Below are 261,097 nucleotides of genomic sequence, written 5' to 3'. Positions count from 1 at the left end.
CATCCGGTTTGTATGTTAAGAACGGTCGGTGTTGTTAAAATCCAACAACCAGAGCTCCAGGGAGCACCTGCTGAGATAAACAAGTTGTACTGCCCTTTGGTGGTCCATACTCTCTTCATTGACTATACAGGAAGCCTAGGATGTTAAGTTTCTCAGGCAATTCAAAATTACATGGCATCAGTCCACCTCAGAGAGATTAAGGAACCTGACCAGTGTCATACAATAAGTCCTTGGCTAAAGTGAGAAAGTTGCCTGCACATTATTTTGCTCCAAATTATGGCCTGGGCTAAACTGCTGTCAGGAATCCTTCCTTCTTCAGGTTTCACCTATCCTTCGTGTCCAACCTGCAATTCTGTTCGGCACTCTGATGTAAGATTTCATAGACCATTGTCTGCCCCAGAAAGCTACTTGGATTTTGGCTTGCTTCATGGAGAAGCAGCATTGTAGGAAATTTTCTTGAAGAAGATTACATTATAGAATTGTCAACGCTTACTATGATGCAGCACAGTTTTTCTTGTTTAGAGAACAAATTAAACTCTTATTTGCCCTTTCCGTATATAAAATAAAACACACCTATCACAGCCTTCAAATCTTGAGTCTAGCAGATGGGTACTACTTCTGGTTAAATGCAATCCATATGCAGCAGTTTGCTGTCACATGAGGTATGCTATGCCTTGCATATTCCTCTTGACGATTAGAACATTTCCTGATTAGCTTGAACGAGCAGTCTTCTTCCTCTGATCGTCCTACTGACAGAGCCTCTATGAAGATAACCTTCCCATAAGAATCATAGAATCATAGAATTAGTGAGGTTGGAAGGGACCTTTAAGATCATCAAGTCCAACCATTAACCTACCCTGATAAAAATACCACCACTTCTAAACCATGTCCCTAAGCACCTCATCTACCCTGCATGTGCCGTGTGATGGCACTGAGGATGATCTGCTCCATGACCTTCCCAGGCACCGATGTCAGACTGACTGGCCTGTAGTTCCCTGGATCCTCCTTCCGGCCCTTCTTATGGATGGGTGTCACATTTGCCAACCTCCAGTCAGCTGGGACCTCCCGGGTTATCCAGGACTGTTAATAAATGATGCATAGTGGGCCAGTGAGCACTTCCGCCAGCTCCTTCAATACCCTTGGATGGATCCTATCCGGCCCCATTGATTTGTGCACCTCCAGGTGCTGAAGCAGGTCCCTCACCTGGATTACAGGGGCTTCATTCTGCTCCCCATCCCTGTATTCTAGCTCAGGGGTCGGGGAACTCAAGGAAGAGCTGTACTCTTGTCTACAACTCTACATCTCTGTTTTATCCTTTCTTGCAGGCAAGGAAGAACAAACTTACATTTTCTACTGTTCATACTCCATTTTGAAAGAAACAAAGCTTGAGGGAAGAAAACCACTGCCTCATTCAAGCACGTAGGCCTAGATACTCATAAGTATGCTAACATACATATAAATATAGAAATGATGTATCACTAGCCTAACTTATAGTATGTGAATTGGTTAGAGGTGACACGGCATATCCTTTTGCTAGCACAACACTTTATGACTTTTTTATGGTTGAAACATCAGCTTCTTAATAAAAGTTACGCACCACGGATACAGTTATTTATTTCCACATCCAGGAAAATTACAGCTTTGAAATCTGTCCTCGCTGTTGTACATTCTTTTTTAAATATCAGAGCACAACTCTGATACCCGTTTCCATTTATTTACAAAACTCCTAAGCTTGTCATCATGACCCTCCTCCTTTACTCCCCACCTGCCAAAACTGGCAAAAAAATAAATGGAATTAGAAAAGAGAGATTTCAAGGGGAAAAAAATAGAGGCATTAGAGTATGTTTCTTAGGATTAGGCAGGGATATGGCTGTTATCAGCGTCAGAACAAAGACAGGCCTCTATTACCAAACATATCACACCCTGCTCCAGCTGGACCGTGAGACACGGCTAAATCCCCTCTGACGTGCGGATGAAACACCTTTGTCTGAGGATACCAGGCTCATCCATGTGCTGTGAGCAGCAAAGTATCACCTAAATTCCAAGCTGCGCCAGAGGTTGGACAGTGTCCTGACTTCAGGCTGAATCAGATTTGTATCCTTACATCCCCAAATTTCTAACAAAAATTAAAAATAAAAAATCCAGGATTCATAATCTGGCAGTCTACAGAAATTATTCGTGTTTCTTTTTTAGTCCACCCTCTGCTAAACGTCTGTTGTTAAACAGCTATCACTTGGTCACATTTGGAAGAGAAGGAGCATCTTTTTTTCCCATATAAAGAGATTCCGCTCGAAAAATGAATGCAACTGTGGAGTGAAAAGCAGGTATTTTTTGTCTAATAAACAGGACAAACAGCTAGGAGTGAGGTATTATGAGGCTAAGCATTAACAGACTTCCCACTCCAATGAAGCTCCCGGTGAATCACTGCTGACCAGACAGCCAGGCAGGGAGGAAGGTCACCCTCTGTTGCACCTTGTATCGCTCATCTGCATTCCACCGAATTTGTATCTTCTGAGTCCCTGCATCTCCCTTAGGGTTTTAGATCTCTCATGTGGTATTTGTCCTTTTGGATCCTTAAGCTGCTAATTTTTACTGTCTCAGCACTTCCACTTTGGTCTGTTTTTCATGTTTATTAGCATGTGCATCACACCCTGACACCTTTCTCAGTAATAGTGAGCCAAAAATCACCACAGAGAGCTGAACCGGCTGAACCTTGGGCCAGGTTACACTCTGCCCATTTCAGTTGAAAATCTGCATGACCTTAGAGCAGTCCTGATATTTACTAGTCTGTTTTCCAAAATAATTTCTTTTAGTTCATCTCCTCTAGTACTTCAGTTAAGGCAGTGTTTGGCCAGGCTACAAGACGTTAGCTGAGCCTCAGCTATTTTGAAAGCCTCTTCTGCTGCCTGTCAGGTCTGTCTGTCCCACCCTCACAACACACATCATCTCTTATGTAAACACAGCAAAGTCCACACCGGAACACCTGCAGGTGCCAGAAATTAAGGAAATGCACAATCAGGGAAATTCAGATCAGAAAATGATTGGGTGGGAAACTAGATAAAATGTAAATTCTCCAGGAAGTTTTCAACAAATACAGAGTGACCAACCTGTGCCTCATCTGCACAGGGTCAAGTCCCATTCCTTAAGGACCCATTGCTACTTTCCTCCAGCACCAGCCGGGAAATGTCTGCCTTTTTTTCCATAGTTGCTGCCTGGGTGCTGCTTAGCACTGCTTCTCCTTTGGTAGGAGAGCAATCATTCTCATTAGACATCAGAGCGAGACAGCAGAGCGCTTTTGTTTGCAGCACAGCGTGCCGAGGGATGATTATGATTCTGAGAGCTGGGGAGAGCGCTCCTGAAGTGAAGGGATGCCCCCTTTGGAAATGAAGAAAATGACAGATGTTAGAACATCATTAAACATACACAAGAGCTCAGGTCGTTCTTGCAAAGCCCATTGCTGTACACCAAATTGGCTAATTCAAGGAGGAGTTGAAAGGATTGTTCGCATGCTGCACTATGGGTTGCTCAACCTTATCTCATATGAGAATGCTGGACTGAAAACGAAGGTGCCAACGATGATCTTCCAGGAACATCAGCCAATTAATCTCAGCAGCAGAGACTTTTAAATGTCATCCAAATCTCATCCATGGGGACATGCCAAAAATGTTTTGTGCTTCTTCACGAGGTAACTCCGCTTCATAGGCAGTACGTTCTTTCTCATGAGAGCAAAGGAGTTCTGTCTTTATGCCTTGTGAAACAAGCAATTATTAATCAAGTGTGAAATTTCATTGACAAGTCAGTGGAGAGAATGAGGTTCATGTGCAGAGTTCAAGCCATGAGAGAAAATTAAATTGTCTAGTTTGGTCTTCTGCACATCTAGTGAACCTAACGCAAGATGAACTACTAGTCTAGAAAAATGAAAGATTACATACACAAGAAATATGGATAGCTGCAATAGTGACTGTCTCTTTGGATACGAAGTAGAGTAGGAAAGTACAGTATTTAGGCAGACTTCCCATGTAGGCAAACTAAGAGTGAATGGGAAAAAAGATTGGGACACAAAAACTAAGGAGAAGAGGCTAGGACAGGATATGTAAGGAAAACAGGACCTAGCCTTAGCAGGGGCTTAGAAGAGACAGGAACAGAAGAGGGTGCAATTATCAGAGAATACATCCTGTGACACCAGACCTCAAGTATTTTTGTCCTACTGTTAAATACCTCTGTAACCCTTGACAAAGTATGTAGTCTTATCCCTTATACCGCAATCTTTGACTAGGTGGCCACAAGACTGCCATAGGCTGCTGGTTTTATTATTTCACTGCTGCACGCTCACCAAAATTGCTACCCCAGACATCTGCCACTTTTGCACATGAAGTTACAGCCTAACCTTGTTTTAAAACCACTTTCTCTTTGCCCACAAAATTGAACACAATAACACACTTGTTCTCTTTTACTTTATTGTGTATGATTACCTCCATGAAAGCAGAGGTTACTGTTAAAAAAGCACAACAACAAGAAGTCAAACAGAATCATTGTAACTATAGAAGAAGTCCTTGAGCAGAAAGTGCTGTCCCCAGATTATGAAAGTTTTTTTTGACTCATTTGTCACCATGATTTTTTAGGAGTTGTTTTTGGTATCTACTTTCATTGCAAGTATTGTGGCATCTTCTTACTCAGTGTTATTTGTATTGTTTTTTTGTCACGGTCTTACTTTCTCACTCAGCTTAAAACAAAAAAAAAAAACAAACAAAAAAACAAAACCCCAAAACCTGTTAGTCTAGTAAGTAAGCAAACTCTTTGCATCCAGGAAAACAGCATAAGAAGTATTAAAGATCAGCTCCAATCTCTCCCTCTTACAATAGCAATCATTGAGAATACAGAACTGCCTATGTAAAAGGAGTAATGACCTCGCTTTAAAGAGTTCAGTAACAGTTACTAGGGCACAAAGCAAAATGATTTGTAGTTGAAATGGTCCTTACATAGATCATTTTTATTATGTAAGAAACAGGAGAAGGAAGACTTGATTCTGTGTACGCAGAAGTACTGCCAGCCTAAACAGCCCATTCCCCCTTCCTCTAAGGGCAGTGACAGGTTCATTTTTAATCCCAATGACATTTCCCCTCTCACCACCATGCAGGAAAAGCTTTTTCCTTCCTCAAATAACATAAGCCTTATCCCATCTCCATCAAACATCTCCTTACCAGCTCACGTATCATTAACAAGCCCCTCATCACAAGAAACAAAGCCTCCACCAACAACCCACAAAACATCTCCCTCTACAAAAAGAGGCAAACCCAATCAATATATGTACCTAATAGAGACAAACGAGCAGGCCTGGCAGCAAGCAATCAGGGTGAGGATTAGGTGACAGATGGTGAAGGATTTGGCACAGCTGACTCCAATCCAATTTTCTGAAGGGTCTGCAAGAGCCCCACAGTCTGTCAGGGTAGTGATGAGTGAGCTCCAGATGCAGAAAGCTGGGGCAGTATCATCGCCTCTGTCAATACTCTTACCCCAGATGAAACACATCTGCTCAGCATCCAGTCTTTGCTCAGTTCTGGGGGTGGGGTGCAACAGGGCATTTGGTAAAACCTTTTTTCCACACAGGGAAAATAACTGAGTTAAGTAACCCCAGGAAGGAGAAACAAAGAACATAAAACCTGGTCTCTCAAGGAGCTAGAACGCTTTCTGAGGACAATCAGGAACCCCCCAGAAGGCTTTGTCCTTGACATGAAAGTGGTCTAAAATCACTTCTTCTTAGAGACCTGTCAATACCGATGCAGCACATGAAGTTTCTTTCTTTTTTTCACTATATATTTCAACGTAAATTGTAGAAAATATTTTATCACAGAGCTAAAAATGGTATGTTATTATCAAAAAGTAATAAAGACTTAAAATGCAGTACTGAGCTACATGAAGTACAAACATTAGCATTACAGGGTTGCCCCCCTACAATCTCAATCTAGTCAAACAGCTAAACCACTCAATTATCTAGCATGGAATTACCTAGTCCCTAATTCTCATTAGAAATAATTAGGTATGTTAACTTGATTTAAAGATATTTTTTTTCCATCAGAGAGAACAGAAATAGTTCAGGCTGATGTCTTTGATAATCTGATGTTGTCATTCACAACTGAGATTTAACTAATCTTAAAAGAGATAAGGTTCATTATTATAAGTGTGAAGCTGTAATTAACAGTAAGCTTCTGTTAAAGTCATCCTTCCCATAGCTTTTCATGTCATTCTTTTTGATGAATTCCAAACAGTGGAAAATTTAAATTTTTAAGATTTAGATTGCAAATCAGTAGAATTAAGCCTTTATAAGTAAACCTAGCACATAAAATGACACACCCAATTTTATATTTCGGGTTAGTTCAGCTTTTGAGGTATTTCTTCCCTCAGAGGCACACACCTTGCTTGCTCAAAATTGAATATTTTTAAAAAATAGGATTTTCTTCATCAAAAAAAAAAAAAGAATGCAAGTGTCATTTACAAAGGACAGAAGATGGAAAGTATAGTCAACATGGTGAAGGAGTGGAGTAGCGTACAGAAGAACTGTATGACCTTGAAAATGACGGTAATATTAAAAATGTCATGGTCATGTCCATAAGGAACAGAAACAAGGCTTTTTTGCCACAGACGATGGGCTTCCTGTCTATAAGTGACAATGAATGAGAAAGAGGTAGGTGTATCAGTCAATCATGAGATGACTATGAGCTATCAGTGTGATGCAGACATGAAAAAGACAATTGTAATTCTAAAATATATCAGGCAAAGTGTTTTGCATAGAGACAGGGAGTTATTAATGCCATTTTCCAAGGCACTGGTAAAACTTCATTTGTTATAGTATACATAATCCTGGCCACTGATGTTGAAGAAGATGAACTGAAATAAGTATAAGGCAGGAAAAAAGACACTAACGTGATTAGAGTAATCAGCAGCTAATTTCTGAGAGAAATCAGCAGAGTTTGTTTAACCTTTTAAAACCATAGCTGCGAGGGGTAAAATGTTATCTCTCTATAAATACATCAGTGAAGCAAAGACCAGGCAAGAAAGTTATTTAAGCTTAAGGATAATGATGGAAGAAAAAGATGAGCCTAAATTGATCATGAATAAGTGTAAATTGGAAATGCAAACAAGCTTTCTATTCTATTTCTATTTCTAGCAAGCTATTAAAAAAAAATCAAAACTGGCTTCAGTTGAAATTTTTGCTAACGGGAGACTAGAGCTCATAGCATCTCAGTGTGGAAAGGCCAGTTGTAGTTCTGTTGCTAATTTGTCTCTTTGAAAATCTCTATTAAAATGCTGCCATACCTTTCCTGGAAGGTACGAGGAGCTCTACAACAGTAGGAGTAAGGAGCAAGTAACTCGAAAATTCTGAGCCTGGAACTCACCATGACACTTGTAAATCTTTGTTTTCCTCTAACTGCCACTATCTCTTCGTCTGCCCAGGCAGCTGCCCCCAAGCAAGTCATCTCAATCTCTCTCTAGCTGGAAGTCCTGCATGAAGTCCTGCACACTGCTCTGGTTTCCAGCCCTAAGACGGCAATAGCACGCCAGCATGAGCCAGCCTGAACCAGTGACGCTGTCATCTTCGAGCAGGTAATCTCTCCCTTGTGCTGGCACTGGCAGTTTTCTGCTCCTGATGTTGATCTGCACAACCAGCAGAAAGCTATTCTTTTTTGTTGGTTTGGGTTGGTTGGTTTCTTTGTTTTTTTTTTTTTCTGGTTTAATTTTTCAGCTCCTACATCTCCCCAGTCTACCTCATACTGGGATCAGCTGAAACCCAGCGCTGGATGGGGGAAATGGTGTCTAGGCTAGAGTAGGAAGGGCAAAAACAAAGCAAGCACCTTCTTAGGTCAACTTAAACCTGTGTGTTGCTATACCCAAATGATGCTGCAGTGCTAAGTTTCTTTCTCTCCCTCCCACTTCTACGTACATGATAAATTGCTGAAAATTCTTCCTGCTGGTCCTTTAAAAGTAAAAGAGATCAAATATCTGCAGAAAAAGAAGTACAACCTCCAACATTACTGCAGGCCATGGCTTCACTCAGTACGAGGCTGAGTTCTTTGAAGCATTTGCAGCCTTTGCCTGGTTTTAGGCTCCAGAAGAGCAAGGAAGGGTAGGGATGATATTGGGAGCAATCTCTGTAGCTTGCTCCCTATCATCAACTGATAAACAGCCACATTTCTTTCCTGCCTTTCCTAGGAACACTGAGCAAACACTCCTGGTTTGGGATTTTTTTACATCTGCACAGGGTGGTGCCAGGACCCTTTATTTTAATTACTGGAGCATCGTTCCCAGAGGGCCAGAGCTCAAACACCAGACCCAAAATTTAAGTGACAGTGAAGCCATTTCAAGGCACTATGTGGGTATCGAGTAGTTTAAGCTGTCTGTACACACAAAGCCAAACAGGTGTCCTTGATGTTACCCACTCCTTTTTTCCAAACATTAACCCCTTTGGGGGCTTCCTAATGATGTCCTCACTTACATCGTTGGAAGCTGAGGTTCCCCCACCATCACAGCAGGCATTAAAAACTGGAAACCAAAGTGTGAGATGTTTGTCTTTTGGAAGCTGGCAATGCTCATTTGTTTATTTAGGAAGTCTAAAGCTCAGACTTTGGCTTATGAGTTTGGGATAAAAGGGCCAAATTAAAAAGTGATGAGGAAGTGGTTGTACTCTGGCACCATTTCTTCTTCACAGCGAGCGAGCACAGCAGGGCCCCTCCAGGCACATGCAGCAGAAAGCAGTCACTTCTCAGAAACCATAAGCCAACACTGCAAAGCGTAATTTGAAGATATAACTTTAACTCTTTAGGCTACACGTACCCCTCAGCCAACAGCCATCACGGTCCAGAAATTATTCTCTTTCCTGTCCAGAAATCAAATCTGAGTGTATTGGCTGTTTGATTATTTCACCAAATTCCTGAGATTCCTTGGCAAAGGACTATTCAGATCCTGCTTAGTTTAGGTGATAAGTAAAAGAGACATAGTGGCTGTGTTAGAGCCACTGTTACAGCATGATTATAAGGCTGTTTGGTGGTCCAGTTTTAATCTTACAAGCAGACTCATATGCCTATTGTATTTATTTCCAAAGGAAAACTGGGAATATCTTTTCTCCCTAAGTAATAAATACAGCCTTGGAAGGTAAACAGTTTGTTCATAAATTAGGTTGACGTTTTAACAAGTTGAAAAAAAGGAAAACAAATTGGAGACATTCACAAAATTATATTTTAAAATTGCCAGAAATATTTTGGCTACCTTCAAAACATTTTCTTTCCAAACTATCTTGTTTTCATAAAATATAGGATTCATTAAGTGGTATAGCCTTTCATTTTAGACAAGACATATCAGGCCAACCCCAATTTATGGGGGGCTTGCCCCTCTAGTTTTTGTTTCAGGCACCAACCACTGGAAGGTTATTATCCATCCAGCCTACCCTCTGGAAGATTGACCTTGCCTAGTCCAGGATTAATCTACCACTCCTTAAAGAGCAGATAGATGACCATGTCATTGCATTGTCCGTGTTGACAGGAGACAACCCAGAGGAATTGTTGTTGCATTTGAGAGAACTGTTTGACATTTATGTGAAGAAAGAACAACCACAAGGGCAAAGTCTGGTCAAGTGGTAGGAACCAGAGCTGCTACGAACTGTATTAGAAGAAAAAAAAAATTAAAGACCCTATAAATTGATTAGATTATACCTGTGGGGTTTTTCTTCTGTTTTCTTTATACCTGTAGACCTCAGGTATGTCCCCTAGTTAGGCAATTAACACCATTTGATGGATCCAGTTCAAACAATTCCAGTGTTGGCCGCCCACCAAGCAACTGCAAGTCTTGCAACTGATCTTTCATCCATTATGGTCAGGCAGTCTCTAGAGCTCAGCACTGCATAAGGTGAATTCTTCCAGAGCAAATAAGCAGAATTATTTAATAACAGTTTTTTCATATCTATCCCATTTGTAATCAGAAAAACATATGCCAGAATTAACAAATGTCATATTTTCTTTTCCTCACTCCTGACCTATGCTGCTTTGGCTTTTTAGAGTCAGCAGATGTTGTGGAGTACGAGAAGGAATGAGAGACTAGTATTCCAATCCTGCAGTTCAAACAGATGGGCGTGAGGCAAGGCAGCCAAGAGAGGAAGCCATGGGCACCTAGGAGAAGAAGACTAAGTTTTGGATACAAAAACTTTCAGTCCTAGATTTGTGGCATGTTATGATCGATGACTTAGAAAGCAAACCACTGAATGGCTCTGGTGGGTTTACAAATTAATTTTTGGACTAGTTGCACTACCTGCAATGCAGTATTTTAATGATATGTTCCTTTCACCAGACTGCCTACTAAAGGTCTCTGTGAAACAAGTCAGCAGTTTTCTGCAGGCTGGCTGAAATTCAAGTGTATGCGACCTAGTTGCATAAACCTAGTTACAGCTTGAAAAGTGTACAGAAGTGATGCTTAATGGTACAACTGCCACATAACCTGTCCAAGCAAAGCAGCAGCAAGAGACAGGTATCTTTCAAGTCACTTTTAATGGCACTGAAAAAAAAGAAAAAAAAGTTTTGATACATTATATAACATTAGGGCAAAATTTCTAACAACTAACTTTGCTTGACCAAGAACTTGAAGAGGACAGTTTGACATATTTACAGTCTTTCAAATTAATGATACTCTTCTCCAAGTTGATTTTCTTGGCCAAACATTTGACAGGTTCAGAAAAGCCCCCAAACTGTGGGTTGGCTTTTGTATTGCATGATTTCTCTAGTCTTCTATCAAACCGGCTCATCTTGGGTTTCATATTTTCTTTTCACAGCTCTCATCATCTCTTTTGCCTACTTCAGCATTCTCTATTATTTCCTCACTGTGAATAAGCTATTTAAAAAAATCAAGATTCAGCCTTTGCAATACAGGAGAAATTCATTTTTGCACATGAATACATTTGAGGAAATATTTTATTTGGGCTTTTCTATATGCGTTAGATCTGAAACCATTAATTTTTTGCTATTTGTACCTACTCTAATACTCATTAGGCAGCATCAGCTGGCAAGTTGGCAAAAGTCATGGCCAGCTAATTTTTCCCATTTTGTATATTATAATTAAGTTCTTACATATTTTAAACAGACTGTCTACTAATAATATTACATCCAAGCAGAACAACTCTAAGAATCTAGAAAAGTAGCTGAAAGAAAAAGATATGCTGTATATTGAAATCCTTTTCTAAGAGAATGGTTGTGAACAGTGAAACAGTTAAATTGTTTAAATACCTAAACCAATGATTATACATCAAATAAAGACAAAAGTTCCAGCATTATTCTGGCTAATCTATTAAAGAAAATCCATCTCCAATGAGGAATTCTCCACTCATCTATTTTCGCTCACAACATCACATTTTCTGAAACTAATAGAACTGAGGTTACCTATAAGTTGCCAGTTGGGACAGGGCTGTTTCTTTCTGCGGTGCAAGTTAGGTATGCATCTGATCTATTTTTTCCAAGTTGCTTAGATGGCACAATTGCTTAGGTGCATTACTATGAGCAAAACTTCCACTATTTACAGTGGTTGATCAACCATATCACTGACAAATCCATGATTTTATTTACTTGTTTTGGTGGTGTTTTTTTCCAATGGATTCGTTTGAGTAATTTTTATTCTCTTTCTACTCTGAAAACCAAAATATGGTCCATAATATTCACACTAAACTGCTTTTAACATAAATGCATGTTCTAAAGGGTGAAGGAGATGAGCATGAGCATGAGCTCCCTTTGTTCCTCAAGAGTTTCAGAAGTAGAATCACAGAAGCATTTGTTGATGTTGCTTGAGGTGGGTACGCTACAGACACTTCTGGAAACCTCCCAAGCAACCAGGCCTACTCAGTAGCAGTCTTCTGTACACAGAAAAACCTGTCAGTTATTTCATTTTAAATCTCGCCATTATTCATAAAGGTAAGCTCTATCTTTGAGTTTCCAGGTCAAACTGCAAAGTCAAATGTCATAAGGAATCCGTTATATCTCATTGCAGTTATCGGTCCTGTTTTCCAGAGACCAATGTTGATTGATGTTACTTATATTTCTTACCTTATAATTCTTTACTAATTAAGTCATGCATCAGCTACTTTATTATTTAACTTATATAGGCTATTAAGCTATTACTGAGACCTGAAATTACCCAAGACTCCTCTACATAATTTTTCAGTATTGATCTGACATCAGTATTCTGCCTATCTTCTGAAAATTCCTTACAGACCAAAGCTTATTAAAGATAATTCCTTGGCTGACTGTTTAAAAACTCTCGCATTCAAGTTATTTCAGATTGCTTTTTAAAATAATTGGTTTTAATAGTAGCTGTTTTCCATGCCAGCAGTAACTGAGGAGAATGAGTAAGTACCTTCAAATAAACTCTCTAGACAAGAAATACTTATCAATTACATCTTTGTGGTCTGTATTGTTACTAACCTGACTACTTTTCCCATTTCTGTCTAACCAATGTCAGAGCTAGTGTTTCTTATTCTTCTTGACATATGTGTTTCTAACAGTATTCTCATTTCCTTCCCTTACTAATTTTCTCTGTTCTCCAGTGCCCCTTAGCCCCCCCAGCTTTGAACTCCAAGGTCAACTGCATGTTGCCCCTATAGCTGGGGTAGGATGACAATATACCCGATTTTGCAGAACTATTTGGCCTGAGGATTACACAGCACATCTCTGGAAGGCAGAGCCTGCAGCTGCACCATGAGGCTCAAAAGTACTTATGAAGCCCTGGCATAATGGTAACTAAAAAATTTAAATATCAGAGCTGGATGTAGTCTTGAGAGAAGATGGTCCTAAAAAGAACCCTTATGCATTTGAGTTTAAAAACTCAGAATAAAGAGCACCAGAAGTTGGGGTCCCACAGCACAGAAGCACTGTTATGCAATATTTTTCTTCATATCCTTTGTGTCCCAACAGAAATGTAGAAAGAATATTGAACCAATATTAGGATGAAGATTCAACTTCAAGTTAATGAGTGGCTCTATTTGGTCTACTTTTTTTTTGGTTTACATACTTGCAGCCAGGTTATGTGATTCAGCTGGAGGATGCAAATGTTTTTAAATTATTTTTTCCAGAAAGAGAGCTGATTTCAGAGGAAAGATGGGGAAGTACAGAGAACAAGGTACCAGGTCAATAGTCATGTCGCTATCTCATCAAGGAAGTTCTGCAAAAAACACTTTCTCTATATAACCAGCAAATAGCATTGCTACTGTTTGATCTATGCAGGCTGCATTCATTCGAACAGTTGCTGCTACTAAATGAAAATGTTTAATCTCCACCATCTGCACTGGTAGTGAAATGGTTCTAAGTGGATACCTTTCTGGACATACCACATCTTTGTGGAAACCAGAGGCTTTCTTTCTCTGCCATTTATTTTCACTTTGAAATCATACAAAACCAACAATAAGGGGAGAGTTCAGATCAGAATCTACAATAATGCCCTTATTTGAAACATCATACAGTTTAAAGCTTGGAGGGATGAGAGGGGGGGTGAAGGGAGGGAAGGGGCCATAAATGATGGGAAAAACATATAAATCTCTTAAAAGCTACTGCATACCTTGTATTAGTAGACTGCACACCCTAAGGAAGATATGAATGTCCTTCTAGACATCCTTGCATTCCAAAAGCTCCTTAACTGATAGGAAGGACTCATTTTTTTTTGTCATATAAACAAGCTGAAAAAGCCACAAAGTTTTCAAATTCCTTTACAGTAAGAATCTGTTTCAGTTACAAAAGAAATATGAGCTGTGTGGTAAGGTCATCATGTACACACATCCCAGCAATGCCGCTAGAGATGGTAAAATAACTTCTGACACTGAAAATGGTGAAAAACACTATGAGGTCGAATCCTCTGAAGTACAGTTCTGTAGTACCAAGGAAACATGAAATAGTCCTGCTTTTCTTGCCCAGCAGGTATAACTAGCAATGGATAAAGAAAAACAAAGGGGAAGAGAGATGTCTAAAGATAAACATTTCAGACACGAATCATTCAGAAATATGTGTTCATGGTGTCCAAAGAAATTCCTGTATTTTGTAACCCTGTAGATTTGAACTATTTATGCCTGTACATTTATGTTTTTTAACTTATTGACTAGCCTCACAGTACTTTAATGACTTTTGCAGACTTCTTTATTATTTTTTTGGCCAAGGACAGACTAAGGGATGTGAGGTGATGAACATCACAACAGCAAAACACGTATCAAACCCGTCATGACTGTAGTTCCTACGCTCATGTTCCTACGCTCCAGCAACCATCTGCAAGGTTTCCCTGATGCAGCAGAACTAAAGTACAGTTTGATTTGGGCCAAATACAGCCTTTCAGCTACTTCTAAAGTTTTGAATCCCCACCAGTGTTTGGTGTTTTTTTTTTTTTTTTTTTTCACAAATAAGTCATTCTTTATAAGCTATGCTTTGTCGAACTTGCACAGCCACAGCTTCAGGGGTAAAGCATCTTTACTGACTAGCAAAGGTCATGGTGTTTCCAGACAAAGGACATGCCACAGCTTATTTAACTTTCTTTCTAGCTGAGGAAATGAGGATATGGATGTAAAAGATCATTCATATGGAGTGGGTCTGTGAGGTAGCCCGAGGGGAACTAGAAGCTTAAAGCCAAGAACAGAGGTGAAATTGAAACCACTATGCTAGAAAGATCTTGGCCTCAACTGGCAAAAGAGACTCAAGCGTGGCTGAATCAGCTGAACAAAAAAGGGAATTATTCATTTAAATAACATGATCATCATCCATTCTTGGGTTTGGAGGAGCTGATAGAAAAGATAAAGATCACAGTAACAAGAAAATGTGAAAACCCAGTACGATATATCCATATAAACACCATACATGTTGATTTGGGGTTACTGTTACAGTTTGGAGATCTGGGAAGTCCAAATACTACACTACAAAATCATCGTTTGCTGTAGTGTAGGTTAAATACAAGACAAAACAGCTTCAAGCTGTCCACTTTCCATGGGAATAAAACATAGGAGAGTCATCCTTGATCTTGTTTTGAGTAAAGGTGTTTGGACTACAGGCAGATGACAACTTTTCTGGCAAACCTTGGCCTGCAGTTTGCTAACTGAGCAGGGCACAGAAAACTGTCCTACCCCCAGTTCAAAACCAGAATGTACTAATAAAGTTTGATCCGTGCAGCTATAAATTAAATAAATATTCAAGTAATAAACATAATTTTTTAAAAAAAGCATTCTAATTTATTTCAATGGGAAGAGAAAGATGGTGGCACCAGTTCAACTCTTTTATTGACTGCCCCATTCCATATTCCCTTTAATTCCTTATCATTGAACTTGCACCACCTTGCACTGATGAAGTAATGTATGACACACACTTCCCGAATATTTTTTGAGAAGTCTTTTACATTGATATGAGTTCATATTATTACTCTGGAATAACTTGTCAGTTGCTACTGTAGTTCTTAAATAACACAATTCAAAGGGCATTTTTCTTAAATAATCCCTTTAAATATATCATAACTTTGTATTAGGTACTGAGTATTAAGAGGACAGAATATATAAAACTAAACAGACTAAATAGTCAGTAGATTAAATAGTACTATTATTACTGATATTTGAGTCACTAATAAACACTTGAGTTGCTAGTTTGACATATAATGTAACATTTAAGTCCTCAGAAATAGCTCAGCCTAAGCACAGTTTAAATACACTTAAACACACTTTGCTTCAGAGTTCTTAGTGGAATTTTTTTCTTCCCACCATGCATGATGGAAAGTTATCTTCATTAAATGAAATGGGTTTGCCCCTTTCAAACTTCTGTTACTTGTCTCTCATGCAGATGGCTTTTCTACAACTTACATAATTCAATGACTCAACTTAAAAATAATCTTTAAAAAGTAAATCTCCTTTTTCAATCTTATATTTGGCTTGTCAGAACAAAATCTGTAGATTTCCTGTGTGTTACTGAAAAGTTTAATGTATTTTTGAAAGTGAGCTACGCAACTTCCTAAACCTGTTCATTGTTAATTTTATTCAAAAGGTTTACAAGTCATTAAAGTTCCTTCATCCTCATCGCTGCAAACAGTGTCGGTAATGAAAGTCAGACTAGTAAACCTCCTTGGGTTCAGAATAATTGTCAGCTTAGTCACAAATATTATCTTAAAATTAGATCTGTACAGTGCTTTCTTCTAAATATGCAAGTAGTGGATGTGCATGTTCATACAGAAATGTGCACTTAACAGGCAAGTGAATGTGGATCAGTTCTGAATTTACTGAACTTCATTTTCCTCTGTCACCTGGACAGGCCAGAGTGGTTATAACCAATCATGACAGATAATTATCATTTAGATAGATCTAAAATAGACCATCTACATAATGATCTATTATGTAAATCTGTAAGTACTCCACCTTTCCTTGCTTCGCAATGGGGGAAAAACTACGCAAATAATTTTCTGCCATTACCTGTACCCTCTAGTGTGTGGGAGGCTACATTAATCTTTCTGTTAACAAGGACCAGATACTCTAACCCCGTGTCATTACTACCAATAACTCAAATTGCTAAGATGTGCTGGTGTTGAGCTCCTCTGCTGCCAGTGACCATGGCATATCTTAGAAAAAGCACATCTGCTTTTGCCTGCCAGAAGGCACGGAGGGCTATCAGAATAAGGAGCCGCAGAGGAACTGCTTGTGTAGGCTACAGCTTGGCTTTCTTACTGAGAGAAGAAACAATATTGAACAAAGCGTGTTAAATAGCTGTTGGTTTTTCTTTTCTTGCAACAGTTGGAAAATTAAATTCTTTTAAAAGCCCTTTTTATTCACTGCTGCGCTGCAAGCCAGCCCTGCTGCCTGAAGATTGTTGTTCGTTCCCCCTCCTTCCCCCCTGCAGGAGGATTAAACTATTTCTCAGTGCAGTGAGCCGATTCATTTTGTTCAGCCAGTGCAGCTCCTTTCTGGGCAGGGGAGTATTACAGATTTACAGTTTTCATTACCTAAGGCTGAAACTGTTAATGAGGTTTATGTTGGCTGCGGGATGTTGAGGGAAGGCACTTGCATAGCTGGGCTGCAAGGACCATTTGGAGAAGACACTGGACGTGACTCTAGACTCGTGCACACACTATAAATGATTATTTCATTTGCTCAATATGAGTACTTCTCTCCTGATTCACAAACCACGGTGAAACTTCTGGGTTTTTTCTTAGAGCTGCACATCCTGACCCAGGTTCGCCTGGTTGGTTTCCCTAGCAGCCAGTTCTAAATCCCAACATTATGGATATGGCCACAAACCCACGGTTGATCTCAACCCGTCAGGCCCTCTCATGTGCACTAACTGGACTAGTGTCCCTGTAAACTGTAGTGATGAATACTCTTTTTCCTTTTTTTTTTTTTTTAATTACCTGCGGAGAATGAAGGAATCCCTTCTGTACAGCAATCAAGTCCCTTCCCAGTCTGGCTGCTCTCTCCACCACTGGGAGATCTCTCAAGCCAAAAGACCTCGAGTTGAGCTCAGTGAGAAGCATTCAGTATTCTTCATGATGAAGTTGTGCCGCTGTGGGAAAATAGCTCACAGACCCGGACTGGGAAGTGTGAGAGAAGCCAGCATATGTGCTAACCCTGTCCCTCTGGACCTGCAGGGAGCTCGTTCTTGTAGCTTTGCGAGTTCCAGCTGCACCTCCCCATGGATCAGCTGCTGCAGAAACGGAGCTTCTCTAGGCTTCAGATGTCTTGGGGTTGCAGGGAAACTCCAACAGATTCTTTTGAGCAGAATATGAATGTGTTTCGTGGAGAGTGAGCAGGACGTGTTCCTTTGCACACAGGGACAGACATTCTTGCAGCCCTCATCCTTTAACAGCTGGAGAAGAAGGTCCTAGGCAGCTTTGGGGTCACAGGCTGCCCCTCCTGTGTGTTGATGGGTACATCCACAGCCATCAGTGACCCACACACATCAGTGGGTTACAGATGCTTTGTATTTATGGCAAAAAAGCACCTGAAAACATTTATTTTAAGTGCTTCCTCCTAGGTAGGAAAGAGTCACTTCTTCCGATGCATAGGAGCAGAACAGCTCTATTCAAAGACCGCATTACACAGTTGAACACAACCTCTGCACTGTTGATGTAAGCACTGAGAAAAGATGAACTGCTTTATGAAATAAGTATATTGGACAATTTATTGCCAAACCCATCCAACAATACATCGTATTTAATATGTTTAATTAAAACCTAAATGGAACAACAGTGCTGCCCTCTTTTCAGCTTTCGAGCATATGACAGGACTAAATATATGAAAATATTTCAGTGTTAGTTACTGTGCCTGCCTGAACAGAACAAGAGTGACAATAATTCCTCGCTTTATAGCCCACAGGAAAGAGCCATTTTCACAAAACAGATGATAATCCTGATTGCCAGGGAAGGAACCAGCTTCTCCTGCTTTGTAGTGTAATATACAACCCAAACTTTGTATTGCTGGCTCACTAGACACGAGGCTCTTTCGGAGCCAAAGATCGGCACATTCAGTATTTGCACTGAAGGCGCTCTAAAAGCATTCAGTAAGTTGATGAAAAGAGCCCAAAGAAACAGCAAGCTCCAGGCCTGAGGGCACTGCTAGGAACAGCAGAGGGGGCAAGGAGCACTTGGGAATCCAGGTTTTCTTTATTGTCTCCAACCTTAAACTCATGTATATCTGGAAAGTCTGTCTTTCACAGACTTCAAGCTGTGAAGGGTTTTGCAAGCTGTTATTATTTTAATCTGACAAGTCATCTGCTCAGAGAATTCAGAGCACAAAACACTGAAAACCTCTATCAACCGGTTTTGGGTTGTTCTTTTTTTTCATACACAACTGAGCCTAAAAAATATCTAATTTGTGTAAGTTAGCTGTGCAGCAAATGTGCTCTTGGGCAAGGCACTGGGCTGAAATGCTGTGAAGTGAATTTTGCTTCAAAGGATGTAATAGCCCAGCTGCGATCAAGAAGAAAACATGGTTAGATGTGAAAGCATAATAGATACGATATCGAAGTTCCTTGAATACAGCTCTTTAGAAAATACATTTTAAAAACATAGAAAAAAAACCACACAAAACTACTCTGAGGCATTTTGATATAACGCAGAAACAGATGTTTTACAGTGAGTAGAGCATTAAAAAACTCCTCAAAGGTAAATTTTCCATAGTCGAAGCATCACACTGTGCATACTTCTGTTGGCTTTCTCATGGAAAAAAATTACCCGGACTCGTTAAACTAAAAATCAAGTAGGATGTCACTAGAGTTACACAGGTTGCGAGAGTAAGACTGAGTATTGTTTGATACTACCCTGGTGTGACTAGCACTTCATTTGGCCTTTCGATAATGCGCTTTCTCTCCCTGAGAATGAAAATAAATTCAGTGAAATGTAATTTTTATTCAAAGAATAGGCTTGTGTTTGCTTTATAAAAGCTCATATCTGGGTTAATTTACAAACTCCCTCTGGGTTACACTTTGAAATGAACATTTAATGAAGACAAATGTATTCACCCACCCAGAAAAAATATTTTAATTGCTGTATCTCTGATATTACCATTTTTTCAGAAGTATTCTAAGTACGTCAAGAATGTTAGCAATGTAGCAGACACTTGTATTTCATGCAAAGGTCCAAGATTAAAAATGGCAGTGACTGATGGAAAAATTGTAAGTGCCTGATTAACTGGTCCCATCTGAAGTCAATGCAAACATGCCTCTTGGCTACAACAGATTTTGGCTGAGGCCTTAAACGGGAATGCAGTACCATGCACTTGCTCCCATAACCATACAGACCCAGCTGCCAACAGGGTGACACACCTGAGTTGTGAAACAATCAAAAGCGTGTCATCATCCGTTCAGAGTGTGTATGTATATTGGCATTTCTGTGTTTTTATGTGTGTACATAAGGAGCATAGGAAGCAAGTAGAACTGGCATATAGTATAAGCTCCTATTTTGTCTGGATGAGTTGCATTACTGAGGTAATTTAGATACTGCGTTTTGTGTCGTTATTATCGTAATGAAGGGATTCACTTCTGGGTAAAGGATGAAATGATAAAAGGGGCCATAAGTGTTGGAGCAAGAGAATAAGAACACAAAAGATTTTCAGTCTCTGCATTTTCATGATGCAGACATCTTACTGAAATTTAACAAATACAATCCAGAAGGTTTAAAGTTCCTCAGTTTTACAGAAGAAAAATAAAGAATACAGGTCTCCTTAGTATAGAAATTTTCTTAATTATAGCTCTGAAGTGGGCAATACAGCAATTCCAAGTACTTAATTGAGATTTGGAGGTACAGGTTAGATTGAAAATATTAAAGAGGTTCAGACTGAAAATACACACCTATAATTGGGTAAAGGATAACAAAACAGCAGATATATTAAAGCAGAGCAAAATTGACAACAGTAATCCTGAGAGCTGATCGTGGTAGAGAAAGAAAGAAAGAAGACAGTAGTAGTCATCCTTGAACACTTAGCAATGCAATACATCCTGGAAAATTACATCCTGGAGAAATTACAGCAGGAGATGAAAAGTGTTGGGGTTCTGCTAAATTGTTTTGTTTCAGAAGAGCATAAAGAGATGAGTGGAAGAAACTAAAAAATAGGAAATAAGAACAGGTACCAAGGGCAGAGACTGAAGACAGTGTAGAGGTCGGGAAGGTTAGGAGAGAAGCCTTACTTTGATCTAATGGAGGGGAAGGATTGCTAACAGATTCAGCCAATGGTATATATTTTTATCCCTAACTTTGATCCAAGTGATGTTAGGCATCACTTAACATGAAGCTTAACTATATAGCATTTCTGGTGGTGTTTTGGTCTTTCTTTCACAAATACATTTGTTTTTGTAATCCAGTGCTCTTTGCTCATTTGGTGTCTGAAGAGGGTTCCAAGTCATTGCTAAGGTAAATGTCAGAAAGGAATCCACCTTGCTAGTTTAAGTCTGAGTCTGAACCTGTCAGAATTTCATGCAGTCTTGATTTCTCTCTTGCATCTTCACTTTATTATAAAAAATCACAAAGAAGGGAGTTCTTCAACCTGTTTGTGATCAGAGGAAGCGTCTGTACTAAGTAGCATGTACTGCAATGATGATGAGAGGACACATCCTCCTGTAGAGAACCAATACCAGATGCGATTTTGTCTCGACATTGCTGCCATGACGCCATCTTCCGGGAGGACCATCTTCTTCACAGTTTTGGAAGTGGATGACGTCGTGTGCCTGCGCAGTGACCAAAGGTGCGAAAAGAGCAGGAAGAGGCTTGTAGGGGACCAGCACTTCTGGTTGGTCTGCGCATGAGCAACATCCCTATATAAGGCTTTTGGCAGGCTTCTTCAGTCTCTTTGTTCTCCTCGCCTCCCTGCTGCACGCCTCCCCAGACCCCAGACTATATGACTTCAGACGGAGTCAGCAGAAAACTGTTGGACTCAGGGTGGCAATAGCAAACTTTCTCCCTCTTTCTTTGTTTTCTTCCTTACCCCCCTTTTCTTTCCCCTTTGCCTTCCCTTCACCTCCCTTTTTACTGTTCTTTCTCGGTTTTGTTAAGAGAATTAAGTAAAAGGTTGTATGACATTTGACCGACTTCAGCATCTTAATCTCATCCTTGGGATTATAACGAAACTTTCCCGACACTGGATCGGGACACATCCTCCTATGAAAATCAGTCAGTTAATTCTTGCTGCTTAATTCCTCTGTCGATTCGCATCAAGCACATGGGAGGAACAGTAATAAGAGTAATAAGCCTTGTATGAAGACGACTGTCTTACATCTATGTTCTGCTTGAGATATTCCTTGTAAAGTATATATAATTGCAGATAAGTTCAGAGGAAACAGTCAAAGAAGTAAAGCCACAAGATGCCAGGCTGCAATTATCAGATTCACCACAACTCCAACAACCAGCATCTTCCTAATTTCGTCATCTTCAAATTCATGGAGGCAGAATAACACTACAGCATTTTGGTTAGATCTCTTCCCTGGGATCAGCAGGATCTTGCCCCTCCGCTAATGACACATTCACATCATTGATAATGAGACAACTTCTTCAGACCATACTGGGAAAATCCCACCAAAGCACACTTCTGATCTGCTTAGTCTCTGCAAGGGTTGTTTCAAATCCCTGTCCAAATCGGAGACAGTGCTAATAGGAAATCAAGTTTCCTTCCTCTCAGGGGATTACATTACCTCCTGTTGTATGTGGTGCAAACAAATCCATGCCCCACCTCACTGCATTTGGCCAGAGAGGGATGCTCCCTTTGCATTTTCTAGCATCCCAGTCAGCCCTTAATGCCTGAAAAAGTAGATGGTTGAAGAGCAATGTGAAGAGCAACGTGCTTTTTTTAATAAAATGCAAGATGGTGACAGAGAGTAAAAAGGACCACAGGAAGCTGTGGAGATCAAGGCAATACCTGGGTCCCAAGAGGAAAATTCACCTTTCACTGGCAGAATCTGTTATCCGGAACCTGCAGAGGGCAGGGTTTTCTTGGAGCTGTGGCATCAGTGTGTGACAGCAAGAAAGCAACACACTCAGAATAGCTCTAGCTGCTATCTGGGAATAGTTCTTGTTCCTGTCTAGGGTGTGGAAACCACAAGTCTTGCATGCTCCTGGCATGGGAAAACTCCTTGTGCTAGTAGAACAGAGATGGCAGCATCTCCCTAAAAAAAATTACAAAAAGTTTTCAGCCTATTTGTCTACTGAATTTTTTATTTTTTTTTTTTACTTCACATATTAACTCCACCACTCAATCACAAGCTAGAGGTCTAACTGACAGGAAACAAGCCTAAAATCCCATATGCCTTTTCTAATTTCCACCAATCACTGTGCAAATCAGGGCTATTTGTTCCAGCATCACTAGAAAAAAGAAACATAATTCTTCTCCACGCTAACTACACCTCTGCTAAAGCTCTTAAATCCAGTTCTCTGATGGAAAGGGTTTCATTAATTACAACATACAGTTTTGACATCGCCACTGGAACAATGCTCCTGGTTTCTGAGCTGCCAGCCAGTCATCAATTTGTGCGTGAACCATTGCCCTGTCTGCATCTGCTCCTTCAATAGTCTGTGCCTTTGTGCTCTTACTGAAATTTCTTACTACCGTACACGCACTGAGTCATAATGATTGTTTCCTCACTTAAATTGTTTCTTCTGTTTCTATCTGTCCCTGTTAAATGGAGGGAATACAAATGGCAGAACACGTTCACTCACTGGAATGGTGGAAAAACAGCAATATAGCCGCATCTCTTTGTCTGTTTCATGAAAGACAGTCATATAATCCCAAACAACCGTGACTTCAACCAGTCCGCAACTGCCATAAAGTGGGCTGCTTTTACTGAAGTAGAACAGAGTGTCATACTGGACCAGACCCTGAATGACTATAATTTAGTCCCAAACATCTCTATCTGCAGCCCAGTCCCTCATAGTTCCTTTTTCCCTGTTCCCCCATCATATTAACCATGTTACTGGAAAGACCACTATGTCAATAAACTAGGTAATATAACACTCTGAAGTATGAACAAAGAAACAGGTAACATATATGTCGTGGTTTGGGCCAGACTGGACACTGAAAATGGATGACAGATGCTCTCCCACACATCTCTCTCCAAGAAGAGGGGGGTGAGAGAGAAAGAGGCTTATGACTTTAGAATAAACTAAACTAATGAAATATAAATAAAATAATAAAAATAAAATAATGAAAATATATACAATATATACAAAAGCAATATAATAAATATATAAAAATAGATATAATAGATATCATTATATAGATATCGTTATATAGATATATATATAAAAATATATCTAATACATATCAACAAAATAGATATAAACAAAATAAATATATAAACAAAAAAGAAAATAATGAAAATATATACCATATATGAACCCTCAATAAAATAAATATATAAACAAAACAATATAATAAATACATCCTTGCCTTTTGGGGAGCAGAGTAGCCATATCAAATGACATGGAAGAAGAGTCTCTTGAAACCGATGGAAAGAACAAGGTTATCACAGTCTAATGAAAAAGTACAAATTTTAATTGGAATATTTTTGTAAACATGAGAGGCAGATTTTCACTGATGCAACTTTAAATTCATGGAGTAAACTGTCTTTTTCACCGTTCCAAGTGCAATAAAGTCATAAAATATCTTTTTCTTGGTGCTTGGTTTTCGAGGTTTTTTTTGTTGTTGTTGTTGTTGTTGTTTTTTTAAGGATTTCAATGCCATCTGTATTATTACAAAGTATCATTTAGAGTAGAAAATATGAAAATTTCTGGGGACATCATGTCTGGAAAAGACCTTCCCCTTGTGAATCCCTATATGTGAAAAAATCAGGCTACTTGACACCTCAGGTCCTGCTTTGCACCTTCAGAGCATTTTGTACTGTGCGATATGAAATTCTCCAGAGTTCCACTTTAAAGCTTCACAGCAACTGTGTGAGTTTCACTTCCAGAAGTCTAATAAGGATTTGGAGAACAGCAAAATGTTGGAGAGAGCATTCCCTCCCAGGATTTGGATTCGAGATCAAATGTCTGTTTTTCCTGTGTCAGTACATTAAGGTGTTTTTTTAATCAGTGAATCATGTAGGAAGCACCAAATCCTTTGGACCTGAACATACCATGGTAATGGTATTTTGTGTATGTAGAGCCAATTCAGCTTAGAAGAGGGGTCATGTACTACATTTTCTCTCTATACAAAGACAGGTAAATTTAATCATACCCTTGACTAGTGTGGATGGGATACCACAAGAAATATATATGAGATGATGAGAACCGAATGTATGAGTGGTGTTGTGACTAACAAAGACAGTATATCACAGATACCAAATTTCTCAAGAAATAAGTTAAAAAGCAATCACAAAACAGCTTCACTTGGATTCTTCAAGAATAAGAACACATAAATATATTCAACTGGGTGTTAATAACACTGAATTCGGGGGTGGGGGGAGGAGGGAAGAAATAAAAATGGTGCTTTGCGCAAGGTGTGAAGTATAATCTGAAAAACCACCCAGCAAGTTACGGGAGTCCCCTTCATCTTGTGACTGAGCCTGAGCAGCAAACTCAGGAGCAAGTAGGTACTCATTCCAGCAAACTCAGGAGCAAGTAGGTACTCATTCGCTATCCAATGTATATTGTTTTGTTACTCTTTGCAAGTTAATCTGTCAATAAATCCATGCATCCCATATGACTGGCACAATCTGGGGTCTTACTTATTATTGCTGCCTGAAATTGCCTGTGGGACAAACAGTTCCAGACTCACCTTCACTCCTCCCTGAGCCAACCTGACCTTATACTTTGCATTTGCTTTTCATAACTCAGAAACATGAATCAGGGCTCACCTGCAAGTCTCATCTGCGGAACAGCAGGAAACATTAGGGGCCTTCTCAGAAGACCCAGGGCCATCATGTCTGCTGGAGGTCAGCCACCCTGACACTGGCTTGTGGGTAGGTAGGATCTGCAGCTTCATCACACATTGCCCAAGAGGAGTGGACAGCACAGGTTACTTACATGGAATGTAAGTTCTGCCTTGGTGCCCCAACAGCATTTCCAGGCTGGTCCACAGACACATATTGGTGAACCTGATTTTAAACCCAGCTGCAAAGCTTCTCCTGCACAGCAACTACTCATCTGAGTAGAATAAAGTCAAAAAAGTACTCAAACACCCAGAGTGAGCAACTTGGGCACCCACATTTGAGAGGCTGATTCAGATATGTATGTACTCTGAGTACAGAAGTCTTTACACAAGGTCTCAAGACCTCAGGACTAAAGTTTTCATGCTTGTTTTAGCTGAACATTTCTTGGCCTGCCTAGAGCTTTGGTTTTATTTGCTTTAGTGATTTTTCTTCCAACCAGGTGGCTATGCACAATTCATTTTACTTTTGTTTATCTTTGTATGGTGAGACCATAGCTTTTATACAGGCAGTGGTAACAGGTAGTTGTTCTGTGTAGGATGAGCTATTTATGATTCTAACTTAATGTTGTAGTATGGAGAAGTGCAGGCCTGGTTTGCTAGCAGAGGCTATCTGTCTCCTGTGTAGGGACTATAGGATGACTTTTAGAGTATGGGCATGGGATGATAAAAGATGGGACACAGGCTGGCCCCAAGGCTATAAACGACTCAGCAATGGTCAGTTAGAGAAGTGCAGGTCTGGAGCTGGACAATACCCCAGCTAACAGAGAAAACAAAGAAATAGTATAAAAAGGCACCATATGCAAAAAGACACTATGTGTAGTAAGATCAGATGTGACATGGAGCTGTTGACAAATGAAGACCAAGGTGTAAAAGCATGCTAGCAAACATAAAAATTACCCCAGGTGAATCTTAGATCAAAAGAAAAGAAACCATTAGCATGACATCACTCTTCTTTCAGCAACAGTGTCATGGCACTGATACCTCACCATAGCCCCACACATGGACCAGGCTGAACCCATCGACCTTGGGACATGACAGGGTTGCAGAAGGGTGAGTATAACACCAGGGAAAGGGGTAGCTGATAGAAAGTGTGTGTAGCACAATTTTAACTGTATTGTCGCTGCCAGGGCCTTTTCTGTATGGCAGTATTCCTTTTCTTTTTCTTCCTTTTTTTTTTTTTTCCTGTAGTAATTAAATTTGGACTTAAGTATTCCCGGATGAGACTGCTAAGGCTTCAATTATAGTAGCAATAAAACATTGGCTTTATGTAGGGTGGGTTTCCTTTTTGCCCATAACGTGATTATGACTGTAGTGGTGGTGCACCTATACTCCTTCTCTAAGTCAGCACGCTGGCTGGTGGGAATTTCACCTTTGTTTCATACATGTCAACAAGCGCTTCCCTTTTCAGTATGGTTTTAGTAGCGATATCCCCACCCACCCCATTAGCGCAAACCCAATTTACATTCTGCCTATGCTTTCTGAAGCAGATTTTGCTTTTCCCTTTCCTGTTGGCCCCCTGCAGTGATACTGCCTGACAATAACTACCACAGCACATCTCCACCACCTCCTTTGCAGCTTGTCCCCCCACTGCATCTTAAAGGAAGAAGAAAAGTGGTCAAGATACAGAACAGTAATTCTGCCTCCCCAAAGCTCTATATGTCTAACAAACTAGTCCTCGTAAAGCCAAAAAAGGAAAAAGCAAGGCTACCGTTGCTAGTTTGATATGCCAGTAATCATATTTCACCCAATAACTCAGAAAATACAACAGCTTGCTTGAGAAAGAAAAAAAAGCAACTCAGCAAAAGGACCTGATAATTTTAAAATTAAAATAAACATTAATTTTAAAATTTTTTAGTCAACACTATATTAAACATACCCAGGGAACACATATCCATAAATATTTAAAAAGAAAAAAAAAAAAAAAAAAACAAAAAGGAAAGTATTTTAACTATTTTCACTAAACCAATACCTCTTTGAGTGCACACACACCCGTACACACTGAAGGATTTGTTCTTCCCGATAATTTGGCATTTTTAACGTACTTGTGTCAGACTGGATGCCATCTGTATGAAGTCTCACTTGACAGAAATATGAATTGGAGAATGAAATAGCAGTACCGTCCCTGAGAAAGGAGGGAAACCTTTCTAACACTGTAAGCAGGACCGGAAAAGAAACATCCTGCTGGGAACAAACCTGTCTGCTTCCTAATATGCTTTATTCTTGTTGAGTTGTATGCAGAGAGGTTCTGTGTCATTAGCTAACACAGGTTCAAAGAGATCTTTGAAGTGACAAACGTAAAATGACAGGGGATGGAAAAATAAACTGTGTACCCAGCAAGGCACAGCTCTCTCTAATGATGAGTGTAACTGGCACACACAACGGAGCAGAAATATTAGCTTTAAGGCTCATTGTACAAACAACGCTCAATGAGTAGTTATGAGTTAACGAATGATATGTGCTGGGATAGCTCAAAGGGTGCTAAATTCTCATGACAGGGCTCTTGATGCAGAGATCACAGTATCATAGTATCACAGTATGCTAGGGATTGGAAGGGACCTCAAAAGATCATCTAGTCCAATCCCCCTGTCGGAGCAGGAACACCTAGATGAGGTTGCACAGGAAGGCGTCCAGGCGAGTTTTGAATGTCTCCAGAGAAGGAGACTCCACAACCTCCCTGGGCAGCCTGTATGCTAAAGCCCATGACTTACTTCTAGTGTTAAATCATACAGACTGTTGTAGCTCTTTTGCCAACAATGGCGCTGTGACAATTTGCACCATTAGAGAGTTTGGCTCATTGATTTTATTGGAACATCTCATATATATATGCAACATGGGGCCTGAATTAGAAAATTTAGGTCCACAGTGGGTAGAGGACTGCAGCCATAGGGAATGGCAGGAATAAAGGTTGAGAGGGTAGAAGTAACTGACAGGATTAGACTAGAGAAGGTCAGGAAGAAGGAAAAATTATTTATGTACGCAGAGATGCTTAAACCTGATACGTAATTGAATGGGAGGCGTTTGTACCCTGAACTTGTGCAGTTGTTCAGGCAGTCACCTCCCTCCTCTCTGCTCCCAGGAGCTAAGCTCCAGCAGGATCCTCACATTAGGGTGTTTTCATAACAGCTGGTCTATCTGGGTCTCTTAAATCAGATCTGACCTTACACAGGATTTTCCTAAAACCTATGATACACAGCTGGGATATGTTAGTGACAGATCCCGATGCAGAGGTAAAAAGAAATCTCATAGCTTCAAGGAAAGCATCCAGGCCCTGAGGCTGTGGGCACTGGGGTAAGTATGTCCTGTCCTCAGCTGTGATTTGTGTGAGAACTGACAGTGGAGAATGTCTGTGAGTCTGCTTTGAACACCTCCTGCTGCAAGTCAAGCTCCCTGACACTCAGTGGCATCTGAATTAGTGGGTAATTTGAGTGCCGGCTGGCAGAAATGTCAGCATCCCTTCGACCAGGCAGAAAGATCTGAGCAAGTGCTTTGAGGATTTCAGTGGCGTGTGACCTGTGGCCCCAGTGGCTAGCATGGCAATGAGTCACCCTGGTCCCCTCTGTGGATTTAATCCTACATGCCCAAATGCTTCTGTGAATCTGAGCACTGAGCTTTGATCTGCATCCTCTTTTCCTCCAGTCATGAGTGCTTTGTGATTACTCTTTCATGTAGCCTACAAGGATTAATGTCAGTTATTGTTCTATCTTCTCTGCTTTGGGCACTTTAAATTCAGAAATCGAAGAACAAGAAGTTACCAAGGGCATGTAGTATAAGGGCACATAGTACACACCTGAGACCCAGGAGTCAACATCAGAGTCAAGTGGCTGAACAGTTAGCGCAAGCATTCAATCTCTCCTTGAAATCTCCTACTGAAGCATCTAAAACAAGCAAATTCTGTGCCTACTTTAAAAGAAGTTTCAAGGCAACTGGGATTTAAAGATGACCTGGTTTGACTCCAGATAACAACAACTGAAGGCAGAACAATAAACCATAGTGATTAACATTACACAAATTTATGAAAACTATTTGTTGTTTCAGTAAGGGAGTGAATACACCAAACAGTGAATCACAGCAGGAGTTCCCATTTACATTTTCTGACAATGGAAGAGCTAAAGATCATTCAATTATAACATGCAGCAATGCATTTACTCAAATCCAAAGAACCCATTGTCCCAAGATCTCACCAAGATCAAAAGTAGAAGCTGGTTTGGCATCTTCCAGAGGAATAGTTGTTTCATCAGAGAACGGCTGCTGGTTGAAAAAATAAAATAGAACTTCAGAAACCTATTTTAACATAATTGGTTTCTTGAGTCTAGGATGGAAATACTGGTGAATAATGAAGACAGAAACATCATTTTTTACCTGCTGTCCCACCAAACCAGCATGCTGGGCAATGCACCTTGTTGGCATGTAGAGCATGTTCAAAACATTGCTGCAGCTTAGAATTTGAATTTCTTTCCTCCCCTTCTTAAGCGAGTAGCGTACGAAACAAGCTGTGAGCTCATTCTGTCTGACCCAGCAGAAAGCCGACAGTTACAGAAAATAGCTACTAAAGGAGAGATCAGCACAGGTTTGGAAGGAGAAAGGATTCGAGCCACAGCTTTGCATTCGAATGCATACTTCAGCTACAAAGCAGAGGGAACTTTCCTCTTCACAAAATGCTCAGAAATTTTTTGAGCATAAATTTATTTTAAAATTACCTTTTTTTTCTTTCTCGGCCATCCACTTAATGCTCAGCAATGCTGTGAAAAAATTAGCCATCAAAACAGATATTGGAAACATTAACAAACGTGTTGCATATGTTTATACTCTGCTTTAAAAAATACTGAGTGTACTCCAAACACAGTGGCCAAAGAAAACAGCCTTTGGTAGCTTTCGTAATGTATCTTCTTCCATGCTGATTCCTATTTACCTGCTGTCACCTCCTGTCAAAAATAGAACCAGACATCATTACAAGTCTAATCCAGCATGACCATCTGTATACTTACAAAAAAAAGATACACAAGGACTAGTATAAACTGTCATCATGTACCCACACTTGCAAAATATTTGTAGTACTAACCAAAAAAAACAGTATAAGTTTAATTCACCTTTCATAGTGATGCTATATGAAGTGTATAGCCGTATTAGGCTCTTCACTTCCTCATCAGATAGTAAAAATCATAATCAGAAGCATCCACCTTGTAAGTACCAATGATGCCAGTCAGAATACAGCGTTGTTTGCAATTTGGGAAGTATTTACAGATTTATGACCTCTGAAATTGAATTTCCTTCATGTAGTTCATGTGACGTGTAAACGAACTGAACTAAGACAACTATAATTGAGCATTTTTAGTAGCACTGAAAAGCTTCTTGTGAGAAAGACCAGTTATTTAATTGCCCTCTGGTTAAAATAAGAATCACATGGTAAACCTCCTAGTAAATTGATTTAACTTTCACTAAGCCTGTTAAACAAAGGTTTGGACAGTGGCTGTGCTCTTTACCTGCAGGCACAAGAATATAAAACGTTCAAAAACTGCCCTCCTCCTGTGCACTTTAAACCATAGCAAAACTCCGTAGCAAGAACAGTGAATCTCACTGATTACTACTAAGTGGCCTATGAAACCCTGTGTGTCCAGTCACTCAACTAAACAAACCTTTTTGCTCTCAAAGAGGAAAAAAAACCTGTACATGAACACAGACAAATTCTGGAAGCAATGCTGTTTGTCATTTCTAATGGGGCTTCTGGATTCCCCATGCTTTCCCACTGGGATTGGAAATAGTGCTAAATACTGCAGGAATGCCAGATGGATTTCATTTTAGAAACAGGCAAATTGGACATGCAAAACAGAAAGGCAAACGCCTTATTTGAAATATCTTTAGTATTGTGGCATTCTCTGTCTATAATTACCAACCTTTTTTTTAATTGCTTGCTAGCGATGACCAGGCTCTGTCGCACTGACATAAAATGAGTAACATTTCATTGCAATATTGAGTGGTTCACAAGACTTCCTGGGCAATCTTTCTTTTCCAGAAATATGTTGACTTCCTGGGGAATGATGAAAAGATCTGAACGTACAGTAACATTGCTGCAGTTTTCTTTGATGTACTTAGGAGTGTCATGTGTTAAAAGAATAAACAACCCAATAATTGCTAGATAGAACTAAAGTAGGTCTAGAAGTTGCCTCGTGTCATGAAAATTGTGACAAGAGATGCACAAAAATTACTTTAGCTCAATCACCTTCACAGTCTGGCTCAGAAAAATGAAAACCTGAAATCGCTGCTCTAGATCTTGGGGACTGAATGTCTCTAATGCTTTGAGCTAAATGGACAAACGTGGGTGTGAAAATAATGCTTTAAATACTGTGTTTTCCAGGTGAGCAGCTCAATGTTTCTCCAGGCAATCGCTCATATGCTTTTATCTAAGGCAGTCGTTATTAGTGCTCTCAAACTGTATTTTCATTGCCTGAAATAAATGCACAAAACAAAAACAAGTGTCCTTAGTAATCCAGGGTCAGATTCTACTGTTTCATTTGAATTGATGGGAATCTCCCCAGAATAAGAAGTTGGGCAGTTCTTTACTTTCAGCATCAAATTGGCTTTCATAGTGGAATTAAAAATGTGTATCGGTAATCTCTGCTAAATTGCATTTTCCAGATATTAAGAAGAGAGAGGATTATTTTCTCATAATTATCAGAAGAAATCTACATATTTCTTTGACACAGGATCAATTTTCACTTCTGAAGTAGAATGAAGGTACAGGCAAAGTCCTCAGGTGGTATCCAAAAAGTGATAGTTCTTCCCTTGTCCCCCCAGCAATTCTCCTCAAACCTTTTGAAAGGAAGTCGGTTGGCACTGAGCTAAAGGTATCTTCCTCTCTTCCAGATTGTTTCTAAGCAGCTGAGGAAGAAAGCAAAAGCAGCAAAGAAACTGGAGGATTACTTCAGTCCAAACTGGGGTCTAGTTCAAGCCTTGGGTAATCCTCCAGAAGAGCCCAGCATCCAGGAGCACAAAGAACTCCCTATGGTGTCAGGGTGGGTGGGGGACCACCTGGGGATTTTTCTCATTTTCATTTTTCATAGCCATTGCCTAGAAAATATTTATTTTAAAATGTGGCCCAGTTGTTAAATGGCATGTTTTGCTTAAAGATACCAGCTCTTAAATATATTGTAAACATACCAGAAACATTTCAGCATCGTAAGTGTGCCTCCACTTTCCTTCAGATTTTTTCTTTATTTGGTTTATACCATAATAATTTTTGATATTCGCAAATTTTCTTTGTTCCCCCTCCTACCCAAATGCACGTCTCTCATTGTCTATGGCAACACTGTAGTTTTTAGCCACCAGAGAGCCTATAACGTGTCCTCGGTGTGAGAAAATTCCTTTTTCTTACTGGTGGACCAGGCAACTGAGAACAAAAAATGCTTGAAGACCGAGAAAAGGTAAAAGCAAAAGAGGGGCCTGACCTTAGCACAGAATTAACTAGACTACATCCTGCCATTGGGAGTGGGAACACCAGTTCTGGTGCATTTATCTAATCTGTGTTTTATGCTATTCACCTGCTAGCTAGAAAAGATTAATTCCAAACACATCCATTGAAACAGGTCCCTCAACAAATTTGCAAGCCAAAAGGCAGGACCAATCTGAGTAAGCAACTTTACAACACAGATGACCAAATCTGTTGCCTGCCCTGGCACTGGCTGTTTTCATGCTTTATATGGATATGAAGAAAAAGAAAGTTTCAGTGAGAGATAATATTAAGATGCCTTTGTATATGTATTTAAGTCTACTCAAGTCAAGTCTGAGTGTATCAGGTGGAAAAGCTGAAAAATACTTGAAAATACAGTGAACAGTGGAGTCTGGTAAGTGATGATATTTTCACATTGAAATTAAAGCTTGAAATAGGATTGGGAGATGTTGTGGAGGACTTGAAAGCATCTGGATTGTGTTTGGTCCTACCAGAAACAGGGACCCAGCAAAGAAACGTATCTCAAGTGGTGACAGGTCAATGACAAGCTCTGAATTCCAGGTCCAAGTCTGAATTTGACATTGATGTAATGGTGATACAGTCTGTGCTGCAGGGAGAGCTGGCAACGTGGTGAATGTCTGTGGATACGCAGACAAAGCTGCATTACTGGTATACATTGGCACTTAATGACTAGTTTCACAGTGGGGAAAGCTAAGGGCAGTACTTCACCCAGTCATGTTTTTAACTGCTGAGGATTCGGAAAAAAATCAAGTACAGCCCTAGTTGGAGCAGGTATGACCCATGCTGAAGTCACTTGGGTCGTACTTGATAAAGACCTATGGAAAAGACGTGCAACCACCACAATTTATGAAGCACCACAACTGGCTCACCGACTTTCAATAGCATCGGCGTGCCTGATTCCTTTAAATTCTCTTGAAATCCCCAGTACACAGTCTAACAAAGTGTTACAATACAATGCATTTCCAAATTATGTCAAATTGAAATTCAAACATGGCTGGCTGCACCAATACATACTAATAGAGCAAAACACTCATACCCCTAATCCTCCCTGACACTTCTGGTTTACATTATTCTCTCCAGTGTCTCATTATGCGTGTTCTCACTACTCTTATAAATTTTCATTGATGTCACTTCTTCCTTACTTAAAATGCAAACATCTGGATTAAATCAACTAAATTCACCCTGTCGGTTTTGCATATACTAAATAGTTTTTAAAACAGAGCTCCCGGCTTCTCTGCATTTCCAAACCCCCATCATGAAGAAAACCTGAACTCCCAGGTGGTAATTTCACTGTCTGGTCATGTTCCTTTGAATGATTTGTGCAGGAATGTAAATATAATCACTCTGATTTGGTATTCGTTAAAAAGTTGCAGATTCACAAATAAATATAGATATTTGGCTACATAGCCTACATATTTATTAACAACAAATTGAACTGAACTGAACATGAGCAAGCATTTCTTGCCAGGTCTGAGGCAGATGTGACTTGTGCTCCTGTGCTGAGCCCCTGGCACTAGAGACGTTGGTGGGTCTTCACTCAGCGTAGCATGGAAACTTAGTCCAGTTACAAGACCAGTTCCACCACAAATTTTATGGGTTTTTTTTACAGCAATGGCTTATCCTTCCTATATTGCTCCTTGGTGTGTTGACACCTCAATCACATTTCTAACTTGTGTTCAGAATCATGCTTTACTGACCTCCCCAGCAGGCCATCTACAAGGCACTATCAGAGCAAACAAGCTGTGTCGCAAATGATTAGATGGGAATTATCTCAGGAGCACTTGGAATAAAAGCTTAATAGAAACATAACACAGGAGAATTCTTTTCTAACCACAGATAGGACCAAAGCCATCCTTCAAACCAGCAAGGGAAAGCAGGCCTGACAAACATCTTTATCAGAAAAGGTGTTACCCTTCTCCAACGTCACCCTACAAAAGGAAGTCTGTGTGCCAAAGGGGTCATGTAAGCCAAAACCTGGTTAACAATAGATGCTACCCAGAAGTTTTTGATGGAAAACTTTTAGTATAGCCTCACAAGGTCCAAACATACCCCGGCTATTACATCCTCTCTTCACCACACTTCCTCAACTGCTTTCCACAACAGCTCGATATCTCGATATGTCTCAAAGCAACAACTCTTATTCAGGACCCCTCTACACCCCAGGGGTGTGAGACACAGAGGAGTGCGTCAGGGTGGAGCTACAGCAAATCTAGTGAGGCTGTACGAGGACAACCTGCAAGGGATGCAGCAAAAAAAGTGCTCCTTGTTCCAGAGTGGCCCTGTTTTATGCCACCTTTCCACGCTGTTGGGACACGTGACTGTTTGATGGTCCTTGGCTGTTGGTTCCTAGCTGCAGGAGGCCTTGAAATAGTATCCACTAAAATTGTAATTCAAGTAGAGAAGAGAAGCAGGGCTGTAATCAAAATGGCATTGTTTCTAAATCTAGTATATCACTATCCTTCTTGTCTAGAAACAAGTACTATCCATCACTGGTGGCTGGAAGACTTCCCCTAGTATACAGAAGTATTTATTGCCCCTGCAAGAATGGAAAGAATTTTTCCTCAAACTTTCTTTTTTGTCTTTAGACTAAGAAGGATCTCTGGGGTCTTTTTTCTTTTTGATCCAAAATGGCAGATAAGAGCCACCAAATTATCAAAAGCTTATTAACTAGCTATTTTCAGTGCCTAAAAACGTTCCTCCCATGTTCTTCACTTGCCACAATGAATTTCAAGGGCCTCTAAAATGCTGGTGTAGACTTTGTGAAACTTGTAACTGCACATACTATCTTTATATAATCATAGCTTCTAGCTGAAATAAGAATTCAAATAACTCAAAAGAAGTGCCCACCTGAATGGAGGGTTTCTGTTCAGGCCTGACTTGTAAGGTGAGGTGCAAGAGCAGCATTAAAAAGGTCATGCTGCCTCTTCTTCCTCTCTGCTCTCTTAGCTTTTCATGCAATGGCATCATGCAGAAACCTCTGCAAAGCTCTTTCTTCCCTCCCCAGGTCAGACCAGACCTGTGGCAACCTTTGGCTTTGAGAGCAAGAAACATCAGAAATACAAGCAAAACTGAACATTGGAAAGCACCACCACTTAGTTCAGACCCCAGGAGAGGTCTACAGATACCTCATTTAGACCTCTCTTAGGCCTGAGCACTGATGCTGGAATAAGCACAGGGAACGAAGACCCCATCGCCTCCCACTGGGGTTTTTCCTGGGGTCAGCAAATAAACAGGACACCACCAAGCACCCCGGCTTTTATCACAGATTTCTCATCCTAAAGAAAAATAAGCAAAGCTGCAGGATCCACAGTTCAGCAAACTGCTTGGCTAAAGGAAAAAGTAAGCACACCACCAGAGTAACAATCTCCATTTAAGGTTATGCTAGATGAAAGATTAGGAAAGATTTTGAGAACAGACACTGAGAAGAGGACAGGATGTCCTGCTCCTTCTCCAGCTCCTCTCTCCAGCTATATAACAGCAGACACTGGATAATGCTGCAGGGCATTTTTGCGCACAATTGTTTTACCAGTGACTTTCAGGAATCCCTGTGTTTCATGCCTCTGATCAAATTTTTCTTATATTATTTCTCTTCAGTCCCGGGCTTATATGATCTGCTGGAGAGCCCAGTTCCAGGGCTTATTCACCAGTAGTCACCTAAAGCCAGTGGAAGCTGCCTGAGCAACAGAGAAGGAGTTAAATCCTTTCATTAGCACACGAAGAAAAGCCAACACCTTGTCCAAGAAGCTGCACAGACTGTATCAGACGGGGTGGGATACTGGAGCTCTCAGATGAAGTTTATTAAAGGGCTGATTTATTCCAGATGCTGTTACCCACTATAGCCGAATAAAGCCACTGAGACAGGAGGGGTCAGTCTGATGTGAGTTGCAGACAGATGGTACCACATGCGAGTGGCAGACACAAAAGGAAAGAATCTTTTTCTGTGTTTGTTTCATCGGATTAAAGAAAATGACAAGTTTGGCCTGAAGAACAGGAAAAGCAACGTACAAAGCTGCAGTGCTGCATGCTGCATGGTAGTTGGAGAAACGCGTCCACCTTCCAAGTGTCAGTAACCCGTACCCTCTCTGTGCTAGTGTCAGAGCTTTTATTCCTCAAACGTTTGCATACACTGCAAAATCCCCTTTTCATGTTCACCAGAAGTTGTAAATTCAGTTCCGTGTTAGAATACCCTCTTAAATAAATAAAAATATGTTTCAAGCTGGACCTAGTAGTTAGTCTCCCCTCCTGTAAGAACATAAGCGGTTTTGAAAATAAAAGTTATTTTAAAGAGCTAGTAAATATTTTAATAACTTTAAGTATTTAATTTAATCTCACCTTAAAATTACTGTAAATTAATAACTTAATTTTCAAGGAGTTTTCAGCTGGCAAGTAGAAATCTTTTCAAAATGCTAATAAAAGGTGCTTCTAATACCTTCAAAACTTCTTAGAAGTTTGCCTATAAAAATTCACAGAATGAGTATCTTCCTACAGCCGCTTTTGGTTTCAGCTGATTATTGCCAGAAAAATGAGCGGAAATGTCCTGATTAAGTCTTGTTATAAAATGTCAGGGAAGGAGAGTCTGCAGGGCTGAGAAGCCATTAAATGTTCAAGTAAAACAATCAAATGGAGGAAACTGTGCTCTGAAAGTCAAAAGTCGTAAGGCCAGCAGAGAAAATTTGGAAAAGGAGCAAAGGTGACTAGAAGTTAGCAAAAAATGGAGACTTTTGGGAGACTTTATGGAGACTTTATCAGTGTGAAGCAGCGATTAGTCTCCTTTGTGAAAAGAGTAGATGGAGAAGAAAATAGAATATAAATAAAATTGCCAGAATGAAGATAGAGGAGATGTGAAGCTGACAAGAGGTGGAAAAGAGACATACAGACTGGAAAGGAAAAATTGAAAGTATCAGAGTAAGGTGCCTTGGTCTTATATCTCTGTAAGAATGATAAATTTAGCTGCTGTTACTGTCCTTAAGACAAAAGGAGACAGCTGCAGTCCAAATGTCTCCACAACACTTTTAAGGTTGTCGCCATCATATTGCCAAATGTTGATGTTTTCAGAAAATAATTTCATGTATTTAGACCATTAAATATACTTTGCAATTTTTTAGCTCATGCTGGAAAAAGCAGAAAATGTATTTGTTGATACAGTCAAATGGATGGGATTCTTTTGTGAACAAAGTAGTTTGCTTTCATTCAGATCTGAAAATGTGGAGGGTTATAGCAATAGCTACCATTTCATAGCCAATAGAAAACAAAATGCATGGATTTTAAAGCAGGCGTATTTCTCTATACGATAGGGGATACCAATCATTCACATTCAAGTAACATTTTACTCTTCAGGAAAGGAAAGCTGAATATGTTTAAGAATTGCACACTTCCAAGATGAGTTGAATCACATCCAATCTGCTAAATTTTTTGCCATCAGATATTAAGCAGGTGAGAGAAGTAAGAAATTAAAATAAGCTAAAATATTGATAAGCCTGGAGTTGCTGGGATGAAGATTCTTTGCTTTTTCTTTAATTTTATACGACGGTTTCTCACATACCACCAGTTCTGCTTTGAAAATATATTGAAGTTTTGCAAACACTTTTGAAAATGCATAATGAGTTCTGCAATTTGCATAAAGAAAATTGTGTATAGAAATGTCTCTTCCACTCTTTTTAATGCAACAGAAAGAGGTTCCTCCTCAGCTGCATTTCTTTTTTCCATTCTCTGTGAAGGATGAAGGATTCCCTTTGATCACTCCACATCAACCTTTTTGAACTCTCTGCTCACTTTACATTCAAATACTTTGGTTATATCTGTCCTCTCTCATAGCAACATTAGATTTTATTTCCTTAATGCTGACATCAGTTAAAAAACTTTGGAGATCTGTAACTGCTGCGGTTAATAGGAAGTGCATGTCTAATCCTTTCCCTCCAGTCTGTGTCATGCTGGATAGATAGCAGGAACTCCTTCAGTATTAAGTCTTCCTTAGTAACAATACCTGTGTGATTTATACCGTTACACCTTCTAGCAAGACAGCTGCCTTTAATCTGTTTGCACAGTATGTGGGGCAGTAAAAAAAGTTCTTTTTCTTTTCCACTTGAATGTCACGCTGGTGAAATACGTGGAAATGTTCTTCCTTTAATGAGTATTTTACAAAAAAAATGTGCTGCCTACCCTCAGCTGAGGCCACGAAACAGAAAGATGTGAACATGGGAGGTGACCCAGGGTGGGGAGTGACATTCACACCAAGAACCTCGTTAAGTTTCCTCCTCAGCTAATTTGCTGCAAATTGACTGTTTCTTCTTGTGAGCAGCCAGGGTGCTTTCCGGCTCAGAGCCGGAACGAGCCAGATAACGTTGAGGGCAATGCAGTTCAATTGACTAATCATTTTGTGCATGTGTGAGTCAGGGACACCAGCTTTTGAGTCCCAGCTCTGACACTCCACCTCCTTAAGGAGAAAGTCCAGCACTGCCAGAGCACTGGAGCCACGCTCCTACACAGCTCCGGTGTACTCCATGCAATGGGAGAGGGAAACCGACCATCCAGCCTTCCCTGGACATCACCTAACAGAGATCACAGATGTGCATGGAAGAAGGTCAGAGGCATGCTCCTCCACCTCTCTGGGAGGCAACCTGTGTTTATGGCATTAGAGAAGGTGATCACTATAAGCAGAAGGCTTCATTTCCCCAACTTCAGCAGTTACTCTGACACCCAGAGCTCACTGGTTCTGCGCTAAGATTTCCTGGCAAGAGGGGTTTGATCAGCAAAAGGTGGAAAACACTCTACAAAACTGTCTTTTCTTTTCTTGACAGCAAATTTTCAAAGCAGAATTATGCTCTTTTGGGACACAGTTCCTAAAGACACCTGGAACGGTGTCTGTAGAACACTAAACATATCATCTATGTGATTAAAGGTTCTTCATTGTTATGTACCCCACAAAGAAAGTCCAGGTACTTTCTATGACAACACCCAGGAGATCACACTTAACCTGGTACAAATCATTTTGACTTCTCATGAGCCAATGATGTTTGTCAAGATCTACTATTGTCAAGAAAGAGCAGAGGTTTTTCTATCTTTTTTTTTTTTTAACTTTGTGAAGTATTTTGTATGCTAATACAAAATATACCTGGAGCAAAACAGAAAACGTGGTTCTGCTGGACTAAAGACACTCTGACAGGAGAGATTTTTTCAATCCTTTCACTATAGCTGTGCTCCTGTCTTAGTGCTATTATGTGTCCATGCTTCTTTTTAAGTTGCTTTTTACTTTACAGGTAGACACGAGTAAGTTGTAAATTTCTAAAATGACAGTCAAGATCTTGCTCACAAGGATGGCAGTAAATTCCCACTTCATGTTCTGCACCGAACATAAGTCAGCAACCAATGACCATATCGATCTGCATTGTCTTTTGAGTAATACTACTGGAGAAGCAGGAATTACACACAAATATTTGCTTTTTCCAAAGGAACTGTGAGATATAGTCACTGAAATGTTTCTTTCTGTATTCAAAAAATAGAGTGGTCTAAGCCAAATGCTCAGTAGAATCATAGAATCATGGAGTAGTATAGGTCTTATCAACAGTAGCTAAACAGATCATATTTAGCCTGGTGAGACTCGTGATATTTTATTTGCGTGTAGAATAAAGACATTTCATCACGACAAACATTGGTCTTCTGTCTTTTCTCTGTCCACAAGTAAATGTATACACCTACTAGTTGTCCGAGAAAGGAGAATGGTAGGGCTAAGCCCTTGAGATAACCTCTTTATTCAGATCCCTAAATACAGATTTAAGTGCCTTAAAAGGTTCTTCTAAATTTGGAAGCAATGTCCCAGATGTCCGGGCTGATATGGCACTGTAAGTAATTAAATTCACCTTCAGCCCACTACCAAAAAGGAGCAGTATCAATCCCACTTTACACTTCCACTCTGGCTTTCCCTCAGGGGTGATGTACTTCAAGAAACTAACGGCTTTATTTACAACTGGGATGCTCTTTCGATCTCTCCACCTTCCCCGCTCAAAAATTTCCCCAATATCTGAAGCTGGCATACTACCTGCAGACAACCCTTTGATTTTTTTTTTTTTTTTTTGCCCCATTATCTCAATTAGCATTTTGCTTCTTTTAAGCCTTCGATCCAGGTGTAATTAGCATTTTGGCCTTTGCTCTTTTCAGTGGGCTGTACTTACCCCTCCTCCTTTTTTCATCCACATAATGCCCCAGGTAGTTTTCCCCTTTCTGTTTCACTTCATGCTCTTCCCCATTTTAATCTTTCTTTATTTCAGCTCACCGTTCTCTGCTTGTCAGCAAGGTTTCTATTTTTTTTTCACGCACACAGGCACACTAAAGGCAGACTGATTTGAAATGTCACATATAATCTTGTTTTTCACTTCAAGCTTTTTATGAATTCTTCCAAAATTTGGAGGGCTGTATTCTGCTCTCAGTTTGCTAACATAAGTCTAATTTTCCTCACAGCAGTAATTGCATATTTTCAATGGTATAAAAAACCAGAATTTTGCACTAAAATCATATTTGCAAGAGATTACTATAAAAAATTTGTGTCCCCTCCCAAAAAAAAAAAAAAACCCAACAAAAACCCAAATCAAAAAAGCTTAGATTAAGGCTTTTCCTTGTTTATTTATGTAGTGATAAGGAAGAACAGAATGAAGGAATTTCTATGTATATTTATTTATTGTAATGCCTAAGAAGCCTAGTGAAACTCATGGATCTTTTTTTGCTAAGAACACTAACAGCTACACATACAAAAGAAGCTAGGTTCTTATCACAACAGCATAAGCAAAACAAGGAAAGTTAAATAAAAACAACATGTAAAATGAGCCGCTCAAGAAGCCATAAGGATCAATGCTTGAGTGGAACGTAGTTTCCCAAAAGCCTATTCCCTGTCTTTGCCAACTCTGCTATCCCTCATAGAGTCTGATTTAAGCTTCAGTCCATATACACCAGAGGGAGTTTTTACTGTTCCAGCTTTTCTTCATGCCATGATTCAGTCACTTTGAAGCTGAAACTCTTGCTGAGTTACTGTGGCAGCCATCAGGCCATGCTGCAACATTTTAGTATCTGCAGGAGTAAGTTAGGAAGAAAAATTTCAAAACAGTCTTTAAAATGTGTACTGTGTTACATATTGATAATCAGAGAAAAAAAAAAAGGATTTTAAAAAAAAGGATGGGGTGTGGGAAAATATTAAAAATCCTTCTGTGCCATGGCTTTCCATAGTAGGAGTGATCTGAAAGAGTGCTCTGACTCAGTCTCATCAAACTAAGGAAGACAGGAGTAGATACATTTTCAGAGAAGGGTTCTGGATAACTCAAAGCTGGAGGAACATATTCCTGCTCTGATGGGACAGTCCCTTTTTTCACAAGGCCTGTTCATCCAGTGTGTGCAGGCCGGGGGTGTGCTTAGAAGCTAGAATTTTACACTCAAGCCACGTGAATTGCATTCGTTTGGACCAGAAATGCTCTTCTTGCAGCTGCTTGCCCAAGATGGTGTCCTTCTGTTTCCTACAGCGTTGCAATATGTATCTCCACACATATGGAGGCTCACAGAAGAAATCAGTCCAACAGCCTCTCAAAGTAAATATGATCCCACACAAAACTTGTTTAAACCCATCCTGATACAGCTGTAACTCAAAGGGGAAAGAGGTGGAATTCAGCTTAGAACCAGGACAGCTGCTTTCAGACTTGAAACAAAATTGTACCAGAGTCTATGGGATTTTAACTGTCTGGGAGACAGTGCTGGCTTCATTTTATCATCAATATTTGTTCAGCCAAACGCTCATATAGATTTATCCAATCCGTGCCACTTAAGTCAGTCTGCACTTGGGTTATGCGAAAATTTAAGAACAAACAGTACAAGAAAGCAAGCTTTTTTTTAAACTCTCAATAGTTGCTTTGCAATGCATTTGGTGTTCTTTCTGGAGTCCAAGCTCCTAACTCATGTCTACACATAATAATCTCAGCTTTCGTTTGGGGAACACAACACAAGTTTCCAAGTTCCTGTGGCTTAGGAAGATAAGTGGAAAACGTACAGCCTAAAGGCTTCCACACCAGAAAAACAAATAAAAAAATCTCAGAGGTGATCTGCTTTAAAATCACATGATTTATAAGCTGTTCTAGTACCATCTTTGGCCTCTGAATTAATTACTTTTGAAGCATGGGGCTGTAAATACTTCTCTTCCCACACAGACTTTTAGCAGGGGTCTGGCCCCAGTTCTCCTCCTTTTTCTGGTCATACAACCTTTGGCTACTTCCACCATAAAACTGGCCTTACAATATTTTTAGGAGTGATTCTTTAGCATCTGCTTATTTTAATATACTGCTGATGGAACGTGATCTAGCTGGTATTTATCACTGATGCAAAGTAACACTGCAAATAAAACACCTAAATGGGATGTTTTATTCTTATTCCTGATCTCTGAATATTTGTGACTTGAAAAACAGAAATCATAATAATTTTAATGCAAATGAAGTTACCTCATTCCCTCTCCATCACTGCACAATCAAATAAAGTAGCAAAGGAAATTACTGCAATTCCCTGAACTTGTTTTGCTATGCACAGAAACTTCTGAATACGTATCGTGTGAGGTAGTAATTAAATTCCTAACTTATTTACTTCTTCTATTGGGGCTGCATCATCTGAGAAACAGTCTTTTGGCAGGAAAACCACATATTCATCTATTATGAGATGCATAATGTCCTGAGCTATTCTAGCTGCTTATAGCTTAATTGGGAGATTAACTATAAACACACCTGGGATTAGACAATGGCCTTACACTACCTAGAAATAAAGAGGCTATAGAAACCCCTGTGAAAAAGTGTTGTTCATGAGGAACTTAAAACAGAGATTTCTTCCAGAGGGATCTGAAGTAAAAGCAATGGGAAAGCAGCAAAGGCTGGAAGAGAACTGCCTTTACTTTATACAGGTCCCAAATGGGGATTCAAGAGAGTGAATGGATTTCCTGAGAGGCTTTAAGGTGAATATTTCCAAGGCAGAGAGAGAATAAGATATCTGGCTGAGGGCAATTATCGTGACCAGCCACGTAGTCCGGGGAAGAATGGCAGCAGAGGATAAGAAGCAAAAGTCTCTGGGTCACAGCCACCCACCTGTGTACTGAGATCAGATTCTCCCAAAGGCCATATGATATTAAAAGTTATACAACAGTCAGGCCAGAAATGTGATGTCATCAAGTTTCACTGGATGAGTGATACATTGGTAGTGAGGGCTTATAATTTTTCTCAACTCTTTTGTTCTTCTGCCATTTTTTTTTGCATACGTGGACTGCTTTTAAACAGAGGTTCTGCCTGCAGATCATGCACAGACACTCAATACCTGTCCAGAATAAAAAATTCTGCCACAGTGATTCCACATGCGGAAACATTTATCTCTGTTTTCCACAACTACCTACACGTACTTTCTACTGCAAGTGCCAAATTCTTGGTTGATTCAAAATCTGGACGCAAGAAGAAAGTAGTGTTTGTCTTTAAATAAAGGCAGCTATAATAACTCTTTCATGATTTTACAGATTGTCCAGTCGCATCGCCTTTATTTGTTTTAATTCAAAAGGATAGAGGTGAATTTTAGTTTATTAGTGTCATATTCATTGTTTTCTTTTGTGCATATATTTTTTATCGAGGTATCTAGAAAAGAGAGGCTAAGAAAATCAGACGTAAAGACTCACTGATAGATAAACTGCTACTAACCAAAAAAATATGAAGTGATTAAATGCTGTATGATCACATGAATACTTAAAATGCAACATATTTCTTAGTAGTTTACTTAGTTACTTTGCTTCCATTACAGATGCCCTAGACAATTTCATCAAGAAACTGCCCTGTTCTTTCATTTTTTAGTTCTAATTGCCAAATATGTGTTAGCTGCTAAATTGCTAGACTGATATCTTATAATAATAAAGCATCCTCAGTCTGACGTCCAGTAATATCAGTGAAAATATCATCTGGGAATGGAAGTAAAGAACCTGAAAGAGGATACTGTGCCATGGATGCGATGTTTTCAGAACTCAGTCAAAAGAAGAGCTATGGTCTTTGATCCATTACAGATGTCCTCTTAGATGAGTATTTTCAAAAAAACATAAACTCCAGTGAGTTCAGTGGAGGATCGCCATGATGGGACTGAAGTACCTGCCCTATAAGAAGAGGCTGAGGGACCCGGGCTTGTTCAACCCCCCAGAAGACAGAGCCTCAGGGGACCTAGCAGCAGCCTGCCTAGTTTCACAGGGAGGCCATCGAGAAGATGGAGGCTCTTAGTGGTTCATGGCGGGGTAATGAGACACAATGGGTTGTCAGAGAGCTGCAAGGGCTGCATGCTCCCAAAGGGCATGTGAGCTGGGAACTCAGGCTAGCCCCAGTGTGGGCAACACCCTCACCAATGGGGCAAAGCCCCACAGGTTCTGGACATAGCAGGCAGAGTCAGGTGCTGCCACAGAGGGTCCACTGACAGCCACAGAGAGTGATGAACCAGACCCAGGGCCCCTCCATGGAGTCCAACCAGGAGCCAAAAGAGACAGGGCCAGACACAAAGTTACAACACATGTCCAACGTGGCAAGGACTGGGTACTAAGGTCTTAGCCTCAACAGGGCTTTCAGACCCATGGGCAGGAGTGTGGCCTGGGGATCCCAGGTGAGCACAGTCATGGGCATTAAGGCCTAAGAGTGGCCTCAGCACCCTGCCGCAGGCATACATTGAAACCACAGAGATTCAGACTGGATCCAAGGAGAACATTTTTCACTAGGAGGATAGTCAAACTGTGGGACAGGTTACCCAGATGGACACTTGCTGTGCTGTGGAGGTTTTCCGAACCCAACCAGATAAGTCCCTGAGCACTCCGGTCTGACCTCCCAGCTGACCCTATTTTGAAATGGAGATGCCTTCTGTTCTGACTTCTTAGGAGCTTCTGTATTTCTGTAAAATTCACAGAATCACAGAATCATAGAATAGTCAGGGTTGGAAGGGACCTCTGGAGATCATCTAGTCCAACCCCCCTGCCAGAGCAGGGTCACCTACAACAGGTTGCACAGGACAGCGTCCAGGCGGGTTTTGAATGTCTCCAGAGTGGGAGACTCCACAACCTCTCTGGGCATCCTGTTCCAGTGCTCCACTACCCTCAAAGTGAAGAAGTTCCTCCTCATGTTAAGATGGAACTTCCTATGTTCAAGCTTGTGCCCATTACCCCTCGTCCTATCAATGGGCATCACTGAAAAAAGACTCCTCCCATCCCTCTGGCATCCTCCCTTTAAGTATTTGAAAGCATTAATAAGATCCCCCCTCATTCTTCTTTTCTCTAGACTAAAGAGACCCAAGTGACACCATTTAATTTTATCTTATCACATTTCATACATGAGTGCATATATGTATGACAGTGGCTTTTAACTTACACCGCTAAAGGCACTGCAATTTAGACGTTGATTCACTTGCTCCAAGAGAGGTCTACTACGCATAATTTCTGCAGTCAAGAGATGGAGCAAAAAGGAGTACAGACCAAACTTGTATCTTAATATTCATTTCTCTTGCCTTGCGTAACCTGTACATGATACAAAGTGCTTTTATCTGTCTGTCTTCATGTTTTGAATGGATTTATCCTGTTACACCTAAACATCTTTGTGTGCCTTTTGTACCCTCCATAGAATATTGTTGTTTCTTTAACAATTTAGTACACTCTGAGATGCTTCAAAATAACATGTATTTCCCCATCAAGTCTGTGATTTTTCACTTGATGAGACAAGTGTTACAATGGCTATTTAATTATAATGGAAGGTAACTGATTGACTCCTTTGCATTTACCAGCAGTGAATCAAAATGTTTTTATTAATTTGCTGCTTTGTGCTCTGCCATCGCCACTGATGCATGTAAATAGCTCTGATAAGAATACAGAGGAACCTGCTACTTCAGTGGATGGGGGGAATGTCATCAGGGCAAGAGAAATGTGCTTGCATGCCCATGATTTTTGTTTTAACAAAAAGCACAGCACATGAGCATGTAGTTCTCACCTAAAAATATTTTATTGTTAGTGTTGCCGTTTAATATCAGATGTGTTCAAATATATCAGAACACCAGGGAAGTTTCCTCCCTGCAGTGCCCACCCCACTTCAATAGGCATTGGTTCACCTTTGGCTATTCTTTGCTGGTGACTCGATTTGCCCTAAAGCAAAACTTCCCTGGAGACCCAGTCCACTGCTACCTGCCCTGGTTTTCCAGGGCCTGGCTCCTCTTGTGGCCTCTTAGGCAGCTACAGCTGCCTACAGCTCAGGATAGCAGCTCTTTCCACCCACCCCATGGAAGTGTAAATAATGCATGAGGAGCACCACAACAGTGAGTTGGGTTTTCAGACAAACTCTGAAGGTCTTCTGGATCACCACTGGCCCTACTGCGAGTTAAGGAAACTTCAACTGCACATCTGGCATATACTATGTTCCCTATTACAACTAAAACAAGCTCTTTCTTTCACTCTATCTCAGGCACCAGAGTCTCAAATACAAAGGAAAGAATAGCTGTTCGACAGAGTGACAAAGGGTGGGTTTTTTCTTGCATTTGTACACTTGAGATGCAGAGGTAGTCTTTTCTGTGCAAGTTCACCCTTTCTAGAATTACGTTTATTCAAAAGGATTCATGTGACATCCTCCAATAGACCAAATCGAACTGCTTTAAATACTTTGACAAGAGCTGGCAAGAAAAGTATGTAATTTAAGCCTTTTTCTAGTCTGTAACTCTCCTTTTCTAGGTAAGAATGTTGGGCTCTTGTACTTGTAACCATAAGACTGTATCACATGAACACAACCTTCCCCTATGCCTTCTCTGCCTCATCCTCACCTTAACATCATACCTGATACCAATTTGCAAAATTATTTAAGACTTGTCCAGTACCCTGCTAGGTGTTGAGGGAAATACTGTGAATTTATTAACATAGCAGGTGGAAGAGGATTCCTGTATATATTTTCTGGCAATGTATGCAGCCAATACAGTACAACCAATAACTGCAGTGCAGACTGCATATACGGTAATGAACCACACTAGATTCATTGTCCAGGTTATCAGTCACTGAACCCAGCAGCATCTCTGATTTTATATGTGGGGAAATAAAGCTATATATTTTTAAATGCTAAATATATGTTTCTGTGTTGGATAATCAAGGTATCTGAAACCTGAATGATACAGAACTGTGACTAGTTTATCTGCATGTCTTGTTTTTCTTAATGCTGTTCTCTAAAACAGCATCTTATTTCTTAAAGCATTAAGAATAGATCACTCTAAATCTTTGCCTCGCTTGTAAGATTCAAAACAGAGCCTCAGCTTCTCCTCCTCTGGTGACTTCCTTTGTTCTTAGTTTCATATGCAAGACAGAAAGGCTCTCTGGAGAGGGGGAGCGACTTATAACTGCCACTTTCAATGGCATTTCGGTTAGATATTAAAAGATTTGTACTATGTTGCTTCTCAGTTTTTCTGAAGGTAAGCAAATCCTGTTTACTTTTCAGTTTTCTTCAGAGACCACGTTTTCTACCTTCACAATCTTTGGCACTGCTGTTGTTGACATCCTTCCTGCGTCGTGCTGCCCCAAAGTGAATACAGCACTCCCACCACAGCCCAATAAAGCAGAAGGACTTACTTGTTTTGCATGACATTTTATCAGGAAAAATGTTTGGGTTTTTTCCCTGCCACACTGTCATTATTGATTCATGCCTGATGTGTGGGCCAGTCTATACAACGGATCCTTTTCCTGAGGATGTTTTCGCTCGCTATATAAGGGAAAATTTCTGAACAAGTGCAGGGCTCCACCTTCATCAGATTGCATCCTGTTCCTTCCTATGTCAAGATCAGCCTAAATACTCACCCAGCCATTCAGAGACTCTACAGGGTGTGTAAGCATCACTTCCAAACCATATGGTTGGACTTGATGATCTTAAAGGTCTTTTCCAACCTAAATGATTCTGTGATTCTGTGATTCTGATTCAGTCCATTAATAAAAGTACTAAAGAGCATCACAGCCAGAACGGATCTCTGAAGGTTCCCCATGACACAGCTGTGCAACACTCAGTGTACAACTTGTATCTACTTCTTTGAAGTCTTCAGTCAGTTTTGCACCCCTTAAAGGTCTTTCCATTAAAAATCCCTATTTCACAAATGAAAAAGCCTGAGTTTCGGAAAAAAATGAGGTGGAGGAAGAATATTGAATAAAACTTGAACTTTAGAAAAATGAAAGGCAAGTAAAATTACTTCCCAGTCACTTACCCAGTAGGATCTCAGGTATACTAATAATAATCGATATCAGTTGTGAAGCCCTAAACCCTTCATTCAGTAAATAAGGGCTGTTTTCCTCAGTCTCAGAGAAGGCAAGTTTTTAAAAAACAGCTGGCTTATTAAAAATTAACTCAGGTGCGTTTATGAAAAAGAAACCACTTACCTCCTTTGTGATTCTATTCACAATAAGCACAACTATTACCATATTTTATCATTAAGCTATCATGAGATTTGGAAATAAAATCTGCTTAATGGGAAATGAGGCTTTCATACAGAAAAGGCTTATTTAAAGTTCATTATAACCATACAAGGCTATTTAAAATTTCCAAGTTCAGGCACTCTGAAATGACAAGGGTCATCTTTGGAGGAAGCGCTGTTGCTAGGAGACCCAAGCCACAAAGTATAACAACAGCTTGTAATTTACTCTTTTTGTCAAGGGGTGTTGAAGACAAATGTGCTCGCCAGAATGTGCAACGCTTTTACTGGGTCTGCATAATTTCACATGAAAAAGGGGGACCGCAACCTCATCTCATTGTCCTCTCACCGCTCCCCAAATCCCTCAATTCACAGTATAAGGGGAGTTGCACATTTCCTTTTCTTGGAGCAGAAGCATTTTTCAGTATCCCTTCCCCAGGTCATCCTACTCCATTAAAGCCTCCCAAACACCACTGTCCTTAATATGCAAGATAAATAGGTGCAGAGAACGGGAGTCAGCTATTTAAAAGGCTGAGATTTAAAAGGTAGCCCAGTGTTGGAGGGACAAGGGGAGTACAGGAGGGAGCATCTTGTAAGGTAAGACTAAAATGTTGCCTCGCTTGAGAACAGCCCAAACTGGAGAAGAGGACCCAGTCCCTCATATCTGGTGGAAAAGATGCTTGGGGATTTTTGCCTGGACAGATGTGGCAGTGGATCAGCCTCCAGATGAACAGAAGCATCAGATGAATGCAATAACCTATTTGCATTTGTTGACCTCAGGAACCTGATATCAGAAAACAACCACCTTTTTTTGAGCAGTGCCCACCACTGCACTGGTTTCACTCAAAGGCAAAGTCCTAGGACACTCTCAGCCTCACAATGAACAAATACCGCCCAAAATTATTTTTAAGTGAAATTAAAGTGCTGAAGGCAGTCTGCCCTTAACACTGAAGTGGCTACAGAGACTCATGGGCACCGTGACTGTGAGATTACTGAGAAGGTTCCAGTGCAAATGAACTAATGCGAAGAAGAAAATAATGTAACAAGGACATCCTCACAGAGACAGGTTATTCAAGAGTCTCTGTACCTCTAGTAGGACAAATTCCAGGAAAATTCTAACTGGGGGCGAAGGGGGAGGAGATTCTTTACAAAAAAAGGCCAGAAACTGTTGCAACTGCAACAGTATACCAACTGAGACACTTCCATCCTGAGATACTGACAACATGACACTCAATAGACTGTTCCCAGAAAGGCCGCCAGGATCCAAAGAACAGCACAATGCCCAGAAGGACACGTGCACAGTCGCTTGCACAGGTGACTACCATTATGAACTAATCTGCCTGGATGGGAGCTGGCCTTTTCTTTATTTACACAGCCTAGTTACCATGTTCTATCAAAATGACTTGCAGAATTTCACTACACGTGTATTTTTCTTGATTAGTAACAGATCTGAATATGCATTTCCTTAACCTCAAACCAAACTTTGATTATTCCAAGCCAGCTGCTTCTCAGGGAATATCACCAAATAAGATTCTATAAATGTTAATGACGTGACAGGGGAAGTTTTTTTCTTACGCATCCACCTGGGTTATTTACCTGAGACTGGAAAATGCATAACACTACAACATTTATCAGATCATAGTTCTCAGAGAGTTAACCAAGAGAGGCTTAAGCGCAGAAAAGTCCATACGAGTAATCAAATGATGCACAAACTGCAATGTCCATGCAAATGAGAGCAAAAAGGAAGCAACTGGAAATACTGCATTTTACACAAGCTTAAAAAACCATTGATTAAATATATCACTTGGCTACCCTAATAGCCTTACCGTAAACAACCATTTGGGTCCAAATAACCAGTGGCTGCAGCCAGCATTTGGAATAGCGTGAAACACACCAAAACAAGTGCTCGTTACTGGACCAAGAAAGGTAATTTGGGGGCCAAATTGGAGGCAGGAAGAAAGCATCTGATTCTGATTCTGCATGAACAGAAACGGAGGTATTATGAGCTTAGAGGGGAGTGTGTATGAAGGAGAAGATGCTGGGCTGAGCATTCTGGGCTCTGTAATGATATTAATTGAACACAAGGGTTGAAAATAAGTAGATTTCAAGTTTTATTCTTTTGTAAGAGCTTCTGCCTCTGTAGTTCATTTTGGATGAACTGTCAGACTCTTCACTGGCATAAAAAAAAAAAAAAATCAGTAGGCTGATAATCAGCTTTTATTAAAGATCTTCATTTTGGTTAAGAAAATAACTTCTGCAGTCTAGTGTCAGCCAGAGAGATTCTTTCAATGGTTTCTCCATTTCACTGCAAGTTTGGGATTGCATTTCTTTTCATTACTGCTAACTGTGAGAAACATGAATACATAAACCACAGTAGGATATTAAAAATATGACAGCATTTTCTTAACATCACCTATATAAATCTCTTCTGCTGAATCCAAGCAAGATGAAGTCAAAATCCTCAGCAAGAGCTGTGAAATGAAAATCAGTGCAACGAATATTGATTCATGCTTGTTATTCCTTTTGTCCTTCCTTTTATATTCTCTTCCCTCTTTCTTGCCTTTTTCCCAACTTCTTTAAGCCCTGCTTATACTTTGTATGTCTTGCCTCTACTCCTCGCTATGTTGAGGACTGGGAAGCCATATACCAAAATACTGGTTTTGCCCAAATGGCCACCCAGGTGCAAACCAGAATGCAACAGGCTGGAAAAAAAACCCTTATCAGGGTAATAGAGAGAGGAACAATTGGCGCACTGGACAACTACATGGTTCTCTAGCCTAAGCAGGCATGAAACATAAATAATCAGGGTGATTATTAGGTTAATGAATACATCTTATTTTTTGAGTATGCGATGAGTGGCATTCCTTATAAAATGGTCACTATTAGGCTTTAATAGTTATACAGGCTGAAGTGCTCAAATAGGGAAGTACATGGCTGAGAAAATGCTTTTGTTTTCTTTTTCTTTTTTTAAATAATGAATCATGTGGATGAATTAGTAACAAATGACCTCATTTTTGCAAGGATGTTTTGTGCTTTCACTCTGAATCCTGCCCCTATAGTCTACATATAGGTGATGGAACAGCTTAATAACTATGTCACATCAAAAAACAGATCTGCTGTGACAGCAACAGAGACCCATGTATCTCTGTGCAAGCTGTATGGTTTGTAGCTATAGTGGGAAAACTTTAAATTGTTAACGTTTAAAGCAAGTTCTCCAGCATGGAAAGTACAGGACAGTCAAGGAGCTTAATAAAATGTTTAGATTGGATGCAAGAGTTGGCTTAGCCTCGACAAATAAGTCATCTGAACATTCTGTAGAGACAAAGGAGCCAGAAGCGTCCAGTACAGAATGAGATATTTGCTGTTAGCAGCTCACCTTTGCAAGGGGAGCACTCAGCACCAGAGGTATAGCCAGCTGGTTAGATGGCACACTCCCGAAATAGAGTGGGGGGCAGAGATGAACAGCCATGGAGAGAAGGATGAAGAGAAGAAGAGAAGAGAAGAGAAGAGAAGAGAAGAGAAGAGAAGAGAAGAGAAGAGAAGAGAAGAGAAGAGAAGAGAAGAGAAGAGAAGAGAAGAGAAGAGAAGAGAGGAGAAGAGAAGAGAAGAGAGAATAGTCTGTCTCAGTTGGAAGGGACCTACAGCAATCATCTAGTCCAAGGGAGGTACCCCATAAAAGAAAATCTGCAGATACCACTTGGTAATCTGATATCCACTCTACATGCTGCTGTAGAAGCCAGTAAATGAAGACATAAACAGCATACAGCTACCAGATGGGTAATTTACTTGCTGCATGAAAATTATTACTTCTGTAGGACTGCAGTTCAGTTCCTAGAAGAAAACAGCAAATGTTACCGATTCATTGTTCAATCTAATTGGTTTGAAAGGTCTCTAATAGCTAATATTGAGCAAGTCCCCCATGAAAACTTAAAAAGAAGGCCTACAAGGAAGCTCTTTCCCAAAACAGGACGGCGAACTCTCTTATCCACTTTCCATCTTACGAAATGAAGCTAGAACAATACACTCAGAGCTGGACTATAACAGTCTGTAGCTCTGACTCCATCAAAATAAAGAGGATGATCTCACATTCTTTGCTTCAAAGCTATTCCTAGAATAGTCTTTATAATATAGTCATCCTTTGTTCTTTCATAGTGACACCTCCTAGTCTCCAGTGAGTTCACAACACAACACACTCATTCCCTGTAATAATCTTAAGACTTTGCACGGTGAGGAATTCCTGAATATGTGAGTGGACATTTGCTATGTCTCCTCCTGTGTTATACAGCCAGGAATTCCTCCTCAGGGCAGGTAAAATGTCATTGGCAATTCCTCAGGGATGGCAAATAAAGCGGGGTTTGACTTCCATCTCAATGTTAACCCAGCCCTTGTTCGCCGGCTCCAGAGAGATGTCCAGAGCAGGAAGAGAAGTTTTGCTGTTGCTCTTGTTGCTGCCCAGCCATTGCTGTGGTCTGCAGAGTCCAGCGTATCAGCAGCAGGAGAATAACCAGTTCTGGTTTCCAGGAGATGATGGTGTCTGAACCTCAAATTTGCAGTCCGTCTCAGAAGCCTACCTATTCAGGCATATGCCAAATTACGTTTAACAATGTTGCAGTTAGAAAAGCATTTAACACTAATTCCAATCACATGCTCTGCCAAGGTGAAAAAAACACTTGGGAGATCTATTGAAGCTTGATTCCCCATGCACATCTCAATCCCTCAGTCCCTCACTGTCTTTCACATCTTGGTTCATTTGCATCTGAAACATAATTACATTAAGAGCAAGATCACAGCGTATGAATTCATTCCATATTTACCATCCAGTCTCAGAAAGGTCATCAGTTCATACTGGGAGCAGCTTTAAAAGTGCTGGTGCTCCAACACCTCCATGTCAGGTTTCTTTTGACCTCGTAGTAACTCTGCAGGGACTTGGGGTTGATGTCAGAGTGAGATTCTTTGTCAAACATCTCAGCATAGCTGTAATTATGAAGCCATTTACTAAGTAAACCAGTTACAGCTTTTGACATGCGTTTTCTAATTTATAGATGCCTTGAAGATAATTGCTTAATTTCCTTAAAAGTAAGTCTGAAATGGGAATACACTGGACTGCTACAGCAGTCATATTTCACTTTAATAAAAAGAGATACGGGACATGTTTTAGAAGTAAACAAACTATGGACATTTAATGAGTATGGCCACTTAGGCTGATTGAAAAATGAATGAATACTGGTCACATTAGTGTGGGCAAAAGTGGCTTCCCTCTTGAAAAATAATTATGTTTTTCTGTCCAGCTGCAGCAAAGTAGGTGAGGAGCTTAGATTGTTTTGCTTGGTCAAAAGATGACAAGAATATGGAGGTAGATCTGTACTTTTAATTTAGGTTCATTTTTAAATAAAAAAAAAAAAACGCCATTTTGAAACAAAGCCAAAGTGAACTTTACATTCACTGAGATGCAATACTTGAATACCTGAATATTTTCCTCCACTTTTTGTGGCCTAAATTATTTACCAAGTTGAATCTGAACTTGAAAACCAGCTTAGTTCTCCCCCCTGCAGCTCAGGTTCTAATTAAATGTCTTTCACCCACAAAAGAATATCATTCTGCCTCTAGTGGGAGTATAAACCACCAATCATTTTCATCAGTTATACAACAGTATTGCATTTTGCTTTAAAGGATGTCAGTTGTTAGTCTCCAAGGATATGGCATCAAATGACCAGCCTGTCTGGAGAAATCAAAAAGCAATAATGGCCCATCCTTCTGAAGTGGTCAGGAGTAAAGTTATTATCTGTGTTTGCGCTTCTGTTACCATCATTTTTCCATCATACTTGTTTCCATCCCAGGCAGCTTAGAAAGGGAATGTTTTATCTCGAGGCTTCTCTTTTTCTACAGCCTGAGCAAATGCTAGGCAAGATTATGTCCTGCTTCAAGAGCTTACAAAACAGATGAGACACAGTGGCAGGAGAAATTGCGCTAACAGACTACGAGGCATGGCAGCTCAGCAGCTGAGAAAGGTGTCCTTGTGTCCCTGACTTGCAACCTGGTGTACCACACTACCGTGTCTTACTGTAGGCTGTCTCCTTTCCTGTTTGTTATCACTGAGACTAGAGGATTTTGAGTTGAAATCCAGGTGTCTTGGCGCTGTAATAGCTATAGAGAAAGAGACATTAACTAGGAAATTACCCAAGTAAAAACCACTGGGTTTTTGGGCAGTGAACACATTGCTACTCCGCCATCCCAATGCTATATTAATGACCATTTGCATCTCACAGCTGCTCAGAAGTTCCTCATTTTGAATGGGGTTAAAGGTTAATTAATTAGTTTAAATATAGAGCAAGCAGCAATGAGTTCAAAAGATCTTCTAAGGCCAACATACCTGAAACCACTGGGAAAGATTTTAAATTGCTCCAAGCAGAATGTGAACTTTGTGGGGCTGTTTGTATAATGATCATGATAGTTATCCTACATTTACAGTCTGACTTCCCAAACCAAGACCCATTTAAAATGCCAGGGAGGATCTGAAATGTTTTGGTTTAATATCAAGAGAAAATGAGCATGGAGAGGTCACCAGAGGTATACAATTGTAGTCGTGTGCTGTCCTCTAGAACGTGTCACTTGAAATTATCAGACAAGCCTTTTTCACTTCAAAACTGAATGCCCAGCTCACAGAGATATAAGCAAAGGAAGCATGCTAAAAAACAGGGTATTGAACAGAATCGGAGCATTGAGGCAAGCTGCCATTCTGCCCTCCCCACTGGGAGGTATTAATGCCATCTAACTACTCATCCATTCGGCTCTACACAGTAGTGGAGGCAAGGCTACACCTTCAAGCAGCATCCCAGAGGTTGCTGATTTTAGACAGTAGAGCTTTGATCTTGCAGTACAGGATGCATTGCAGCATAAATCCCGGTCCAGGAGGCACAACTGAAAGGAAAGCTGAAAAATACCCACAAGAAAAAAAATCTGACTTTTCCAGAACTGGATATCCCAGTCCAACCAGAGCCCCTGTAAAGGGAGAGACATCTTTTTGCACTGGGAGTCAGAGTTGTGGCCTTGGCTCAGAGCAGAAGGTTGAAGAGACCAGATAAGGGCAGAAGTGGGATTTGTATGTACCAGCCTTATTCTGAGTCTTCCAACCCACTGGACACAACCACCTGAAAAGCCCACAATAAATCTCTTGACCAATACATCCCATAAGCACGGAAGCTGGAATCTTCTGAAAGTAAGATGAAGATGATCAAACCTGCCAAATAGGTGTCAAAATAGGCAGACGCCTTGGGAAAAAAAAAAAAAAGTATTACTACAGTAATTAAAAGTTTCACAATACATATGCACACGTTAGCCAAATTAATCTTTTGTGAGTGGTTTTAATTCTGGAACATCCTACATTTCTGTGTTTCTGTGCTTTTCTTTGCCATCTTGAAATTTTTTTAATATCTTTATTTAAAGCAAAACAATATTTTCCTTTACAGATTTCCATCAGACAATTAGGGCTATTTTCTGAATGACCTCCAGATATATGGAAGCCTTCCATATTTCAGTATCACTGACTTAAGAAAAAAATTAAGTGATTACAAGTATCTTCAAAAACTGGCAGTGAAGGCACTGAAGTACTAATTTGTAGAGTTCTGGGATATCTGTGACCTTTCTAAATTGAATGGGGCAACACAAATGGAGCAAGACTAGAGAACACTGCGTATCTTGTGGGGTTAGAATTATTTTTTAAAAACTAGATTTTTAAATCAAGAATTAACATGGACAACAAAACCAAATTTATTTCATAGTAGCTATGATAGAAGAAACTGAAACCATTGAAAGTAAATACACAGCTAGACTGCAACTCTCTGCTGAGTGGGCACTGCCTATGAAAGGTGCATAGCTTCCAAGCCTTACAGTAACATAGGTGAAAGGACATCTTGAAACAAAATAGCTTCGGCTTCCATCTTTACACAGGGTCCTGAAGCTTGCCAGGATGCTCATGTGTTATTGAGTAGCAAAATTATTTCTGAAGGAGGAAACACAGCTGCTCTCAGAATATAGTCTACCTAAAGGTCCCAAAAAAAAATTAATTAAAATGTTACATCTCCATGGACACAAGAACGGAAGGAGATCACATAATTAAATTGTCTTTTAGTTTTTAAGATGTTGGTCAGGTATGATATCAGTAACATCCATTTTAAATGAAGAATTGAAATAAGTTTGCCTTTAGAACAGCATATCTGAGTCTGCTAGAAACAAAGTTATAGGAGAAGGTATGGATGACTTGTAGATGGCAACTTTGCCTTATGGTACATCAGATAATTAGCAACATCACTGCTGCCTACCATAATCTTTTTCTGCATATAAGTCACACCTGGTGATCAGGAATGATCCTCCACTGACAGAACGCTATCGCCCAACTCTGTGAAAACTATAGCTTAATATTTCTGGACAGCAATTCCAAAACCAAGACACCAGAACACTTGCTGAACTAATTTCTCATGGCTATACATGGCGGGTTATGTAATACTTGCATGTCAGGGGTAGCAAAGGGTTTTATTCCTGAAAGGCAATGCCAGATAGATGATTTCGTCACTTAGTCACGGTTCTCTATCAACAATCTAAGTAAGGTGAACACCAGTGTTATGGAAATAATATTCTGTTCCTCATCAGGACAAAGGTCTCCTTGCCTTAGAGGAAACTGGAATTGTAAAGTCTTTCACAATTCTCATTTGAAAATAATTTTATTTTCAGACCTAACTGACTTCCCAAATGCCAATCCATTTTTAATGTATAAATCACTGATTTCTTCATATGAAGCAACAGTTGTATCTCAAAATATCAATTGTTCTGGCAATGCAATCATAAAAATTGTACATTCAAATATGCAAACTAACAGATACAAAAAGTAAGATAAGATTTTGAAACTGACCTCTACGCTCCAAGGATCACCAAGTCCTGGTTTTAGGTAGTGCTTGGATCCTGTATTACCTCCTCAGTACTCCTGATGCTGTGGGTACCTACACAGTTTGGAAATACAGCCCTCACACATTCATCTCAAACAAGCAGCCAAACTGAGTGGAATCAGTAGCAACAGTTTAGTGTCCAGTGGATTTCAGACACAAGATCAGATCTCAGGAACTGATAACCATTCAGGTTCAGTCCGTATATTTCTAGCACATCCCCAGGTCATGGTTAAACAACAGGACAAACATTTATTTGGATGGACGACTGTACCAGAGCTGCACTTGCTCCATTCTCCAGTACAGTATGCCAACAGGGATTATGACTGTGGATGCTGCAACCCTAGAGTAACTGCATTTGAAATAAATAAATACGATCTTCATCCACCAATTCATCATTCAAAGACTCCAATGTAAAAGTAATCTCAGCTGTCCTCTCTTACATCTCCCAGCATTGTCTGTGAATGGACACATCAAAGCAATGACACAAAGCAGGTAATCGCGAATGTCATTGCCTTCTCAGAACACAGTGCAACTGCAGAGCTGCACTGCGCTCATTTTAGTCTTAATGTCTTGAGAGCAAAAAGTTTGTGCCTTGTGAAAGTCAGACTGATATTCTTACATATACAATACTATCAACCTGATTTACTTAAATGCACGTTACCGATCTATGTCTGAAAGCTGTAATACACCAATATTTACTGAATGATACCTGGAAGAGAAGTGTTCACACTTGCTTATTTGGCTCAAAAGCCCAAGGGTTTAGAGGATGATCCTAACTGCTTTCTAAATTAAACAGCAGCTGTGATTTGATTGAAATGGCCCAAGTAATTTAACCAATCACTAAAGCTGTTTATTAGAATTACAAAACAACAAAGATAATCTTTGTTTGGAGACAGGCCATCATATTTTGAAAGATTCAGCATGGCCAAGAGCTGTGTGTATTTTCCCTCTTCTAAGCTGTCAGGCATGTGTAGTATTCACGCTGTAGAACACCTATTCAGAAAACATCTGATCTGTTTGCATCAGAACTGCAGATCCCCTCTTCTGTTTCACAAAGGAGTTTTCCAGTTAAGTCACATGAAGAAGAAATGTTCATTTCTAAGAACAATAATCCTCTACCCATGGAAATGAGAACAGATTACTTTGTAAACCCTCACCACCTTGTGAAGCCACCCAAAAATACTTCAAATATGGCTTAACCCTCACTTATAACATGCTTATTTTGATTAGCACCCTTCTTTGCTTTGCAGTGTAATTCATTATTCTGTTCATATTTGAAATAACACATGCAATATTTTACAGCCTTTTATTTTCCCGACATGAAAGGACTGCTTTTTCTATCACAGCCAGGTGACTCCACTGGTAGCTAAGGAGACACTCCTGATTTTTGTCCACCAATCTAAGTAAAAGTCAGAATCATAGAATCATAGAATCATAGAATGGTTTAGTTTGGAAAGGACCTTGAAGATCATCGAGTTCCAACCCCCCTGCCCCCTGGTCCACCTCCCACTAGACCAGGTTGCCCAAAGCCACGTCCAGCCTGGCCTCGAACACCTCCAGAGATGGGACCTCAACAACCTCTCTGGGCAACCTGCTCCAGTGCCTTACCACCCCTAAAGTGAAAAACTTCCTCCTAATGTTCAATCTGAACCTTCCCACTTCTAGTTTAAAGCCATTCCCCCTCGTCCTATCACTACAAGCCCTAATAAAAAGTCCTTCCCCAGCTCTCCTGTAGGCCCCCTTTAGGTACTGGAAGGCCGCAATAAGATCTCCCCGGAGCCTTCTCTTCTCCAGGATGAACAGCCCCAACTCTTTCAGCCTCTCCTCATAGGAGAGGTGCTCCAGCCCTCGGATCACCCTCGTGGCTCTCCTCTGGACACGCTCCAGTAGGTCTGTGTCCTTCTTATGTTGGGGACTCCAGAGCTGGATGCAGTACTCCAGGTGGGGTCTCACGAGAGTGGAGTAGAGGGGCAGAATCACCTCCTTTGACCTGCTGGCCACACTTCTTTTGATGCAGCCCAGGATACGGTTGGCCTTCTGGGCTGCGATCGCACACTGCTGGCATATGTTGAGCTTCTTGTCAATCAGCACCCCCAGGTCCTTCTCCTCAGGCCTGCTCTCCAGCCATTCCCCACCGAGCCTGTATTTGTGCTTGGGATTGCCCCGACCCAGATGTAAGATCTTGCACTTGGCCTTGTTGAACTGCATGAGGTTGGCATGGGCCCACCTCTCCAGCCTGTCCAGGTCCCTCTCGATGGCATCCCTGCCCTCCAGCATGTCTACCTCACCAAACAGCTTGGTATCATCGGCAAACTTGCTGAGGGTAAACTCGACCCCGCTGTCCATGTTGCTGACAAAGATGTTGAACAGTACAGGCCCCAGTACCAACCCCTGAGGAATGCCACTCGTCACTGCTCAGACTCATAATTTCCTCGGTATTATTAGATTTATGATCTCCTTGGTTTTCTGAATATTTCTACTTGACTTGTACCCATTATTGCCTTACATCTATTATTGCTACAAAATCATCTTTGCAGGAAGATAAATAGAAAGGAAGTCAGCAATGCCATGTTTGGCCGTGCACATAAAGGTTCAATAAATTTCTCTAGGTTTTACTCAATATTTACATTAAGAATATAGTTTCTTGGATGCAGGTTCCTTCTAGAAAACAAAGTTTATTACAACATGAAATAATGATTTATTTTCTGCTGTAAGTCAGGGCACATAAAATATTTAAAAAGTTTTTCCACTCTAAGTGCTAAAGAATTTTGTTAATCTGCTGCAGTTTTGTAGTGATTTAATAAGGTTACAGGCTACTTTATAGACTTTATAATACAGTGCGCTGTCACCCTTCCACCAGCCGATACTATGCAGCCTTCTCTGAAGTCAAGTGGAGCAACGCCTTTTTCTACAAAACATTCAGGGCTCTCCATTACAAACACTACGGTTCTTTATCACTCTGATTTTCTTATTTCCTGCTCCATTTTAATGGCACAGTCAGGGAGAGACTGTCAATGCAGAGCATCTCTCTAATGCTAACTAGAAAGAATTTGTCATTTCAGTTAGATATCATGACTTGTTATTTCTGTGCTCAGGGAGTAACAATAATTTCTCCATATGGCCAAAGCAGCTCCTTAATAGAGATTTCCTAAGAGAGCTTTGTCTTTCTTACTGGGATTATACAGCCTATGAGTTTTGTTTTGTCTTTTGGTTTCATGCCAAGAACTTCAAAGTCAGAGTGAAATACCACAGAGGAAAAAATATTAAATGTACATACTCTCCACTGTAATATAGAGGTATTTACAACAAAAATCAATGCAATCAAGTAAAATGAAAGTGTGTATTATGAGATGATATAATAAAATATACCACAAATGCCTAATAGGTTAAGTATTAGGTTATTTTTACAATGTGCTCTCAGCCAGGACTCTGGTGTCCTTGTACTATATGCTGCACACATATAGAGTTGCTCTGAAACCCTGACTGCAAATGTTACATGAGGTGGTACCCAGCCACACAACAATCAGAGCTTCGCAGCTTGCGAGCCATCATTTATTTGGGTAGACCAGAAGGAAGACTTGCTAGAAACCTGGATTGTTCCAATCGGTCAGGAATCCCCTTGTAGCTCACACATCTATAGGATGGGGCATTTGATGGGGCAGTAAATTCCCAATCTCAGCGCTACCAAGATTTTGTACAGCTGCCCTTCATCCGATGCAAAGCTGGGTTTCTCCAGGTCCTCTAAAAGAGATGAAAGAGGTAGGGAAGAAATGGGAGGGCCCTTAAAAAAGGCACTTTGGGAAGGATTATGGGCCTGGCAAGCCCTGCTCCTGCTGAGAACAGCAATGTCAGCAAGAACAGCCCCGAGAACCCACTGACCTGCTGGGCTGAAACACGACACTTTAACTTCCGAGCCCTGCTTCTGTCAATAACACTGTCTGAGCAAGGTAGATATTAATTGAAATAATGCAGTTCTATTATGGATCTTTCTTTGTCTCTGACTTATTTGATTCCATCCTGAATTTTTTTCTGTGTTATTTAAAGGGCACCTGTCTACAGTTTAAGAATGAATAAGCCAACAATAAAACTGTAGAGCAATCTGAAATGATTGGAAAATGGATGAAACCTGTTATATTTAATACAAATAATTTTGTTTCTGAGCTGGCATACATATATCACCACCTTTTGTCTGGTTTTCATACAGCACTTAATGGATTCATATTTGCATGAAATCATCTTGCACCTAGTAGCCTTGGTGAGGTGTTGGGACTACTCTTTTCTAGGTCTTCAATGAAAAAGGGAAAGATGGTCACTACTCCAGTAACTCAGAGCCAAAGTGTTAGATAAAGAATAAAAACACACAAACACCCCTGGTACAGATGGATGGAAACAGAGTCAGCAGGAGGGATGGCAGCCTCTGTCTGCCAGTAGTCCAAGCATCAATGGGTTTCAGGAGTAGAGATGAGATGTGTTCGTGAAAGGTCCATGGGAATCATTTAATTAGGGGCGGTTTAAATTACTTTGCTCACGAGAAACTCAGGGCAAATGATGAATTCTAAACACGGTGTTAGAAACACAGCTAAGGAAACTACTGGGCTGGCAAATACACGGCAATCATTTGCAAATATCATGGCACGGGTAAGGAAAGTCTTTGTGAAAAAAGTCAAGGTTTCTGCAAATACAACTGTGAGTAGCTTAGTATTAAAACCTGCATAGGGGGACGGACAGATCAAAGCAAACTGTCACCACGGAACTGTTCACCACAGACAGTTTTCCAAGCTCCAGGAAGGATTGTAGGGTTTGGTTTGTTGGTGAGAAATTAGTTTGTAGGCTATGCTAATGTAAATGAATAGAAAACGTAAATTAATCTGGGGGACACTTCTCTGAAATGGCAGAAGGAAATGCAGTGGCTTCATTTCATCAACAAAAACCTTGCTTAACCTTTTTAATTAGCAGATAAGAGGCAATGAGCCACATGAAAAAAATTAAATTTGGGGATTATATGCTCTGATAGTTAACCGTCTTGCTAATTGAAAGAAAAACTATAGTTGACACAGAAAGAGTGAACTCGCCTACATCAGTGGCATGAAAGCAAGAATGTGAGGAAATTCGTATACGTACTCTCTGGCATTTTGCTTACTGCAAAATTCTTAGTGGCACAGAAGGTAATGACATTTTAAAAGATTTCAAATTCAACAGTGAAGCTGAAAGCAAAAGCTATGCAGCAGCTCCTAGAAACAGCTGAATGAGATGTTTTGTGGGTGATGTGTGAATTCTGTCCCTCTGGATCTGTTTAATAATCTGAAATAGAAATTACAGAACTGAATGAATCCTACAGAAATAAGTTCCTGAAGGGCTTAATCAAAGTCCATCAAGGTGGATATGAAAGACTGAAAGACTGCCATTTCCTTCAGTAGGCTTGCTATGAGGCACTAAATGAATTTGCTCAGGGTACCAGTTTCTCTGTTTATCTAGCTATTCTAAGACCAAAAAAATGGCATAAGTTAATATTCAAGGAAAGTGAACTTTGAGTCTATGATAATATAGGCTCCAGAGGTACTAAATTTATATACTAAAAATTGTACTTCTTTTAATTAGGAACTGGGGAGGGAAATTTTGAGGTATTGCTGATAAACTTAAACACGCATTAAGAAAATCAGAAACCAGTTATTAGCTGCCTCTGGGTAGAGCAAATTCAGCAAATCATTTTGTATTTTGGGAGGCAGCCCTGAAGGGAAAAGGAGTCCAGGAAGGCTGGACATTCTTCAAGAAGGAAATCTTGAAGGCGCAGGAGCCGGCTGTCCCCATATGCCTAAAGACGAATGGTCAGAGAAGACAACTGGCCTGGCTGAACAGAGAGCTTTGGCTGGAACTCAAGAAAGAAAGGTGAGTTTATGACCTTTGGGAAAAGGGGCAGGCAACTCAGGACTACAGGGATGTTGTGAGATTATATAGGGAGACAATTAGAAGGGCCAAAGCTCAACTAGAACTTAATCTGGCTCCTGCTGTAAAAGACAATAAAAAATGTTTTCATTAAGACATTAGCAAGAAAAGGAAGGCTAAGGAGAATCTCCATCCTTTATTGGAGGCCGGGAGTAACAGTGGTTAAGGATGAGGAAAAGGCTGAGGTACTTAGTGCCTTCTTTGCCTCATTCTTTAATAGTAAGAACAGTTGTTCTCAGGGTACCCAGCCCCCTGAGCTGGAAGACAGGGATGGGGAGCAGAATGAAGCCCTTGTAATTCAAGGGGAAATGGTTAGTGACCTGCTACACCACTTAGATGCACACAATTCTATAGGGCCAGATAGAATCCACTCAAGGGTACTGAGGGAGCTGGCAGAAGTGTGCTCCCCAAGCCACTTTCCATCATTTATCAGCAGTCCTGGCTAACCGGGGAGGTCCCAGTTGACTGGCGGTTAGCAAATCTGACTCCCATCTACAAAAAGGGCTGCAAGAATGATCTGGGGAATTACAGGCATGTCAGTCTGATCTCGGTGCCAGGTAAGGTTATGGAGCAGATCATCTTAAGTGCCATCATGTGGCATGTACAGGACAACCAGGTGCTCAGGCTGAGTCAGAATGGATTAATGAAAGGCAGGTCCTGCTTGACAAACCTGATCTCTTACTATGTACGACAAGTTGAATGAGAGAAAGGCAGTGCATGTTGTCTACCTAGATTTTAGCAAAGCCTCTGACACTGTTTTCTCCTGGAGAAATTGGCTGCTCATATCTTGGATGAGTGTTGATCTGCTTGAGGGTAGAATGGCTCTACAGAGGGATCTGGACAGGCTGGATCAATGGGTCAAGGCCAACTGTATGAGATTCAATAAGGCCAAGTGCTGGGTCCTGTACTTGGGTCACAACAACCCCCATGAAACACTACAGGCTTGGGGAAGAGTGGCTGGTGGAAAAGGACCTGTGGGTGTTGATCAACAGCCAGCCGAGTATGAGCCAGCAGTGTGCCCAGGTGGCCAAGGCGGCCAACAGCATCCTGGTTTGTATCAGAAATAGTGTGGCCAGCAGAACTAGGGAAGTGATTGTCCCTCTGTACTTGGCACTGGTGAGGCCCCACCTTGAATACTGTGTTAAGTTTTGGGCCCCTCAATACAAGAAAGACATTGAGGTGCTAGAGTGTGTCAAGAGAAGGGCAACGAAGTTGGGGAAGGGTCTAGAGCACAAGACTTATGAGGAGCGACTGAGGGAACTGGGGTTCTTCAGCCTGGAGAAAAGGAGGCTGAGGGGGGGCTTTATCACTCTCTACAACTACCTGAAAGTAGGTTGTAGCAAGGTGGGGGTTGGTCTCTTTTCCAAAGTAACGAGTGATAGGACAAGAGGAAATGGCCTCAAGTTGTGCCAGGGGAGGTTTAGATTGGATAACAGGAAAAATTTCTTCACCAAAAGGGTTGTCAAGCATTGGAATATTTGCCCAGAGAAGTGGTTGAGTCACCATCCCCGGAGGTATTTAAAAGACATGTATACATGGCACTTAGGGACATGGATTAATGGCAGTGCTAGGTTAACAGTTGGACTTGATGGCCTTAAAGTTTTTTTCCAACCTAAATGATTCTATGATTCTATGACACTATGATATTGAGGCCAATGATATATTCATATACAATGCATAAACAGAAAATGAGTTCCTGCATACTCTGACCTATTTTCCTTCTTTACATAATGATTTGACCCAGCTGGTTTACAGACTTAAGTCCCTAGTATTTTAGTTTGCCTGGTAGGACTCACATTAAGTTTCCATGATTAGAGCAAGTTTACATGTTGATGTTGACACATCTGGCCTAGCAGATCACACATATCCATTTTAAGACCTTGCCGCTGAAGTTATTACTGCAGCTGAAAAATAATTTACCACACAACATGATTATGAACCTGAAGAAAAACATATGTCCTGATATGCCCTCATGAAAAGGGGATATTGAAGAGAATATACATTTTATAAAATGAATACATTCTGGACTCTCATATTTAATTGCTTTTCTCTGACCAATACACATGATGGTGGAAGGTCATGTTGAGTGTCACATGTGTTTCCACTGGCTGCAGGGCTTCCCAAGCTCCTATGTTAACTTACACTCAACAGATGCATCCCTGCCTTCCAGAATAGTGACAGTGTTTGTCCCTGAGGGAAATAGGCTCCCAAATGCAAACAGCAGTTTTCTCAGCTGCTGATAGGAAAAAACATTTTAAGATTTCTACTCTAGTCTTACTGCCTGGTTGAGGGATGAAGGTTTGATCCATATTTGAGTCTGCAGTCTAGTTAATTTCTTTGGCAAAAGGCATATATGCATCATTACGTAAATCCAATGGCCCATAGATTATGGAACAGTTGTACATATAGAAATAACTTATCTTAAATACCTGTCAAATGCTTCAGCACCATTCCCTAGCCACTAAATTACTTTAGTGTGTCTTAGTACCTTACTTCGATCATCATAATTCACTTAATTGGAGATTATTTTTGCTATCTATTATGGAAATAATACATCATCCTCTACTGTCCTGGAAATAATTTTGCCATGAGTGCGTGGGGAAGAACACAAAACTGATGAAGAAGAGGAAGGTCCATGTTAGATAAGCATACAAATACTTTCCAATCAATGTTGGGAAAAAAAAAAAAAAACAAGGACAAGAGCATGCAGTTTAATTTAAAGAATTGTTCTAAGATGTTCTGTGTCAACTCTTGTCCTAGTTTATATTAACATAAATCAGAGGAAAATACACAAGCTGTAAATAATGTCATAATCTAGTCTAATAATGTCTCCTAACAAGTTTTTTACTATAGTGTGCAAAATATCCTATATTATCAGTACTAGAATCTTCCAACCCTCCTCTATTCTGACAGCCTTGTTGCTGTCCATCTTACATTTGCCATTTCTCTTGCTGGGAATATACTGGCCTTCTAAGTTTTACAGCTTTCTACACTTAATACCATTTTCTACATATGTTTATTAATTGTTTCAGAACTGACCTGTGAAAAACAAACACTATTTTATTTCAGTAATTGTCATTTCCAACAATAAGATAACAGCAGACTCATCCCTACTGTTTCAAGTAGCTGATTTCTGTATTTCAAGATTGCTTTTATTGGCTTGGCTGCTGCTTATGATCAGAAAGACAGTCAGTCCCCATCAAGCGCTCAGAGTTTTTTTCAAAAAGTATTTTCATCCAATAGCGTCTGAAGTCATGCTCCATAGGTTCAGATCACAATGTACAATACACCCCCTGCAAATGACAGATCATGACCATGTTGGACATAATAAGCCTATTCTTGAAACACCTTATTTGAAGTGGTTTTCTAGCTAGGCTTATTTAGGAAAGAAAATTATTGCTAATAAAATGCAAGTTTTACTTTCAGGATGTCTTGAACTATTGAGAACCTGTTTTTGAATGGTATAAAGTACTATAGCTGTACCTATTTATAGCTCTGGAGAATCAGGACTACAGCATTTCTGCTACTGCCTTTAGGAGAGATTTCTGCCCTCTTGTTTGCTGTACCTACCCCTTCTTCCCAGGAAATTATCCCAGATACAGGCGCATGCTTTGCTGTTCTTCGGTTTTGCAGCTTTCCTCCTCTCTGCAGAACTTTTTCCCTAAACTGTGATACTACTTTAGATGTGAGTTCTTTACCACCACATCCAAGCCCTCCAGCCATCATTTTTATCCTGGATGCAATCATTAAAAAGAAGAATAATCAATCATGCCCAGTAGCAAGTTTATAAACAAAACAGTGTATAATTTTACAAGCCAGAAAGCTCTGCTCAGCACCTTCCCAAATCTCTGCTGTGCAAAGGACTCCATACTTGACCACCATTGACCGCAACATCCTCTTATTAACAGCACAAAATAACATGCAGTAGGAAAAACAGACCCTGGTGCTCCAAGGGAAGGTAACCACCAAAGGAAGAGGTCATTGAGGGATGGGGCTTTTCTCCCATGTTTTGAATCCCCAGAGAACTGAACCAGGCCTAGATTAACCTGCACACCTACAATAACACCACAGCTAATGATCCAAGCCCAGGGAGACAGCAAATTCAATGCTTCATTGACTTAAGCGCTCACAGCAGCAGCATCCTATTCTCAGAAGAGGAATAAAGTCCTAGAAAACCCCTTCCCCTCCCTGTACTCCCTCTGGTCCTGTTTCATTAAATAAGCTGCTGCTTTGTGGAAACCTTTGTGCAACAGTGAAGGCACCTGAAAAGAAACTTGACACAGGGAGCTGTGGAGACCAAACTCTCTCTACAGCGCAATGTGTATTGGAAGAGGATTTTCCAGACCATGAGGAAGGATGCTGAGCATTGTGTACGCACCCTTCCTCCCTCAACCTACTGTACAGACACTGCTGACTGCACCCCATTGCACACCAGGGTGAAAGGGAAGATCGCTCTTGTTCACACCCACCTTGAAGTAATGAAGAGAAAACCATGGAATAGGAGGGCATTTAAACATTTGGAAGCAAAAGCTGCTAGGAAAATAAAACCACCACATTTAATGAAATTTGGTCATCATTGGAAGTCTCAGAAAATATGTGAGGAGTCAGTGACTGTGGACTACCTCTGAGACTGCCGGAAGCAATGAATGACAGTGCAAAACATGAAAGAAGAAACCTTATGTCAACTCAAACAGGAACAAAAAGATACCTCAGAGGATGTATGCAAATACATTTTAATCTTGCGATTTTTTTATCTAGGAGGAAAGCAGTGGGGAGTTTTATCTACAAAATTGGACAAGAAAAAATAATTATAATAAAAAAGGCAACCAGAAAAAATTTAGCTCCTGAAATGTTTTTTCTTTCACTTTAGTATGAAAGCTTTTTACTAGTGAAAAGATTCCACAGCATGCAGTGTGCCTATTTTAAGTGCTGGCAGTGTTAAGAGTTGTGACATTTGAAAAAAAAAAAAAAAAGAAAGAAGGAAAAATTTCACTGGTTTGTAAATGTATATTACATTTACCTATGCATTATTCATTAGCAATTGCTTGCCTGTCTTTGGACTGCAGTGGTCTCAAGTGGGATGCTAATCCCATGCCTGCAATTATTTGTAAGGACAATCAAAGGTCACCAAACCAAAGTAACAAATTAGATGTCCCAAGTTGTCCAGGCAGAAGTGGAGGCTTTAGTAAAGCTGGTATATCCTCTTCCCAGGAAGGTCTGGTAAATTAGGTCCCACCTCCACTCCAACCTTATCTGAATTTCCCAAGTAACCAGGAAGTTGCTAACTACCCAAACTCAACATACACTGTGCACTGGGAAAAGCACATCCTTCTGAAATACGCCAATCGTGCACCCACTTTCTACAGCAGAATAACACCTTTCTCATCACCTGCATAATTTCACCATGGCATCTAGGTTTGGTGCTTGCTCAAACCGTCATATAAATTGTACCGCCCTGGCCAGGCTGCCCTAAAAAGTCTACATGAATGCATTACGATTTACCACTTCCGTTCTCTCATCTTTCATGTCTTACTTTTTTTCTCCCACCTACAGTTTTCTTCCAGATGAAATGCAGTGAGTCCCCTACGGGGAGTGACCTCAAAGGACGGGGTTAGCCCGTGGTGCAGAACTGCATTATTAGTAGTTTCCTGGGTGGACAAGTCACTGAGGCAAAGAGTGGCTGCAGTTTCTGTTATAGCTTCACTAACCACCTTTGTAAAGTGCTTTGCACTCTAAAAGCACTGGATAGAATATAGGTGTCATTGCTATTATTTTCTGTTAGCTGCCTCAGGATGAGTACCAATGTGGCCCTAAATTCAGCAGCCATGACTTTATACCCTCAGGATGTCTTCAGTTGCTTGTCCCTACCTTAATACATGTTCGAGATCACACCTGGGGATTTCTATTCCCGTATAAAACAGCTTATATGAACGTAGGAATGAAGGTAGGAAGGAACAGTGGCACATGAGATATGCAGTACATCACCAGCACAGACACAGATCAGCATAACAACGAGCTTTGTGCCTCTTATGAAAAGAGAATTATATGTAGCTCATACAATTTTAACCCTACAGATATAACATTTCTTTTAAAGCCTACATGTCAGTTTGGATAAATTACTTTGGAGAATCGGGAACCTTGTGAGCCTCATCACTTATTTCCGGGGGTGGCAGGCTGTAAGACACTGCTATGCTACAACAGAGTAAAGAAAGTGCACCTCTTCACAGCTATGAAACAGAAAATATATTGCATTTAAATATGATTTTCCTAGAACATTAGCAAACTAATTAGATAACAGAACACTTGAATGTGCACTTCAATAGGATAAAAAAAAAACATTGGTGAATATCTGGTATAAAACATTAATTGCAAAAGAATTTAAAAAAGGAAAATTTAGGAATTGCCAGACCATTAGTCAATCTTTGCCAGCATCACTGCTCTAAAAGGAGCTCATTTCAGAGCCTTCAGAGTAAAGACTAAAATATATCTACAGCATGATATACCTAGATGCTATAACATGATGATATACCTATTTGGTATACATGAATGATGTAGTTGTACAGTGATGTACTTAGATACTTTGATATAACATGATATACTGAAGTATGGCCAGCAGGTAGATATCTTTGTGCAGCAAGCAGACAATCAGCCCTATGGAATTGTCTCCTCCCAAACATCTGTATAACCTCCTACTGTGGGATGTTCCATTACAGACTCCCAACAGGAGTTAAATTTTGCATAAGGAAAACAAGAATGAAGGAAGGAAGATGGATCATTCTAATTAGCAGCCAGCCAGCACAGTGCCAAGGCTATAGATTTCTATCAGGGTAGCGTATGTGAGCAAGAACCTGGCGGAAGCCGTGGCATGCTGAAAGCACAATAGGCCTATGTCTGATGGAGGGGCAGTGATGTTCTCTGCTGCTGGAAAAGGTGAGTGGAAGAATTATCAGAACTATTTGAGCCACTTGCATTGCTTTGGTAGCCATGGCTATAGGACGAGCCTCTGTTGTAGCTCTCCCACACTACACTTCTCCACATGAACTACATGATCCCAAGACATTTAATCATGTAGAACACTACCAGCCAGCAACGATTTTTGGCATTACCTCTCCTTGCCTCTTCATCTTTACCTGTGTAATGCCATGTCTCCTCCAGTGTCCTCTGATCACAGTTTTCTAATTAAAGCCACTTCACTATCTGAAATATGTATTTACTCAAAGAAACGTGTTCTGTTGCCTCTGCCTTAGCTACCCATACCCCAGAGCACGCTTACCAGTACTTCTACTTGGGAGCTGTGTGTACAGTTTTAAAATTAATATCAAAAACAAATAGCTGAGGCAGGAGAATGTGCTGGCAAGACTAAACATGAAGAGTTTAGAACAGACAGGATATTGCGACAGACTTTAAATTTTGCTATAATACATTTAAAATATAGTAAAAAGAAATCCACAATTAAATCCAAGAAGACAAGAGTGACTTATTCTGTGTAACTACCTGACTTAACTATCAAAGCTAGCAATTTTAAGGACAAAAGAAAAACTTTTACTTACATAAATTATTCTGGGATCTACTTTGTTCACTGGTTAAAATAAATAAATAAACAAATAAACCCCATACTTTATTTCTTGCCTGAAATCCTCTAGTTTCAGCCTGCAAACCTTAGATCGTGTTATACCTTTCTCTGCCAGACTGAAGAGCTACCTACAATCAAACTGCTTCTCACACTAGTTAAGGTTTTAGCTGACTTCTAGATAAACTGGGTAGACAGCTTCTTTCACAGTCAGCTGTTGTGAACTGATACATTAAGAAGGGATAAGGTGAAGTTGTAAAAGAAGATGAGTGAAAGGTGATTTCTGAAGATCATTAATGAGAGTTTCGCTAAGGAAACAGGGGCTGCTCCTTTCGTCATTATTCCTGTACTGGTGTAAAATACACAGTCCCAGTTCACTGATGTGGCCGTGGCTGCATAGCTCTTTCCTGCCCCGTGCCCGCTAAAGCTGGCTTGAACCTATTTCCCACCCGAGGCTGCTAGTCCCTTCCTTGTTCTCCTCATAAACTGCTGACACACCACTATAGCAAAGCCCTTGCTTGTGACAAATGTGTGACAAAATCCTATTGGACATGTCAAGCACATTAATCCAATGTACAGAAGTTGCTGCAGTATTGGAAAAAATGCCCAAGAAATAGCAGTCTGTGTCACCCCTGCCTATAAAACACATCACAGGAAAGGCGCATCAGCTTGGTTACTGCTGCCCTGCTACTCTGCTCTTGTGAGACCTCACCTGAAGTACTGTGTTGGGCTCCCCAACATGAGAAGGACATGGACCTGCTCGACCGAGTCCAGAGGAGGGCCACAAAGATGATCAGAGGGCTGGAGCACCTCTCCTATGAAGAAAGGCTGAGACAGTTGGGGTTGTTCAGCCTGGAGAAGAGAAGGCTCCGGGGAGACCTTACAGCAGCATTCCTGTATTTAAAGAAGGACTACAGGAAAGATGGGGAGGGCCTCTTGATCAGGGAGTGTAGCGATAGGACAAGGGGTAACTGTTTTAAACTGAAAGAAGGTAGATTTAGATTAGACATTAGAGAGAAATTCTTTACTCTGAGGATGGTGAGACACTGGAACAGGTTGCCCAGAGAAGCTGTGGCTGCCCCATCCCTGGAAGTGTTCAAGGCCAGGCTGGATGGGGCTTTGAGCAACCTGGTCTAGTGGGAGGTGTCCCTGCCCATGGCAAGGGGGTTGGAACTAGATGATCTTTAAGGTCTCTTCCAACTCTAACCATTCGAGGATTCTATGATTCTATGATTCTTAGCAGTTACAGAACCATGTATCACACTGCTTCTTCAAGCGTATATACAAAGCACACCTGTATTGACAACATACATCAGTGTGCCATATAAGACCCTGATTCATCTCTCATTAAAGCCAACAGAAAGAGTGGTTTAGGTTTGACAGGTCTCATAAAAATATTCATTTTGTGCACTTTGACCTGGAGTCACATTCATTTGAATGCATATTCACGTAAGCCAACATTATATTTCCTCACTTTGTCAAAAACTGAAATCTGGAATGAGAAACTCTGTGAGGAACTGAAAGCCATACCAAATGTAAAGGAAAGCAGATGGCTGTCTATACTGGGAAGCAGAATTCTTAAGCCTCATAACGAAAATATTGCTAAGCCATTTAAAGGTGGCTATTCTTTTTAGCAGTATTTCCATTCCCTTCAAAACTGTTCAGCTAGAAATATAAAAACCTTTTTTTTTTAACTGATGCTTCCATCTTATTTTAAAAGGACAACTAAATTTCCAGACACAAACAGAGAATAATTTATTCTGAAATATTTATTGGTATATACTTACTGTTTTACAAACAGTCAAGTTTCCTGATGCTTGTGTATACAGCGTGTCTCATACACCAGGCTCTGTCCCTTGACTGGATTGCTAGGCACTGCTATAGAACAAGCAATAAATAATATCAGCATCTTACTTCACATATCTCTGTACGTGTTTTAAATTTACATACTTAACGATATAAATCATGGCTTTATGGTTCTGTGCAGAGGATTAACTGGAAAATTAAAGTGCTACTCTGGGCACTCAACTCATGTATTTTCTTTTGGTGTGCAAGTCCCAAGAACTAATGCGATCTCATTAAGGTTCCATAAAGCTTTAGATTTTTACAAAACATCTAAGTGGCCGTTAAGTGAGCCAGCAGTTTCTTGTAGTTAGCACCATTTGTGACACTGAATACAGTATTTGGTCCCCAGCAGTATATGCACAGGATGGGAGAGGCAGAGTTTGTGCCATACGGTTATACACAAATTTTGTATCTTCCTTAGAGGGAAACGGTTACGGCTCTGCAGGGGATTGTAGCTGAAACTGCAGTGATCAATGTCAGAATCCGAACAAACATATGAGGCTGTCACACCTCAGGAACAGGGCTTTTAAAGCAAAATAAAGTTAAACTTCTCATTAAGTTTCCCCATATGTAACACCATATCTATCTCCTACAACAAAACCATTAACAAGGCAGCAATGTCAACTCTCTGAAAATCATTTCCAGAATCAACTGCTATTCTCTGCCCTAAACCTTCCACTTTTTACTAGTGTCTTGTGAGTCTCTTTGAATTGGTCTAATTCAAAACATGAATGAGACAATATCAGGACGACACAGTCACAGCAATTTTATATTCTGAAAGCTGTTATTTCTAGAATAATGTTTCTTGGCTCTTGGGAGAAAATGTAAAACCTCAAAGTTCAAATATGATAAATCAAAATATTACTCTAGTTAAGTCCTTCTCTGTGACAGTCATTATTCTTTATGGTTGTTCTGTGCATTTGGGATAATCTGATTAACATTGTGCTGTACCTTGAAGTTTGCATTATCTTCTCAGAAATTTTGACATCTTGGCAGGCTTCTCTGTTCCAGTGTTTGCTTCCAGGACAATTTATTGTGGCTGAAGCTCCTGGAATGAAGTGCCCATCTATTGATGTCAATGAGAAAGTTGCCATTGTCTTCAACAAGCCCAGAATTTAATATCCATCTCCTCTGAAGAAGAAGTATTGGCTGCACCTGGCAAAAATGCAGTGCACTGGTCTGACTTTAGTAAGAAAGGTAGTACTGGGTGACATCAAAAGTCTGTGTGGCCTAATATTTTGTCTCCACAAACCACTAGCACCAAAATTCAGTACAAGGATATTTTCCCCTGACTTCCCAGCTTCTAATTATCTCCACTTCAAGAGATTCCTGGGCTATATGTGCTTTTCTGTATACTTAGTTACCCGCAGTGATGCTCCCTTCCATGAAATTACCCAGTCTCCCTCTGAGCCCATGGGAAATTCCTTTGAATTCAGCAGCCATAACATCCTGGGCAGGAGTGTTCACAAGTCTGCAACCAACCATGTGATGAACTGCTTCCTCCTGTCTGATTAGAACATGGTTCTTATTATTTTCGTTCAGTACTCTTACTCCTTTTATATAAAGAGACAGAGAACAGCTCCCATGTATTTCTCCAAACCTGCTGTGATTTTGTGGCTCTCACCCCAATTGTCTCTTTTCCAGTCAGAAGATTCCCAATTTACGTAACTGTTCCTTGTCCAGGAGCCATTTCATGCCTTTGACCCTTATTTGCCTTCCCTGAACTTGATCATGCCAAACCCTGACCTTCCCACCAAGTGGTAACAACAATTTGGAGCCCATTAGGTGAAATTCACACAACTTTTTCCTATGTTCATCAATTTCTCTACATCGAATCCTATCTGACATTCTGTTGACTCGTCATTCAGAACTGGTCTTTCTGGCACTTTGGCTACCATGAATAACATACTACCTCTGCAGACTTGGTGACCATATTGTTCATGTCCTTTTCCAGGCGACAAGAATAAGAACCCGCAGTAGCAATATGGTGGGAATGCAAAAAGGACAGTTTGGTTTGGCTATAGGTTTTAATATACCATGAACGTGAAAAGGCAACTGGCAAGATTTCTCCTCATAATTCCATGCACTTAACTTTGTTTGCATACTGCCACCATATAGGCAAATATGCCATTGTGAAAACATCATTTTGTATAAAGAGGAGTGTTGTATATAAGGTGCAAAAAAGAAAACGTGAAAGGATTGGGCTGGTGCACAGAGAAGGCAAGAGTGAGAAAACCTAATGGTCTTCCAGCTTGTTAGAGATTGCGACAAAAATGAAGATGGCAAACCATTATTCACGTCCGCTGAGGATAGGACAGGGAGTAATGAACTTAAATTGCTGCAAAGGAGAAAATGCTTTATCATTCAGGATAATTAAAAACTGGAAAAGACTGCCTGGAAAACTGGACTTTACATCACTGGAGGTTCTTAAGAAAAGCTTAGACAAGTATCTCCTAGGAAACAGCATAGCCACATTTTTCATCTCAACTTGGGGCCGTGGATGGAGTGGGGTTAAACGTGCAGGCTTATCTGAACTCCTCATCTGCCCAGTGAGGAAATATGGGAGAAGCGTTCAAATTTTCTTGCTTAACAGAAGGATTTAGGCCATCTGTTAACATGATCCAGTTTCCAGAGGGGCTGAACTCCTTCAGCTTTCACTAGCTTGTAAACAACACATAAGTATTCACAGTATTTGACACCCTGAACTTGTTCTGTTTTGAGGGCTACCTAAACCTGATTCGACCTTCAGCTACACAGGAATTAATTTTTTCTTCTCTAATAATGTTCAAATAGGCAACTCATTTTCCCTGTGAGATGAGGACATAGAAACAGTCCGACCTTTGGCTAATGTGGCGTTTGGGGTTAGGGAAGAAAAAGTGTTTTCCAGGGTTTATCTCCTGAGAAAGAAGGGGTTGCACTGAGTCTTGTATCTCTTTCTTTGTTTTGTAGAGGTGGTTTTGTTACTTTTTCCATCCTGTTTGAAACCTAGAGCATTAAGTCCCTTAAGAAGAGATGGTAGCCTTCTTTTTTATTAATCAGTAGTTTCTGTGGTGTGGGGAAGCCGACAGCAAGGATGTATCTGCCTTTGTGGGTGTATTACATAAATAATGCCAAATGGAAAACTTGTTGATTGTGCTGAATGTTAACTAAACAAGGACTCAAAATCTCTGAACCTCCCAAGCACTTGTTAGCACAAAAGCAGGAAAATACAATTACTTCTCTTCTGAATAAACCAGATAAATTCATACATTCAACCTGGATATCTTTAAGTTCATATGATAATGATGAGTAAAAAAATACCTGTAAATTTTAGACATTGCCATAAACAAACTGCAGCGGAGTATCTCTGCGTTACGCATAGGGTACCACAAGCTGCAGTGAGTTCCTCTCAGAGATTAGGATTCAGAGCAAGGAAGCAAATAGCTGAATGTTTGTAATAGCTACATGTGAACACCTGCAGTTTCAGGGGTGAGGAGAGATCTTTTACATGAGGGGGCAAAAAAAAAAAAAAGGTGCAATCAGAATCAGAGCCAAATATCCAATCAGGGCAAACTGGAAGAATGCCACTGAAGTCAATCAAGCTCTGACAACTTGCAAAAGCCAAACTGTTGCTCTAGAATATTCTCTGAACACAAATCTTTTGTATTGTGCTGTCTCCCTTCATCATAGCAGAAATTGCTCACAGAGTCAGAAAACTTATTTGCTCTGAAACAGGCTCACTTGCACCAGCTTTGGGAAGAGTTTGGACAAGTGCATGCTCCACACCTCTGAGAATCCAGCAGGCTGTTTCTGAATCAGGCCTTTTTTTTGGTAAATTAAAACTTCTGACAATTACTAATGAGAGTCTGCAACATTCCTCTGCTTCAGCTAGCAAGCTGGATGGTCCTAGGGCTGTGATACAATTAAAGTATGTGAAATGAACCCAAACCTCCAGCTCATCTGTCAGTTACTGAAGCAGCATAAAAACGTTTTAAGCTCCTGAAAATGAACATGCCATGGATATAGATATGCAAATGAACGCCTACCTTTTGGGAAGCATAGGTTAATCCTTCAGTTGACTCCAAGCATTAAACCGAAATGCTACCTGGAATTTTTTTTCTCTTCACTAAAGCTGGAAGCTGTGAATCTGATAGAAGGCAGGGTCCCTGACAAGATTTCAATCTCTCTGATAAATGTAATTGTGTTGACATAACATGTTCAGATCTCTGCAAAGCATTTCACTTAATGCCATATAACAGTCTGGTTTTTAAAATTTGGCACTACCTAAAAATTAATGTTGTCTTTATTTAACTGATTGAAAACATTCAAATTATGGTTAATGGAGTCACCAGCACATAAGGATATTTGCCTGAGAGAGCCAAAGAAAAATAAAAAAAGAATCCTGGATGATGTTATTACTCATTGGTACAAATTGTTACAAATGGAAAATCAGTTATGAGTTTGAAAGTGGCAGAGTTTATTGGACACTAAGCCAAAGCAATTAACATTATAAACAATCACTTCATTACTGATGCAGAAATGGATTTGATTTAATGATAACAAAAAGGCGCTCCTACTCTGAAAGACCGGAAAGGACCTTTGTGAATTCAACTTCTAACTTTCTGCATAAGGCAGACGACTAACTAAATTCCCTGATTTTAATCATGACTGAAGCAGAGCACACTCTTTAGAAAATCTGCATTCTCAATTTACAATTGCCGGTGATGGACACTCCATGAAGAACTTCATAAATTGCTCTACTGACTAGTTCTCCTCATCTGTTTTAGTAAAAACAAACACGTACTCACTCAAAATACAGCAATGATCCTCATATCTAGCCTAAATGGAATTATGTTCAAACCTTCAGGCTTCTCGTCAGGCAGCGTTATTTGCCTGCTTGACAGAAGAGTCTCAGGTACAGTCAGTGGTGTTTGAGCAGAAGTGATAGAACATGTAGGAGGTAGCGCATACAGCCTCTCTGACTTTCGGAACAGGAGTCCCTTGCACTCTTGCTGCCTTCTGCAAGAGAAAACAAAATGGGAATGGATGAATCCTGTGCTGTGCAGCTATAGCACATTGCTTCTTGAGAGTCCAGTCACATTACAGAAAAAAAAATCCTTCACTTTTTCCTTTCCCCTTGTGCCAGGACCCAGCACACATTGCCAGGGAGTGCAGAGGTCTCACGTGAGAACTGTTTTTGGCACCTACGTAGACTTGCTCTTTTCTTTGCTAGCTATATAGGCAGAAGAACTAAAGGCCTAAGTATATGAAAGTCAAAATAGATGCCTGCTCTTAATAAAGGAACATATACCAAAACCAGTGTAAACTTTTTAACTGCTCTAAATTAAATTAATATTTTCTCTAAAAGCATTGTGTAATCCACTAAAATCCAAAATCTATACATTCATCTCAGAAAAGAAATGTACTGTTGTAAGCCACCCTTTCTAGATAAGGAAATAACAAATATCTGATAATTAAATGCATTAACAGTATAGCAATTCTCACTGGGAACTTATTGACTGAATCTCAAGACAGCAAAAATAGCATACCAAAGTGAGAGGCTCAAAAGCTTAGGAGAAAGAGTAAACAGAATTACATTAACAACTATTGACAAGGGTGAAGAATTTTATATTGCACAGTTATTTTCCAATTTGTTAATTCTGCCTGGCAGAATTGACAAAAATTACATTACCAGACAGCATTATCTCATGAAACGTCTGTCTGTGTTGCTTTGAACCTTACACATTTGACTTTTCCATCCTACCTAATGACAAAAAGGATATTTATTTAAAACTCCAAATACAATTTTAACCTCTGTCATACCAACTTAGAAATAAATTACATTTTTATAAACCATCATATTTACATTGTTGTTAATGGACATCCATAGACATTATTTTTAATTGATTAAAAGCAACTACAAAATAATGTACATATTTTAAGAATTAAAGTATATTTCTGCAAATTACATTTAACACTTCAATCATAAAAAGACCTTTCACTCGATGCAGAATAGCTATTGTGATCTAATGATGTGCTGTGATTGAGACTTTTCTCTTTTGAAACCTCTAAACATTCCCAGAGGTCAAATTCTTTGGCGTAAATCATGAGTACATTTGATTTTATGTTGATTTTCAGTAAAGCCTGTTATCTACAAGACAGTACAGTCTAAAGCCTTGTGAAGAGTTCAAATATACCAGAGACCTCATTTATTGGCTGCTTAAATAGTAATAAAATAAATTGTAATGATTGTTGCCTTTCTGAAATTGTGACGTACTTAGACTTGTATAGGTTGGTTTCCAAAGCTCTTATGAATTTAATAGGTCCCATTTCTGTGAGTTGTAAGCTTCTGCCTGACCTGATTTTCTGGCATATTGTTCTGAAATGGTAATAATTTGGCTGGGACAGAATAGAATAAATGGTAAAATGGATGACTTACCAGGAGGGCAATTGCTCATAACAGATTAATGGACACGCTTAATCTTTCTGTAAAGTTAATATCTCTTAATGCATACAAAGTGTCAGTAATCTTTTTTTGCCACCCATTTTTTCTGTGAAACCCGCTATGGAAGTGGGTTCAGTCTTGCTGCTGAAACTTCTGTTGTAAGAGCAGGGAATATTAAGAGATACGTACGAATCTTTCCTCAAGAGCCTAGTTTTAGACATAGAAAGGCAGAGCTGATACAAGAGAAGACAGCACCATGTGCCACAAAATGTTTGCAATTGCCCATTTGATCAGTAACTTACATAGTTATCTGACACTATCCTGAAACCTTTAAGATTTTTTTATATGTGTTGTTTCGTACATCTGCCAAATAGCCCTTTTAAAAAACATCTGACAGAGACATAGACCTGACAAGAAGTAAAATGATTGCAGGTTTTTTCCTGTCAAGAGGTTGAAAATTGTATTTTTGAAGCATCAGAGGAAAAGCAATACATTCGCATATCTCATTTTCAGCACAGTTGAATCCTCTTTAAAAAGTCAATATAGTGTTCTAAAAGCTGTCTTTATGGCATTTCTTCCTTCTTGAAGGATGCCTCCCTATAGAGTTTTATGACATCAGTGTCTTCTGGTCCTCCCTGCCAAATTCAGGCAGGTCACTTACCTAGACAGAAGGGAGTTTTTGGTTGGATTTGCTGTGTTTGATTAAGAAACCACCCTTCTCTCAAAACTGCTGCTGCTGCCCTTCAAATCTTCGAAAGGTATTCTCAAAATTCTGTGGCACACAGAGAACACCTACTTTTGTGTGCTGTCCACCCTGACGTAATGCTGCTTACTAAAAAATAGCCTGCTCTGATGTAAACTGAAGTGAACACACAGTCTGCAAGGAAACAGAAAAAAAAGATTTCTCAAAAATCAGAATTGTTTGATGGGTTTAAGTCAAAATCCTTATTCCAGGATTTCCTGTAACAATCTAAGTATTCATACTGGTGTTTTTTCTCTGGCAGCATTCACTTTGAAGTAAGGGCATTGAAATGTGCTGCTTCTGTTTAAAATATGATTGCTGTAAAGAGGCATTCACATAAACAGGTGGGAGAAGAAGTAGGAAAGCATTTAGATTTGTGGTATACTGGTATACAACAAGTAGTTGCAAAAGGATGTGATCAGCTTGAAGCTACTAAAGCAATCTTAAAATTGGAGTCTCCAAATCATATTATGTTTGTCCTCTTGAGCTTGGCGTCATTTAGGGTGATCTTGATGATACTAATCCTTTTGGAGATGTTTATTGAAAGAAGAGACAAGCAAACGTGTATTCATTTTGACTTCAAAATTGACCAGGTGGACCAGTAAGCACACCTGCTGTGAAGGCACGTGAAGCCAGCACTGTGTGATGGGCAGCAGAGTTAAGACTTGGGGTATCCGAGTGTCTCCTCAGCTTGGAGAGAACGAGACCAGACGCTGGGCACATGAACTCTGCCTTGGAATAGTCTTCAGGCAAACAGGCTATAGTCCCCCATGTGCCACGTATTCAACTGGTAACGTTTATGAAAAGCTTTGAGACTGTTAAACAACAGAGGAAATTTAAAGGCAGCTCAGGGGCTAACCTTCTTTTCTGCTTTCTTTGTGAGGATCCAGAACTGTTACATAAGTACCCATGAGTTATTACTCATCAGCCCTTATGAAAAGAATTAAGTATTAGGCCAGTTTGGAAGATGAGGAAAAGACAAAGGTTAGGCTTGGTTTATGTTTCACTAATGCTGGTGTATAATGAGTTTAACAGGGATACAAATCCCTTCATATAACCAGGATAGCTCTCCATCGATGTTACGCAAATACACAGTCAGACAAAATCAAGAGTACAGTGGAAACAACAAAACATTTAGGTCTGGATTTCTCTCTCTGAATTTCAGAAAGAAGGACCCTCAAACTAGCTGGGTGAAATTAGTTACAATTCATCTTGTAATACACACAAGCAAAAATTTGCTTTTCCTTTGTATCCGAGGCCGAAAAATCTGGATTGATCTACCTTTTAGTTGCTACATGAAACCAACTCACTATGGTCACTTTTCTTGCTTTTTATTTTTAATTCTACCTGAGCCTGCTTATGCTTTCTCTCCTGTTCTCTAGCCTTCTCTGGCTTAGATTCTTTTCTTTATTATACAGAAAGGAGCTTGGCATTTACAAAAGAGGAGACATTTCCAGCTGTACCCAATTTGGGTTAAGACCCTAAATCCAGAGCTGAAACAGTTCCAGCTGGCCAAGTAGCTAAAACTAAGTAATGTTTTCTGCCAACTCTTTCATCACAAAAAACCTAAAAATACATTATATTGGTGTAGGGCGAGACTGATATCAGTGTAATACAATTATCGGTATACCCCACTATCATTTCATCGAAAGAAGAATCACACAGGTTTCTTATGGACAGAATATACATATTTTGTGACCTGCTTCACTGGACAAACTGCACCATTTGCCATGAAAATTCATTAAAGCTACAGTTTCAAATTTTTCCAACTGGGGTTGACCAAGAAAAGTAAACCAGCAGATTTTTGATATCAGGCTTGCACAGCTGTGGGACAATATCATATCTGAAAACTGGAGAAGAAAGGAATTCAGAACTAGTGAAGCCCTGAGGACTTTGAAAACATTGTCGGTCATCTCAGCTGGAGCTCTTTCTTAGAAAAGTATTATTACCAAACTGAGTATAAACTGTTGCAAATCATTCTGTGAAATTACTTGCAAGACATGAACCATCAGATGAGGCTGTAAAATCTGCAATTGCAATTTAGGTTGAAGGGTTCTTTGATTGTAATTAAACTCTAATTCCAAGAGAGGAAAGGCGAATTGTCATGTTCTCCACATGGTATTTAATTTTCAGATGCTATTCCTTCACCTTTTTCCTCTGGAGGCAAGACTCTGGAGTACAAATTATCAAAAGAGAGCTATAATTTTGGATCTGACATAAAAAAATATGGGTGACTCATAGACACTATGCATCTGTTATCATAACCCTAAACACATGATTATCTGGTAGATTGAACTTACAGTTTCTAGAAGAGAAAGCTGCAGTTTCTCCTTTGAATAACAGTTTAGTTTCAGTAAATAATCGCAGGCACACTTTTTCAGCTTGTGACTACAATCAAGGTAAAGCATAAAGCACTTGATAAGTGGCAGGTGTCTTCTAAAGAGTAAAGATGTAAAAAAAAAAAAGTAAAAAAAAGTAAAGCTAAGACCCAAGAATTTCACAATAAGATATAAAATAGATCTAAATCTTTCCATAAAGCACTAAGTATGGTGCAAAGCCCATAATACTGTCTTAGAATTGAGATGTAGAAACTGAGGCAAAAATTCTACAATAAGTAAGGAATTGGAGAAAGCTTAAGTGTTGACAGGGATGGCAGGATTAGAGTTCTTAAAGAATCTGTCTTGGAACTGATGTTAGGTAATGTTTTCACAAATGGCATCAACCAAAAGAAAAGCCCGTCAATGAAGTTTCCTGGTGACACAAAATTTAGACACAATACATGAATACATCATATGTGAAGAAGAGCGTGAGACACATTTAGGAAATTATGATTTGACCCTTACTTGGCAGAGGGCATTTCAATGCTTTAGCGCCTTCCAGGGAAACAGTAACAGCAGACTGAACAATGCGTATCATATATCAACATGTTCACTGCTGTGTCTCTTTGTATTTTGTGTGTTCACCCGCTTTTCATGCTTCTTTTTCATAAGCATTGAAAGTTAGAGACGTGCCTGGGGATCTTCTTTTCTTCCTATAGACTTTCCATGGCGCTAGAAACAAAATATGGGAGGGAAGGTAGGATGCTGCCTAAAATTCCTGTTATCTAATCTAGTATTTACATTGTTGACTTACAGTATTTGTATTAGAACCTCACAGGTACTGAAAATTATACAATGCTGTGGAATTGATTTTTACATAGGTTTAATTTGCAAATGGCGCAAAGCTAAGAAAGATGTTTTTGTCAGGTATGTTCTGATATCTGAACAGGGAGGAACCAGTTAAAGACATAATTTAATGTACATCTTAATTTGGAAGTGAACAGGGTGGACAGGAAAGGTCAGTATCAGCTTCTACAGCCCAGAAAACAGCAAAAATAACCAGCCAAGTTAATATCTGAATACTTTCTAGACATCCAAACAACCTTCAGTTATAGTACAAGTGACTACCCAAATCAGAGACTGGAATTACCAGGTAGCATTTTAGTAAAGGGAATCTTCCTAACTCATCCTCAAATGCCACGGTTGCATTTAGAGGGAACAGGAAAATATATTCAAGAGTATATTTTGTGAGGTGCTTACCCAGCGATGGGATACAACTGGCAAATTGCACAGTGAAAAGTTCTTGTAGCTTACCAGCTAAGACATATTTTTACGAGTTTTTAGAATTCTGTGTGGAAGATACAGGAACAGCTCAGGAGGATTTACATTATTAAATATATTTGAAATTGTGTTTATAACCTGTAATTAAACATTTTGCTTTCTTGCAACAGGCATCAACTTTTCTTCCTTACACCTGTCAGGTCTTGAAAGAATGTCCGCGTAAAGCTAAGAAAGTTATGACACATATCTCTTTGGTGGAAGAAATCTAATTAAAGTAGTATCTTGGCGATGGTGATGGTCTGGAAAAGCATATTTAGTCACTTAAGAATCAGTGAGTGTTTCTTGCCCTGCTGCAAAGACTAGGGTAGAGAATAGTGTTTCCAGGGGTCTGAGGAAGAATCTATTTAGAAAGGCTGTTTCAGAGCATAACACAGGGACATGAACTGAGGGAAAACACAGATTCATAAAAGTGACACAGACAAAAATAAGATTAACACACTGTGGAACACTTAAAAACAGTGGTTAAGGTCCCATCCCTGCTACAGGTAGGTGAGACAAAGTGTGATTTGCATTCCAATGCTGTGAAATGAAGGTGGTGCAATGGTTATGGTATGAGGCTGAACTTGGGAACCTGTGGAGCGATTCATAAATTTGCAACAGACTCGCTATGTCTGCTTTGGGACTACATCTATAAAAAGGCTGAGAGGCCTTCTTCCAAAATTCAGCCCCTCAAAACTCCTGCTCAGCTTCCATCTAATCCCCAGGGTGCTTAAAGTGGCCGGGACTGCCTATGTCTTGATGAACACATCAAGTGTGTAAGTACCTATTCCCAGCTCTCAGCCCCATTTAACTCACAACGTAGCACAGGCCCCTTCCTGTCTCACTTGCGGCATGGCATTTATATTCTCAAATAAAACTAGTCAAATAGCAGAACTGAGCCAGAGAAGGATGCAATCTCTGTTAACTCGCTGGTCTGACTGTCAGAGTGTTCACCTAAACTGTACGTAATTTGTCGTCCTTCCCCACTCCTGTATGAAGGTACTTTTAACACACAGCTCACTCACAAGGTCTTTAGAAAATAAGGGCTTCTTCAGACCTTCTTAATAAATATACACTTTTCAGGGAATCAGTCAGAATTCTGTTGGCAAAAGGAGACCCTTACCCAGTACGTGTTCCCAGCATTTTCTATGAGATACTCCGCAATTGGAGCCTAGCAGTGACCTCTCTCAGGGAAACACCATAGCTACGAGGCTATAAAATCATCCTCGCACTTATTTCCCACGGGCCAGTAAGCATTTCATTATTTTAAATACAGTGGAAGTGCGACAGGAGGAATTGACAGCCACATCCCGTACTCGGGCCAGGACAGCTCTCGCAAAGCGAGGGCTTCTGCTCTCCTCACGAACGGCCTTTTCTCATGTACTACTGCTTAAAGCACGGTCCCTGGCACAGAGCAGCCACCTGCGGTAAAGCCACACAGTCCTCTGCGCAGGTGGCCAATGACTCCAGCTGACTCTGCTGGGACAGGACTGGCACACAGGTAAACGTTCCTATATTTGCTGCCCCTATGGCAATATAAACACCTGAGAGGTATTGTCAGAGTCCACCGTGCAGCTGCATTCGTTATGACAATCACACTTTCCACCAGAAATTTTTGGCTGGTGGAAGAAGTAAACTCCCTAATTCTGACTCGATACATTCTCTGAAGGATTCGTTCTCGTTATTTTTTTGCTGTCGTTCCAGTTGCTTCCATGTGCAGCACAAATCCAATGAATAGGCACCAGGCTGCCAAAAAACCTTCAGCACCTTCAGTTAATTGTGTACTATCTCTTGGGCACCTCAGTACCAGTCACTTTGGGATTAACATTTAGCCCACAACAAAGTAGCTGAACTTTAATTCCCTTGCTCATGTGAATAAAGCCCCTGAGTCCGTGATTAAATCAACCTGTTTTTCAAACACACAGGAGCTGCGAAGCACATGTTTTATAACACCAGCTAAGCAAACTATGGGAAGGTTTCGTTTTCGGTTAAAACCTCTGCAGTGGGGCTTTTTTTTTTTTTTTCAAGGGGGAGACTGAATTGCTAGCTATCCCATCTTTACTTGCCAGTGTCAAACAATATTTTCTTTGGTTTAGAAGTAACTGCAGCTTTAACAAATTTGGAAAATCTGATTAACATCCTGTGTGTGTTTCCTAGACTAGGGCTAATTAAACATTTCCTTTTGCTCTAACAAAATATATCTATTAAAAAAGATAGTTCTGATGTTTCAAACCTACTGATTTTTCTGCACTTTGGGTAGATTCACGATCAGGCATATTCTTGCAAAATAATACTGCTTCATTAGATGTGTCTTTGTACTTCCTAGGGGTCTGTATAAGCTATAATTTCTGATAAACCAGAAAGTCAAAAGTGGAAATTGAAATATATGGAGTTTTTTGTCTGTGGCTATAAATGTCTTCCACAGTGAATGTTTCCTGCTTAAGATGATCCAAAATTCCATTTACCACGAAAACCACATCTGTACTTCTTTAAATAAGTAATTCTTTTAATTAGACAATTAGGTGATGACACCTGCTCTTAGATGGATTTGCAAAATGAAGTGTTCAGAAACTGCTACATTCACAATACAAAATTAGAGGATATTTCCAGATGTTAAACTATACTTTTGGATTCTGGTCTCTGCATTAATATCTCAAAGCAATAATTTAGGTGTCAATAAAGCCAAACATGATCATAACTTCACTAATGTCTTTGGCTCTTCATTTTTAGTGCATGTTCTAAAACTGTTCTTTGCAAAATCCCTATGTCAGCTGAATAGTTACTTCGCTTCATGAAAAAAATACTCTGTGCTTCCCTACTGCTATATTTTACTACACTGTAAATTCCTTCTACAGACAAATCTTTCTAGGGGAAAAATAAAGTGCAACAAGAGAGTTCAATTAACTGGCTTTATTGCATGGACATCAGTCAGCACCTTGTAGTTTTTTTGTTTACAGGGAACACACAAAGTATCTTTCTGTGTACCTGCTTCTCCATGGTCCCGAACTAATTGGGCCAATGTCTTACAAATTGCCTAATTGGCTGAACATTCCTAGCCTTCTGATTTTAATCAGGGACACATGGTGCATATCAATAGCCTGCTTCATTACGCCTGAAGAAGATCCAGGCTACTGTCCATTTTCAATTAAATTGTATTTAAAAAGAACAGCAACTTGACCTTTTGAAATACTGCATAATAGGTTTAAAAACTTAAGCTGCCTTTTTTTTTTTTCCTTCCTGGAATAAATAACGAATAGAAATAAGCACCCCTTATTGCAGTGTATCACCAAGGAGCAGCCTTTGACACAGCATTGGATTCGTCAGCTACATCTTGTGATGATAGTAACACCTGAAAGAAAATCAATTGCAAAAGACTGGAGAGTTGTGTGTCTCTACAGCCTTGGAGCTTCCTGTTAGCATTTATTTTGCAGAAGGAACTAGAAGCCACAAAAAAAGAGTGTAACATGAGTGGGCTGCAATTCCAAAAGACTCACCCCTTAAACCAACAACTGTAGGAAAGAGAAAAATGAGGAAAAGCCTTGTTAAAGGTAAAGAGCAGGTCAGTGACACAACTGGCAACAGAATATGCATTTTTTAATATCTATGATGCCAATTCAAATGGTCAATTCCATGTATTTCTCCTTATTTCTGACTCCAATTGAAGCATCTGTTATTCTAAGTCTCATGACATCCCTGAAAGTCCACAAAACAGCCAAGATTTTACCATCAGCACAATTTTCCTCCACTTCAGATTACAGGGGTTTATTTGTCTACCTGTGGTGACAGCCGGTGTCAGCTAGTATAGTTCTGTGCATGAGCAAAAGGAGAACTGAATTAGGAGCGATACATTAGATAGACAAAGACACCACTGCTCAGGAACTTTTATCTACAACATGAGATTTAATAAGCATCCTGTTAAAGACTGAAGAGAAGATATGAGAAGTTTTTCACTGTAAAATATCAGCAGTTCTGGGAAGGCTGAGAGCAAAAGAAAAATCCTTCCCTTCCAGTAGGCGCTGGCCACGTTGTTGAAAACCTCTCTGGTCTCTTAAATCGACACACTGTGTTGAGCAGCTGACTGACTAAAGTACGCTCTTCTTTGTAACATAAAAATCTGTAATTCATGTGCCCCAATGTTTAGGAATAATATTTTTCTCCAGATTGAATGTCACTGTGGTTTGTGTAAGTGAAAAGTGACAAAGCGCTATCATGTTTCTAGAGCTCAGGAACAGTCCCACACACAGCGTGCTCTTTCATCACCAAACAAGATGAAAGCATAAAACAAAGACAGACATGACAACAAAACTCTGAAAAAAAGATAAAATTATTCACTAAGAACAATAGGCTTAACAAAGAGTACACAGCATCCTTCCAGACTGAGGTCAGAGGTGATTTTAGTTTACGTAATTGAACATTAGAGGCTTTAAACGTCCTTGATCTATATCAATGCAACTATTCTCTCACCTACAAGAGTAAACAATCACTGACCACTCTCCAGCTAGGAATTCATCTAGCAGAGGCAAGAAAACTACCCTTAATTCAGGTTTAATTTTTTTCTTTTTTCTTTATTGACAGATTCCTCAATTAAGGTCAATCCGTTCTTTTTGGAAGAGCATTTGCTTTAAATAGTCCCCTACATGTAGCCAAAGGGCTACTAAAGAAAGAGGGAACAAAATTAAACCTCTCAGGAAAGAAATATACAATGTGGACCCTATGGGATATTTACAGAGGGACCTCCAGGGCCCTGGGCAATCAAAAGCCTTAAATATTCTAACTTGGGTGCTTGGAAGTAACACTTTATTTTTGTTGCTGACAGAGGGACACTTGGATTCTTTCAGCTAAAGTTAACCTTTGTGAAATCTAATTCCTCAGTCCCACGTACCTTCAAAGCACAGACCTTCAAAACCCTGGTGTAGATAGTTAGGTGTGGTTTTTCCAAGCTTAGACCAAAAATATTTGCGGATAGTTCAGCTAGAGTGCTAAAGGCATCAGTGTCCAGGAGCAACAAGTTATTCTTTGATGTTCATCTCAGGTACTCCCTCCTAAGCAACTACCCAGACACATCCAGATCCCAAAGCAGCCATCTGATGCTAATTACATCCAGGCTAGACAAAAGATGCAATTTTTAAGTGACGGTAATTAGGCATTTCAAAGACTTATCAGATAATATAGTGAGTTTGCTGTCACTGGAAATCTTGAAACAAAATGTCATGTCTTTCCAAAAGCCATATTTTCCATCTCAAGAAGAAAAATTTATGCTGGGATTATGGAGTTCAGCTCTCTGGTTTGTCTTGTACAAGAGGTCAGATGAGCCAATTCTAATGGGCTCTTCTAGCCTGGAAATTGGTGAATAAACAGCAAATATTCCCATGATTACCCAGAAAAATAGGTTGACTATACTAAAGAGAAAGAATAAAAAGAATGAAAAAAAATGGGTTTGCCTGCTAACATTCAGAATTTGGACAGAAATAAGCATTTGAAGTGATAATCATTGTGAATTATTCAAAAAGCAGAAGAACACAATACATATCAATAAAGCAGAAAAGATCTACCAATGCTTGGCCATCTTCTTTGTCCCCATGCAAGGCATTTTTTTCAGTGTTTTTTATTGGTTTTGATGTTTTGTCCTAAAGGTCAAAGTAAGTTTATCTTCCCTTCTGCGTGAGGCTATTGGACACCTTAATAGATTTCATTATAAGGGCCATTTCTCTGATATTCAGTTGACATTTGACTGTTTGTGACTTCTGCTGAGCAGCTTCTTGTGACAGAAAATATGTGCAGATCTATCTTGGAATACACTACATGTGGGGTAGAGAGTAGAAAGAAGTCTCAGAAAGAAGTAACATCAGAATCATCTTTAACATGACCATTTTCACATGTTTTAAGTGTTAGAAAACTGACCCTCAAAGACTCAAAGCAGCATTAATCTAATTCTTCAATATTTAAGGATAAGATATCAAAGTCAAGTATGGGATTTTTAATGTAGTGGTTCAAGTAGAAGAAGTGACTATGGAGTAAACCAAGAAAGGGATTTTAAGTACATACAAAAGTGCACAACAGACTTGGGTGACTGGCTCCACCTGTTTGGTCTTCACTATGCATACAAATTAAGTGATGTGTAAAATGAAATAAAAGGAGTGTTACCTAAGTGTCTAATTGCAATTGTTTTGGATTATGAAACTGAAAATACACTTTAAAAAGTAAAGCATATAATAAATAAATTGCCATTTATGACATACCTGACATGAATGCTATTTCTTCCCTTAAATACATTCAGTGCAAGTATAGCTACTTCTAAAGAGAAGCTGAAGGGTCTCAGTTAGCCTTTGCAGGCCCATCAGAAGTACTGTACAAACTGCAGATTGAAAAACACCACTCAGCAGAACTGTCTTTCAGAAGGGGACCTCTTTGAGCCTGTATTCAGAAATAGAAGCTAAAGGGGCAGCAGCTCAGTAGCATTTGTTCTCTGAAACATTTTCATTTCCCGCTGACCTAAAAGGTTAGCTTGGAAGGTAGCAATCGATCCTTCATAAATATGCCTTTCTAACTTTTAATATGATTTCAACTTTTCTTCAAGACCATTCCTGGCATACTAATAACACAGATGAGAGAGCTGGACCTTGCAAAGCTTCAAGTTCTTTTCTATTAGTTTATGGAGTTCAGCCATCTCCAAACTCAGGAGACACCCAGACTACAAATTACTTTCATATCAGTGTTTAAGTACTTGAAGTATGTTAAGTGATGTATTAAGTATTTAAATGTACTCGCATTTCTAACTGTGCCAAACACCATTCTCACACTAAACTCTCAGTCTGCATAAAGAAAATATTCCCCTCCCTTTAAAGGTTAAATCCACGAGTCTCAAAGCAGATTAATCTTCATTGAGAACACAGTGAAGTTTTCTTTCGTAAGACCCAACAGTGGTACCTCGTATTTATCAAGAGGCACAGAAGGCATGCTCAACTCTCTCATCTGCTTTGGGGATTTAAAACCCACAACACTTGCTTCTCTGAAGTATCTTCTAACTCATAAGCCTAGAGGGCTTGACAGGAAAGACTCATCTGACCAGCTAAGAGCAAGGGCATGAATCAATAACCTACTAAGTTGAGTCCTGCTCCTATGCCTGGGTCCTAGTAAAGAAGAACATGCCCTCAGCCACTTGGGAAAACACAGGAACTTTCTTAAGGAAGAAAAGAAAAATAAGACCCAACCTTCCTAGCTAAACACTCCTACCAGTATTAGTGAGAGTCACACACTCTCAGACTCTTGCTATTTTCAGTTAAAACTCTCCTTATTTCAGTTTGAAACAGCTGCAGGTCGAGGGACAAAGAACCCTCCACCAGCACCATGCGGGGCTGCCATACTCCCTGTTGTATTGCTTGTGCCACCTCTTGGTTCCAGCCTCCAAATCAGAGCATGGAGGAAGGAGGGCATAAACCAGTAGCAATCTAAACCAAGGATGGAGAAGCAGCAGTTCCTTAAATCTCATCACAGCTCCCAGTTTCTGTGCTGCAATTTGCTCTTCTGAAAAGGAGGATGATATTCACAGCAGTGTTGGGAGGACTAGCTGGTCAACACCGGCAAACATAGCTAAAGGCGTAAATCCCCTTTCTGATCAATACGACTTTGATGACTGTTAAACATGATCAATCCCATTCCCCCCTCAGGTACCTGTTTGCAAACCAGATTTTCAGTGAATAAAGCATGTCAAATTTATTATAGAACAGTATTGCCCTCCTGTGGCCAAAGACTATTCTGAAGAAACAAATCTTATGAGGGTTCCCCTTATCTTTCTTTATTTGTTTGTTTCTCATGCACAACCTCAGACACACTGGGCAATCTTTCTGAAAGGAACTCAGAACTGCACAACTCCCCTCCAAAACTCTCCAAAACCTAGATCCAAAGCTGGGTTTGGCATGTTACAGCTAAACAGAAAGAGTAAGCAGTAGACATGATGCCAGTCCCTCTGGCTCCTTACATTTCTCCTGATGATGTTATTCACAGCAGAAATTACGATTAACTGCGTTCATCTTTAGTGATCATGTTTAATAGCAACAGCGTTTCTTTCTGTGCACCATCAATTAATTGGTCCTTTTCTACCTTAGATTTACTGGTTTTTTATTAATCCAAAAGTAGAATCATATCCTGCCTACTTTCAGAGTAAGAGACAATCCTCTATCCCTTCACTGGGAGCGGGCATGGGCCTTCCAGCCCTTACCCAAAGCCCATGTAAGTAAACAGATTCTCTCTGACTTAAATGTCTTTTGGATCAGGTCCTTACTGACTTAGTCAGACATAATGTAAGAGTTTGCAGACGCACACAGCAATAACAGAGACTGCAATGCAGGTCAGGGACTGACACGAGGCTCCCCGTGGCAAAACCACAGTCCTCCAGGCTACAGAACCGATGTGCAAAGCAGAAGAGATCATCCCACCCTTGAATTCATAAAGTACTCTCTGAAACCCCCATAACTTAGCCAAACAGTAGAGCTTAGCCAACACAGTTACAGCTTTTTTATGGGTAGAAAAACTTGCAGATAATAAAAACTTCTTAAATATTAGACGAGCCACACTCCCAAGAGAAAGCTGCTGCAATAAAGGATTTGTATATATAAATCTGTTGTGGTTTGGGCCAAACCGGCCAGTGCACAACCGACAGATGCTCCCCTCTACCTCTCTTCAAAGACAGAGGCAGAGGAGAGAGAGAAAGACTTATGAGTTTAGAAGGAACTAAACAACTTTAATGAAGTATTAATAATAAAATAAAAATAAAATAATGAAATGTATACAAAACTGTATCAAGCTCCCAGGATCACAATCAGTCACCAGCTTACAGGATGAATGTAGCTTAAAGGAATCTAAATTCTTCACCATTATGTCAAAGTGCTGTTGAAAATTCAGTTACAGTTCCTGTGAAGATTAATTGCACTTGACATATTCCATGGAACGTGCTTGACCTGATCTACTTTACCTGCCAATAGTCAGTTAATATGACTCAGCTTTTATGTCCAGCAGTCAAGGCTGGAGAAATAAGGATAAACGTCTCTATCTTTCTGTTATGATTGCCAGCTATGCAGTGCAAGAATGACTTGCCTTTTCCATCTCATAGATGGTCTTTTTCTGACAGTCTTGTCACTGACACCGTCAATGCTGCAAGAAATTTAAACAGAGGATTAAAAGTAATTACGGTGATGGAATCTTAAACGTTTTACCATGACTGTGTATGTCCAACCCTCATGGCTCTTCTGAGGCATGGAATGGAATTTAGTTCTGATCCATGAATTTTAATGATCACCTCAAGAGAAATCGTATCTGCTTAGCATGAGGTACCAGAAGGGTCTATATAATGGGATGGAAAATAAGGACTACATACCCAGCTGGGGACATATAGAGGGAAGGCAGGATAAAGAATAACTCTAATTCTCTTGGAAATATCTGAAAAGGATTTTTACCTATGCTTCCCTTCCAAGATTTTGTGCAAACAAAGCATACAGAACTGCATCCTGGAAGGAGAATGTTTGAAAAAGTTTTATCAACAAGGTTGCCGTGAACACTGCTCACTTTTTCATTAATTCTGTGTAATAAATGTTTATAGATACATGCCACTTAGGATGACACTAGAGAAATTAGGCTTGCTAGCATTTAGTATAATTGGGCAGGTCACCAGTATCTTTTGAATGGAGGTATAGAAACAACTGCATTTTTCCAGCTCAGGCTCCATTGCTGTGTTACAGCAAGGATGTTCACTGGCCCCATCTTTCAGCAACATGTCCTTTAGCACAGGTGAAGACAGACAGACATTCAGGTTTCTTCTGAAATGTCCTTTTTCTCACCTTCTTCCTAGCCCCGTGGCAGCGAACAGCCATGATTGGATCTTGCTACTTGCTCCCAAATACAGCAGATTTTGGATTGTTCACTTCAGTTTTCCATCTTTTCTGATCAGTATTTATTTTGGATGTTATCTAGGAAAAATAAATAGAAATGATTAAGTGGCTCACATTCAGATTTCCATTTATTTATATTTTTGGCTGGTAGATTTGTCATCTGTAGTGCTTAATATTAGTTATGCTACATTTAACACTACCCAGAACCATTCTTTTCATTTAACCACTTTTGCCCAGAAAATAATTTTCTTGACAATTGCACTGATTTCTTCTTTGCTGGCAGTCCATCTTACAGAAGCAACAGACTCCAGCTGAAACAACTGGGTACAACAGAAGGACGCCACCAGCTAGTGTGGGTTTCTCTGCCTCTCTTCGTCCTTTTTGATGCAGACTATAGCAAAGACACTCGCTTCATCATCCCTCCTGTAGCTCACACTTACCATTTATCTTATATTTGTAAGCTCAGTACTTCTTGCTCTGTTGTATAACCCTACCTGCACTCCTTCTTCACAGCGTGTCTCTACTTGGATAGTGCGTAATTCAGGCAAGGAACAAGTCTTTTCTTTTGGCTTGTAAGTTATTTTTCAGGCTGTCATAACACTGCAAGGTAACAAAACAACGAGAATTGCTCTCGTTCTTGAGATTGGTGTGACCTCATCTCCCTCTACAATAATTGTCCTGTTGGGTTCATTCCTCCTGAGCAGATGTCCAGCCACTGCTACTTAGTTTTTAAATTTGAATGCCTCATAGCCAATAACGACAACAAAATACCCTGAAATCAGTGCTTGGCTGGTAAAGTCCTTCCAACTCAACTGTGGTCTCTCCTTCTTTGAGGAATTTCTCTGTGACACCCACTGGGAACCACTAAGATCTCAGACATAGCAGGTGATGTAGATTTTTTCTAGCTCTGAAATCCTCTCTTTGAACCTTCCACAGGAAGAGTTGTTCTTTCAGCTGGACTAGAAGATCCCATCTGTTTATTTGGCTCAGTTTTCTACAGCTCCCATGACCCTTCTTCTGCCTAAACTGCCGAAGCTTCAGGAACAGTAATGAGAATGAAAACTACTCCTTTTGTGCTCTTGAGTTTTCATGCCAGAGCTTGTAACATTCTAAAATGCCAAGCCCCCTTTGAAGGCTGCTCACCAAAAATTCAATCCCCCATATAACAGTAACTTGAAAAATACTGCTGCTTCTCTTCCAGAGTTCGGATAACAAATACTCAGAATATAAAATGTTTTCTGTATGTCTCAACAGATACAAAAAAGATACTGAGCCACATCTGAATAACGCAGAACTGTGACATGCAACTCTTCCTTGTGCACCTAGGAAAAGAGTGCCAGAAGTTCAAATAAGTTTTGAAAGGTATTGCTTGGTAAAGTTTGAAAGCTAGATATTCAAAGAAGGAGGAATGGGAGGAAAATAAAGGGATGAAACTATGGATTATGCAGGAATACTTAGAAAGTAGTGATTCCACCTACAAAATCCTTATTATCCCCTCCACACTCATGAAGAAAGAAAGAACCTATAAAAACATATGTCGGGAACTGGATAAAAAGGAACGCTGGATTCACCACAGCAGCCGAAAGTCATCTAACGCGGTAGTCAAGAGTACTAAAACAACCAAGAATGCCAATGAGTACTTTGTTTCTTCCCAAAACAAGTCAAGGTTTACTTGAATCAGCCACAAAGATAATTTCCAGAAGGGCAGAATTCATAAACTAGTTTTCATACACTTATCTTTAGCATCAGCCCTAAACAGTTTAGCTAAGGAAGCAATTTCAGTAAGATAATGGCAACAGAAAGCTGTTACCATTTGCAAGAATTAACTAACGACTCCAAAGATGTTTTGCAATACTATTATACCAACACTTCCTTTTTTCTTTCACTAAAATGAAGTGCATAGAAAAAAGGTTCCACTTCATGAGAATACATATTCAAAAATAAATTCCAAGCTGGTTAGTTCTCTCTGACATTCCAGTAATTCACAGTAAGGACACAGGTAAGAAATTAAAGCAATAACAAACATTTCCCCAGTTCATCTTTTCTGCGTGTTATGCAATTCATTTTCTTTAGTTTGACATTGTTTAACTTTCTGCTTGAAAGCACAGACTGAAATCCAAGGAAAACAAAGAAGCTATTTCAGGAAAGGAAAACAGATACATAGTTTAACTTAATTTAAATCACCAAGTGAGGGGAAAAAAAAAAAAGGAAAAAAAAATGTTTCATCCACACAACAACAGTTTTCCTATGATTCAGACTTGGAGCAAAGCAGACCTAAAACTTCCGAGGTTGGAAAAGGACACATTATCTGGGTTGCTTGGACAGGGAACTGCGAGTCACCCATGCAGAGAATCACGGAGACAGATGCTGTGATGAAGTCTGCTTCTCCGAGCTGAAAATGGAGTTTGCACAGAGCAGGAAGGTTTACAACGCTGTGTCAGGTACAGCTGTAAGCCTCCGGGCCGTCTGAGGAATAAGAGTGTAAAGTGCTTCTAAGGCAACTGTGACTTTCCAGCACAGTGGGCCTTCGTAGACTCCTTAAGGGAATATCAGAGGAATCCAGCTCCTGTTAGCCCTGCTGAAGTAGTCAAAATTGATGTGTAAAAGCTGACTCTGACCTTGGGCCGAGATTTACAGAACAGCACACAGTGAAGGAACAGGTTTCATCCCTTGACAAACAGGATTGTGTCTTTGACGAGAGATTTCAGTTCAGTTAGTCCAGATACGTCGCTCTGACTATTTTGTCCTGAAAAACCTAAAGCACACCTGAATAAAAGCTCTTTAATTTAAAGTGAATTAGACTATAAGAAACTATATATCTTCGTGAAAATGAATGTATAAGATCCAGAACAATGTTTCCTCTTCTGTTACTAAAAGAAAGTAAAAGAAGAAGTAGGATCCCTCCCTGTCTACAAAAACCACACTGTGAGGCAGACACCAGACACGGAGAATGTTTTGCGTCACTGACCGAGCAAAGACAATCAGGCATCTCCAAAGCCATCTTGATTTGGAAGGCTCCTGTGCTATCAATTCCTGACATTAACCCAAGAGTGTTTTACCAGCATGGACCTGGATTTTTATAGGACCAAAAAAAGATTTTAAACTATTAAGACCTAATCCAAGATACAAATAAAATCCTACAGATGCAAGTGGAGACCATAGGATTATGCATAGTGTTAAGGTACATTTGTGGCTTTCTTCACAAGATCAGGCTGTAGCTAACTCTGTGATAATGTACCACAGGGAGCTTTGGTTCGCTACCACCATTAAAATGGGACAGACAGATGCTTTCAAGCCAGTTTTGCCTTCCCATCACATTTCTTACACTTCTTTGGGACCGAACCCTGTCATTGAGGGAGCCTGTATACTCTGTCTCTACAAGACAGCTGATTTTTACCTCTGGACAGAGGATCTCTTATTATCTTAGATCATCCTTGGCTAAACTCTATTATTTAACACATAAAACCAAAGGGAAAAGTCACAATGTGAAATCTAGAGTGGTTAAGACCAAAATGGCATTATTTACCCACTGTCAGAAATAGGCAATGTACCAGGACTTACCTTGGTATGCAAAGGTCCTGTGGTATCTCAGTTGAAGCTACAGGCAAACCTTGACTATTTGGAGACCCATTTATACATTCCTATATTTCTAGTCTGTCATATTTAATAATCATAATGTTGTGAAGTTTTTATAGATATAAGGCAGGCTGCTAAAAATCCCCAAAACCAACCAACCAAAAAAAAAAAAAAAACCAGCCAGAAAGTAGAAAATGTTAGACTTCACAGATGAGAACAACTGTACAGAAATCTGTAACTGGGGGAACTTTTGAAATAGACAGTAACTGAGCTTATTTTTCTTCTTTGCTGCTACTTTCTTTAAAAAGGTATTATACTATTGTTTCTCTTCCAAACGGGTAAGGAAGGAAGTTAGTCTTTGACTGAGCGCTTGTCCAAGATATCTGCTACTATGTGGTTAATTCACCAAAGCACTAAATAGTGTTGGGATCTATATTAATCTTCTTGTAAATGAAGAAAAGCATAATTATAGCACAGATATAATAGGTGCCCAATAACTAATCTTAATCAAGAAATTTAGGATTCATTATTGCTTGCCATTCTAAAACTTTCATTGACTTTTGTAGTGCATCTTTGTGAACAGGACTATAACTATACATATATATTATAGCCAAGAGCCAATTATTATTGCTTTTATAGTTTGGACACACTTGACCAATTTAGATAAGCACAAAGGATCTATTTATTATATTATCTCATTGAAGATAAAAGGTCAGTCAAAGGGTAGCTTTTATCTTAACTAAAAGGGAGCATGACCTCAAAAGCAGACTACAAACAAAGAAAGAAAAAAAACAAAAAACAAAAAACAAAAAACAAACCCCACCAGATAATGGAGTTTCAAAATTATTTGCCCTCCCTACATAAAAATGTCCTACATTTATTTAAATTATAACCGAAAGACAAGTGTACATGCCCTTCTTTTTACCAGGACAGACAAGAAAGGGGATGTTTAAGGAGATTGTTAGTGGTGGTTTACAATTAGTGTTAGCTTAAAGAGGAGTAGTAGGGCATAATTTGTTGCTGTTGGATGTTCTCAGCAGAGACAAAGGTATATTATATTCAAGTAATTAAATCAATTTTGGAACAGTTACAGGTTACCTAGCTCAGGCTTTGGCTTGTGCTATTATCTAGTTAAAAAATTAGGAAAATAAGAATTTATGACCTGGATAAATTGTTGGGGTACCGCAGACTTACAAACCAAGGATAAAATCAAGGTCTGCACATACTTGTAGCTATATTCATTTTTTGGTCTTTATATCAGTCCCAAGGTTATGTCCAAGCATCTGTTAGATATGTGTAAGACCTTTCCGTGCTTTTAAACATAGAGAAGTAGGCAGAAAGTTAGCAGACTCCAAGTTACTCAGACTGCAACAGCAGAGTGGAGTGCTGACCGCAAATATAGCAATGGAATATATTTTCAAATAGGTACAGGTTTGCCATAATACAAGTTAGGTCTCTTATCATATATATTATACTTTGGGAAATTAAACATCAGCAATTTCATTTCACTGGTGGATTATGCATATTTGCAAAACTAAAGATCAGTGAGGAGGGACAATGGATCTGTTCAGTTTGTATTTAAGGCTACAACTGGGGTTACATTTAAGGACAGGAGTAGGAACAAAGAGAACCAGAAAAGCAGAACTTGCATTATTCGTGGATCTCCTAAGCCTCAGAAACAAAGACAGAGAAGGAGTGATGGAAAGAGCTGATAATTATATTAAAATCTGATAAAGTATAACTCATGTAGTTCAGGCTTGGGCTATGAGCAAAGAGGGAAATTAAAACTTTAAATTGATGGATGCTGCATATCTCAAAAACCCAAACATGGAATTGTGCAAACACAATTGTTTTCCAGTTTTCAGCTACCAACTAAATTGCAACTGGTGATGCAATCATATCCCAGGCTGCCTCAAAAGAAGTGTGGCCAGCAGGTCGGGGGAGGTGATTCTGCCCCTCTACTCCACTCCGGTGAGACCCAACCTGGAGTACTGCATCCAGCTCTGAAGCCCTCAGCGCAGGAAAGACATGGACCTGTTGGAGCAGGTCCACAGGAGGGCCACAAAGATGATCAGAGGGCTGGAGCACCTCTCCTATGAAGAAAGGCTGAGAGAGTTGGGGTTGTTCAGCCTGGAGAAGAGAAGGCTCCAGGGAGACCTTACAGCAGCATTCCTGTATTTAAAGAAGGCCTACAGGAAAGATGGGGAGGGACTCTTCATCAGGGAGTGTAGTGACAGGATGAGGGGTAACAGTTTAAACTGAAAGAAGGTAGATTTAGATTAAATATTAGGAAGAAATTCTTTACTGAGAGGTTGCCCAGAGAAACTGTGGCTGCCCCATCCCTGGAAGTGTTCAAGGCCAGGTTGGATGGGGCTTTGAGTAACCTGGTCTAGCGGAAGGTGTCCCTGCCCATGGCAGTGGGGTTGGAACTAGATGATCTTGAAGCTCCCTTCCAACCCAAACCATCCTAGGATTCTATGATTCTATGACTGGACTCTGTTGTCCTGCTCCAGGGATGCAACAGTGGTCTCAGGCTGAAACCTGGCCTACCACCTTCCCTGTCCCCAGGGTGAACAGAAGATTTACACCTCTCTGACTAAGGATTTTAGTTTTGCCTGTGGTCTGCAGCCCCTGCACAGTCAAGTTGTTGCAATTACTGCACACTTCTTCCCAAAGCAGGAAAACTTCCTCCAGTTTAGGCTCTCTCTACTGTCTTAGCCAAAAAAAAGGAAATTTCAGAATCACAGAATAATGGGGGTTGGAAGGAACCTTCAGAGACCATCTAGTCCAACTCCCCTGACAAAGCAGGGTCACCTAGAGCAGGTTGGACAGGAATACATCCAGGCAGGTTTTGAACATGTCCAGAGAAGGAGACTCCACAGGCTCTCTGGGCAGCCTGTTCCAGTGCTCTGCCACCCACAAAGTGAAGAAGTTTTTCCTTATCTTCAGACGGAATTTCCTCTGTTCCAGTTTGTGCCCATTGCCTCTTGTCCTGCCACTGGACACCACTGAAAAGTCTGGCCCCATCCTCTTGACAACTGCCCTTTAGATATTTATAAGCATTGATAAGATCCCCTCTCAGTCTTCTCCAGGCTAAACAGACCCAGGTCTCTGGTGTCACTGGTGTCAGGAAGGAGACAGGGCATTATGAGTAGGAGCTGGAGCGAAGAGAGGATTCTGCTGGCACCCACTGAGATCAAGCTCATTGCAGCCTTGCAGATGAAACCCTGCAGAGATCGTAGCATGACTGAAAAGGGGTAGTATTTGCAATCCCAGAGGGTAATTCCCGAATGCCCCAACTATTGCACGCAGAAAGAAAGCTGCAAAACTTGCTACTTCCTCTTTTTTTCCTTTTTCTGGCATTGCCCTGATTTTTCTGAGGGCTCTGGCCAGAGAGTTTCATGCCTCAGCCTGGCTCTTGACCAGCGGGGTCATTGCAGCAGCAGCAGGGTTGGTGTCACAGGGGTTTGGGCTCTGTTCAATCCGTGCCAGGCACCCAAATGGAATCTGAAATGCCGGCACTTCCCCTTCTGTGGTTTCCTTGTGTTCTCCAGCTCAGCAAAACTGGGTGATCCTGACATAATATCCTTGGTATGATGCACTTATTTTCTGTCCTTGGAACTCCGGGGGGCGAAGGGGGGGCAGCAGCAGCAAGGGCCAAGCATCATGCAGAGAGCCCTACAGCCACTCCAGCTCCAGACCCACTCATGGTTCCCTTGGCCCCTGCAGCACCACGAAGGTCATAGAATAAAAGCATAGAATCATTTAGGTTGGAAAAGACCCTTTATATCACCAAGTCCAACTGTTAACCTAACACTACCAAGTCCACCACGAAACCATGTCCCTAAGTGCCATGTCTACACGTCTTTTAAATACCTCCAGGGATGGTGACTCAACCACTTCCCTGGGCAGCTTGTTCCAGTGCTTGACAACCCTTTCAGTGAAGAAATTTTTGCTGATATCCAATCTAAACCTCCCCTAAACGGCACAACTTGAGGCTATTTCCTCTTGTCCTGTTGCTTGTTGCTTGGGAGAAGAGACCAACCCCCGCCTCTCTACAACCTCTTTTCAGGTAGTTCTATAGAGCGATAAAGCCTCCCCTCAGCCTCATTTTCTCCAGCTTAAACAACCTCAGTTCCCTCAGCCGCTTCTTGTAAGGTTTGTTCTCTCTTGAATCTGAAAGTCACAGCCCCATGGCCAGTGCTTCCCCTTCTGTGGTTTCCTTGCCGTCTCCTGCTCAGCAAAACTGGGTAATCCCAGCATAATTTCCCCAGTGTGATGCAATCATTTTCTTTCCTTGAAACCCTGTGCCCACCCAGCAGCCAGGGAATAAAAGGAGGACAGTGGCAGCAGGGGCCAAGCATCGTGCAGAGGAGAGCCCTGCAGCCAGCCCAGCTCCTGCCCCATGCACAGTTTCCTCAGCCCCCACAGCACCATGAAGGTCACCGCAGCCGCCTTGGCCGCTCTGCTCCTCATGGCCATCTGCTCCCCAGCTGAGGCTCATCTTGGTGATTCCGGTGTTGCTGCGTCCTCCCAGAAGCCAGGTTTGTGGTCCCTCCCTGGGAGAGAGCCCTGTTCCCATTGATGGGACCCTCGTGTCTATGGGGAGGGCTGGGAGCAGGTGGTCATCACCGGGGCTGGGACTCAGCCTCAGGGATGGAGGCTTCCAGGCGGAGTCCCTGGGGGATAGAGCACAGGTGATGGCAAATCCCCTGGGAGCCCCAGGCAGAGCCCCTGCCGCAGCGTGGGGTCTCACTGGGGCTGTCTCTCTGCCCCCACAGACACCGTCCCCACTGCCTGCTGCTTCAGCTACCAGCACCAACCTATCCCACGCAGATTCATCACCTCCGCCTACACCTCCAGCAGCAGATGCACCCAGCCAGCAGTGATGTGAGTACCCAACACTGCCAGGCGTTGGGGTGGGATGGCCAAAGCAGCACCCCAAGTGTGTCTGAGGGTGGCCAGGAGGGGGAAGGGATCAAGCCCAGGGACACTGGCGCTGCCAGTGGGAACCACCACAGGCACCCCATTGCCCCAGCCAAACACCCCAATGTTCATTTTCTCCCGGCAGCCTGGTCACCAAGAAGGGGAGGAAGATATGCACAGACCCTCAGGAGCCCTGGGTGAAGGCATATCTGAAGCACTTCCAGATGCAGGAGCAGTGACCCTTCCCCACTGCCACCCCAGAGCAGTGGGCTCAGCCCCCCAGCACCAGACGCGCAACAGAGTGCTTGAGCTGCATCCTTCTTCAACTGGAAAATTTATTCTAATTGGCATACATTTGTTAAATGAAAATTTGTTTGCTAAGACAGTGAAAATACAAAAATGATTTAAAAGATATCAACATGCCTGTTAATGAGAAGTCAAGAGTTTTGGTGCCTAAATAAAGTCTTTGGATTATCAAACCCTTTGGGTGTCTCTGAAGTCCCTGCTGAAGCCCTGACAAGAAAGAAGGGACCTATGGGCCTCCCTTGCCCTCCCCACTCCCCGGGTTCACTGCTTGCCCCTGGGCAGGGCGGCCTTGGCTGCATGGCAGCCACCACAGTGCTTCCCCAGCCCCAGCCCAGGCTCAGCTCCCGCCCCTCAGCATGACCCAAATGTCCCCATGAGGTGACACCAGCATCTTGCCTGGGGGTTGCCTGTTTCTCAGGGCCCTTCTCACACAGCATGTGGGAAACCAGGTCACAAACCCCCAGGCCAGGCAACCTCCCTGGGCATCCTCTACCAGCTCAGTGATGTGTTTGCCCCAACACTGGAGGATCAGGATGTTCTTCAACCACACTGACGTCCCCACAACCAGCCATCTGCTTCACTACAGCCCCCTGCTGTGATGGAGCTGAGGTCCTGGTGCTGTGGGGTGCCACAGCACCCTCAACCACTGTCCCACATTGCTGCCGGAGGAGTAAGCAGGATGCTCCTGCGTGCCTCCCCACTAAAAATGAAGCGTCAGATCCCCAAGGAGGAAGGTGAACACAGAGCACCTGGGCACCTGCCAGAGGGGATTTTGGCCAGTGCAAGCAGAGGCCCCTGCACCTTGGGAAGGTGGTCTGGCCTTTCCCCCATCCCGCTCCCAGCGTTACCCCTACTGGCACACCAGTGTGGTGCTGGGGGTGATGGTGCTGCTGTCCCTTGGCAGTGTGCGGGCTGCACCAGGAGGCTGACTGCAACCCAAGGGCATTGGGCAGTTGTGCCAGCATGACAGGCTCTGCATCCACAAGAACTTCTTGTTGAGTACCCAGGGCTCGACACCTCCTGGTCCCCAGCGCCACACCGCTGACAGCCCCCGACACATGCCTTCTCTTCCCCTCTTCCAGCACCCCGCCAGCGGGCTGAGCCTGAGAGGGGCTGATGAAGAGGGCTTCTACGGATCCCTCCTCCCCAACACCCGACAGGAGCTGAAACGGGCGACACAGAAGGCGACGCCAGGGGAAACATGTCCCCACTGTGGTCCCCATGCCATGTGTCTGGTGCTGCACAGGCCAGCAAGCCCCCAGGGATGCTCAGGCAGCTGGCTGCAAGTAACCCACCAGATCCTCATTTATCCAAAAAGGCCCATTTCTGAAGAAATCGGGGATTTTGAAACGAGGGAGTCAGTTTGAAAGAGTATGCTTTTTTTTTGGTTTATCACAGATAAACTTTTCTTGGGTTATATTATGCCTAGGAGGACAATTAGGATTAGGGTTTGGAGAATGAGGACTTTCTCTATATAAAGAGTTAGGTAGGTCAGTTTTTTACTGATCAAATTGGGCTTTGAAAGATGAAATGCAGTGAGACAAAGATGTAGAAGAACGCTGGGAGAGGTTTGTCTCCCATTGACCTGGATATTTTCCAAGTTAAGGTTTGGGCTAGATTTTGGAGAATGAGAGGTCGAAGTGCATTTGCTATAGGATAATGAGCCATACATAGGAAATGTGAAAGAACTGGATGGAAACAGCCAGCAGCTCTTGTAAAACTTTGATACGGATTTGATTCACCCGAGTGCTGCTCTTGGCACAGCTAGAGTGAGGACCAGGATTTGTAAAATGAAAGGTCGAAAGGTCAGCCCGCTGCCTGTAGAACTGCTTTTACATACATGGGATGAGGGTTGTGGTTGGGAAGGGGTGATGGGTTTGGTGCAAATTTTACCAACTCTCAAGTATTAAGAAAATAATTCATTACAGAGATGACTGAGGGTCACAAAACCAAGTTTTTGTATTTCTCCTTGTCAGTCTTACATGGATGGAACAAAAAATATGCAATGGTGCTGTTCTTTGCTAAAATTTAGTATGGCTAGGAGTGTGGCATTGGAAAAGTCCTAAAATTTGTAGGGCCCATGTTACTACATGGAGATATCTGTAGTCTCCCAGAGGGAGGAGAAGGGAAAGGCACCCTGGGAAACATCCAACAGGACACTTTCCTGCTGGAGCAGACTTTCAGCTAAGGCTGAAAGGTTCACAGACATCACTTCGGTCCATCCTCAGTAGGCTCCTGGGGAGGCTGAGTAAGGGCATATTTGGACAAAGCCAGCAGCACCCTTGCAAACCCGCCACACTTATCTGCTTGGCCTGCAGACCATATTGCTAGGGTAGGAAGTGGAGATGAGAAAGGCCGCAATGGCTCTCATTTCCAGAGCTCTGCAACAGAGTATTTGAAATGCTAGGCAGTTTCTACAACTCACAAAAAAAATTTAGACGAATGTAGAATATGTGAAGACACAAATTTAATGGTGAACTGGTTTTGGTACAACTAAAGCCAGAAATAGCCGGTCCTGCTCTTACTCTGACCCTTAAATGAAAAGATGTCCTGACACTGTAGTCAGAAGAATGTAATTTAAGTCACATTCAAGCCTCTGAACATAAGTTTAAAGTACTCCTTTCTTTTATTCTACCAGGAATCCTGCACTGTTCCATAAATGTCATTAAACTTTCTTCTGTTTTTCTTTTAACTAAGACTTTCTCTGATCTTTTTACTGCTTTGTAATGTCACCCTCATTCCAAAGATCTCCAATTTTGTTTTTCAAGTGAGCAGAGGGCAGAAGACAGACTTCTGAATATGGTCTACATTGTGTTTTGTTAATGTTTCTCTTTTAATAAGGATAATAAAGAACGAATACACAATACGCAATGGTCCATCAACTCAGCTACAGCCCTCTGGAACAATGCAAACAATAGAGTCCACAATAGCTTATCACTTCCACTGCTTATATCAGGTTTTGGCACAGTCCTGGGGATTCAGCTGAGCTGCTTTCCAACTGTGCTAAGGAAAAATAAAGAGAGAATTTGACCCAAAGCGCACAGGAAAGGGAAACAATGGAGTTGATTTCCCATTACCTCCCACTGCTTGTTTCTTATTTACACTAAGAGGCACTCTATGAGGAGTTTGGCCTCATCAACACCAATGGAAATCCAAAGTTTCTACACAGAAGTCCATACAGTTATTTTGGCTTTTTACTTGCAGGAGTGAAGCACTTGGGCCAGGACGTACAGAGCAATACCAAGCAGTGATCGCTTGACACAGATGTAAGGGCACTGGAGAATGAGACCCAGCAAGCCAGCATAACAAAATTAATGGTGCTGCATCCCTTACCTATTTCTGAAAATGTTCCCAGTGTAGCTCAAAAACTCAAGCAAAGAAATGAATAAAGCTATGCACAACAACACTCAATACATGAAAAAGAGTGGGAACCTGTAAGAGTTTATATAGCATGGAGGTTGAATTTATTTGCAGAGAGCCTGAAAACTCAATCAATATTTCAAATGACAGACAAGAAGAAACTATCTGTTCCAGAATGACTCAACAATACATACATATGCTGTAACAATGAGACTAAAAGAAGCTTTAAATCCTAAAATTCATGTGGAGACCTCTGCAAGATTTGGGTAAGGCTGATAGGCTTCTTTTCCCATCACCGTTTTGCTATTCTTCAATGTATACTTCAATGCTCACTTCAATTGCTCTTCACCACAATGTATACTGCAATACTTTTACCCACTTCTGCAATTTAGTCTTATAGCAACAACTTCTAGGTTCATATGACTGAGAATCTCTGCATTGACTCAGAAACTGCAGAAGAGAAAAGACAAGACCTTTATATTGCTTACAAGGCAAAAATGAGAGTCCAGTAAAAATCCTCCCCAGGGCATTGTTCTCAGAAATCTCATTATAGTTTAGGCGATCTATTTGTTTTCATAGGGCTGATTTATAATGCATGAAGGCTTGATGTTGACAGTACTACAGAGCTATGCTTTAATTTGCTCAAGGTCACACATGAGATTTGAGGTGTATTTATGAAGCAAACTTTTGCCTCCACCACCAGCTAGGCTCAGGAAAGTAACTCCACCACCACCTTGCTAAACAAACTCAACTCAGAAATTCCCAACTATGCCAAAGACCCCGTACTCCACAAGCTCTGCTGTGTGCAGAAGAGGATTCATCAAGAAGACAAGAGCAGGAACAGCTTTCTTCACCACCTTCCCCAAAGAAACACCCACACGGAGCGTGTTCTACATCTCCTGCACTTCTTTCATAGCAGCATTCAATTTTAGCAGTTTTTTTTTTTTAAACCAGGGAGGACATATACCAACCCTGGATTAAATATTGGGCATTTTCACTGCATCATGTTTGTTTTTTTTTTTTCTTAATACAGTTTGACTTAATCACCTCCAGAGATTTCCCATTGCCTACTACACTTCATGGCTGCCCACCCGAGGAGGCACCACTGTGAAGGGTGGTTGGTGCCATGCAGGACACGGCACTCCTGCCCAGGAGCTACACTCTCAGCACACACCACCAGCCTCGGGGCCATTCTTGTAGGTGACCCCGTGGATAACGACTTGATCTACTCGTTACTACCCTCCCCACAGCACTCCTTCTTCCCACACCATCAAACCCCTCATGCTCTCCTGGGTAGCAGCGTCCTCCCCTGTCACCTTCAAGGGATGACAGAGTCCTTCTTCCCCTCATTAGGGACTACTGGGGAACTGGTCTCCATTCTTGCTTTCCACCCTTCCTAAGCTGCTTTTTCTTCTTCTGTGTACTCTTGATGACCATGCAAATACCTAAAAACTTTGTTGGATCTATGGGGTGGTGTTTAGACCCATGGTGCCCCCTCTTCCTGATAGCAACACCTCGCTCAGGGGCACACACGGTGCAGGGAATCATTCGCTGCAGTTACTACAGGCTGGAAAAAAAAAAGAAACCACCCAAAACAAAACAAAAAAAAAACCCACAAAAACTGGCCACATTTAGCGTATTTCCACATTTTGTGAAGCAAACACTCAGGATAATGACACGAAGCCGCTTGAAGAGAAACAGCCCAAACCTAACTCTTCTCACGCTACCCAGACTCCAAAACAGACATTACATTTTCGACCTAAACGGGATTTTCAGCTTGTTCCCCGACACAAACACCCCTTTCTCCCGCCTCTCAGCGGCCGCCCCCCCTCCGGGGCCTGAGGGCGGGAAGCCGCACGGCATCTCGGGACTTGTAGTTCCCCGTCCACTGCGACATGGCGGCGCCGTGGGCTTTTGCGGTTCTCGGTGCCGCTTTCCTCCTTGCCGCTGGCGTCCAGACCAGCAAGTACTCCCGGGAGGCCAACGAGGGGTTGTCGGCCGGCGGCACCAAGCGGCGGGAGGCCGGGGAGTTCCGGGTGGTGAGGCTGAACCAGGTCTGGGAGAAGGCGCAGCGGGTGAGTCAGGCGGCGCGGGAGGAGCGGGGACGATGGCGGCGCTCTGAGGGGCGACCCAGGATCGGGCTTGGCCCCTTCGGACACTCGTTCCCTGCCAGCCGCCTCAGGAGGCCGGGTGCGGGGGGAGAAGCGGCGCGGGCGGCGGTTGGAGCGCGGGGGGACTAATGTGTGAGGAGAAACCGGGGCTGTCCGGGCCGGCATCGCCTCGGCAGGCTCTGGCTTGGTGTTGGGCCTCCGGGCTGCGGTGGCTCTTGTTTGGTTTTCAGGCCTGGCAGCCCCTGACGGGCAGCTCAGAGTGGGACACACACAGCCCCGCTCCCTGGGGGCTGTCCCAGCCGCTGGGAACAACGGTGCTGTGTAAGGTCATCCCTCAGGATGTATCTCCATCCCCTCTCCTGCCATATGTACCAGTGTCATGGGAAGTGTTGATCTTCCCATGTTTAAATCCAGCAGTTAAACGATATGGGCTAGATGAGGTGACAGCGAGGTGGATTGAGAGTTGGCTGCGGGACAGAACTCAGAGGGTTGTGATCAGCAGCACAGAGTCTAGTTGGAGGCCTGTAACCAGTGGTGTCCCCCAGGGGTCAATACTTGGTCCAGTTTTGTTTAATATATTCATTAATGACCTGGATGAGGGGACAGAGTGCATCCTCAGCAAGTTCGCTGATGATACCAAACTGGGTGGGGTGGCTGACACCCCAGAGGGCTGTGCTGCCATCCAGCGTGACCTGGACAGGCTGGAGAGCTGGGCAGAGAAGAACATAATGAGGTTCAACAAGAGCAAGTGCAAGGTCCCGCACCTGGGGAGGAAGACTGTAAAGCACCAGTATAGGTTAGGGGCGGACCTGCTGGGAAGTAGCTTGGAGGAGAAGGATCTGGGGGTTGTGGTAGACAGTAAATTATCCATGGCCCAGCAATGTGCCCTTGTTGCCAAAAAGGCAAATGGAATCCTGGGCTGCATAGGGAAGAGTGTGGCCAGTAGGTCAAAGGATGTCATTCTCCCCCTCTACTCTGCACTGGTGAGGCCACAACTGGAATACTATGTCCAGTTTTGGGCTCCCCAGTTCAAGAGGGACAGGGAACTGCTGGAGCGAGTCCAGCGAAGGGCAACTAAGATGATTAATGGATTGGAGCATCTCCCTTATGAAGAAAGGCTGAGAGAGCTGGGACTCTTTAGCCTGGAGAAGAGAAGGCTGAGGGGAGACCTTATTATGGCATACAAGTATCTAAAGGGTGGGTTGAAGGAGGATGGAGCCAGGCTCTTTTCAGTGGTTCCCAGTGACAGGACGAGGGGTAATGGGCACAAGTTAGAACATAGGAAGTTCCATTCAAATACATGGAAAAACTTCTTTATGGTGAGGGTGACAGAGCACTGGCACAGGCTGCCCAGGGAGGTTGTGGAGTCCCCTTCTCTGGAGATTTTCAAGACCCACCTGGATGCAGTCCTGAGTAATGTGCTCAAGGCAATCCTGCTTTCTCAGGGGAGTTGGACTAGATGATCTCTAGAGGTCTCTTCCAACTCTGAAAACTCCGTGATTCCATGACATGCCCAGGAATTGGAAGAGCTAGTGAAGTCTGTGTGGTACTGTGGGGGATCTGAGGCTGGCTCCTGCACCCACAGCTTGAATGCTTTAGCCCTGTTCTTAAGTGGAGTGATGCTGTCATCCTGTCCTGTCTGAAGGCACTGGCCTTAGTTCCTCCTTTGCATAGGACAGGACCTCACTGCACAGGAGAGTAAGAAACCCGCCACCTTGGTGGTGATGTCACCTATGGTATTTCATTTATACCAAGTGATGTAGTCACATGCAAGTGGACCAGCAAATGGGTATCACCGTTCCCTGATGAGAGCCTTAATTTTGATAGCAATACTTGAGTTTCTCTCACTCTGAGCTAAAAAAATGTTTAATTAAAGTGAAAATGCAGTAAAAATATTTAATTACAGTGGAAATATTTAATTACAGTGAAGCAGAGCAGCTCCAAGAGGAGGGGAGGAGTGCACTGCACACCTGTATTCATGCTCTGAATACTGTGGAGCATGGAAGTTAGAGTCATGGCTGGTAAAGGTTCAGTTCTTTCAGGCAAAGAAATATAGTTATTATTAATCCTGGAGTTTCTGTATCCTGGCTAGGTTTTCCCCAGCCTGAGAGATTGAATTAGAGGCAGGACATCTCTGGGTTTAGTAAAAAAATAGAACCCCTGCCATAATGCTGCCTCCCAAAGTGCCAAAAGAAGATAGCAAAAATACTCCTTCCCTCGATGGGAGATGGGATGGAGCATTGGGCAGTGTGTGATAATGTAACTTCAGCTGTGAACTGACAGTTGAAGAAGAAACAACATGGAGACTAGAAATAAACTATAATGATAGTTTCGTCAATTTCCTCTTATTCCCAGTTACAATGTTTTTTCATTTTTGTTCCTAGATCTTCCGAAATTCAAATTTGAGATGCTTTACATCATCTATGCTAAGATGCTAAAATGTAAAATGAAGTTAACTCGATCAGAGTAAAAAACTAAGCTTTAGTAAATTCTATACATGCAAGCCAGATTTTAGAGAGGTAACACCTACTCGAACTAAACTTGCCACCATCTACATTTCAATTTTGAGTACAATTGACACCCAGTTTGCATTTTAGAAAGTGATTTTTTTGTATGCCTGGGTAAAGTCTGGAGTAAGAGGACAAGTAAGCCTGTGTGTTAGACCTGCTTTGAAATACTTGCGAGTGCCGGTGCTGCACTCTCTTTCCTTCATTTTGGTAGTGGTAGAGATAGTACTGAAAATAAGGAACTCCTTTTGTTTTTACATAAAAGATGGATTCAGCATCAAGAGCTGAATGAGCAGTCCTTCAGAAAGCCAAAAACCCTTACTTACTGGGGGCCAGGAGCTGGGAAGCCAGAATTCCTTCCTGTTTCCCTGAGGAAGGAAGGAAGGGAGGGTTTGATCTTTCTCCAGCATCTCTTTTCATAGGTATATGTTTTATATAAAAACTTTTAAAAGTTATTTTAATACAAGAGTTCTTCTTAGTCCCTAATTCTATAGTTGTTTGAACCAATGACAAACGTTACGTGGGTTTCACAAGGTATGTGGTTTGGCCTGCTAGTCTCTTAACAGTCCACTATGCTGTGGTTGTTGCCGTTTGTGTAGTTCTAGCATCACTTGTTATCGGGGCTTCCTGGCCATCCCAGAGCAGCAGTGGGCTCCAGAATCTAGGGCATGTTAACACCTAAAAAATTTGTAGTAAAAGAACCCTTTCTTCTCGGAATCAAGGCTGTAGATAATAATACCGCAAGTAATGATTGTAGTCAGGTGAACAGCATTGAGTTAATTGTTGTAATGTTTCACAGTTTTCCAGCACTCATTCCCAGAATTGCCACGTACCTATCTTGGATGTTAATGTTCAGGCAGCTTAAGGAATGTGTGTAAGGAACTTGGTGCTTTGTCATTTAATCATTAAACTTAGCTCTTCACTTCTAGTTAGTTATTCCAACATTTGACTGATGTTAGTAAAGCGATGTGGAGGCTTACCTGTTGACATTTTTTATCTGGTGTCATTCAGGGTCCTACATGAGATGATCTTGAAGAAAGTAGTTCTTGAACTATATACTTAAAATTAGCCTATGTATTTACTTCTGTGTTATATAAATGGAACAGGCAAGGGGCTTCCAGCAGGTTTCAAAGGATTTATAATGTTTAAAAGGACAGTTACTTGAGTTCATACTAAATGAGAATCAGAAAAATATTATTGGAATTGGGAGAAATTCGAATAGAATCTTTCTTCTTTTTCCTTAAGGAGCAATGGGCTTAATGTAGTTCCTTAGTTTTTATTAAGAGTTTAAAATGTTTGATTGATGATGAGATGTTTCCAAACTTTATGTTTACAAGTTCTGATAGCCTTCTCTGGAACTTTTTAGAAAACAAAATTGTATGTGTTTATGGGATTGCACTAACTGCAGAGAGTATCTAACATAAACTGTATTGTGTAATCTTTTATACAATAGCGTGTCTCTGATGATAAAGTCATATGTTTAAAACATTATATTTTCCTATTTTGCAGTACTTAGGTGCTGAATTAATTGTTATCTAAGTTTATTGCTGGTGATTTTTTTTTCCCTGGACTTGCTCAGCCTACCTACTTGAATGCTGACATTAGGGTACAAAACTACTGAGATGATCAGTCGTTTTCTTCACAATTTATAGCAAACTTTTCACTCTGTCTTCCTTATGAAGCATCATCGCGCATTTCTTGCGCAGCAAAGCATTGTTACTTGGTGCCACTGCAGCAATGACACTGGCTGTACAGGTCATCCTGCTCCACAAAAGCAAATAAGTACATGATTAAGGTTTTTTGACTTTAGCACATACTAAAAATTGTAAATAAAGTGGTTTCTTCTAAGTGCTTAGCTTTTATCAAGCAGTTCCCCAAAAGTATATGGTAAAGAAGACAATAGGGGTGCTGCTTTGCTTTAGTATTAGAGGGATCAGAGGTTTTAATGTCTTCTATAACTTTTATATTTACCTGTGATTCTAAGTACTCTGGATTTTAGTAAATTATTTCAGTAAGCCAAGAGCAAGATACAGGAAAACAACTTAATTTAAAAATTAAAATTATTATATTCAGTAGCACAAGACTAATTAATAGGACAGCCTAAGCTGAAAGCAGAAACAGTATCTTCCTGAATTCCTGTCAATAGGAATTTAGTGCATTAGCTCAAAAATAATGACATTTTTCCTAGTTACTTTCAAATAACCTGCTGACACTTACTTGAAAAGATTCAGCCATTCATTTATAATTCTGATGTTTAAAAGTGATACTGAGTTCTGAGTCTGTTTATTAAATATACTGCTTCCTCACTGAAAATGAGATTTTTTTTCTGATCTGTAATTTGATTTTAATGACAAAAAAACCCTCCAGTAAATAAGCTTGTCCTAGGACAGATGAGCCCAGGTGGTTAAGAGCTGAATCTGAGCTCCCAGGAGCTGGCTGCTCAGTGGTTGGAAGTAGAAGGACTCAAACTGCTCAGGCAGAACTGTATTGGAAGTCACACTGCTCATGTTTTTTATCTCCTTTCTTCTCTGAGCTTTTCCTTACCTCACTTTCTTGTTATTAACATGCACACACACACACACAAAAGAAGTTCTGAAGCATTAATATAATTTGTTACTTTTTTTTTTTGTTTTAAACTGAGTAACTGAAGTGTCTAAAATCTGGAAGTTCAGGCTCAATTTATAGCAGTGCTGCTTAGCCAACTGCGTATTAGTCATTGTCTCTGTTCCTGTTTTCTCTGTATTTCACAAAATTTCAAGCTAACCTATCATCCATTTAAATCTCTTTTTTTTTTTTTTTTTTTTCATAGCTTCAGCCTCAGTATTTTATCTTTCTGTTCTGTTATGCAGGACAGGAATACCTCTAGGTTTTATATGTTTTTAATGCATATAAACCATGTTAAGAAGTGCTCTTAGAAAATTTTGCACTTTGATCATAGTAAAAATTGCCACTGAAGTAGCTCTTTGACCTGCAAGGCCATCCTCAATGTCCTGGTAGTCTGCAAAACCACACTGACAAATAAAATTTGCCAACTCACTATAACTATGTGGTTAGAAGGTGGTCCACAAGAAAGCACATGTGGTGGCAATGGCATGTTTTTTGAGAACTTTGGTCATTACTGTCTTTTGTGAATTAGTGAAACTGGATTGATTTAATTAATTATTGTTTTACATTCTTTGTTACCGGTACTGGACATTTTTAAGGCAGAATCATTTTTAGAAGGTGGTCCCGTGAAAAGTGGTGGAGAAATCCCATTTAAATATTACTTGAAGGAACACCAAAGAAAGACACAAATTTTTAGCCCTTACATAATTTTGCTGTTGTCCAGGTAGCTGAGGAACTGAGAGAGAAGGCTGCATGATCACTCTTTGTTAACACTAGTATGCCGGGGACATAGCCATGTTCGTAGGCAAGAGATGTTATGTATGCAGCAGCTCATACCTTAAGGCCCTTTAATTCAGATGGATACATAACATTAGAGTAAATTTTAAAAATGCTGTGCTATACTGGCTACGCATCTATGCTGGCTTCTGAGGTGACACTGCAGCAAGAGGTGACTCCGCATAACTGAATACAAACCTTTCTCTGTTCTTTTTAGCTTCATCTCTCTGCTGTGAAACTGGCGGAGTTGCACAGTGATCTAAAAATACAAGAAAAGGATGAGCTAAGCTGGAAGAAATTGAAGGCTGAAGGGCTAGATGAAGATGGAGAGAAAGAAGCCAAACTCAGACGCAACTTGAATGGTAAGGCATAGCTTTGAAAGAAGCTAAACTTAGACACAACTTAAATAGTAAGGGTTATCTTTGCAGAAGGATTTTAAACTTTGCATCAGACGCATGCGTGGTTAGACACCTGTGTTTGAACTATTAAATAACAGGTTGTCTTTCCACTGAGCACACACGAATTCTTTGGAAGTCAGTAGGGAGCTGCAGGAGGCAACAGATTCCTTTGCTCCTGATGTTTTCAGAAGAGGTCATTAAACATGGGACCTCTGTGTCTTAAACTGTTAGCTTTTCCCCTGTGAGCTGCAAAATCCAGCTCTGCAAGTCAGGAATGTAGCCAGTCTCTCATCTTCCATACATCCATGGTTGGTTCTAATGTTTCTGTATCTTCTATTCCTTTGCAGTCATTATGACTAAATATGGAATGAATGGAAAGAAGGACTCTCAACTAGTTGATACCAACTACATTAAGGATGGTACAGAAAGTGATACGCTAGAAGATCCAAGACTGGAAAAATTATGGAGCAAGGTGAGTAAGGTTTCCAGGAACGAGTGTAGGAAATCAGTGTTTCTTCATTGAACTATTGTCTGTATCTTCTGAGAGCCCCCAGACTTGTAACTGAATAGCTTTGCTACTCTGCTTTTAAGTACTGGCTAAGATGCTGTGCTCTGTAGCTCCCATCTTTGTGCCCTGAGGGCATACCACCTGCATCCAGGTCACCAGGTGTGGCAGATTCTCTTTGCCAAAGAAAACACCCGCATCAGTCTGTGTGGAGGTTAAGATCCTGGGTTCACTGAGGACAAACAAAGTTTTTCCTCAGATTTCACTGAACTCATGATTTCCCTTTGTGTGACTATTACACTGTGTGGTAGTATACCTATGGTGCTTTTCTTTTTTTTTTTTTTTTTCTTATTATTGTTTCTGGGCCTTTTTAAAAAGGTGCATTTAAAATAGAACCATTTCATAGACTGTTTAAAAGTGAAATGTATAGTGAGGGGTGTTAAATAAAGACTTACCCAACCTAGTATTCAAGTGAAAATTTCCAGGATTTCCAGGTAAAGAAATACCCAACCTGGTATTCAAGTGAAAATTTCCAGGATTTGCATTAAAGCATAAGAAATAGAAAGTGTACTGTCAGTCTGGGCAGTCAAAACTGGTGAAGTCATAATCTTCAAAAATTAAATAATTGAAGTTCTAAGAAACAAGTAGTCAGGTAAAGCAAAGAATTCTTACACCAGTCTAGTGCAGTGGTAGTAAAGCAGAGAAAAAGATTTGCTGGGTTTTAAAATGTTACTGTAACTAGATAGAGCTCTGGTAAGGGACATGATGTTGTGTGCTTTGGTGAACAGTAAAGTGCATTAGATAGAAACATTCCCTAAGCAAAAAAAGGGTTGGGGCTAAATAGGTATCAGAAACATTGCCTTTTGATCATGCATTGCAGCAAATAAGTCACCAGATTTGTGGGTAGTGCTCCAGCTGTCTGACCAGTGCTTCCCTAATTGCTAAAAAGTAGTTCAGCGAGGAACAAATCACTGCAGAGCACATGCATGGCAGGATAAAATCTTCACTTGCCAGTAAAGTAAGATTAAGTAAAGACTGTGCTTAATATCAGGCTGTGTCACTCATGCAAACGGTCCCTTTACAGTTGCATATGGTGCTCTATGGTCCTTATTTCTGTATTAAATTGTTTCCCATGGAACAGAAATGGCAGACACTTTTCACTGGGTAGTTCATAGCAGGTCTAGCTTTGTAAATCTGAAGCAAACTTCCTTTTGACATGATTAAAGCCACCATATCTGTCAATGTCTAAATCTTGACCTCATCCTAATATAAAGGGATTTAAAACAAAAGATCTTAAGGAAAAGCTGGACTTAATAATTTTCTAAATGTGGTGGGAAGTAGGAAGAAGTTTTGGCAGTTGAGTGCACTTAAAAGCACTTGGCCTAGAAAGCATAATGAGCTCGTTTCTTTCAGGCCAAGACCTCTGGGAAGTTCTCTGATGAGGAGTTGGATAAGCTTTGGCGAGAATTTAAGCATCACAAAGAAAAGATTCGTGAATATAATATTCTGCTGGAGACCGTGAGCAGAACCGAAGGTGCCTGAACACTTCTCTCATGTTTCAAGATCAGTACAACTCTTTTCTCTGCCCATTGCCTCCATTGTTTCCAAGTTTCTTTGAAACTTCTGAAGTCTAACATTTCTGTCAGCACTGCTTGCAGATGCTGACATTTCCAGATACTTGCTGGGTTTAGTTCTGCATTAGCTGCCAAAAATCTTGCCAGCTAATGAAAATGTTGCCATTTCAGTTTTCTGATTCTGCCTGTGTTTCAAGCAGGGAAGCTGCCATCAGATTAGCAATGATGGCCGTAGTATTTTACTGGAAATTATGCAGCTTGCGTTGATCCGCTGCTGCAAAATGTGGTCCTAAAGTCTGCAGAACATGCATGTTTTATCTCACCAGCTGGGAGCCCAAGAGGATATACTTGAATATCTTAGGCACTGAGCCTGAGTTGTATTAAAGCATCGAAGATGAAAACCAGCTTGCTGTACTAATCCTAGCTAAAATTGTTAGAGCCAGAGTACTCTAAAGCTTATAGGCAGTTTGATGTTTGCATTGTAGAGTCCAAGCTGGAAGCTGCTAGAAGCCATTTCAGCATCAGATGTCCAGATTGGTTCATGAAATGCCCAGGGAAGAGGGCACAGGACTCATCAACCATCCCTATCACAATTCCTTGGGATATTGCTAACCTAGGAAAATACAAACATTTCCTTCTTAAAATCTTGGCTGGTAGCCAGTAGGGGATAAAAGGCATTCCTGTAATATCACCCTCCAGAGCACCGAGGGGCATTGATCTTAATATTGACCTGCAGAAGGAATTACTGCCTCTTAGAGTGTGATATTGATGCTTTATTTATGCTTGGCTCAAATGCTAAGAACTTATTGTCTTTTATTCACCTCAGATTTGGGGGATTTCTGGAGCTTTTGACCTATCAGAATTTGGCCCACAATCAATAACACTTTCTTCTTCAACAGATATCCACAAAAATGTTATTAACCCATCTGAAGAGAACCTGGTGAAAGAGGAAATCTTGCACAACAAACACAGAGAACTCAAAGACAAGCTAAGAAGCATCAATCAGGGGTTTGAGCGTTTGCGTAAAGTCAGTCACCAGGGATATGATACAACCAGTGGTATGATACAGTGTTTTTTATTTTTATTTGGGATTAATTTCATTTTTAAAAAATGAAATTAGGAGGGCCGGTAAGCAAGACAACATGCGGGGCAAGCAATGCCACTATTCAGTTCCTAGTGTGTTTTATGCTTTTTAAAAATACTTGCCACATCAATACTGTAGTTTTAAGTACTTGGATTTTTCTCCGTTTTCATCTAGATAGTAGGCCCATTAGTAATGCAGTGCTTAATATATCTTTGTGTATGTATGTGAGAAAGCATGCTCATCTTTAATAGAAGCTGGGCACAAAAGCGTTGTGTCCAGGTTTTCATTTAATGGTATATGTTTGTTTAGAATTTGAAGAACCAAGAGTGATTGATTTGTGGGACATGGCCAAATCAGCCAATTTCACAGAGAAAGAACTTGAATCTTTTCGGGTAAGTAAAATTCCAGTTAGATCTTTTGTGGAAAGGTATTTTCCCATGTAAAGAAACACTTGATGTTACTCTGAGTGCAGCCACTTCTGTACTGCTCTTCAGATGCCATAAAAAAGAGTCATGCTGCTTTCTTAATATTTCAGATATATAAACATGTATGTAACTAGCTGTATGCATGGTTCTGCTATAATCAGCAAAATGAAAATTCTGAATCCTGTGAAAGCAAGTGTTGCCTATTCTAAATCCTTAAAAGATCATAGAATCATAGAATGGTTTAGGTTAGAAAGGACCTTGAAGATCATCGATTTCCAACCCCCTGCCATAGGCAGGGACACCTCCCACTAGACAAGGTAGCCCAAAGCCACGTCCAGCCTGGCCTTGAACACCTCCAGGGACGGGGCCACAACAACCTCGCTGGGCAACCTGTTCCAGTGCCTTACCACCCTTAAAGTGAAAAACATCTTCCTAATGTTCAATCTGAACCTGTCCACTTCTAGTTTAAAGCCATTCCCCCTCGTCCTATCGCTAAAACCCCTAGTAAAAAGTCCTTCCCCAGCTCTCCTGTAGGCCCCCTTTAGGTACTGGAAGGCCGCAATAAGATCTCCCCGGAGCCTTCTCTTCTCCAGGCTGAACAGCCCCAACTCTTTCAGCGTCTTCTCATAGGCGAGGTGTTCTAGCCCTCGGATCATCCTCGTGGCTCTCCTCTGGACACGCTCCAGCAGGTCCATGTCCTTCTTATGTTGGGGACTCCAGAGCTGGATGCAGTACTCCAGGTGGGATCTCACGAGAGTGGAGTAGAGGGGCAGAATCACCTCGTTTGGCCTGCTGGCCACACTTCTTTTGATGCAGCCCAGGATACGGTTGGCCTTCTGGGCTGCGATCACACACTGCTGGCTCATGTTGAGCTTCTCATCAATCAGCACCCCCAGGTCCTTCTCCTCAGGGCTGCTTTCCCGCCATTCCCCACCGAGCCTGTATTTGTGCTTGGGATTGCCCCGACCCAGATATCCTTGCGCTTGGCCTTGTTGAACTGCATGAGGTTGGCTTGGGCCCACCTCTCCAGCCTGTCCAAGTCCCTCTCGATGGCAACCCTGCCCTCCAGCGTGTCTGCCACACCAAAGAGCTTGGTATCATCGGCAAACTTGCTGAGGGTGCACTCGACCCTACTGTCTGTGTCACCAACAAAGATGTTGAACAGTACAGGTCCCAGTACCGACCCCTGAGGAATGCCACTCGTCCCTGCTCTCCACTTGGACATCGAGACGTTGACTGCAACTCTTTGAGTGCGACTGTCCAGCCAGTCCTTTATCCACCAAGTGGTCCATTTGTCGAATCCATGTCTCTTCAATTTAGAGACCAGGATATCGTGTGGGACAGTGTGAAGTGCTTTGCACAAGTCCTAGTAGATGACATCAGTTGGTCTTCCCTTGTCCACTGCCACTGTAACCCCTTCATAGAAGGCCACCAAATTTGTCAGGCGTGACTTGCCCTTGGTGAAGCCATGCTGGCTGTCACCAATCACCTTGTTTTCTATGTGCCTCAGAAGAGTTTCCAGGAGGATCTGCTCCATGATCTTGCCAGGCACAGAGGTGAAACTGACTGGTCTGTAGTTCCCTGGGTCTTCCTTGTTTCCCTTTTTGAAAATAGGGGTTATGTTTCCCCTTTTCCGGTCGGCAGGAACCTCACCAGACCGCCACGACTTCTCAAATATGATGGCTAGTAGCTTAGTGACCTCATCTGCTAGCTCCCTCGGGACCCGCGGATGTATCTCATCAGGTCCTATGGACTTGTGCACCTTCAGATTCCTCAGGTGGTCTCGCACTTGATCTTCACCTGCAGTGGGCGGTTCTCCATTTTCCCAATCCTCATCTTTGCATTCTGCGTCATGGGCAGTGTGGCTGCAGTCCTTGCCAGTGAAGACTGAGGCAAAAAAGTCATTGAGTACCTCAGCTCTGTCTCTGTCCCGGGTAACCAGTTCTTGCGTTTCCTTCTGGAGAGGGCCCACAGTTTTCCTAGTCTTTCTTTTCTCAATGACATACTTAAAGAAGGAATTTTTGTTTGTCTTAATGTCCCTGGCCAGATTTAGTTCTATCTGGGCTTTAGCTTGTCTAACCCGATCCCTGGCTGCTTGAACTATTCCTCTGTATACCTTCCAGGCTATCCGCCCCTGTTTCCACTCCCTATAGGCCTCCTTTTTCCTTTTGGTCATGTCCAGAAGCTCCTTGTTCATCCATGCAGGCCTCCTGGCTTTTCTGCCTGCCTTCCTCTTTGTAGGGATGCATTGCTCCTGTGCTTGGAGGAGGTGGTCCTTGAATATTAACCAACTTTCTTGGACCCCCCTTCCCTCTAGCGCTTCATCCCATGGCACCACACCAAGCAGATTCTTCAAGAGGCCAAGATCAGGCTCTGCTTGTTTGTTTCCAATGCACCAGGTTTCCCTCTCTTACCCAATGTCTTAGTGTAATTACTTCTTTGGGAAGCAATGTACTCTATATACCCAACAGTTTCCCTCTCATGCCCACCTCTTGCACTGCTAACTTCCTGTGTTGGAGCTGCATGGAACCAATCCAAAAGTATTGAGATAAAGATGGCTTTTCAAGGAAATACTGTAGAAATTAATTCCTGTGGGTTTCATACTGGTTTTATTTAATTCAAATTGCATTGAGATAATGTGGGTTGTTTTTTTTTTCATCTGACTCTATTGGTTTGTCAGAATAGATTTTGATTGATAGCCTGGAGAAGTAACTCTTCAGGGCTTCTTCATGGAGTTGCATGTACTTACAATGTTGTCTTACCCTCCAAGACATGGCTAGGGACACCTTGAGCTTCTTTTCTGGATAAGGTAATGAGAGAGTTTTAACTGCCTGGGAGAGGGATCTGTCTCTCTTAGATATCAAAGATCCATCTTATTTCTTTTAACTCACATGCAGCTTGATTCTCTTATCAAGCAAATGTTTTAACTGCACTGATTTCAGTGGCCCCGCCTGTAAGAGTGTCAGAGGAAAGCCTGCTGAAGGCTGCAACAAGGCTTCTGCTGACCTCAGTGGGACATTTTGGTCAGGAATGTACAATTGCATGAGAGGTAGATTTGGCCTTCATATCCGCTACAGTGAAAAAGAAAAACCCAATTCCATAAGCAAGAGCACATAGTTACGTATTAATGTTACTGTTTTAGTAGAAATATTCATTCACGCAAACCCTCTTCACCAGACCAGATCTGTCTTGTTACTGTGAATGTTGGGACACCCTAACAAAATAAGACAGTAAGAATCACAATGAAACATCTGCCTATTTTAAGTCCATGAAAGCAGAATCAAAGAAATCATGTGCTGATTCCATTCAGCCTTGTTTGAGCAGCTGAAGTTGTGTCTTCTCCTGACTGGCCACAGTACCAACCTTCATATGGGCTTCATAATGAAAGACGTGAGTGCTGCTCTGCTGGTACATCATCTGAGAGGAGCAGCTAAAATGATTTATCAGAGCAGTAAAATCCCAAATGAGGTCCAGAGCAGAGTACGTATGTAAAACAGACTGGGATGTTCTACAGCAAAAGGAAACTATTTTCTTGTCAGAAATGTTGAAAACAAAATCCCTTTGCTTTAAAAACTGAAGAAGATCTATTAGGATGATGGATTTTTATACATTTTTTTTAAATTGTCTTGAAATGAGAGGAATTTTGTCAGCCACCAGGACTGAAACAGACCAGTGACCAGATTTAAATGGGCTCTGTCAAACAGAGGGATTTCACTGTAGGGTTTGTCTGGGTTTTTCTGGATGTAATGCATAGAACTGTGGTATAACAGTTTGAACTGTTCATATCCTCTTCACAGAGGGCATGTCGTAAGACGCAGAGAAACTGAATTTACTATCTTGAAGTAGCAAAACAAGAATGTGCTTTGATGGGTAGAGACATTCTGTGTTCTTTGGTCCCCCTTGCAGTGTGCCAGGTTATCTGATACGTCCCTGAACATGACAATTAGTCTGGTCACTGTCTTTGGGACAAACTAAGAGGGCTTTTTGTTTGTTAATTCGTTCATCCTATTTCAGATTCATCATAGCAGACTGCAAACCCAGAAGACATTTACATCTGAGCAGAAAATTGAAAATCCAGGACCTGATTTTGAAAGGAGGCTTCTCTTAAAAATTGCCTGCCCCCCTCCCCCCAGTCGACTATTCTTATGTATAAACTTTTATTTGGTACTCCCTGCTATCATCTCCTAGCACCTCACAGCCATCAGCAGTTTCCTTTTGAGGACTCTGCAGTGGGATGTTTTCAGCACCTGCCTTCAAAATTGGGTGTCTGGGTGGTGATGATAATGTATTGTCCAGACATTCTTAAGAAGCAGGGGACTGAAAAAGCTTTCTGTGCTTGACTTAGTTAAAAAAGCATTAGGGATGTCTTGGCAAGAAAAGAGAGAGGAAGCCTTGGAAAGAAAATCCTGTGAAGCTGTTTGTATTTCTCGTCTTAGGAGGAGCTGAAACACTTTGAAGCAAAAATTGAAAAACACCATCATTATCAGAAACAATTAGAGATTTCACACCAGAAACTGAAGCATGTAGAAGGAACTGGAGATAAGGATCATCTGAACAGAAACAGAGAGAAATATGCCATGCTGGAAGAAAAGACAAAAGAACTAGGATATAAGGTCTGTACAAACCCAGTGTACATACATGTTGAAAGTTTGACTCAGCAGTAGAGGGTATGTAGATTATCCAGTGCTGATTTTTCATGCAAGTTGAATGACTTCTGGAGGGGGAGTTTAAGGCACACCTGTCCTCCATATTTAGTACAGGATACATGTAGTTGTTTTTTACAGACCTAATTCTAAAATGCCTGAGTCCTCCCTTATCTCAGCTCTTTCTGTTGTCACATATACTGATAACAAAACCTGAATATATGATACTGATAATTCATTGTCTTACTAAAATTTATTTTAAAAATTTTGTTTTCCTGCTAGGTAAAGAAGCACTTGCAAGACTTATCCAGCAGAATTTCTCAAGGTCTTCAACACAATGAATTATAAAATTCTGTTCTTCTTCATGGGATCAATCTATTAACACAAGACAGAAAATGTGGGGTTTTGAACAGGATTTACCGAAGAGTCCTTCTGAAGTAGTAAGGATTGAACAGGGTTGTCCTATAAGAATTTTTTTTTGTTGTTCACTTAATTGCCAGTTTTGTATTTGCACTATCAAATTAAATGATTAGATTATAAATTAAAGTTGCATATCTTGGATCATGTACATCTTACATCTGAATCAAGTAACAGCCTTTGAAATAAGCAGTTGTGTCAAAAGGAAAAATATATCAACTCTCAGAGGATTCCTGCTAGTAAAAAAAATACTAATCTATTAGGAAAAGTATTTTGATCAATGAAAGCAAATGCTGAGGTACAGGAGATTCAAATAGAGGCCAGAAAAGTCTTTTGTTTCAATGCCTGGCCTCATACATTTCCTACTGAAGGTAACGAAAATATTTCTACTGACTTTGAGCAGTTGCTCAGAGCTGCACTGTATATGAATCTTTCATGCAAATCAGGGAGGAAGAGTAAGGAGGGAACAAGTATTGAGGTCAGTTCACGCAATTTAGTTACAGACTAACACAGCTGTAGTTACTGAATATATGTGTCCAGTTATCTTGCTCATGGTTGCTTGGGTTTGTTACACTAAGTCATTAAAAAAATCAAAACAAGATCTTGGTGAGGCTTTTTTTTTTTCTTCCCTCTCATTTAGTGAGAAGTAACTAGACCTGTTTTTTGAGCATGTTGCTTATTCCTTTAAAGTTTTTAAAACGGGGGGGAGGGGGGGGGGAGGTAGTTTTGCACCACGACAATATCTCTATGTTCTGAATAGGCAGAAGGCTCTCTACAGCAGCTTCTCTCTGAGCACATATTCAGTACCATCCCCCATGATGATTACCACTTTTCCTTTTGAGACCAGATTTTTCTGTTGTGCATCAGAACTTTGGCAAATGTTAGCCATCTGAGTTGAAATTTTCTACAATAATAATGCTGACCCTTTATTTCTAAGGAGTGTTTCACATGAAACTGTTACAGGAACAAGGTTAAGGCAAAGGTCCAGTGAAGGTAAATCATTACAGCTGCCTGATTAAGAAGCTCTGTTACTCATACATCGCTGCCCTGTAGTGTCCTGCATAAGGAAGCTGTCGTTGAGCCTCACTTGCCATACTGGTTCCCTGAGAAATATTGAAAAGACCCATTCAGTCAGAATCAGCCACTCTGTGTATAATTTATCCAGTTCCTGGGTCCATGGTGGGTTAAAAGTAGTATGATTCGGTACATAAAGACTATTTCATAACGTGCCAGTGATCTGAACCAAAACCATGGTAGCAGTCTTACTATGAGATTCTGGATATCTTTGCAGCAGCAAGCTGCTTTTTTTTTCTCTTCTTTGTAAGCTGATAGTTATTTATATTTCAGAGAATCAGTCCATCACAAAAAACAGAAGCTACCATTAATATTAGCAGTCTTAGCGACGATTCAATTCACATAGTTCATGGTGTATGTCCCATTTGGTTGGTAAGCTAAAAAAAGTAAACCCAAAAATAGCTAAAACCCATTCATGAGAACTGTTTTGGTTTTTTCCTAGATGCTACACACCATTTCTTCCCCAGACTATCACTTTAAGGGCTATTCAGCCGCCTTTAACACCGCAGTAGCTGTGTCTTACAGGTTTATCTTCATCGTGATTTTTTTCAAGGTGAATGCACAATAGAAATGTAGTCTATATTATGTGTGGAAGGTGCTCACTGTATGTCCTTCATTTTTCCCTTTGGTAGAGTAAGAAATAGATGCATCTACCACAGGTCAGTTTGGTGGTCGGTCGCTGTAGCCTTGTTTTGTAACTTGGATGGGGAGAGGCCCACGCCACTGGCTCCTGGGTGAAGAATCTGAATGCGTGTACTAAGTACATCAGCAGAGTAAGGGAACTAAGCAAAGCACTGAAATCTGAGCAGTTCTTGCTCAGCAATCCTAGCTATGTTGTACATGAATGGAAAAGCTTTTACTGAGCATATTAAGACACTGCTGCTCAGGGGAAGTCTGTTGCACAAGGGAAAGCAACATGAATATCTCAGCCTACAATCAAGGCAGGCAGAGTAGCTGTATGCTCCACGTAAGAAGGCATTGCTGAAAGCTGGGTTTCAGGTGTGTACCTGAAATAGGATATGCTTCTTGAAGAATGCCTGAAGAATTGTGGAATTGCTCAGGGGGCTGGATTGACAGAACACATAACCAGGGTCAGATCAGCAGTGGTAATGGTTGTCACCAAGTGCAGAGCTGCTCTGTAAGCAGAGGTGATGTCTGTACCGTGCAGCGGTGGCTGTACCATGTCTTTACTCTTGAGATCTGGGGACAGTGCACAGGCTAGTGAGTTGTAGTGTCTGATTTCACTCAGTTCTATAGTCTGCGCCTTCCACGCATCAATATATGTATGTCAGTTAATTATTACAGATTTTAAGCATCCAAAGACAATAATCCAAAATAACAAGAGAAGGTAGGCTTTGAGACATTAAAGATTAAAATATAGCTTGAGTCACCATTCTTGAGTTTCTGTAAATAGCAACAAAAATTCAAAGCCCAGAAAAAAGGTATAAATGAAATATGCTTCCAGTCCTGTACATAGTGAAAGGTGAATAATGGAGTTCACAGGTGAGACTGTGTGGCAGAGACATCTGAATAGGAAAGAACTCACAGGTTTTAAACAGTGGTTGAATCTTCGCCTCTTCCTTAATGGGTATTTTATCTGATCCTTTTGTAATTATTCAAATTACCAAGTTTTTCAAACCACTCTGAGAAACAATTTGAAATACAAAAGTAGGAGCAGAAGAAGGAGGAAAGAACTGCCTTTCTTGGGGGGGCGGGGGAAGAACATTTTATGCTTTATACGGTCTGTCAAATTCTGCCCTGAAAAAGAACTTCCATTTAAATAAATGCTAGTGATTTCACCGAGGACAGATTTTATTTATTAAACAGGTTGGGGGTGGAAATGAGAGGGGAATAAATACACAAGGCATTAAATATAACAAAAATAACCAAGTCCTTCTTAAACACTATGTCCTACATGCTGGTGGAGGAGCTCAGATTGCATCATTCTGCCAAGACAAATAGGGAACGGCCGCTATGCCAAGGGATTTTGGTGCCTAATAGATCAGGCTATAGCTAGAATATTTAAATTCTGCAAGCGGAGATCATTTACATTTTGTAAGCTGAGGTGTCATTTGACTTTCCAGCGCCACCTCCCAGTAGTGACCCAGTTCCTGCAGGTACGGGATCTCAGTGCTCAGGAATCAGGATCCTTGGTAGGGATCTCCTCCTGCTTCCTGGGTGTCAGGCTCCTCTGTGGGCTCCTTCTACCCAGGGTAATGCAGCATTTCCACAGAAGGTGACAGGGAGCAAGAGATGGAGAAACCCAGCTTGGCTTCAAGGATGTGTCTGCCTCAACAGCTGATCTTGGCTGAGTATTTAGAAGGGCTTCAGAAGGGCTTCACACCCTGACTGGGGAGCAGAAGGCAGCTCCCAGCTCAAGGACACGAAGCACACCTATGCGTACGCTACCTAGATCCCAGCACACAGGGTCCATAGCTCTGCTTAAGCAGGTGTCTCGCCCCGCTGACCCTAAAGGGAGCTGGCAGGAGCCCGAGCTCATCATAGTTTCAGTTCTGCCATTTATGTAGTACATGAGTTTAGGTGAATTGGTGCAGTTATGCTCCACGAAAGAATGCAGTTCCCAGCCAGGATCCAGCGTGCCACAGTGCCCAGAAACCAGAGTGTTGCACTGGGAGCCAGGCTGCTGTGAGCTCCTCTGCAGGCACTAACCCAGCACCACGTCTCAAGAGCCCAAGTACAGCATTCAGCTCAGCACTAACCCAGGCAGAGGTAACACACGGCTCACAACATATTTGACATCCACAGACCTTCCCTGTCATCATTTGGCACTGCTGCAGAGAGGTATTTGTGTTTGGGGTTTGTTTTGTTTGTTTGTTTAAAAAGGTGCCATTTCACATACAAAAATCTACCGGTAAGTAGTGCACAGGCAGTTCTAAAATCCTTTTTAAATGTAATATTTCTATCCATAGCATTTAGTTAGACTAGAAGAAATAAATACAAAAATCATTAAATATAAGCCAATAAATGGAATAGAACATTGCTTTCAGTACCAACAGACCTACCTTTGTAACAGAGAACAGGGAGCTATGAAAGACAAAGAGTGCATTTTCCATATAAGCTACGTTATCTAACAAACAGCTTCTCAATACCAGAATCTACATTTCCAAATACAACACCCAGCTAACATGTATTTCCGGCCACTCACATGGCACCAGTTGGGAACCAGGTTGTTAATCTACATAAAAAGAAGGCTGTACGGATTTCTCTTACTAGTATCCACAGTCTTAAATGGAAGCGTTCATAAAATCTGTCTACTTGAGCCAAAATAAATCTGTAGACTCTCATCCACAGTAAATATTTCCAGTTGAGCCATATATGTTACAGCAATGATTGTAACCCAGGTGCTTTTGTCAATAGCCCTTAATGCACTTACATACCCAAATCTTCATGTGTATTATCCCACCACACAACAGAAGAGCACTCTCCTAAATCAAAAAGAAAATAGTACACAGATTTTGATGCTTGACATGTGAACATAAAAACAATGTTCACATTAATACAGCACATAGATATTCTGTTCCTTCACTGACGTGTGAGCTTATAAGAAACCTGCACACAATTTGAATAAAATTCATCATTTTCAGTCTCAAAGGTTGCCTGTTAAGAATTGGTCTACTGTAACTGAAACCTGCAGATTTCTATAGGGCAAAGTGAGTGTTGGATCTAATACAAGAAGACATCTGAACCAGAACCGTTAACTAAACGTCCCTTCAATGGGGAAAGGGTCCTTTCTCCAACCTCAATTCACATCCAAGTTCTGGGACTCCCATTTCCGATTCCACATATGCCCATTCACAGTGTAAGGAGTCGTCATTCATACCAGTTCCTGGGGTCATTGATGATCTGGTATTTGTTCCGTTTTGAAGTTCAAGGAAACAAAAGGGGAGTGAGAAGAACTATGTGCAAAAAGTGACATCTCCGAAAGAAGATACTTCCATGGCAAGAGCTTCAAAATCTGGGATTACTGCTCATTTCATTTCCACATCAGACTCCTGGCAGTGGGAAACGCAGTCATTTTCTCCCAATTTTTGTAAGGAAGTTTTCAGTTTATACCTTGTTCCTAATCTGTACTGAACTGACACAGATTCTTACAGGAAAACCACATTCCAACAGTCTAAACACCTTCCACCCAGGTAAATGTGGCCTGGAACATTTGAATTACCCTCCTCTGAGCTCTTCTTCAAGCAGCTAATGACCGCGATCTGTCTATGTCTTAGACAATGTGCGCGTTAGCCTCGGTTTGCTGGTGTCACTAAACCCTTACCACTGATCGATTGTTTCAGGTCTTGTGCAAACTGACCCTCATTCCCCTGCAGAGAAATGAGCTTTGCAGAACTCCAAAACAAAGGTTTCATTCATGAGTAGTTATTAATTCAGGATAAGAACATGATTTTCCAGAGATATTCTTAGGAATTGTTTTCCTTCTCATTTTATTGCCACCTGTATAAACAGCCATGCTAGAATTTTTGAAAGAAAAAAACAGCCAACGTACCCAAATAGGGCGATCAGAAAGTCAAAGTCCAACTCAAAGTGCTGCTGCAGCACATCTCTAGGATTACAGAGGAGACAGGAGTGAGCATATTTAGCCACAAGTGCACACTGAGAATAGACATGAATTCTCATCAGCTCCTTCAAACCAAGGAACAGAGCAACTCATCTTATTCAGCTATGACCACTTACAGCTTTCCAGTGACACCGCGGAGGCTGAGAGCAGGGCTAGGTAGTTCGGCGTTTTCACGTTAACAACCTCGCTGCTTGGCCACTAAGTTTTGTTTTGTCCAGTTGCTTCTGGCTCTTCCTGCACTGCTCAGGCCAAGCGCCATGCTGGTACACAGACAGACAGGGTCCCCGTCACAGCCCAAACCGAAGATATGGCCAGCTGTAGGCCATAACTTGCACCTCGACAGTCTTCAACCAGCTGGACAGCAATGAGAGCGTGTAAACATGTTAAATGTTTTCAGTGTAAAGGAGGACTTGGCCAGAGATACACGTGCTGGAGGGGGTATCTAGTGTCAGCAAATCTCAACAGCAGCCCACCTGGGACTTCAAGTCCCATCACCACAGGAAATGCCTTCTCACAGCTATCACTTACGGTCTCTAGTATCACGCAGTCACCATCAAAAGCACAGAGATGGCAAAAATTCATCAAAGACCGGTTCCTGGGCTTTCAGTAGACCTGATCCATCTCTAGCAAATCTCCCAGCTATTGGAAATAACACTGGTATAGCTGAACGCAGAATTAGGTGCACCTTCATGTCAGGTCAGGGTGCTCTCCGTGTCACAGCAGGGCCCACCTCCCCCCACCCCTCACCCAATATACACAGTAACCTTTTATATACTTTCCACAGAGGAGAAAAAACAGATATGGAGGGTAATCCTTCCAAGGTCTAGACCACATATACAGTACAAACTCAAGCTGTTTGCATGACTGGATGCAAGGACAGTGAGAAACACTCTCTCACACGTGGAGCACGGCAGTCTGCCTCCTTAGAGTGGACATCGGCATTAACCATCCCATAGTTTCCGCTCCATTCCTGGTAGACACAGTGCTGGAACATCTTCTGTTTGGCCGAGGACACAATGGCAACCTCAGCCTGTTCCAGGAAACTCCACTTCGTTGCTACAACCACAGTTTGTACAAGAAGCAGCAATTCACGCAGCAGTCTCCAGCTCTGGCCCAAACACTCCATTTTACAGACTCCGGTACTCTTCTGTCACCCTGTCACTGACCTTTTCTTCTGGCTGTACAATAGCTGGCCAACAAGGACAACTTGCTTTCCAGCTCTCTGCTGTCCCCTACCTACTCCTCCATCAGACTCCAGAAACAAATCCTTCCCATGCTTCCCAATTTGTGTCCAGTACTGCTGACTGCTGGCAGTAAAAGGACAGAGTAAAAGGTCAGCCTCAGGGTACATCTTCCAACTGTAGCGAACAGAGACACCGATGTGTGATGAATCTGAGCAATTCGTTACGTAATACAACTTTGGTATCCAAAGGCCAGATTTCCTTCCGAGCATGGAATCTGCTCTATTTTCTGTTTATGAACTATCCGTAAATTGCCAGCTCAGCCCACAGATGAGTAAAATTTAACTTATACAATAGCAGGTGCTAGGGCTTTATATATATACATATATTTTTTTTTTTTAAGGATTTCACAACAGTATAATGTACTGTAGAGACAAATTACTGTCATGCTAAATCTGCTTTCTGATCCCACCCCCCCACTGCACAGTCCTCAAATAAGTTGACACTTCTTATTTCAGTAAAACGGTGGTGTTATATACGCCTCTGTGTACACAGTGGGATAATAAATCTGAATTATTTCTAGATGCAGACAAACGTTTGAAAGCAAGCAAGTTTTAAAGTTACTTTCCACTTACCCTAAAGTTTTTACTAAACTCAAAGTTCACCTGGCAGCTGCACTTTCCTAAACCTGCCCACTACCTTATAAACCTCTTTATTGTATCAGAATCCAGGCTGTGCATTGCATGCATTTTCCTGTCACTTATGTTCCAGTCATTTAAAGAAAGCCCACAGGAGAGCTGGTTTTAATCTGTATCCACCTGATCATCACTGTCCTGAGCCTTGGAGTAAGGCTACCCCGAAGCCCGTCATCTTTTAGGGAAAGCATGAAACTGAACTCATCAGAACCCACCCATATTCTTTAGAAGTGACACTTTTCCTTTATTTTACTCACCTATGCTGAGAAGTCACATGTTTACAGAGCTACTCCTTACAAATATCCATTTAAAAACTTCGAATTCTTCTGTCCTTGCTCTGTTTTGTTTGTTCTTATTGCGATATGATGTTAAATGAACATTTCCTTTCAACCTAGATTGCAAAATAATGTTTGTAAGACTGGCCAAATGAGAGCTGAGCATCTTCCCAGATAAAAATTGACATAAAAATGTAATAGCACTTTCATCTGAAAAAATGCATCATTTTAAAATTCTGAGTCTTCTCATTCATAAAATTCTGAGTCTTCTCCCTGGGGTCATTTTAACAATAGTATGCCTGTTATCCCAGACAAACTAGAAAAGGTGCTTACCAAAGGGTGCATGTTTCAGCATCTCGTAACAAAAATGTAATCACTCATAATTCAAGTTATGAGGCCAGGCTGGATGGGGCTTTGAGCAACCTGGTCTAGTGGGAGGTGTCCCTGCCCATGGCAGGGGGGTTGGAACTACATGTTCTTGAAGGTCCCATCCAACTCAAACCATTCTATGATTCTATTAGGAGTATAGTTTTCCAAGCTGCAGTAATTAAAACTGTTTTGTTTACAGCAGAGAGGAAAATGAGGCATTTTTCCAAGCTATTTGCTAAAAACAACTCTTGGGGCAGATTTTCACACACATTTAGATGTGTAAAGACACCTACCGGCATTTTCCACAATTAGGTGCCAGAGCACTATTAAAACCCAGACAACTATTTGCATGGTTGGGCAATTAAATGCCTCCCAAACTCCAGCCCTCCGTCCTGCAGCACATGTTAACTTGGAGAAATTCCATCACCCAAATACTTGCCTATAAAAATGTTCCATAACAGCTTATGAACAACACCATAAAAACCACTGAATTTGGCAGTAACCTGCTGAGTAGGACTGTCAGAAAGAAAGAGAGACGTACACAACACACTGGCAGTTATGCCCAAACACCGCACATGTCGGCAGCGTGTTTTCTCATCACTGAGAGCACTTCTGCCATGTTAAAGTACTTCAAGAACATCTTACACGAGTATCAGCCACATCCCATTGTTTTGTTCTTCTGACAATTAATTCCTCATACTCCCGGTCAGGGCAGGAGAAGAACTGACTATAGGAGAATGCTAACCAAAAAGTTATCAAAGCCTCCGTTTGTACCAGCAGATGTTACGAATCACATTTCTCTCCAAAAGTGCGGGAGATCTCTTGGGTGTTTTGCAAAGAGCTCTGAATCTGGAATCATCACAAACTATATTTTAGACCACTTAATGCACAAGGTTTATGCAAGGCATGTGAATAAACCCCTAACTGTTCCACATTAACAGCAGTACTAGAGCGAACCCATGGAAGCTATATGGTGCGCCCAGGCCCGCTCATAGGATTATGGTTTGACTTCCATTTTCCCCAGTCCGTCACCGGAAATTGAAAGCACATTATATTATTTATTTAGGAAAACTTTTTCTGTCAGCTCCTGCTGCTCAAATGAGAAAACTTTCATTTCTTAAACAGAAACGCCAAGCCTGTAACTCGACAGGGAGGCCTGCAAGGGACTGCAAAAACAACCACCAACCAGTTTTTACCACATGCAATAATAAGGTTTGGCTTCCTGCTTCAGCCTCCGAGACAACATGTACTGCATGAGAATACAAACTGAATTTAGGAAATAAGCAAAAGTCATCTGTTCTATTTGTCTTATCGAAGCTAAGTACAAAAAGAGAAACAGAAGTCTAAAAAGTAAAATACTCCATTTGTGGAAAACCTTATAGGATAATTACGTTGAAATTAACAAAGGCTATAAGTATAAATTTCTATCCAGCCATCTAGCTAATCCTAGCTGCAGTTACTATGCCCTACACAAATACATGTGCACCATGTTCACAGCCCAGTTTAATCTGAAAAATATATTTTTAAAATTGTGACTCCTCCTGTAAGGCCAACAGCAATCATCTGATGACCTTTCCTATTGTGTCAAATTTTTACCCATGCTGCAAGTCCAGGACTGAATGCAAGCAATTTTGAATAACGTACAGAAAGGCAGTCTTTGTAGAGAACCTGGGTAATATATTTTCCCGGTAAACAGATTTTTGCAATAGAAATATTACAGCTTCATTATATATCATGATGGAAAACACTGCATTTCAGTGCATGGGGCAAGCTATGCTCATATTAAATATTAAATATAATTAGGCTCATAGCAAGACATTTAACCCTGCAAGTCCTCCAGTGGAAGACCCTTAATTGAATAGCAGTTCAGTTAGATAAACCTGGTCCCAAGGAGCTGTAAGCCCAGGCCATTCCAGTTGGACTGAGTACGTGTTTACAAAACAGATCACCACTGTCCATTTGTCAAACAAGAAAAATCTTTTAAACTGGGAACCTCATAAGAAATAGTTCTTTTCCCTTCAGAAATATGCTAGGCTGATAAACAGAAAAGTACATCTTAGCACAGCACAGAGGGCAATGGCAACTGTCAACTCTCAAACACATTTTTATTTATTCGAGAGACGGTATTTTACATTACTATTGAGGCTACATTCAAATAAATTTATAGGTTAAATTCTGCCTCAAAACCAAACACCCGCCTCTTCTTTTAAGTCACTTAGTGCAACCCTCACTGGTACAAAACTTCCACTCACCAATAAGAATTATAATGCATATCTGAAAAACATCATTGAACTGTGATATTGTATCGTAAGAGGACACAGTCAAAAAATCATGATACCCAAGGTTTCACTCCTGGTAACTTCTGGAAGCCGTAGCTGATATGTTATTGCAGGCCAAAATTCTGCTTTCTTTGTAAGTACACTGCTTTGTTAGCGTAGTTCCACCACCGTAACATTTTATTCAAATAACATTTCATATCAGGACAAGTACGTAGAGGACAAGAATTACATAGACAATGCAACACAAGAAACGAAGTCAAGTTTTGAATCGTACAATCTTACTGTACAAAAGCAAGATGTCAAAGACTTCTGGATAAACCTATATTAGTATAGAAGATCCTGTTGTGCCTCGATTCTGCAATGTCTCTGAAAACATCACCCTCTTGCACAGAACTGGTTTTATGCTATTTAGGGACAGCAGAGAATCATTCAATGGAAGTTTTAGATTCAAGGTAGATTATCTGCTTTTGATGCTGGTTTATATTAGGGATAGTTTTGGAGATATAAATAAAGGACTCAGTTTTCAAAAGTGAATGTTTCTTTTGAGTATGTTGATTTTAAAATGTTCTGTATGAGAAACCTGAGACCTGATTTTCAAAGTGATACATATGTTCAACTCCAGGAAAATTGCTAAGAACTACAGGTAGTCAGCAACTATGAATCAAAGCCTATGGTTTGATACAGGGTTTTTAAGAAGAAAAGCACCGAAAATGTCCCTTCACATCACTTTGCTTTAATTAAATTAAATAACTTTTTTGTGCCTGCTCTTGTCTGTATGCATACAAATATGCACCCCTGACACTGCACCTTTTAAATCTGAGCAGCTTTAGCCAAAGCTATGGAACTCTTGGTGAGGTATAAAACTGATTTACCCATAGGTAACGTTAAGCATGTCCATAAACAAGCATATAAATTGAATAAAATTGTGCCTGAAAAAAATCAGGCACTGAATTTTCTTGCTTTTGTAAGAGTTCATTAATATATTAATAGAGGCTTTACATATTTTATACACTCAGATATATACATATATTTTATCAGTAACGTGTACGTACATACATACATATGCACACATGCAAACATATGTGTACACTTACCAGGCACACACTCACATTCCCTTATCTGCACACATTCAAGTTGTTTATTTTTAAAGAAAATGCCACCGTTTAATAAACACTGGAATTGGTTCCAGGTTGTCCAGGGTTTTAGAATGATAGAAAAAGGTAACTTACATCTGTCATCGCATATGAAAAATAATCAGGACTTTACAACCAAACTAAAATCAAAATAAAGCCCCCCCACACCCCCCCTCATGCTACCAGCTTTCCAATTAGGAATCAAGATATTGGAATGAATCTGGTGTAAATGCAATAAGCAATGGCAGCTTTTTGTATGAGTGCTTTTTACAATAACTGTGAATCTTTTGGAAGATAAATTAGTACCAATTTATGGTGAGCCAGAAGTTCTTTCCTAGACAGGTCATTGCTGACCCCCTTTCTTCTTTTGCTCTAGCTCCTGCAAGCGCTCCTCCCGGCACTGCGCGTGCTGCGTTCCCACTTTGTGGGCTGTCTCAGTGGCTGCAATGTCAATCTGCACATAACGGGATGATCCGCTCCCTGAAATACCAAATGAAATCATGTAAAAGACTATACTCATATATTCCTGGGTAAAACTGACACAGGGTTAAGCTATTGAGACACTTCTTCCAGAAACTTCCTAGATCATCTTGGTCTGGTCTTAAAGCAAGCTCTGTAAAGGAAGTACGATGATAATCACAACTGGAAAAACAACCAACCAAACAAACAAACAAAACAAACAAACAAAAAAACCCTCCAAAGCTTTGTTATCTACATATTTTAGCTATCTGGTTTTCTTCAAATAAGCAAAAGACGACTTCCAGTTCTGCCCCAGGTTTGAATCTCCACCCCTATTCCTCCCAGTAGAAGACGAAATTGAACTCAGCTCTTCCACTTGTGGGAGGCATCATCAGCAGGCTACTAGTAAGTAAGTGAGTAACACCTGCTATTTGAAAGAAAACATCATTATTAGGGCAGTTGGCAGGGATTGTTCTTTGTCTGGATTTGGCATTCTGTGAACATTTACCAGATCAACCACCTTCAGCCTTAGACAGAATGACAATTTAGTCCAATAATTGGCAATAAGGGAGATAAAAGCTGCTCAGTCTGTTCAGGAGCAGCGCAGCTCTGCATAGATGCACGTGTATAACTCTGGAGGCTGGGAAAAGTTTAATGTGTGAAAAAATAAAATAATTATGGTCATTAGAGGCACCTTCAAAGTTATACAAGTTGAGCATAGGAGGGTAGTTGACATTTAGGAGTTTACGTCAGTTTATGGAATTTGGCTCTCCATTCTTAGTGCCTTGGTTCACTGTCTTTACAATGAAGATAAAACATCACTTTTACATCTCAACAGGGTGTTGTACAGAGAAATACATTAAAATCTGGGAGAAGCTTAGAATTACTTAACTAGAGCCATATAAACAACTAAATGGGAAGGTGCTGCATTTCAAAGTTAATAAACTTGCTGAAATTAAAAGTATACAAATTAAAATCTCAATAGCTGAAAACTATGGAAAACCCATTAATACCAAGTGTGAGCAATTAAACGCCAGATCCTGATTAAGGGCTTTCTGTAAGGAGGAACGCATCTCTAAATGACAATACATGCTAGCTATAATGCATTTTTATGTGCTAATTGTCCAAGTTAAGAATTAGAAGTAAAATACCCAGATCCAGAAGATCAAAAAAAGAACAAAAGAATAATTTTAAAAAATCAAGTACTTGGGCTGGTCTCCTCTCTGTAGGACTTTCATACCTCCTCATGGAGAGCAGATAGAAGAACACTGTGTTCTATTCTTAAGCATTTGCTGCGTGGCTCCAGAGTCAGTATCTTCAGGAGCAAGCCCTGCACACCTACATCCACAGCCCTGTTTCTGTAGCCAGGCAAGAAAAATTAAGTAAGTGTAGTCCTAATATGTGCGATGAAAATCTTGAGAACACAAAGCAAATTACTGTCTGTCAAACTCCCCAGACACAGAAATGTTCACTTGAGAAGGAGTGCATATACAATGTACCTGTCAGAGGGATGCAGCCTCTTATAGAACCTCTTTACTTCAAAATCTTTTCCAAAAGAGTCGGTAATTACAAAAACTGCCTCACAAACATACCAGGGTTGAACTCCTCTGTTAGCAAGAGCCTATGGGTAGATGAGAAATTAGGATTCCCAATCCAGTCTACATTTACTGCTTCCTTTGCTGTTTAAAGGGTATTGTAGACTTCCTTACCTCTTATGCTTGTGCTAGGTTCTTGAAGTTCCAGTTCCATGTAATGAAGCTGTTTTTTGGAAGTAGGGCTGACAGGAATATTCACATAGGTGGCTGTCTCACTGTGGGGTCGATCTGATGCAGGGACATCAGCTGAATAACCTACTGCCCCTTCTGAAATAAGTAACACGTTATTATAGAAGCTGTTTGCAATGACCAATGTGGATTTCATAAAAGCTCAATGTTCCGTCAAATGTCCTGAAAGCCAACATTCAGCAGCAACAACTCAGCTTGCCAAACAGCACATTTCTCGGATGTAGATGGAACATGAGAAGACTAAGGTTTGTACAGAAAAGATCCTCAGAGACTGATCGAGTCAAGGTCTGTGCAGAAGACCACAGACCACGGCCAATGATGTCTCTATGTTGTGACAGAAAGCAAACACTATGCAGAAATTTTCAAACAGAAGCAATGTATGCAACACTACCTCACAAGGCTTCCAGCTCTAACTCAGGTTAGTAAAGCCTTATATGAAGAAACCTGTTCTAGGAGGATGTGAACTGTTGTATCATCTGCAAGACAGAAACCACTAGAAGTTCAGAAAGTATGTCCCAAAACCAGGGAATGAAGAGCTGTTCAAAGCAAGGGCAAAGCAAGACTGAGGAGACAATGTTGACAGTTTCCCTGCACTGAGTCGAAAAAGATAGGAATGATACCCAGTGGCGACAGACCAAGTAACTAAAGACTTTAATTGCAGGAAAAAAGTAGAAGATTAGACAGTTGGAAAACCTTTCTAATTGTAAAGATCATAAGAACGCCAGAGGAAATCCCACAGAGTTGAAGAATTTCTGCATCTAGAAATTTCTGAAAAAGAGATAGACTAACACCTACCAGGAAACAGTTCTCTATAAAGCAATTCTGACTTAAAGACAACTTTTTTGTCTACTGGATGAATTCTCAAGGCCTCTTCTAGTCCTGCTTTCAATTATTCTAATCCTGTCAGAAGTGAAACTAAGAGAGAAAGCGGGAGACCCAAATACAAACCTGTATTCCCTCTGTGCTTGTGCAAGGCTTTGAGTCACATTCTCATTGTCCTACTCAGCAAGCTAGTCATTACCTGCCTGTCCAGTCCAGTTGAAGTTTTTACCCTCAAATGCTTTCTGCTGTTAAGTCAAATTGGGACAGAGGAGTGCAGAGGAAAAATGGTAACACTTTCAGGTTCTCCTTCTCCCTGAAGGTCTCCCTTTAAGCCCTTCCTTGTCCCCACATAAAACTTGTATCAAAGCTTTATTCATCCAAATCCCTACTTTTCTTTTCCACCAATTCAGACACTGTTGAGATGTGAATGGAGAGGCAGTAGGTGCTCAAGGATTTTTAAAGCCCAGGAGAAAATGACTTCATATATCCAACCAACAGCAGCTGTGAATGACCATTAGGGGGAACCTTTTCTTCTTCTCAGACTGTGCTATGAATAGCAGAGATAACTCACAAAAAGTCAGGCAACAGGAAGAGTTGTCAGAGGCTACAGCAGGTTCCTGGATAACAGAATCTCTCCAGGCTTAAGCTATTTAAATGAAAGGAGTCTACTATGCAGTCCAAAATTTTAAAAGCCTGGAAAGTTGGCCGGTTTTCTGACAGATTTTCATAAAGAAAACATAGGAACATCCATGAAGGAACCAAACATTTTTCTGACCATCAGACTTCAAGTTGTTGTTCCAAAGCCAGGTGTTAGAAATAAAATGAAGAGGACAAAAAAAAAAAAAATCCAACAGAAGAAATTTCTATATCCTCATCAAAAGCCATTCTCAGAAATTATTCTCAATTATTTCAAAGGTATTTCAAAGGAATTTGGCCTGACTATGCCAAAAGAGATTCACCAGAACCATAACCTTGAAAACCTGCATCCCAAATAGTTACAGTTGTAAGCAAATGACAGTCTTAAGGACTAATACAGTCATGAATAGTCATGAAGGAAAAGATAATTTATGAGATCTTTCTATAGGTTGTTAAAGTGATGTAGCAGGAGTTGACGTGAAGTCTCCTCAAAGCTAGCTAGCATGAAAACTAGTAAACTTCTCTATAGAGCTAAATAGTTGAAAGGTTTCAGGAAGCTGAATGTCATACCCAGCGCAGACGAGACAAGTGATTTCCCTGAGAACTAAAAAAAGACACATGGAGAAAAATATATTAATTGGTAGGGCTTTGTGCAAGAAAAGCAAAAGAAAAACACAGAACAAAGAAACCCTGGCAACAATTGAATATTCTTCTCGAAGGAAAAAAAAACAAACCAAGAACAAAGTGGGGCAAACTGGAATGGAAGGAAAGGAAAAGTCTTCTGTTGTTTAGTCTGTGCTGTCTTAATAGAAACTGTGCTTTCTTTGTAAACATAGAAATATTTGGCTTTTCATTTTCCCTTCAAACAAACAAAAAAAAACCCCTCATTAGACACTAAAAACTGGCTTATATTTGTTTGAAGAGAAAAGTTTATTTGAAAAGTACAAGACAGTCAAAAGCTCCTCCTAAGAAAACAAGGCACACAGAGAGAGCAATGGACAAAGACAGCGCTTTCAGTGGTCCTTTCTGAGTGGACAGAGGAAGAAGATGCTTAACAAGAGGGGTCAGAGGATCAGAATTTGAGATCATTAAGGAGGGAGAGTTTGGGAGAAAACCAGACCAAAAATGCACTTGGAGACATTCTGAAAGAATTGGCAGAATTATCATGACTGCTTGAGGAGAAAGGGGGAAAGGTAGGAAGGAAAAAAGATAGTCAAGCAAATAACAGGAGAAGAGTAAAAGAGAAAATGCAGTGGCATTGAAATGAGGAGAAAAAGGAAGAAAAATGTAGCATGACTGGGGAGGGAAGAGGAGAATTATATTGGAAACTAGTATTACAGCCTTTCCTTCAGCAAGTGTTAGTTATTCATAATTCCTACCCTATGTAGGCACCATTCTCAAAAATGTGTGATAAATAACACGGAAAGGAAACCAACACCATAAACACAGCCCTGAGATAAGTGTATGTGCGTGCGTGAGCACACCTGCAAAGCTGACATGTTCAAAGGGCAACGCCTCAAAAACAAAGATTTAAAGGAGAGCACAACAAAAAAGGAAAAGGAAAAAGAAACAGGAGATGTTAGTGTCCTCTGATGCAACTGGCCACAAAGACTTGTACTCACCAGGTTCCTCAGGGCAAGTAGGAGTTCCGGGTTCTGCAGGAAGTGTCAGCAGCTCATAACCACCCTTAGGACCTAGAATACAGGGACATCATCAACAACTTTGGATTTAGGAATTTGCACAATGAAAACAAAGCATATGATTTTCTGGTTTTCACTTGTAACCTTCTAATCTGAATAATCATACTGAAAAGTCTCAGAAAGTATAAACAGTGGCTACTGTTGACTTTTCTGTGGTGGTGATGCCAGCATTTTCTAATGAGTGCAACAGCAAGGAAATAAATGTTAGGACGTTTTTACAAGTATTCACACTGAAGGCCACTGAAGTCAACAGTGTGCTTTGCTGTACATCGATGTGAGGGCAAAGCTGTCTTGAATGTATGAATCAGGGAGAAGTGAGTGGGTGATCTTGGGAGCATCTGGAAGACTCTTGTTAAAATTCCACCTCCAGCATGATGGCTAACTTCTTGATTTCTGACAAAGCTCTGTAGAGAATGCTTAAACTAGCCCTTCCAAAGATTTTTTTTTGCACTTTCCAAGTGCAAATCATCATCTTTGCAAGAAGCCAGGTTGCACAACATCATCGGTCCTTCCAGAGCACTAAGCTGAAAAACGATGCCCAGGTTCCCTCATGATTTCAGACTCCACCCCAGTTCAAACAAGGCAAGGAAAAATGCTATGCCCATAGATTGAACATACTTGGATTAATTTTGAATGACAAACACTCATAATTTTATCTGCTGCTGTTGTTTCTTTCTCCATTATCATGAAGAAGTATCTTCAAATGTGGTGGGTTTTTTTTTTCCCACCACCTCATTGCTAGAGTACAGGATTTCTCAGGGCCTGAGGTGGGTTTTTTTGGTGGGTGCCCTTTGTTAGAGTGCTGGCAGCATTTTACCGCTGTGAATAAGATTACTGCCTATGCTCTGACACTTATCTCATCTGTCACTGCCTCTTCTAAACTTATCCCATCTGTCAATGCCTTTCTAACAAAAGCCCTGCAAAGCAAAAAACCCCAAAGAAATATGTAAGTCCTACAATAGGGAGTCAAGCCATATATTACCTTTAACATTTGCTGAAGTTTAAAATAATTTAAGTTTAAATTAATTTAAATTTACATGCACACACGTACCTCATTACCACTTATACTTACCAGCTTGAAGACTGTGCCCTCTATGTACTTTCAAAGACCCAGAAGCTGCCATGACAGAAGCACCGCCTGTTTCCAAAGAGAGATATTCACATTAAATCTAAATGCCTGTTGCTATTATTAGATATCTGCGGTGCATCAGCATTTTTAGTACATGTTTCTGAAACATCAAGAAAATTTTCAATAAGAAGTAGAAGTCATTGTTCTTCATTTAAGCAATATTCCTTTTTTTTTGCTAAATTCTTTGTCCTGATATTGTGGCATTATAATCTAATTTTGTTGCTTCCTTTCTTTAGAAAGAAATGATGCCTTCTGTAAAAATTCAGAATACTGGTCTCCCTGTTTGTGGTGAGTACTACCTTACAGAGACAGTCGTCTTGAACCGAGATGTAAAATGGCGATGAAAACTGAGTGGGGAGTTGCCTTTGCAATCCATAATGCAGCTCTAAAACCTTGTCAGACCGAATCCAAAACCTATTGAAGTTAATGGGAAGAACTGCATCACACTTCAGTAGTCCACCATCCGGTTTTAGACATGCATGCATACACTGGGGCAGGGTGAAGGGTAGGCGAAGGACCTAGCTTCCATGGGGTTTGAATCCAGGTCATAGCTGGTGCTTGTGAAATACCGTTCCAAGTGTTACAGCCAGGAAAGCTCTACTGAGGGCATGCCAGGTGGCACAGTCGGTCACCTTTCCCCAGCCCTATTCAGATCAGCAGGAAGCTGTCCCAGGTACAGTGTTAGACACGGAAGTTTAAGGAAACAAGAGCTAGGAATTCGGAAACCTACAGAGTGGTACGCATGTGTCAGCGGTACGCTTCTATCAGGAATCGTGTGGCCAGCAGGACAAGGAGAGTGATCACCCCTCTGTACTTGGCACCGGTGAGGCCACACCTCAAATACTGTGTTAAGTTTTGGGCCCCTCACTACAAGAAAGACTTTGAGGTGCTGGAGCGAGTCCAGAGAAGGGCAACAAAGCTGGTGAGGGGTCAAGAGCACAAGTCTTACAAGGACCAGCTGAGGGAACTGGGGTTGTTTAGCCCACAGAAAAGGAGGCTGAGGGGAGACCTTATTGCTCTCTACAACTACCTGAAGGGAGGTTGTAGCGAGGCGGGGGTCGGTCTCTTCTCCCAAGTAACAAGTGATAGAACAAGAGGAAATGGTCTCAAGTTGCACCAGGGGAGGTTTAGATAGGAAAATAGGAACAATTTCTTCACCAAAAGGGTTGTCAAGCACTGGAACAGGCTGCCCAGGGAAGTGGTTGAGTCACCACCCCTGGAAGCAGATGTGACACTCAAGGACATGGTATAAAGGGGTTTGGCTGTGTAGGTTTAAAGTTGGACTCGATGACCTTAAGGGTCTTTTCCAAACTAAATGTTTCTATGATTCTATGTGGTGTGGTTTGTCTACATACACACATCCTTTCTTTCTTTAACCAGCAAACCAATCAGCATTATACCTGCCTGTTCGGTTAGCATTATCCCTATCCAGCCATGAATGTCTTGTCTCTATTGTTGTCACCATGGCCACCTTAATCAGGATGAGTGGCATTTATTTCCTCACATGAATAATTTCAAGGGAACTTCTTGTGCAAGTAAACGTTACTTAACAGAAGGTGGGAGGCTGTGCTTCTGAGGAACCCTGCCACTGGTGACAGGGCAGCTGTGCCTTGTGCTGCTGGGTGTTGGGGATCAGGTATAAAATTAACACTCTTTTCTACAGTGATGAATAGTCTCTGAGCAGGTGAGAGACTTCTCCACAAATTGTTTTTAAAATAGCATCCAAAAATTACTGTGATTCTTACACAACATGAAGAAATTCTATAAGATAAAATAGCAGTTTCAAATAGCTAAGAAATCTGGATGACATAGGAATTGAAAGAAAATGGCCATTTCTTAATTTTTCTCCTGCATAAATGAAACATTCATAGACTTTTTTTCTAATTCTAATAAGTTCCATGTTTATAAAATTATTCTTATACTTTTATAAAGTAAAACTAAACAAAAGCATTTAATGAGGAAAATGGATTAAAAAATAATAAACACCCATTTCAAAACCGCACAACTGAACCTTTAGTTTTGCACTCTTTGGGTACACAAAAGTATATATAAGGTAATCTAAGGGTACAATTTTCAAGCATACGGCACTGACAAACTGATTTTGTAGTTTAACAAATCAGATCGGATTGTAGAATCTCTACATTCTCTGGTGAGTACTTAACCACTAAAAATATTGTTCAAAATCTTGTTTTTAACAAGACTGCTTATATAAATATATATAAAAATAAGACAGAAAGTATGATGCTCTGGACTAGCTGATTTACTTATTTTCCTTCTTCTTACCCCAGAGCATCCTCTTTCTGCATTATTAAGAATATCAGAACATGCTTTATGCAGCTGAAAGCCTTACCTTAGATTGAAGATTATAGATATACGCTAATTGCAGCTTCATCACAAAACTGGTGTGGGGTATTTTTCTCCCTCAAAAACTGAATGTGATTCAATAGAAATCATTCCACAGGAAACATGGATTTTTAAGCAACATTTTTAGGATATTGCGCACACCAGGAAAAGGGAAGGAGATTTAAAATAATAATATATTCCAAATTATTTATGGTTAAGATGAAGTTTTCCCATTTGTAGTTGGTTTAAAAGAACTATGTTAATGCTTCAGGATTTGACCTGTTGCATTTTCTTCATTTTCAAATCTGGCAACTAACAAATATTTACATAGTCAAATCTCTCATGGATTTTTTTTTTGAAGCTTTGAACTGCGTCATATAAACACATGTCAACAGAGAGTGACCTAGACATTTTTTTCCTTCTTCTTTACGTCTGTCATGTAAACTGGTTTGTTTCTTATTTATGAATCCTAGGACAACACTTGCAGGAATGGAAAAAACAAGTTAGCAAGATAAATTTCCAAACATATAAAGCATCCAGCAGGAGGCAGATGCTCCCTTCCATCACTCTTCTTCTCTTCACAGAATTTTCAGACTTGGAAGGGACCTCTAGAGATCATCTAGTCCAACTCCCCTGCTAAAGCAGGATTGCCTAGAGTACATTAGAGCACCTCTTACAAGGGCTTGTTAAGAACAACTTTTTCAGTTTCCCCTGCCATCCGGTTCTGTGTGGCTGACTCGCTCAAGTTTTTGTTAAAACTGAGTGGCTCATCAAGAGAGTTATTTCTGTTCTACTTTTCTCAGTGTGGAAGAGGAAGAAGATATTCAAAATGCGACAAAATGAAAACGTGCTGCAGAATATTTTTCATTCCTACATATGATTAGATTCAAATGTCTGATGTTTCCCAATGAAGACAACCTCTATTTGAAACATTTTTCTAACTTGATAGTCATTTCTTTATGCCCATTCTTCAAAAATAAGCCCAGTTTACAGCACATGTGTACGAGAAAGAGCCATGAAAAAAAATTAACAAATGAGAGGGAAGCTGGAATACACACTATAAACTAAGACCAGAGAGTTTACACTTTCAAATCCTGTCGCCTATCATTATATGGCCAGTGAGCACACACATGCAACACTAAACTGCATTTATCAAGCGATCACTTCTCACTGCCCAGCCTCTACTTTGCCTTCACGGAGTAGGCGACAAACTCTGCAGGTCTGGGCTATTAAATTTGCTGACAAGGAGTCAGGACAGAAGAAAACACTATGCTCTACAATAAATTCCTGCTTCTTATTGAATTAAAACTACCTTTATGATGAAGTACTTTGATGCACTCAGCCAAGCAACATTTCCATCTCCTCCTTTGAAAACAGATATCTTGCTTAAAAGAGCATCCAAAGCCGAGAACTACTGATTGACGGGAGAAATACTGCAAGTACACCAGGAGGTTTTATCATGTAAATATAATAAAAGACTTCCTGGCGCTGTATAATTGCCCTATAAAACTTCCCTAGGTTTGTTACTCTTCATATATTTTCTACTATACAAATGGCCTTATCTGCAATACATAAAAGCTGAAGGGGATGCTTAAAAATGCTTATTTGCTCTACAGATTTTACCGTATTTGGAAATGCCTCCCCTCTCTCTAACAGTCAACTTCAGAAGTAGTAAAATCACTCGAAATTAGAAATGCATTCAAGCACAGTGACGGTTGAAATATTGCTCCACAAAGATGTCTGTTTAGAGTGTCCAAAAAAATCACAGAGGATCTGACTACCTCTAGCTAATATTCATCTTCCCACGCTGTAGGCCCACTCCAGCCCAGTCTCCCATCCGTAAAAATGCAAGTGTTAAGCTAGAATCACGGCTATTTTCCTGTACCAGGAAACAGTGTCTGTTCTTTGAAAAAGATCCTACGAGGATGATTTACATACATTTGCTCCAAAAATCTTGATGCATCTGAAGCTCAGGATCTACACTGGCTAAGAATGAAGATCACATACGGATTGATCTTAACAGAAAAAAAAAAAAAAAGCTGAAATAATCGCTATGTTTGCAAACAGGGTTCCTCACCTTTGTGTTCTAGAAGGCTGGGATATGTACTTTCCCCACATTTCAGTTGTCAGAGGAGGCATGGGGAAGCAAATCAGGAATACAGAAAAGGCAGAACTAGAGGGTCACTGTGACATGGACTTACCACCTTGTGTCACCCCCAAAATGGGAAAAGGAACCTGCTGAGCCTGCTCAGCCCAGAGGATGAAGCAGCAGCATTTGGATCACTCACTAGCATAGGGTTTCGCCGCAGTGGCTTTTTTTTTTCCCCTCCTGTCAGGCCCTAGTAATTCAGAGAGCCACCAAGGCCAAGGTTTAGCTTGTAAATGCAATATGTATTTTAATCAGCTTACTTAAGTCACTTTTTCTGAGCTCCTATTTTTCTTCCCCCACAGAATTATTTTCAGTGCACTTATAAAACAGACCACAATCAAGAAAGAACATGTCATATTATGGCAGGGGTTTATTAATCATTTTCTCATTATAATAATGCTCTCCTATTACAGTGTTTAGCCCTATGAGGTATGACATATTTACAGTGGCCACTGTTCAGCGCACAGTCCTTTATTGGCCCAATAAAAGTAACATAGCGTAATTTGTCTTCCTACATCTGAAGTGTTGGCAACATATTTTCTGAAAAAAAAAAAATAAATCGTGAATTATAAAATATTTTCAACCTAAGCAACAACAACCAACACAGCACGGCCCAGATTCTTCTTTCTCACTGCTCTCAATTAATTCCTTGAAAGCTTATTCCTAAGCTTGGAATAGAAGTATCAGGCTGCATAGGTTCACAATAAAATTTTAAAAATGCATGAAAGAAAGCCTGTTTTTCCATCATAAAAGCTAAGCTGTCAAACAGCTGAGTTCATTTTCAGCACCCATCACCCGTTATATACTTAATTTTATTCTTCCTTTTTATCTCCCTACCTTGACTCCCTATCTACCTAAGAACAATTTAATAGAGATACAATCTTTGTAATCAGCATTCAGCTGACGTTTCAGATGAATCCCAATCCTCAGCATTGTTTTATGTTTATTCCCTAATTCATCCCCCCAGAACATTTCCCGTCAAGCATTCTGTAAGTTTGGTATTACAAGCAAAGTGGCTGTCAGATAGCAAGAGTGTCTGTGGCAATGCTGATGAATTTGCTGCTGTGGAATATGGAAAAAAAATGGAACTGCACAGGCAAAAAGAAAAGAAAAGAGAATTTAAAAGTCACAAAACTTAACAATATTAAATGCTTCCACGGGAGGATATTTGTTAACTTATTTTCCCATTCAGCTATTGATTTTTGCAATGCCAGAGCCTCCAGCACAGAAGAAGAGGGAGATCACACCTCCCACTATAGATGTGTAATTTGAGTGCTGAAATGCCCAAAGCTGGGTCTGGCTCTTGGGAATGCCCAGGCAATCAGCTTCCCTGTAGCTAATGGGAAGGGACAAAAGCTTCTGAAATATGGTGCATAAAATGTCTTCTCCAGGGATTGCATAGGGACCCTAAGCACTTCTGCAAACTCATTCCAGCTCCCATTTAGCCTCTCTAAATAGGAGTCTTGGGATTCAGACTGCTCAGTTCACTTGGAAGAGCTGGCAAACAAGGACAAAAATAGTTGCATTTTTTCCCTCCCTACAAAATAACCTCATGGTTTAAACATCATTGATAAAACGTGAAAACTGTTACGGAGTTCTACTCAACTGAGAACATCCAAATATTTTAGAAGAGAGCATGAAGACATTATAAGTAAGGACTGGAGGTTCCTATCTAAGCTGTTGCAGTGAAGTAGAAAGGGGCACAAGTTTTAAGTATCAGGCCTAAATCACAGCGAGAAACACCGCAATTGTTAGGAAATACATTCTAAATGTAAGACTAGCAAAAGACTTCAGATGATTTAAAGTGGATTAAGGATTCTCACTGCAGAACATGCTAAACAAACACCTCTCAGACATACACACAGAAGTACATCCCAACGGCAGGGCAGAGGTTTGAGCTAGAGAATGCCTTCAGCCCTGTTTTTCCTACAGTACTTTGATTTATAGTACCAGAAAGATAATCAAGATAATGATGAGCTCTTCAGCGCACCATTCTGTGAAGCAATGTGCTGTCTTTTGGTTCCACCTCTCAACACTGAATGTGCATCTCATTTGTGATCCCTTAATTCAAAACACAGAAGCAGCTCCTGAGAAAAGGACCTACATATATATCTCTGCAATTGCATCCACTAGATCATGCTACAGAATTTCCTAAGCATTCAAGAGAAACTCTGTATAGGTCCCATGAGAACTTCTTAGACCAAATGTACTAAACTTAGGTGCCTCCAGAATCCAGCAGTCTCAGAAATCAGGAAATCTGAATCACATTTTTGAACCTCTGTCCTCTCATGGTATTTTAAGGTCCATAATAACCATAAATGCAGTCTATTATATTTAAGAGCCAGCATTCCCACATCATACAACTCCAAAGAATCCCTTACCTTGATCTGTACTACAAAGCTATGATAACAATAGGACCACTTTCCTCCTACAAATGCAAGCAATCTAATTCAGTCTCTCTTTCTAATCAGTCTTTACAAAGTTATTTATAACAAAGGCAACCAAATTATTTAAACTAGAATTAAATGATTCACCCCAGCTTGTTTTTTCGATCTACTGATACAATTCAGAATTGTTGCTGCATTTATGAACACTTTTAGCTTGCCATTACTTAGACACATTTCTCTGAAGTTGCTGAGTCTATTGCTCAGTATGTATAACTAACAGTAGAAAGGGAATATCACCCACATTCACTACCAATAAACTGAAAAATGTTTAAACAATTGATCCTGATTCTTTAACTCCAGTTCTTGCTACAGGACTGAGGCATTCAAGAGCAACATGTGGGCACCTGTAGCACTGGAAGTGGGTTTGCATTCATAAAATAAAATACAGCCCTTTCTGCGATAAAAAAAGGAATGTCGTTATGACTAAGTCGACTGCTACACTAGCAAATATAACTGTGTATTGGGTCAGCGTACAATCATTCATGCTAGTAAAGGTATCTTGCCATGTAGACGCTCAAGACAGGTTTTGAAAGCAGTTACCTCAAGTTAGAGTGCCCTTATGTCATCCTCGGCAATGGATTAAAAAATGATAATAGAGAAACCTGGAAAAGTTCTAATGCTGTTCCTTCAGTCTGACAGAACTGTTTGAATAACTGCTCGGCACCCGGGGACCTTCAGTTAACGGCTTGGATTAAAGATGGTGGAAACAAAACATTCAAAGGCTACAGTATTATTTTAAAAGCTTTGCAATGTCAAGTTCAATTACACTTGAAATGTTCACATATATAAAAGACAATACTTTAAAATGAAATATCTGAAGATAATAAAAATGCGACAAGACAGAAAAAACATGGGGTTTGTTTGTATTTTGAAAAATAGTGTAGTATTGAAGAATAAAGTTCTACAGGTATATGAGAGCATCTAAGAGATGAAACCCCACAAAGATAGCTAAAAACTTCAGTCAACTGGCTTTAGGTGCTGCATTTATACTTATTTCAACAAGTGTTCAGTTCTTTTCTTAAACAATATTTACCCAGTGCACCAGATGTGAAAACCCACCCACTCAAATTTCTTCAGTCTTATATCTTCCCTTTCTGTTGATCTAAAAATTTGTCCTATATTTCTACATTTCCAATTTGCTTAATGATGGGTTTTATCAAAACATCTATTTCCATCATCTGCGTGAATAGTCTGAGATTAAGTTTTTGTCAAATATTATTTTCATCCACAATTAATTTGCCACTGAAACTAATGCAGAAATAATACTGTGCCCACCACACACGGCTGTAGACCCAAGCTCCCCTGTATTTACACACACTTTAATCATAAGTGCTCTGTTTTCCATGGGTTGATTAGAGGACTAGAAACCTGAGTATCAGAAGGAAAGATAAAATTAGAGTTAACGATCCAATTTGTGCTTCTACTTACACATCTATAAATCAAGACTAATTTTACTGACTCGAGTGGAATAACTAGGAACAAGATCTGCTAAATGCTTCTGGATTTTCTCCTGCTAAGACAGACAAAGGAGTAGAGTTACTTATGACCTTCTCCAGAGACACCTTCCAATCCTAGGTATCTTACTGGGTTTGTTCACACAAGTATCAACCAGCTGTACTTCTTTACTTATTTGCCAGGGTTTTTAAAAGTAATAATGAAACCCAAGCACAAAAAGCTGTTCTACGTCTCTTGGAAGCAGGCAACCCGGTAATTTAATGGATTTACTGAATTATCAGGTAAACAGTTTGAGGAATATAAAGATGTTTAAGACATTAAACAAATTCTTTGCACAGAAGTCTCGAAGAAACAAAATGGAGAGAGTACAAAAAAATGCAAATAATTATGAAATGTTATTTTTGGAGTAAAAAGATGATACAAAGGGTGCCAGACCAGTTTGGCTGCATCAAACAGAGAACCCCAAATGACCAACACGTTCTACTGATGGGCAGATTTACAATGCAAAGACAGTCAGCATGTTACCTTTGCCTAAATAATCTTTCCAGGCCAGATACTCAGCTTCCTCCCTTTACTGACTTGTCTGTCAGTCAGTAGTTCCACTGACACGAGAGAAGCATCTCCATGTTGCCTCTGGTAAGGAAGTATTCCTGTGGTTTTGTGTTATTTATAAAACTTGGTATACACAGTGAATGTATAAATCAAGTTTCCCCTTGGTGTTAATATAGCCTAAAAAGAACACTTCTTGATGTTCTTCAACTACCTAGGTAGAAAAAACACTAAACAACTTTATATGGAAACTGACAACTTTGCACCTCTTTAGATTACCAAAGGAAGGGCAAACAAATACATTAATTTTTGCAACCAAAGATACTACAAATTATAATGCATTTCATATTATTCAGTCATGAATTGCAACAGCAAAACCACCCACCGACAGGGTACCTCTCAATATAGCCTTCCATAAATCTGTTTCTCATCACAATTTGGGACTTAAGCGTTATTCTTTAACAAAGCAAATAACTAAATGGCTCCTACCTGGTATAGCTGGTAAGACTCCAGACTGTAGTATTGCTGTTCCCTAAAGAAAACAGAAAATTTTAGAATGAAAAATCTTTGCAAGAAATAGAAACTTTACAAAATATAGGCAGAATGGCAGAGAAATCACTTCACCATCACAAAAGCTTAACACGTGGTTTTAAAATCCAGAATAGACACAAAGGTGTTCAGATTTACAGGTGTTCAGAACACGCATAAGTTGCAAAACCTTTGTGTACCTTAATAAAGGCTAATTAACTTGACTTTGGGTGCTTTGCAGCACTGTAGCAGGAACGGTGAAGCTTAGCTCTATTGAACTAGTCTTGAATTAAACAGCAAAAAAGCAAGGAAAATTGATATTCAGAGGCAGATGAGACCAAGTCGGAGTAACATGTAAATTAAGGCCATGTCTATATTTGCTTAAAATGGTAGGTGCTGTGAACAGACAAAAGCCTGGTGTGCTTCTGACTCAGGTCCATGAAGCTCACATATTTTATCCTTGAATTCAGAGTGCCTACAAATCCCGCCTGTGACATCAGAGTCTTTCTAGAAAAGCTTTGTGCCATCTCAGATGTATCACTTTGCCGGTGCCATGTTGGTACGACGGCAGCTAAGGCACATCAAAGCAGTCAGGCATAGAGTACCAGCACCCATTCACACTTAAGAGTAAGTGTGTTCCCAAACACACTGGCAGGCCAGGTTTCTCCCCAGCTATATTATCTACATCAATCAAAGCTGATCTGGAGGACGCTCCGGCACTTCCATCTCCAGATAGTATCAAGGCTGCTCCTGCACTGCAACATCAAGTCAGTCTGGTCTGTGCTGCTGACCAACACTCTGCCGAAGAGATGTCTTTTATTATGTGACCTTGGCAAGAACAAGAATTCATCATCACGATTCTTTTCTTTTGAGAAATAAATGTGTCTTCCAGACTTTGAAGTAGAAAAACGCTATATACCTATTAAAGCTGAGCAATAACACTGCTCAATTCCAAAGCAATAAAATTCCATTTTATATAACACCTGACAGTAATTTTCATCACCTAAATACACAGACTTGTGACCTCTGATAACTCTCCATGTCCTATGCTTTCTTATAAAGTGGTGGCTTTTCAGACACACTCAGGACTTTACATGTACTTTACATATATCTTCACCCTATACAGGCACTGTGTTGACTTCTCAAAATTTCTCAACAGGAAACAAAATAGATTATTTACTTATTAATCCATGTAGAAGTTCAAGTCTAATACTAATTCCTGCACAACATTTTCTTAAGGCAAACATATTAAGACATCAAGCTCATTATATGTGACCATCACAAAAAACTTTCAGAGCTATCAACGAGATCCAACTTCAGCTAAAGTAGGTGGAAAGGCTTTTTTTGGTTTTGATGGACCTTGCAATGAACCAGAAAAAGATTAGAAAACATTATACTGATTCCATTTCAGCCAATAGAATATATATTAGAAGAGCTTAATAGGAACAATTAGGGTAGGGAGGTGGTCTAAGTTTTTTATAAAATACAGTTGTGAAATCTGCAACACAGAACAACTTTCAACAGTGGAACAACACAGGACATATGGCATATTCTGCCTGATCCTATTGCAAACATGGAATCTGGAGCTTCGGTATTTACTTGAGCTTTTATGCTAGCTGAATATTTTAATATATGAGACACTGAATTTGAGCAACTGTTTAAAGTAGAAATAGAAGGGAGGGGGAGGAAATCAGAAATATGGTCAAGATCTCATTTCTGAAACAGAAAAATCATCCCAGAGCATTTCAGAAAAAGAGCACTTCATTAATTTAACCACAGTGGATGTTATTTGTTCCTATAGTTACTGTTTGCCATCACAGAAGTTGCTACTTTCATTTGAGGAATATGCAGAAGTATCTGCACCGATGAAGGACAGAGGACTTCACAGTCCATTATGAGCAATATTCTGTATATTTAGGTAACAGTATTTTCCCATTACAATAGGAACTTCTATGATTTATTTTCTGTCACTATTATTTATAGCAGACTTGAAAAATGCTTTTTTCCTGCCTCCAGTATCTTGTTAGGGGTTTACTAATACAGAATATCAAAAAATTATTTCCCCGACTTCGGTTCTGTCTGTGGATGTCAAGCAGATTATGCTGCTTCTGAAGGTTGCATCTGTTACCTTACTGAATGGAACAGAAAGCGACAGACTGCAGTGTTGAAATGTATAAAATTCAAATCTTGCCAATGAGAAAAGGATCTCACAACTTTCTGGCAACTTTATTTGCTTTTAAAAATAAAGATTTTTTGTGTTGTTGTAATTTGTGGGGTACGAGGGAGAACTGTATGTTACATAGTTCACAAAGTCAATCAAAAATTGTTTTGGGAAGGGGAAAAAAAAAAATACCTTTATCTTCCTCACCTTTGCCTCTAGATTCATTAATCTGCACGGCCTTGCTGTCATGGTGCATGAAACTAGATAGCAAGTTGGAAATATATTTTTAACTCCCTTTCCATAAATGCATTACAAATCAGAATACCTTAAATTGTGGCAAAAACATAGACAGAAATGAAGTAGAGAAAGCAGAAAACCTGAAAGGAAATTGAAAGCTCTTTGAAGAAAGAAGGGCGTTTCGGTTCCTTGTTTACACATAATCTCCCAGAGAGGAGTCCTCTTTCATCATTACGGATGTTGCAGGCAACAGTAATGCAAAGAAGCGAAGAATAAACTGCATGTTTTTGTAATGATTGGGTTTCTTCTCACCTTATAACAACATTATTTGCAAAATAGCATACGGTCCTAGTTGCTAAACAGCTCTGTTCCCCCTGTAAATTCAAGCTATAACTACTTGATTTAACTGCAAGTTAGGTTTTGCTGCTTTTCCCTCCTCTCAGTGTTGCATAAGTATAGCAATTCTGCAAGAATGAGGATTAAAAAGTCAGCAATGCTGAACTACTAAAACCATTTCAGTCGCAGGACCTTTTTTTTTGGTAATGTGATGCTTAATGCAAGTTAAAATCAATCAGCAGGGCTCTTTGACCTCTGAACGTGAGGGAGAATTCAAACCACCATTTGCCTTTTATTCTGTGCATCATATATGACACAGAAATAACTGAAAATTAAAGAGATCCTTTTGTTAACATAGGTACAGTTTGTTCAACAATGGAGTCTTATTTCATGCCTGGAACTCCTAGTCACTCTTATAAAATAAATTCTAAAAAAGTTTTTCACAAAAATGTACAGATTAGGCATGATGAGAAAATTGATAAGGGCTAGACAGGTAATATCAAAGGAATATACGTTCAAAGTCATTAAGATTAGACTATACTTGACAAAGAAAGATGCAAGAACCAAACGAAGGTTAGGTGTGTGAAATTACATCAGATGTGGGACACTGATAAAATATCACTGAAATTATAGTAAATAGACAAAAGACAACGAATACATAAAAGAATCAGATGTGATTAGATAAAAAAAAGTCTGATAATAAAAAGTAAAACCAGTCTTTTGTTATCAAGTGATTTTTCCACTGTAAGGTGGTGGTCTTCATTTCAATTTCAATATGTCATATTCTATTATTTCTGCATCTCTGAGGCCTCCTGCTGCAATCCTTTGTAAGAGAGAGACTTCACTAACGTATAGTGGTTACCACTAAGGCAACTCAGTAGAAAGACATGCTTTTGGCAGTAAGAGAAACTTTTAAAATTATTCTGGCATAATATACAAACGTAAATGCATGGTTTGCAAATGCAAAGTATAATACATATCTCAGCCTACCACATGATTACATCAAAGAAGAAAAGGGGTAAGTGACCTCACTTAAATAATATGCTTTTGTTATGCCTGCTATGATATTCAGACAATAACTAATAAAGTGAGTATCTAAATCCTGCATATCTCTTAATATTATTCATAAATATAAGCTAAACCTCTTTCTAACATAGTTTCTTTTATCTGTGACCCAAGAGCCGAGTGCTGAAGGGTGTGATGCCCGGTTGTTAGTTTGAACAACCTCACCACTACAACACCCACAAGTAAACAGATATGTACCACTTGTGTATCACACACCATGAACTACATGTCCAGAGCTATTTTAACTCTGGTAGTGATCTGGCTGCTGCCAGATGACATTCATTTTTGATGTTCTGCTTCCAAATATCTTGGGTCAGGTTCAATGATAGATGTTAGGAGAACCCACTAGTTTGATACGCTGTATCATTACTCATAGGTTAGCTCTGTTGCCCTAAACAGCTAAACAGAACCTAAGCCTTGGCATTTATTTCTGTGTGTGCAAATAACCATCACATTACATAATCCTTTTTACAGTCAAAATGGGATTATTCCCCCCACCCCCGGGTATATTTGGTATATCTTTGTCTTTTTCTCCCCCCTCTTTTTTTAAGTTTCATTTTATTTCATTCAAAGTTTCATTCACTTTAAATTTCATGAAATACATGATTTACCAAGGCGGTTACCAAATTACCAGACGCAAAAACTGTCCCATATAATGAGCAGCATGCCTACCTTTCTCTATAGACTCAAATCACTTCCCATGGACTACATACCCAATTCTGCTTCACTGCTGCCAATGGGAATTTTAGTCTTTGGACACAAGATCAGCCCCAAAGTCCAGATCTTCCAGTGTTAAGCTCCAAAGCAAGGAGCAAAGATTACTGTACTGTGCAATTTCCTATTGTTGGAAGAATTTTGCCAGATTCATAGTGACAAGAGGCATCGCAACTGCTTTGTAAGCTTATCTCCGTGGTATAAAAAAGGAGCCAGGAGCTTACAAGTCATATGGACAGAAAAAAACCAAGGGAAATATTGCCTTAAGACTAATCCCTCCCATTACAGGCTCTAGGGCTAGGAACAGATAGATAGCTGTTCCATAAAAAACATGTATTTTCAAAGAACTAAAACATTTTTGTTTCATACTTTTCCTCCTTAAAAGGAGGAAACCACACTTCCAAGAAAAAGTAGATCAGCTTCTGTAGACTGTAATGCTGAGCTGGGCTCCATCATCGCTGGCAAGAGGAACGAAATGCCATTTGCCTGATAACTGTCAACATTTCAGACACACCTCATCAGTCACAGCTTGCATCGTTCCCTTTGTGTATCTTTAGAAATAAAGCTTTTCTTTCAGCTCATCTAAGTTTGGCAGCTTTTTATAGCTCCATTATTCTGAACCTAGTAAGAGTTAGATGTACAGATTTTTAGGTGTCATTTGCATTAGTCTAAGTACATCTGTGAAGTTTTACCCCAATATGGGTCCTCAGACTGGAAGAAGAAAGGCTCAACATAAATGAGAGGCTCCCAGATTCTTCTTGTTATGACTGAGGAATTCATGCACAACAGTAATAGAAGCAACTATTTGCACGGTGAGATTTTTATTCAGCACATAGCAAAAATGCACTCATAAACAGAGAGGGTTGATTATGACATTGGTCAGCTGCTTAATTTTCATGGAGAATATGATCTAGATTTTTTTTTTCTCCTTTGCGTTCCTTTATTTTAAAGCTATTGTGCACTAACAAGACCATGCAAAATATTCAGTTTTTCAAGAGAAAGCCCCCAAAGTCATGACTCCAAATCCAGAGAGTGGTCCCCGAAAAGCGGAAATTGTGAAGCAGGCTTCTCTAACAACGAACAAAGACTCTCATGCCTGCTGTATACAGCTGGTGGCCCTTCGTCACAATCCCTCTGACTGCTTCACGTAGTTCGTATGTCGAGGGAGGCAGCAGATTACAGTTACATTACACAGTTTGCGACGATAGTACCTTGAAGAGTCAGCAACTTCACAAAGGAGCAAAGGACACGCCAAGAAATTCTGAATGAAGATTTTTGAAATTAGCATCAATAGAAATCAAATGGAAAAGCGTCGATTGCTTTTGGAAAATGGAAAAGAAAAATTCTTGAACATGCCCGAAGTTCTGCAAAGCTCAGATATTTCGGCAAAAAGAAACCATTCTCTAATGAAACTGACAGTTAAGGCACCTTCGTTACGAGGATTAAAAGACTATGACTTATTATTGGAGCAAATCACCAGAAAACTTTAAAGCTGGAGTGCTTAGGCTGCCACAGGAAAAAAAAGAGTTCCCAGGAAAGGTTGATAAATACAGACATATGGAGCAACCCTTAAAGGTCATCTGCTTGAGGGGCTGTTTCACAATGCCCGGCAGTCCATCAGGTTCTGAACAAAAGATACAAAATTACTAAACTCTATAATCCTTGGTAACAACTCCAAATGAAACAGAAACTCCTGTCCGTGGCATGCTTCAGGTGCAGGGCTCCAGTTTCAGCCACAAACTTCTGATTACTCAGCTTCATCTGTCGCAAGCCAACTGTCGGCTTACAGAAAGATTGCTGAAGTCAGTTCAGAAACATCTCAGTTTGCTCAGCCAAGCCCAAACATCCGCTATTTTCTGAAGCATGAAGCTGGCGATTTCAGCGGCACTGGCGTTCTGTGCTCTGTGTCGCATTAAAATACGCCTACCTGTGGGATAATCACAGCCCAACTCATCTACAAGTTTCAGGTGTTGTTTAAACGAGAGATGAGAAAGACTAGAAAGTATTGTTTAGTTCTAGTCCAGATTTGTGTACCCATCTTCCCTCTCTCATGTTTTCACAGAACTCTTCAGTTGTGATTGTGATAGGCTTCTGTTGAGAGGGGCCTTCTGCTTTGTGCTGTGGGTTTCCCACCCACCCCCAGCCATGAGCCGTTTGTCACCCAATCCAGAACATGACCATCGGCATCAGAATATGACCATTAGCTCCGAAAGTGACACACCTGCCCTTTAGCATGCTCTGAAATGGTCAGTTCGAGGGAGAGAAAGAAAAGCTGGGCTGAGCCCTCTGCCACGGCCACCACAAACGCCGGTACCTGGATCCAGCTGCCCAGCCTCCACCCTCAGATAAAAGCCACCTCCGGCTGCCAGCTAACAGCAACAGCCCTGAAATTCAGCTGGTGGGAGTCTCGGTTGCAACGCCGACGGGTCAAATTTCAAGCTACTGATAGTACTTGGGCATGGGGAAGCTGACACAGCAACGAGGCACATGATTTGCTCTTGTCTTTTGCTTTTCAAAAGCAGACCTAGAATTACTACATACCAGAGAGTCACACTAGGAGTGTGCTGAACAACTGCACGGTAATGCAATTACACAGTCACATATCATTTTTTCCACGGGACATCTGCCCCGTTCGCTGCACGAGAGGGACACATGTGTGGGTAAAACCAAGATGGCATGAGCAGCTGTAAATCTGTCAATTCCTTAACAGTGAGGAGCTTAACTTTTCAACCTAAATAACATCCTTTTAACATCACATACATATCTCATTATGTACAAAAGCATTCAGACAGAATTCTAGAGGAAACAGCTATGCAATACCATTCAATGCATATAAAATATCTGGTGTAAACATATCACTGAAGTTTGTGTCTGTTTCCAGGCACTACTACAAGTCAAGCTTGCACACTTGCTAGATAAAAAGAACAGTCAAGAGCACATACAGCTGCCCCAAAGCCATAAAACTCGCCCCAAGCAGACAGCAAAGCCTGAAGGCACGTAACACCAAACCATCATAAACTCTCCTACCACCGATATCAGCTAGTCAGCCTGGTGTTACAGAGAAATGCCCAAAACCGCAACAACTTAAGAAACATAAATAAAATAAAAACACTCTGCCACCTCCCTCAAACACAGATTGGGGTTTTGTCTTACAGTTTTTTAAACTAGTTTCATAAGGTTTGAGTTTCTCATGGTATGATGGTTCCAGATCAAACAATATTATTAAATACTTCTGTGATTTTGAGAGTCTCCTACTTAACCACAGGTGAAAATCAGAAGCACTGTTTTTTCTACAGGTAGAAGCACTTCATTATTTCATGGAGGTTTTGTAAGGACAGATACAGCAACAAGCTGCAGAGAGAGATACTGCAGTAACAAACCCTCTAGGCAGATCTGTACAAGCAACTCAAATGAAAAGGTGGGCACTAATGATTATGATATTGCTGAACAGATGATCTCACCTAAGCTTCCTGACAGACCCCACAGCACAAAGACACTGGAGCATGGTGAGAACACATTACACTCCCAATTCATGATACAGGAGGACTTTCATAGCAGGAACCTGGACTAGGCTGAGGAATTCAGCAAGCCAGGAGAAATGGCTAAGCCAGGCATAGCAAATTGCCTCCAAGACCAATTTTAATTCAATGTCTTTGATAAATACAGATGGCCGGAATTGGTGCAGGAGTGAGAAGGCAGGAACTAAAAACAATTCTTCACGAAAAATAAAAACACCATATGCAAATGTCATAGGGTATATTCATCAAACTCAACAACTAGGGCACAGCAACTCCTGATTTCAGAGCACAGAACACTGAACAAATACACCTGTGAATTAATGCTAGATACATAATAAAATGTATTAACATCAGTCTTCACTGCCTCATCTTTCACCACACGTATCTCATAAAAATCATTCTGCCATTCAGGACATGAAAGACTCTTTACACAATTGCCATTAGAATAAACCATCAAATACACTCAATTCAGAAATTATAACTTCTTTTTCTCCAACTGTGAGATCTAAGATCCAAGGCAGACACCTCTAACCTAAAGTTCAGCATATCATACGTTCTTAGGGCCAAAACAGACGGCCAGTTCCTCCAGGTAAAGAGAATCAGCTACATTGTTCCCCCTAACTCCTCAGTTGAGCTGTCGTGACTTACAGTAGCAGAACTTCTGTTCTGAAATTTTACAGAAAGGAACAATGTTTAATTTCAGCGTAAGACACCCAGCAGATTTTCTGATTCCAGGTAGCGTTGTCAGCTTTTTAGAGATGTTTTCCTAGCAACATTACATTCCCTTTTCCCCTTTCCAGAGCCTTGTTCAGCTAGGCTCCTGTTAGTTGAACCACCTCTCCTAAGGCACGTACAGAAACTCCAGCTGTAATGCTTAAGCAAAAGAGTTCAAAACACACATTTGTTCTGACTGTTGAAGGTTCAGCGGTGCACCCACAGCGCTGCTTTAAGCATCCACATTCTCACAGGCGAACATGAGTGCCGTGGTTCAGCACGCAGCTGAATAATAGTGCATGCAGTAGCTTTAGCCGTGCAAAAAGACGGGATGTGTTTCTCTTTTAGAAGTGGTAAGGCCTTTATGAATAGATAGATGTTTATGAACAATATAAATCAACATTAACTACAATAGGTTATATATTTGTATTCTTATAGAAAGACAGTAAAATTGCAGGCATCTGCTCCTACAGCTGTATTTCAACATGAAAAGAAGATTATTTAAAACTGAATTCAGTTCTGATAACTGGGGGAAAAACATCTTTCCTATTTATACCAAAAAACCTTTTCTTTTTCTTTTTGTCTTTTTTTGTTTGTTTTTTTTTTTTTTTTTTAAATAGAAATTGGCTCTTCTAAAGTCCTATCAAGTGCAATGGAACACAAAGTAATGTACACAGAGTCAAAAAGGCTTCAGTTCAGTGTATTCTGGTTTATATTCCATATATTGCAATTTCCAACAGGGGGTAGCATTACACTACTACAAGAACATTTGATATTTAAAATACACTCGGTTTGCCCACATTTGCTAATCTGACCTTCCTTCTACAATAGACCTGTTAATTTCCACTCATTCTGCACCAAGAGCAAACCACTCGAGGCAGAGACTCCAGCAAAATTACTGTACCGCTGAAAATAAGGCTCAGATGGGGCCCGAAGAGGTATGACTAACAGCAGACTTGACTCTACCGTGCAGATAAGCAGCAGTGTGGTGTTCTCATCTCACTCTTTTTTGCTCAGCATGTAAAAGAAACAGAAGAGGCAAGGTGCACATGGACTGGATGCAACACCTCAGGTCATCCATTTCTTTTGTATTTTAAAGTTCACGAGACTAACTGTGCCACCACTGAGCATCTCGGCACTGCAGAAATACCTGTGAAATTTGGAGGGCTTGCCAAATGGGAAGCGTTGTTCTACATTTTCTTAGAATGGCACACCCCAGTAGAAACAACAGAGTTCTGCTGCAGTAGGAGCATTAGCCCATTTCAAGATTTTAAAAGTAAATAGAAAAGTAATGTTTAGCAGGAAGTTTGGAGTGACTGAAAATAAATGAAGAGGACAATCTTTAGCACATGCACATATGCACACATGTAGTCACAAAGGGATTTAGGTATCCTTGCTCTCTTGATTAGCAAAGGAGTGATTTATGGCAAATCACCAAAAGAGACACGTAAATCAAAAGGTCCAATAATTCATTCATTTCTTGACACTGAGACATTCCTTCTCTGATGAGGAAAGGGGATGAGCTTCAACCAACATACACGTGAGACATTTCACACTTCCAATGAAAAATAGCTCTTACGCCACTGTACTGAGAAGCACCCTAACTTATCATAGCTATTCTTCTCAAAAAGTTTCTGATTAACAGAGAACTAATTCTACCAGTTATACAAACTTGTATAAAGTATCCCTTTTACTCAAGCTTTCTGCTTGCAGTGACATTTTAAATCCAAGTCATCTATTCATGAAGAAAAGGGATTTTTTTTTTGGCAAATAAAGAGTTTAAATACAACTGTACAGCTAAAAAGACAAATTAAATAGAGAAGGGCTCAGACGTGAAAATATTTCAAAAGCTGGCAAAGTGAAATCTCAGATGATAGAGACAAATTAAACCTACCTCTACGAATTCTTAGAGATGGGAAAAGTTTATGTTAAGCTGTAATTACCGTTTTGAAATGTTCACCTAGGGATTGCCCTAAGAAAAGTCTGTTCCTTCTTCTACTTTCCCTAAAGAGTGTTGTTCCACAGTGAGAGCTTAAGCTTGTGCTTGCACTAAAAATACACTTGGGCCTGTTTTGTAGCCGATGGAGCTATGCCAATTTACATTAGACTAGTCATTTGATTCCTTCCTTCCAGTCCATTCCACATGAAGACATGAAGAAAAGAATCCTTGTTATAACCTGCTCATCATGCTCACACAAAGAGAGAACTAGATTGGGCTTAGTTATGAGCCTATGAAAAATAAAAATGAAAGCCTTGCAAGATCATCTTCGCATTCATTTTCCTTCTTTTTCAACTTTGCGTTTACAGCTAAAGTTAGTCAACTTCTCCCAGAAAAAATTCTTAACAAGATAATCAATTACCATCATTAGAAAGAAATGGACAGAACTAGAAGGACAAATAAGTAAAGGAAGCCCAAAATAGTAAGATTAAGACAAGGGTTTTCCTTTATCCACAACCCGTCACTGAAATTATAGTTTGTCAAAGGTAATGAAACTATAATTAAGCTGCACAGCTTCAAAGGATACAGATACTTAACTATGCATGGGGGCTGCTCACAGGCTTCTCCTGTATCAGAGAGAACTGCTATAAATTATTAGGTATAATTATTTCTGTAGTTTTCCAAAGCTTTCTATAGCAGTTATCTCCATAGCACATGTGTTCTGCTTGACTTTGTGTCTCAAGGAATGACATGAATTGGCAAACTTCATCTGGAAATGTTTTCCTAGTGCTGCAGAGTATTCAGGTGTACAGTTACTCGCCCTGATATAGCCCACTTAACACTTCTCTGTCCTTGTAATAAACCAGATCTGGAAAAGGTTTATATTTCCCTAATATTTTCCGGGCTCAAATTTCTTGTACATTCAAAATTGCTTTCAATCAGCATTGAATTAGCAGAGGATTCCACAGAATCCAGGCTACTGCAGAGGATGTGGCTAGGGGAGAAGGAACACAGCCAGAGTTCATATCCCACTGATTCCCAGCTGTTGAAACAGTCATTTCAGTTGATTGACAGCTGGCTGCTGCAGTTTATACTGTGAATAGCCCAATATCCTCATGTGACAAGACTTAGGAGCACAAAGTCTACTTTAAAGTCCCTTTTCCATCTACCCTTTGGACTTGTGTGGGGTTGAACTGCTCCAGAGAAAGTCTCGAGGACTGCTTTCTTTCATCTATCCTGCTTTAGGAAAGGAAATATGGAAATACATAAAAGATAATGCCAAGGAAGGCATATAAGCAGAGCTTGTATGCAGTAAAGGCATTTTGCTGCAGCCTAGAATCTGTATGTAAGACACTGGTATTCACTCACCCCATCCTGGCTGTCATTTATCACATGGATCATATTAACAGCCACTTGTTTTTATCTTAACATCCCCACCCCAGGAAGCTTAGTCCAACTTTAACACACACACAAAAATTATACGTTGTTACAGACATACAGAAGCATCAGACTTCACTGGAGCTGAAGCAGAGGGGACAGAAAAGCAACAGTAGCCCCACATAACATTTTTCCCCACACATCTGTCCTACACCAAATTGGCTGAATTACCCCCTGAAGCAAGTCAGAGTTTTTCAAGGGACCCTTCAACAGCCATTATATGGTGCTAGCAAGGATGGCCAGGATGCGAGGAGGTCCTTCCCTCCACAATGTCATTTAGGGATGGAACAGAAATGGCTGTATGCAACTAGTAAAAAGTGGGGTAAAGAGCATTTTTCCCACCATAAAAAAGATTTGCTCAGTTGCTCAGGCACAGTAACTTTACGGTTTCATTGTGATACCATGGTTCTGACCCAGAGTTCCTACACCTTGAGCTGAGTTTAGCCAGCACCAAAGAAACTCAATAGTAAGTATCTACTTACTTAAGATGGGACAATGGACTAGCTGAAACACTTAACTGCAGATCCTCAGACAGCTCGAACTGCTCCAGAAGTTCCCTGTGGTCATCTGCTCTCACACCTGTTACTGAGGAAGAGCTCAGAGTTTTATCTAATCCCTAATTCAGGCAAAATGGATTTTGACCTCAAAAAAAAAAAAATCACGGCGTCAAAAAAATTTGCAAAATTAGATTTGATGCAATATGCCTCTTCATAAGAATTATGGAAAAGAATACATGAAGAAAACATAATACAATTATGTTTATCTTTTCTTCCTCTGTAGTTACAACTTGGCTTGAATTTCGGTCATATCCTCAAAGTATGTTCTTGATGTGTTGCTCCTTTCCAAAAGCTAAAAAATTGCTCAACCCTTCAGCTAATGCCATGCTTAGAAAGAACTGGTTTTCAACTGCCATGTCCTCAGTTGTAGACTTTCTGAATCCACGGAGTGTAAAGGTTCCTGCATTAGTAACTTCTTTCCAGTAACTTTGCAGTTCTTGAAAGACACCATTCTTCAAGCTCAGTTTCACACACAAAAAAATCTGTTGAAATAATGTATGCAGTGCCACTGCTCTGTGATCTTTCCTTAAAAAGAAAATGGCTTCAAACTATTTGTTGAAGTTATAAAAATTAGTGATAGACTTCCCAGCATTAAAAAAAAAATAAAATATGTAGAGCAGCTGCTCCATCCTGGCAGGTTGATTTTCTTCATTAGTAACTCTTATTAATGAGTTCCTTCTGTCCACAGTTCACTTGAAAGGCAAACAACTTTCTGTCTCTCTCACTGCAGCCTGGAAAACATCATATTTAATATAATCTTTAGCACTTCGATAGATTTGTCCATATCCAAAGTACTGTAGAAACACCGTCCCATCAATCCTGACAATAGCCTTGGGAAATAAACAGTATGCAGATACACATATGACACAACCAGGTAAACAGAGGTAAGCTGGTCAGAGCCACAATAATAAAACCATAACACGAAATTCCTAGATCAGTCCAAAACTCAAACTTCTCACCTCTCTTGCACACCCCGGGACTCCCCTCCCATTTACAGTGAGACATTGTCCAAAACACTGTCACCTGCACTTTGCCATCACAAATTCCTGCCAGGAGCCTGAATTAGACAACCAGTGTTACAGCACAGCACGCAGGTTTGGGAAATGCATGCAATGCTAAGCCAGGCAGGGCAAGAACACCAAAGGTTAGCACGGATTTCTTCTGTATTTCCTGCGGTCCAGAGCTATCAACCCCACTCTTCTAGTCTCTGCTATGTGGACTTTTGCAGAGTTGCCTTTTTTTCTTTTCTTCTCTAGACATGTTGCCTAGCATTTCAGCAGAAGTATTCATAACTACACACGATAAGGCAATACATAAAATTGCATGCAACTTTAAAGCAGTCCATCCTGGAAACCGTTTGGCAGGCTTTTCTATACCAGAATGGTTTACCCCCATTTTCTAACCTTCCTGCCTATGGGAAGTAATCATTCTGTGATTCTTCAGTAATTCATTCCTCAAATTGATTTCAGTGTATTTTTTGTGGAGTGGGTAATAAACAATTTTCTCTTCAGTGGATTTGTTGCCACACCTGACATTTTCTTGCTAAAAAATGCCAAAATCCCATTACCTGTATGAAGATATTGTTACCCTATTATTAAACTTCACAAACCCAATATCAGAAAACCTTATTTGCTCTTTATGAACCAAGTAATACAACTCGGTATAGGGTTGCACATTTATATTAGAAACAGTAAGAATTTGCCTACGTCTCAACCTCTACATAACCGATATCTTAAAGATCTAGTCTGATTACAAGTCCATATGGGATATTATCAGCCAGACTGACAGGATTTCCACAGATATCTTAAGTAATAAGCATATTTGGCATCGTCAATTACCAAAACTAATTCCAGTCATGTGTCTTGTCATGCATTGTAGACAAATTTAAGCACAGTTTGTGTAATTTTGTTGGAACACATGTCATCCTTCTAATTTGCATACTTCCAGTTTTAAGTGGCTCTGTCAAAAAGGTTTGGTAGAAAGGTCACACCCCTACTGAGAATCTATTTTCAATCTTCTCATCTACTCCCAGTGAGCTGCCGTCAACCCTTCAGATATCCCATCCAAATGATTGTTATCCTACTGACACTCACCAACTCCTTCTGAGCCATGCAATTACTTTGATATCAGCGACCATTAATCAAAACAGAATATTTTCTGCATAGCCTCCTTTAATCCAGCATCTTAAAAATGTAATGTTGGTAGACATTACAAACATTTTGCAGCAATACAAGTCAAGGAATTGAGGGTAAAAACTTTTTAGAAAATGAAGATAGAAAGTGTCTGCTAACACTTTATAGGATTCTGTTGAATTTTTCAAGAAAGAAATGGATTTCTATTTAGAAAAAAAAAAAAGAAGACAAAAAGATAAAAAAAAAAACTTCCATTTTCCATTGGCCACGCACTAAGTGATCTGATGAGTCTCTTTACAACTGGATCAAAAAAAAAAAAAAAAAAAAAAAAAAACACCACAAACCCTACATTCCAAAATCAGTAATCTTTTTTTCCAGCTTTTATTGTCAGGCTCCTCCTCTTTCAAAACAGTTCTTTCTCTCTCTTCAGAAAAGCTATTGCTCCCAACAGAGGAAGAAGTAGCCATCAGTTGTAGTGATAATAACAGCTGTTATCCAGCTTGATTGTATTTAGGGAAGGAAGTAGATTTTTCCCATTTGTTCATTCTGACGGGTATAAAAGGTCAATATCGTGGTTTATCAATATCTCAACTGGCTGGCTGACAGAAAAGCAATCCAGCAACTTTTCTATTTAGTACAATTCTGCTGAGCTATGTTATCTACATTCCCTCATAGAGGAAAGCACTCTCATCTCTCGACATTATTAATATCATTTCACTTACCAGTGGTTTTGTGGCAGGCACTTCTTTTCCCATTACAGACCAGAGACTAGCTGTCGCACTTACTGTCTGATCCCAAGAAGTGCCGAGAGCTCAATTCTTATTATTCTGAATTCACACTAGAACTTTTATTCTTGGCACAATATGCTGTGGGGATTATTTTTTTTTTTTTCCACAATAGATGGGGAATATCTTCAGTACTATTTTTTTAGATAAGAGGTAAGGCAGCTCCTGCAGTGCCAAAAGAAAGTCAGATCTGCACAGTTTGGGTAGGGTTGGCACATCTTGTATTTTACTGTGCTGTCTCAAATCCAAAGTTATACCCATTAAGTGACTCCCTCCAAGCCAAGCTTTGGAAGAGCTGTGTCACTTACATGAGCCTTTACCAGCAGCAGCAAAGTAAAAGGAAGATGGATCTCTTCTTGATTATTTGGGAGTGAAGCCTATTGTAGCGGTAACTAAGAAGAAAAAAAATAAACTTCCTTCCCCTCTGAACTGCTGATAAGCAACATCTCAACACAGTGCATAAGCAGACCCAACAGCACCTTAGTAAGGGGACGGGGGTTAACTCTGTGATAGATCTGGAGTCCTGGCCAAAACTACAAAAAAGAAATCAAAACAAATCAGGCTTTAAGCTTGACACTCCACCCACCTCCTTTATGCCCCTTTCCTCTGCCAGTTTCAACTGGAGAACATACGTTTGCTCCCATCTTTGATTTGCACAGTGCTGTGTGCTGTTGTCAGCACAACCAGCTCCAGAAATTACTGCATTTCATTGTCAAGGACAAAACAATCATGGATTTCTTTTATTTCAGAAAGATGTTGTGGGGAAATTGGCATCTTAAAAGATACTTTTGAATCTGTGAAAAGCCAAACAATAATACTAATTTATTGTAAAAAATTTCAGAGCCTTTTACAGTAACAGTAACGTAAGTAAAATTTCAGATTGCCAAATCATTTATTGTCCAGTGCAGTCACCTCATTTAATGATTATACATGTTATGGAAGATGCAGTTCACTGCAGGTTAATTTATCACAGTCAGGACTTAAAGAAAAACAATTGGAATTAAATCTTAAAAGAGGGCACAAATGTGCGTTTTCTAATTCATGCAAAAAGCCAACAGTACCCAGAATCCATGGTTATCAAAGCATACGGGAGCCTCACAGACACACTGTCACTCAGGTCAATAATACTGACAGCTGACTTCCAGATTCCTCTGAGGTGTAAACTGTTCCTTTTATAGTTTTGACAGTGTGTGTGTGTTGCCTAACTGCCCAGAGCTCTACAATTAGAGCAGAAACACAAGTAGAAACAACACTGCAGAAGGTGACAAACGCATCCTTCTCAACTGGGAATTTAGACAGCCTGTACCTTTTCTGAAGGTGGGAGGAAGCATAAAATGTTACAGCATCACACATCAATAATGTAAAAAAAAAAAATAAAAATCTTTGAAGAGAGATGTAAAAGGTGTGTAATTACTACTAATCATGTTCCTATACTTTCAGAGAAAGCAGGGAAATAAACACACTACAAGATAAACACATAAGGTGTTCAGTCTCATGGGGAAAGGAGTAATGACTCCAGCAGAAAAAAAATAGCTACATTAAAGTTGTATATAACAATATAGTGTGATATCTTTAGTATCTGTTTTAATACTACATTAGAAAAGTAGCTGATTAAAAGCCAAAAAAAAAGAAAACATTCTCAGTTATGTGGATGTGGCAATATAGTCTGCAGCCACTGTTTCTCGAGTTTCATCGTACAAGTTTACACCTTACAGGCCTTCTCTTTTACCACTCTCAAAAGCAGTGTCTACCATGAAAGGAGACACACCAGCTAAACCCAGGGTTAAGGGTTTTGTACAGGATTTAGAAGACCACAGCTATACCAACCCAACCCAGTCATAGGCTGTTCATGACCTTGGTTAAACCAGTCCAGGCAAGATCACAAAAGCAGACCTCAGTGCAGGCTGTTCTTTAGAGTTCAAGCCCCTCCTCTGCCTGAGGACACACCAGTCTTGCTTCCCTCTAGGCTTCATCTTTCACTGGTCTACAATGCACAGATATTCACAGTAGCTCTAGATCTGCCCAAATACTCCGCATTCACAAAAGGTTGCATGTTATTAATGAGACCTGCAGGGACACGGTGCTGTACAATTAAATATACTGAGTAAAGTGCCTGCTCAAGGATGACAGTACGGACATGCACATGCTTTCTCTTAAAGCTGTAATGGAAAATAAAGCAGCTCCTACAGAGCAGACTAAAAGGGGTCAATTTCATATCTGCTAATCAAAGCAACTCCCCACTTAAACCGAGATCCACATTCCCCCAAGGCAGGTACCAGATCTCCACATGTTGCATAGCGAAGGGTTCTGAGCCGCTCAGAGCTGTGGATCCTGCTACCTGACAGAACCCCGAAACTCTTTTGTGCGTCGTGACCACAGCATTCCCCTATCTCCACCTACTACAGATATGCAGGGAGATTCAAAGTTTGAGGCATACAGTTACTGTGGTAGCAAGAACTATATAAATACCTCACAGAGAATTTGGGTAGACCAGCTCCTAATTCGGAACCATTGTCTCCAAGGAGGTTTTGTTATTTTTGAATGATCAACTAAAATAGGTGGCTGAATACCAAGACAGGATTGATGACAACAGCCACACGTAAACTGAAACTTTCTTTTCTCCTCTATCGTGGCAAGTTAACTACCAAAGCAGTAATCGAGCCTGTATTTCTACATACATAAGAACTCCTACTGACATAAATACGAGTTTAAGGTGAGCTAGAAACACATAAAAGTCATTCGTACTAATAGGCACATTTCGAGCTGTCAACAGTGATTTGCGTATAACACTAAGTAGTGTGAAGAGACAGCCATAATCATTCCATATTAATTCAACTCGCAAGAAGATGAAGGGCAGGGGGCAAAAAGCAAAGCAAAACTAAAACCAGTACTTGTCAGATGGAAAAGGACAAAACCAGTTGGAAAATAATTTTATTTTTCAGACTTCTAAGAAAATTTACAAACAATGGTGGTGTAAAAAAAACACCCTATAAAAAAGGTTGACATCATTTCTCAAACTAGAGCATCAAATGAAGTTACAGAGCAACAAGCATACAATGAAATTCTATTTGTCGAATTAGTATTAGCTAAGGAGCTGAAAATGTAATAAGTCTAATAATAAATCTCTACAGCTTACTCAGAAATCCCATAACAATCCAACATTCTGAGCTTAAAATATACTTACAATACACAAACAATTCATCTCTGCAATCATCTATAGCACTGAAATCACCTAGGCAAAAATTACATAGCAAAGACACACCTTGTGAAATTTGTAAAGAAGGACATCTTGAGCACACTACAAAAACATACAACAGAAAGCAAAACACCCTGCATGCTTGCTTATTAATCCCCAATGTCTAATATGAAGTACAATATAGAAATAATAGAAGCAATATTTAGTGACTTTCTTCATGCTGGTTCTATTCTTCATCCAGAGTGGAACAGAAAGGCTTCCTTGCCCTATTTTCTGTTTGAACCTTTGCGCTTTCCCAGGGTATGTTCTCCCTATGTTCATCATCACCCTTGTCATTACTGGAGCAGGTGGCTCTTAACCAAGTCAATCCCAATCACGAACACCACCATGCCTTCCACACATGCATGTCTTCATCCTGCAACCTGTCTCCAACTCTTCACGTGCTGAACCCGACACACACAGACAACATGCCCAAATCTAACCACGATTTGCCAAAGTTTACATACAGGGCAGATAATAAGCAAATGCTTATATCCTTTATTACTGCTGTAGACTTTCCTCTATTCAGGTCACTCACTTGCTTTAAATAGTATGCATTTTAAAACCATTAACACAATTTAATTAACAGCTTAACTTGAAATTGCAAAGGAACTCCAAACACTTGTACACTAAAGCCTTTGGAACATGAATTTGAATAAATATGAAAACCTGGTGTATTATCCACAAATCAGCCCCTCCTGGCCCTAACTGCATCTTAAACATATTCTGTTCAGAGCAAAAGGAGTAAGAATTATTTTTTAGCTAGAGAGTATGGATTTGTGCTTTCACTGTTTTCATCATGAGAAAAGCCAAAGACAGTGTCAATTATGCCCATTAAATATTGCTGAAATAACTCATCTTGATGGTTGAGGACAATGTATCAAAAAGTTATTTTTTCCTTCATAAATTAAAACAAACCCATGAATCATTCAATTTAAACAGGCTTCTTTCCCAAATGCCTACAAATGGGTAGGGGTAAAAAAGATAAGAAGCAGATGAGCATATCTCATGCTAAAACAGGAGTTAGTAAGAGTGTTACACCAGTGTTTCTCTCACTAAATTTGTCTAAATGTTAACAATTCCTGAAATCCTTGCCAACTTGCCAATTAGGGCAACTAGAAACACCATGAAACCTGACAGCACTTCACAATAAAAGATGTGCGGGTGTAGTTGTTGGGGTCAACAGGCAGTTAAAGAAGGAGTGACATAACTTAGCCTTTAATGGCTTTGAAGATACAGAATGGAATACTCACTTTCAGTTTCCTGTCTGCCACAGATGTCCAGGGTAAACTTTGAAAAATTCATGTCTAAATTGACAATTCAGATCACCAAGAAACATTTAGACCATATGAGCTAACTGTACCTTAACTCTTTCCTTGCTGCCTATAACAAAGGCATCTTGGAGCTTTCTGATCCCAGAGCAGAGCCCTTCTACAAATCAGTCTTAGGTGTTCAGATTAGATAGATTTAGATTTTTTTTTAGATTTTTCTTGTGCACTTAGATTAGATTTAGATTAGACATTAGGATTTAGATTAGATATTAGGAAGAAATTCTTTACTGGGAGGGTGGTGGGACACTGGAACAGATTGCCCAGAGAAGTTGTGGATGCCCCAATGCTGGAAGTGTTCAAGGCCAGGTTGGATGGGGCTTTGAGCAACCTGGTCTAGTGGGAGGTGTCCCTGCCCATGGTAGGGGGGTTGGAACGAGATGATCTTGAAGGTCCCTTCCAACTCAAACCATTCTAGGATTCTATGATTTTTTCCATCTTCTCTCTAACTGCAGGCAGCAGACACAGGAAGACAGCAGCAGATACACCGCTGTGCACCTCACTGCCTGCACTGCAGAAAGAACAGAAGTGGGAGGCTGAATCTCAGGCAATTGGCATCCAGCCAAGCTTTCAGATTTAGGCTAGAGGGCTAGTGATGGCCTTTGGTGCCAACGACTGGCAAGGATGGTCTTGGAAGAACACAGATCCTAATGATCTATGAGCCTGGTCACACCCGTGCTCCCTACCTCCCAAATGCTGCAAGTACGTGACAAAGTCATGCCCAAGGTCCCATCACAGAGGCTATACAAGCACCTCAGGCAGACAGCATTTTCTAGTTTTCATACACACGAAGGCAGTCGATGCAAACGCATGAAATACCTTGTGAGAAGAAAATAATCCCTCAAGTTTTTAATATTTTAATTTTTCTTTCATAATGTGCTATACACTCAAGCCCTTTTCATAGCAGTGATTTATGTAATCCCACATGCTCAATTAAAATGTACACACTTCAGTGGCAATACTTAATTCCTGAAACAAAAGTCTCTCTTGCTGAATCTGTACTTCACACATGCCTTAATTTGAGCACTCCCTCTAACCTTCCCAGTCTTTCAACAGCTCACCAACACAAACAGCTTTACATTCTTCTAGTTTAGCAAACACGTTCACCAAAAGGGTCTTCTCCAGAACAGGTAAAAACAGAAATACTTTCACCATGCAATGTACAACTAATGTATAAAGCTTACTGCCCTAAAAAATCAAGAATTTAGGAGCGTTCAAAAAGAGCTTATGGGAACATCAGTCATAGTAACACATATGTTTAGAAAGGCATATGAACCTCCATGCTTCAGGTTTTAAGTCTTTATGTGATGAGTGATCAAAAATATTTTGTCCTGCAAATACACTGTCCTGGTAGTATAGCACTAATGAGTTTTTGTACACCTCCTCTAAAGTATCTGTCCCTGACCAGTTATAAATATAATACTGGATTAGTTGATCTGCTATGGATTGCCATGCTAACTTGACTATTTTCTCTTTCCCTAGTGAGAAGCATCGCTAATCTGGCTTCTTGTGCAAGACATGCTCAAACTACAATGATAAAGAAAAGAAAAACATCAATAAAATTAAAAATATGTACTGTGGTCACCTGAAGAGCAGCACATACTATTTGGCCTCCCTTCTTTCTTCTTTTGAAATACCAGCAGTAAGACAGATCAATGTCCTTCATGCCAAATCACTATTATTTGACAAATTCAGCCCTCTCATGTGCCTGTAAAGCTTCTGTTTCTGTTACTGTAAGCCACTTGCATACACCCAAAAGCAAAATTGGCCAATTTAAAAGTAATGACAGATGACCTATATTGTTCGGTTCTCTTGATCAGGCACAAATTTTGAGGAAACCGTGTGCTAAGCCTCTCAATTTGAGCATAAACACCACAGAAGTTATTACCTGTTCGAATTACAAAGGAAACAATAGTACTTATGACTTGCAATTTAAGTCATTTTAAATTAATCATGCTCTATTAAGTAAGGCTTGTTAGCATCTGCTCAGTGTTAGGTATTTACCTTTAGTCCACCACAGATTGGACAAGCTGAAAAAAGAGCTCTTGTCATCCCAAGGTGGGGGCTACATGTGTCATAGGGGTCAGCTGAGGCCCCACTAGGTGGTGACAACTCACTACTTTTGGAGTCTGACACCTGTTCTTGTGGTTTTGTGTCTGACCACCTCGAAACAAAATCCACATATGTCTCATCACTTGAGTCCTTGGTGCTTTCTGAGAGCAAGGATGAAGGCCTCCCTCTGTCCTGGCTGTGCTCAGGTATCCTCCGTGCTTCCAAGTGCGGTAGTAGCAGTTTTGGGTCACTAGCACCTTGATGTGACAGGGCCTGGTCCTTCGGTAGTGTGGAATCTGCACTCTTCGGCTGCACATCTTTAGAAGCTGCCTGCAACAAACTCCTGGGTATATCGTAAATATGTCTGAGAGAGCTGGGAACCTGATACTCTGATCCTGCACCTCTCTGGGGCTCGCCATGAGGACAAGTACATAAATTCTGATCTGAAGGAAAGTTCAATGGCAGGCTTAGCAATGATCCAAACTCATCACCATGGCAAATGTCCAAGCTCCCAGCATAGGACGAGAAGCTTCCAGAGTAAGAAGAGTGACTACCAGTAGCTATTCCACTGTCAGAAGAACTCTGACGACCTATTTCCTGTAGCTGTCTGGATCGGAGGGGCTTTGGAGGTGGTTTTGTGGTGCCATGTGCTCCTTCTGGAAGGGTCTTCTCTTCCCCAAGATGAATGCCCTTTGCAGCTGCCAATCCATGACTCTCTTGAGAAGTGCTGGCTGAAGACTGTTCAGGCCAAATTGTCAATCTGCTCCCAACACTAACATCCGAGTGGCTGGTATCTGAAGACGAGCTTGAAAGACTTCTATCATCTCCTAGAAAAGAAGAAAACACATCAACCTATGTTTAAAACACAGTCGACAAACTGAAGCATGGCAAGTATGTACAAATAGAAAGGACCCCGAGATTACATCTGCTTTTGTAAGGGGAACTTCTGTCAGAAAGCCAGAATTCCTGCAATAATTCCTACACCCATGGGAAAAATAAAATGAAAATAGTGTGTTACCTCGCCATAAGCCTACCACACTGTGCAACATAATGCATTCAAAGCTAAATTTTTAGAGTTTATACACCAAGTTCTCCCCTTTTCAGCCATATTTTACTTCTGTACAGTCAATTGGTTTTATTTTAGATACTCCTATATCACAGGGAATAGTCAAAGTCCCAGGCTTAGAATAGCTGAGGATGCTTTGAAGAAAACTTTGTAAATGTAAACCAAAGCAATAAGACATTTCCATCTTTCTATTTGATTTAAATCAACCAAATGATTGTCTTATTTGTACTTTTTTCTCTATTTAAATCTTACCTGAATTACATCAAAAGGAATGTTAGAGTCTGCAAAAATAAAATCAAACTTAAGACTGTCCTATTCTCTCTTTTCAGCTCTCCTACACTGTACTTCTCCATAATATCCTTTCCAAAATGCAACCATACATCACTAACAAAAATGAGAATACTATTATAAAAATGATTACATATCTACATGCAAAAAAGATCTTCCATGATTCATTTATGCACATAATGCAAGAATTTTTTTTTTCTCATTGATATTTGCAAGGAGGACACTTTTACAGGTAACTACTGCTGTCCAAGAAAAAAGACGTATGAAAAAAAATTAAACATTGTCATGAAAGTGCATAAGGACAAAACACAAAGATCACACAAACACATACACAAAAAAAAAAAAAAAAAAAAAAACAACCAAAAAAACCCAGCTTTCTTTTAGCGGCACACACAGTCCACAATATTATTTCCTTCCTTTTAATAAAACCAATGTGACAACAAAGACTGACAGCAGGATCATTCTGTAAGTATTAATTTTACTAATTTTAAACCTTGGGCAATAAGTTGCCAGATGGGGTAGAAAGAGGAAGGGTCCACTGCAAATTGTGACCTGAGCTTCTGGTATCACTAGGCTATTTTTATTATCAGGTGTTTAGGGAAAAGTTTAGAACAATTCTCTTGCTCTTCATGGAGTAATTCTTCATATAAACTATCACAAAATAGCAACCTTTATCCCATGAAATCTAATCTTTTCTTTTCCCCCAGTGCCCATTTCATGACACTGTCTTGTGACCCCTCTGTAAGTGTAACTCCTGAGATTAAATTATACTGCTGTCTAGATGGAAGGTATGAATTACAAAAATATTACTGTAGTTCTCAGCAACATGCACAGAAGAAGAAATACACTTGTTAAATAAAAGTTATTCTGCTTACAAAACCACAATTACAGAAGGGACATGAACAGATACCACCATGAAGAGCAAGAATAATAACACTTAGAACCACAGCACAGGCATCCTAAGTTTTACTACAAAAATCTGCTGTAAGGCTGATGCTTGAACTATACATCTCCGTTGATCTCACAGGCTGGAGTGAGACACGTACTTAAGCAGATATCAAACTTGACGTAGACAAATCTTTTGAAGTTGCACATGCACAAATTCAGCACAAGCCAGCATACTAAAGAATTTTTATGTCTTAATAGTGTTCAGTCCAAAACTGACTCTGCTCACTCAGTTAAAATCTCCAATCTACGTCAATAGACTTTAGAAAATGCTGTAAAAGAACTACCCCACAAACAACAGCAGCCAAATCAAATATCTTGACCATTTCTCTATTATTTTTGTTTTAACCTCAACATCTTATGATCATATACATATGCTCATTTCTAAATTCTGGGAAGGAAAGAACACCATTTATTTTTATTTAATTATTTAATTAAAGATATTTCTTACCTCCACTGCCCTGGCGACTTGTATGGGAAAGCAAGCTCAAGCGCTTTTCTAATTGCAAAGCTTCATGAGCCAATCTTTCTTCTGAATGGGCTGGATTTGTACTTGGATCTTTAAAAAGAAACAGAAAATAAATAAATAAAAGAGAAGAAACATGGAAAATATATATAAAGGAACAAAAAAGACACATTCTTGTAATGGATACTCTGTTTTCATGTTTGACCTTCTACTACAGGACAGGGGAAATGCTGATTGGAAAATGCATGGGACAATCTACCTTCAACCACATGGCACATAATAAGTTTTAAAGTTAATTGTCAAAGACTTTCACAGATTATACCCAATGTCTGTAAGAATTACCAGCAGGGACCCTGAAGAGCACAGCACCGAAGGCAATAGCTACAGAGATAATTAGCATCCAGCAGGTCTAGTGGAGTTGAAAACTAATATGTGAGCTGTAAAATGTGTCTTGACTTCACCAAACTTATTGGGAGTTTAATCATTGGTCTTTCCCAAGACCAAGTCTTTCATCCTGCAAATTTACAAATCTACATCATAAACTCAGAGTCATAGTGATTAAACTATCTGATACCTTCCAATCCAGATCACCTATTTACAAAGACATTGGTTTCAAGTTTGATGCTCAGGTCATTAAATTCAGAAGTCAGAGATTAAATGAGCAACCTGGCAGCTCTCCGTCTTAATGCTTAATACAAGTTAGAATGGTAAAAATCGCTCCTAAAATGTACTATCAGGGATTTTCCCCAGGCATTTTAGTGAGTTTGCCATTCAAGCTGAAATTATTTCACTGAAGAAGGCTCCTTCTATTCCAACAGAAAGAGAAAGATCAAAAGTTATACAGAATGTGGAAGAACTTTCATCAGTAAAACAGGCCCATTTCCTCTAAACCATTTTGTTTCCAGCCAGACACAACAATAAAACCAGATGTTGGAAGTAATCATAACTACTATCCCAAGACAAATCTTACACATTTCTTCAAACAGCACTGACAAGTGTGTCATGTTCAGCAGTTGCAAAGGATATGGTCTGCTAACTTGTCCATCATTGGAAGTTTCAGTAGCTCTTATTAATTACATAGGGAAAGGAATCAATGACAGATGAAACAGATTAGCTTCCTCACAACTGCTGCCCTTGTATATCTGATCAACTGAGTAGTAGTAGCACACTACAAAAACATTTAACCACTGAATCATTTAATAAGAGGAAAAAAAGGATGAAAAGGCTACACATTGCTGTGGTTGAGTTCATAAGGTAAAAACAGTTGCAATGATGAAAGAAAAGTTTCGTTTTCATCCCAGGTCTTTTGGTTTTAAAAGACTTGGGTTGGATGTTGTCAACACAGCAGTCAAAGCAAGGTCACAATCAGGAAAAGAAGCATTGCCAGGTGAGCTGTAGCACCATGGGAGTCCCTACATTAATAACTACCTGAGAAACAAGCTGCCACATCTCTCCTCCCTAACCGTATTCACTTTCTGATTTGCCCTGGATAGATCGTAGCACATCACAGGAGCAGAAGCGACAATGCTGAACTTACTTTTCCATGTAGAGGGGGTTTCCATCTTTACCAGTCTGCAATCTGGGTAAGATTAGCAAAACAAGCCAGACACACACAGAGTCCTTCTATAACAGCATACATTGGAAATCAAAGATGTTCTAAGAGGTACAAAGCAATAATGCCTGTGACAAACAGGGTCTGTGACCTCTGTGCCTCCCAGCTCAAGCAATGCTTGATGTCAGTGTCTGACACCTTCCAGACTTAACTTTAAGAACAGAAAAAAGAGGACTGCTTGATATGGATTATTTTGTTAGGTCTCCATTCCTATTTCCCTGCAATACAACTCATATTAAGCATTGGCTAGTTCAAACCTGTGTAATTGCTTACTCAAATGAAACTCCCAATGCTTCCACATGGACCTCTGCCAAAGAAAAATACAAGATCTGGCCACCAGCACCTATGGTGCAACTCAGACAGGTCTATGGAAGGATCTGCTCAGTGGCATACAGTGTTACAGGCTGCTGCTTGAATCTATTTTTGAATGTCCTCTGCTCCAGTTACTCTGCTGTACCTAGTTAAATGCCCTTATGTCTAAAAACGTTCAACAAAGATGTTCTAGGAGCACTTTAAGTATAAAGTTGGTGTAACAGATCAGCAAATTAGTCAAACCAAGATGCAACAGACACTAACCCTTCCCACAGCAAAGAACTGTCAGTAGGAAAGATCTTTCCACTTTTCTTAGAATATGATTACTTGATAGATTTTCAGAATGTTACTATGGCACATACACAACTATTAGTTTTTTTAGTTAGTAACTGATATCCCTCTTACAGACAGCAAAAGATATAATTTGAAAAAAAATTAAAATCTGGTCAAGCAACTGATCTTGCAAAAATGGCCTATAATAAAATAAAAGATGGAGAGTAGAAGTTAAGTTGAAGCAAATCAGTAAGTTTCCATTTCACGTGTTCAATTGCTCCTAGAAGCCAAATTCCCTATCAACTACACAGCTACAGAACACAGCAGGTTTCACCCAACAACATGAAATCTCTAAGCATACTGTCTGTCCAACAGGACTGATAATTTTTTGGTTAAATTTCCCCTTAAGGATTGCCTATGTGTAAAAATTGTGTATAAAATTGGGTCTACAGTTGTGTGCTGTGACCTCTCATTGCCCAGTTTTGTAGACTGATTAGAAGAATCCTTTCTCAGCGAGTACTAGGAAACATCTAGAGAAACAACTTCAAAACCTGGCAAACATATATAGACTTAGACTATTAAGCAGATATTAAAAATAATTGTCCATCAGTCTTACTGAAGTCTTTTTTAATCTTCTCTGTTAATAAGCAAGACTTCTATGGAAAACACATACAATACTGTTCTCCAGAAGCAGCAGATTCTTATACCAGTATTTTTGGTTACAGACTACCAAGCACTACCAAGTACTAACTACCAACTTTTGCTACAAAATCAGACTAAGGACTGAAGTCACCGGCAGCCACTTTTTAGAGAACAGTGCTTACTGGAGGGCATAACCTGCGACCTCCTGTCCACGTGAGTGTAGAAATATGGCCTAAAAGATGGTAAAACCAAGGCTTTTTTCAACAGTAAAGTTGGATTTGTTGGCATCATCCTATACTTTGTGCACGCACAATACAAAGCCTCCAGATAACTGTGTAGTAATTTGCCATAATACTAACTCAGGAGGACAGAAGCAGTATGACCGGTACTGAGACAGCTGTCCAAGGAAGTTCAGACAGCTTCTGCCCACGCAACATCCCACAGTAGCTCCAACAACTTTATAAGCAATTAGTACCTTCATTTCCCAAACTCTAAACAAATATCTTATAACATGATTTACTCCCATGGAGTCTAGGCAGTTAGATTCACTCAGATCCTTCAATTGAGAAAGCGTTTTGTCATTTTTCCAAACAAAAATGGATCCTTTACTATGAAGAAAACATTTTGTGTGAGGCAATCCTTGAAATCTTCCTTAACGCCGCTTTGGGGCAAAGGGGAAGGATTGAATCAAATTTGGCTGGACTAAAAATGCCTCTGATGGAGTTTTTATTTTTATATTACGTTGGTGGATGTTCATTAAAGCCACATCAGCTGCTCATCGTGGGAGATTTTGAATACTTTGGTAACATACGAATAAAGCATCACAGTAATTCAAAGCTCCAGAGTTGTTCAGTAAGATCCTGTCAGGAAGAAATGTATTATATCAAGTTAAGTCAGCAGCTACCCAAGATATGCTTGATTGTATGCATCTTTAAAATGCAACATTGGTTAATTACTTCATTAAATAAAATTAGGTAAGTTAGGCCGAACATCTCTCCTTTCTTTCTTCCTTTGTAACAGTAGGCACATTTGCGAATCAGGCCTGGACCCTCACCTTCATGCTAATATCTCCACACCTTGTAAGATGTCTGGAGGAATGAAAAGATGTCCTAAAAGTTTGAGGAGGATCCACGTGGTACAGATACTGCAGAAGGCAGCCACAGAGCTGTCTTGCAATGGCCAAAGGTGTATCAAGCTTCAACAAAAAGAAAGAGCATCAGATAGATCCTCAGCAAGCAGCACTGCACACTCTCCAGTCAGTCACAAAGCAGCCTGAGAAAGCTTCCAAAATTAAAAGAGACCATCAAGACTATCAACATTACACTTGGGGTCTTTCCAGCCTGCAGGACTAGACTGTCCCATAGCCTTAGACAGATTTAGAGAGTACTGATCTGCCCACTGATCAAAGATATCACTGATCGGCTGTTGGGCCTTTGCTGTGTTCATGTTTGGAATTCAAGATGAATTTTGCTAGTGAAAAGAAGGAATTCAATGCACACCTGATAAACAAACATTTCTCAAATAATATGCATGCATATTCAATATAGATTACAAGCCATGCAATCAGTGATTCGTTACTGTCTCAATACCTAGGCTTCTGTCAAGACAAGAACATAAAATTCTCTGGTCTGTTTTCTAAGTATGTTCCCAAGAAAAAAAGTTGCTAGTTGCAGGTAGCCAATTACAGCAATTATCTTCCAACTAATAGCTGGGGAAAACAAGCCATCCAAAGATATCCTCCTGTCACTTATTTGAGTCCCTTACTTAAAATGCTACACTGTCTAAAATCATATATGGATACCTACACTACCTTTGCATTCCCCCCTCAATGCCATATATCTTAAATTTGAGACCTGATCATGCAGCCTTTAACAAATCAAAACTTCCGATCTTCTAATGGAGCTACCAATAGAAGTATTTTGGTACAATTTTGCAGAATTAATGAATTCCCAAAATAAGTACCACACATTAGTAAACTGTAAAACAGCCAATGTTCTTTTCCTTTTCCATTTTATTTTGGGTGCATACATAATAGAATTATTTTTATCATGAGACTATTCACATTTGTTTGATAACCATTTCCAAAAAGTCACAGAATAATTCAGGCTGGGAGGGATCTCAGGAGTTCTCTAGCTTAACCTGCTGCTCAAAACATGTCAGCTATGAGAGATTAGACCAGATTTTGATACCTTGCAATGGTCAGTCAAGTTTACAAGTTCCACTGCATGGCTTTTTCATTATATACGTAACATAATAAGATACATACAGTAATCATATATCTATGTCATAAGAACACCTAGCTGTTAAGGAAGTAAGGTACATTTTTTTTAAAACTACAATCCTGAAAAGAAGATGTGAATGTTGTACTCGAGCAAATATGCCTTGCATATGCAGTTTAAAAACTCCTTTTGGACACTGGACAGTTTACGTTTGTTTATAGAATCAGCATGGGAAGTAAACGCAAGAAAATTGGTTGTTTTCCAGTCCTCTTCAAACCAGACTCTATCATTTCCTATTAATTTCATGCTGACACCTAAATATTTCAGCCCTCCATTTAACCATATTGATGAGCTGTTTGTACACGAAGCCACTGGCTTCATTCATTACCTTTTTTTCCAAAGGCAGACTAAGAGAAGTTGACTGCATAACATCTCTAGATTATATTTGTTCCTTGGGTATTGGTGTCCAAGAACACTGTCAATGTGACTTTTTTTCCCACCACAGTGTATTATTTTCTCTGCACAGCTGCCCTTTGTGTGTTTTCCTTTCTTGAAAATACCTAGGAGTTATTCAAGCATGTTTCACGTATAAGTTGGAAAGGTACAGGCAACAGTAAGAAGCCAAATTCAAATAGCAAACTGTGGAGAGAAGGCTGATTCCTATAAAAGCTTTTAAATTACACAAAAGCAGAACATTGCATATATAAAGCCCATTTGAGGCTGTATAGCATTCTGCACTGCAGTAAATATGAATAACATTGACTAGATGTTTCTTAGTAGAATCCCTAATCTGGAAGTTTTGGTCTAGTTACCTGAGGTGCGCAGATGATTAATCTATTTAATAACTAACTCTTTCAAAAGATCGGGTGAATTTCAATGCTCTTGACAGATACTGTGTGCAGCTGATAGAGGCATGACCTTTTCCAGCAATACAGTACATTCTGTGTGACAGCATACTTGATAAGGATATGGATTAACCACTAGTATTGCGCATGTGCATGTGCCCTAAACAAGTCTGTGCAAGCTTCTGCATGGGATAATAAATGAAGGAGAAACATAAAAAATAAAAATTATCTATGAAGTGGCATGTACATAGGGCGTGACAACAAACTGGAAGAGACAAGGGATATATGAGTTAGAGGAGTCAAAGTATCTTGGAAAAAAGCTGCAGAGGAGTCTGCAAGAATGTGAGCACAGTTCCCTACAGAACACTGATTCTTTCCAGGGAAACAACATGAAATCAAGTGGCTGAGTACATCTTCACCTCATTTTAGCGGCAATTCCATCAAGCCCAAAAGACAAATGAAAAGGACCTCAGAAAAGAGGTTTTCCCTTAGAAAAATCATCAAATCATCCCCAGGATATTCCATACCCACTTTATGCACTTCAGTGAGGTCAGAGCTCTTGAAGGAGGGAAGGCAATGTGTAATAGCATAACAACCCACAAATGGCAGAGGTGATAACTAAGATGCAAAAGCAGATTTACTTGTACATGCCTCAAAAGATTTTTCAAAGAATGTGCCATCTAAAATTAAAATTTAAAAAATAATCAAAAAGACAACAGAGTAGTTCCTTGTAGGCTTAATTTTTCTGGACACAAATAGTCATTAAATGAAAGATTTAGGAATTGTATATGTGTAATACAGTTTTAGATATGCAGAAAAATATGCATTCCATAGCAAAGCTTTAAGTATCAGCATTGTTTTTTGAGTTTCTGTTGTTGTTTTTTTCATTTGCTTTTTTTTAACACTCCACTTAGTTGAACGCAAACACAGATCATCATATAATAAGAATGAGGTTTTATCTCCCACTACTCTGCTTGATTATTTTATTCACTTTGGTGTTACAACTATGGGAAAGAAGAGTTGAACTGAGCCTTGTACCTACTGCATTTACCTTAGCTAACTTTTCATAATTTACTTTCACAAGTTTCACATCAAGATCTAATCTTTTCCATCACATTTCCTTCCTGCAATTATCTTAATCTTATAACAGCAATAAAACCCTGTCAAATACCTATTAACTGCCTAACACTTAAACAGAAACTCTAAGTATTTCCCACAAATCCCACCTCATCCTTCGCCATTCTTGTAGCCTGTTCCCACTATATCTCACTGCCATTTCACAGGTATTTTTCTGTAATCTCATTTCCACATTCTTGCCTTGTTTAACACAGTCATTCCAACTCAATATTATATTTCTTCATCTGCTAAAGTCAAAAGGCAACAGAGCTTACTATGACGTCACCTAATGCTGGACATTACAGTGCATGCAACATTTACCATGAAATAGGAAAAGGAATTTAATCCTTGCACATCAGAAAAGAAGCGGAAGCTGCAAAACTGAAATGCAATGTGGAGGCCTGGCAAAGTTTTCTAAGGTTGGCAAGACTTACTTCTAAGTGCTTTGGATGAACTCAAAATGCCCCAGAAGTTAGTTTTCCATTAAATTATCAAAATAGTAATGCAGACATGGATCCAAGTTGAACTGTGTAAGCTTAAAACTAAAGGTTAGGGTTCCTTTCAATTCAAATTGCCATATTTTAGTATTGTTAAATGAGAAGGCTAAAGTTAGCAATATCACCAGAAATATGAATGAGCCAGAGCAGCAGAGGGAAACTGGGTACATTCAATTGATAAATCTCTACTGTGACATTTCAGAATGAAAACCAGTTTGCCCTTAGCGTCTGCAAGCTCTTACAATCACAGCAGTAAGTGCTAGACATGGCAAGTTCCTACTTTGCTCGGTTACTCTATACTTCCTATATTAACCTGGTAGGACTGGACGCAAACCAAAAGGGCCTTTCGTCGGGGAGATGCCACGGACGATACAGTCGAACAGAAAGCTGATTTGCTCTCCTTCAGCACAAGAAAGGAAAAAAACACCAGCCCCTGCAAGAAAGCACAACATATATATGCGTTTTTCACCTGGATACATTAAAAATATATTTAGCTGAAGCTATTTATAATATAGCAATCAAAAGAATATTAAGTGCAAGCCATGAAAAGAAATCAACAAGACATGTTCTCCAGAGAAAAGAAATAAAAAGAAAAAAAATCTGGTCAGCACACACAAACTATATCACAAATATACACATAAATTCAATAGCTACCTAATAATTTATGCTAATTTCCTGAGATTCAGGCAATTAGACAAATACCAAAATTTTTTTTATTTACCTCTAAAATTTTGCAGATCAAATCTTAGCTATGCAAGTGTCAGGGATAGTTAAAGCATCTTCATCAAAATGAACCAAGTTAATTCTACTTCTACCCAATTTTAACCAAGAGCAGCTTTTTATATACCAATGAATCAGAATTTGGTTATATTGCTGGGTTATATTCTAAATTTCCCTAGACTAAGTCCTATGTGTCTATTATTAACAGAACGTAACACGACTCCACAGGTTGTCATCAGATCTTTACCCTTTGCTCTATTCTGATATTTTGCTTTCCATTCATTAAGAATAGCCCCAAGCAAAATTAGAATGAGAACCACTAAATAAACAAACAAGTTCTGAGCTGCATAATATATGGCTCCATGGACAACACACAAGACTAGAAATGCTCCACAGAATATTTTACTTGAGAATTGACAGTCCAAATATTACTCATATCAGGAAAAACTAAAAAGTCTAGTGGACCTTTTTGATGATCTTTGTGATGAACACACCAGACAAAAGACCACCCCCATAACCAGTGACTTCATCGGAAAAAAAAGTACAATAACCAGATACAAAAGGAACTGACATTAGTACATAGGCCTTAAAGAAGTGCTGCCAGTTCACCAGAGCCATGCACACGAGAAAACCACAATACCTAATCTTAGACCTGCAGTGGGGTTTTGCATATTATTTTCCTAGGGACGTGGGCCCCTAATCTGGACATAAGTTTGACTTCTGCATGTCTCTAGCCAATTCTGAGTTCCATACGTATTTTTGCCAATTTTACTTAAAGCAGCAGAGATGGTCTTAACCAGAAAGCCAGCATCCCCATCACTTTCCACACATATGCCTTGTCATATCCAACAGGACATTTACGTTTCATTTCAGCAATGGATACACTTTTAACTACTTGACAAAGGGCTAAGGAATTCAAACAAAAGAGATGATAAAGAGCAAACCACAAACAAAATTAACTATTTTAGTAAATTAGATATTGCCAGCAAGCAGTAAACTGACCACTCGAGGAAAAGCATATTCTGGTCCACGCTCTTTTGTCATTCTGAGTTTATGTCACATCTAAACCTTGGCCTGCTCTGCTTAAATCTATTCAAGACAACATTGTTAGCAGCATCTTCATAACTTGATTTGTAACTCCGCCACATTTGTATCTCTTCAGATCTTACTGATCAAGACTTCTCCAGCCAAAAAAAAAAAAAAAGAGAAATCCTGTTCCTGGTACGGTTGAACTGCTATAAATTCAACTAGAATTAGAATTAACTTGCTGGTAGAAGTTTTATACTTAAGGGCTGGCTTGCCGATCATTTCCAGAGTACAAGGTCTCAAGCACATTACTTGAGACTCAGGATAGACAAATACTAAAATACTAAGCTGTGTTTAAGCAACTGAAAAGATGAAGACACAGTAACTCGTGAAACATAAACCAGAGGAAAGCCAACTTAACTCCACATGTCTGTGGTATTGTTTTCTATCGTTGTTTTTAAAAACAAATTTGTCCCAAGTTTTCCTTACAGCACATACACCCACCCTGGCTTCTCTATCAAAGACCTTCTAGGCAATTACAACACTAATCACGCAGTCTGACAGGTATGAAAGTTTCTGGTGATGACTTACACAGAGTCTTGTCCCACTTCCCCTCCCCAAGAGATGCCAAAGAGCCTGAGAACACTGTATTAGAAAGAGTTAGGTGCAACGTATGTATTCAGAAGTTATTTTAAATTCAGCTCTTCCTTTGAGCTGCCTTCTCCTCCCCCCATGGATGGAGTAGCCAGAGTACAGGGAAAACAGTTTGCCTAATCTGAGATGGTATGACTCTTCCCCCATGAACCACACTGATGCCAGAAGACATGTTTTTTCTTGAGGGAGCAGGGCAGCACAAGGCCTTTCTGGGCTCTGAACACGACCTTCCCATCCCATGCACAATAAGCAAGCAGGATATAGAGACAACGTAACAGAGAACAGTGTGGCTTCATAATTCAACAGAATCCCACACATCCACGTTGCCATTCAGGAAAAGAAGATTCCTCAAATATTTCTGTGCATAAAGAGTACATTTGCACCACTTTGTTCTTTTATCACTATTATCAAGGGTCTTACTTAAATTCCTAAAAGGCTCTACAAGATTGCAAGGGAAGGAAGTCTGCGGGTCCTTGCAAAATATATCAGGCAAGATGAATGAATAGGTAAGGTTTAACTAAGTTATGTTTGAAAAGCATACATAAAAGCCAGCAATCATATTTCTTTTCTGCTTTCTTGAGAAACTTTCACTACTAGAAATTACGCATCTCAGTCATGTGTTGGAACAGATTTGGTGCAGAAGCATTTGGAAGCTGAGGAATACGTGGTATGCATCACTGTAATACCATGCAGCTGTTCAGTAGACTGAAGAGCTCACTCACGCACTCTCTCCATGTGGCAAGAGACTTGGTGAAAAAGCAGCCTGCAACCCCTTGCACAAGGTTGAAACACTAAGCCAGTCCTCTGTGGCAGTTAGCAGTAAAGCATTGTACAGTCACCCAAATGTACAAGAGAAACTGCAAATTTCATAAAACTTCCAAGTATTATAAAAATCTTGCTAATGTTTGGTTTTAATTCATCTTGGAGCATGTCCAGAGAAAGGCAACAAAGTTGGTGAGGGGTCTAGAGAGCAAGCCTTATGAGGAGCAGCTAAGGAAACAAGGATCACTCTCCAAAGACTAAAGAGCACAGAAATAGTCCTGCTTATCCTGCAGCAGCCATATCATTTGTTCTTTCAAAGGGCACCAGGGTTTCTAAAAGTTCCTCTCCTCTAGGAGACACAGTTAGAAAATGTGAGGCAGCTTCAAACTAGGCTCTGGAAGCTAATCCTGAAGTACTTGAACATCAGAGATCCTCAATTCTCAGAGCATTAACATGCCCTTTTATTACCCTACTTGAATTTTTTCATACTGACCTCCAAAGTCAAGATTTTCATGGCAACTGGTCATTTTAATCAGTGCACGCTGATTGAGCTAGCAACTTAGTAAAGCGAGAGGCTCCTTTTTTCCAGCCTGTTCCTCTAAGTAAACCTCTCAATTGACTCTAAGGCCCAGATGCCTTTTTTTTTTTTTTTTTAAATGGTATGTGTGATTTAGCTTCAGCTACAGAGAGGCTGGGGGCAGGGGAAGCCAAATTTTGCCCCAGAGATGAATTTATTTGCAGCTGTCAGAAGCAGAAGAAAGGATTTTCTAATGTCTAGTAGTACAATTGTGATGTTAAAAGAAAGAGAAGTTCTAATAGAAAAAAGAGCTTTTACATTTAAGAATAAACTGGTGTTATCCGTCTTGAAAGCGCACCTAGATTTAATGTTTGAAATCTCAGCATTATCTCAGATGGTTTCACTCTACCTGGATTGAATACTCTGAGTAGAACAAAACCTGTAACGAGCAACTAATTCAGAGACATAATTCAGTACTTCATATTTAAGAAAAAAATTGTAAGAAAGCAAGGAACAGATTCAGAACCTTTTAGACCTCAGTTCTACTACACAAATACCCAAAAATAAACTCTGCTTCTGTTTGGGACTCCATGGTTCTTTTATGGAGAGGAAAGGCAATCTAACCACAAGATCATCGGTTCCTTTTAGTAAGGTATTTATTACAGTGGTATTTAAAACTGAAATTCACTAATCCTCTGCATTCAGACCTTCACAGGAAGAATGGGAGCAAAGATATGGTTTAACCTATAGGAAAGTAACATTAATAATAAAGTCTGCATAATATCATATGATGTTTCTATGACAGGGTAATTGAGAGTGTTTTTGTTCAAGAATTAAAACAACACTGGTAATAACACATCAGGTTTTTTCTGGTCACTACTTGTTCTTCCTATTCCTTAAGAATTTCAGAGGAATGAGGTAAAAGTCAGATATCTGAAGAAAGATGGTCTTTCCCATTACCAACACCTTTCTGCTAGAATAACCAGAGTTATACTTTTATTTAGGTACTATTTACAAAAAGCATTTTCTTCTAGTGGCAGTACTAAGTCAAATATTTAGATGTCGTGGTTTGGCCTCAGCCAGCAACAAAGAACCGCGCAGCCGCTCGCTCGACTCCCACAGCCGTGGGAAAAATCGGCAGAAAAAGGCAAAACTCGTGGGTTGAAATAGTGTAATTTAACAGAACAGACGAAGGGAAGAAGAAAGAAAAACAATAACACCGATAAAGGAGTAGAAGAACGCGATTACAGTACCGCTGCGCAGCTCACCGACCGGACCCGCAGCGCCGCAGCCCCCCCCCGAGTGGCGACTGCCCCCCCCTCCCCGGCTAGCGCCTCTTATAGCCCGGCATGGGTCACGTGGGATGGAATACCTGCCTCCCCTGCCGGCTCCTTGGGGAAATTAACCCCATCCTTGCTGGAACCAGGACATTAGACTAAACAAATATTTAAATGTTATTATGCTTGCAGATGTGTCTAAGTGCTCATTTAAGGGCATCAGCTCCTTTAACACGGTAAGCTTGAACTCAATACATAAAGAGTTTCCAATCGTGGCAGGCTATTTTGTACCGAAATGAATACACTGTTCTCCTTTTTGAATGACACGTGCAGGGGAAGAGACAAAAACACCCTTCCACAGCAACTGAAGGTTCTCAACTATCAAGACAGACATTTCTTAAGAAAAAAGAAACATCAATATAATGCTCAACAATGCAGTGGGACCTTTTCCAAAGTACTTGTCTGTAATTCTGGTCTCCTGTAAACAGAAGAAAAAAAAAAAAAAAAAAAGTAATTCATACTTAAAAAACAGGTACACAGGAGAGCTCCTGATGAGCTCCTGTATCTTACAGGGAAGATAAACAGCTGAGTTTAACCTAGCAAAAGTGACATGGAGCATAAATAAATGCTCTATAAATATTTAGAGAGATAAACATCATGGAGAGAGAGAGAGAGAACATTACACTAAAGAACAACATTGGTATAACAACAGTCTAGGATAAATAAATACATACATTTAGGTTGCAAATTTTAAAAAGCTTAAAAAGATCCTAGATATAAAAGGATCTACAAAACTCAAAACCACATTTTAAGCTTAATTTGATTCTTTTTAAAGGATTAGAGTCATGACAACACCAGTGTTCAAAACAGCGTTGGACCTTCAGAAACAGTTAACAGTCAGTCATTCAAAAGTCAGGTTCTTTATTTGTGTACACCTTACTACAACTTCAAAGACCATTTTAATTAATGGTATATCAAGAAATGCAGAATATCTTCCTGGAACCAGAAAAGTTCCCCTTGAATGTTAAGGGATGATATTTTTTCCTTTTTACACCTGTATCATTTTGCACCAGAAATTAGTGTAAGCTTCAGGGCAGAGGGGGAGCATAACATAGGGTAATCCAGGTGCTTCAAGCTCCATCACCTACAGTTTCACATTTGTATCATTCATCCATCTTATGCTTCTGGCACCCTGGCCTATGGATTGAACCATTTAGTTTTTCTGCAATGTGGAGATAAGATACAGCAACATTCAATAAGCCCAAATCAGTTTAAATTCTTGGAGCACAGCAGTTGCACCAAATCTAGAATAAGTTACAGAAGAAAGGCCACAGTTTAACTCAAGAACATAAACGAAGGGCTATTTACATACTCCATTATTTCTGGGCTTTCTTATACAACTAAGATTTAAGTTTGGGAGTTAACCATTTAAGCCTAGGAGCAGTGAACATAAACTAGAAGGACTGACCAGAATCTAGAGCAGTTGTGCTCCCTGTCTTGAGACTACAGACACATACTCTATTTTTCTCTTCTGAACCCAGTGACATTTGCATGCCTGGGTACACAGTGAGGCAGCTTCCAGGCCTTGCATTGGGCCTCTTTCAGTGGACGCCAACCACTCCTTGGGAAGAAAAAGATCTGAAGCCCTTTGGGCTGAAGGGGGCCAGGAACCCAAGTTTCCCACTCTGTAGAACTATGGCAACCAAAACAGATGCAGATCAACACTACCACCACTTCATCTTTTCTATTGATGTTTTAGAGTGTCCTCTCCAGTTAGGCAACACACTTGGAAAAAAAGATTCCAGTTTTTGGTTTTTAACTGCTTACCTAGGGACCCATAACATCTTCATTCCCAATTCCTAGAATCAGTCTGCAGAAACAGACTTTGACCTGTTCAGGAATTTACTTGGCAGAATTCCATGTGACAGAGTCTTTGTAAGAAGTGAGATCCAGGAGAGCTGGCTGATTTTCAAGGATCACCTCCCACAAGTTCAAGCCAAGCAAATGTAGCAGAAAAGCCTGTATGGATGAACATGGAACTCCATACAAATTTCAAACATAAAAGGAAAGCACATAGAGAGTAGAAGTAGGGTGACTGAGATGATGCAGGAGGAATACAGACACACTGTACAAGCACACAGGTTAGAAAAGCCTAACTGTACCTGGAATTGAATCTAGAGAGGAATGTGAAAGGCAACAAGAAGGGCTTCTGCAAGTATATCAGCAGCAAAATAAAAACTAGGGAGAATTTCATCCTACTGCTGAATGGGATGGTGGACCTGGTGACAAAGGACATAAAGGATGAGGCACTCAAGGTCTTCTTCACCTTGGTCTTTACTAACAAGATTCACTTCCCCCTATCGGGAATCCCAGGCCCTTGAGGCTTGTGGGAAAACCTAGAAAAACAACAACTTCTTGGTGGAGGAGGACCAGGTTAAGGAACATTTAAACAAATTGAACATACTCAAGCCCATGGGGCCTTATGGGATGCATTCACAGGTGGTGAAGGAATTGCTTAGTGTCATTACAAAGACAGTCTTTATTATCTTTGAAAGGTCATGGAGACTGAGGGGTGGAATGGTGTACCCGAGGACGGGGGGAAAAAAGAAAAGGAGACATGACTTCTGTCTTCAAGATGGAGGATTCTTCCTGAACCACTGACCAGGCAAGGTGATAGTGCAAATAATCCTAAAAGCCATTTCCAAGATGCTGATTGGGAGTAGTCAGTATGGATTTACAGAAGGGAAATAATGTCTAAGCAATATTACAGTCTTTGATAAAGTGACTAGCTTGGTGAATGAAGCAGTAGATATTCTTTGCTTTGTCTTTAGCACAGATTTCAGCACCATCTCCTATAATACATTCACTGACAAACTGATCAAGTACAGACTACGTAAGTGAACAGTGAGGTGGACTGAAAACTGGCTGAATTGCCAGGCTGAAAGGCTTATGATCAGCAGCACAAAGTCCAGCTGAAGCCAATCACTACTGGTATATGCAAGGCGTCAACATTGGGCCTAATGATGTTTAGCATATTCATAAATGACCTGGATGATGGGACAGAGTGCACCCTCAGAGAGTTTGCAGAAGACACAAAATTAGGAGGAGCAGCTGATACACCAGAATATGGGAAAGAGTTGCTCACAGAGGTCATGGAGTGCCCATCCTTGGACATATGCAAAACCTGACTGGCTATGGTCCTGTGCAAACTGCTATAGCTGACCCTACTTTGAGCAGGGGATTTGGACAAGGTAATCTCCAGAAGTTCCTCCCACCCTCAAGCATTCTGTGATATCTAGGCATTTGTAACATCCAAACTGGAAGTTTCTTTCTGATCTCATTCTCAAAAAAAAAAAAAAAAATTAACTTCTTACTATGTTGTAGAAACTTAACAATTAGCACTCCATAATGCTGCTGCATAACCAGATCAGCAGTCTCATTAACACTTAACACAACTGCTAATACAAACTCTCTGTACTAAAGCACCACTAATCTTTCAAAATAAGTTACAGCATTCGTTTATATTATCAAACAACTAAGCAAAAATTGGCAGAAAGTTATTTCAGATTAATATTTTTGTTCCTTTACTTCCTAGCTTTCAAAATTCAAGCATTTTATGATTCTATGAACACAGGCAGCACAAATAAGCAGGCAAAGCAGGCAGTTCTAGTAGAGAACCATGCATTTTCCAAAATTCTTCAGTTCAGGCAGCCACTAAAGAAAGATCCTTCCACATAGAATGGATGATAAGGAAGTCAGAACTTTTCCTCTTGATCTGCAAATACCCCTTACTTTTATGCTTTCAAGCATGAAAACCAGAACTGAAGTCACAGCCATTCATCAACATTATCATAAAAATAAAATAATCACATATACCAAGGAGTCTTAAGCATCTGGTTTTTACACCCTATCACAACATCCCTCTCAAAACAGCAGTATATCTGAGAAATGGACTCTTCAGACAACACGTGTTGGAAATGGTTTGTCAGTCAGCGCTTAACAGTCCTTCTGGAAAAAGCATGAAATTAAAAAAAGAAACCCAATCGGGGAACATAAATCCTGGCATCCATCATTATTTTCTGCTAGTCATTTCCACTTTTGGATAGCCCTCAGAATATTATTTTTTATCCTTCCATATTCTAATGAAAGTCTGCATAAAATACATGCTTGGAATTCACAGGTACTCTATTTGCAATCAGCTATGTACTCCAAAAAATCAAGCCATTATTTGAAGCCCTTATCGGTAAAAAATGACTCTCTTCTTCCTTTGAGGCACCTGCATTAAGATTTAAAGAAAAAAACAAATTCAACATATGACAGTGCTGCTGCACCTCTTACTCAAGAAAAAAATATAGTGGCTCAGCTTCCCTAGAGAGCCTCAGAGTTACCAATTACTCAAATACTTAAATCATATTCTCTCATTTGAGGAACTACATTGATAATTTATATAAATCTATGTAATCTACCTACCTACTCACTGCTAATCTTACCTAAAGATTGCCTAGCATTTCTACTTCAACTCCCTATATTTTTTTTAAATATAAGTTTTCCATAGTTAAATTATTTCAGATTTTGTGTAGTACTTTACACAACTTTTCCAAAAAGAGCAGCAGCTTTTTGAAAGAGAAAAAACCTACTGTGGTTCAACTTTCGGAAATTTTCTCTCTGTAAGCATTCTGAAGTGTTTAATTCAGAATTAATTTTTCTATTTTCAGTTAATAATTCAAAAAAAAGGACCCAAATTATGTCAGCATAGCATCACACACATTTATTAGAAGTGCAGCTTGCATTTAAAGTGGTACTTGCATACAGAGACAGGAATGAACAATTGCTTTATTCTGCATGGAAAAAAAACAAACCTGTTCAAACTAAAACTGTAGGTGTTGGAAGACCTACACCAAGCTGCAGATTCAAGTTTAGCCTGGGTGAATTGCACTATTTACAAGAGAGGGGGGGAAAGGTGACCATGCTGACTCCCCCTTATTCTCTATAACCATTTAGCTATCTCACAGTCTAAACCACACCACTAGGAAACAAGACATAGAATCATAGAATGGTTTAGGTTGGAAAGGACCTTGAAGATCATCGAGTTCCAACCCCCCAGCCAGAGGCAGGGACATCTCTCACTAGACCAGGTTGTCCAAGGCCATGTCCATCCTGGCCTTGAACACCTCCAGGGACGGGGCCACAACAACCTCTCTGGGCAACCTGTTCTAGTGCCTTACCACCCTCAAAGTGAAAAACTTCTTCCTTCCTTCCAGGTTCCATCTGAACCTGCCCTCTTCTAGTTTAAAGCCATTCCCCCTCATCCTATCGCTACAAGCCCTAGTAAAAAATCCTTCCCCAGCTCTCCTGTAGGCCCCCTTTAGGTACCGGAAGGCCGCAATAAGATCTCCCCAGAGCCTTCTCTTCTCCAGGATGAACAGCCCCAACTCTTTCAGCCTCTCCTCATAGGAGAGGTGCTCCAGCCCTCAGATCATCCTCGTGGCTCTCCTCTGGACACGCTCCAGCAGGTCCATGTCCTTCTTATGTTGGGGACTCCAGAGCTGGATGCAGTACTCCAGGTGGGGTCTCACGAGAGTGGAGTAGAAGGGCAGAATCACCTCCTTTGACCTGCTGGCCACACTTGGCCTTCTGGGCTGCGATCACACACTGCTGGCTCATGTTGAGCTTCTCGTCAATCAACATCCCCAGGTCCTTCTCCTCAGGGCTGCTCTCCAGCCATTCCCCACCGAGCCTGTATTTGTGCTTGGGATTGCCCCAACCCAGATATCCTTGCGCTTGGCCTTGTTGAACTGCATGAGGTTGGCTTGGGCCCACCTCTCCAGCCTGTCCAAGTCCCTCTCGATGGCATCCCTGCCCTCCAGCGTGTCTACCTCACCAAACAGCTTGGTATCATCGGCAAACTTGCTGAGGATGCACTCAACCCCACTGTCCATGTCGCTGACAAAGATGTTGAACAGTACAGGTCCCAGTACCAACCCCTGAGGAATGCCACTCGTCCCTGCTCTCCACTTGGACATCGAGACGTTGACTGCAACTCTTTGAGTGCGACTGTCCAGCCAGTCCTTTATCCACCAAGTGGTCCATTTTTTGAATCCATGTCTCTTCAATTTAGAGACCAGGATATTGTGTGGGACAGTGTGAAATGCTTTGCACAAGTCCTAGTAGATGACATCAGTTGGTCTTCCCTTGTCCACTGCCACTGTAACCCCTTCATAGAAGGACACCAAATTTGTCAGCCATGACTTGCCCTTGGTGAAGCCATACTGGCTGTCACCAATCACCTCCTTGTTTTCTACGTGCCTCAGCAGAGTTTCCAGGAGGATCTGCTCCATGATCTTGCCAGGCACAGAGGTGAGACTGACTGGCCTGTAGTTCCCTGGGTCTTCCTTGTTTCCCTTTTTGAAACTAGAGGTTATATTTCCCCTTTTCCAGTCGACAGGAACCTCACCAGACCACCACGACTTCTCAAATATGATGGCTAGTGGCTTAGTGACCTCATCTGCTAGCTCCCTCAGGACCCGCAGATGTATCTCATCAGGTCCCATGGACTTGTGCACCTTCAGATTCCTCAGGTGGTCTCGCACTTGATCTTCACCTGCAGTGGGCGGTTCTCCATTTTATTAATCCTCGTCTTTGCATTCTGTGTCATGGGCAGTGTGGCTGCAGTCCTTGCCAGTGAAGACTGAGGCAAAAAAGTCAAAAGTCATTGAGTACCTCAGCTCTGTCTCTGTCCCGGGTAACCAGTTCTTGCATTTCCTTCTGGAGAGGGCCCACAGTTTCCTTAGTCTTTCTTTTCTCGATGACATACTTAAAGAAGGAATTTTTGTTTGTCTTAATGTCCCTGGCCAGATTTAGTTCTATCTGGGCTTTAGCTTGTCTAACCTGATCCTTGGCTGCTTGAACAATTCCTCTGTATGCCTTCCCTGTTTCCACTCCCTATGGGCTTCCTTTTTCCTGTTGGTCATGTCCAGGAGCTCCTTGTTCATCCATGCAGGCCTCCTGGCTTTTCTGCCTCTTTGTAGGGATGCATCACTCGAGCTTGGAGGAGGTGGTCCTTGAATATTAACCAACTTTCTTGGACCTCCCTTCCCTCCAGCGCTTCATCCCATGGCACCACACCAAGCAGATTCTTCAAGAGGCCAAAGTCAGCTCTCCCAAAGCCAAGGGTGGTCAGCCTGCTGTGGACCTTCCTCACTGCCTCGAGGATCTCAAACTCAACCATTTCATGGTCACTACAGTGTCAAACTCAAGGGCAGGCTGGACTGTCTACCAGCCCCTCCTTGTTGGTAAGAACAAGATCCAGCATAGCTCCTCTCCTCATTGGCTCCTCAACCACTTGAAAAAGGAAGTTGTTGTCAATGCAATTCAAGAACCTCCTGGATTGCCTATGCCTGGCTGTGTTACCCTTCCAACAGATGTCGGGGTGGTTGAAGTCACCCATGAGAACCAGGGTCTGTGAACGTGATGCCACCCCTATCCATTTATAGAGGGCTTCATCCATTCGGTCTTCTTGGTCGGGTGGCCTGTAGCAGACCCCCACTGTAATGTCACCTGCTCCCGATTTCCCTTTAATCCTGACCCATAGTCTCTCAGTTGGCCCTTTATCCATCCCTAGCCTGAGCTCCATGCATTCCAGCTGCTCCTTCACATATAAGGCAACACTGCCTCCTCGTTTCCCTTGCCTGTCTCTCCTGAAGAGCCTGTAGCCTCCCATGGCAACATTCTAGTCATAGGAGTCATCCCACCAAGTTTCTATGATGCCAATGAGATCATAGGCTTGGAGGCGTGCACACATTAGCTCCTCCTGTTTGTTCCCCATGCTCCATGCATTTGCATAGATGCACTTCAGCCATGTCTTCGTTGAGGCTGACTTGGCTGGAGCAGCTGTAATTACTTTGCGCTGCTCTTCAGGCGGTATTCCTATGCCGTGTATTAACAGTGCCTCCCCATTGGCTCCTGTTGGTCCAGGAGCTCCTGACTTGTCTACATCAGACTTTGAGCATGCTGCAGCGTAGCCAGCACATTTTGGAGCGAATGCCTGCAGGCCCTCACCAGCACCCCGTTCCTCTATCCTTGGTACAACATCCCTTGGTCACAGGCAAACCCGATAATACCCCATTCCCCCATCAAAACTAGTTTAAAGCCTTGTTAATGAGCCCTGCTAATTTTTTGGGCGAAAACCCTTCTCCCCCTTTATCCTACCCCATAGGCTCTCAGTTGGCTCTTTATCCATCCCTCGCCTAAGCTCCATTTCTGGTGCAGTCCCATACCAGTTTTTAACTGAAACAGGATAACCTTAAAAGGAAAGGGATTTGTTTCCTCACAGGCTATACCCATAACCCATTCCTTCAGATGTTGGAAACCTTTCTATAACCCCAGAGTTTGAGTTAGGCAGGGAAAGATTTGAACCAGAATCTTCCACACTAAAAACAAGTGTCAGGAATCAGGATATAACAGTTGAATCCATACTTATCTTTGTAACTCAGCTCTGTGCTTTTCTATACACTAAATGAAAACCACTCACTAGAATAAAACAGTCAAAATAATTTCTTTTTCCTTCCTCCCCAGATTTTACCAAAAGTCCCATGGAAGACTAACTTTGGATTTGGATCAACTCTGAAACCTGTTATTTTTTCAGTTTGGTAATTGAAGAAATCCACTATTTTCACATTTCAGTATGCAAGACAAATAACCTCACATCCAAGCTGGCAATCTGCATACCCACTTGCACTCACAGATCATCAGTTCAGCATGGCCTCAAACTCTGCTTTTGAAGTTAAAACTTTATGTTTTCTAAAGATGCATATGATATTATGCCAGTGCATTCATGATCTTTCCTTTTCAGTTCTTGTGTAGGAGCTTTGCATTTTATCTGAAGTGAGAATGTGAGAAGTCCTAAACTGGACACTGGAACAGGAGATTTCTCCCCATCTAAAGGGGTATCTCAGCTACTAGGCTACTGAAACTAGCTTCAACTTGCTTGCTTTCATTTTGACCCCACAAATCTCATGGTCCCATAAAGTGACAAAGCTTCCAACAGGGAAGGGAACAGACAGAAGTTCCTAACTTTTCAGAGCTAGAAGTCTCCACAGGATTTAGACATGAGCATTTACACAATGAGAGCCTTGGTGCCACCTGTAACCTCAAAACTTCATGTCATTTTCCCTCTGCAAACAACAAAATAATTAATCATAATTTAATAAATTTGAACATTAAGCCATTCTGCCTTATCTCTTGCATGACACAAGCCATAAAATTTCATTACCTTATTTTTGGTCTGTGTCCAATAGCGATAGTTGACTAAACATCTTCTTGAGAACCACAGGGCTCAGTCAGAACTCCACAGTCACATTTTTACTGAACACCAGGGTTGAAGCCTGCAGAAATCTGCTCAGTAGAACAGACCCTCTGATATCATATCTGCTGCCTGTATGACAAAGCAGCACAGCTGGTTCTGCAAACTCCACTTTGAATGAGACATTTACATTTCTACAAAAGGTTTCAAACAGCTTTTAGAAGACAGGTTCCATTTGTACTTACAGAAGCCGCACCTGGTACCCCCTTCAAAGATGAATCCATTTGGGACTGCTCCATACCGACGCAGATCTGAGAGCTTCCATTGCCCCATGACACTAGGAGGAAGGTCTTTTACAAGGACGAGAATGTCATTGCAGAAATGCAGGGTAGCAGGCCCACTCTCTAGTTTAGTGCCAGGTGCTACAAAAACTTGAAATCTATGAACTATCAGATAAGGAAGAAAAAAAAAATTACTATAGAAAATCGAAGCAAGATACCATGACTCACGCAACAGAAGTCATTCTGTTAAGCTGTGGTATGTGGACCGACCTCCTGCCCACACCACAAGGCTCTAGCATAAAGATTCTATGTAAAGCCCAGACCAGCCCCATGTGAACTCCTTACTCTCTATTATGCCAGCTTTAGATTGGCAAAAACCCAATCTTGGCTTAATGCTACAAATTATGAAATTGTAACACTACATTAAAGTCTTCCAGGTTACTCCCTATCTCAAATTAGTCAGTTATCCAGCCCACACTTCAGTTACCTCTTCCATCCTTGCATCACCACATGAGTGAGTTTCCGTTTCCTCCTCTAAACAGCCCGCACCTCTCCTTTCTTACATGCATGCACACACACACATATAACACAGTGCCCAAGGAGCCCAAAATCCAAGGCTCAAAGAAGTAGGCAAGTTCTAACCAGAGCTCTGTCACCCACTCATTTAAAACCTTTAATAAACTGCTTCACTCCTTCCTTAGCAGTAAAATTCACCTTTGTGAATCTTTTGGGAGTTGGCAATGGTAGATGCCCATACATTTAAAATTACTAGGAAATTAAGTGATTCATAGGTAAAAAACACTCTTAGATGTCAGTTAATTCTTCATATATCACAGCCTAGACTTCAAGAGTGGGGAAAAAACGACACACCTGTTTCATTCAAGTTTACAAAATTCAGGTTCAAATCTCAACTCCAGTATCCCCTATATCACAAAGGTCCTTACCTAAAGTAGCAGTTGTTCTAGGCCACTCACCCATCTTCTCCAGAGCTGTTGCATTCTGAATAATAAGCTATTGGGAGTACTTCAAGGGCTCAAATCCCACAGTTTTTCAAAGGGAGCAATATAAGTGAGCAAGTACCTAATTGTCAAACAACAGTTTTGACCTCCACTACTCCTCTAGTTTCTTTCACCTTGTGACCAGCCAAAAAAAAAAAAAAAAAAAAAAAATCTGCCTTGGCACAGAGAAGCATCAGAACTGTTACATTTCCAGTCAGAGTTTTTCAGTGGAGCATTTCTCAAGAAGCACATAGATTTAGCTCTTGGTTAGCCATCAAAGATGATACAAACAGCTACCTGCCTATGAAATCTACCGGGTAACTTCCAGGTAGTCTCACTTCTTACAACCACTCTTTCCTGTTTCTTGCCTATGCTTCTTCAAGCATTGCAAATTTCAGCTAGGTCTGAGTCTTGCTTCTCATCTAAATACTTGCTATATTCTTAGTTACCATCTTAGCTGTAAGTTAACTCCCTATCTCTGACGTGCATTTGATAAGTTCCCTACGGCTCCAGCAGAATTAGCCACAAAGTCATTCGAGTGAAATGTGCAAGGAGACAGAGATAGATCTAAGCACAGCTCTACTTACAGCTTTGCCAGTAGTACTGTTAGGGAGCAAAGCAATAGTCACACGATGTCCCCTCTTGGGCAGGCAGTTGTTACACAACCTGCTTAAACATAAACTATGAAAAATATACCAAAACCATCTTGATTAATAATGTTCAGCAAGGAATCTTTAAAATCATTTGGACCTCTCTGCCCACTACTTCGCTGGCAATTAAACTATAGGAGCACAAGCATCAGAGTTCTTTCTGCCTCATTAAATGAGGAATGGAGCACAGTCTTCACACAATCAGTTGCAAGTTACAACAGCTGCTGAAAGCAGAGAACTGCAGCTCAGATTCTAAACCACTTAAAAAAAAAAAAAGAAACAAACAAAAAAACCAGCATATCCAAATCTGAACAAAGCCAAAGTAGAGGGAAAACGAGATCTGAACATGAAGCTTTTGCCATATGCTGCTGTCTTGATAAATTGGAACTTTATTTTCAAAATTGCCCCCAGCCATCTACTTCTACTCTGAAAAACAAAAGTGAATAAGACACAGAGCTGAGTACACCTGTAAACAGAAGGTGCTATTTAATTCCTCATTTCCTTTAGCTAATCTTTTCCTCTTCACAGCTATTCACTGACCTGCAGTATGCTAACTTCCTCAGAATGAGTTGTGGGCTCAAGCACTCTTCTCACACCTGACCTACACCTCAACTATTTCCACTATTTTCTCTAATCCTGGTTCTTTTATTCCAGGAATCCCATCCACCTCACTTGCTAAAAATGGAGAGAAAACACTGGGAACTCCAGTGGTTCTCATTCAAGAACAGCATCAATTCCTTTCATTATTTTTTTTTTCTTTTTGCTTCCCAGACTCTGAAGTCATCTGTCTATAGACTATTTTTATCATCTGGCCACCTTACTTTCAAGGCGTACAAAGGCACCCTTACTACGCTTTAAGAAAGTGCACCAATCACCATCCTCTCTTCACCTAAGTCTCTACTCTTTTCTATTTCTGTCTACTCAAGCTAGGTTCACTTTAATCTGACTTCTTTTTCCTAACTGAATCTTCACTGAAAGATAAAATCATGAAAAAAATTTCAATACTCTGGTCTACGCTCCTCCTCCTAAGTTTTCTTGCAATTAACTTTCTACAAATTACTGCCAGTTCAAGCAATTATACTTGTTTTCTTACTTCTTTATTTCTTCACCTTCACACACATTTTCTACCACTCCATCTTTATCCCATGGCTGCACACATCACCTTTCAATAGGCTCTATTCCTACCACGCTCACAGCTTTCCTTTAAAAATACTCTACACTGCTTCTGCGTTTCCCGCCATCACACCCGTAACCCTCACACCCAGACTGAGATTAAATACTCTCTCCATGCCAGCACTGCATCAGCACAAGATCATGAAAACCACTCCTACTCTGTCAAATTCAAATTCTCCTTCAGGTTTTAGGACAAGTCTACACTGTACATAGATCCCAAATCTAATAGAGAAATAGAACCAGGACACAATACAGCTACATCATTAATGTGTACCAACTACTCCAGCTGCTCATGCCTGTATTGTTCAGAAACTCCCTCTAACCTTTCCCCTTATGCAAGGCTTCATATTTGATAGGTCCAAGTGGTACATCCATACATCTCTCTTCTGATACTTCTACATTTTATTACTGTAAAATTCCCAGGCCATCTTTCTATGTACGTACTGCAAAGGAACGAGTCCACAAATGCAACAGATGGCAAAGCATATGTAACAAATGATTAAGATGGTTAATGGTGTCTCCCACACACCTACCCTCCTTCCCTAGTTATGACTAAACAAACATAAGACAGATACTATGGATTACCAATATTATCACTCTTTGTTCACCACTGTACATTTTAGAGCTGCTAAGCAAGAAAATAAAATAAAAGGATGCATAAGAGTGAAGTTAGCTGGAAAGACTGTGTCTGTTGACACTCCTTGTTGCAAGATGTCTCTTCCTGAAAGGGGACACCAGCAGCAGTAAGCATTATTAGCACAACTCCTAATAGGCAGCTCAGAACACTAGGATTGATCTAGCCATGTTCTACTCAGGACTCTGCCTCTCTTAATTCTGGCCCCTTCTAAATCCTGTTGTCACCATCCCCAAGTAAATTGCAGGACCAGAAGTAACAGTCTGATCACTTTGTTTCAAAGCTACACACTTTCAGTGCCAAAATCAAAAATTAAATTAAGAGCTCTCATAGTTAGCCATCACTACTGGGCAGTACTGTAATCAAAACCTATCATAAGGGACACCTGCTTTAGAATGTAAGGGGAAGACTAGTCTCTTCACTCTCAAATGAGTGACAGTCCTTTCCTTAACTGTACTTTGTTATTTGCTTTTCAGCTATGCTTTTTTTCTTTGGCATTTTTTCCCCCAGGGAGGGGGACGGACAAAAAAGAAAAAAACACCCCACCAAAAAAAAAAAACAAACAAACCAAAACCAAACCAAACAAAACCTTGAGAAGACAAAGTTTACCTTCCCCCAAGCTGTAGCGAATTCGTACATCCCATGCACACATCGTTTCCTTGTTCTCAAATCCCAGCATCACAACTTGAGACAGACAGATGATTGCAAGCGTGTGATTCAAGCCTTCATAGGAGAGCCCAGGATCCAAGCCACAGATGTCTTCTAAGGTCATGCTACTCCTCTCCTTGTGCCCTTTTGCTCGTTCAGATTTATCCTTGTACACCAGCATGAGCAAACAGTCTAAAAGAAGCAAAACTGTCAGAGATGATGAGGCAGAACAGAACACAACACATTTCTCAGTACTCTCCTTCAATACAAAGGTGCTTTAGACAACTGCAGGGTCAGTCTGACCAAGTCAATATAGGAAGTCAGTTTCCTTTTCCCACCCCACCCCGAGGTAGTTTGCAGTCCCTATTTTCAGGGAGCAGACGTTGAGGGCATGTATCAAGGGTAATCTGCAGGCTCAGAAATAAGGAGGCAACTAAAAAGTCTTCCCTATTTTACTTTTCAAAAATCCATTGTTTTTTCAGATACTCTCCCAAGTCTGGAAGGGACTGACTCATTAATTCTGAACATTAGGTGTTACACTATGATAGCTGTTCACATTACAGACGCTAAAGACCGAGAGGCTATTGTCATCTATATTTCCATTAGAACATACTGAACCACAAATGAAATTCTTACAGTAGTTTACAGATTACTCAACTACTAAACAGTGAGCAGACTGCGCTGCCAGATTGTTAGTGTAGCTCAGGTTTCCCACTGAAATGTTACACAGTAGCCATTGCTAAATAATCATTATGTGCCCCACCTTTTTTTTTTTTCCCCTTAAATACTTGCCTGTGTTGCCATTTGTTTTTAACCCCTTCCCAGAGGTGTTTATTACACGGTAACTATGCAACCAAGGAAAGTAATTCAAGGGCTACGGTCCCATGGGAAAAGCACATTTCACAAGCCAACCCGGAGAACAAGGAAAAAAAAGGGAGAGCCCTCTCCCAGCTTTTGCATTCGTAACAAGAGCACTCCTCTTCCCCCAGGTTCCCTTCCTACCACATAGCACTCAGTTGTAAATGAAATAGATGATCAATATCAAAGCTGCAACATCCAGGGCTTAAGCTGCCCTACATACCACAAAGGAGAAAGCCCCCCCCCCCCCCTCCCCGCATGCGCCATTTTATGAATGTTGGGGTGCAGTGCTCCGAGCCCTGGCGAGGTGCCCCGCAGCTCTCAGCTGGGCAAAGGGCTGGCACATCTCCAAAGAGGTGAAAAATGACTGAAAGACTGAACCGTCTGTTAGCTAAAGCAGAGCTTTGCGTAGACTCCCAATTGTTTTCATGCACCTGTTAGCAAAAAACAGCTGCAACTACGGTATTTAAGCATTCTGTAATACAGTTGTGTGTCTGAAGAAAGAACAGCTATGGTTTACTGACCAAGAAAAGCAAATCACTGGGGGCTTTTTCTGGTAAACATGGCTAATTTTGCTAGAATAAAAATACTATTTGAGACATAAGCTACATTATTGGTCAGTAAGTTTGCAAAGCAAGCTCCCTCACCTTCCCCCTTCAAACTTGGCTTACTTATGTTTGAAATCCAGGCCCATATTCACATGTCTAGATACCAGCTCAGGGATCAACAGATGCTGGTTCACACAGAGAAGCTTAACAGATGCAGCCAAGATACAGGCATTTAAGACACTAACACATAACCGTAACAACTCAAGGAACAAAAGGTTAGGTCTAAAGAGCTTCAACTACCAAGAAACCTTTGGTCTACCAGCAACAACCTAGAAAAGATTCCATAACCTATTCTGCAGCAATGCAGACTCACATTGCCGAAGTGTATACAACATTTAGCCCTGGAAAGACACACTTTTGGTCCCAAATGTTTTCCCTGTTAGGAAAGGATGGGGAAACCTGAAACCTACTTTTCCCTCTCCAGCAGTAAAACATCAACTCTGAATAACGTTTTCAATTTCCCCTTCAGAAGCAGGGAAATGATTTTTTTTTTAATTCAAAATGTCATTTTATTTTTAAATCGAAGCGATATTTTATGTCAAAACACTGCTCAAAAATAACTACCAAGCTTACAGTGCCAGCTTTTTTTTTTTCACAGCCACCAATCACTCTGAAGAAATAATAATTAAAAAAAAATAAAGAAAGAAAGAAAAAGAAAGAAAGAGAGGAATCGCATTTTAAAGGGGAACCAAAACTTAATAGCTGTGCCTTAGCAAGTCACCTTTCCCAGTGGTTTTAGTCAGGCTGACCCTGAGCCGCCCAAACCCCTCGCCCCGAGGCCGGGCACGGCCGCCCGCCCGGCGGACGAACGCTACACCCGTGCCCCGGCCCGGGGGTCTCCGCCTTACAGCCCGGGTTACCGACAGCCCCTCGGGGGAGGGCGGGGGGGACGGCGGGCCTACAACCGCCCCCGCGGAGGAGAAAGCCGCCCCGACCCTCTCGGGGCCGCCATCCCGGCGCCGTGAGGAGCGGCGAAGCCCCTCAGCTGCTCTCCTCGTTACACTTCGGGGGGCTCCGGCAGCCGCCGCCGGGTCCGTTGCCAGATAGTTTCTTCCCCCGATTAAAAACCGAGGCGGGAAGAGCAGCGACGGCTTGAGAGCCCCGCCGAGGGCGATCTCCAGGGGCACCTAACCCCGAGGGGAGGGAGCCCCGTAAGCTCCCTGCCCCCGGCGCCCCAAAACGCCGTTCCCCCCAGGGCCGGGCCGGGGAGTGAGGGGCGTCCCGGCCTCCCCCCAACACACACACACACATACACACGACGGGGCCCCCCTTCTTACCTGCCACCGGGGAGGGCTTGCGCAGCACCAGCCACCTACTCTTCCACTGCAACGAGAGGCAAAAGGAGAGGGTTAGCCAGGGCCGGAGGAGAGGAGAGAGCCCGCTCTCTCCCCTCCTGGGGCGCGGGGGGGGAGTCGGTCGGGGACCCCCGGTCCCGGCCTGCCGCGGGGCCGACCCGAAGGGGCGCCGGGAGCGGGGACCTTTTTGCCGTCTCTCAACTTGACGTGACCCTCCACCACCACGGAATCCGTCATCTTCAGTCATGATTCCGGACAGCTGCGCCCGCCTGGCTGCTCCCTCCCCGCGCTCTGCCCGAGGGGTCACTTTCAAAATAGCTTTATGAGGGCCCCGCACCGGGCACCGGCAGCCAGGCGGGACAGCGGCCAGCGCGGCCCGGCCCGGCCCTCCCCGGCGCCCCCCGCCCCACCGGGCAGGGCAACAGGGCGGCTCCGGCTGAGGGGAAAGGGGGTCCCGGGAAGGTTTCCACTCGTATTCATGTAGTTTATTATGGTGTTGGGTTTGGTTTTGTTGTTTTTCTTTTTTTTTTAATTGTTTATTATTATTATTATTATTTCCAAGGGTCCGGCAGCGGGAGGCGCGATTCCGGGGAGCCCGGAGGGCGGCAACCCGGCGTGGGCCGCCTCAGCGGATCTCCGCCGGGCGCGACCCCGAGCGCCGTTCCCCCCCATCCCCCCTCCGATCCCGCTCCTACTCCCGCTCCGGGCTTTGCAGCTGACCGCCGAGGCAGCCCTGCGGCCGGGGGCGGCGGGAAAGCCCGGAGCGGACTCCTTTCGCCCACCGTCGCCGAAACACCTGCGATCCCCCACCGGCAGCTTCCTCATAACGCCCAGATTTCTCTTTCAAAAATTGTAATTAGCGCTACCCTTAGCTCCCAGAAGCCAACCACCCCAGATAAAAATACTTTCTTTTTTTTTTTTTTCTTTGCAATGCAACTGTCAGGAGATAACAACCCACTTACACCAAACCCGCAGCAGCTACAATTAATAGAATGTGTTAATGATGTCCTCAGATTTATTTCAACGAGCAACGGACTAATTAGAGTCCATTATTCTAAAAATACTCCTACTGCATCTTATTTGATGGTAATTAGTTCTTCAGCTTTTTTTAAACAGCACCACAGCACATTTTTCTTTCAATAGCATAATAGAAGGGTTTTTTTAGATGTTTGCATTTATTTCTTCCCTTTGAATTGGTCAGTTTCCACGGAAGAACATATAATTTAATAAAACCATCTTTAAGTGTGTTTCATAATGAATTAGGGATGTGTTTGTTCAACTGGCTTTGCATCCTAATTCAATTTCAAGATAAATGTTAGGAGAAATATAAGATTAAATTTCCTTAGTAAATTTAAGTTGGAATTTCATTTTAACCGAAGGGATAAGTACTTAAGGAGGGGAGGAAAACATGGAGGATGAGCTCCCATGGAGTAATGCTCAACAAAAAGGCAGGAGGCAGAAGGTGTTGGAGTGCCCCATAGGAATGTGACCAATGTTGGGTGTGAGAGGTCAGGCAAGGACCTCTCACTTAACCTGGACGTTTCCTTGCCACCCCTAGTCTGGGTTTGTAGATCTAATGCAGGGGTAGTCATCGTACAGCAGATCCTCAAATGATGAAATTTGGTTCCACCAAATCACTGCAGTGACAGTAGACAAACAGTCTGCTTTGAAAGCCACAGATTCATTTTAGTGCCTTCAAAGTATGACAATTTAAACTTCACACTTGTCATTTAGGTCTTTGAGGGCAGAAAGTAGACTGCTTCACTTGTGAATATTCCACGTATTTCAAAAAATATTTTATTGATTGTTTTGGTGTTTCTATATGCTGGTACTGGTACAAACAGCATATATTTTGAAAACAGGACAGCTAAAAAGCTCTACAGAAATTGTCAGAAACACCAGTGTAACACCTTTCCTATCAAACAGCCACCTCCTTTACAGAAAAAGAAGACTGAGAAAATATATATAAATCACAAACCTACCAGATTAAAAGCATGCACAGTGTGGATGGATATTAATTTCAAAGTGAAACTGAAGTCACAGAACAGATATGGACATTCAGAATGGCATAAGCTTTGTGCGGAAACCTATTCCAGATGAATCCCTTCCAAAGAAGAGTAAATAGTTCCTTCACGCTGATTTAGTACTTGTCTTTCAGCAGCAGACAGTTAGTCTTGTTACACAGTCGCATTCATTTCACGGAGTTAAGCAAGCCAGACTCACACTGCAAATGGCCAGGAAGGCAAACCCAGGCAGCAAGGGTCTTCGGCTTGTTTTGGAATCAGACCCCTGAGGTGGATCCCAGTTTTTCAAGCCAGTGTTTAGTGCTTCAGAAAAACAAACTAAATACTTTGATCTTAGTATTCTCAGTATTTATAGCTGAAAATCATATCTGAGCTATTACATCTGTCTACTGGAGTTCTTATGCCACACTCACATAAAACTGGGAGCACCACCAGCTGAAATGGATCCTTATGCAGAGCTTTTCAGATGCCTTCCAGCACAAAGAAGGGTTATTTCATTTTTCTACCAGCTTTCACCCTGTTGAACAACCTACAGAGCGATTCAGATTTAACTGTAGCTTTATACATAACAGACTAAGTCCAAGAAACAGGGTAAACATTTTTTATTAAACAGATTACGTCATTTATCTAGATTAGCATTGTTATATATTTGTGCTTACACAAACTCAGGTTTTGGTTATTTTTCCTTACAAAGTTTCTTTGAACTGCCTAAATCATTCACCACAACTAAGAAACCCACGAAGACACTACCAGTACTATAAAACAAAACACATATATAGCTATTGAGGCACCACGTTAAAATTCTCTATCTTAAAGCATAGCTTTGCTTGAAACACTTAAGAGAATTTAAAAATATTCACTATCAGAAAAGAAATAAATTTTGCATCAACACTTCCGAATGTACGCATCTGACATGGCTAAAGTTTCCCTGTATTAAAAAAAAAAATAAAAATTGTAATTTTCCATTCTTCTTTATCAAACTAGATTTTTTTTTTTGTTGAATCATTTTCTGCCTTGTCTGCTTACACAGCTGAGTCCACAGCCTCTAAACAGCTATATATTGTAATAATTTCTTTGATTGTTCCCATAACAATTCCATAGACCATGACAGCAAAGCCTGTGGTTTATGATACCACCAAACTCCCAAGGAAAATGTCAAGCTGCTCCCAAAGCCATCCAGTTTAAAAATCTGTTAACAGAAACCTCCTTTCTGAATTATCTAAACAGTTGAACAACTTGTTAGTACAAAATCTAAGACATCTTCAAAACACTGTCAAATTTAAGAAACGTTGAGACATTTATCATTAAGGTGAAGTATTTCCACTGCTATGCTCATGGTGAGGAGCAGTTCCCAGTCTGCAAAAGGTCCTAACTGCATTGGAGGGAGTCAGATCCACTGACTTCCAAAATTTTTCAGCAAGAAACTTGGTGGTCTCAAGAGGTTATGCACTAACCTTGCTGGAAAATTGCACAGCAGAGTTCTGAAGCATGTTCCTGGGTTTATGTCAGTGGAACATAAAAATGTGCTTATGTGTTTGGTTGAATCAAAACTTAAACTCTGGGGTTTTTTTCCCCAAAACTGGTTTGCTGCAGTTAGCTGAGGAGCAGCTTCACCTACATTGCTCTGTTGGTGTCTCTCCACCTGAACTTCAAGAGATCACTCCTGATGGGGACGAAATTTCATTTTTGGTGCTTCTCCTGTTTATTTTTTTGTCTCATCTGAGAATACAAGGACAATGTTGTTACTGGTTGGTTTGAGGGTTGACAACACCACCAGAAACTGTACAAAAACATTCAGACAACATTTTATGTAATTCACCAAGCAGACAAATAGTTGTAGATTTTGGTAGGCTTTCTCGACATGTTTGCTTTATTAAGCCAACTAAAGACAGTCTCATACATACCCACAGCCCTCAAATTCTAGATCAAGGATGGGTTAGGCCTACTTTTGGTGGTCTGGTTTGGAATTGCTATGAATTATCATGCCAGTTTTCATACTAACTTAGAATAAAATATGCCACTTTAATGAAACAGAAAGACTTCTGAGCCCAGCTTCCAGTGTTAGTATGCTTAAGTGTTCAACTACTTTTTCGGGGGGCTATTTTTTCGTTAATCCAGTTTACATAGTTTGTCACTCGTGTATATACTCCAGGTTTGTTGACTCTGCCACAGCCATCTCCCCAGCTGATAACTCCATACAGGTGAGAGATTTCATTTTTTTCACAGGCCAGAGGTCCGCCAGAATCTCCCTGTGTTAAAAGTAGGGAAAGATTTGATAGAAAGCAGTCAGAAAAAGATAAATTTGGGAAAGTCCTAAATTAAGAATGTTTGCATGTGAGATTTAAACTAAAAGAAAAAATAACATAGAAACAGTGCTGTAGTGAAGTTTCATTGTAGAAAGCTTCTTTTAGTCATACTCACCTCTAATATGATGGTGGGATTTTTAATTCCACATTGAACAGATGTATCAAAATATAAGATTTTGTTTAAAAAAATGAAATTCTTTTAGATTCATACACCTACTGAAGAGCACACTTGATTTGGGTCACTTCCAACAGGAGTAAGCAAGTTGTTGAGGCTTACACTAAGTTGTAATATGGGCTCTGCATGGATGGATTACATAAGGCAGAGAATATTTGGAGAGTTTCTCAGTGCCATTTGTTGCAACCATCAGAGACATGAAAGTTTTCAAAGAAAGGTGTTGCATATATAGGCACTTTTCCATGTGACTGTGGGATGCTATAATTTTGTGTGGCATATGAGGTTTTTTGCATGTGTTAAATTTGATGCTACTGAGCATTTACCTTGTCATTAAAACCATAAACCGAAAATAAGACCAAACTAATGTTTGATGACACACTACAGCAAGGATGAATTTTGAATGCTTCTACTTATTTAAAAGCTTGCAAGCATTCAGGAAAGGGGCTTTTATTATTATTACTCTTAAATTGACTCTCTACAGAAATGAAAATGTTAGAAATTAAAAGAAAGATTTGACTTAGCAAACAGTACTGGTGAAAGGAGCCACCACTCTAGTTATTTGAGACTAAGGAGAAATACATTTTTTCCTATTTAAAAAGAAAATCCCTTGAGAGCAAAGTAGGTATGAAAATTGTGTTGCCTTTATACTAGGAGATTTCTGTGATAAATGAGGGACATCAAGTGAAGATTTGAATCTTTGCATCTGAGATCAATTTACTTCTCAGAACCTTGCTTATTTCTCCACCACTCGTCTCATTGATTGCAATTTTGGTATCAGTGCACTGATTTAAAAAAAAAAAAACAAAACAGTTTCCAAGAAAATCTTTAAAAAATAATCAAGTAGAACACACTGTCTGCTTGGTATTTCTTGGTCTTGAGATATTTTTATACATAACAGATGGTTTATAATTTAATTTCCTAAGCATACATTAAGAAAACTCAGAGGTCAGCTACATTTGTTGTGACATTAAGTGGTCTACACTATTTCTCCTTAGAACACACTACAAATCTGCCAACAGGAAAAAAAAATGAATTATTGATTCACTAATAATGATTTCATGTCATGAACACTGTTCTTTAGCAACATCTGTGATACTAAATCACTGTCTCGGACTTTTCAACTCTCTCCAGACCACTTGTCTTTGTGCAGCTCCTCTCTTCTTCCCTCTGCTTTCTTCTTTCTCTCTCTCATTCCTGATCAACTCTGTTTTTCCAGAGCAGGGAGCAAGAACCATGTATAATGCTGAGTCTTGTATTTGTACTTGCTGGGTAAGGCAAGGAAAGCTGAGCAAGGAAGGGAGTTTCTATTTCTCTGGCTCATATGAACACTTGCAACCAATAACTGCAGTCAGTTCTCAGCCCTGGCCCAGGAACCTTGAGCCACTGCTGCCTGCTGCCATTTCACTCCTGACACCTTCCTTTGGATACTTTTATGATCTCTGTAGAAGTTTCAGCACACAGTTATACATTATATTCCTTGCTTTACTTAATCTCATTTCCAACTATTAGCTATGTGCTCCCTGTTCCCAAATTTATGCTTCAAAACAAACTGAAGATAAGATCTGAAGGTTTATGTAAGGACTGATCTGATCCTTCATTTAAAAAATAGTCTCATCTATCACCACAACAATTCTGCATCCTTATTCATAGCCAAGGTGTGACATAATTCAGAAAGAGATGCAAAGTAGTAAGAGCACGAGCTCATTCCACAAAGGACAGAAGTCACGAACCGCTGTTTCCAATGGACTGATATCCTACACCGTTAAATCCCATCGGCTATATTAACCTCAGCTCCTCCCTCCTCCAAACCTCACCGCTGCTTCCCACCTCCTACCCAGGTATCCTCACTTCTGTTAGGCAAAGAGGCAGCAGCTCGGGGATTTGGCTCCGCACAGGTAGGGGCTGGTGGGCCCAGCAGCGCATCCCCGCCAGCTGGCCAGCAAACCATCGCCTCCACACCACCAGCTCAGCCAGGAGCTAAAGCAACTCACTCTCCAGCGCATAGCCACTGCCTTTTATGAAGGTAGGAGGAATATAACGCCCTTCTGTAGAACTTAATTGCCATTGAACAGGTTAAAAAATGAAGGTGGAAGCAAACAGTGCAGTCACATAAGTTTCTTTTCTTTAGGAACATTTCTTTTCTTTAGGAACACTGTAATGTCAAAAGTAAGCACTGTAACACTGCAATATTTCTGGCAATAATATACATTTATATTCTCTGCCTAGAGATGACTCACAACATTACCTGACAAGCATCAGATTTGCTATCGATGTAGCCAGCACAGAACATATTTTCAGTGATTTCTGTTCCATAAATTTCAGGGCTTCTGCACTTGTCCTCAGGAATAATTGGAATCAGTGTTTCTTGCAGGACATTTGAATAACCAGATATATCTTAAAAAAAATTCCCAGAGAGGAAAAGAAAGTCATTTTTATAAAATGTGAAGAGCGTAACATGGAAACACAATGCATAATACAACATATAAACACACTTACATCTCAGTCACATTTGTTTTGTGGATCTTATTTTTCTAGTGATCAGATCACTTTCTGCTCCTCCAGGCAGACTCCATGCCCTTTAAAATAACAGTATGCCACATCCAGACATCAGTCCAGTTCGGGTTCTGTCATTTCCCAGGGACTCAGGAACACTGCCCCAGCACTCCTGCCCTCTCCTCTTTCCAGATGTAATATCACATCATCAATTTACCAAAGGCTCCGTTACCTCTTTTTTCCTTTAGACTACACATTTAGACCAGGACAACATTTTCTTATAATAAATCTCTTACCAAAAATGACACAGCCAGCTCCCTCATCCTTCTCATCCATCTACACAGGTCTCTGCTATCTCCACATCAAAGGAGCATGGTCAAGCATCATAGTCCTGAAATCCCTCATCTAAAAAGATGTGATGGATTTTTCCACCTTTCTCAAACTGGATGTAAGCACTTCTTGGCCCAAAGTCTATCTGGCCCTCTCCTGTAGGTGTTTCCAAAGCTTCTTGCCAGTGAAAGTAAAGACCTCCACCATCACAGACTAGTAAATTGATTTGGTTTGGTTTGCAGTCTTTGATATTTACCTTGAGAAACCAAGGGTAGGATTCACACAACTAAGGTGTCAAGTTGTGGGCACCTACAACTAAGCTACTTGCTCCCCTCCCGGTCCACAGAGATCTAGCTAGCTCACAGCTCAGCTCATCCTAAAATAGATGCGAACATTTGGTCAAGGGAACCACATTCCCAATTCCAAGGACTACACAGGAAGTTCAGGATGACTATTTCAGATGTAACTGTTGTATACATCTAAAAGTAGGTTGAAAGAATTCCACCAGAAGTCCCTTGGAAAATATTTATCAAACTATCTGTTGTATAACGTATACTTGAGAATTACGCTTTAATTATCACCATTTTTTTCTACAGATACCAACTCTCATTTTACTCACTCTCATGCCTGTGTCCCCATCCAGAAATCTGACATTTGAACTGATCAGGGAAAACGGTGTTACTTTCTGGCAAGCAGATGGGCTGAACAAACTGGGACTTGACAGCACATCGTTGCCCATTCTTCTTCAGCTTGATCAAAGCTGCAGAACAGAAAATATAGGAGGAATAAAGTGACTGTTCCCTTTCTTTAAAGGGATTGGCAGCAATGGGTCTCAGATACAACTTTAATTATCCCCTAAGCCTCTCTTAATTAAGATATTTCAATCAAAGGTAGACAGACTCATCTCAACAGCACCTGATTTCACAGCAAATTGAAAGCTAAAATATTCAGCTACTCCCCTTGTGGGAATATTTATTTTATGCTGCTCTCACTGAACAGATTTTGCTTCACTGCCTTTGTAGAGAAGGGGGAAGATAGAAAATACATATGTCTCCTCCCACCTTTAAGTTAAATAACAGTGACATATCCACAACTTTCAGCTGAAATAAGTGGGATGTGCAAGTGCTCACTGCTTCTGAAAGTCTGGCCACCTGCCTAACACCTATTGGATTTTAAAAATCAGTTACTGCAAAGGCTGGTGTATTTTGTGCTCTGTATTATCATTGAGTTCAGCAAAATTCAAGATCTTGAAAATTAAGGAATAAAAAATCAGGACATTTCAAAACCAAGCGTCTGAAACCTACAAAGCGTTGAACAACCTGCACAACCTTTACTATCCCCTCATGGGGCAGAAAACAGTGTTGATATGGACCTTGGCAGTGTCACGAGCTTGATACTGAAAGAAGATGTCAAAAGGAGCAGAAACGTTGGTTCCTCTGTAGCAAACCCCTTGTGTTTGTCTGTAGAGCAAGAGAAGTGGCTTTGTGCTGTGTATAACAAGGGCAGCATGTAGGGTTTGGACACACTACTCAAAGAGGACAGAGCTGAGGTAATGTGGACACACCAATTAAAGCTTCACATCATGCCTTTTGGAAGCTCCAGGTTTTCTGGGCACAGCTGTGTGGCAAGCAGGAGATCCCATTGGGTAGTCTTATTTCTCTACTGACTGCTTTTTTTGGCCTTGATGGAACATGTAAAGCGTATTTCACAGGCTGAGAAACCCACGCAAACCGCTCTTCAACACTTAGAAGTTTGCTCTTCCTCACCTTCCTCCTCTTCCCCACCAACTCCGTCTGTTTCTGAATCCCCTGAACTTCCCAGCAAACACTCATGTGGTAGTTTGTTTCCATTTGAAAAACAGTTTCATTGGGAAATAACTCTGCTGCTGCATCAGTAGAAATCACTGACGGCAGAATGCGCCCCCATAGCTTTTCTCCCCCAGTTTCTGCCTGCTTGTTCATTTGCAGTGGAGCATGTCTTAGGAGCTCCGTGTTCAGCTGATCCTAGATTTGGACACTGCACATTGGTGAGATATGCCAAATTTTAGAGTAATTCAAAAAGTTAGGAGATCTCAAAGTGCCAGTGGTGGTTTACACCAGGATATTTTGGAGCGGAGTAATACCCCAAATCCAGTTTGTCTCCTGGTACGCTGTGACAGAGCCAACACAGAATCTGAATGCTTTTTGCTACAGAGTAGAAAATATTCCTCAAAGCCAGTACATGCCTGACCTAAGATATCCCCGATGCCAGGCTATTAAATAGTCTCATAGACAAAGTGCTCACACAGCTTGATGCTCCGGGGTGAGGTGCCACCTTCCACAAGAGCAGATCAGAAAATAAGAAGCGAGTTGCTGTTCCATTGTCATTCTGACTCACATTATAAGGTCAATCAGAAGGGCATTTAACTTCTGACTGATAAGACACCTGATTTTTAAACCTATCTCAGTGTAAAAAATTATTCTTAGTAACACAGACTTTCAGAGCAGATGGGGCTATTATATTCAGCTAGTCAGATCCTCTATACAATACAGACAATAGAATTTTACCAAATAATTCCTGCATCAAGCCCACAGTTTCTGGTTCAGTTGAAAAAAATGCCCAGTCCCACAAAGACTTGAAGTGATGATGAATCTGCCATACATTTAGGTGAATTGCTCTAAAGGCTAATTATCATAATTACTTAAAATTTGCAATTTATTTCTCATCTGAATTTGTCTAGCTTTCAGATGCTGTTATAACTCTGGTAGCACTAAGAACTCTGCGCTCGAAAGCTTCCCCTAATGCCTATGATTTTTCCACTATGAAGGCAGTTTTTGACAGATCAACTCAACTTGAAACTAACTTGAGTAAACACAAAATAAAGCTGTAAGAACAAAATCACTCACCAATATCATGTTCGGTAGGGTTGAACACAGAATACTGAGGATGCAAGATGTATTTCTCTATTTCAAATGTTTGTGTTACGTCAGTTGTTTTATTAAATATATGCTGACCCAGAACTACCCTAATAGTTGATTTTAGTGGACTGTAATACAAAAGAGAGAACAAGAAATTCTGTGATTAGCAGGTCAAACAGAACCTCATTTCCAAAGGCTGTGTGTCCCATGAACTGTAGTAACCTCAGCCCCCCCCCCCCCCATTATTTACCCTCCCATAATGCCTTGACCTGTTTCCCAGGCTTCCTACCTACTGTGGACCAGGAAAAAGATAACTAATGTTACAGCAAGTCCCGGGCTCTGTAAGTCCTGATTAGCCTAATTAAAGGCAAGCAGAGGCACTGCTGCCCAGCTGCTCTCTGGCTGACAATCCTCTTCAGGGGCTGCAAGCGCTTCTTGTTTTAGAAACTTAACTAAGTCAACCTCTACCAGACTTTGCCAATGAGTACAAAAATTACTTAGGAAGAAATGAGGGACCAAAAGATGAATCTGTGGTGGATACCTCATTGCTCTGGGAAACCAGGCTCTTAAAATATTACAGGCCTCGGTCAAGATTTTAAAGGTGCTGGCAGACTGAGAACTCAGGAACGTCTGGGTAGCTTCCACCTGAGAGCTATCACCACCTCTGCTCTGAGATTAGACGGATCTATGTTAAATCTGTTGTTTAGAATCAAAAGCAACTTAGTGGAGGAAGGTCCCAACAGCACATTGATCTAATGGGAAAAACCACACTCAGAGAAGAATACAGTTTTTGTAATTCACACCATCTTTTTCAGGCACTGATTGTTTACTTTAAAAAGACCACAGTCCTCTCATATCCAGTGTCATAGAACAGACAACTAATAAGAACCAGTACAACAGCTGGGAAAAAAGGGACATTTGGGAATAACAAGGAAGTATTTGGAAAGACAGAAAATTGTGTAGCTTTGAAAGCAATGGAATTCAAATTTCACTCTTGCTTTAGAACCAATTATCTGCGTCTGTATAAGCCTACAATGAACTTAGCAAGTGTCTTCAACTTTGGAGCACTCCTATGTTTTGTTATCCAGTGCAGGAGCAGAAAATATCCGCTGTCACGCATAATGCACAGATGCAGGATGGTCAACACCATTGCAAAGATTCTCTAGTTGTGTTTCTGTGCATCAGTAGCCCCCGTCAGAAACAAAAGCACTGCGGTCTCCTCCAGTACTGAGCACGAAGCAATGATCAACAGCAGTGTACTTAGAGGAAAGAGATTCTGGCTAATTGCAACACAGAGAACCGGCAGCTACCCTGTGACAATAACTATGCTTATAATTAACAAAGGAAAGCACACAGTTTCTCTTTCTGTGACTGGAAAACAAGAAGACAATAAAATATTCTTCAGTTGATATGTAAGGCCAGGATTTTCTCAGCATTCTTGCAGTGGTAAACAAACACCCTTGAAAATCAGATTTTTGCTTCCCAGGATAGGACTTAGAATAGATTTTAAAGGCACTGAATGGTTCTACTATGGCTTACAGGTGGTTCATTCAGGAAAAGAAATAAAACAGGAGGGGTTACAGAAAAGGGAAAAAAAAAAAAAGAGGGTAGCTGCACAGGTATCTATTGTCGCCTAGCGGAAAACAGTTGAAATTGTGGTACTAAACATACGGAAGAGTGCAAATTACAATGCAGCAATTATGGAAAATCTGTATGTACCAAACCACCAGCTGGAAGTGGGTGGAAATGTCCTGAACAGCTGCCAGAGTTAGTAGCTATTTCACAACATTTGAAAAACAAATGCATTGTGGCTCGAGCTCCAAATGCTTCAGTACAGCATTCACAATGGTATTATTAGCTCTCCAAGCTATCAGTGTATGTATTCTGGCACGAGGTTTTCTGTTTCTCTTGGCTTCTTTACTATGCAAAGGAACAATGGGTATGAAATGATGTAATATTTCTCCCATCAATGTGATCAAACTGAAATCAGGGAAAGAGTTCAGCATTTGTAGAAAAGGAAATATTTAGAATAAAGTAAGAGCATCCTATAGTCAGTATTTTCTCCAGTGTCCCACAGCTGGAGGACAAAAAAACTCAAAAAAAATCAAAACGTCTCTCAAGGAAACCAGCCTCAAAATCTAACAGTTCAGTTCTTCCTTTTGGCTTTCTGTAAAGCTCAGCCCACTCTATTTGTGTCAACCAACGGTAATTTATTGTCTCTAATAAATCATCGCTTGGCGCTCTCAGCCTTTTTGAACAAAACACAGCAGCGAGCACAGTCATGTCTGCTACATCTCAAAGCAGGCATAAACATTCAAAAAGGTAACTGAGAAGAAGATAAATACTTATGTGCCTGCACATGCAAGCTCCCATTCTATGTCCTGCTCAGCACTACCTTCTTCCTTCATTTAGGTCATTTAGCTTCTTTGAGACTTCTTAAGGAACAAGATAAAGGGTTATGAGACAATAGGACTCCAAGCTATTTGTTAGTTCATGAACAGCATTCAAATTGCCAGAAACCCCTTTTGAAACATTACCCTTTTATAATCTTATCTTGATTCTTACTTGTTTCAGTACAGGTTTGTTGTGAGTCACAATCAGACGGTGACTATGAGGAGGAGAAGAACTACTGTCAAACTAATGGATGAGTTTACCTGTTAGCAAAGCAGTGTGCTGCTGACACGACCCAGCAAGTCTGAATAAGGCTTCCGCCACAGAAACTCTCTCCAATGTATATAGCTGCTGTCCAGGGGTGAGATCCAGGCAGAGATGAAGATCCTCCAACAATCCTAGGTCTCACAAAACTTCTTTTTTTGTGTCTTCTCCCGCATGGTCTTCTGGTAACTGCAGAACTATCTACATCGTCTGGAACTGGTGGCCTCCTTTCCCTGCTTGCTGAGATATAAAGAGGTATGGCATCAGACCATGGCATCACATCCTTGTGATTTCTAAGGACTGGAAATTTTATAGGAGTTTGTAAAAGAAAGGTTCATTAAATTAGCCTTAAACATGCACATACAGCTGAACCTCATTCAGTTCCTGGGAAGACTTGTAAGACTGAAAGCTACGCCTATTCCCAACACTCTGGCTACACATGTACTACTGTAAGTTAAATGAATCTGTGAATATTCCCGGACACTGTTTCATTTACCAGTACAAATATAACTTTCACTACTAAAGGAGGCACAAGAGAATGCATGATACATCACATCTTCATTTTCGGATTCTGGACGGGGCTTTGCTATTCTAATAGCAAGGACTAGGACGCTTGTGTTAAACATATCATCTATCAAATGCATTAGAACCATAAAAGGGAAATAAAAGGACCGCTCTATAAACTGACCTTTCAGATTACAACTCCATTGCAAAGGTCAGCTTCAACATTAACAATGGTTAAATATTAATTTAGGGGAAGAGCACAAACTTTAAGTTTTGGAATTAAATACTATGTCTCATACATCTTCAGGATCCCATCCTCTATTTGCTCACAGAGGCCCATTCACTTCTCTGGGCCTGTAATTCCCTGAGTGATGACAATTTGTACAAAAGCATCAATCATTTCTGACATCTTGCATGTTCTAGCAGGAAATTTGGTGATATTAGGATGATTTTGACTGAAAGCAGTAGTGTGGCACCACTGTTACACAGTATTTCAGGACAAAAATCACAGATCGTATCGCAACTCCAAAAAATGTGAAAGAAACTTGTTGTTGTCATTTGATTTACTGCAAACAGTAAAATAATCAACACTCACGAGAACAGTAGAACATTCAAAATTATACAGTGAAAGCTTGTTCTAGTATCAATAAATCTTTCTTCATTCATTCATAACATGAACTTTAAGAGAGCCTTTACATACCACAAGACGGAACATCACAATACTCCCAAGACAAACTGTTGTCCTTCATGATGTAGCACCATGGTTTCTCATCATCATCTGGATTTCTAATTAATTCAGGGGGAGAGTGAATTACAAGCATTAACCACATTGTTGTTCCAAGCTTCCCAGAGGTTTTCTGCTTTTTCCTTTGCACCACGCAGAGGACTGTCAGGCTTCGAGCCGTCTGACAGAGCGCTGAAGCACCTGCTAACCCCTAAATGGGTGAGCAGCCTTTCAGTAGCATTCTTCATGCTTAAAGCTAACCAATTCTAAGGTTCTCTAGGACCTGAAATACAGACACATGACTAAACACCTGTAAAATTTGCCTACAAGTATTTGGATGCATGAGCATGTTCACACGGTTTAAATACAGCCCACACTGAAGTGCTTTAACAGATATCAGCTCAGCTATTTTCAGGACTAGATCCCATGGGAGAGATTCCTTTTTTAGGTGATTTTTTTAAGCAAGGAAATTCCAACACAGGTAGATTCATAGAAAATCCAGAACAAGAATAGCTAGCAAAAATGAATTTGAGAAGCTCAGGTTCACATTCCCTGGAGAGTCTGAGGAAATGAAAGACTACCTCATGAAAATACTGTATTCCTCAAAAGAGGAAAAAAAACGGAATATCAGAAACAGTATAGCCCTTTGTTACCTTGGTGTTAAACAGGTTTTGTTTTCATTCCATTAGGATTTCTCCATGGTACAGCCTAATTGTCTTTATCAACGCTATATGAGTAACCAGAAATTTGCCCAGTTTACTCCTCTGCGAATATACAGAAACTTTGAAGAGCCAGAAAGATCTTCAGTAGGCCAAGAAAAATAGACAAGGTAATTCAGAGCTCCAGGTAAACAGTCATTCTAATTTCAGTTGGATTTATCAGAAGTACTATCTATTATTGTAAGGTTCTTCAATATTTTTTTCTTTTTAATCTGACTTCTCTTCAGAAAAAGATTAAAGCACTTCCAAATTCTCCGAACTGAAGAAGCAACACAGGTTGAGTCATCTTCCGCCAACGTTTCTAAATTAGACTATTTGAAGAAGAAGATATCTGCAGGATTATATAGTATAGGAGAGATATCCCCAGAAATTGTAACAAGCTGACAAAAAAGTGAAAAGCTTTTTTCTCAGCTTTACAGAACACGAACACATCAGCTCCTACACCATTTTATTCTTTGCATTTCAAATCTGCAAGTGAATATTGAGCTTAAATGATGCAACTCGAAGGGATCAAGTTTTTTCAAAGCATAAAATACATGCCCAATAAATTGCCATGCTGGGACACCATAAATCTCATTCTTAAGTGCTTGAATCAGGACGAAGCCTTGGGAATTAAGTTGATCTGGGTTAAGGGAGGGTGTAGGAACTGTTTATTATTAGCTTTTGTTAGACAGAGAAGAGGAGCTACTTTCAGCATGCATGCGTGCTTTTTATCACCAAACAAATTAGGAAGTGCAGTACGTTCTGATCTTCCTGAAATACTGGTCTAACTTCCATTAAAAACAAACAAACAAACAAACAAACAAAAAAACCCCTAGACATCAACCATTAATTTATGAAGAAGCATCTGAAGTTTGCCGTTTCTAGCATTTACTCATCTCCAGGATCCTCTCTAAAAGGAAACATTTCCTTTGTTTGTGTATATCCATTGATCTCATGAAAACCTCAGAGACGGGGGGAACATAAAATGACTGAGGAGAAAGCACAAACCTATATATCGCAAACTTCATTACAGCTGAACAGAAAACCTTAGCAGAAATGTAGTTTATTGTATGTGTGGTTCACTCAAAACTGAAACACTGTGAAATCTTATTCTGCAATAATTTTGCTTGGGAAGAAATCCAGGAAAGAAATTCGATGTTCCATGTCAACATTATTGAAGTATATTGCTTTGCTTTTTCATTTTCAAATATCTTTTTACTTTTGAAAATATTTTCAAAAACTGTTATGTATTTCACAATTTAAGAATTAGAAATCAAAAGTTAACCATTTTAATTTGGCTGGTGCATTTCTTGGATAGTCATTTATGGAGTCACTAAGGTCTCATTTAGAAAAAAAAAAAAAAAAAACAGAAAAAAAAAAATGACCTGGAATTTCCCACATTATTTTGTGTTTAAGCTTCGCTTGGCAGACCGAGCTATTGATCTAGTCTTGTCTACCAGATCTTGTCTTCTATGCACTTACATCCCTTGTGTCAGGCTGCTAAAGACAGCCTAGCATTTCCAAGACAGGGATAACACCTGCTTTGAGATTCCTGGCCCTTCTCCCTTCTGTAATACATCCATCTCTTGATTTACAAATACAGGGACCTTTTCTCACCTGCAGTAAGAGAAAGGCCCCAAGCCAAGCTGCACTGCTTTCTCCACGCTGTCGACATGAAGCTCTTCGTAAAGCAAGTCGGAATGCCAAGGCAAGCAGCTGTGTCCAGAAACGGTCGTCTTTGCCGTACCTCTGTACTCCATGCCATTGCCAACGTAGCACCGATGGCCAGGAACTGGCAAAGCATAAAACACTGGTCAGGAATCGGTGCTAAGTACATGTTAAATACTTACTTCACAGCTGAGGTCCCAAATGACAGCCACTGGGCCCGATTCTCTATAGCGCCTCTTACCTTTCTCAGGAACTGAATGCACCAAATGAAGATTTTATTTATTTTTTTTTTTTAATAAAAGAACCCAAGCAGTTAAAAATTCTGTTTAAAATTAGTAGTGAGTTAGCGTCCTTTTGCACATGCACAAATAACTATTCAACAGGCAGCAGCACAGCAGAAAATTAGACCTAAAATTTGTACTGCGTATGGAAAATTTTAGTCAGCAATCTGCAGCAAAGTCAGCAATATGGCTGGGATTCCTTCTGTCTAATTTCAGACACAACTGAGCTCATCACTGGAGGCTCCCTCTTTAGTAAATTAAGAGAAACAGGCATTTCTAGCACCAAAGTGATCCAGCCTGTTTGAGGCGACATTTTTAAGGCAAGATAAATCTTGCCATACACTCTTGACTGCTTTGACTAAATCTCCATTGACAATAAAGGGAGCTTTAGTCAACCAGCTCAGATGATAGAGTTGTAAAGTAGCGACAACAATCCTGCCCTGCCAGCAAGTGCTTCAAAGGCCTGATTTTGGAAAATACTTCTTTTTATGGCCTCATACATACCCATATATATACACTGCACCCATGCATGTTATATATATGTAGCTGCATATTGCAAACATATCAGTTTGGCAAAAACGTGACTAGTAGATTGAATTTTTTTATTCAAAACCCATTTCTTTGTCACCTGCACATGGGTTCTTTCTTCAGATTGGTCCGACACATACATATTCTATGACCTGTATACTCAGCCGCCAAGATCGATCAACAGCGCATACTGGCATTATGGCTGAAAAACATATGGGGATTCATTTGTATACAAATAGCTACACTGAGCAGAAAGTCTACACCTCAAAACATGGCTCAGAGTATCCCAAAGGAAACACAAAACCATCTAATGTACAAAGAGGATTAATTGTGACCAAGCCTCAGAGGATTTCTTACCCCAGCCATGTCAAAGTGACTTATCCTTGACATCTGCACGACTAGTGGAATCTTCTTCTAAACTTATAAACATACTTAAATATATAACATCATGATATTCCTTTACTGTTGAAAAACACACTGTGAGGATGATCTATCACACCACCCAGTGTGGACAGCTATTGCCAAAGATCTGTTTATTTTGACAGAACAAGGTGACACATGAACCGGGGGGTATAACCAGCACTGAAATAGTGAATCGCAGCAATGAACTGCTGATGTCAATTATCCTTCCAAGTCGTCAGTGTAGCAACAAACCTCAAAACCGCAAGCAAGCATATGGCATAAATTTGGGAGCTGAAGGTCAAAACATTTGGTACAAGAACTTCAGTATGAGTTAGCATACAAATACTTAGCAAAATTTGTTTCCTAGCTTGGCCCGGCAGACAATTCCGAGATGATAAAACAACATTTTCTCCCACTCCCCCCCTGCATCCAATTCCCTTTATTTCAGTAACTATGAATACAATATTAAATCAAACCCAGATTTTAACAACCATAATCTAGGAGCTCACAGAAAATAATTTGTCTATTATTTGTGTTGCCAGCAATAGTAACCATTTCTTGGCAACCCTGCCATTTATTTTCTGGGCAAGTTGCAAGTTACACTGTTTTGTTTGTCTGAAACAGTGTCATGAAAGTACCACCATCACGCTGTATGCTGAAATCTTTCATTTATCCAGGGAAGTGCCAGGTGCTGTTTTTATTTGTGCTGTATTTATTACATTCAGAAGTGATTTAAAGTTGACTACTTTTATGAGGATGAAACAAGAGATTCTGTTTCAGTGCAGAACCAGGGACACATTCTGCAATACCAATGGTTTGGACACCTTGCAGATGGTGTTTACAAGTTGTGCTCATCCTTGTCAGGCTTAAAATCCCATGCATCTCTGTTTCATCAGGTCTGCCAGTCATTGCTAGAAGATTGTAACTGGAAGAATTTGGCCTCTTTCTGAATCATCCCTCATGTTCTTCTCCTGTAACTGAGAAGTTTGGATTACATGTAGCACTTGTTGAGAGGAACAGTAATTTCTCTCAGCCAGTTTTTTGTTTCTTTTTGTTTTATGAGGAGCTTTTTGGGCACAGGAGTAAAATGACTTAATCTCGTATCTTGTGGAGAAGCATCTAGGTTAACCCAGTTGTTTCATTAGTGGCTTTCCATCGATCTATTCTCTACTCCAGCAAGCTTTATTTGACTGGCTTGCAGTAGCACCCCAGTACCCACCTCACAGCTCATTATGTATCTAAGGCCATACGCAAAACCTAATGCATTTTATCACCTATAACTCAAGACAAACAGTTTTCAAAAAAATCTCTGAGACTATTGCAGTTGTGCATATCCTTTGCTTCTAATACTCGTTTTTGAACTGTTGCGGCACTGAAAAATCTTTTTCCCTCTGTTAGAAAAGGTGTGTAGGTGGTCTGCTTTCAGCATTTCTTAATGGAATTCTCTGACTGGCAATCGTTCGTTCTCAATTCTTTATAGCTTCTGCAATTTCTCATAACTCTGTAGCATATTTATTTTCTTACGTGGAGGAAAGTAATGGAGGACATAATATATATATTTTTATTTCTTGTTCATTCACTTCCCTGCGGTACTGTCAATCACTATGTTAGAGTAGAAATGGCTTAAACTTTCAGATGATCAAAGTTTGGATGTAAATGCAGATTCAAGTTACTCGGCAGCCCTACGCCACTATCACCACCATTCGTTTCTTTTCAGAAAAAAAAATATTAAAATTTAAAGCTGGAAATAATTTCCTGTTATGATTTATTTTTAAAATCCGAGAGGTTGAAATAGCTCATATAAACCATTCTGGTTGTGTTAGGATATTTTATCAGCATGTCATACACCGCAATTCTTTGCCTTCTAATTTTTCAGTAAAAAGCAGTTTGAGGTCTTGAAATTAAAAGCAACCTGAAATAGAAGTTGTTCGACCAGTTCTAAATGCTAACTTCCTGAAAACTTTTCACAATACTTTTTGTCAGCAGATCTTGTTTCAGGTTCTGTAGTTACACACCTGAACATTTTTATGAGCTTCTTTTGGAAGTCTTTGTATAGAAAACAATGTATCTTTCAGATTTTCTTTTCCCCAGAACATCTTACCAACAATTTTCTAATGTTTTTGAACTTCGACTGTATTTTCCTTCCAGATATGCATAAGCTGTTTCATTCTGTTAACAAAAAAACATTTTGCCCCTGATGGTCTTAATCCTCAGACAGGATAATTTTAAGTAACCCTTTCATTCAGTAATGCTTTGTTTTATCCCTGACCAACCTGTAATGCTTTTATTAATGTTAGATGAATTTCTTTATAAGCTGGCGGCAGGAAGGGAGAGGAGAGGAGAGGAGAGGAGAGGAGAGGAGAGGAGAGGAGAGGAGAGGAGAGGAGAGGAGAGGAGAGGAGAGGAGAGGAGAGGAGAGGAGAGGAGAGGAGAGGAGAGGAGAGAAGAGAAGAGAAGAGAAGAGAAGAGAAGAGAAGAGAAGAGAAGAGAAGAGAAGAGAAGAGAAGAGAAGAGAAGAGAAGAGAAGAGAAGAGAAGAGAAGAGAAGAGAAGAGAAGAGAAGAGAAGAGAAGAGAAGAGAAGAGAAGAGAAGAGAAGAGAAGAGAAGAGGACAGAAGTCCCCTCTCTGCTTACAATTGCCTTTACAAGAGGTCATCTCCCGTGTTATCCAGATGGGAGTGTTCTTTAGAAAAACATAGACTAAAGCAAAACCCGGGTGGAATGAGGAGAATATCCTCTGTCCAGAGCTTCGCTGGAGCACATGTCCACTCCTGTCGCAGTACCTCAGGAAGCTCCAGAGCCAAAGGCTTGAGTGCCTGCCCTACATCCCCTGCACTGGTCAGAGCAAGCACTTTGGCACTCACTAGATAGCAGCTGGTTTGCTCGGCAGGGCATTCATGTCTCTCTGAAGCCTTTCTAAGACCTCTGTCAATTTATATTTCCATCTGATCCTGTTCCATCTATTAAGAATGACGATGAGCGGCAATGAACAATGAAACCGTATGCCTCTGCATAAGCTTATTGCTTACACTGCCTCAGCATTGCAGGATGTGTTGCTCTCCAAGGCATCTTTTACAAGGGTATAAGTCAAGTTTCCTTCCTACATGAGCTCAGGCTCGTTGGAAACCTGCAGAAGGGTCCATCTTTTCTTGATTCACCTGGAAGTTCCCTGATCTCCTTTCCTGGGTAGTCGTGAGATCCCCTCAGAGATGAAAGGCGTGAAAGTCTGATTTCAGGGAGCTGCGCTTCCCCCGCTGCAGGGGCAGCTAACCACTAGTCTGAGCTGGCAATAAATGTGTGACAGAAAGGAATCTCCAGTGTTCGTAGAGATTGCTTTTACAGGCATCACACTTCATTGGATAAAGCACTGAAAACCCCTCAGGTATTCTGAAAGCAGTAAGGCTGCGCAAAACGAAACGAACACCACACAGAGAGCTTTGAAGGACATTCACATTAACCTAGCGCCACTGCATCATCCTTCCAAAGGAAAATTTGGTTTACCTTCAGAACAAACTCTCCCTCCCTGTACCACTGAAAAACCCTGCAAATATCTAGGCAGGTGGCCAAGTGAACAGCGGATGCACTGAAGAAAGCAGTTGCCATCTTTTCCACTCTTTAATGATGAGAACACAAAGTCTAATGCATAGGGACAGGGCAGGAGACTGCATCACAGCAGCCCCAGGACTGGATTGTTCCTGTCTTGAAGCAAATTGCTTCGCATTTTCATGCACTAATACCTGTCTGTGAAAGTGAGAACAGCAGCACGCACTGTAGCTTTCAGAGTTTGCAGATTAATGAACATATATAACATATATATTCCTATATAATTCAGTCATATATTTATAATATTTACCTAGATATCAATATTTCTGTTTGGGTTTATGATTTCATAGAGCAGCAGATAATGCATGTAACTAATTAATAACAAATAATTAATTCAAATAGTTGTGCTGCTTTCTGGTTTGTTGAATAGCATTAAAACCTCCGGACTGACAGCACTTAACACTGAAATAAATCCTTGTTGAAACTGTAGCCTGATTATGAAACACACAAACAATCTGTCTGAGCCATAAACTAGGCAAAAAGGTGGGAAAATTGGCACCTTTTCATAATGACTTAAATCTAATAGAAATTTACCAGGTAAAAAAAGGATGGATTTAGGACTGGGAAAACAAAAAATCTCTTTAAGTTTCATCTTAACATAAGGAAAGCACACTTCATTCACTGAAGCTAGACTTATTCATATATTTTGTATTTCTTCTTCAAAGTGTTTTTGTACCTTTGCACTTGCAAATCTTACATCAGCTGAGCTAAAACTGAAGAGGTTTGCGTTTCTTATAAAAGTTAAGGCACAAATCTACCTTCTGAGTAAGTTCAATTCTTTCATATAAAGGTTTAAATCCAGAAATCTATAAACTCTACTAGTATTTTCTTATAGCTTAGAAAATTAATATCCTAGACAACAGGAAGAACTGGCTCTTTTTCCATTTCAGTTTTCTATCAATAATCTTAAAATCTAGCACAACATTTATGATTTACAGAGTCATAAATGCAATCAAATAGGTAGGTACATAGAGCTAAAAGGAACAATGTATTTAGGAAATAGATTGTCAGTTGGTAGAGGAAAGACGTCCCAGCATCAACAAGCAAATCTCAGTGCTGTAACAGGGAAACAACCTGTTGCATGAACTATCTTACGGGGTTTTCAAGAGTATCTGAGTGCCTAACTCATAGTGAAAGCTTTCGTTCTTTTGAGTATACGGGTAGGTCCTTATGTGTTAAGAGTTTGACCCAAGATAAGTCTCTGGACAGGAAAAGAGACCGACTGCCTAGCAATCAATGATGGTCAGTGGATGAGTGGTTGCTCTGTAGAGAGCCAGTATTGAGAAGGGGGGACAGGGGGACGGGGGGACGGGACAGGACGGGGGGGACGAGGGGGGGGGGGGGGGCATCTCTGGAGCACCTGAAGCACCCAGTGTGGGCTGGTGGGAGAAAGCAGGGAATGGGAGAGACAAACAATGCAATGGAGATTTCTGCACTAATCCAAGGGATGAGCTGAAAGCCTGTGAGCTGCTGTACCATGTCTACTGCATTTTCCCTTCAACCACCTTCCTAACTGACAATTACACAGCAAAACAGATTGCATGGATTATGAGATGTCAGTCCTCTCACATTTCAAGAGAAGATGTGCCCTCTATAAAACATAGTTAACTGATACCACTGTCATGTCTCAAATAAAAAAAAAAAAAGGATTAAAAACACCTTTATGGCTTTGAATTAACCAGCACTCAATAACTAACACTGCTGCCAAGTCAGGCACTCTCTCATAAGAGTAAGGATTAAGCAACTGCTTCATATTAGCAGCTGCTAATATTAATCATATTAGTTTATACTAGGATTACAACAAAGACTCGTCATCTAAAAAGGCACCACTGTAGGAACACAGAAGGCACCACAGAAACTTTAGTGCCCACCAACATCTGGAAAAAGCATTTCTTTGTAAAAATAAAGAAGTCCTCTGTTGATCTCCAACATACTCCTACCTCTGACTGGAGAAATGCTTACCTATTCCTTGTTTTCCTTATCACTCAATCCTTACAGAGTTAATCCTTACTATACACTATACTGCTAAGAGTGTAGTTCATTAGCTTTCTGCTTTCTAGCTCACATTTGCCAAGATGCCAAATGTAAATGACTAATCCATAACCTCCATGCAAATGGCACTCCCTTCTTCATTTGTGTTTTTCTTTATATCTTTATTATGATTTCTAACTCTATAAAGAAACCTGGGAGATCAGAGTAGACTCTCTATTATTGCTCTCATCTATCACCCCCATAAATGGCACCTCATAATTATTATTTGCAAAGCCATAGCTATGGCTAGTCTCCTGTTCATCATTCCCTATATTGGCACTACCTTAGTGCAACGAATCAGAGAATCATAGAATCATAGCCTCATAGAATACCAGGTTGGAAGGGACCACGGGGATCATCTGGTCCCACCTGTCCCGGCAAAAGCACAGTCTAGACAAGAGGGCCCAGCACCCTGTCCAGCTGAATCTTAAAAGTGTCAAATCATGGGGAATCCACTGCTTCCCTGGGGAGATTATTCCAATGGCTGATTGTTCTCAGCGTGAAAACTTTTCCTCTTGTGTCCAGTCAGCATCTCACCCGCAGTAACTTGTACCCATTACCCCTCATCTTTTCCACGTGACTCCTTGTAAAAAAAGAACAACCATCTTCTTTGTAGCCATTCTTTAAATACTGGAATATGGTGATAAGATCTCCCCTAAGCCTTCTTTTCTCAAGGCTGAATAAAGCAAATTCTCTTAGCCTGTCCTCATACAGCAGGCTTCCATGTCCTTTGATCATCGCTACGGCCCTCCTCTGGACCCTCTCCAGAGGTGTGTTCTTAGTTGATAATGCCACACTCACTCACTTTTTCATCTTCCAATCCCTCCTACCATGTATCATTGCAGGCAGTAGTCTAATAGACATAGTTTTTCTTCATGTAACACCAGCATTATTTGAATTATTTTGAAATAATTAAAAATCTGATAAAAATCCAACCCACCATTACTATTTCTGCAATGGTGCCCTAGGCTTTTTCTTCATTATCCTTGCCTTACTAACCCTTTCCCTACCCTCATGCAACCTCCCAGGGGAACCATAAAAGTTTACCCTTGCAAAAAGCATAATCACCTCTCCAAGCGATATCAAACCATAATGATGCTTTTCTATCTGCTATTCCATCCATTCTTCCATAACCATGGAGGAATACTAACCTTATTCCTTTTCATCCTAGTTTTATTACTAATCCCAATGCTCCATACATGCAAGCAACAAGCAGTGTCTCAGCCCCACTTACAAATTCTCTTCAACTCTTAGTAGCAGACCTACTTACTCAAACTCAGTGAGGGACTCACTGGTTGAATATTCACTTATCATTGTCATCCAACTGACCTTGTTATTATCCTTAACCCCATTTCTTTTTTTCCCCCTTGGGATCCTGGAAAATAAAAAATTAACCACTAATCCAAAACCATTCTAGTGGATTATAAATAACATCAGTAAACATAAACCAAAAAGTTAAGACTCTATCTTCTTCTCACTGTCTTCTTCAGAAGAAAAAGATTTAAAAGTTTCCCTCCAGCGTCCAGAGCTGAATTTCCTTTACTAAAGTACCTTTTTAGAAAGTTAGTTTCTACCTTAGTAGAAAACTGCAAACAGCATTTCAGTAAAACAACCAGTGAAAACGTGGGTTTGCTGTCTTTTTACTTCTTTTATTACCTCAAACTCCCCCAGTTTAACCCCCAAAGATGTGGCCAAGAGGTTTTTTTCCTGTATGTAATTATATATTCAGCTATTCTGTCATCTTCCTTTTCTAAAAGTCTTCAACCTACTTCTGACATACAACAACACAGCTCCTTATATAACCATAAGCCTTCTGCAATTAGCATTCCAACTCATACTTTCTTTAAAGCTATGGTACCCCTCTAATTCCATTACCCATAGCCTAACTAGGAAAAAAAACCAAACAAAACACTAGATAACATAAAGAGTTTTCAAAAATACCTTCAACAACTTAACAACTTCATACTTCATCATGATCAAAATACTAGCAAAAACATTATTGCTACTTAAGCCTTAATCCAAAGGAAACTCAAGACATGTAATCCTCTGTGCAGTCCTCCCAATACTCTCAAACCCACCACCTACTATAACCCGCAACCACAGTGACACAAATCCAAACAGGCTTTCCATGTGCTGCTTTCTACCTCATTATTAGTTTAATCATGAAAAGCACCAAAATCTGCCACAACTCATCCATCCCACCTATTTACTTTATTGCATGGCTACCTTATTTTCACAAATAGCTCCTCAAGAGCACACCCTGAACTGTTGCTGAGGCCTAATACAGCAAACAGGCCCGAAATAAACCCCAGCTAGCCACCAAGAACAAGGTACCACCCAACAGCTAAGATAGTTCTAGACCCTAAAAATCCAGCTGAAAGCTGACAAACCGTTGAAATATATACTGTTAAACCCCACCTCAGTTATCCACGTATGACTACCAGCTATTCCTCTGATCAACAGTAACACAGCAAAGCCACCTATAGAGACTAAATGCTTCAGGAAAAGGCTTGGAAACTGATTAAACAGAATAAAGATACCCCACTAACATACCCTCCAATAAATCAAGAATAAACCTAAAAATACAAATGAGACCCCCCAATTTACAACCGACACCCAAAAGCAGTACCAAAGCAATCGTAAGGAGAAGGAAATGGGGCAAAATATGTATTAGTTTCCACTTGCATAACAACTAAGGCCGACAGTGTGAATATAACGGTGGGGTTTCAACCACAGAAACCTAAAGGCACCAATCCCTTAAAAAAAAATTCTACATCTCCTTCTTTCATCCTCCAACTCCCTTTAACATCTGCATAAATGCTTATTATAATGAATTATCTGTCCTCTGGCCAGATAGCTCCTCCTCTTTCTTTAGCTATGTGTCCCTCTGTATGCACCCAACATCCCTACCATGGCTCCTATCAGGTCAAAGAAACATAAAATGTCAAAGTAATTTTACAATTACATGTTTATAACTTTTTGTCATAAGCTATCACCTCCAATGAAGCTAAATATTTTCGACGTTAAATATGTCCCAAAAAATTCTCTCTCCCCTCTCTATACCAACTTGGGCCAGAAATAAAATACCGTGCTCACATCCCTCTCAGGTTTCACTTCTTTCCCCACATTTATCACTGCCAAAGTGGCTGGGTCTGGGCCTTTTTTGTAGCTTTATCTGTACAATAAGACAACTATTGCTACTCATGGTTGGATAATTAATTCTCAATCTTCAACTAAAGCCTAGATTCAGACCGCTCTCAGCACGAACTCTGTCTCCAAAGCGAATGCAGCTACTCTTAATACAGAATCCTTATTTCTGAAAATAAGTGAATATTTAAGGGCAATTATTATGAATTAAACTGAATTAAAAATGGATCCTTCAACAATTTTAAACAACATCTGTTTAGGGAGGGATTTGTTGGTGATGTATCTAATTTCCCTTGAAATTAAACTTCACCGAAATCTTATGCATATAAACTGTGCTAGAACATTTTTTTAAATGGCCGTTCTTTCTTTAGTACTGAAGGTTTCTTCTTTAAGGGCTAGAAAATAATATATTCCCACAAAGAATAGAAATCTATATTAGAAACTGTCTTTTGTATATCTATCTCCTTTGTTATAGATATCTCCTATGTTACATTTATCACCTCCCCTATTATTTTTTTTAAGTCAGCTCATCATTTGCCAGTAGCTGCATGGCCATTATGATAATGGCTTGGCAATATATATACACATATATATAATGATTGTTTGCAAGAGAATTTTAAGATCAGTGAAAAGATGATTTTTGAGTACTGACAGGGACCTCATAGTCCAAAAATAGAAACAACTAATGGACAGATAAATAGGTATCTGTAAAACCACAAAAGTTATGATTATTCTGTTACTCACTGTTCAAAGGGGGGGAAATGAAATTACCAGGCAGTAGGTTTTAAGCTAACAATAGAAAAGAATGTTTCTCATCAAATCTATTTAAATTCTGGAACTTCTTGACACGGCATGTTGTGAAAGGCAAAAGCATAAAGGAGTTGTTCAGACAAATCCATGTAAAACAGGCAAAGGTCTCTCAAATATGATTATCCAGCCTCCTGCTACAAAAATCCTCAACCAGGAGAAGTATTTCTCAGTAATTTCCTGCTACTTACATGACTCCTCACTCATCCTCTACTTTGCCAGTGCTTGAGTCACAGTAGTACTTAGTCTTGCGATCTGACTTCATTTATTAATATTTGTGAGTGTAACATCAAGATAAATTAGCTGGTTTTCCATTAGAAACATATGAAGGCTGATTATGCTTTGTAGAAGTCAAGGGCAGAGGACATCAGAGAGACCTCAAACACATCACAGCTCAATAACATTTTGGGGTACTTACTGTTTTTTAAATTGATTGCTTTCTTTTTTAAAAAAATGACATTTTTGCATCACAACTTGGGTTTAAGGTTGCCCCAATAATTTAGAATAAAGTAAATTTTGCACACACTGTAACTTTCTCTGAATCAAGCATTATAACCATAAGCTATTCAGACTAAAGCGTAACCTCACAATTCAGTCCTGTTAGACAAGCGAAACTATACAAGACAGTAAAAAGGAAAACAAAGAAAAAAATCCAGCTGTGCTCACAGCATCAAATTGAAGGCTTGAAGAGAAAAAATTAATCCAACATATATTTAAAAATCAGTTGTGCTCTGATAACACAAGCTGCCGGTGCTTTCACCAGCATGCCATTGCCCTCATGTGATGGTACTACCAGATATATAGACCCCAGCACTAATTTATTTGCATTAATTTAGAATGACTAAATCCTGGCAAAGAGGTTTTTTTTTTTTATTATATTTAAACTTGTTTGCAAGGTCCTGACACATAAACACAGTCATTCGGTTCCCGTTTTGTGTGGGGGTGTCAGGCAACCGAACGCAGATGGATTGTAAGCATCTAAAGCCATTTGTTTAGCAAACCAAATGTTTGCTTTATTATTTTCAAGTAATCAAAGAGCACCTGCTTATTTCTTGTTCTAAGCTAGTCAGACAGAAACCAGTATCACAGCTATAACACTGTCATCCTGATATTTATAATCCAGGCTGGGTGGATGTTTATGCACAGCGTTGGGCAGGGGAAGCAGATAACGAAGCAGGAATCTGAAAAGCAGTTTTATTTGAAGACAAGCAGTCCTCCCCGGGACACCAGGTCGCACGTGTGCCGTGCACATGCAGCCCCTTGCCCAAATCATCGCAGCAGCATTCGCAAAACCTGTGATAAATCTCACTAGGGCAGCTAAAGGACAAAAAAAAAAAAACAACAACCCAGAGCTACAATATTGCTCCTTAGCAGGAATTTAAAAGAGTCATAGGCCCATTTTGCATGATTTATTGGGTACCTGATGAGTGAAGGTTCAGGACCAGTTCATACGCCATTCAATTTGCCGTCACTCCTGCTATTTGTTATTCCAGCTGTACTGCTGGTCTCTCAAATGTTTGGGTTTGGTTTTTTTTCCCCCAGATTGAATAGATGGCTACACCATTTGTTAACCACTAGAATTGCAAAAAAAAAAAAAAGAATACCAGATAGCAATTTCCAGTGTTCATCACCATGGTTTTTTACCCCACCAGCCATTCTGACCAACTAGGTGCCCACCGTAGCTACCAGGAATCTTGTCTTCAGTTTTGATGAGCCCTGGGATTTATGTACTCAGAAAAACATAGCCAGTGAGTCGATGGGATCACAGGCTGGTATGGCTGAAGGTCTGTTATAATTTATGCCTCAAACCTGCTGTATTTGAAAGGTAGCCACTGATATAACTTGGGGATTTAGCAGGCAGGTAAGCTTTACAAGCAGATTTAAGCCCTGCAGTGAAAAATGTTAAATCTTCTGGAAGAAAATTATATCAAAAACTATGTAGCATCTAATAGGAAAAAACACAGAACTAACACGTAGACACCAAAATGCGGATTTCTCTGCCCTGACCCACCAGTGCAAGTAAGGATTATTAGGTAAGATGGACTGGGCTAAATGTGCTATTAATTTGAAGTACAAGGTAATCCAAACAAAGGGGGTGCGTTTTATCTTTGTCTACTTCCTACAATAATCTAGTGCTACCAAATACAGCCAGCTGCTAGATTTTGTCAGAGCAGAAATCGCTACTTTATGAGGGGAGAGCGTAAGATGTATGGATGTGTGGGGAAGCATTTGCACCAGTGTACAACCCTGCGACTCATCCTGCCAAGTGGAAGCATGAGCTCTTTCTATGGGCATGAGTAATTGGATTAAAATTTCTGTGCTTAATTTTCCATAGACTTAAGGACGTGAACACATATTTTTAGAATCAGGGTCTCGGTGGTGAAGAGTGTGTTATGTTCTATACTGGAGGAATACATTAAACACTTGTTCTGTGTAACTCTTCAGTTATTACAAGAGATGTCTGCAAAGGCAGAAAACAACAAAGAGGCAAAAAACCACCAGCTTCACACCCAGATGAAAACTCCAAATTCTCTGCCTACCGGTGGGTTGTTATACTTACCAATATTGCAATACTTTCCTGCATAATTTCCTTTGCAATCACATACTGTTTTCCCACTGAAGGTAAGCATTTTACATTCTCCACCATTCATGCAAGGGTCGTGACCATGAACACAACCTACAAGCAGAAACCAAAGATCAAACCAAACTATTCAAGAGAATCGGTCTATTTTAACTTTCTTTAGTACACCTTCTCCATGCATATACATTTTGGGAAAGTTCTTCCTTTTTTACTCATCTCACATCTACAGTTGATATAAATTGAAGAAAAGGAAACTGCTGATTTCTGCCTACTGAGGGCTGTCTCGTTGTTTTTACTTTTATTGGATAATGTCAGAAAAATATTACCCATGAACAATAGGTAAAATGGGGATGGTGATTATTATTACTAGTGGTGACAGTGGTGGCATTAGCATTTCTGTTTGTACAGAGGGTTCTGCCAATTCCAAGTTTGCCACTGAGCTGCATTAAAATTTATAATAGCAGGGAGCTCAGTTAAATACTTAGGATCTGTGACTGGGAAGTGTTAAGTCCTATCAAATTTCCCAACTCTCCCATGGACTCCCAATATCCTAGAAAGCCACTGACCCTCTCCATGCTTTATCTTCCAGGTCTGTAAGGTGGGAATAAAAGCACCTACCTATTTCAAAGGGCTCTTTTACTCAGTCCTGGCAGGGTGAAAGTCAGCCAGACTGAATAACAGAACAGCCATACCAGACCACATATTACAGGTGAGGCATATGTTTTGCTTCCCACCACTTCTCCTTCCAAAAGGGAGGTGCTGTGATGGCTTCACCAGATAAGTGACAACCTGAAGCGCATGCCCTGCAGCTAGCTGGGCAGCTGTGTCGCGCACCTTGGAGCCCCAAAACAAGGAGGAGGCTTCAAAACATAAGCATCACCCTGCCCAGGAATGGGTATGTCGGGCCAAAAATCATGGGGACCCTGAGGTCGACGTAGGGCAAATGGGATCCTGGAGGCGGGTGGAGTTTATACGCTGGCAGCTCAGGAGGGAGATAGGCTTGGGAAGAAATGCCAGATGTGAAACAGCAATATGATGTGATTGTAGGTGTGCAGGGGAAGAGCAGAGGAGGGTGTGCCTCTCAGGCATGTTACAGTTTTAGAAGAGAGCTCATAATTTTACCACTTCTACTATACAGTTTGTTGCATATTCTTACACGCTGCAGTTCAGGATTGCACTCCTGGTGAAGAAAGCATTGAGCTGTGTCCCTAAAATTCAGCTTAATGCATATAACTGCTTCCACAAATAAGGATGGACACGTTGAAGTGATTTCCTGGGGGCCAGTATTACTGCTCAGAGATGGAAAGGGGAGGGTACATGAGCTGCAAGAGCAGCATTACTGTGTACAATACCGCTCCGGCTTTGATATCCTTACTGTCCTTTATCCCCACTCCATACAGGCCAATATCTGTAACGCAAAATAGTGCCTTACTTCTGTGTTCGACACTCTCGCACTCGATCTGGCCATTCTCGCACACGCACTGCTCCACAGCTCCGTGTAGGACTCTTGACCAGCTCATGCCCACATCAAAGAACTCGTAGAGACTGTTGTCAAAACATTTCTCTAAAAGACAGTTTAAAAAACAACACAAGCTTTCTGAGGTTATTTCTTGTGAGGAATGGGACCACAGTCTCCATCATTCCCTGCTCGTCTCTTTTTTTCCCTCTTGAGCAGACGTATTTGTTGACAGCTGGTGATTCTCAAGCAAGCCAGCCTCCACAGTGTGGAGCCACTGAGCCACTGTAGCAGCAGCTCCAAGGACCTCGAGGCAGAGGTGGCTTTCTCCTAAAGCCCTGTGAGCGTGACAGCATCACCATTACTTAAGCCCTTCCAAAAGCCCATTCAGCAAACACAAAAAAATAAAATCAGTGGTATATACTTGTGTCTGTCCCACTTTACTGCATCATCCATGGATGATGGGCTGCGCTAGAGACAGTGGAGCACCAGGGCTGAAAAAGACTTCTTTGTTTATATTGAGAGAGAAGCCTAGAGCTGCAGGGAAAAGCAAGCACAGCTGAAAACCCCCAGTGTAAAAGTCTAATTCCTCGCTTGACGTGCAGCAAATTGGGAGTGACACCACCATAAAAATGGAAAAATAAACCAAGCAAAGCCTTTTGGCCTGACTCTCTTCCTTTGAGAATAACTTCCTCGAAGGTAGAGTAGTGCCCAGGTGTAAAGCTGACATCACACGAAAAGCTGTAATAGACCCATGTGTGCATATACATAAGGGATAAGGCGTCACCTGAAATTTTATTGTTTTTTCATGTCTCCCTACCCTACCTCCTGGATTATATTATTAGTCATTTCCAACCATATAAGTGATATTTAAATCTTAAAAACAGCTAAGGGGGAGGAAGAGGCTCTTTGTGTTTCCCATAGCTTAATACTTCACTGGCTCAGAGCATGCTTGAATTTATAACTGTATAATCAAGCTATTTTCAGCTGTCCTGACAGTAATGGATTGTCTGTCATAACCATTTGGAAATCTGCCTACACAAACATTCATGCTGCAGTGGTCCCTCCCATCACAACAGCGCTACCTTTTCATTAAGCAAACACTAATGAACTCCACTTACTGCTCGTATTTCATGATGTAACACTCATGGAAGAAGATACTTACTCATCTGACAGTCCTCACCCGTGAATTCCTCAGGACAGGTACAGTGGTACGTCCTATAGCCATGAGCAAGAGAACAGGTCCCTCCATTTTGGCAAGGGTTGTTTGCACAGTGATCTAGACAAGCCACATAAGAAGTTGTTGTTAGCAGGTGCCAGATAAGCTGTGCTTTGTTGTGTTATGCGTCGGCTTGGTTACATGAACCATTTGGATTCAATGCACGGTGGTTTCAATAGCACCTATTAATCTAAAACAATGTTTATCCAGCCAATTTACATTGGGTTTGTTTCCAGCTGTATAGCACCTACATTTATCCATATTATTTTTAAAACTGTATAGTAAATCACTGAGCTGAACCTTCTTCGCCGGAGTAACTTGTCCGAAGGTAGTAGGTCCAGTCATGCATGAAGTTGCCAGAGCTGCCACTGTGGTGAGGAAGAAGATGGGACAAATGCCCACAAGATGGAGCTCTGCCTTTACACTGGGGAGGGAAAGCTGCAGCTCTGCCTCTACCCGGATTACTGCCCTGCATGCTTTGCATTTCAACATCAATGACCGGGATTATGCATCTCTCTTTCAAATTACACAAAGGACAACCCTTGACAGAAGAATTTGCTATGGATTTTTGGATTTTTACTAAAACGAATGGACAGCTGGAAGAAAGGGAAAAAAAAAAACGAAGCAAAACAAGGGCACATCCAAGTAAATCAGGCCACACAAGAACAAACTGAACCAGTCTAACGTAACTCTGCTTTTTAAGGAATTTTCTAACTCATGGGAAAATAGGGTGGGAGAGGAGGGCATGTGTCAGGATAACATTCTCATCCCTGCAATGGAAGCTTTACCTGGCGATGTGCAATGCAAAAGGTGTAAGAGTCTTGCTGGCAAGCTGTTGTAGCTGTTTTGGGGCAGTGTCGAGGGGTATGTCTCCCCTGAAGTCAACCAACATCACGCTTTACACCCGCTGCAGAGCTGACCCAGCAGCTTGTCTGCATTCAAACCCTCTTTTTTGTAAGGGTGGTGAAACTTCGTCAGGGCAACTGTAGAGTTACTCAATTCAGGTGCTACTTCAGTTAGTGTATGGTCCTAAGCGTGGGATGCAACATACGGAAACACAGGCACACACATACAGGGTTGAAGCGAAGCCCAAAAGGCATATCCCGAGCTTTGCTACAGCAGTGTAAATGTGAAGGTTCCCCTGCACAGCCCAAAATGTTTACTTCAGAATAGAGTGGTGTAATTGATATCAGATAGCAGGCCTGGGTGTATTCACTGGTAGTTTCACTCCAGGATAACATCAAGGGAAATCAAGTAAAGGCAGTGACGTTCCTACTGTTCCTGCCATTTGATAGTTATGAAACTTTTAATGGTGTCGTGTTTCCTCAAAGGAAAATCCTGTATTTCCTACTTCCATCACATCCAATCCATGACTTGATCTCCAGGCCATATTCTGGTACAGTGGCCCTCTAGATATTTTTTTGTACCCTTGTTAAATCTGCAAAGAGCACTTCCAGTCCTCCGTCTCTTTCCAAGTCGTAGTTCCTCACTGCATCCCACCCACCACTCCAGCCTGACTTCCCCAGGGTATTCTGTATCCCTCCCCACCTTCCATGGAATCCAGGAACAACTTCTACTCATAAGCATGTGGACACATCACAGTTCCCTGCAGGGAATCCTGCCCCCCGTTAACTAGGGAGTGCCAAGTCCCTGAAAGCTCAGCCGATGTCTAAAGCCACCCAGCAGTATCTCGCTGCCCTCACGGGAAAAACACTCTGTGCTTGCTAGCAATCAGCTTGAGTTCAGCTTCACCTCGCTGAGGCTCTGCTCAACGAGCAGTAGCCTTGTCTCGCCCTTCTAACCGTATCTTCCCACAAAAACTTTCATTTCTGCCACCCACCTTTCCCAGAACGGGGACTGCTCTTCCCCAGAGCCCCTCCTGGGACGATGCCTCTTCCTCCTGCTTGTGCAGCCCACACTGCTCTACTTCTTCTTTCCATATTAGTCCAAACGTCTCTTAAAAAAACTCACTGTCTGGCACTTTTCCCCAAAGTCTGGGTCTCCCTGGGGGTTTGGCCGTTTGCCCAAGGTTTCCAGATATTCAGAGCAGTACTCCTAACAGACTGCCCAAGGTCTGGAAGTCCCGCACATTGCACTTTTATCCACGTATATGTACAAGCATACATACATACAAACTACACACTCACAACTCGGTTGGCCTGTGTGTACGAAGGGGTCACATCAGGCAGATACTACATATGGTCTCCACAGAGATCTCCTGGGCAGCAGTGGAGGATCCTCTGGGAAGCTGAAGGCAGCAATACAGCTCCCACTGATTTCAGGAGGGTTTTGAACAAGCACCTTGGGTGTTGGTATGGAGAGCTCTGGCTCTGTACAACGCAGTACTAACATCTCCCTCTGGCAGAGCCTTTATACCCGAGCTTCACTTCATCCCGAAGCTAAACAGTTTTCGGTTAAACTTTCTCTTGAAGATGTCAGATGTGTTTTTCTGCACCAATGCCTCCAACATTTGCTTAACACTGATTTGTAAGCAGCTCCAATGGTCTCAGGTCAACTCCCTGTGTACACATGGTATTCTTGGCCTGGAGAGAGTTCGTTCCTCGGCCTTTGCTTTCAAGCAGCTCCTTCCCCATCCCAGTTCACACAATCCTCAACAATCTCTCATGGCCAAAGGATACTTTCTTTCCACAAAATTTAATTTTTTCTGTTTTTTCAAGTGTCTAGAAAGTCTTTACATTTCCCCAAAGATTTAATATTTCAGTGGATTTTTTTCACAACAAAATCATGTTTTCCAGATTTTAAAGATCAGCATTATTCAGTTTGACTGCTTCTTTCTTCCTAGCTATCTTCCCCAGCAGGTGAACTTTCTACCCGTCTGTTTGAAATTCCCTTCAGCCATTATGCCGCTCCTTCCTTTCAGCCTCACTTTAAGTCTTTTCTCTTTAAGCTATGCCTGGTGATCTGTTAAACCTTTTCCAAGTCCAAATACAGTGCTTGCTGCTTAAAAATATAAGTGGACTTATGTTTATAGACAAGTGAACAGCTCGAGACGTTTTCATTTAATTTTACAAAATTTTTAATGCTTTCAGAAATTTCATTGCAATAGCCAGCAGTGATCTCTTCCAGCTATCCCATCCTGTTTTCTTTTCCTTTTTTCCTTTCCTCTCTCACGCATTTAATTCTTTTTTTCTGGAGAAGAAAAAACAAAAAAAAAAACAAACAGTAGCCAGGGCAAGCTCTCACTGGCATTAGGGTACCTTGACAGTGATACCCCTTAGCAAGGGGCAGGCAGAGAAGGTGGCTTTCTTGTTGCAAAGCACCCTATCCAATGCTGCAGTGGGTAACAAGCAAAACTGAGCCAGAAAGCCCAAAAAGGCTTACGAGCAGCCAGCTAGGTGCGGAGATGGCTGCATGTGGGGCTGGCAGGGCCATGGAGACAGGCTGAGGGAGGGACAGAGGTGGCACAAGGCACCCCCAGAAATACAATGCTAGGCTTGGAGAACTCCTTCTTCAGCTACTGGAAAAGCCTCTTTGAGTCAGCCAGCCACCACCGTGACAGTCACTGTCTCAGTGGAGGATTAAAGCAGTCATGAGTTACCGTTTCCAATGTTTTAAGCTCTGGGAGGATACTCATGAATAAGTGCAGCCCTCATAACCTGACTCTTATAAGCATGAACAGTCTATAAAGTCTACGCTCATGTCTGACATACTTGCATTACAAAGACACATGCATTGCTGCTTGTTTTGGGATTAGGTCATTTGTCTCTGATCTATTGTTAATCTGTTTTAAAGCCAGGCTGGAAAATAATTTAAAATAGTTCATTTTAAAATGATGATGCTGTGCACTGCTTAATTTTAGACTCTCGGCATAATTCAGCTAACGTTGGCTTTTCAAGCGCTCTGGTAGATTGTAATCAACTTGGCAATGAGTCTCCTGACATGATGGAGAACTCCCTGCGAGGGGATGGTGGAAAATGCCTTTCATTGTAAAATGGGAAGTGAACATCTAAGGGCATCTGGCCATATGCTGCAGACTAAACAAGACAGGTCACATTTGAAAGTAATGTGAAGGAGAAAAGAGGAACATGATCAGTGTTTAGACACAGATCCAAAAAAAGCCTCAGGGGCATCAAGTCTGATCAGTGCAACACCTGATTTTTCAGTGCTGGTCTGTCACTGTACAAATTGAGATTTAGATATGTACGTTCCTTATAAAATGAGAATACCTCGGCATCCAGCTCATGAAACATCAAGTTGGGGAGACAGAGACAAGCAAGGGCCAACCATCGAGGTACTGCTGAGAGCAGGGATGCATGTTCCCCACTGAACTGCTTGGGATGTGATGCTTTCACCCAGTGTGTCAATTAAAGGGACTTACATAGAAAGGAGAATTTGCCGCAGACCTTGGCTTCCTGTTTTAGACAAACTTTCGCAATAAGGTAATTGTAGCACTGCAGTGTGGTGACCACATGAAGCCGTAGCACTGCTCAGCTATGTAACCCTTTCGTTGTCCCTCAGTACTCCTGCAACGGATGTATCTGTCCTCTTGTCTTCTCTGATGCAGCCCAAAGCCCAAAGAAGTCTGGTTTTGAAGCTCTGCTCTTTACCTGACATCTTGAGCAGGGACAGCTGGAAGTGATGGCTGCGTGTCGTACAGGGTGTGAAATGTTTCTTTACCTTCTAAAAAATTAACTGGTCATAGAGATGGAAAATGTAGTTGATTAAATGAGGGGAAAACTAAAAGGCATATGCAAGCCATGAGGAAGAAGGTGATCACCTCTGTGCTGATCTCCAGCAGGAGTTCAGGTTTCCATGTTGGCGTTACCGTAATTCCTCTCCATGACTTCAAGTTAGCCAACAGAAAGTGAATTAAAGACTCTGTGATATTCACGGTCCAGTGCTATGGTTATGTGGAGTCACAGAGAGATCGCGGAAACAGCTAATGTGAAGGCTTGTTCTGTGTAAACCGAATAAAAGCAGCACTAAAGGCACCGTCCCTCCTTACCTGGCTCCCACTTTGCCACCTGCAGTATCTGGAGCAACTAAACAATGGTTCGCCTTACCTGAGTGGTCTTCAGGCAACAAAGCACAGTGTCCCCATTTCCTGTCCCGGTCGTAGTTATGTGTTGTTGAACACCTGAGAAGAATTAAAGGTGCACTTTAGCACAGTTTTAAACAACCTGGATGATTGCACTGAATCTATATGGCCTTCATTCTTTGGCAACCTGGAAATTCATGCTTTTTTTCCTAATTAACATGTTTCATTCAAAATCTCTGAACTCCAGAGGACAAATATGCTTTTAGTTGTTGTTGTTGTTAAAGATGCTCTGCACCATTCCTCTCAAACAAAATACAGATTGAGATGTGGAAGCAGGACCTGAGATCTCCAATGAATCCTCCAGAAAAACCCAACCTTCTTTCTATTTCTAAGATTAGAAAATGAAAGACAGAAATAAAAACCAAAACCAAAGCAAATAAATTATGTCTCCTTTATTCATTACAGAACAGGCAAAACAGGACCCAACCCAGTTTTTATGCCTGTCAGTTACTTTAATAATCTGTGGAGGCAGGAGACTGTCCACAGAGGGACTTTTTCCTGGCTGTCAGCGGCAAACGTGTTTTGCACTCAGTTCCTTCAAAGTATTTCTATTTTTTAACTTGCCAGATGAAATGAGGAAATAACTGACACGGGGGTGATTTCCAAATGCACAGATAAAACGCCTCCTTTTTGCAGAGCAGTGGGCTGAATCCTGCACGCCACGATGCCCGTGGGAATCCTACCGCGACAAACTTTGACAAGTCTTTTATCTGCACGCTTTCCTTGCCCTCATCAGTCTGTTATCTCCCCAACTCATAGCGCTCCAATGAGCATTAAGCTGCTATTCTCCATTTGCAGAGGTAGACTTATAGGCTTCCCCGAGGCCGTGCAGGGAGTGCATGACTGACCCAAGGCTGAACCTTGGAGGTCCACATTGTGTCCCAAAGAGTCGTCCACCAAAACATCCTCCCCAACCAGTTCTAATGCAGTATAATAAATATCAGCTGCCACTACACAGAAAAATACGTGGCTGCACAGCACTGGAAGAAATAGGAGTTTGCTTTATTTAACGTGCCTGATAATCTATTTTTGTTACGTATGTTTTTATCATACCTTGTGATAACAAGGTATACCGGTTAGTATAAGTCAACAACCTTAGCAGTTGTGTTATCAAATATTTTTTCACTGTAGGATGTCACAAGCTAGATTGAAATTTTATTGTAGAGCATGTCTACCATTTTAACTGCCCTACTTTTCTTCTTAATTAGACGCTATGTGGTATTTAAAATGCTTTAATTCCTACAGAGCATCTGAATAGGCCGCGCATATTAAGTTTGGTGACCTCAATTATATAAGGTGCACAAAAAGAAACATTCTCAGTAGCGTAGCACAGATTGACTTGATGCCTTCTTAAAGCAGCTGTTTTCTCACAGGCATTAAGGCCCATGCAACTCTGCTGGGAGTTAATGGAAATTTCTCTGGGCTCCTTCGGTGGGAAGTGGATCGTGCTTTTTTAAAGGATGGTCTATTACTTATGAGCATTAAGGTGAGGAGTAGGTTAAAAGCAGTTCTCAGTGGTGCGCTGCTTGTGTCATTGTTGGTAAAAGTGCCTATGACTGGACACTTCATCCGTGCCAGCCATGGCAGGGAAGGAGAATCCCAACTTTTCTAACTTTTCTGATTGACGTAATTATTGATTTATCATAGAATCATAGAATGGTTTAGGTTGGAAAAGACCTTGAAGATCATCACGTTCCAACCCCCCTGCCATAGACAGAGACACCTCCCACTAGACCAGGTTGCCCAAGGCCACGTCCAGCCTGGCCTTGAACACCTCCAGGGACGGGGCCACAACAACCTCTCTGGGCAACCTGTTCCAGTGCCTTACCACCCTCAAAGTGAAAAACTTCTTCCTAATGTTCAATCTGAACCTGCCCTCTTCTAGTTTAAAGCCATTCCCCCTCATCCTATCGCTACAAGCCCTAGTAAAAAGTCCTTCCCCAGCTCTCCTGTAGGCCCCCTTTAGGTACTGGAAGGCCACAATAAGATCTCCCCGGAGCCTTCTCTTCTCCAGGCTGAACAGCCCCAACTCTTTCAGCCTCTCCTCATAGGAGAGGTGCTCCAGCCCTCGGATCATCCTCGTGGCTCTCCTCTGGACACGCTCCAGCAGGTCCATGTCCTTCTTATGTTTAGCAGAGGGATGTTACACGGGGGAGCATGGAAGACATAAATGGAAAAGGCCCTGTATACACTGAAAGAATTTAAGAAAACTCTGATCATTAGGAGGAAAAAAACAATTTATATGCAAATTAATACTCTCTGGAGTCTGTCCGGCAGCAGACAAGTTCTAAGCAAATGGAAACTCAATTTTTTCCCTCTTAAATGTTTTTTCTCACCAGAGACCCTGACAGAGGCTTCTTCCACTAGCTTTCCACAACCCACTGGTCCTCCCACCCAATGCTCTTCACAACCAGTCCCCTCCTTCCCTACTGCCTTGCAGTGACTATGAAGATGTTGGTCCTCCCCTGTGATGCCAGGCTAGCTTCTCAGTGCAAGGCTTCTTACACATTCACATAATCCTTTTATATTTTCCGCCACTTATCTCTCACTGTATGGGAGAAGCTCAGCACATCCTCAAAGCTATTTCACTAGTTTCTCTCCTTTTTTTTTTAAAATCTCTTCTTTGCTGGGAGGCTTACCAAAAATGTAATAACAATTTGGTCTTATGGAATGTTACCTCCAGCACCCACACCAACCAAATGGGCTTAATATTTCTTTGTGCTACTTGTAAATGGGCCCACTCCCTAAATTTATAACAAGTGTCTCTACATCACACTGTCACATAAAGAAAATGTTAACAAAAATATGAAAATTTAAAGACACGGATACTGAATTAATTACACCAGAGAAGTTCACTACTAGGGATTGATTTAAACAACATTTTAAACCCATGTGTGGTAAACAACATGGGAATGGACAACAAAATGGTGTGTCACAGATGAGGCCTGACTGCTAGGCAGGATAAATGGAAAACGTGCTGGTTTACCCATCAGGAGCATCGGGAGCCTTAATAATAGGATGGTTTGGAGATCAAGCAAAGCCTCGGGCACAAGCCAAACTGGTGTAAGAAGAGAGCTCTGCCATCATGCCTGGTGCTGTCATCATGTTCAAGGCTTGGAGGTTCCCTCAGACCTTTTTAGATGTTGTCCTGACCATGAGAGATGGCCAGACTTCACCTGACAACACCAGAGCAACCACCACCAATGCCAACAAAATCCAGAGTCTGATGCTTGGTGTCTCCTGGCTCACCCCACATGTCCTTCTCCTTTCCAGAACTGGCATAAACTCTCCATCTTGTAATCCAGCTGGCCAAAACACTCCTTTGCACTGTTTTCAGTCTGTGGCCAAAGTATCAAGTCTTCCCCTTTCCAGAGAAGACAGTAAGATCATGCCTTTTCTATACAGACCTAAGCCCACCCTTTCAACCTGGCATAATGGGGACCCATATGTCCAGCACTCAAGCACAGGATAAGGCTTCTCCAGTCACAGCCAAATCTGAGCCAAAATCTGCTCCCGTCATTCCCCTTGAGCAGGAACCCATCCCACCGTGGGACACAGAGGCAGGGCGCTGGCAGCATCCCTGCAGCCACAGCATGGCTGCAATTCAGACCACCTTCCCAATCTGCTCTCACAGGCGTTCATTGCACACCCATTTTGTCTGTCCCTACACTGCTTTGTCTTTCTGGAGGTACCAATGAACTTCAGCAACAGTTCCAGCTAATTTTTTCTCTTCAGCACAAAAGGTAAATTTACATGACATCTTTAGTACCCGGTAAGAGGCCTCTAAACAGGAATTTATCTGTGAAAACAGACTATAATTAAAGGGAAATGCAATACAGGATGTTGTTAAAGGAAGTTTGTGATTTGAATACTGCTATTATTTTGTCTTCTTTCCAGCATTTTTGATAAATATTTATAAAGATACAACTTATTTGTTGCTCTCAGAGTAAGTAGGAAGAGGTTTCTGTGGTCAGGACTCTGATTTATGTTGAAACATTTAACGTTACAAATGGACAAGGTCATGTCTGTTTGCTTCCACATTTAGCCCTTTTAATCAACATAGTAGCTTTCATAAATGAGATGTTCAGCTTTTTAGTAAGATAGACACTGCTCTTAAACTTTTTCTGCAGGACTATCTGCTTGTTGAACTTAATATGATGGGCTACCACACAATATCTGTGTCGTATGTAGTATGAGAAAACATATAATAAAATTGAAGCCAATTGGAGCAGGCTTTGGTTCACACTGTAGACTCCTGCCTTGAAGTACGGCTTGAGGACTAAGGACAGGGACTCATTAAGTGAGTAATGCAGCATTCTCCTGGTGTGGTCTTCTTGTGCATGGCCCCAAGGAGGCAGGTGGCATCCAGCCTCTCGTTATCTCTGTCATTACTAGCAGCTCGCAGGCCAGCAGGAGCAGGAAGGTCACAAGCCTTACCCTCTCCTGCTGCCTGCCAGGTCCCCTGGGATCAGTTATCCAGCATCAATCCAGCATGGCCTAGTGCCAAGTCACACAAAAATGCACAGAGCAAGTTTCCTGACTGCTATCCGGGGCTCTTTTCCCGGCATCTCTGTGCCTGAAGTCACACGTTATATTGCTTTTAGCTTATGAAAGCAGAGTAAACACTGGCCAGAAGGTCAGCCATGGGGTGAAATGGCCTGTCAAAACCAAACAGCTCCAGCTGTCCTCCTCCTTGTCTCCCCACTTGTAAATGGCTTTTTAAAAATCGGAAGCATAAGAGCAAGTTGTCCAAGGTCTGCTCTAAAGTGTGCTCCAACCTTGGACCCTATCCATTTGCGGGTTTTTCCTTTTTTCCATTTCTGTGGCCTAACTGACTAAAAACAAATACACAGAGTGTCATGTATTAACAAGATCCATCTTAAGCATTGCATTAAATTAAGTTAGTCCAAAGTTCAAACTCTTTGTGGCTACTGTTCATCAAGGACAGGGTTCAAACTGGAAAATTAGTCCAGTCCCCTTACTTTTGTTAAGATAGTCTCAAATTCTTGTTTTCTTGAGGCTTTTCTTATCTGGATTGTAACTATGGATGTTGGGGAAATGAAGTGGCCTCCTAGCTTGCAGCTCTATGTCTATTTGTGTGAAGTGTGTGGTTTTTTGTTTATATTACACCAGAACTTGCACTTCAAACAGATGTGCCATCACAAAGATGACACAGATCATGAAAAAATTAGACAGTCCAGTATAGAAAACGAGAGTTCTGCCCTGCATAGGCAAGAAAAATACTCTATAAACCAGAGGTCCCTTCCAACCCTGACCATTCTGTGATTCTGTGTTATCTCCACCCTGAAAACATGCAAGTATATATCTTCACATAATTCATCTCTGCATGCATATTTTCACATTAATGGTACACTTATATTCTCTGCTTTATTGCCTTTGATTTCTGTTAATATACACCTGTTAGATAGGCTTATCTGCAAAGTTAGTCTTGTTTATTCAGTGCTTGCTGCAGGAGGGTTCCCACCTGACTGCCCTTGCCCCAAAATGAAAAATGAAGACTTTTAACAACTTCTGCATACGTAAAAGAATAACGTTTGCCCAAAATAAGGAGACCTGGCCTTAAATGCACTAGTAGAATAAATCATTACCCTACAAGTAGGAGATTACTACCTCACCTCTTGGTACTGCACTGTCCAAAAGGGGCCTGGTGCTAATCCGAAGAGAAAAAAAAATAAACTTTTCTCAAAAATTAGATGGTCTCTGCTGCAGTACAAGTATGGCCCACACAAATCAAACAATTCCGTAACCAAGCATCAGCTCTTACAGCTGTCTGTATTTCTCCTTTCTTCCTCAGCAGAGGGTCATGCCATCAGTCCTGGCCTTTCTGTACAAGCTCTTGCCACTCATATAATTTGCAATTCCAATATGAAGGCCAAGGAGGAAATATTTCTGCAGTTCTTGAGTTTCTGTGGCCCTTGAGACCCCATGCCTGGGCTCCCTCCCCTCTAAGCACAAGCCTTGACCTGAGGGCCATGACTACAAACAGGAGAACTGCATGGCTTTCCTTGGGCACAACATCAAGCTCAAGTTAATTGTTCTAACAACAAGATTAAAGCACTAAAAGGATGACATTTTCATTTGAATGCTGTCTTCATCTATGAGCAATGTTAACTTACCATTTCTTTCGGGAAAATAAATTTGATAAACACGAGTGATAAAACCTTCCACCGTACCGGAAAGGAAATTTGCATAAATTTCCATCCTCCGTAAACACTGAAATACAAGAATAAAAACCTCATCATGCAGCTGAAATCCAACCCACAGGTATATGTATTATATGTTATTATATGAAATAATGAAGATAGATATCTTCAAGTTCTTCAGCTGTACTTTGGACTCTGTGTCTGTAACTTGCAGTGCATAAGAAGAGGTTTGAAATCCTATGTAATGACTGAATCAACAAAGATTAATGGGCTCTGCAGTAGAAAAAAGATCTCAGATCATTTCAGCTCAAAATATATTGCAATTTCTGGTACAGCAAATGCCAATTATATTCATTAATTGCAATAATCATTTCTAATTATGTAGTATTGTAATAGCATATTAAATTGATTTCTGAAGTAGTATCCTTTCAGGCTCCATATCACGTTGTAACATCTGTTTAAAACGATTAAGGCACCAGACAGTACAAACTGAAATAGAAACAGTCAGGAGAAAGAAGGTTTTAAAGGTTGGGGGAGATGACAGATAATTTGATCATACCACCTTCCCTTTGGGATAAGCAGGTTCCTTACAAGTGGGGAGAAATCGATGGGACTGGTGTCTGAAAAGGGCAAGTTTTATGTTTACCACATCAGTGATGGGAGTCTAAGGAAGGGTGGTGGGAGTCTAGGAAGGGTAGTGGGAGTCTAACAGGAAAAATCCTTCAAGATGAGTCTTAAGAATGAAAGAGACTGGAGATAAAGAAGACAATGAAAAACTGTCAGAGCTTATTTAACCATTAAACTAAAAGCAATCACTTCTGAGAGCTGGGAGCGTGAACGGGAAGCCAGCCACTGACGTAGGAGAGAAATGGGGCATACAACCAAGCTGGCAGCACAGCACATTTCCATTTCTCAGTGATGATGTACGACTACTCCTTATCCTGAGCTTACCCCTTCCATCATGGCTGGGCCTCCTGCACACCTTTGCAATATCTGTTAACCCTCACAAACCCAGACCCATCATCTCAAAGAGCTGCTGAGGCCAGTTATTAGCATTGTGGAAAAGATAACCTGTTCCTGTGGTCCAAACGCTTCCTAACCGGTTGGAATTATGGTCACTTATGTGTCCTAACTGTCTACTTATCTGTCAATGTGAAATAGCTACTGCCAGCCACTCTGCTGTCCCTTTTCCAAGCCTGGTTTTCATTGTCTGAACTAATTAAGCAAAAGTTCAGATATTTATCTTCCTTGTCTCATCGCTCCTGTTATAAGCAGTTGGGGGAGTTGTGAAAATACATCCATTCAGAAGACATATTGCATCCCAAAGCCCATTAAAGACTAAGCTATAAAGGCACCACTAATGGCCTGATTCATGTAATCCTTAACAGCAAAAGCACAGGACAACAGAAGTTTTAAAATGGAAGTCTGCAATGTGCGCGCACAGCCAGGACAACTGATTATTTAGGTGCCATCAAAACAAAGGCATCCCGCCAACTGCAAGGGGCCCAAACCCTTCTCCCACAGGGAGATGAAGGGCTGCAGCAGAAACAGAACTTATGCATATCAAAGAGCTTATATACCTTAAAGATGCAGGGCAGACGCAGCTCTGATTAAGGAAGTTGCACACCGACAGCCACACCGTGTTATGAGTGAATATAAGCCACATCAGCTGAGACAAACCGAAATCCTATCAGCACCTTCCCATTAATCCACACCTGAAGGAAAATTACCTGAGATTCCTGAGCTAATCCCAAATTCCCTTCTACACAGAAATTAATATTGGCATAACCATTCCATAATCCTTATTCATGTTGAAACAAAGACAGGCTTACTACTGACTTGCACAGCATGGATACAGACAGGCACATCATTCTTACTGTCATGAAACCTATTGGATTTGACTTTGTACCTTGTGGGCGAGTGAACTCATGTTTTGAGCCTCTTCCTGCCCCAGATTTGTAGTGCTACAAAAAAAAAAAAAAAAAAAGAATGTGGATTGGAGACACAAATTCACTCTGGGAACCATCCTATAGCTTTCCAGGGTGCCCTGAAATTGTGTTTCTCCCAGTGCTTCTGCAAAGTTCTCATTTTTTGTGTGTGATTTTTGCTGGGGCACAGTCTGATGAAAGAGGGTAGATAAACACTGGCTCGTGAAAGGTCTTTGTTAAACCAGGAAAACACAGCACAGCACAAAAAAGGCCAAAGCTCTGCTCCATTATATATTTCTATTGCCAAAGGATACATCTCCTATTTCTTTCGGCAGGAAGCATATATGCATTCTGGGGACAGTTCACAGTTACAAATAATATCCCAGCATTTGACTTTTCCTGCCATTTAGCTGTATCCCCCAGGGCATTAGTTAAAAAAGCAACCTCTACTTTATTAGGAGCTGCCAATCAGCAAGCAAAGAGCACCAGGCTGAGCTGATTTTAAGCCACAGGAAATAATAAAAAATGGTAACACACGTAAAGTGCCAGCTGTCATCACCTTTGGTGGCAGCGAACTATAGCAAAATAAAATATCACAAAAGCAGTCAAAGAAGCAGCACATCATGAACGCAGAACTGGAGAGGGGACATAACAAGTAAGGGATAAGACAAAGCTGCTTCTAAGATATATAGGGAGGACTGGAACAGTTCTGAGGAAGAAGCAGTTTTTGCACTGCACTGACTCCGCCAGCACTGAGCAGCCTCCAAAGGCTTCAGCCAGGGCTGATCTTTTCCTCGGCACCACGAATATTCCTCTCTGCTCCCACCTGCAATGTCTTAGGAGATACTTCACTGGGTCAGTTAGGATTATAGCATCATTTAAGTACATCTGAGCTAGTTTTAAACTAGCTGGTGAAATAAGGCTAACCATAAAGCCACACAACGGGGGGTCCGGGCTATTAGCTGCACTGCTAGTCCATGGTGGGTGCCAGGCCATGGTGGGGTTTAAGCAAGCTAACAAAGTCAAAGCATCACGGCCACACTCGGCAGTGCTTCAGCTGCCTTGTAGACATACCCCAAAAAAAGACACAAGGCACCCAATGAAAACACTGAAGGGCATGGCACGAAAACAGGGAGAGGTTTGAAAAGAAGGGGATGGTTACCTAAGCTGGCATGTTCAGTTACCAGGTAGCAGCAAAGTCTGGCGGGGTAGCACTCTCCTTCCATGCCACTGCAGGTACATGCTCGTGTCAATACATTTCTGAGATGCATTTTCAAAGTATTTCAATCTTTGTGGTCCTTCCTCCCTTCCCACTCTTCCTCCCTAGCAAGGCATGGGTGTAAGCAATTTCTATGAATGCAGATACATATGGGTCCCCTGCTTAGTCAGCATTCCTGTGAGCCTTCGTTTAGCAAACCCCTTTTTGTTTTTCATTTGAAGCGCTCTTTCTTTCAGTCTGGTCGGCAGCTTCACTCATCTGACCCCAAGGCAACCTTGTCCTGCCAGCCAGCACGTAGGTGGTCCACCACTCCAAAACAGAAGAATCAGACTTACCGTCCTTGTACAGTCACTGCTCAGAGTCAGAGCCAAGACAACAGTGAGAGGAGCACAGGCTTTCATCTTTGCTCTCCTCTCACAAAGGTTTTGCCTGGCAGAGGGAAACTTCCAGGGCTGGGCTGAAGCAGGAGAGTGAGTCAGCAACAAGCTTTCACAAGGGACTGTGATTTACTTGACTTTAGGGTATTTTAGTTTTCTAAGTAAGCAGAGCTGTTATCGTTGTTAATCATTAATGTTTTTGTGGGTAGATGGGAATGCCATGTAGCAAGATACTCTCCCCAAACCAAAGGGAGTGAAGAGTTTACAAAGTGCCTGACCCTCGGAGATGATCACTGGTGTACTCAGCAAGCGTTTAAGAGCACCTCCAGAGGAGCTGATCAAATGTTGCTCGTCATCAGAGACGATTTACCATCCAGGCCTCTCCCATCTCTTTCCCTTCAGGAGCGAATTAAAAGCATGGCATAGCAATAACAAGGAGCTCCAAGCAAGCCCACTCAGGAGATGACATTACATTGCAAAATATGGGCCAGATCAATGCTGATATCAGACACAAGAATTACTCATTAACAGATGGTTACCTGCCCAGCCGTGACTTACAGCAGCAGCCTTTCAGCAACAGACTGGGAAAATTAAAGTGAAAGAAAATAAACATTAATCTGACAAAACATTTAGTGTACCAAAACCTCCCTTCTGCAGCCACCTGAGCAAAGCCATCTCTGTCTTGTGTTTGGCTGAGATGACTACACTGCAGAAGCATTTCTAATAGGGATGCGGAGGGTATTGCTAAAACTGAGATTTCACCAGTGGAGTGTGTTTCAGCCCCACCTTGCCCCACAACCAAAATCCACAGGTTTGGCTGGTACAACTGTGCCTATGCATGCGGCTTTTGCCAGCCATGTCCTGTCAGTCAGGGACCGCACCTCTTCACACCCAAAATCCCCACAGCCACAACAACAGAAAGAATACTATAGTCCTTGCTTAATTTGTGCTCTACCCTTTGAAGTTTCACCAGCACAGCAGCGATAGGGATGTGATTTTTATTTTTTTAACCCAACAAAACCATGGCAGTAGGGCCCAGTGGTGCAGTGGAGCTACCCCAGGACAATTTTGCCGTGACGGTTTATAATGTTGGAGGGGATTTCCACTGGCTGTGCTATCACACTGCTGTGTCTGTTGTCACAGTAATAGCTCTTGTTAGTGCAATTATGCGTACCTAGGTTTATGGACAAAACTTTCCTTCAGTCAACAAGGCTTGGAACAGCAGAAACCAGGGAAATTTGGAATTTTATCCCCAAAATCCAGCAAAGAGCAAATAAGCAGAAAAAAATTATTTGCCTCTATATATCATTCGTTACCTGAAGATTTGAAGTAAATAAAGTTTCAGAATACAATTGTGGAATTGATCTGTCTTATTTTCACTCATTTCAAAGATGGAAATAGGATGTACTGTCTGATCTGCATGGGGACACCTGGCAAAGCTGGAATATAGATTGCCACTTCCTACCCTTATTTTTGACTTTGTCCATCAGGCTTCAAACTGGTAATGCCTATACAATGGCTTGTAGACATCTGCTTACCATCCAGGCTACTGAAATTGTGCAAAGAAAGAAAAAAAAAAAAAAAAAAAAAAAGGCCATTATTCCATCCAGAGTTCTCAAAAGCTCTGTGAAAAGAGAGGAGTGGGGGAGCAAGGACTGGACAGCAAGAGGAGGAGGAAGATACTTCTTTAAAGCTGGGGAAATACCCTCTCCCACACATTTCAAGAATGAAAACCATCCAATTCCAGGACTAGAAACATTGTAGTTCTGTGATGACCAAGGCAGGTTGTAGAAAACATTTTCCCATACCTAAAAGTAAGAAAGAAGAAAAGCAATAATGTATTCTGCGTCCATCGGTCCAGCTGTAGTTCGTAGGCAATGAGCTACAAGCAAGAGTTGCAGACTGTCTTTCTGGGGAGTCACAACTCTAAGCTTTTAGCTCAAACCGATTCCTCAACGTAAGAAAAAAGGAAGAAGCACCAACATCAGGAGCCATTTCAACTGATAGGACAGTGTTGGCACAAAGCAAAAGGAAAAAACATCAAAGCCAGGAGCTGCAACAGCTGCCAGAGAAGCACCACCATATAATAGGAATGACCCCTGAGTAAGGTCTGAATATCGACCAAACAGTGACTTCAGGGTTCAGACAGATCATGAAAGAACCCCAACTACTACATGTACGCTGTCTGAACAGGTCTCATGGCCATAGAGAAAAGACAGAATTTAAGGTGTGGGTTTTTGTGAATTATGTTAAATGGTCTGTGACTCTTTCAGCTATTTATAACCAGAAGAAAGTCCGCTTGCCTGCCTTCATCAGGCTTTTCCTAGAACCAGTAAAAATGGGATATGCCGCATATTTTTTTGAGAAACATTGTATCTCATCGGCAAGACACTACTCAGAAAACTGAAGATTCAGTTTTAATACTGAGTTCTTATAAACCTCACAGGGCTTTGGGTACTTGGGAGTTCACAAAGGTGAAGAATAAGGTCGTGGCTGCAGATATATGTGTGTCATTGTATGAAGCTTTTGGCCGTGAGCAGCAGCAGAAGTGTGCATGGAGGGACAGCTGGGGAACAACCCTGGGGAAAGAGAGCTGACATGCATGAATCCCTTACACTGGTCCAGTTTTATGTCATTCCGGATAGAGCCACCCAGCAGCACAGTCCTGGGTGAGCTGGGAATGACCCCAAAGGCAGAGAGGCACCAAGCAGGGATGCCACCCCTTCCCCTAACATGTGTTCAAGTGTGACTTCACAGCCTCTGTCGAGAATCCAGATGCACAGAGCTTCCGCTGAGCAGATAATAAAAATGAAGAAAAAATAAGCAGCACAGAGCTTAGGGAGTTTCAGCAAGTGTAACCCTTTTTATTTACTCACATACGCTGGTCTGCAGTCACTGGTACTCAGTTTACGGGAATCGCACCTGACCTCAGGAACGGACTAACCAGAGATGAAGGCAGAACTGGGGCACGCAGCCCCCCACCTCCTCAGCACACAGAGCATCGAACAGTCGGTGCCCACAGCAGCTCTCTGCCTCTGCCAGAGACCAAAGAAGCACCTTCTGCTGTTTGGTTTGTATCGCTCCAGCTGAGAACCCACCAGCTTCTGAGACCCAGGGCACCATACCAAAACCATTACCCCTTAGGTCAGGCTGATGAGCCCACAAGAGCTGCTCTCCTTAACCTTCTAAAATCAGTTAATGTGTGACTCATTATTTCCAACATACTGAAGGAAACTTTCCATAAAGGGAGAAAACAGCCAGGTGTGTATGGAGCAAATACCATAACAGCAAGAAAAAAAAGAAAAGGTATGGAAACAATCCATATGGCATTCAACATAAAGTCCCTAGCATTAGATTTTAGACTTCATTTAGTGCCCATTTCAAGTGAGGTTCTGTAAAACAGTAAATAAATATAAATAATAAATATAAATAATAAATATAAACAGTAATGTTAATATTAATGTTACTGTTGAGATTAATGTTAATGTTACTGTTAATATTAATATTAATAATTATATTGCTTAATAATATTAATGTTAATATTAATATTATAACCAGAAGAAAGTCTGCTTGCCTGCCTTCATCAGGCTTTTCCTAGAACCAGTAAAAATGGTTAATATTAATATTAAAAGGTTTGTGTGTATATATAAAAGAGAGGAAACATGGAAATGGGAGTTAGTGGAAAGACCTGGCTTTGGGGTGACAGAATATTTGGCAGCTCTAAGGCCTGGAGCCTGTAATGCAGCTCATCCCACCAGTGAAACTGCAGCTAGAGCCTGGTTCTTGTTTTCTAAGAAAATACCATTTTCCTCTTAAATAAAGGCACGTTTTGATTCTTAACTTTGCTGCACATGATATTGAACATTTCTTGTGCAGCGCACACAATCCAAATGCATTTAGAGCCAGATTCTGCTGCTGCTGAAGTCAATGAAAGGTTTCAAAATAAGACTAGGAACTCTTCATCCTGTTTGCAGGCTGTAATCCTTCTGTATCAAAGGCTGAAATCCCTCAGTTTCAGCATTTTTCCCTTAGTATTGACATCTTCATGGGAAAATGAAAAGGCAAATAAACACACAATAAATGAGCAGAAAGAGACAGCAATCCTTGCTGCAGGGGGTATAGCACATACTGATAATGTTGCCTTATACATCTGCCTTTTCCTCACTTCCCACACTGCAATGTTTTTTATTTCTTTAAATTTAACAATAATTAATAAAAGCCCAGACTGAGCCCAGACTCTGAACTACTTAGTAATAATGAAACAATGATAGCCATCCTAAATCATTAAATACCAGCAAAAAGTAAATTAACTGAGTCAGCCACCAATACGAAATAAGAAAATTGCTTTTTTTTTTCATCAATTAGTTCACTAGACATAAATGGAAAAGACAAGTTTAAACACACACGCATCCATTTGCATTCATTCCTGCTTACCAGCTACCAAGCAGACTGGGGGATGGTTATCCCATGACTGCAAGTTAATTAGTGCTCTCCATTTTTCCGTTATTTCCTGACCATTGTAAATGTTTCTGAGAAATTTACCAAGTTACTGCAAAACTGAAGAAAAATTATAAACTTTTCTAATGACTAACTGATTCGCACATGTATATTTACAAACTTCTGTGTTTTTTCACAGTAGCAAGCTAGTAAGGCTTTCTTCTTTCAAAGCCAGGTTCTTCATCCCTTGTGAAGGTAACGTATGGCAGCCAACTAACAGGGCAGTGTTGCCTCCTGAGATGATCTGATTTCCGGGCTTTAGTTGACATTATCGTGATGAAGCCCAAACCCAGCTTCCTGGGTGAGGAGACAATTGCAGGCTACGGCCCAAGGAACCAGGGCTAGACCTAAGGTCTCTGCAAGTGTGCTGTGTCCGAGACGTTTATACAACCTGATGAGTGCACGTGAATTGGAAGTAATTAGAATTATTTCTAGAATCCAAAATACAACTATACATTCATCTTTCAAGGAGGGTAGGATGTAAGCAATCATGTGTGGCAATTCTGCTCCTGGTGTACCAGCAAGGGACTCGGTGCCAACATGAGACCGACGGACAAACCCTCCCAACTCTTTATTCTTTTCCTTTGGGGGACCTGCAAATCACGCTGCAAACCTTGTCACTGTCAGATGGGATTCCCTTCGTCTCTGTTGCTTGAGATCATTCCCATCCACTGCTCCTGGGAGCCATTACCAAAACTCAGCTCAGTAATTCATTACTTAATGAATATCCTAATCACCAGAACTGAGGCTTATACTCATGAGCTCCAAGTCTAGTGACTTTTTAAAGACTTTAAAACAAGGCAATGTAGCAACACTTGGAGTGCATAAGGAACCCTTCCTCTTTCCTCTAACACTTACTGCTCAGGGCTGCCCCGACATGGGAGGGCACAGGCCAGACCTGTCTTGGGAAATGGTGCAACCTCAGTCCGGTCACTCGCATCTGAAACCAGCGTCTTCAGCACTGAGCGCTGGGCAAGAAGTGACCCCTCCACCTCCTCTCTGGAGTGGTGCCTAGAGAAACGCCATTGCATTCCTCTTGCTAAAGCCACACGCAAAGGAAGAAAGCTGAAATCATTTTGCTTGTTTGCTTATTTCAGCAAAAAAAGAGAAAAGTTTTGGCACAAATCAAACTGAAAAGCTGAGTTACTCATATCGACCTTAAACAGTGTAGCACCCAAAACGTACCGCTTTCCACATAGCCACATTGCAACCACAAACACCACCGGGTGTCACCCCCTCCTCTCCCTTGGAGCTTCAGAAATCCCAGGGGAAAAAAAAAACTACATGGTTTTGGCTTTCAGAGAGGACTGGAGTGCCGGTGCATCTTCTCCTGCACCAGACCTCGCTGTGAATATTCACGGCCCCCAAGATGTGCATAAGCTCTGCCACACTCACACTTTTACAAAGCGTCCTCCCCTCTCCCAGAGGCAGCGAGGCCGGTAAAAGCGCAGCTGCAGAAGGCTGGTTGCTGGGCAGCTGGGATCCAGCAAACACAGGTTTGGCGCTGCTGCACTCTAGCAGATAATCCTGGGACAGAAAGATATGCCTTCACCCAAATGTTTACTCCTCCTCACTCCTCTCACCTCCCACACTCCTCCAGCAGCTCTCCTGGCTTCCCTCACCCGCAAACTCACAGCTCTGGGCTTTTCTGCACCGATTTCCTTTCTCTTCTCCTCCAGGGACTGAAACTGTTCTCACATCTATGATGTTATTTTTTTTTTATGTCATTCCCTCACCACCCTCATCCCCCCCAACATGTTGGCCATCCCATCCTGGACCACAACCTTGCCAGCAGCCTCCACTGCCTCCCCAGTGCACAGCAGCAGGGTGAACACCTTCCTTCCACACATGAGCGGGTCTCATCATGTTATCAGGTCATCTCCTTGCATCTGCCTTCTGCAGAGCTTGGGCCCCTTCTTCAGCAACTCTGCAGACCTTCATGCTACCATGGAGACACATCTTCCCCTGGCCTCCAGGATTTTCTCCCCATGGTTCCTCTGTTGGCCTCGGCATGGTTTTGTTAAATGTCACTCCTCACCATACCCCACGTCCTGGTGCTTACCCACCACTTCTACCCCTTATTGCACTGCTGCCCAATGGAGGTGGCGTCTTTGGTCTTGCTCTCCAATAGCAGCTTCTCTTCTCACACCACTGGGTCCACACTCAGAGCTATACCTACCTTCAGGTAAAAATATCAGACTTTGTGAGTCCCTCCCCGGTCAAAGGGTTGTGGTATTCATCTTCCTTCCCCAGCCCAGAGATTCACAGTCTGTCCTCATGGTCTGTGTCCAGCAGGGGCAGGCACAGGACCCTCCACAGTGCAGAACCCAGAAGACGCAGCCGTTCAGAAGGGCTCTCTGCAGCAACAGCAAAACCCCTGAGCATCCTCTCCTGTGGTTTCAACACTCCTAGGAAGACTCTCCACATTTTTTTGTACTTTCCCTGTGGCTGTAGCTCCCTTTCATCCATTCCTGTACCAGTCCCTTCTGATACCATTTACTTTCCCAAAGAGGCATATACTGATCAGGTGGCAACTCTGTGACCACGACCTCCTGTATATTTTTTCCCATTGGCATGGGTGGCTTTGCTTTGGCAGGACGCGGTATCAGACAATATCCTGCCTGCAATTTTTCTCATTTCAATTGACCGCCTTTGTGTGCACTGATTTTGTACTGGCTTCATGCTTTCTTCTCCGGGAAACCATATTTTTAACCAGATTGAGCCATTGCAGTTGCAGGTATATATTTTAAAAGCCTTTACCTGCAGCTGTGCTTACAAATGTTTCTTTTATACATTCAGAAAACTTTAGTTCCGATCTGAAAAATCAAATAATGTAAAAGTAACAATGGAAGAGCTAGGCTTGAGAGGCAGAAACAAAACTAGGCTGTGATTTTGTCCTCCTAATGACACAAATCTGTGAGTGATTTAAAGCTCTGCTACAAGCCACAATATGCAGAACCTTCATTTATACACCCCAGACATGGATCTGGTTGTAAAAACTAACCAAGATTTTAGAAGTCCGTTTCAAGGTGATACTCGGTTCTGTTCATGCACCCAAATGTCATGACATACCGAAAATACTATGCCTGCAACCAGTCTAGGATGTGTTTGCATGAAGAGGCTGTTCCTCCTACTGTATATGAATAAGAGTGGAAAGTAGGTAACTGTATTTTTCAAGGACTTTGATATAAACCTTTGCCGATAACCCTGGCTGAAACAGTAGGCCCATATACAGAGGCGTATGATTTTTTTTTAGCCATGTACTCACTGAAAACTGACAAGAAGAGGTGTAGAGGCACCCACCTTCCACCGATGCCAACCCATTTAGGTAACTTCAGCACAGGCTGATTTGCAATTGTTAGGCACGTACATTTTTAGCTGTGCTCAAATTCCTGCTATTCCACCCACTTTCTTCATTAGCATATTAGACGCCCCCATGGCATACTTTAAAATGGTCTATAAGTCAGGCATGTGTGAGGGAAGGTGGCTCCACTGCTGCAGCCGAAGGCAGCTGAAGCCTTCCCTTTTGAAGTGGGAAAGAGCTCTAATGGGGAAGAGACAGCCCCACGGGAAGGACGCCAGCCCCACAGCCTGCCTCCACGTCGGGGTTATTGCCTGTGGTAGGGTGGAGACCAGAACTCACAAATAGTGCCCTAATTATTCTGATTGCAGCCCTAGTAATATCCTTTATGGAAAACCATGTATATATGTATGTATACATATATATTTCCATCCCCCGCCCCCTCCCCCCCCCCCCCCACTTATAGATGTATGGAAACCAGAACAGATGTCTTATTAAACATTCACTTTTTGTTTCGCAGGTTACTTGTATGCCAAGGGTTGAAGTGCCAGGCGACACCTGTTGATCAGCCTTTTGGCTATGGTGACCAGGGGAAGCCACACGATGAGGTGCCCTCTGCTAAGCCCGCACCCTGCGCAGGGAGTCCTCCTGTCACTGCAGCAGCCCCCCAGGGCCAGCAGGGCCGCTTGCACACTGGGTTTTCCCGTGTCATCACAAGGGTGTTCACCTTCGATTTGTCAATCTGTATTGCCCATCAGGTAATGTAGGATATTGTTTACACAGTAAAGCAGTACCCCTGGACCTCAGTCCTGCACCTCGGGGTGCATTTGGGAGAGCTGGTAACATAACGGGTAGGCAGAGAGATAAACTTGCCTCCAGGAGGCAGGGACACAGATGTCCCTTACCAGGGCCCCCCTCTTTCTGCATACAAATGTCCCACTGCTCGTGGCCTCCTCTTCTCCTCTATTATGTCCCTCTGCTCTTGTATGTCCACAGTCTCATCCCGTTGGAGACTGCTGCGCAGCTTTTTCACCTAATCAATAGGGATTCTG

The 261,097-nt window shown here is 40.8% G+C and overlaps 4 protein-coding genes across 4 annotated transcripts; 2 read left to right on the top strand and 2 right to left on the bottom strand.

Moving 5' to 3' along the window:
• The first annotated feature begins 102,191 nt into the window (after positions 1–102,191).
• On the top strand, positions 102,192–103,246 carry LOC309671486 (C-C motif chemokine 3-like). The gene is made up of 3 exons (XM_082482730.1): positions 102,192–102,391; positions 102,629–102,737; positions 102,919–103,246. The coding sequence occupies exons 1-3, from the start codon at positions 102,253–102,255 to the stop codon at positions 103,010–103,012; spliced, it is 342 nt and encodes a 113-aa protein (XP_082338856.1). The 5' UTR covers positions 102,192–102,252; the 3' UTR covers positions 103,013–103,246.
• A 5,072-nt stretch (positions 103,247–108,318) lies between these two features.
• Positions 108,319–124,070, top strand: LRPAP1 (LDL receptor related protein associated protein 1). Its single transcript, XM_082482790.1, has 8 exons — positions 108,319–108,514; positions 114,656–114,800; positions 115,184–115,308; positions 116,755–116,875; positions 117,815–117,973; positions 118,309–118,391; positions 122,861–123,037; positions 123,350–124,070. The coding sequence occupies exons 1-8, from the start codon at positions 108,335–108,337 to the stop codon at positions 123,413–123,415; spliced, it is 1,056 nt and encodes a 351-aa protein (XP_082338916.1). The 5' UTR covers positions 108,319–108,334; the 3' UTR covers positions 123,416–124,070.
• Positions 124,071–135,405: 11,335 nt separating this feature from the next.
• On the bottom strand, positions 135,406–205,361 carry DOK7 (docking protein 7). The gene is made up of 12 exons (XM_082482642.1): positions 205,153–205,361; positions 204,952–204,997; positions 202,170–202,400; positions 198,070–198,270; positions 183,881–184,000; positions 176,037–176,144; positions 173,239–174,113; positions 151,038–151,080; positions 141,549–141,614; positions 140,399–140,470; positions 137,244–137,396; positions 135,406–135,555 (listed from the first exon to the last, which is right to left on the bottom strand). Exons 1-12 carry the CDS (start codon positions 205,204–205,206, stop codon positions 135,419–135,421), a joined length of 2,106 nt encoding a protein of 701 aa, XP_082338768.1. The 5' UTR covers positions 205,207–205,361; the 3' UTR covers positions 135,406–135,418.
• Positions 205,362–209,071: 3,710 nt separating this feature from the next.
• HGFAC (HGF activator) lies at positions 209,072–252,271 on the bottom strand (the record flags this gene model as incomplete). Its single annotated transcript, XM_082483139.1, has 14 exons — positions 209,072–209,242; positions 211,720–211,868; positions 212,917–213,057; positions 215,183–215,322; positions 217,849–218,089; positions 219,054–219,139; positions 221,396–221,570; positions 234,805–234,921; positions 236,258–236,389; positions 237,447–237,560; positions 242,525–242,598; positions 248,697–248,793; positions 250,633–250,687; positions 252,206–252,271. 14 exons carry the CDS (start codon positions 252,269–252,271, stop codon positions 209,072–209,074), a joined length of 1,758 nt encoding a protein of 585 aa, XP_082339265.1.
• Positions 252,272–261,097: the final 8,826 nt, after the last annotated feature.

This window comes from Vanellus vanellus (genome assembly GCF_965231255.1).
Source record: "Vanellus vanellus genome assembly, chromosome: 4".
Taxonomy (NCBI): Eukaryota; Metazoa; Chordata; class Aves; order Charadriiformes; family Charadriidae; genus Vanellus; species Vanellus vanellus.
This window is presented reverse-complemented; position numbering and strand designations above follow the sequence as displayed.

Bases quoted from the DNA above. Each gene is read 5' to 3' on its own strand.
- LOC309671486 (XM_082482730.1), top strand. From the start codon at position 102,253: ATGCACAGTTTCCTCAGCCCCCACAGCACCATGAAGGTCACCGCAGCC. The intron at 102,392-102,628 runs GTTTGTGGTCCC...CTGCCCCCACAG, and splicing joins TGCGTCCTCCCAGAAGCCAG to ACACCGTCCCCACTGCCTGC. The intron at 102,738-102,918 runs GTGAGTACCCAA...TTCTCCCGGCAG, and splicing joins TGCACCCAGCCAGCAGTGAT to CCTGGTCACCAAGAAGGGGA.
- LRPAP1 (XM_082482790.1), top strand. From the start codon at position 108,335: ATGGCGGCGCCGTGGGCTTTTGCGGTTCTCGGTGCCGCTTTCCTCCTT. The intron at 108,515-114,655 runs GTGAGTCAGGCG...TGTTCTTTTTAG, and splicing joins TCTGGGAGAAGGCGCAGCGG to CTTCATCTCTCTGCTGTGAA. The intron at 114,801-115,183 runs GTAAGGCATAGC...ATTCCTTTGCAG, and splicing joins ACTCAGACGCAACTTGAATG to TCATTATGACTAAATATGGA.
- DOK7 (XM_082482642.1), bottom strand. From the start codon at position 205,206: ATGACGGATTCCGTGGTGGTGGAGGGTCACGTCAAGTTGAGAGACGGC. The intron at 204,998-205,152 runs GTCCCCGCTCCC...CTCTCGTTGCAG, and splicing joins AGTTGAGAGACGGCAAAAAG to TGGAAGAGTAGGTGGCTGGT. The intron at 174,114-176,036 runs GTAAGAAATATC...CTTCTTTTCTAG, and splicing joins AAGTCGCCAGGGCAGTGGAG to GAGATGATAGAAGTCTTTCA.